The sequence below is a fragment of the Drosophila santomea genome, chromosome 3R (genome assembly GCF_016746245.2).
Source record: "Drosophila santomea strain STO CAGO 1482 chromosome 3R, Prin_Dsan_1.1, whole genome shotgun sequence".
In the NCBI taxonomy this organism is placed as follows: domain Eukaryota; kingdom Metazoa; phylum Arthropoda; class Insecta; order Diptera; family Drosophilidae; genus Drosophila; species Drosophila santomea.
In genome coordinates, this window is record NC_053019.2 from 6537630 (window position 1) to 6805924 (window position 268295).

At 41.3% G+C, this 268295-nt stretch overlaps 31 protein-coding genes and 1 long non-coding RNA gene across 67 annotated transcripts; 19 read left to right on the forward strand and 13 right to left on the reverse strand.

The window, feature by feature from the left end:
- The first annotated feature begins 5543 nt into the window (after positions 1-5543).
- On the forward strand, positions 5544-47966 carry LOC120453140 (protein doublesex). 3 transcript variants are annotated; one of them, XM_039637690.2, is made up of 5 exons: positions 5544-6240; positions 12175-13553; positions 36723-36860; positions 42835-43357; positions 47758-47966. In XM_039637690.2, the coding sequence occupies exons 2-4, from the start codon at positions 12488-12490 to the stop codon at positions 43296-43298; spliced, it is 1668 nt and encodes a 555-aa protein (XP_039493624.1). In that variant the 5' UTR covers positions 5544-6240; positions 12175-12487; the 3' UTR covers positions 43299-43357; positions 47758-47966. The 3 variants fall into 3 exon arrangements, with proteins under 3 accessions (XP_039493624.1, XP_039493627.1, XP_039493626.1); XM_039637692.2 differs by lacking the exon at positions 5544-6240 and adding an exon at positions 9780-10340; XM_039637693.2 differs by lacking the exons at positions 42835-43357; positions 47758-47966 and adding an exon at positions 36970-38109 and having other exon boundaries at positions 5550-6240.
- A 628-nt stretch (positions 47967-48594) lies between these two features.
- Positions 48595-52617, reverse strand: LOC120453138 (transcription termination factor 2). The gene is made up of 5 exons (XM_039637688.2): positions 52460-52617; positions 51241-52391; positions 50618-50942; positions 49669-50525; positions 48595-49604 (listed from the first exon to the last, which is right to left on the reverse strand). The coding sequence occupies exons 1-5, from the start codon at positions 52527-52529 to the stop codon at positions 48840-48842; spliced, it is 3168 nt and encodes a 1055-aa protein (XP_039493622.1). The 5' UTR covers positions 52530-52617; the 3' UTR covers positions 48595-48839.
- Positions 52618-52802: 185 nt separating this feature from the next.
- On the forward strand, positions 52803-56360 carry LOC120453139 (transcription termination factor 2). The gene is made up of 5 exons (XM_039637689.1): positions 52803-52958; positions 53015-53275; positions 53335-53729; positions 53903-55315; positions 55373-56360. Exons 1-5 carry the CDS (start codon positions 52946-52948, stop codon positions 56246-56248), a joined length of 2958 nt encoding a protein of 985 aa, XP_039493623.1. The 5' UTR covers positions 52803-52945; the 3' UTR covers positions 56249-56360.
- A 415-nt stretch (positions 56361-56775) lies between these two features.
- On the reverse strand, positions 56776-59794 carry LOC120453141 (uncharacterized zinc finger protein CG2678). Of its 4 annotated transcripts, none has more exons than XM_039637696.2 (6): positions 59692-59769; positions 59076-59629; positions 58353-58829; positions 57729-57806; positions 57558-57671; positions 56776-57252 (listed from the first exon to the last, which is right to left on the reverse strand). In XM_039637696.2, exons 2-6 carry the CDS (start codon positions 59621-59623, stop codon positions 56907-56909), a joined length of 1563 nt encoding a protein of 520 aa, XP_039493630.1. In that variant the 5' UTR covers positions 59624-59629; positions 59692-59769; the 3' UTR covers positions 56776-56906. The 4 variants fall into 4 exon arrangements, with proteins under 4 accessions (XP_039493630.1, XP_039493631.1, XP_039493629.1 ...); XM_039637697.2 differs by having other exon boundaries at positions 56777-57252; positions 58353-58741; positions 58805-58829; positions 59076-59794; XM_039637695.2 differs by having other exon boundaries at positions 56777-57252; positions 59695-59769.
- A 566-nt stretch (positions 59795-60360) lies between these two features.
- Positions 60361-61498, forward strand: LOC120453522 (putative riboflavin kinase). Its single transcript, XM_039638269.1, has 3 exons — positions 60361-60472; positions 60531-60745; positions 60810-61498. The coding sequence occupies exons 1-3, from the start codon at positions 60453-60455 to the stop codon at positions 61184-61186; spliced, it is 612 nt and encodes a 203-aa protein (XP_039494203.1). The 5' UTR covers positions 60361-60452; the 3' UTR covers positions 61187-61498.
- A 379-nt stretch (positions 61499-61877) lies between these two features.
- On the forward strand, positions 61878-64112 carry LOC120450761 (amidophosphoribosyltransferase). Of its 2 annotated transcripts, none has more exons than XM_039633899.2 (2): positions 61878-62019; positions 62100-64112. In XM_039633899.2, the coding sequence occupies exon 2, from the start codon at positions 62104-62106 to the stop codon at positions 63733-63735; it is 1632 nt and encodes a 543-aa protein (XP_039489833.1). In that variant the 5' UTR covers positions 61878-62019; positions 62100-62103; the 3' UTR covers positions 63736-64112. The 2 variants fall into 2 exon arrangements, with proteins under 2 accessions (XP_039489833.1, XP_039489834.1); XM_039633900.2 differs by having other exon boundaries at positions 61891-62019; positions 62097-64112.
- Positions 64113-64379: 267 nt separating this feature from the next.
- Positions 64380-66029, reverse strand: LOC120450762 (transcription initiation factor TFIID subunit 7). The gene is made up of 2 exons (XM_039633902.1): positions 65863-66029; positions 64380-65789 (listed from the first exon to the last, which is right to left on the reverse strand). Exons 1-2 carry the CDS (start codon positions 65959-65961, stop codon positions 64545-64547), a joined length of 1344 nt encoding a protein of 447 aa, XP_039489836.1. The 5' UTR covers positions 65962-66029; the 3' UTR covers positions 64380-64544.
- Positions 66030-66288: 259 nt separating this feature from the next.
- On the forward strand, positions 66289-70442 carry LOC120450758 (ER membrane protein complex subunit 1). 2 transcript variants are annotated; one of them, XM_039633896.2, is made up of 13 exons: positions 66289-66522; positions 66589-67231; positions 67388-67534; positions 67619-67931; positions 68004-68024; positions 68313-68647; positions 68700-68894; positions 68957-69034; positions 69093-69294; positions 69354-69506; positions 69573-69743; positions 69808-70041; positions 70101-70442. In XM_039633896.2, exons 1-13 carry the CDS (start codon positions 66428-66430, stop codon positions 70259-70261), a joined length of 2748 nt encoding a protein of 915 aa, XP_039489830.1. In that variant the 5' UTR covers positions 66289-66427; the 3' UTR covers positions 70262-70442. The 2 variants fall into 2 exon arrangements, with proteins under 2 accessions (XP_039489830.1, XP_039489831.1); XM_039633897.1 differs by lacking the exon at positions 68004-68024 and having other exon boundaries at positions 66291-66522.
- Positions 70443-72209: 1767 nt separating this feature from the next.
- LOC120450763 (28S ribosomal protein S9, mitochondrial) lies at positions 72210-85537 on the forward strand. Its single transcript, XM_039633903.1, has 7 exons — positions 72210-72368; positions 72458-72673; positions 72733-72906; positions 73108-73193; positions 73267-73627; positions 85136-85298; positions 85369-85537. The coding sequence occupies exons 1-7, from the start codon at positions 72273-72275 to the stop codon at positions 85458-85460; spliced, it is 1188 nt and encodes a 395-aa protein (XP_039489837.1). The 5' UTR covers positions 72210-72272; the 3' UTR covers positions 85461-85537.
- Positions 73994-83537, reverse strand: LOC120450755 (transient receptor potential channel pyrexia). 7 transcript variants are annotated; one of them, XM_039633880.2, is made up of 5 exons: positions 83341-83537; positions 80211-80459; positions 79905-80099; positions 75921-77265; positions 73994-75857 (listed from the first exon to the last, which is right to left on the reverse strand). In XM_039633880.2, the coding sequence occupies exons 2-5, from the start codon at positions 80327-80329 to the stop codon at positions 74361-74363; spliced, it is 3156 nt and encodes a 1051-aa protein (XP_039489814.1). In that variant the 5' UTR covers positions 80330-80459; positions 83341-83537; the 3' UTR covers positions 73994-74360. The 7 variants fall into 7 exon arrangements, with proteins under 7 accessions (XP_039489814.1, XP_039489813.1, XP_039489812.1 ...); XM_039633879.2 differs by having other exon boundaries at positions 80211-80565; XM_039633878.2 differs by lacking the exon at positions 83341-83537 and having other exon boundaries at positions 80211-81113.
- LOC120450760 (probable arginine--tRNA ligase, mitochondrial) lies at positions 85491-87668 on the reverse strand. Its single transcript, XM_039633898.1, has 4 exons — positions 87498-87668; positions 86275-87436; positions 85856-86222; positions 85491-85714 (listed from the first exon to the last, which is right to left on the reverse strand). The coding sequence occupies exons 1-4, from the start codon at positions 87528-87530 to the stop codon at positions 85561-85563; spliced, it is 1716 nt and encodes a 571-aa protein (XP_039489832.1). The 5' UTR covers positions 87531-87668; the 3' UTR covers positions 85491-85560.
- A 317-nt stretch (positions 87669-87985) lies between these two features.
- On the forward strand, positions 87986-119853 carry LOC120450757 (ataxin-2 homolog). Of its 10 annotated transcripts, none has more exons than XM_039633885.2 (16): positions 87986-88334; positions 88614-88958; positions 103444-103552; positions 103649-103779; positions 105252-105368; positions 107361-107682; positions 109955-110015; positions 110289-110553; positions 110645-110763; positions 110873-111051; positions 111113-111286; positions 112522-112659; positions 113813-114403; positions 116025-116246; positions 116392-116505; positions 116990-119853. In XM_039633885.2, the coding sequence occupies exons 2-16, from the start codon at positions 88902-88904 to the stop codon at positions 117262-117264; spliced, it is 2874 nt and encodes a 957-aa protein (XP_039489819.1). In that variant the 5' UTR covers positions 87986-88334; positions 88614-88901; the 3' UTR covers positions 117265-119853. The 10 variants fall into 10 exon arrangements, with proteins under 10 accessions (XP_039489819.1, XP_039489820.1, XP_039489823.1 ...); XM_039633886.2 differs by having other exon boundaries at positions 87986-88197; XM_039633888.2 differs by having other exon boundaries at positions 87987-88334; positions 103447-103552.
- Positions 119854-119954: 101 nt separating this feature from the next.
- Positions 119955-163197, reverse strand: LOC120452160 (diacylglycerol kinase eta). 8 transcript variants are annotated; one of them, XM_039636264.2, is made up of 13 exons: positions 162663-163197; positions 158993-159106; positions 141030-141110; positions 130752-131600; positions 130039-130583; positions 129024-129939; positions 128823-128957; positions 128288-128731; positions 127227-127880; positions 125356-125478; positions 124301-124511; positions 123031-124226; positions 119955-122528 (listed from the first exon to the last, which is right to left on the reverse strand). In XM_039636264.2, exons 1-13 carry the CDS (start codon positions 162900-162902, stop codon positions 122220-122222), a joined length of 5817 nt encoding a protein of 1938 aa, XP_039492198.1. In that variant the 5' UTR covers positions 162903-163197; the 3' UTR covers positions 119955-122219. The 8 variants fall into 8 exon arrangements, with proteins under 8 accessions (XP_039492198.1, XP_039492196.1, XP_039492194.1 ...); XM_039636262.2 differs by lacking the exon at positions 125356-125478 and having other exon boundaries at positions 127227-127553; positions 127626-127880; positions 162663-163196; XM_039636260.2 differs by lacking the exon at positions 125356-125478 and having other exon boundaries at positions 127227-127553; positions 127626-127949; positions 162663-163196.
- Positions 138365-138848, forward strand: LOC120452162. The gene is made up of 3 exons (XR_005616442.1): positions 138365-138385; positions 138566-138723; positions 138790-138848. It is a non-coding gene; the product is annotated as an uncharacterized LOC120452162 (long non-coding RNA).
- Positions 163198-165725: 2528 nt separating the features above from the next.
- LOC120453220 (pyridoxine/pyridoxamine 5'-phosphate oxidase) lies at positions 165726-166851 on the reverse strand. The gene is made up of 2 exons (XM_039637811.2): positions 166079-166851; positions 165726-165968 (listed from the first exon to the last, which is right to left on the reverse strand). The coding sequence occupies exons 1-2, from the start codon at positions 166781-166783 to the stop codon at positions 165900-165902; spliced, it is 774 nt and encodes a 257-aa protein (XP_039493745.1). The 5' UTR covers positions 166784-166851; the 3' UTR covers positions 165726-165899.
- Positions 166852-166961: 110 nt separating this feature from the next.
- LOC120453221 (pyridoxine/pyridoxamine 5'-phosphate oxidase) lies at positions 166962-168124 on the reverse strand. 2 transcript variants are annotated; one of them, XM_039637812.2, is made up of 3 exons: positions 167999-168121; positions 167885-167938; positions 166962-167820 (listed from the first exon to the last, which is right to left on the reverse strand). In XM_039637812.2, coding segments are annotated over exons 1-3 (735 nt in total). In that variant the 5' UTR covers positions 168000-168121; the 3' UTR covers positions 166962-167140. The 2 variants fall into 2 exon arrangements, with proteins under 2 accessions (XP_039493746.1, XP_039493747.1); XM_039637813.2 differs by having other exon boundaries at positions 167885-168124.
- A 1113-nt stretch (positions 168125-169237) lies between these two features.
- Positions 169238-174591, forward strand: LOC120452358 (arrestin domain-containing protein 17). 2 transcript variants are annotated; one of them, XM_039636531.2, is made up of 5 exons: positions 169238-170004; positions 170609-170961; positions 171115-172000; positions 172148-172327; positions 173290-174591. In XM_039636531.2, the coding sequence occupies exons 1-5, from the start codon at positions 169890-169892 to the stop codon at positions 173424-173426; spliced, it is 1671 nt and encodes a 556-aa protein (XP_039492465.1). In that variant the 5' UTR covers positions 169238-169889; the 3' UTR covers positions 173427-174591. The 2 variants fall into 2 exon arrangements, with proteins under 2 accessions (XP_039492465.1, XP_039492467.1); XM_039636533.2 differs by having other exon boundaries at positions 172148-172264.
- Positions 174592-174625: 34 nt separating this feature from the next.
- LOC120452360 lies at positions 174626-175879 on the forward strand. Its single transcript, XM_039636535.2, is given in 3 exon segments — positions 174626-174757; positions 174868-175635; positions 175695-175879. Coding segments are annotated over 3 exon segments (1071 nt in total). The 5' UTR covers positions 174626-174639.
- A 951-nt stretch (positions 175880-176830) lies between these two features.
- Positions 176831-179610, forward strand: LOC120452359 (arrestin domain-containing protein 3). The gene is made up of 4 exons (XM_039636534.2): positions 176831-176970; positions 177034-177359; positions 177559-178207; positions 179074-179610. Exons 1-4 carry the CDS (start codon positions 176859-176861, stop codon positions 179454-179456), a joined length of 1470 nt encoding a protein of 489 aa, XP_039492468.1. The 5' UTR covers positions 176831-176858; the 3' UTR covers positions 179457-179610.
- A 615-nt stretch (positions 179611-180225) lies between these two features.
- On the forward strand, positions 180226-181946 carry LOC120452173 (arrestin domain-containing protein 4). Its single transcript, XM_039636281.1, has 3 exons — positions 180226-180392; positions 180673-181641; positions 181701-181946. The coding sequence occupies exons 1-3, from the start codon at positions 180281-180283 to the stop codon at positions 181850-181852; spliced, it is 1233 nt and encodes a 410-aa protein (XP_039492215.1). The 5' UTR covers positions 180226-180280; the 3' UTR covers positions 181853-181946.
- Positions 181947-182634: 688 nt separating this feature from the next.
- LOC120452172 (arrestin domain-containing protein 3) lies at positions 182635-186164 on the reverse strand. The gene is made up of 5 exons (XM_039636279.2): positions 185533-186164; positions 185307-185429; positions 184369-184718; positions 183411-183966; positions 182635-183304 (listed from the first exon to the last, which is right to left on the reverse strand). Exons 2-5 carry the CDS (start codon positions 185416-185418, stop codon positions 183033-183035), a joined length of 1290 nt encoding a protein of 429 aa, XP_039492213.1. The 5' UTR covers positions 185419-185429; positions 185533-186164; the 3' UTR covers positions 182635-183032.
- Positions 186165-186302: 138 nt separating this feature from the next.
- LOC120452169 (arrestin domain-containing protein 17) lies at positions 186303-188793 on the reverse strand. The gene is made up of 3 exons (XM_039636274.2): positions 188589-188793; positions 186835-187884; positions 186303-186709 (listed from the first exon to the last, which is right to left on the reverse strand). Exons 1-3 carry the CDS (start codon positions 188701-188703, stop codon positions 186465-186467), a joined length of 1410 nt encoding a protein of 469 aa, XP_039492208.1. The 5' UTR covers positions 188704-188793; the 3' UTR covers positions 186303-186464.
- A 284-nt stretch (positions 188794-189077) lies between these two features.
- Positions 189078-191466, forward strand: LOC120452170 (arrestin domain-containing protein 3). Of its 4 annotated transcripts, none has more exons than XM_039636276.2 (5): positions 189078-189430; positions 189567-189716; positions 189780-189988; positions 190355-190949; positions 191065-191228. In XM_039636276.2, the coding sequence occupies exons 1-5, from the start codon at positions 189319-189321 to the stop codon at positions 191082-191084; spliced, it is 1086 nt and encodes a 361-aa protein (XP_039492210.1). In that variant the 5' UTR covers positions 189078-189318; the 3' UTR covers positions 191085-191228. The 4 variants fall into 4 exon arrangements, with proteins under 4 accessions (XP_039492210.1, XP_039492211.1, XP_039492209.1 ...); XM_039636277.2 differs by having other exon boundaries at positions 191028-191105; XM_039636275.2 differs by having other exon boundaries at positions 189082-189430; positions 191060-191466.
- A 264-nt stretch (positions 191467-191730) lies between these two features.
- Positions 191731-193484, forward strand: LOC120453359 (arrestin domain-containing protein 2). Its single transcript, XM_039638031.1, has 5 exons — positions 191731-191938; positions 192000-192149; positions 192216-192424; positions 192485-193067; positions 193127-193484. The coding sequence occupies exons 1-5, from the start codon at positions 191824-191826 to the stop codon at positions 193297-193299; spliced, it is 1230 nt and encodes a 409-aa protein (XP_039493965.1). The 5' UTR covers positions 191731-191823; the 3' UTR covers positions 193300-193484.
- A 133-nt stretch (positions 193485-193617) lies between these two features.
- Positions 193618-195889, forward strand: LOC120453357 (arrestin domain-containing protein 17). The gene is made up of 5 exons (XM_039638030.1): positions 193618-193806; positions 194404-194547; positions 194605-194816; positions 194881-195460; positions 195530-195889. Exons 1-5 carry the CDS (start codon positions 193692-193694, stop codon positions 195784-195786), a joined length of 1308 nt encoding a protein of 435 aa, XP_039493964.1. The 5' UTR covers positions 193618-193691; the 3' UTR covers positions 195787-195889.
- Positions 195890-196250: 361 nt separating this feature from the next.
- Positions 196251-198860, forward strand: LOC120451773 (arrestin domain-containing protein 17). The gene is made up of 5 exons (XM_039635703.1): positions 196251-196440; positions 196999-197127; positions 197182-197399; positions 197546-198140; positions 198656-198860. Exons 1-5 carry the CDS (start codon positions 196326-196328, stop codon positions 198838-198840), a joined length of 1242 nt encoding a protein of 413 aa, XP_039491637.1. The 5' UTR covers positions 196251-196325; the 3' UTR covers positions 198841-198860.
- Positions 198861-207920: 9060 nt separating this feature from the next.
- LOC120452280 lies at positions 207921-208835 on the forward strand. The gene is made up of 3 exons (XM_039636411.2): positions 207921-208298; positions 208358-208480; positions 208540-208835. The coding sequence occupies exons 1-3, from the start codon at positions 207991-207993 to the stop codon at positions 208682-208684; spliced, it is 576 nt and encodes a 191-aa protein (XP_039492345.1). The 5' UTR covers positions 207921-207990; the 3' UTR covers positions 208685-208835.
- Positions 208836-214808: 5973 nt separating this feature from the next.
- On the reverse strand, positions 214809-219238 carry LOC120453442 (serine protease 7). Its single transcript, XM_039638149.2, has 5 exons — positions 219019-219238; positions 217893-218279; positions 217720-217828; positions 216772-217058; positions 214809-216653 (listed from the first exon to the last, which is right to left on the reverse strand). The coding sequence occupies exons 1-5, from the start codon at positions 219104-219106 to the stop codon at positions 216349-216351; spliced, it is 1176 nt and encodes a 391-aa protein (XP_039494083.1). The 5' UTR covers positions 219107-219238; the 3' UTR covers positions 214809-216348.
- Positions 219239-228367: 9129 nt separating this feature from the next.
- LOC120452269 lies at positions 228368-229832 on the reverse strand. Its single transcript, XM_039636398.2, has 3 exons — positions 229408-229832; positions 229233-229355; positions 228368-228593 (listed from the first exon to the last, which is right to left on the reverse strand). The coding sequence occupies exons 1-3, from the start codon at positions 229710-229712 to the stop codon at positions 228458-228460; spliced, it is 564 nt and encodes a 187-aa protein (XP_039492332.1). The 5' UTR covers positions 229713-229832; the 3' UTR covers positions 228368-228457.
- An 8312-nt stretch (positions 229833-238144) lies between these two features.
- On the forward strand, positions 238145-240263 carry LOC120453859 (beta-ureidopropionase). The gene is made up of 4 exons (XM_039638764.1): positions 238145-238317; positions 238931-239193; positions 239268-239887; positions 239967-240263. The coding sequence occupies exons 1-4, from the start codon at positions 238214-238216 to the stop codon at positions 240138-240140; spliced, it is 1161 nt and encodes a 386-aa protein (XP_039494698.1). The 5' UTR covers positions 238145-238213; the 3' UTR covers positions 240141-240263.
- An 8496-nt stretch (positions 240264-248759) lies between these two features.
- On the forward strand, positions 248760-249301 carry LOC120452404. Its single transcript, XM_039636621.1, is given in 3 exon segments — positions 248760-248894; positions 248896-248977; positions 249035-249301. Coding segments are annotated over 3 exon segments (411 nt in total). The 5' UTR covers positions 248760-248777; the 3' UTR covers positions 249247-249301.
- Positions 249302-256385: 7084 nt separating this feature from the next.
- On the reverse strand, positions 256386-258482 carry LOC120453981 (solute carrier family 25 member 40). Of its 2 annotated transcripts, none has more exons than XM_039638935.2 (2): positions 257537-258469; positions 256386-257106 (listed from the first exon to the last, which is right to left on the reverse strand). In XM_039638935.2, the coding sequence occupies exons 1-2, from the start codon at positions 258229-258231 to the stop codon at positions 256434-256436; spliced, it is 1368 nt and encodes a 455-aa protein (XP_039494869.1). In that variant the 5' UTR covers positions 258232-258469; the 3' UTR covers positions 256386-256433. The 2 variants fall into 2 exon arrangements, with proteins under 2 accessions (XP_039494869.1, XP_039494870.1); XM_039638936.2 differs by having other exon boundaries at positions 256582-257131; positions 257537-258482.
- Positions 258483-268295: the final 9813 nt, after the last annotated feature.

Below are 268295 nucleotides of genomic sequence, written 5' to 3' on the forward strand. Positions count from 1 at the left end.
GAGCAGAACAACTTCATTTTGGGTATCTCTGAGATGCAAACTATTGTTGCGCAGGTCATCATCATCGTCCATATCATCATCACCATCATCATCTGGGACCTGCGAACTTCTCGACCGGCATTCCGCCACTTCCCCCAACCCATACCAAACATACCACCCATCACAATCACCATCTTCACTCCAACCACTACTTTAGACCTGGCCTTGTGCGCTGCGAAATTATTTTGTCGCTACAACTTTTCCATCGGGCAGTCATCAAATGCAGCACCAACCCTTCTAGACAGGTCCACTCGGGCTGACCACTGATTTAATTGCAATGTGCAACACATCTGCTGCGATGTCACCAAAAGCGCTGGGGAATGCGTTAAGTGGGTTTTAATAAATTTTTCACTTATATCCTGGCTTTGGCCTTGCGAATGGCCAAGGGATTAATTGCTTCACTTGGCAGTTTGTGGTTGGGATTAACAAATTAAGCAACCTTTTGTACTTGGGAAAGTGTACTTAAGGATACGCATGTTTTGTTATTAACATAACAAATTTTCTAAACAATATTTTGTATTTGGAAAAGTGTCATTCAAATTTAACTTTTCATATCAAACTGCATGTATTTAAACAGCACGTTTGCTTTCTATCCTTTTAAAATCTAAAGATCGCTTCTTTTTGAAATGCAACCAATGAAATAAAGTAGCGGAAATTGTAAAGACCAGACCCTCGACTTTCACGTTCTTAAATGGTGCAAAAGTACCTGCCGCAATAATATAAATATTATAATAGTCCAGAACAAACTTTAATGTTATATAATATGTTAAGGCATAATATCTTTTGTCACGATCTGCACACATTTTATTAACATATTTAATTTTCCATGATTAAAAAGTAATCTTAAGCGATAATAGTATGTTTTATGTTGCATGATCTCCGTAATTGCTTATTAATTGCCGACTGCCGGAGTTCTTACTTTGTGTTTCGGAAATTTGTGTTGCAAATTTCGTTATTAAATTAAATATACCCTTGGGAGTAGATATATGTATAAATATGATATTTAAATACAATGTAGTGCGACTCAGCCCAATACCAGGTGTTTCTAAGGTAAAAACCTCGCTGGCACATTTATTAGGTGTCACGATATCTGCTTAGGGTTCCTTTGAAGGGCTTACATCGGATTACGGGCAGATACGCACCAGTGTCAACAACTCAATTCGATGGGTGGAAAAAAAGAGCCAAATGAGTCGGCTAATTTGTATTGATTTTTTATCGTGCAAGCCAACTCCCTTTTTTCTTGCCCCTCATACTTTTTCAGCTCTATGTTGCTGGTGCGTATTTCTGTTTGTTTTGAACTTTCCCATGCATAAATTTTGCATATTAATTGAGCGACTGTCATCAATATGTCTGTGCACAGCGCGGAACCCACCCATTGACCATTCCCTGCTCCATCCTCATCACAGCATGGCATCATTAGTTGGCCTAAAAAATCCCATCAGGCTTTGATTAACATTTTGTGCACAGAAATGGCGGCCAAATGCAAGAGCGTCTAAATGAGTTGCATCTAATTGAGTGACAAACACGCCACGAACAACACAACACCACCGACACCACCGACACAACAGACCGGCCACCTTTCACAAACTGTGCCAATTTGTTTTAAAATGCATCATCCCGGCGCTCAATCAGTTTTGTTCTGTTGGGTCCGGACCAGTCCGGAACTTATCCCTCCCCAGAATCCCATGTCCAGTGCCTGCTCTCGACTGTTTTTCAATTTGCATGCAAGCGTAAATTACTCTCGGCTCGAGACCCCTTAACCCCTTCTTTAACACCGATCCCTTCCCCACACGGATTCAGCCCGCTGGTCGGTTAAAAGGTTTGTCCTTTGGTTACGTTCTATATGCAGATTGCCATCGCTTTCGAGGACTGCCGTTCTTGCTCCTCCTTTTTGGTGTGCCTGTTGGAATCTTCTGCCTGACTGCTTTAAATAACTCTGCGTATCTTGGTTATGAACATAAAACACGTTTTTGGCACCCCATTTGTCATTAAGCTACCAATTTGCTCGGCTTCAAAAACATCTCAAATTTCCCACCGACTGAACGGGAGGGGGGAGCTGAAAATTAGCCAGGTTAAGAGCCCAAAGAAGAAAGATCAAAAAGCAAGCGACGAGGACACGGATGGTGAGCCTTCATCGACGCCTGGCCAAAAATGGAAAATACACAAATCTTAGGAACATTTAAACATATAACATTTAAAATACTTAGATGTTAAAATGCTTTAAAATTAAAATTTTTCGTAATTTGAATAGGGAAATTTCATTCAATTATTTTAATGAACTTTATTCCCTTTGCAACTATCTTTCTTAGTTTAATGAGTTAACAATTTTTGTATATTTTTACAAAAAGTAACCATTATTAGGATATCTTGAATTTATATGAAAATCAGATTAATCGTGAATATATGCACTTTTCTGTGGAATTTAACCCTCCAGTTGGTTTAGTTAAGTGTGTTGTAATCATAATTGCTTTACACGAACTCCGAAAATTCTCGCATTAATTTTGAATGGCAACTTGAACAATTTCACGGAAGCAGTTTTGACTTCGTGTACATATTCACCCGATCTGTTCGGAGGAAATGCTAACTGACAGCGGTTGATATACATTTGCGATCTGGGCGCCAGACTTGTGTACGATTCGCATGCCTAAGCAACTCGACCGGCTACCAAGTTAGGCCAATCAAAAAATGTTTTTATGGTTGTAAGCTAAAATATGTTTTTTAATCAAAAATAAAATACAAAGTACTTGGATAGCTACTCTTCATTTTAAAATAAGTTTATTTAGAAATACATTTCTTCTATAAATCTGATATTCATAATAAAAAGGCAATGTGGCATGTAAAAAAGAGAAGTTTCACGCATTTCAAAAATCCTCTAAGTATTCAATGTTAATGCCATCTGCCGATATAATTTCTTTCGGTGTACTATCTACCCACTACCGCAAACTAAATCGAAAGACCTCCTTCCAAGTCGCTAACAATGTACAACAACATGTAGAATGGCTATAACAATTATAAAACACGAACACAAGTCGCTTGCGGGGAATCGCAATGGCAATGTGAGAGGTAGTAAGGAAGGTGTCTGCGGAGACAGACTGCGGTTGGCAACTTGGATTACCTTTATCTGGCTCACGGGTCATCCGGAGAATGCTGCGCCGAGCACTTGGCAGCATTCCCCGATGTCGTCGGTGTGTCGTGTATCTTTGGTGCGGCTTTCGAGGTGACAACTGCGACAGCTAAACGTCAATTTGTATAAATGTTTGCAATTGCCACTGATGCGTCGGTTGTGGTGGATGTAGAGTTCTTAAAAATAAAACACTCTGAATAAACGCGGAAGACCAATGCGGGGGTCGCAAAGGTCCTATGAGGGAAAAGAGTATCGCCCAGATGCAGAGAGTGGAACAGGGAGCAAGAGAGAAGATCATAAATAAATATTTGCCGGTTTCTTAGCAATTTGCATTTTCTGTGGCCTTCTGAGTGTTTGTTGGTTGCCGTTCTGCCCCAGCCTTGTTGGCGTTTTTTGAGAGCGCACTCTTCCAAACGAGTTTCCATTCGGATGCATATCCGCGAGATACTCTTCCCGCGCCGCTCTTTGCTAATTGATTTTTGAGATTGCAACTGCAGATGCCTCCAGCCAAGCTCTTTCGACACTCCGCCATAAAATTCGTGCGATCCAAGGTATAAATATGCAAAAAATGCTCCTTTAGAGCATTGAGAATTCTATCGGTGCGCAATCGGCATATGATGAATTTGTGTAAGTATAAATAGGGTTTGAAAGAGGAATTTAGCTATTTAATCTATAAAGTAACGTGCAAGTCAATAATGAAGCCCACTGCTTTCCGCCTTAGAGATATGCTCAGGTATACATATAAGTTCAGATTGACCTTGTCTCGATGATGTTGATATTTATATATAAAAATTACGTAATTTTCTTTAAATGTAATTTCTTTTATGAGCCCTTAGTCAAAAGTTAATGTGCATAATTCTTTAAATTTAAATCCGCTTAACACCTCACTAAATTGAAAATCAAAGTAAGTAAAGTTGAGTGGAATTCAAACTTTTTTCTTTAAAGCACTAAGTGAGTACCGAAAAAAGTTTACGTAATGAGTAATATTTGAATATTTTCTGATCGCTGAACAATACCTTCCACTTCAATTTGGTCACCAATGGGAAACTACCGAAGTACCGAAGGCCCTTGCGCATCGAAGTCACTGCCTGCATCCAACTTTCGACCGTCTTTGGGTTCCTTTTTGGGAGTTGCGTGCACCGCCTGGGGGAAGTATCTTTTAATGGAGCACAATTATCTCCGCCGTACTGAATAAACGATCCTGAATAAGCGAACTAACGGCTGACGATGAAAGGGGACCTTTCAATGTGATAAATGCGAGTGCGACACACAAAATCGGTGCCTCTGAAGGTGGCATAAATATGCGGCGCAGACTGAAGTCCAGCTGAGTGGTTCGACCTATATCGTTGGCTAGACGCCCAGACCCGATTCGATGCTTCCCATATCTGGCGCTTCTTCTTCTCGCGCCACACGACGAAAAGAGAACGAAAGAGAGCGCGGCAAATTAACGATCAGAACATGCATGCGAAGACGTCAATGTACGGCAACAAAGTTGTTCCACTCGAGCTTCTCGCAGAGATTCGCAACAAACACAAGCGAAATTCAAGAGAGAATCGCACAGAGAGGAAGAGCATGTCTACGATATTTTATGCTCCCCATTAATGGGGGAAATGCACTTTACGCTCTCGCAGACCCGTTTCTCTCCCTAACTCTTTGTTGCCCAAGATGCTTTCGGTTGAGTTCTTCACATACCAACGTTGTTTCGAGCTTATGAGTTTAAAATCGTGGGTACGGGAAAATCATATACCCTATTATAGAGAACAAGGTAATATTTAAAACGAATAAGTTATTTAGTGTTTAATATACTTATACCATAAAATTTACTTAATTATTTTGGCGCTTTTTACTTTTCAAAATTAATACAAAAAATGTATTTCACATTTTTTTATAAATGTTTTTTCCGAAAAGTATATTTTTTAAAAACATTATATTTGGATGAATTGAAATCACTACAAAGCCTTTCAAAGAAGTATGCAACACAAATAAATGGTATTAAGTATCCGCAGTGAGGAATATACTAGATATAGAGCAAATTTTTAAAATACTTCTTGATACTTTTCATAAATTCGTAGTGTAAGAATTATTGTTAAACATACTGAACTTTGTTACATAAAGCATATATGAAAATGTAATATATAAAAATGTATTATTGTATAGAAACATATTTTAGTTTAATACATAGCCTTAAAAGATTGATTACGGACAAAGACATCAATTTGAAGTCCGTATCTGGTACAACACCAATTTGGGTTTTCCTCGTTGGGTTGCAGTGCATCCAGCAGTTGTGCAGACCGGATACTCTCACTCGTTTTATTTTCGCGATGCAGCAACCAGAGTGCAAATACAAATAGCAAGAGCGCTGCGTCGCCAGTTGGTGGGCCCGTCTCTGTGCCAGAAACACATGCTCAGTTTTAGGTCCGCCCGTCGCCTGAAAGTCCGTGTATCTGTACGCTGGCTTTTGGTCTGGTAGTCGGACTGGTACTGGTCCGAGTGTTAGTATCGTGCTCGAAGCTCTAGCTTTGTGGCCGCAACCAGTTTGCTGGCATCGATCGTCCTTTGCAGGTCGTGCATGTCGCGTTGGAGTCTCGCCCGGTCCGCGTTCCGTGCTCGAAATCGCAAATTCAAGCTGAAGTGAACAGAACTGGAGCGGATTCGGGTCGAAAAATCTGTGCGATAGTGGTTTTTGCTACGCAATGTCCGAAAATATCTCCAGAATGCGTTGACCCACAGAAAACCAGATCGAACCGCGAGTGCCATGCTAAATAAAGTCGTTTGCAACTACAGCTTTAACGGCTTAAGATAACAAATAAAAGAAATACATTTTTACCGGCTCCACACTCTCACTCTCGGTCCACGAAGCACTCCCGACCCGACCGCCTTGCCCCAGTCGATCGCGCTCCCCGTATCTCATCCAGTGCTTCGAGTGCTAATGATATTTTCTCTCACTTTGCTTGCATAACCAAGAGCAGAACACCCGGCGCGGAGGCAGATTGCAGATACAGATACAGATACTGCTAGTAGTTTAGTAGTGAGCACGGAGAAACCTTTGCAGATGCGTGCAATTGGCATTGTACCCGGTAAGTGAACAATGAGTTATGAGCGCTCTGCGGCCAAAAGTGCCACCACCAACACCACAACCACCACAACCATTTCGCTCCGTTTTGCCACCTTTTTGCCCGGCATCTGGGGGCGTTGCAAACTGCCTTGTAATTGCCTGACATAAATGCTCGTGTGTACAAGGCTTAATGGCGATAGCAGCAGGTACGCTCAGCGATTGCCATCTACAACTGGCGGTATGACTGCTGGATCGGGGGAACCAGGGGTTCCGAGCGCCCGGTTTAGGCTATTGTCTGACTTCCAAATTGAACAGGAAACGAGCAACAGGTCGTGTTTCACAGGCGCACTCTGAGACTCCCGCATAGCTCCATTAGATTCAATGATTGGGATAGCCTAGGCCATTGCTATTGCCGTTTGCGATCTAGGTTATCCTAGATCGGTGCTTATAAGGCAAATTGGACTGAAGGTCTGAATACTTATGAGCAAAATGCAAATATCAAATACGGAAACCGTTTTGGTTAAGACGTCGAGCACATGCTGCATATTCTTATTCAAATTAAAGTTCAAGGGAAGCCGGTTCTTGTCACTAGTTAAGCTTACCATTAATTATCAACAAGTGCTATAATTATGACAAAGCAATCAATGTAACTAACAAATTAAATTCAGAACTTTAAATGTTGCCAATGCTCTATTTATACAGCGGAAAAAGACAGTTTACATGTATTTATTTTTAAGGTGAAAATATTATATGTTATCTTAACTATAATAACATAGGTGTTTTTTTAATATTATATAGTTTTTATATAGTCATTGCTAGCCTTGCTGACCTTTAAATTTAAATGTTTAAAACACATTGTGGGCTTAGGGGGCTTTAGTATAAACTGCATTTAGCTTTTACTCACGAAATGGCTGGAAAGGGCTAGATCGACTAGACTAGTGCTCCTGAACAAGAATAAAAAGAGTCATGTAAGCGGTTGGATTCTTCGGCTAGCAAATTATCAGAACGTATAAGATCGTCAAATATTTATCTCTAAAACAAATCTAAACTTGGTTCATTTTCGCAACAATGTATATAAATATAAATATCCGATTCCGTTGAAGGTATTTTTCTTGGTGCACACTAGTAATGATCTTTACTCAATTTTATAAGCTGCACTCCGCTGGCAATTATCATATAAACGATTTAAGGCGCTTTTGCCATTTATAACGCCGAGCTTCGCTTGGCCCATTAATAACCTGAAGTGCATTCTTATCGTGATCTCTTCCGCTTGAGACAAATTAATTGAGCATACATGCGCAAGCTGCACATTTTTTATGCTCGCCCGTAATCAATTTAATCCGCTTCTCCTTTGGCAACTACGGAGCTGTTACCCTTGATACTTGTCATAATTTCTCCCAAACAGTTATCAAATTCTCAATTGAAAACTGATAGCCCCCAAGTTCTTTCTCTTAAAGTTTCTCTTCGGTGGAATTAGTCTCTCCAGGTCGCTCGGCACATACAAATTAGAGGCGACATGCAAGATAAGCAATCTTGTGCAGTTTTTAAACACAGAGGCAAAATAACAACTTTTTGCCGTGGCTAGCAGGAGGCGAGGGAAGAGGGGCGTCTATCTGGTGCTAGCACGAATGTGGGACCCGTTATCAGCACATCGTTCATGCTCAATTTACCCTCCATTTAAATACAGGGTATTAACTCCTTAGAATCCGAAATTAAGTCATTACGGCAAACGAAAATTGGGACAGACAAACACTAACACTTTATGTCACCTAGCTAATAGGTTGAAATCTACGTCTACGTCACATATATTTCTCCTTATCTTTCGCCTATTAGGTTCTAATCAATCGTCAAACATTTTGATTGCGAATCTTTATGCATAGGCAGGTTTCATAAGTCACCCCAAATGTCAAACTACGTGCAAATTAGATTAAACACGAATTAAACAAGCCAGCAGGTCTGAGTCTAAACACATGCAAGCAATATATCAAATACATACTTGTAAAAGAATCTTATATTTCTTTCCTTAATTTAAAGCAAACAGGTGCATATGTAATGTGTTCTTTTATTTCAATTCATCTACAAATACTATGTATTATACATATTGAGAAATATAACCCACATTCCTCCTATGTATACTTGATTATTTGAGTTGTATTACATAAATAAAAACAGATATTATACAATTTGTTTAAAAAGTCTTAAGAAAAATGATTTCTGGACGATACAGGACCATTTATCAACATTATCACTGCATATTTTTATAATTGCATATTTAACTAATACTCCAAGATCTCAGTTCAAACAGTTTTACTTTGAAAAAATGGTTCTCAGATTCCCGCTCTCCAGTTGCAGTTTTAAATATATATTTCCAACATAGTTAGATAAGGAATATGTACATATATAAGATTTCAACGCCATACCTCTGAAACAAGTATTTCCAATAGCCCATTTGAAGCCGTGTCATCGTGTGTAGTTGTTATCGACTGTACAAAAAGTTCGGAGCTCCTTTGTTAGGTAGTTGCAGAGGCCTCCAAAAGCCCATATCACCCGAGTGCCGTCCACAAATATCCACATCACTCACACGTCCTTTAGAACGAAGAAATAGCCAAAACAAATGCAATAAAATTCGCAGCACAAGCGGGCGAGCAGAAATGCAAAAAAGCAATTAAGAGGCGGAAGACGAAACTAAGACTAAGTCGAGCGCACTGCAACTCGAACCCGGACAAGTTGCGAGGCGACTGCAACCGGCAACACACACTCTCACACACACACACAAGTGCAGCGAAAGCGGCAACACCAACGAATCGACAACAACAACGCCAGCCAATGTGTGTGAGGCTGCCTATGTACTAGTCCGTCCGTATGTTTGCGCGAGTGTGTGTGTGTTTGCTGCATGTGCCAGTGCGATGTTGTGTTGGTATTGGTGTGCTGCAGCCCCCACTTTTCTCCAAATGCACGCAACGTCGACGCTGCATAGTGAGACCAAAACGTATGGTTTTAGATAGGGTTTTTGCGTTTTTGTTACTTTTATAATTGTTGGGTTTGGTTTCCAACGCTGCATTCTCGATTCTCAAGTAGTTATCTTTCAGTGTTTAACTTAAAAGATGATTTAGGTGCAGAATGATTTAGATTTTACGACTTTTGAAAACTGGCATTACACATTAAACGCAAATTCAAAAAATTGGTTGCTCCCTTTGGAATATGGATAACACATAATACTAGTGCTAACTTTCATGATGCTTTGAATAAGCCATTTTAGTTCAATGAATAAAATAAATACTATTGAAAGTCCAGCGTTACTCAGCGTCAAACATCAGCCCTGCGTCGAAAGATTATCAAGTGCTTTCGGCCCACTGTGGCTCAGTTTGGGTGCGCTGCTCTTGCTCTCTCGATGCGATTTTCGGTTCCGTTTCGTTGGCGGTGCCCGCTTCCACGTAAACACAGACAAACATCGCACACACCGACCAACTGGCGCACACACACTCGCACATTCGTGGGCCGGGCACTAATACTGACGCATTCGCTCGGCGCTTTTGAGTTCTTTGCATCCGCGTCTTGCGGCCCAATGTGAGTTGCCTTGTGCATGCCAAAGATTTCAGATCGGTCAGCAGCAGCAGAAGCAAAAAGCTCGGCTCGCGACTCGCGGAACGTTTTTGAAAAGTTATGCGGATTAACAGAGCAGATTTGGATTTCATAGGGCCCTATGAGTATTGATTTTTGCACGTTGCTATCGGTGCTGAACAGTTGTTTAATTTGACTACAATCGGATTCTTCAGTCGCGCGTTTTACCGGCGGCTTTTGCAAGTCAGTAGAGAATCGTGCAACACTTTTTGTGTGATTTTTTGTTTGTTGTGTGTCGACTATTAATTGATATTCTTAAACATACAGCTAAAAGTGACTGTATAATTGGAGTTGTGGAAGCAAGTGTTTTGTGTGAAAATCTACAAAAGCTAAACATACCATTTCTTATATTAAACCACCAATAGTAATCCGGAATATTCTTACCCATAACCTAAAAACCTTCTAAATATATAAAATCAACTTTAAATATATATTTATTTATAATATATAACATATTTTTAAATATCATCAAACGAATCTTTCAAAACACACGTTAAACAGGTAAACTTAATATTTAATATTAAAGTTACAACCTACGCTATTTTAAATGATCACATGATCTTGAAAACAAATATAAATGTATGAATTGTTAATAAAAATACATGCAATAATGCCAAATGTATAAATTTTTTAGTAGCTGTTTTATTTCTGAAAATAGTAAATATAAAAAAAATATTTTAAAGAAAAGTATTACAAAATATTATTTCCTTTTCTAATTGTAAGCAAATAAATTAAAAAAATAAAACTAATAAATTATATATTATAATATTAAATATTATTATATTATGATTAAATATTATAATATATAATATATTATTACAAACTCAATTAGAGAAGAAGATATCATATGGTTTATTCTTTAGACTTTAATGTTTCGCATTGTTGTTTCTGTATATTAAAAAGATACATGGTCTTTATCTATAACAAAATTTGAATTAAACAATTTTTAATTAGTAATCGGAATAATAAAATACGAAATAATCCTGCAGTTAAATATGTAACAAAAACTTCTCGTGATAAAGTGTTTTGAAAAGTATATAAGCAAACATTGGCTGTAAATTTACCATTACTTTTCAAAATTATATATGCTTTCCATATTAACTTTTGCTCATAGTTATAATATATAATCTTTTACGATTCATAATTAACCGTATTACGTAAATGTATCTGAGGAATTTTTCACACAATTCTCAAACGAAAATCAGTAGAAATTTACAAGACCAATATAAAAATGAAAAAATATCAAAACATTTTTCAAAAGTGTGGGCGTAGCAGCTTTGGGCGGTTTGAGGGCGTTAGAGTGGGCGTGGCAAAAAGTTTTTTGGCAAATCGATAGAAATTTACAAGACTAATACAAAAATGAAAAAATTTCAAAACATTTTTCAAAAGTGTGGGCGTGGCAGTTTTGGGCGGTTTGTGAGCGTTAGAGTGGGCGTGGCAACATGAATCGACAAACTTGCGCTGCTTCTATGTCTCTGGAGTCTGTATGCTTAATCTCAACTTTCTAGCTTTTGTAGTTCCTGAGATCTCGACGTTCATACGGACGGACAGACGGACAGACGGACAGACGGACAGACGGACAGACGGACGGACAGACGGACATGGCCAGATCGACTCGGCTATTGATCCTGATCAAAAATATATATACTTTATATGGTCGGAAACGCTTCCTTCTGCCTGTTACATACTTTTCAACGAATCTAGTATACCCTTTTACTCTACGAGTAACGGGTATAAATACGTTTGCAAAATTAATGCCTAGCCATTTCAAAGAGTCAAAAGTCGACCATAATTCCAGTACCTCCCATTAGCTATTTGCGCATCCGTTTGGACTGTTTGAGACATTGAGTATTACATGATACCGGGACAAATTCACTACTCTATCAATACAATGTATCTACGTGTTTGACTCCACCTTCGACTTGTTTTTGAAACCGAATACCAGTCTAAGCAATGTGCTTCTATGTAAAGGGGCGTGGTTAATCGAATCTAAATCATGTTTCATACTTTATTGCCTTATAACATGCGATATTCGATGGCCAATAAGAACGGAGTTTTAACATCTGGTTTTGTTTTTCTACTATTCTGACGTGAGGTCTATGGAAAAATATTGCAAGCATTTTCTAAATGTAAATGTTTTGCCACTGCTAGCCAAGCATGCAAAAAAGAAGGCCTAACTAAATTTCTTAATCGTTAATAAATACTTGTGCTTCTTGCCTAGAGTAGATACATAGATGCATTGGAATTGCATCAGCTGAATAAGAGTGGAGTGGATACTAACTAAAATTTGACGATTATCTTGTATAAAACAAAAATTTTAACCTTCTCTTTTCAGGTGCTCCTAAAATAAAAAGGCAATCTGCAAAAATTTAAAAGTGAGACCTTAAGTCTAAATATTTATCAATACTCTTCAGACTTACCTAATACTTAAACTTATCAAATTTTCATGCAAGATTAAATTGCAATACAACTACATAATCTTAGATAACATAAATCTCATTGAAATAAAATTAAATAATTTCAAGCCCCAGTGAACTAAACAGCAAAAGACAGTTAATACGCACAGAATGCTGCTAAAAATAGCTTAAAGCACGGTAAAATAAACTTAGACGCTCGAACATTTACATAGGATATCAGAAGCTGGAAACATGGTTTCGGAGGAGAACTGGAATAGCGACACGATGTCCGACTCGGACATGATCGACTCAAAGAACGACGTATGTGGCGGTGCCTCCAGTTCCAGTGGCAGCTCGATTTCGCCGAGGACGCCACCCAACTGCGCCCGCTGCCGCAATCATGGCCTGAAGATTACACTGAAGGGACACAAGAGGTACTGCAAGTTCCGCTACTGTACGTGCGAAAAGTGCCGGCTGACGGCGGACCGCCAGCGGGTGATGGCTCTGCAAACGGCCTTGAGGCGAGCCCAGGCGCAGGACGAGCAGCGGGCACTGCACATGCACGAGGTGCCGCCTGCCAATACGGCGGCCACAACTTTGCTGAGTCATCACCATCATGTCGCAGCTCCCGCCCATGTCCACGCCCACCATGTGCATGCCCATCACGCACACGGACACCACTCGCATCACGGTCATGTCCTGCACCACCAGCAGGCAGCGGCGGCCGCAGCAGCAGCTCCGTCGGCTCCAGCCTCCCATCTTGGTGGATCCACCACGGCCACCTCCAGCCTCCACGGTCACGCCCACGCGCACCACGTCCACATGGCAGCCGCTGCCGCCGCTTCGGTGGCTCAGCACCAGCACCAAAGCCACCCACACTCGCACCACCACCACCACCAGCAGAACCATCACCAGCATTCGCATCAACAACCGGCCACGCAGACCGCTTTGCGATCTCCGCCGCACAGCGACCACGGGGGCAATGTGGGCCCGGCCAGCAGCAGCTCTGGCGGTGGAGCACCCAGTTCCAGCAATGCGGCAGCTGCCACTTCGAGCAGCGGATCCAGCAGTGGAGGAGGAGGAGGAGGAGGAGGAGGCGCAGGGGGCAGTTCGGGAGGCGGAGCAGGAGGTGGTAGATCGTCGGGGACATCGGTGATCACTAGCGCCGATCATCACATGACCACGGTGCCTACGCCCGCCCAATCGCTGGAGGGGTCCTGCGACTCGTCATCTCCATCGCCGTCGTCCACTTCCGGTGCCGCCATTTTGCCGATCTCAGTTTCCGTCAATCGCAAGAACGGCGCCAACGTGCCCTTGGGTAAGTAAAACCCATTTGCATACATATGTCTGAGAATGCATTACTTAATACCGAAACTTACATGGGCTGGACTCAATATCCAATTGACTTCGTTATGAGCGAAAAAGCTCAACTCTACCCACCACGATCCCATAAAAAACTATATTTATAACTTCTGAGATCACACATTAGTAACATTAGTTATGAAGTGGTTTTTTAAGGCTAATGGTTTTACTCATTTTTTTAAAAAGCTAGATTAGAAATAAAAACCGGATAGAACGCTAACGTAACGTTACTTACAAAGAATCTTTAGAAAATTTAATATGAAAAACAAATAACATATTTTTAGATGATAAATAACAAAAAGAATACTTCTTTCAGTATTTGTTCAAATAAATTTAAGAACATACCGACTTAATTAGGGTAATGTCTTATGTTGTTCCTGTCATGTTAGGTTTCTTCTTTGGGAGCGCCTAAGCAAACACGATGTATCGTGTAGCTTCCTTAATCTGCGATCTCTGCAAGTATCTAGCAGTATTTATGGCTCATTTAGTAAAGTGCACACGGAAAATTGAAAATGGAAAGCGCAAAGAAAATTGCCCAGCCTTTTCATCCTGGCCCTGTCCACGAGGAGCAGTCCGCCAAGGAGTGGCCGTGCATCTCGCGCCACTAAATGATTGCCACCTAATTATAGGCCGCAAATGCCGCCGTTGGGAGTCCCGAGGACAGAACCATGACTCCACGCGGCGTCGCGGCACGTACCATAGGCATCTGGGGCAGAGACTCCGCCGACAGAAGGCCTAATCAAGTTGTAGTTGTTCTCGGGGTCCAGACTAGTAAATAACAAAGGCAGCCAGCGGGAATGACAATTGAATGGAATGGAGTCGACATAAAGTTACCTATTGCGCATATACTCGTACGTTCATATTTATAATTAGAATTATAATTTAGCTACAGCTTTCTGGAAACATTACATTCCCAAAAGGTAAGAAAATGTTAGGCCTACAGTGTGGGCCCCTAGAGTATATCTAAGCAAATTGGCACAGCTTACATGTCTAACTTTAAAAATAAATAAGTCACTTTAAAACTCTAAACAATGTTATAGTCCTAATAACAGAGAATCAGGAGACCAAAGCCCTGTAAAAACCAACAAGATGGCATTTTGCCTGGATGAACAGGCATTGTGGCGTCGGTGACGGCCCATGACAAAATCAATTAACATGGATTCACTGGCTGTCAACAGTTGACACCTGATGGCTTCAGTGCCGCCTTTTCTTTCCAAAGCGATTTGATCGCCCATCTTGAAACATTTAAGCCTTATTCATGCATGGGAAAAATACTCTTCTAATTGAAGAGTATAATCGGTTATTAGAGCAATGCAAAAAAGATATGCAAGTGTATAACATTTTAAAATACGACAAATTGAATTTAATTGATCTTTAAGCTGAGTGTTCAAGGAGTGATTAGCATATTTATGGATCTTTCACCATGCGAGTAGTACTTTTGTCCCTACACAAGTAATCAATCTATAGGCTTAATCTTGTAGACACGCAAAAACATATGAAGAAAAATGGCCCTTTATGAATAATTCGCTGTACTAAGTGAGCTATTATTACCCGATTCCTTGGGACTGGCATTTATGATCAGCGTTCCCAAGAACTTAGAGTGGCTATATCTTAGGGCCTCAGATATAAAGATATAAATGCTCATTAGCGGCTGGATTCCGACTCCGTCTGGGGGTGTGGAATCCGCCGAATCAGGTGCAATGAGGGCCATCCAACGCTCGGCTGACCACGTTTCCTAATTGCACCTCGGCACACAACGCGGCATACAAATGCAGCGCAATCTACGACTACGGACAATTACAAGACGGTCTGTCAAGCCGATCCAACACGACCATCCATCAAAGTGCTAAGCAGGCATGAAACTTTTTCACAGTTGCATTTTCCACTCGCCGATGTCTTCTTTATGCATATTATCATTATCGACGCGTAATAGCAGCCAGACATGGATCAGACATTACGGCGATCGTTTAGCAGAAGCGCAGACAATACAATCCGACGTCTGTCAACTGCAGGCAGTTCGTCACTCAATTGGATAGCGCCCCTCCTCCTCCAGTTCCTCTGGCTCCTCGAGCTTCTTCAGCTCCTAGAGACTCTCAGGTGTCTCTGGCAGCCAAGTAGCCACAGCCAGGTTGTGGCCCCGATGTCTGCATACATGTAAACCCAGAAATAATCTCGATCGCCGGCACGGAGCTAACTAACCCGTCTTCAAACAGGAACCGAGATCGGGTTTCTTGCTGGCCATGACAACTTTGTTGCACATTTTTCCAGTCTCCCAAAACAAGTCGGACGGCTCATTAGTTTGGCCTGCTGCCCACACTGGCGCTGCCCAACTCCGGAATTAGTCATGCCGTCTGCGAGGCACCTCCATACGCGAGGTTAAGCACTTGGCACTTTTCCTTGGGTTTCCTGCTCCTCCAGCAGTTGTACCTGCTCCAGGACTATCATTTTGTCATTAAACCTGATGGCCATCATACTCCACCGATAATGGCCAATATTGTAGAACAATATATTGCCCTGGTATCAGTTGGATACTGGGGCTTTCCTGTACTCAAGATAATTTCTAAAACATAAGGCTATGGTCAGTGTAATGCGATTAGTGCTTTTTAAACATCTGCTTGAAAACGTAATTGATTTGGAGCAGATCATCAGCCAGCAGTTTTAAGCTCGCAAATGGCTAAGTGAGGATTGGGCAGTACCTTTAATAGAAAGTACAACATTCTAGAATCCGTTTTCTAGTTCTATGTTGTGTTGCTGAAGTGTAATTGTCTAGTAATTTAACAACAAGCATAACCTAAACAAATTGTGCAGTTCTAGATTAATCATTAAGTTATATATACACCATTTAAACGGTCCCGCCAAATGAAAAAGATAATTTCATCAGATTAATTAATTGCCATTTGAATACTAATAGTACGTTAGGTTGATTTCATTTTGTTCAATTCTGTTCATTTTGCATATTGCGCTTAACCATGCAGTAATACACTTAATATGTATTCATTATACATAACTAAACGATATAAACATAAAATTCAAAACAATTTCGAACTCGATAAGACTCATGTATGTATGTGTAGCGTGCTCACAAAGTCAAGGTAACCGTGACCCGCAATCGATAAACTTCGACTTGAGTTAATTAATTTAATGGGTTGTGCTAATTTCGGGCTCTTAAGACAGGCAGCGCCTCCTGGCCAGGCCCAAAAGACCTGGTGCAAGACCAAAAGATCTCCCAGTTGTCTGTCTAGAACATTTAGTGCCGCCAATTCGACTGAAAAACCCCTGGCTGGAAACAAAAACTTTGCTGCGCTCGTAAAATGAAGTTGTAAAATGTATTTTTGGTATATTTTGCGAGCTCATACATTCTGGTCGATTTTGTTTTCGATTTCGTTTCAAATGGATCGTTTGCCGGTTTCCAGCTGGAGAGCGTAGTTTGCCTTTTATTATTTTTGTTATTTCCCATATTTGAGAAATGAGCTCGGGAGCAGCGCTTGGCAGCTTTGACAGGTCATTTGGGTGAATAATTTACGAGATTTCCAGTTAATATGTTGGCATTACTGTTAATACTTCGCCGGACTTTGTTCGCGATGCCCAAAGGTCCGCTCCAAGTCGGGATTATATCCGACCAAAATGAGGCTTAATTATATAGCCAGAATCTATCCAGGAGCAGGCCACAAAAAATACTTTTCCGCACGAACAATAAAAATATGGTTTTTTCTTTTCGCAATTAAAGCCGTTTTTACGAGCAGAAAATTAGTGTAGTCGCAGTTAGCGAACTGGCCTCTGAACAGTCTAGAATGGCTCTAAACACGATGCAGCTGCAGCGGATAAAGGCATAGGGCTAATAAGCTCAGGCATTCCTTGTTGGCGATATTTATAACCTGCCAAAGTCATTTGCATCGGAGTACAGGCATAATCATCTCCCATCCAGAAGGCACCAATTAGAGGGCTCTCAATGAAGCCCAACCCCCTTTTTTTGAGCCAGGTTCTAAGCCCCAAAGTATTCACTTAAGAAGCATCCTCGAAATGCGGGCCATTAAGCTTCGCACTCTTTTTTTTCTTGACAAGTCAAAAGCTTGTGAAGCCGTGAAAGCGGACCACCAAAAAAACTGAATTACCCTGTGTGAAGATTCAACGGCTTTTTAAGTAAGTAAAATGATGGGGCACAAGCATAATGCAACAAAAAAGATACCATACACGCCGAAAACACACGTTCTCTGTTTTAAGTTACCGTGTGGCATCAATTAAAATGTTTAAAACAAAGAAAAACCGTATTCAATTTATTACATTTTTATTCAGATTATGAATTACTGTTGGTCTCCCGTCTCTAGACTGTGTTGCCAAAACGTTCTCTCTGTGTAGCTATGAAAATTTCCCGCAGCTTGACCAAATAAGGCGGCGAGTTGCCTCGCTACAAACAGTTAAACAATTAGGAAATTGAGTTCATTATTTAAAGGGGGCATTAGCTGTAAGGAAGTCATTAAATGATCGATCGCATTAAATGTTAATAGGGGCTTACATAGTGTTGACAAAATCAACAGCTCCGGGAAGGATGCTTTATGCCGGCCCTGCTCTCCGATCAAAATAGGTGGGCAGTTAAAATAATTGTTCCTCCGGGCCAGATTCTTTGCCACTCAATTTATTAAATTTATAAAATATTTATGAAGCCGGCCGAGTTGCTGCAAATGGTGTAATTGCATGCGAAGTACTGCTTAACACAACAATGTTGGACCCCCCGAAAGATTGTGGCGCTGGCTCTTGGTTTCTCTGTTGCCACTTAGTAATCGGACTTCGTCTCGGGTTGCCTTCAGTTTCAGAACTGTTTACATTTCCACAGACACGCAATTTATGATCCGGCTTGGGGCAGGCATTGTTCGCTGCATCGGCATCGGCATCGCTGGTTGCAACAGGCAACCTGCAACTTCCCCGAGGCAGATTTATACGACTGCAAGTGCGCGAACTGAGTACGTTTGAAGCGAACTCGAATTTAGGAAATGGCAGAGCAAAGCACTTGCAGATTTATGGCAGGCATCTGCCCAAAGGTGCCAAGAACTTGCTTCATAAACCGAGTGTGTGATTGGTCTCGCCGCGGGCCAAATTGATTTATGGACCTCTGCGGATATGTGTTAGCAGTTATCAACTGCTAAATCGGAAGAGTTTGCTCCTACAAATGATGTTGGAATATTGGCCAATATTGGCCTCGTGGTATTGATATCCCAATCTTTGATATACATATAAGCTTGGTGCTCTAATTATAATAACAAATGGCCTAAGTGTACTTAAGTGTATTAAAACGGTAACAGATGTAGAAAAGTGCGTTTTCTGGCTTCTGTATACAATTCATGATCTATAAAAACTGGGGGTTTAATTATAAAAACTAACAGCTAGAAAATTTATATTTAAGTGCTTTAATCTGATTGCAAGTAGGAAAACTGTGCGTTTCACACGAAGAAAGTTTTAAAGACTTGGGCATAAAATTAGTATTTGGGCTCTGTGAGAATAGCATAGTGCACATAATTTGTTTTTAATTACGAATCTACTTACCAAGGAAGGAAATTACTATGTTTCGATATAAATAATTATAAGTTTATGCTAATAGAAACAGTTTCTAAAGGTAATTATAATTATCCAGCAATGCACAAATGAAATTAATTTACAATTTTGGAATTCGTCTAATGTATCAAACTGAACCCATAAAGTAATAGTGATTCGCCAAATGCTAGCCAACTTCGAGAAGTTCAACGCCCTCCATGTTTCCCTTTTCCTTCTTCAACACTTTCAAGCTTCGCATTCGGTTTCATATCCCAACAATTAAACTCGCAGCAACAAAACTGTCAGTAATAATATCCGCAACTTATGGGCCAACCGCCCTGTCCCATTAAGCCAGTTTTCCCTAGCGAATGCGTATCTGAACTGCAGAGCAAACAGTTACGTGCATAAATAGTTACATTGATCAGCTGATCGTAGGCCGCATGAGAAACAGGTTTTCCAGTGATCGAATTCAAAGTCGCTTCGCAAAGGGTATATCTTTGACTTTAAGCCGAAATGTCAACAGCAACAGAGTCCGAAATGAGTAAGGGATCAACTGCCTGCACAGCGAAAAAATATCTATTTATTCGCATTACTTAAATTTACAGTTAATTTTTATTTTCTTCAAAATTTGAAACAGATTAATAAATGGAACTGTTAATAAATTGATAGCAATCTATGCAAGCACGTAACTAAATTATTTAATACAAGTGCTAAATGCTAAATACAAACAAATTCGTACAGTGTACGTTTTTCACTATTTGCACTTTGTTATGCGGTCAAACCATTTGCACACTGGCAATTCCCTGCAAAGAGCAGGAAAAATCATCAAAATATGCAAATTACTAAATTAGATTTTGTATTTATATTGCATTTTATTCGGTGGCTCTGCAAAATATTTTTAAATACCGACACGGATTTTCGCCAAACAGAATTTCATAAATTCCAAATGCACTTCACTAACTAATCTTAATTAGAAGTCTCCAGCCAACTGATTGAGGACCTGCCCCTTCATTAGTATGCATTGTTCTCAGCCACTTTGCACATCAGGAAAAAGGTTTTGGCATGCCACTTAGTCATTCCTGAATGCCACCACCTCCAGTTTCGCCGATCCACTTCCTCCGCCGGATAATTGTGCCCCTGATGGTTGCCGGAGCGCGAATTCATAAATTACCAAATCAAATCTAAGGGCGGGACGAAACAATGTGATATGATCATAGGAGGCGCACACCTTTGTTTGCTCATGTTCCTGGTCATATTATCTCGGAGCGTCTCGGGATGCAAGTATCTGCATCTGCATCTGCATCTGCATCTGCATTTGCAGCGCCGCCTTAGGCTGGTCTAACCGGTATCGAGATCGGGATCAAATAGCTGGCCAAACATAAAGACTGATTGATGCTCTGACCTGGCTGAAGGCGTCCGGCTAAACGACTTTATTCCGTCCTGAACACTCTCTTTAATGTCCAGAATTCAATGATGGATAGGCCATGGCCAGGAGCACCGACAACTCCGAGCGTGTCGATGGCCATTAAGGTAAATATGTGAATTTGCATATTCGGCCACAGCCACCACAGCCAACAACCCACGGCTCTCGGCGACGAACGCCCCCAACACGCGACCAGTCAGTCGGTCTGTCACTCGCAGGCCTCCACCGCGCTTGTCTATCAGCAGTTCAACAGTTTGGACCACGGTGCACCCCATTCACTTCATTAAAAACTTGTTGCCATTTCAATTTGAAGCCGAAACACCGGCTGGGCGGAAAAAAAATACACCAGAACTCAGAGCTCCGAACTGCTCGCTGCTGACTGCCACAAATTGTTGCATTGAAAATGAAATTACCCACGTCAATTAACATTAATGGACACTGGCCATAAGATACCTGCTCCTCCAGCCGGATTAGTTGTGCGTATCTTGGCCTGCAAGTCTGGTCCGCTCCGATTGTGAATGTCTGGCTGAGAAGTCGTAAATAGCATCTGAATTGCGGCGCGCAAACTCGAGCATTTGATCACACTTTAATTATGTGTATAAATTACATTTGCTGGATAAACAATTTTAGTGGATGTGGCGCTTCCTGTCATATCGCCAGATGATTTAGATAGGATACCATGGTACCATGATCACCTTAACTTAACTGACAGCTTGCCATGAAGATTAACAAATTTTAAAACACTGTTGGTGCTTTAAAACCGATTAAGTACCAAGAATAGGTATAGATACAGTTCAAAGAAGTGTCTAGAATCCTTTTTGAGATATTACCCTATACTTTCTAGTCTAACCTGTGTTTGTGTTTTGTTTGAGAAGAGAAAGCCTTTAAATTAATTATGAGTAAAATAACCGGAAATGCTACCATTTATTGATTGATATTGATATCGATATGATGCATTAATACATAAAGAAGAGAAGTCTTTTAAGAACCTCTAACCCTGTTAGTTTAACCTTTATCCATCCTCATTCGAATAATTAGATATTATAGCACTCCCCAAAGAGCTTGGTAAAGCACCAGCCGCTTAGACGTGCTCGGACTCATTTGGAAATCGGTTTTTGTTGCCTTCATTAAACTCACAACGATGGCAAAGCTCCAGCCTCGCCCACACGCATTAATTCTCCCAAACATATATGTATGTATATGGGAGCTATTAACTAGCACCAAAATGCTGGCAAAGAGGATCATAAAAGCGGCCGTGCACCCACCGACTTTCCTCCTCCTGCGGGCTGCTCGAGATTTTTAGCACATTTTTAATTTATTTTCAACATTTTTACAATTCTGAAGCATTTTTGCATCTCGTTCCTGGGCATCAAAGTAGTAAATGTCGCACTGTGTCGTAAACGTGTAGGGTGTTCAGTCGAGGATGTGTGAGTGCTCCCTGGGAGTGTATGGGTGTAGATGGGGAGTATATGGATAGTATATGGGCAGTATATGGGCAGTATATGGGCAGTATATGGGGTGTAACGATATGTGAAATACGCCGGGAAACCTGCGCAGGAACTTAACGTTGGAAACGTGCGCGCCTCAAAGGCAAATTACGTTGCGCAGACGCATTTAATGAGCTGCGCGCCGCTGAGTTGCAGCGCTCAGAGCTGAGTTTCTTTAACGATGTTTTGCTCAATTCCTACAATATTTTTGTTAGGTTCTTAATGGCTTACGACTAAGCCGTGCACTGCGAGAAAATGTAATAGAACAAACCATGGAATGCAATTCAATATGTTTAATTCACTCTGACTTAAAGTGTACTTCATGTTTTGAAGATATGTAATTCAAATACATATGGTGTATGTACTCTTAAAGTGTGTTTAAATGGATGAGTAGACCCACATTATGTGCCGATAAACAATTTACTCACCCGAACGTTCAACTTTTACACGAAATGAATGCAGGCCGAATATTTCTCAGGATCGTAGATCAAACCCCTTGCCAATTGGTTACCCTTTTGCAGGCTATTGGGACTCCACATTATTGGTTTGAGATTTCAAACATAAAATTATAATTTACAACTTTGTTTTTTGCTCGCTGGCTGGAGAGGAGAAACATAAAACTACGTGGAGTCTTTTTAAGTTGATTTTAACAGCGCGTAATTTCATGAAATGCGCGGCAAACAGATGCGACTGCCGATGGAGATGGAGATCCATGAAGATGAAGATGAACATGGAGATGGAGATGGAGATGGAGATGAAGATAGAGATGGAAGCATAATATTACCCCAAACCGGTGGGTCCTTAGCCTCCGATCCCCAGTCGTTTTCCGCCACTCCACAGCCCTGAGGTTCACCATACATCTTGGCAAAATAATTTAATTAGCTTTGCCTGTGGCTTCCCTGATTGCTTGCGAAATAATGCTGGGATTTCATTTTAAAACGTTGCCATTTAGTTTTTATTTCATATTATTGCAATCCCTAGGTTGCAGGTCAAACCAAAACACGAAATTCCAAATATTTAAGCTTAATCCTGCGAAAATGAAAATCAATAGTATGGGAACCTTTAAAAGATCACCGCTTCAAAGAACGAGGGGCGTAAAAAATTAAACTACATCTCCGTTTGTTTTAATAGTAAAAATGTAAATTACAAAATTGAAATTTATTATAAATAATAATAAATATTACAAGCGAAGCCAAACCAAAAAGTCAAATGTTCCACTAGTTCTACGACATAACGCATCGTATGTATCTATCCAACCTTCGATAGGCTATTGAACCCTGAGTATCTGGCACTTGGTCGGCGCACATGATATTTTATACAAATGCAATTCCATTCAATTGCCCGGGGTGGAGAGTGAAAACATGTTGCATAATTTGGATAGCGAAACGGGCATTGATAGCTGCAGATGGAACCGAAACATCATCATCATCATCGAAATCGCTGGCCGGCGAAACTTACCTTGAACTTGAATTAGTTTCCATTGCATTGCTTATTCATATGGAAGTGTTTATATATTTATATTTATATACGAGTATCTATATGTAAGAGTTCTGAACTCGGGTATTTGCATTTAAACAAACATCGATACCGATGCACAAACACACATGACCAAGGGTGGGCACGTGGGCTAGTTCAATTCCCGGTGGCACACACCGCTGGCATTGGAATTCGAGTGAGGAAAAGTGAAAACGCCTTGTATTTGAAATTGAAATTTTACCGAACTGTTGCGATTTGTTTTGCAAACTTTCCAAATGATTTCCCAACGCTTTTGCAATGCACATTTATTTGGCAGCGGGGAATTTGTATTCGGAAATTACAAATATTTTAGGAACTCAAAACTGGGCCGTTATAAAAGATATTCAAAAATACCGCTCCATCTTTACTATTTAATCTGCAAAGTAATTGATAGCGCATTTATTGCAAGTAAAGGTTTGAGCAATATCTCATGTATGCAAATTACACTTTTACGATGCCCATTAAAAACCACTCAGCATCTACATATAATAAACAATATATTCTTTTAATTTGATCAATTAATAAGATTATAAATATTTCTGGCTGACATGCACAGTACAATTAATAATCGCAATTAAAATACATTGTCTTAGACATATTTGTCTTTGATTCATATCCCCAATTAGGCAAAATCGCATAAATAGATTAGTGTGCATATATCATATGAGGAATACTACTTACTGCATGTATGGCATACGTTTTGTGTCAAAACTTTTGACAGCTGGTCCTCAGCCAATTAATTTCAATTTCCAACAAATTCTTGGCCAAGACACTGCCAGACACTATAAAGTCGGTGCGAATTATTTTGTAATTTGAATTTCGCCGCCCCACAGAGTATTGCGCTCGAAATTTACGATCGCGGTCATGGATTTTAATGAGCCCCGACCACAGACCCTCCATTAACATTTCAGCAATTTCTGCAGTTGTAACAACTTATAGGTATAAAAATAAAATATGTAAGGCGAAATTAGTCCTGTGCATGTACAATTCGTCTACGCCACTCGGCTATTTAGTTCTTCGTCAGTGGCATCCAAGAACGCACCCCTCAAATCGAGGAAAATCTGCCAAATTTAAGCGACCTTCCATTGTTTTTCCAGCACACTTTTATCAGCTTGTCAATTTATCATTGAAAAACATACACTTCACCGACCTGCCCAATACGTCTCACATTATAGGGCAACGAATGGGCACGTAGTGGACAGTTTTGTTGAGAATCTCTGGTCCATTCCTATCAGCGGAACTGCAGACACGTCTGAGCGCCGGGAAATTTATTGACTCGGTGTCGACAGGCGCTAAAATTGACCACAGGCGATGGTGGTGGGGTTCCTTGAACGAAAACTAAAAAATTTCAAGATATATGCTATGTAAAGTGTGCATCACTTTTACTCCCCGCTTTTACAGTAAGGTTACTGCAAAATAAAATGATATTCATATTGAAATCACTATTTCGTTTACTTAGGATCTGACAGCCTTCGGAAATTCTAAATGACACACATTTAAATGAAAATATAAAGATTAAAAGCTGAAAAACTTGAAGTATCGGTTTTCTTGAGCTCACTCTCTGACAAATTATATATTTCGAGCATATTTGTAAATTAACTCCTATGTCTTCCCTGCGCATAAGGTCATGAAAAGCCCGAGCCCAATAGAAACACATTTGCAAGGCAGAGTATGAATAAGCCAAGGACAGGTTTGAAATGAAGCAGTCAGCTTTAAGCACATGGGAAACTCACGCTGCACTTTGTTCGCGTGTGAAGGCAAAGTCAAATGCATTCGTTTACGATAGACATACAACGCACACCAGCGGACACCCACAGCTGTCTATCTCTCGGCACTCGGCTGCTCAACCGCTCTCTCTCTGGCGAACATATAGTATATAGTGTAGATATAGCTATAGGAATAGGTATAGTCGGGCAGACCCGGCCGCGACCCATCCCCGACCACGACAATCGGCACGTGTAAGCAATTTGTTGGCGTAATCGCAAACAAATGCACTCCCGATGCATTTCTCGCGCTCTCTCTCTCTAGTTGCTCTTGATTGTTTGCGACGGGGACTGGTCTGCCTTGACAACCGAAAGTGCGCAATGAAAATGGCATTTTCCTTATTAATTTATGCTTGACCAACCACCGTACGTATACGCAACGTTGGGCGAGCGCTTATTTAAATGAAACATTAAGTGCCGAGAATGTCTTAGACAGATTCACATTTTTCGAGTAATTTAGATGGTTTATTTATTGGGGGAGCGCTATCGGAGGGATAATTTATGGGCCCTGCTTATTGGATAGCCCGCGGGACAAATTGCGAGAGATGCAACAAAATTATCCAATTATGCTCACAGATATAATTATACCGTTAATTGTCTTGAGACTAGCCTGGATTTATGACGGCCCGCCTGCAGACATAGCTTTGTGTCTCTGCAGCCTGATTTATGGCCATCACGGCGTATGCTCAACACTTAATGCCACTTGCCATCTGCCGATTGCCGATTGCCGATTGCCAATTGCCAATTGCCGGCCAATAATTCAATATATTTATTTTAATGGCTTACATGCAAATTGTGCACTTTGTTCAATTCTTTCGTTAATTGCTAAATGCAACTGACTGGCCAGCGCTATTAAAATTAAAAAAAAAAAAAAAAAAACAGCTCGGTTGCCACAACTATTTGACAATTATGCCGGTTTTTTAATTCGAATAACATGTTGCCTATCACTCAATCGACGCTCAATAAATTCCGATTTTATGTTCATATCCATGCAAAAATCCAAATCTGGTTTGTGAAACGTCCGCTGCACAGTGTTTTTCGCCTTAATTGATTAATTAACTTTACGATTTTTTGTCGCTTCGATTGCGCAAGAATTCTCTACACACAAGCGGGGTTATAAAAACATTTATATATCTTAATAACCAGAATTTAGCATGCAAACACTGATTGTTTATCTAGGTGCACTGCTCAGTCAAATGAGAAATTTAATTTAGTCCTTCTTTGTTCACAAGCGAACTGTTTTCGGCATAAAGTTTTCAACTATAGTTTTAAATAAAGCTAAAGTTCTTAAATAAAAGAACTAAATGTTATCATGCATCATTAACACTAGTTTCAATTTGAAAATAGCTAGAGTGCAGTCCGATATTAATCAAGTTCATAGAGAATTTCAACGGATTGCCCTAACACAACCAACCAACATTTTACAAAACTAGGCAAACCGCTTGGAATATATATATATCAGCTTTTAAGCTGATATTTCGAATTTAATCGACTTAAAGATCAAAGGAAGCATTCACAGTCTACCACATACGTGAGCGATATATTCAGAATTCGATGGGGGTTGAACCAAAAATCAATTTTCAGCCAAAACCCTTCATGTGATGGCTCAAAATTAACGCGAGCAATTAACGCGAATGTAACGGGCGGCAGTAAAAGCCAGTAAAAAGTTGTGGGGTAGTCGGAGAAAAAGAAATCTACGCTTTTTGGAGAATTTTGTTTCGGTTTTTTTTCATTCTTAATTTTACGAGTGCCGAAAACCCTGCGGCCAAAGCCAAGTAAATATGTTTGCCGCAGTTGTCGCTGTAGTTGTTCGACTTGGGTCGTCATCATCAACCGACAACTTTGACGTGAACATGAACGTGAACGTGAACGTGAACGTTTTTCGGGCTGGATCGTAAAAAGCGCAAGAGGAAAACTTTACGATGCCACAGTCTAGCAAGCATTCGGCATTCGGCGTCTGTCCAAGGAGGCTAAGCTGAAAGACAAAAGCATTGACTTTCCACTTCCTCCTCCTTGGGAAATCCCCGAACCCTCCGATGATGTATGAAATTAGTGGCCCTGCACGGTAGCCAAAGCAAATCTCTCTCTGGCATGGCAATCGCGTACTTAAGACAGAGCCAATTGGCAATAGGGCTTAGTGGGGTTCCGGAACCATACGCAACACGAACACATCCCGAATTCAATTAAATGCTTCGGCGATGCACTAAGAAAAATCTACTTTCTTTTCGTAAGCATCAGTATTATCAACGAAGGCTAAACGTTCTGAAACACATTATGTGTTTGTATACATTTATCATTTACTAATAGACTGGTATGAATTCATTTTTGTCGTTAGTATTTAGTTCACAGAATAAATTTTAAAAGTTATATTACATCTGTGTCTTAAAAGCGGAGTATAGTTTTGTAGTGCAGGACGCAGCAATATTGGTTCAAGTGTAGCAATTGTTACTTTGACTGCACGTCACGTTCTGTTCTCCATACACCTGGAAGCCCTGGCCGATAAGAGCCTAAGCTCCACACGCTTATCGCGATCATCATCATCATCGGTCCGGGAAAAGGGCAAATAGATGGCACAAACGCTGATAACGACGATAAGTGATGAGTGGGACATGTGCATTTGAAAGTGAAAGTGCCGCTCTTTCTTGCCCCTTTCTTTCGGCGTGCGGGTTGTGCTGACGGATGCATTCGATTCAAATTCATTTTTGGCCAGCTAAAAATACATCCTCCGAATACTTGCTGCCAAAATATTTCGCCAGGGATGCATCCCGTGGCATTTCTCAGTCCACAGCCGGTCGAGAAACTCAGCAGCCGCTATGAGGAATTAAATATATAATCTTTTGGTTGGCAGGCTTCTAGTCCGGATTTTATATACATTTAGGGCCCCATTAATTGGGAGATTGTTGGTTCTGTAAATCAGCTAATTATTGTGGGGCACTACAATTCGTTCCTGACAAAGATATTTCGTTTGCTAGACAACTTGATTTCAGTTGAATAAAGAAATTGGGATTTCTCAGTCCACAGCCGGTCAAGAAATTCACCAGCCTCTATGAGGAATTAAATATGTAATCTGTTGGTTGGCAGGCTTCTAGTCCGGATTTTATATAAATTTAGGGCCCCATTAATTGGGAGATTGTTGGTTCTGTAAGTCAGCTAATTATTGAGGGGCACTACAATTCGTTATTGACAAAGATATTTCGTTTGAAATAGTTATTAACTGTGGGACTTGTAAATCGATGTAAGTGTTTTCTGATCTTGAATCCCGCCACCAAGTTGGCATTCACTCATCGTAGGTGTTTGGGCATGTCATGTTCTGGCAGAAGAAAACCACGCGATTTGTGCGTCGCAAAGACCCGGAAACTAAAAATAGCCCCTTTCTACTAATTTGGCCTGTAATTAATGGCTAATTCTGAACGAGTTATACTTCATTAGCTGGCGAGGATGTTCCTGGGTAGGAGCTTTTGCCTTCTTCCCCCATTCACCTGTAAAGAGCGCTCTTTATGCAATTCACGCGCAATTTCCAAGGCGTCGTCGGCGGCATCTCTCTTGAACCAGGGCCAAATTAGACGCTATAAAATTGCAAACTGAGAAAAACTTATTCGCAAACAAAACGAGCACATTTTATTAAATATATAGATGCCTAATAGGAATGTGCGCGATGTGTAGAATTTGAACAGCCGGAAGATAATTTGTGAATACAGAAAACAATATTAAAAGCATTCAGTCCTACGATATTTGCTTTCCTTACTTCTGTACATTATGCAGACTTAATGGATATTATATTTCATTATTCTCTAATATTAATCTTAATGTAATTGCCATATATGTACATAGACTGCCAATGGAAACAAAACAGTCACAATTACATCACAACTTGTTTAAAACAATAAAGCTTTTGTGGAATATGATTTATTTTAAAGGGTAGTTTCACCTAATGCAAGTAAATGCCTTTTAATATTGAGAAATCATCATTCCTTTCTGGTCGCAGTGCTATTGCAGTGTTAGGCATTCAGATCTCTTACCTTTGATATTTCACCGACGAGATATAAATTGCCCCGACACTTAGTTCAACTTGACATGCCCGCCACGTGTAATCCATAAACGTTGGCGTCCCAAAACACCGCCACAGTAAGCGCTCGGTATAGATGGACAAGTGGCGTACTGATGGGCACATACTCACCCACTTTGGCACCCACTGAAACCCACGACAGCTTGTCGGACTCTGGCAATTTCTTCGCACTTGGCCGACTTGATTTCCGTTCATTGCCCTGTCAGCGATTCTTGCCGGAAAATTGGCGGTTGAGGTCTATATTAGCGGGTGTGTCTTGGTCTTGCTTCCTTTTGCTCCGAATTTTCCGCATTTATTGCACGACCTTCAGATTCAATTGGGCTAGACGCCCGAAGAACTTATCTCCCCGACACGATTTCATATAAGCAGTATTTCAATATTTATAGCAATTTGTCCGACGCAATTGACGAAACAAGAGACAAGAGATGTCATTGCAAGACAACTTGGTTCATTTAGCATGCCTATTAGTTTGAGCAGCATTCATTAAAATGTCATAAAATTAGAGGCACCAGAGTTGGACGAGCCAAATATTTGGCAGCTCGATTGCAACAGTCGCACATTTGGACAGGCATTTTTGCTGGCAATTAATATGTATCCCAATGTGCACATACAAAGTAGTCGATACAGTCAGAGAAACACCTGGGACGTACTTACAGTAAAGCCAACAATTAAGCAAGAAACTTGTTACTACCAATGCAAGTGCGATTGCAGATTATTAAGTTAAGTTTAAACCTAGAAATTCTTCTTGACCCTGATTAAATTACAATATGAATCGTAATAAATTCAACTAAGTATGAAATCTAATAAGGGAATCTTAAGGTCTTATGGTTTTAAGTTTTGAGTTTTATCAACTTTTGGTACGCACCCTAATTGAAAACATTGTTTTATTAGTGAGTATTAAAGCTTGAAAAATCTGTTCCAATATATCTAGTTTTATACATATATTGTTGAGTCTGTTGTCTAATAATTGTTCACAAAGTAATGTAGTAAAGTACAAAAATTTATGAAATTACTCTAACATTTTTTATTATGTACATTGGGCACTGCAATGAACTTCACCTTATACGCCTGCTTTACAATCTACCAATGTAAGTGAATGTATTGACTGTGTTAAATAAATATGAGATACGTAAGTACCTGTTGATAAGCCGCTTTTACATCAGACAATTTTGATAATGCAGTTGGTTCAAAATCGATCCTATAAAACAACACAATCAGTAAAAAGGCTACCCTAACAAAAGACGTGTTACCAAACTCACACAAATCTAATCTTTTCTTTGCTAATTTGTATCCACAAGTACTAAAAAAATAGCAAAAAGAAAAGGAACTTTATTATGGGGAACAAGTTGAAGTCAAATGTTAAGTTCAAACAGTAAAAAAACAGCGACAGCGCGACGATCATAAAAATAAATCTACAGAAAAAGCTTGTTATTTTCGATAATAAAAATAAAAACTATATAAATGCATGCAAAATGCAGCAGGAAAGGAGGGATAGAAAAGGCTGCGGGGTGAATAGTATGGGATATAACTGAAATATGACACAAGTTCAAGTGAATTACGACGACAAGGAAAATACGACAAGTCAGGAAGGAGCAAGGATACTAGACGGGATAACGACAACGACAACTATTAAGAAAATGGGTACTGAGACGAACAAGACGAAGCTCTCGCCTCTTCTTTATATAACTCGTAAAGTCGCTCGAAAATTGCAAACGTTTTAATTTTGAGATTAAAACGGCTTTCGTGCGGAGCTTAACAAGCTTAACTTGGCCAACCGAATGCCAGTCAACCAAGCGGGGTCCCCTGTGTCAAAGCCAACTTCCAACTTCCGCCTTCTAGCAAGGACGAGCAAAATCGGAGTGCCACTTGCCACTTGCCACCCGAATCCCCTGCTCATTCGCAAGTCTCGTAAAAAGGCTGCATGCTACATGCACTTTTATTGGCCTTTACTGCACTGTGTTGACGAATGCACAAAGAGCTCCTCTGGAACGAGCTGCAGCGATGAAGAAAGCTCCCTGCCAGAAGGTGAGCCAGCCAGCGGATATTGGCCAGGGTTTTGTGTTCGGGAATTTAACTCGATTGAAGGTGAGGCAATGAATAACAAATGAAAAAGGTAAATGCAATCTGGCGACGGTTACCTCGCCGGCTTACTATTTCAAAAGCTGTTCACGTGGGAGCTATTGTCCACACGGAAATGTAACCTACCAATGACTTTTAATCAGAGCAAAGCTGATTCGTGTATTTTCAGTTCCGCATTGGCAAAGCCATTAATATCCTGATATATTTCTGCGATGTTATGTATTCCCATTTTCGCTGTTTAGTTTTATGCCGGCTAGGGGACTTGTCATTATTGATTTCCTTTTAAGGTCAGGATATATCACGTCCACCGAAAGCCTGCGTGCAAAGTATTTCCAATTATTAGTTAGTTACTTCACATAAAGTGTTAATGCTTTTAGTAAAAAATACAAAAAGTTCACATCTACAACACCAATTAGTGAGTAAGCAACAGCATAGCAAATCACTCCAAATAAAATAGAATCCATCGACTGCTTGGTCAATTCCTCAGAGCTCATCACATCTGCGTCTGGTATTGTGGCTCATTAAAACACTGTTCTGCTCCTTGCATTTTCCTTCCCGCTGCCAAAGATTTTATATTGTCTGCTCAGCGCACATTTGCATTACACCCGTCCCCCGATTTTGGTCCGGACTTACACATACATATACCACAAAGCTTGCTTCATTTATCACATTGCCCCAGTGCAGAAGGATTTCGTCAATTCTCCTTCCTTCTGGGTGCATTTGCCTGCCACTTACTCCTTTCTGTGCATACTGAGCACTTTGAGTTGCCATTTTGTGGATATGTCGATTTATTATTTTTTATTGTTGTTACGTTTTACGACCTTCCTCGAGCAACTCGACTGCCGACGGGGCAGATCTGCAGATATTTCGAGAAATTTACGGGTGTTCCTCATCGTTTTGGTAGCCAGGCTTTATCTCCATTCAGCTGCAAAGCGCACGAAAATTTATCAAAATATTTCCAACATCTCGCTTCTGCTCTGTTCTTTATTGCACAAGTTAATTTTACAACGCGATGCAGAAGTGCTCCACGCGGAGTGAAACTTCTATGGGTTTTCAACAGCTGCAAAATGAATGCTTTTAATCTGAAAAATATTCGTTCGACTTTTATTTATTTTTGGATGATTAAATAAAATTAAAACATTACCTAGCTTTCGGCTTTTCCTTTCTTGGGAATATCATATAAGAAATGAAATCAAAATAATTTGCACGACAAATAAAACAAGAGAAAAATGGACAGAAAATTTACAGGACTAACAAAAAATGTGAAAAAATATCAAAACATTTTTCAAAAGAGTGGACGTGGTAGTTAGGGTGGGCATTGCAAAAAGTTTTTTTGCAGATCGATAGAAATATACAATACTAATAAAAAAAGAAGAAATATCAATACTTGATAAATACATCGACTTGGCTATTGATCCTGATAAAGAATATACATATGTACTCTATATGGTCGGAATCGCTTCCTTCTCCTTGTTACATACTTTTCAACGAATCTAGTATGCCTTTTTACTCCTAGCTACTCGTATACCTACATATTTAAATACGTTTCAACGAAGAATGAAACAAACTTTTCAACCATTAAATGTACATATGTATATAACAAATATTTTCAGTTAAAGAAAACGACTTTTCCTCATGTGATTACAATTGCCCTTCGAGCAATAGGTAATATGTATGTGCTTAAAATTAAGAATTAATCTTGAAATTGTACATATAACCAAACGACAGTTCTTGATTCCTTATCGTAGATACTTGGCATATGGCAACTTTTGAATAATTTTTTAGTTCGTAGTATCTTTATAAATGTTTATTTTTGGGCGTCAGAGTAACAGAAGAAAATTAACAACAATTATAATTTGAAGCATGTATACCAATATTAAAAAGCTCTTAATTCGATATATTTTTCAAAGTATAAGATTAATAAAAACCGGTGAAAACGAAGAATTGCGTGTATGCAGTTTTGTCTTAGATTTTAAATATAAAGCAACTGCGTAAATAAAATGGAACCCGTCCAGATAAACGCAGGAAATGGTTGGAAAAAGAGGCAGCTAGCGAGCGAAGTGGTGCCTTGGCCATGTAATGCCTGCCAATTGGTACAAATAACTATATACAGGATATATAAAACCTCCTCCAGAAACTGTGCAGCTGCAGCAGGAGCAGCAGAAACAGCTTCGTGCTGCAGCAACAAACTCATAAAAAGGCCCAGAAAAACGAGCGAGGAAAGCTTGCTAACGACTTAAACGCTGCAGAGGGGAGCTGGGGAAACGAGGTCCTCGTGGAGGACTCGGTATCGTGGAGCTCGGAGACTGCCGAGTGGAAGGTTAGCTGCAGCTTGGACAGTAATAAAAGTAATAACAACACCAGTACAAGTACTAGCACCAGTACCAGTGCAGCCTGCACAAAGAGCTCCATCATGTACATGGGGTACACTATACATATGTACTATATATACCTTGCTCCACACGAAGCTCGGATTTGTGTGCCCCCAGTTCTCCTGCCACAAGGCCCTGCGCAGAGTCGCTTTATGCGCGTTAATGGCATCGTTTACTGGCTAACTGTACATGCATATAGACGTGCATCTAGCAGATCTACATATACAAAGATATAGATACATATTCGTGTACGGTAGTACATACATGGTTCTGCAGGGAAGGGGGCGGTGCAACACCGACAGCTGCAGCTTTTCGTGCGGGGATACTTTTCGTGCCAAGTGGGCGTTACCAACGTTTCCCGAGCGTTTTATATAAATATTGTGTAATGTGTGTATTATTTATAAAATGTTCGGTGATTAGGTAAATGGTTCATTCAGAACTCCATGAATGAATTGCAGTTCTCGATTTATTTGAGTTTTTGGCTTAATTTCTAAACATGGCACTGTTGCACGAGTCTCAACATAGGACTAATTAGCTGCAAAAATATGCAGTTGTAAAGTGTTATTAACAAGTTTAGATTACAGATAATTAATGCTGTTGAACATTTTAATTAGGGATTGTTATTTCCTATTTTGTTTTCCAGAAATGTATTTGAAATGTTTGTGTACGTGAGAGCTTGAACGGCATTTTAATGCTTTGCGGCGTTAATCTTTTAAGCGTTAATAATTTGAGAATCGGGTTCACGAATGCTTTTTATGAAAGTATATTAAAAATGGTTGGGTAATTAAGAGGCTATCTGCATACGGAAATAGGAATTCCCGCTCCAATAGTATTTATTCCTATTAAAAAAAATAATTAATGCGTCCTAAAAAGTATCTGACTCGACTGCTTTTGTGGTTTTAATAATATTAATTAGCATCGTTCAATGGGGCAATCTAATGAAAAGATGTAGTCGGAGTCCGTAAGGATTTATATAAAAGGAAAATACGCTTCTACGATGTAATAGAGGCCTGAAAGGAATATACATATGTTTGCAATGTTTAATTTCTCGTTATAGTTTGAAACCATAAACGCTATTATCTGCCTAATTTTATACTTTTAAATTGACTCTTTGTGGTTTCACGTAGTGGTTTCGAATAGCTAATTAGAGTTAGATTATTCTAATACTCTTCGCTGCTCAACTGGGAATCGTTAATATACTCTAATTCAAATACACTGTCATTGCTTAATAAGCAATGGCGCTAGCGTTAAGTGGGCAGACCAAAACGAATAGGGCCAGTAAAATTGGTTTGCAGTTATTGACATGGTCAAGCGTCGGTTGCGGCAGCAATAAATCAATTTATCAGATTTATTTGCGCCCAATAAAATAATTTGCAGGCATAAAATGGTAACAAAACAGCGCCCGAACAGCGCCCAGCCCACTAATGACTTAATTACTAAATTAAAAAGGCGCAGACAGCGCGGCAAATGTTCGTGCAACGCGACCAGCTGAATGAGCATGTGGGCAACACTCGAGTAAAAGTTACAAGCCACAACAGGAAGTAGAGCTGTTCCCAAAACGAGTTTCTAGTCAAGTTCGCACACGCAATCTGAGTGCGCCAATGCAAATCCTGCAACAGCGTCTGTGTTGCATGCAACAGCAGCAGCAGCGGCAGCAGCAGCAGCAACAACACTTGCACGCCACCAACACCAACACCAACGACCGCGTTGCAGGAGCTGCGGGCAGAGAGCCACCATAAAACGGGCCAATGGATATGAAGCTCCGCCTTCATCCAAACTACCGACAGCAACAACGACAACGACAACGACGACGGGCCAATGTAGCCGCTGTGTTGTTGCTGCTGTTGGTGTGTTGCTGCTGTTGGTGTGTTGGTTTTTTGTTGCTGTTGCTGTTAGTGTTGGTGTGTTGTTGCTGTTGGTGTGGAGGTAAAAACCAGAAAATGAAAAAATAGCTGGCGATACGAAGAGCATAATGGCACAAGCTCTGCGAGCAAAAGAGAAACACCAGAGGGCAAAATATTAATACGAAGCAAATATTCCACATGTAAGCGGAGAATAGTAAAGTCTTTATTTTTGACATAAGTGAAATATCTATTTTATGCCTCCAACAGTCTTTAACAAAACCTAAGTTAGGTGAGGTAAATATGGTAAGTACAGAAGCTCCAAGACTTTACTATTCGCATTAAGAAGTTGGACTTTATTATTTTTTTTTTGAAGTTCTCATTGGTGCTATTATTAATATCATTATAATGAAGAAATGGTTGGACTAACGTATTGGAGTATATCTATTGTGTTTTACTGGATTATTAACTTAATCTAAGTAACTTAATCTAAATAAAATTGTAAAAAATTACACAAAAATAAAAAAAAGTATTCGCTAGGATATATGCCCTAAGCACTGACTTTAGCACGGAGTTTCACACCACCATTTTCTTGTTTTTCTTCCAATAGAACAAGTGATGTTGTATATATACATACATATATATATGTATATACAGACTGCTAAAAACAGTTTCATGTTTTCTTGCCTAGATTTGCTTAGTCCGTCCCACCTAGCTAACAATTATGCTGATGCTACTAGTTTTTACTGGGATTGGATATGGCGTACATTCCTGTTTGGTATCAATAGGTTCCCCGTATTAAGTTGCAAATTGTGCCGACGTTTTTGCAGCCATGTTTACGTTGCACATCGCTGTCTGCCAGTTTTGGCACCATGCTCTTTTGCAAACTGGCGAAATTCGAGATGCAGTGCCTCCACGACTCTTGTCGAATTGTTTGTTTATGGGATTGAAGCTGATTGCGAAAAAAGTGGGGAGATCGATTGCAGGCAAATGATGATCGAGAGCCACGGGAATAAAAAACTAACGACATCTTCCTCTTTTCCTGCTTTTCAGGCCAAGACGTTTTCCTAGACTATTGCCAAAAGCTATTAGAAAAATTCCGCTATCCTTGGGAGCTGATGCCGCTCATGTATGTGATATTGAAGGACGCAGACGCCAACATTGAAGAGGCTTCCCGGCGAATCGAAGAGGGTAAGTCTGCTGATAACCTTATAGCACCTTACTGCCAAGCCCTTAAACTGGCTGTGAAGTAAAATTGTATAATAAAATGCCGAATGTCTCTCGATCTGATCTAAACCAGGCCAATACGTTGTGAATGAGTACTCCCGTCAGCATAATTTGAATATCTATGACGGGGGTGAGCTGCGCAACACAACGCGGCAATGTGGATGATAATTTTTCATTAACTAGAGTAACAAATACCACTTTGAACCGATATTTATTGTTCAGCATCACATATTAGCTTAATGCTTTGGTGAAATCGCGCGAATTTAACGTTTGTAACTTAGAGTTGAGTAACTTAGCGTTTTATGGAGCAAAACCTCTGTAAATAAATCGAATTTATCGGTAAACTAAAGCGCGCCTTGGACCATCTTCAATCAACAAGCCAAATATGTGACCGATGTGTGACCGCCGTTCTCCGTGTCAGCTTTCTTCAATCAACATTACCCCGTGCTGAGATGTCTGGCCGCCAATTATTAATCTACAATCAACATTTTCTCTTCAATCAACAATCCCCCAACGTAACTAATCAACATGCAACAGAGCCCTTGCCGCCAACGAATAATATAATCAAAGGACAAAATTTACTAAACGTTTTCAAAAATATTCGAAATACCCACGCCAAAACAACGATCAACATTTCAACACGTTCGCTATCCAAATCTGCACATCGGCTATATAGCTTTAGTTTAATCTTATTTAGGTTTGGCATTACTCAGTTTATTGGGCTAATTACAGTCTAATTAAAGCCATTGAAAGCGCCTTACTTCAGTCGTTTATGCTTTTATTGTTTATTTAAGTACTTAACTGAATCTAAGTACAAAGCAATGTTTCTTTCGTAAGCTGCACTTAATTGATCAACAAAGGGGATCGAGGAGAAAACAAAGATATACACTCAATCAAATAGGCTTACAAGCTAATCTCAAATTTCGTCTCTGTGTGTGAATTTGTATCTGAACAAGATACATACAAGGTGCATAGTAACCCTTGAAGAAATGATCACTATTTTCCGGGGGTCTGGGTATCAAAACTGTTGTGAGACAGTGCACAAATTATAAATATATTTAGGTTAATTTCATCGATGTCTTTCGAAACTCTAATTGTAATATTTAACTCTCATTGACATTGTAAAATATTGTTACGACCTTAAGATTTAGCCCAACGGAATACTATAAAAAGGATAAACCTGAAATGTCAGAAATAAACTATTTTCCTTAAACAAAATTGAATGATGAATTCGAAACTGAAAACCCTCGGATATGCGAATTACCTCACTGAACTGAAAGTATCAGCTGTTGTTTGTTTTGTTGATGACATTAAACTGGTAACGATTGCTTTTCAAGTTGTTGCCGTTTCACGAATCCATTACCATTGCACGTCCCAGCATCATCAGCTGAAGTTTGCCGAGTTGGAGCTGAGAGCTGGGAGTTGGGAGCTGGAAGTTACTTGTGTCGCCACTGCTGCTCGGATCGTAAATGCATCATTAAACCGAAAAATGCATGCGAAAAATTTACGACCCTGCCAACACCATTGCCAAAGGCCTGCACTGAAAAGTTTTCAGTGAATTCATTTTCGCTTTTATGATAGATAGCCGTCAGTTCAAATCGAATCCATTTATGTATAAGTTGAATATTTAGAAAGGGTAGACTTAAATAATGCTGTAATTTACTTGACTAACTTTAGAATATTATATCGAATTTTATTCCTTCTTTATAATAGTAACCTATATCGGTACTATCCATAGATCCTAATGGGTAAATGTTAGAGCTGCCTTAAGGATTTCTCCAAGTGTGTGCCTGTTCCCAGCTTCGGCTTTGGTTTCTCCAGCTGAGATAAACGACTCTAGTCCGCAACCAGGTAGCTGCAATGCTCCGGCCGTAACAGCTCAACATCGCTCCTCGGCACTAAACACGTCACGATGAAATTTCAGGAATCGCAGGCGATCTGGGAGGGTGAATCTCTGGGTTACCATGGGTAGGCAATGGCGACGTGTAAATGTGGGCACCATAAAGCTCAAAAGTGTTTATGGTTGAAATGTGTGCAAGTGAAAGAGGAATCGCCGAACCGATAAAGGTATTTGATGCCAACGAATCGAAAGTTTTATTGCGATATTCAAGGTCCCTTAAAAACGAAATATTGTTAACCTACCTTTTTATACAAGAACAGAAAACCATCGTAGATACTGCAAAAGAAAAGCTGACCTTAGGTCATAACATAACATAATATAACATAAATAACTAGTGCAATGATTTTAAAGATATTTCAAAGTTTTACGCGCTGAAAAAATTACATCATACAGATTCCAATACAAGGTTTAATATTATAAAAACAAAGGAAAACTTGTTATGATACACGATTTCAAGTGCAGATTTAATCATATTTTTTAGGCCGAACTCTGAATTTCTTAAATTATGTATACATATTTTACAGTTACAGTTACTTTTTGTAATTAGATTAGAAACCATTCATTTTCGGTTTTGTTTTATCATTACCTCATTTTGGATACATGGTAATATGTAGATATATAGGACTTAATAATATGTTTTCAAAGAGTGCGATGACCAAACCACCTCATGACTCAGAGCATATAGTAAATTCATATGGAATTTAACCACTCTCCTCGACCCCATTTTACGACGCACTGCCTCATCCCTGCATTGTCATATTTCCAGCGACGCCTTTCTTAGTTTTCCCATAAAAAATAGACTACTAGTATACCATTTTGTTCGGAGCGCCATAACGAGCTGCAAGCCGCTTCATCATCGTCGTATGGGGCTGCCCAGCCCGATTCAACTCAACTCAGCACGGCTCGGCTCAACGAGTCTAGAACAAATTCCTTTCCACTTTCTACCAGAATTTCCCGAGCATTTACCAATGCTTATTAAAAACTATAGGAAAGCGCAGACCAAGCGGCTGCAGGAAGCAAAAATTTCCAACTTTACGACTTCATATTGTGGGCGGATCGTAAAATATTTGTGCAGCGTCAACTTCCACTCCACTTCCGAACCGCTCCTCGTTTCCCATTAAGTTTCGCTACTGTCATTTTTACTGCCCCACGACTTACAAGCTGCCACTTCTGCCAGACATCTGATCCACATTCCTAGCCAATGTCTCCCATGGACAATCAAGATTCATCATGGCCACGGTCCTCGCTCGCTAAATAATGAGCAAGCAGTTTGTCATAAAGGATTCCAGGGCAATCGGGCTGGACATAGTTACCCCAAAACTGCCTCGACCCCCAAAATTCCTCCAGCAACCAGTCAATTCGACCGGAAACTTATGGTTAAGGTTTTGTGGCCTGCAAAGCTTAGATTATAGTCATTGGACGAAGCAAGCACAACTAGTTTCTTTAAAGGAAGGCTCAGAAAGATTGTGGATTAAACGAGGTCATCAAATATTTGACTATTATATTAATAAAATTGAACCAGTAACCAGTAAAATTTTAAGAAATCTGATGTGCCAAATTCAGTTCATATCATAGCTTAGTGCATTTGCTACCAAGGGCTTTGATAAACTCTAGGCAATTTAGTTTATAAAATAAAATAAGAGAAAATGCTTTAGTCGAGTTCTCTGACTATCAGATACCCGTTACTTAACTGGAAGTGATATGTTTCTGGAATCTACATTCTAAATCTCAATTTTCTAGTTTTATTAGTTTCTGAGATCTCGTCGTTCATACGGACGGACAGACAAGCGGACATGGCCAGGTCGATTCCGCTGTTGATCCTGATCATGAATATATGTACATATATACTTCCTTATGCATACTTACATACTATTCAACGAATCTAGTATACCCTTTTACTCTACGAGTAACGGGTATAATAAGTTAATAAAATGTTTGCAGTAACTAATTGGTGGTCCAAAGGTACATATTTAACCACTCTTACACCCAACTTTAAAAGCTTGTCTAACGAATGATTTCCTTGCCCTACAGTCAACATCCTACGTCCATTTTCATTTGACTTATTTCATTACACCCAGTCTGGAATTGCCAAAGCAGTGTGTTCGCCGAGCTATCGGATTGTAAGGTCGTCACTGCGCTGCCTGGCCAAGGCAAAGCTGCTCGGAAAAGCATTCCTCTAATTAACGCAACACCAAGACTCGGTTTATGGACAAACCCAATGAGAGTTAGCTATATATTAACAAGTACCAGAATGCCCTGGCAGGAGGAGAGCTGAGCTTGTGCCGTACCCTGACCCGCTGTCCATCACCAACCTGGGTCACAACTTTTTTACGACTTTTTATTATTTCGTCAAATCGCACAATGGGCGGGCGGCATTAGTTGCGACTGGGTTAGGTCTGGCATTGACTGTACCTTAGACTCAAACTCCACCAATTCCACTCCCATTCGATACTTGTGCGTCTTCCGAGGAGGCAACTCCCCCCAACCAAAGAAAGGGGAGTACAAAGGGGAGGCAGGCTCATGCGTAATTCTCTCTCGTATGCTCTGGCCCTGTTTAATGCATTCTGCAGTTGGCGGAAGAAAAAATCCCATTAAAATTAAGTAAAATTGCAGCAGCAGCAGCAGCGTAATCGTAAAAACTTGGCATTTTGATGTTGCAGCAAGCAGTAAAATTTTGAAAAGTTTTTGCCACGCAGATAAGGCGGGGAGTCAGCGGAAGACAAAGGCTCTAGCCAGCCGAAGCTCCAACTGGGACTGGAAGCGGGATCTGGTCGTGGATGTGGATGTTGATGTGGTCGTGGATCTGGGGGCGTGGCACTTTGGAGTGGGGAACGGAGGTTTTATTATGTGAGCACCGTGCGAAGGTTGCACATAAAGTGCATTCCGGGGCCATAGGTGGGCCCGTGCCTGGAGTCCGAGAAACTGGGACCTCAGGTTCCTCATGTGTCTTCCAAAATGGCGCACATCTTGGCCGGGTGGCATAGACATTAAATGCGGCCGTAGGTATTGCTATGGCCGCCAGCCACGGCTTTAAACTGCTCTACTATATTTTCCATAAAAAAAGTGTGTTAAATTAACGATGGGTCTTTCCACTAAGCAATCACTGGATTATGTTTAAGTTATTGTAGAAACATCCCGAAAAAGTTCATTTATATTTTGTTCTCCCTTGTAAGATTATATAAAACTAAGAAGGAGAAAGGTAGAGTCAAACGACATCAGATTGGAAAACAAGAGAGAACGCTAAAGTCGAGTTCCCCGACTATATGATACCCGTTACTCAGTTAGTGGAAGTGCGAAGGAGAAATGGGTCAACAGTCTCGCGCTGCGTCTATGTCTCTGGAGTTTGCATGCTTAATCTCAACTTTATAGCTTTTATAGTTCCTGAGATCTCGACGTTCATACGGACGGACAGAAAGACGGAGAGACGGACGGACAGGCGGGCATGGCCAGATCGGCTTGGCTATTGATCCTAATCAAGAATATATATACTTTAAACTGTACATACTTTTTAAGGAATCTAGTATACCCTGTTACATACTTTGTTCTGCCTGTTACATACTTTGCTCTGCCTGTTACATACTTTTCAACGAATCTAGTATACCCTTTTACTCTACGAGTAACGGGTATGAACAGTAAAGTCAAAAAATATCAAAATGTTTTAAAATTTTCTAAATCAAACTTGCTATATGTCGGGGGCTCTAGAAACGGCATTCTTAACTTTAACTTTCATCCCTTTATAGTTCCTAAGATCTCAACGTTCATGCGAACAGACGGACATGACCTAATTGACTCGGCTAATGATCCTGATCAGGAATATATCTTGTGGCATACTTTTCAACGAATCTAAAATACTTTTTACTCTACAATTACGGGTATAAATACTCATAACGATTCCAAAACACGATGTACCCTTTAAAATATTTCTAATAGGTGTGTGTAACCCCAAAAATGTATTCATTTTTAAGGTGTACACAATTTATTTGGAGTCAATAAATGCTTCTGCCCAGTGCTAATCGCATAACTTCTGTTAATTCCCAGCTCGAGTGGAAATAAATCGCACTGTAGCTCAGATCTACTACAACTACTACACCCCGATGGCCCTGGTGAACGGGGCGCCCATGTACCTGACCTACCCGAGCATCGAACAGGGTCGCTATGGGGCGCACTTTACCCATCTGCCGCTCACCCAGATTTGTCCGCCGACTCCAGAGCCACTGGCTCTCAGCCGCTCCCCGAGCAGTCCCAGTGGACCGTCGGCCACCCACAACCAAAAGCCCTCGCGACCGGGCAGCAGCAACGGCACCGTCAACTCCGCGGCCTCGCCCACAATGGTCACCACGATGGCCACTACCTCCTCCACGCTCACGCCCACGCTCCACCGCCGGCAGAGATCGCGTTCGGCCACGCCCACCACTCCACCCCCACCACCGCCGGCCCACAGCAGCAGCAACGGAGCCTACCACCACGGCCATCACCTGGTCAGCTCCACGGCTGCCACGTAGCAGTATCGCAACGTTGCTGCCGCCGTGGCAGCAGCAGCAGCGGCCGCTGTCCTTTTCGTGTAAGTATACAGATTGTTCTGACCACTTCGTTTATTTATTGATCATCAATTGAGCGACTTAAAATGTATTTTGACACTTTAGAGAAAATTTAACTTAATACACTAACAATCTGTTTAAGAACCCTAGATATAATAAAGTTTAGCATTTTTTATATTTTCTCAAATAGTGCTCTGATTAATCAATTACCAGTGATAAAATTATATTAGATTTTAAAATTTAGCCATGTATCAATGGTTTCGCACTATAAGCCTGTATACAAAAAAGCCATATGTGCGGGCTACAATTTTCCAACTCTGTGTGTAGATTGTTTTTGGGTGCTCATCTAGCTACTCAGTTGTTCAAAACTAAAGTAAAATCTTAAACTTAGCCCAGCATTAGTCCTAATACTCCGAAAGTTTCCGTTTCCGCTTTCACACTTGCAGCTCATTTCGCATTCTAGCCCAGGCGCATTGCCTTTAATCAAATCAATTTCGCAGCATAGTTTTATGTTCACAATTTGGGTTGCCTGGCTTTTTCCAGTCTCGGTCCCTGGTCCCTGCTTCCTGGTTTCTCGCCCGGATCCCTTCCTCTTCCCCATTTCCGGTTGCAGGCGAGGTCGAGTGTGTAGCTGCTGGCTGCACTTCCGTACTGCGCACGAAAGTATGCAATGGCTTTTTCATCATTTGTCCTGATGACTGCAACGTGGGCAACAAAAGCGCTCCAGATGAAAAACATTTCCTCTTGGCCCGACGTACCACGCCCCCTAATTTCGCCTGCTCCGCCTGGCAATTGAGGCATTTCGGCATTTTCTTGGTGCTGCAGTTGCTTAACTCGGAGAGAGACGGGTGTTGAATTTCCATGCTGTTGTCATTGGCATTTTTGTTTATATTTCCATCGAGATGGGCAAGACGAGCTGGTGTTTTGTTCCCAGCGTTTGAGCATTTTGTAGCCTTTTGTTTTGCTAAGCGATTTGCTTTAATTAAAAACTCAAGTGGCGCCAGCAGCGGCAAGGGGTTCTCCAGTTGCCTTCCCGATGAAGGGATGGGGGATTTGGGTGTGGTATTTAGAGGACGGGCATCACATCCAAACATCAAAACATACGCTTCGCAGGTCTTCCTTTTTCACTCGGTTTGCCGTTTTACGATTCAACATGGCAAACCGCGAAGATGACACTACAGAATGCATATTTCAATGTTTTGGTCTCGTCCAAGGTAATAAAATATTCGCATTGCTGCATTATGAAAGCGCGCCGAATTGGCATCTAAATCTTGTGTAGAAACTGTGCGCATTCGTGGCCCTTCGATTGTTTTGCGCCCATTAAAAACCCCAACTGCCGAACTCTACTCCTGTCACCTCTCGCCGCACTCCTGTGGCATATTTATTCCAGCTTCAAAGGGACGCGGACGATGTGCAGTGTTCTGTTTTTATGGGTCTGCATCATAAAACCGAAACTGAACTGAATCGCACGATAGCTGCGTGAAAATATTTTTTCTCTTCCAAGGCGTCTGCTGGCCAACAATTCCGCCCCCTTCTAAGCCTAGAACTGCAATTAAATGTTCCCTTTGAGAGGGCGAGACTACAAAGTCAGGCAGTTGGATATCGAACTCGTAAAACTATCGCAAAGTTCGTTTAACTCTGTGATGGGGATCGGCCAAATCAAACTTATTAAAAAGAGTCGGTCGAGAAAAAAGGAAAGCAAACACATTGGCAGCAACAAACAATTATTTCGGGCAAAACTCAAAACCATAAAAGCGGGCAAACAATACCGAAAACTTTTACGAGCCTTGGGGAGATCCTGCGAGCAGCATTTCCTGAATGCGTTTCATTTTGCCAAGAACAAACGCACACGAGAAGCGAATATCCTTTCGAGTGGCACTTCAATTCCGTTGCAACTCGCTTTTGTTGCCCGGGCCAAAATGGCAATAAATGCATAAGTTTCCATTTTACGATATTTTGTTTCCATTTGCTGCCGCGCAAGTTCCTAGACAATCCTCCTCACCTTTTCACCGTGCTCCAAATGCACTGGGAAAATATTGTGCGGACACCGTCATTCTTATCTTGGTCTAAATATATTCGCCAACTAATTTGCTTTAGCACGTTTATGGGGCTTCTGCACGTGGTGTAAATTAACTGAATCTTTGGCACTTCAAAAGTATCAGACGAACAGGCAGAGGTATAAAAATGCTTCCATCAAAGATTTCAGTCAGGAGTGAACATGTCACCACAAACATCAAAGTCACTCATGAACATGGACAAAAAGTTTTAGGCGCTGGCAGTGAAAGAGTTGGGAGTTTCTTATTTATATAAATAAATATCAACAATTTCACTTAAAATACACTTTTTTATATCCGAAATAAAAAAGAATGCGGGGGCATACTCTTTCAGATGTATTTATTGAATATAACATATACAGTTTCGATACATACATGCTAGCACTATAGATTTTAAACATTCCTAATGCTGTGCTTCGTCACCACGCGTAGTACCTTATTTAGTGATACGTTCCGTTAATTATAGTTAATATTTAATGTATGTTTTCTAAAACTAAGAAAATAAATAGCATAAATTGGCAGGTCGTCGATCCACTTCATACTGATCAGCTCCAAGTTTAAATCTCGCAGAAAGACTATGAGACGCATCAGATTTCCGGCTTTCATCACTACTTTGTAGTCCTCCCATACAGTTTTCCCCTACAAGAGTGTGCATGAACAAACAACAAACATAATACAATATATTTTGAATATTATTGTTGCCGTACATTTCCGCCGATTTCTAATTTCCGCTGAGTTGCCATTAAAAAGGAGTAAATCCGTCCGCTTTTAATGCCCCCAGTCATCATCGTCGCCTGTTCTCGATACCCGGGGGCTGCCATAATAAATGCAGTGCTGGCCATAAAAATAAAACACAACAAAATAAAGGAATAAAATGAAAAATGTTATAGTTTTGAGCGAGCGCGACTCAAGGTTTCTGCTTTGGTTTCGGTTTCAGCTTACGCTGCTTGAAATTCGCCCCGACACTTAACTCTTGCGGCTGCCCCACTTGGACAGCTCCTCCCCCAGATCCACATCCACATCCTCATCCACGACACTTTCAATCCGCTGCTCGGAACGCAGTCATAGGATTTTCGGGGTTCGTGTTTATTGTTCTTCGACGTCTTGCGTGCTGAGCGCCCTTCGTTGTTTATGAAGCCGCGTTACGCTTCCTCTTCTTTTTCGGCTTTTAGTGGACACGCATTATTAAAAAATAAACAATAATGTTTGGATGGATGGATGAAGTATACAAAACCAGAAACCAAAGCAAACCAATCCGAAACGAGCCGAGCCGAGCCGAGCCGCAGTCAGCTTAACTCAAGGGGCTCGAAAATCATTTTCAGCTACTCCTTTTTCAGTGGAAACTTTTTTGAGGCAATCGTAAAACTCGACTCAAGCTTGAAAGGCAAATAAAAAACACATTAAGCCGCTTAACTCCAGAAGTACAAGGAATAGGGTGTACTCTATGAAAAAGGAATAGGGTCCTTTACACAGTGGTCAACTCCGTTGTTTAATTTGACAGTAGATCTATTTAATTATAAATTTGGGCGGTAAAATTAAAAGCATTCGGTGTGTCCTAGTCAATTTAAAATTTAAACACGGAACTTTCCAAGATTAATGTAAGCACGAACATTGCAGGGCCATTTTGTGCTAAGATGTCTTTGATTTTGTTGAATTCCTTATTTGTTTAAAGTTTACATTTTGATGTCATTTACCTATTGAATTCCTTTAAGAACGTCATTTTGTGCTGGGTGGGGGAAAAGTGGTTTCCAATGTTACCTTGAGCTCCAATGACTGCGACAATTAGAAATCAGGCAAAACGAATCGAAAATCAAGTTTCAGCGCCTGCAGCATTATCTTAAAACGCGTCGTAAAAATCACATTTCGCATTATAAAAATCAAGCTCTTGGGTCGGGACCCAGCTGCTCCCATATTGTGCGGACCTAGCTGGCGAGCCATCCATGCCACTCCGATCCATCCCTGGCCACTTGGTGCGTTCCGTTCGTGGGCAACGGCAACGGTGGCTATAAAATTTGCTTTTACGAGCGCCAAAGCGCACCTCATTGCTCGAGAGTCCGAGGACGCGGACCAGGCCGCTGGTGAGCAGGCAAAGGTGAGCTGGCCAGGATACCTTGGCGAGGTCTTCGCCTCAGCTGTCTCTGACTGACTGTCAGACATTACAATGATTTTAATGGGTTTTATGGCCGAGACGGTGCACCCATATGGGCGCACTGGGATCATTGGCTTCAAAAATGGTTTTATGCAGCACTCGCGATGCACCACTTTGACAATGCAATATTGAATTTCAAACTAATTAAAAAGAGCCTGCTAACTTATCCAACTAATGCCTTCCTAAATAATAGTATTCATTTCTTTTTGTTTTTCCACAGCGATAATTAAGTAGCAGCAGCATCTTCAGCAGCGTTCAAGAAACCTACGACTTCTGCAAAATGTTATTTAATATATAACCAGGCTTAAAATAATTCCAGCGAAATGTGAAAATCTTAAAACATACATGTAGACTATCAAATCGTAATCCCCGAAAAACTTTTCCAATTGATCTCAAACAACTAAAATAAACAAACCTAATTATTTTAAACAGTGAACTAAACTCGACCATGGGTTAATATAAAAAGAGATAAATGTGTCAATAGTAACTCTATGAGTACACATGTATTGTATATTAGTTATTTTTAATCTTGTTCTGCAAGGAAATAATCAAAAATTTAATATCGATCAGCACAAACTAAAACACATTTAAAACCTAAAATAGGCACAACTACATAAACAAGTTTTAGTCCTAAGATTGAGCACTTCAATTCGAAATTATTATTTTCCATTAAGCAGTTTAGGAAACGAAAAGATTATCAGATCACTTTATTAAAAATTGTTCTATATACATTAAACATGTGTAATTGATATGAGATTATCAGCCTACAACATAATCTGTTTATTTTACTCCTTAAAATACATTACATTTTTATTGGGCTGTGCGCTGCCATGTGAAGAAAGCATGCGGTTTATTATTACTTCGTGAGAACTGATCTGGCTGATCTGAAAGTAGTGTAGCGTACTTTTCTAAACGTAAGAAAAACAGTTTTCCTTTACATATAAACGATTTCTTTTGTACAGTTTGACAAAAACCAAATATGTTATGCTATTCACATTGTAGAGGAATTTGATTGAATCCGCTTAAGCAAAAAACGCGAAATAATTAAATTAGGATATTAAGACAAAATAGAACACATTTCAATTTTAATGGAACTCATTATAATTCACCAAACAACTTAAATGGTATTCTAGTTAATTTAAATACAAAAGCTTTGAAACAAAGAAATGAAAACATAAAGAAAATTTACATTAATCTTGAATAAATATTTCGCTGTAAATAAACATAAAAGCGTCTTCTATGGAATGCATTTGCAAAACGACAAAAAGTAATTTGGTAAAAACACTAACATTACAAACAAGCTCACATTCCAAACAATCCTTTTAGGTCATCTATAGTTAGTTTTGAACTAACTTTGGCGCCTGTGAGGACACCATCGGCCAGATCCAATTTTTTATCTTGCAATGCTTTGATCCGCTGCTCAACTGTGTCTACGCACATAAACTTATAGATAGTCACGTTTTTTTTTTGGCCAACACGGTAGATCCGGTCCTGTGCCTGTGCCTCCAACTGGGGGTTCCAGTGAAGATCCAAGAGCAACAGGTGGTTGGCACCAATCAGGTTCAAGCCCACACCGCCAGCAGTAAGGGAAAGCAAAAGAACGCGCTTTTGATTGTTTCGATCGTTAAACTGATTTACAATATCTTGACGGTTTTTCACCGGAATGGTACCGTTTAAGGAAAGGGTCGTCACACCATCATTACTCAAATGTTCCCGAAGAATGTCTAAGACTGAAGTCCACTGCGATACTACAATTGCTTTGTCGTCTGAGCTATTTAAGATCGATGTCTTAAGGATTTGTATCACCATGTTAATTTTTGAAGAGGGACGTCGCAGATTAAATACTGGGTTACTGCGCTTCAGCAGATTTTTTGAGGCCTTGGCAATGCGGGCTTCATCTGGCAACAGCGGAGGACCGTCGTCACCTGCATTGGCAACAGAATGCTGACCCTCCGTAGAGGTGTCCGTAATCGCGAGTTTATTAAGCTGGGCTAGCAAGTCAATTTCCGGTGTATCACTGTCAGAACTGTCGTCTCTCAAACTCTGGGATTCCTCTCCATCCAACATCTAAAAACAATTTGATTATACAATTAAAATTATGGTAGTGTAATTATTTTTTAGTTTAACTCACCGCATCGATAAGCCCGGGATGGCAGCAAATTTGTCGAAGACGCAGCAATAACACCAATATGTCATGAGATTTGACCTCCCTTTTACTTCCGGCCATTCTGGCAAACTTTTCGTGCATTTTGTAATATGCCCCATTGGGATCTTTAATTTGGTTGTAGGTTGGTTTATTGGCATCGCTTCTGTAATTAAAATCCGTTTCTCTCTCGGCGCGCTGATGGAGAAACTGAGCGAACAGTGTCCTCGAATATGTCATTACAGTTTGGTAAACATTCATCTCCTCTTTTTCCAGAGAGATCTCGATCAGGCGCAACTCTTTATTTGGCAAGCTGTTCAGTTTGCCATCCGATTGCAACTGTGCTTTGGTGCGCCTCAGCATTAGTGACTTCATTAAGAGATTAAGACGATTTTGCCCTCCAGCACTCTTGTTGTCAATCCACTTCTTCCACGTGTTTAAGTCATCAAATGGCGAGCAGCGCAGGAACTTCAGTAGGGCATATACATCCAGCTCCTTGTTTTGAATAGGAGTGCCAGTCAAAGCCCAACGATATTTGCCCCGTAAATCACACACCGCCAATGACGACTGCGACTTGTGATTACGCACCACGTGTGCCTCGTCCAATATGATCCGACGCCACTTGACGCCAAACACAGCACTCAAGCTCTTGTGCTCTCGCGCCACAATTTGGTAGGTTGTCACCACAATGTCGTAAGTTCGAAGGTGCTTTCCCTTCGTCACTCTATTGTTGCCATGATGCACGCAAACGGTCAGTTTATTACGTGAAACCTTGGATTCCACCTCGCTCTCCCACTGACGCAGCAAGCTGGCAGGGCACACCACCAATGTGCCGCCCCTATGTGCTGGAAAATGTAAAAACAATTTAAAATAAACTCCACTAATATGATGCTATTGAATTTAGGGGAAACACAGGCACCCTTACTACGATACTTACTATCTTTACGGCCCTTGGATTTCCACCCGACCACGCTTTTTCGCTTTTTATTTTTATCATCCTCACTGTCGCTGTTGCTGCTGTCATCTTTGCCCTCGGTCATCTCTTGGCGATTTTTGCACGCAAGGACAGATGAGATCATTGTTAGAGTCTTGCCTAAACCCATATCGTCGGCCAGGATTCCTCCCCGAGGTAGTTTACATTCGCGCCAGGACATCCAGGCTAAGGCGTGCTTTTGGTGGTTCATAAGCGATACTTTCAGGCCCATAGGATCCTCCGCGAGCACTTCGGGTCCAGGGAGGTCCTTGAGTGAGACGTGGAGGTCCTAGAAAAATAACCATTAATTGCTGTTCACATATCTAATATAAATTAGCTCGAATCAATTATTCAGTATTCGAAGCTTTAATCATGGCCTGCTCTTGAACAGCCGCCGCACAGTAACTCGTGCCCAGCGGCTTCCAAGTATGCGCACGCTTCTCAGATATCCGTTCTGACTCATCACATGGACAAGAGGCAAAATATAGTCGTCGGTTTTAAAGTTTTCCCACAATTGCAGAGGATTGGAAAATATCTCCTAAGACTATAATTCTAACTAAATAACTTGCCAGCCCTAATTTCCTTACCTTTAGCGATTCCAGGGTCAGTGCCTTCTGGTTGTTAAACGTGGCCATTCCTTGGGCACCCGTGTAGACGGGTTTGATTTCATTGACAGCCTCCGACAACTCATCCCAGTCAGGAGTATCGATGGTCGGAACTTTGGGTGGATTCAATGTTGACTTGACCACTTTGACTGCGGGCGCACTACTCGGCTCAACCCTTAGTCCGTTTGCAGATTGCGCGGCCACTTCCAGCTCACGGCGCAGGGTGTCAATGCGCTTTCTAATCTGGCTGCCCTTGTCGGGCAGCTTGTGCGCCACTTTCTCGAATAGCTTCTCCGCATCGCTTAGCTGAACGCGCTTTTCGGCCAGTTTACGCATCTCCTCATCGTAGACCACCTGGCTGACCACCTTCTGGTCCTCGCTCTTAATACGAGATCGACGTGGAGCGGCAGGAGATGTCTTTTGCTTAAGAGCCGCGTGTATTGTTGGCTGACTGAGTTTCTTGCTTGTCTTGACCACCGGAGCACCAGCACTGCTTCTGGGCGAGAAAGCCTTAGATGGGCGTACAAATGGCGGACCAGTAAGGTTTTCCTTATTGGTGCTAGCATCGTCGTCTGTGCTGGAAAGTATCTCAATTGGTGCCTCTTTGTTGCTTAGTATGAGCACATCACTGCCACTGGAGTCGTCCAAGACCTCAGAATCCGCAGCACCGAGCGTGGAGTGGAGAGCGTTCTGTATATTGTCAGCAAAGTGGGTGGTATAGCGCGGCACGACCGTTTCGGCAGTTGTTGCTTCCTGGGGCGGCTCCTGCAACCCATCGCTGTACTCGATCTCGCTGTCCTCATCGCTGAGATCCTGAGGTCGCACCCCAGTAATGCTCATGCGAGTGCTGGGAGATAAAGCTCGCTGTTCTAGCTCGTCGTCTTCATCTTCGGTATCGGAGGAGATTCCCAAGGGCTTCCTCTTAGTGTTTCTGACGGGCAGACGAACGCTGTCGTCATCAGAGACTTCAGACTCCTGGGAATTTTGTGAGTTCTCGGATTCACCGGACTCTTCAGATTCCGCTGACTCACTTGACTGGGCCTTCTCCTCCTCTGATTCCGTTTCATCTATAACCACGCCAGCGCTGCTAGGGCGCGAGGATTTGCTGAGTCGCGAGGACTTTCTTGATCGGCCTGTTTTGCATGTTAAGTAAACGATATGCACTGGGCACCAAACCTAATCCGCTTCAGCAATTACTTACCTATACTTGAGTTGTTGACTACCGAATCCTCCGCCTCCTCGCTATAATACTGCTCGCTTTCACTGGACATTTTTAGCTACAGGAATTTTACGAAAAATGCTTGTAAATCAGCGCCATTTATTTCAGAATGACATTCTGTATGGAGATGCCACCTGAGCGAATGAATGTCACAAACTATCGATATTTTAGACAGCAGAATTTCGTACCGGATATATTTTCTAGACTGTAATGTGATAAAATGTATATTTGAAGACACATTTGTTTCGATTACCACCAAAAAAATTATTTAAAGCTTAGAAAACGAGACGAGCATACTTATTTATGCCATTGTTATCTTTTTCTTTCCACAGTGTGAACACTCCGCCACAAGTTATCGGCGATGACGCATCTTTCAAAAGCGGTTATCGATTACCCGGCGACTACTTTGAAAGATTAATGTGAGATTTAAGTTGCTGCTTTATTTCTCGTGCTCAAATACAATCTGATATGGCCACAGACAGTAGGTTCTCAAAAGAGCATTTACTTAATTATTTTGCCTAATCGATTCGTTTTCAGCTCCACGGAGCCCAGGCTCGAGATCAGACTCGCCGCCCTGTTGCAGTTCATCTGAGATTTGGAGTTTAAATAATACATCATCCATATATGGAAGCAGTCCAATATACCCAATGGAAGCATCTTCACCGTCAAATGCGAGCGAGAACCTGGCAGAATCGTGCAGCATTAAAGATCAGGATGATATCCCCTTGTCAGACAGCTCTGGTGAAATTAACAACCGGCTGGAGCTTGAGCCAAATAACAGTCTCGAATTGTCAAGTGGTAAGGTCCAGGAACTTAGAAAGGCACTTCCTCTTACCTACATCGAGTTACCCCAACAGAATATGCAGACAACGAATGTGTAATTTTTGTCAGTGCTACGGAGTATACCGAAAAAAAAACACAGATCGATCAGCTGGTGCAAAAGATGCTCACAATGGAGCAGCAGCAGCGGCAACTGGAAGAGACCGGGTCCGACAGTAAGGAGCTATGTGCATTGAAGACGCAGCTGGAGAAGCTTAATGACCGCCTGGACGCCCTGGGCGGATTCCTGGATACGTTGCGTGTGCGGGAGGATCAGCAGGCGATCCAGATAAAAGTCTCGGATCAGGTGGAACAGACCGAGCAGCCCCGGTGGAGCAATTTGTACTCCGGGCTGAACCGCTATCGGCAAAAGGCCAACCACACTGCGGCTCAGTTCTATCAGCACAAGAGCAACATAATCGACAGCCTGAAGGTAAAACAATGACTATAAAGATATATTGCACACATAGGTTTTATGGTCTAATAAACAGGCTTGTTTGCTTTTATGGTTTTTATGTCTCTATGTCTATATATTGTATATTTTTTAAATCTTTATATAGTTGAAATCAATAGAAATTAATAGATTTTTTTATGGACTTTTTGTAGAGCCTTTATGAGCCCATTGAACCTGGTCCTGCAATCGATGAGTTGGAAAGGCAACCCGCCTATTTGTTGGTTCGCCTGCTGAAGCATCAGCAGGTTGGCTTGAAATGGATGCAATTCCGTGAGCGTCAGAAGATCTGTGGAGGAATTCTTGCCGACGACATGGGTCTGGGAAAAACTCTATCTATGATAGCCCTGATCTTGGCTTCAGAGGAAACTAAGAACAGAAACCGGGAAGAAAAACAGCGGGTTTTGAAGTTAAAGTGGACGCAGGAGTTTAATCGAATGCATACCAAGAAAATCCGTAAGATCTGCATGTTTGACGATGAAGAAGAGTCTGGGGAGGAGGAGAAGTACGAACCGCCGGAGAAACGCGCCTGTCAAGCCAAAACTAAAAAAAAAAACAGACAATTTCGAATTTCGGATGATGAAGATACAGAAGAAGTTGTAGTGGAGAATGAAAAGAACGAGCTGTTAGCAAAGTCTCCTGAACAAGAGATTTTTAGTTCGGATGAAGGTGAGGACCACTTTTCAAACGGTCGCTTTCCCTCGGCAAACACTTTAGTTGTTTGCCCCATGAGCGTTATGTGCCAGTGGGCCCAGGAGGTAACCTCCAAGGTGGCGCAAAATGCCATAAGGGTGCTGACTTTTCATGGACCCAATCGCCGTGAAATTGGAATAGAGGCATTCAGGAGCTACGATTTAATCATTACCTCGTATAATCTCCTAGTAAGCGAGCTTAAACGATACGGAAACGCTTCCCCGCTGTTCGCCGTACATTGGAACCGGGTGATCCTCGACGAGGCTCACATCATTCGGAACTCAAAAACCAGTTGCTGTAGCTCTGTATGCCAGTTGCGAGCCCGTTGTCATTGGGCCTTGACTGGAACTCCTGTCCAGAATCGGGCCATCGATGTATTCGCCCTGCTGCGGTTTCTAAATGTACCAAACCTTTGGGACCTCCAGCAGTGGAAGCTGTATCTTAACGAAGGCATGCTCGGTCATCGCCGGCTTAACTTTATAATAAAGCCACTAATGCTACGCAGGACAAAGCAACAGCTGCAGGCATCTGGTGATATGCCTGCGCTGCCTTCCCTAAAGGTTGAACTAATATGCGTACAGCTATCGAAAACTGAAATGGCCGTATACCAGATCCTGTCTGCCATATCCAAAAAAATTTTTAAACAGTTCCTGCTCCAACGCGAAAAGGGCAACTGTGATTTAAATTATTACGCTCTGGAAAGAACCCCACAGTTTATAAACGAAGAAATCTTCGACGAACGGTACAACGAGATCTACGAAAGATTCCTTAAGTCGCTTGGCTACAATCCGGGAGAAAAAATCCTTGGTATCTATATACTGGTGCTACTGCTGCGGCTGCGACAATTTTGTTGCCATCCGGGACTCATCCTTGGGGTAAATATATATATTTCATTTTATCGCCACATAGTCATAATCAACGCCTTCCGCCAGATGCTGTGTGGTGCTTTGACCGCCGACGACCTTCAGAGTGTAAAGGTGGATGCCTCAGACGTGGAGGGCCAGCTCAAGATGGATGTCCTTGCGGAATTGGATAAGTTTGACGTGAATAGTGATAGTGAAGAGGACTCTTTTGACGAGGAGGACAGTACTCGAAGAGATCAAAATTTCAAGTTGGAAGTCATAAAAGATGAAATTAAGGAGGAGAACGTGCCGTGGCTTCCTGGTGATGACCTACCATCGCCCGGTTCTTCTGATGATCGATTGGTACCAGATGGTGCCAGAGCTCTTGAACTGCTTAATCCACAGAATCCCATCTTTCAGTTTATACGCCCTTCTGCCAAACTAAAGCTGATCATTAATAAGCTAGAGGAACTTCTCACAGGCACCAACGACAAAATTATTGTTACATCTCAGTGGGTGAGCTATCTCGCCATCATCCGTAAACGACTGCAGGATCTATCATGGGAAACACTTGACTTTAATGGCCAGCTCAGCGCCAAAGATCGCGAGCTTGTGCTGCGAGACTTTAACGCCGATCCCGACAAGCGAGTGCTCCTACTCTCCCTCACCGCTGGCGGAGTGGGACTGAATCTGAACGTAGCCAATCACATGCTAATTGTGGACCTCCACTGGAACCCGCAGCTGGAGCGCCAGGCTCAGGACCGCATTTATCGATATGGTCAAACGAAGCCTACCTTCATCTACCGCTACATGTGTCAGGACACTGTAGAGCAACGAATTAAGTCCCTGCAAGATTTCAAGCTAGAAATAGCTAAAGTGGTGGTTCCAGAGGAAATGGGAGGAGTGTCCAGATGTGTTGGCGGTGGTCTCAACCTCGACGAGCTAAAGAAACTGTTTGCATTGTGAGACAACGTATTTTAATTTTAATTTAGTATGTATTTAAGAAGTTTATGTTTCTTGTTTTCATTTAAAATTTTCGCAAACAAAAGCTTTATAGCTTCACCAAAGTGTATAATAACGAGTGAATTCGTTTTCAATTGATTTCAATTATGTATTAATGCAATGCAGACTTCCTTTAAGGTTATACGTTACATTTGGTCATTTGGTATAATCATATGCCCTATATGTTTATTAGCTCCATAAGAATAATATTATCCTGATATATATTACATCTTAAAAACCAACCGTACAATTTAATTACAGGAAATCATTTATTAAAGCATACGAATTGTCATGACGTTTGAATAATTTTTTTTGTCTTTTTTTTTTGCCCACCCGAAAAATTCCAGCAGAGCAATAAAAAAGAACTCCGAAGCTCCAAAGATATATGCGAAAGCATATCAATCGATTAGTTAATGATTTTCAGTGTATTTGAATTCTTGTGTATACAATTAAAAACTTAAATAGTAATTGTAAGTTTAGGAAACTAACAATAAAATAAGAAATGTAATTTCTGTCAAAAATGAATGAATTATGGTAAAACTATAGCTGTATTACGAAAATGCAACGTAAGCATCAAAAACAGAAGTGTAGGCCTTCGGTCCTATGTAAAAAAATATATCGTTTATATTGCTTTTATATTAATATGCTTCATTTTTGGTTGTTTTCCACCGCTAGCCATCCGTTTGGACATGATCTTCTCTTGAATAGTTATTAAGTTGTTGCTGTGAATGCGTTTTTTGTGCTTTCGCAAGTAGTCAACATCTAAAAATACCAATGAGCAATATTCGCAACGAAAGAGTTCTCCAGAGTGACCACGCTCGTGCCTTTTCATTTGTTTTTCTGTGTGGAACTCTTCGGAGCAATAGGAACATTTCTTAAGATCTGTATGGCGATTATGAGTGAGCATATGGCGTTTCAGGTTGTAAATACTACTGAACTTCTTTAGGCAAAGATGGCATTTTGGTTTCCTGTAGATAACAAAAAAAAAACGATCGTTAAAAAGGCGTGACAGTTTTGGCACGTTGTGTTAGAGTGGGCGTGACAACGATCTGAAAGAAATTTCTTCGCGTTTTAGCTTTTATAGTTACCGGAATCACAGCGTTCATACGGACACGCAGACGGACGAACAAGTTCATAGAACCGGAAGCGATTTTACGACATGTTACATACAATACGAAGTATTACATACATTTTAACAAATCTAGTAAACCTTTTTAGTCTACGAGTACCGGGTATAATAATTTATGTTTAGAATTGGTAACAATGTGCTTACTCGGCTGGTGTGCTGCGAATCCGATCCAAAATCTGGATTTCGTTCTCTTTGACGTCAGCTCCATCTTGAGTGGTACCAGGAAGGACTTCCCCGCTCTTTCTGAGCTCCCTGTCGCTGAATAGGTGTAGTTAGTAAATGTTTCAATGCTGAAATCTCCAGACTGTAACTCACCGCAATACTCGTTCTTTAAAAATATTTTGAATATTTTCCTTGCAAAAAAAATAGCTATCGTAGCTGAGTTCGCCAGTTCTGGTCAAAAAGAAGAAAAACATGAGAAAACGCTGTAGTCTACTTCTTCGACTAGCAGATACCTGTTACTCAGTTACTGGGAGTGCGAGGGGAGGTACTATACAAAAAATAATGACATCAAAACTGGCTTGAAAATTGTGTAGAATTGAATTGTCGAGACAAATGAACACAAAACAAAGAAACTTGCACAGCGCTTGTTATGCATTCTGGGTGTGGCTGTTTACGGCGTTTGTTGGCGTTAGAGTGGATGCTTTAATATTCTGAAACAAACTTGCAACCTTAATTTTCTAGTTTTTAGAGTTCCCGAGATCACGCGGACAGACAGACGGAAAAACTGGCCAACGGAAAGATGAACCAGGCCTTTTAACTCGACTAGTGATTTCGATTAAGAATATACATTGTATATATGTATATGCATACTTTATAGGGGCCAACACGCGTTCTTTCCTCGTTACACACTCTCAAGCGGATCTACTAGGGTATACTAGATTCTACGAGTAAGGGGTACAAATATTTTACATAAGACTAGTGGAATTCTGAACTCACGACTTAAGCGTAGTTGGACTGTTCTTAGTGCAGTTTGGTTTCAGATCGTGCGCTTCATCGCCGACGTCCGAGTCAGGTTCCTTTGTGGACTCGGATTTTAAAGAGGCTGCCTGTAGGAGATGCTCTCTGCGATGGATTTCCAGCTGAACAGACTCGATGAATACCGCTGAGCACTGGCTGCAGGAGAGCGGACCGTCACTGTCGTGGATGCTGAGGTGCCTTTTGAGGTGATCTTTTCGCATGAAAGCCTTCGAGCAGTGAAAACACTTGTGCGCTGGCTTGGCTACGTGGGTTCGCAAGTGTCGCTTTAGGTTAGATTTTTGCTTATAAGAGCGTGGGCAATAGGGGCACCTGTTGCACAGGTCACTGATGTGGGTCCTTAGCTGGGTCTGGGAATAAAACCTCTTAGAGCAGTGCGGGCACGTGTAGTAGCCATTGGCATCGCAACGCACCTGTGGATTAATAATTTTGGTACTTCTGAAAATCGGATAGAGAATGCTTTTAATGTAATGTGATAAATTGGCATTCATATAATGTTTACAAATTAAAAATTATATACAGATATACAACAATTCTGGATTTTGCTTAAATTTTAAAAACTTTATTTATAATATTGTAAGTAAACTACGACGTATAATAGAATACAATAGTAGCTAAGGAAAAGTTTTTATAGTTTGACGCCCCGCCTAAATTTACATTCATCCATATAACAGATTGCCTTACCTTGGAGCTTCCTTTGGGATCCTGTCTCGCTGTTCTTTTGTGCGACAAGTCCGCCTGCGAGGATGCGGGGTGAAAGTCTCCGGCGGGCCATCTTCATGGTTCACTTGGAGCTTTGTTTGAAGTGTATGTGTTTTACCTAGATCACGTTCAGATTGCTGCCTGTTTGACGTTTGCTGCAAGTCCTCTTGGAGATCGCTTTTGAGCTGCATTTTCTGGGTTTGATTCTCATCCTGATTACAAGCAATTAAATGCAATTGGTCTTCCGGACTACTTGACTGGTTAAGGAGCCGGAAAAAGTGTTGGTAGCTCTGCTCGCTCTTCCACTTGAACCGAAAAGCATTCTGGACTGCCAGGACGCAAGACAGGCAGATGTACTGCGGCAGGAGGTCGCCGCGTTTCACTGGACGATCGGTGCACCTGGCCACGATGTGCGAGAGGCTCATCTCCGGCTCGTCGAGCACAGGATCCCGCACATTGGCGAATATATCTACCAGGGTGGCGGTCTCGTCCATACAAGTCCGGCATACGTTCCTCGCACCCGTCATCATCTTAATCTGCAACCAAATGCAATATTATTCAATAAGGGAACACAGTTTACGACATTTTATGAATTGACCACCGAAATTAGGCGTTGTTTTGCAAACTATTAATCCCGTTTCGTTGGATTTACAGTTATTGAAAGGGATCATTAATGATAATTCATAAGAATAAACGGGACATTTTTGAAGAGTGAGATTGATTTCTCACTCTACACAAATGTTCTCTTTTTGGAGAACATCAAATAAGTCCATCGACGCACTGCGCACTTTATTTTTACATTTGATAAATAAATTAAACGGATTATTCTTGTGAAATTCTACTTTAATATAGATGGGAAAGAATTATTTAAAATATAAAAATGGTTTTGATTTAAAACCAAGTAACAAATACATAAGGGCAATAGATAAATGTATACTTCCAGATACGATAAAATCAAATATATTTTTCAGGTAATGTAATTAATCCTATTTTTTTTACATTTTAATTTTGATTTAGTGATATATTTACTTTGTAAGCTCAGCTTATCTAAAGAACATCAGATAGCGATACAAGGCTTTTAGAAAATAAAAAAAAGGATTTTTAGGATGCATAAAATATTCAATATTTGCAGGTAACCAAATAGCCTTTAGTAGTAGCTTTTCCGAATAAAATGTTGTAAGTCTCCATAACACTTTAATTCAACAAATCCTATTAAATAATTATCTGATTTTTACAACTAAAATACAAAAAGTGTCAGTACTAGATATCTGAAACAGGTTGGCAGCCCGTCGGCAACAGCTGATCAATTGTATGAATGCGGTAAATTTTTCTGTGTGTTTATGAATATTATGTCGATCAATGGGACGAGGAATAGTTATGTGAGTGGCTAGGCGGCAATCACAACATACATACATACCACGCTTGATTCCTTGCCAGACTCGATAAACTAGCTCGCAGCGCATTGCGGTCGCAAAAAATACCGCAAATCAACCACCCGTTGACCTGTGAGATTCATTTCAAGAGGCAGCGCAGCACATCTGGGACAAAGTCCAAGGAAATCCGGGAAATGCTGAGCCAACTGCCTCTCTTCGCTGGGGGCGAGATTGTCCGAGGCTTCGGACGCGGCTCTAAAGAGCTTGGCATCCCGACAGGTTGGTGGCGACGTTAAGCGAAACGCAAAGGTCATTGCTAATTGATAACCAAACCACTTGTTAGCTAACTTTCCGCTGGAGGTGGTGAAATCGCTGCCGGAATCGCTGCCCACTGGCGCTTACTACGGCTGGGCGAACGTGGATAATGGACCTGTGCACAAGATGGTTCTCAGCGTCGGCTGGAATCCCTTCTATAACAACAAGGAGAAGAGCGTGGAAACGCACATGCTGCACGATTTCAACTGCGACCTATACGGGCAGATACTTAAGATATGCATTGTGGGGTACCTGCGACCAGAGCGCAGTTTTGACTCCCTGGAGGCTCTAATTGCCGCTATCCGGCTGGACATTGAGCAGGCCAAAGCGTTCCTTGACGAGGCGGACAAGGGCAAGCTGAAGGAGGCTCCATTCTTTAGCGAGAAGCTCATCTCGCCGAAATAGCGATATCATAGGACAGTCTGGAAAAGGAGGCTGATAGACGTACTACTAATTTTCGCTCGGCTTGTGCCTCGAAATAGTTATTCCATCAGTTATCTTATCACTCAACTTGCGTGATGTACAAAGCGGAATTCGAATACCGAATCAAGTACTTAACCTAACCGTTTTCATTAAATTCCGACTCCTCATGATGACACCAACAAATTCAACTAACCGCATTTCAATTTGACACATCAAATGTATAAATGAAAATGTTTTTGTAAATTGTTCCTGATGAGCATTTCTTCTAATATATCCTTTACCTTTGAATGGTTAGATGGTCTAGTTGGAAATATCTGAAACCCCGGCGCTTTTATTGACGGATGTCTATAAAGTTACTTGCAATACGTACATACATACATATATAGCTCATTTATATTTATATATATCAGCAGGAATGTTAAAGAAATCGTTTAGTGTTATATATACATAATGTTAAATTTATTTGAATTATGCAAATCAAATTAAATATAATTTATGTAGCATTTGAAATAGTAGCAGCTATTTATTTTGATTCATTTTATTATACATTAAAGAATGAAACATGAAACATATATATATATAAGATTTATTAAATATAATTGAAATTAGATGACCTATTCCGAACTTAAGTGCAATCTACATTTTAATTTGAAAATACAGACAATAGAATGCTATCGATCCAGCAGCAACCAGATCTATCGATATCGGCGACCGATCGATATTGGGCTTGATCTCGACCGATTCGAGAAAAACTAAGCTGTGCGTGCGAGCGTGCGAGAATTTTTCTTGTATAAAACCGTTGCGTAAACCAACAGGTAAATCAGATCGCCTTCAACAGCGCCACTACCTGCAATCAGTTGACTTCAACTACCATATTGCACATATTTCCCAGCAGCAACATGTCAGCGCCACAGCAACAGTCGCAGCAGCAGCAACAACATGTGCGCGTGGTCGAGCAGCAACAGGTGGAACCAGCTGAGGCGGTGACCTCCAGCAAGGCATCGGAATCCATCTCGGCTAGCAAGGAGCTAACCGGTTTAACGCACGAGTGCGGCGTTTTTGGGGCCATCGCTTGCGGAGATTGGCCCACCCAAATGGACATTGGACACGTGATCTGCTTGGGACTGGTTGCACTGCAGCATCGCGGGCAGGAGTCCGCAGGCATAGCGACCAGCGAGGGCAAGTGCTCCAAGAACTTTAACGTGCACAAGGGCATGGGAATGATCAGCACCCTGTTCAACGATGATTCTATGAAGAAGCTTCGTGGTAATCTGGGCATTGGTCATACGCGCTACTCGACTGCTGGCGGATCCGGAGTGGTCAACTGTCAGCCCTTCGTGGTGCATACGACTCATGGAGCATTGGCCCTGGCCCACAATGGTGAGCTTGTAAACAACGAATCTCTGAGGAGGGAGGTCTTGGCCAGAGGCGTGGGCTTATCCACCCACAGCGACAGTGAGTTGATCGCCCAGTCGCTGTGCTGCGCCCCGGAGGATGTTTCCGAAATGGATGGACCCAACTGGCCAGCCAGGATTAGGCATTTCATGATGCTGGCGCCACTCTCCTACTCGCTGGTGATCATGCTAAAGGATAAAATCTACGCCGTGAGGGACACCTATGGAAATAGGCCGCTGTGCATTGGCAAGATAGTTCCCATCAATGCTGGGCACGGCAATAACTCAGACACACCTGCCGATGGTTGGGTAGTTTCCAGTGAGAGCTGTGGGTTCCTGTCGATCGGCGCAAGATACGTCCGCGAAGTGGAACCTGGAGAGATAGTGGAGCTGTCGCGAAGTGGCTACCGCACGGTAGATATTGTGGAAAGACCCGACTTCAAGCGCATGGCTTTTTGTATATTTGAGTACGTTTACTTCGCCCGCGGAGACAGCATCTTCGAAGGTCAGATGGTCTACACAGTGAGGCTGCAGTGCGGCCGACAGCTGTGGCGAGAGGCTCCGGTGGAGGCGGATATTGTGAGTTCCGTTCCTGAGTCTGGTACAGCGGCGGCGCATGGCTATGCCCGTGAATCTGGCATTGAATTTGCCGAGGTTCTCTGCCGGAATCGCTACGTGGGACGGACATTTATTCAACCCTCCACTCGGTTGCGGCAGTTGGGAGTAGCCAAGAAGTTTGGAGCCCTATCCGAGAACGTGGCTGGCAAGAGATTGGTCCTGATAGACGATTCCATAGTGCGAGGCAACACTATTGGACCAATAATTAAGCTGCTGCGGGATGCCGGCGCCCGGGAGGTGCACATCAGAATTGCCAGCCCGCCGCTCCAGTACCCATGCTATATGGGTATAAATATTCCGACTCGAGAGGAATTGATTGCCAACAAGCTGAACCCCGACCAACTAGCTAAGCATGTGGGCGCCGACAGTCTGGCTTATCTTAGTGTGGAGGGGCTAGTGGAGGCTGTCCAACTAAAGCACCGGGATGCAGGCGCTGGTAACTCCAGGGCAACAGGCCACTGCACCGCCTGTCTTACAGGCGAATATCCCGGTGGGCTGCCCGATGAGTTAAGCTGGTGATACCGATTGAGGCTCATAACAGCTAAGAGTCGAAAAAGACTTTTGGAAACCAGTTTTGCACGCAATTGCCCCACTCACTACAAAACAAACAAAAAAATGCATTATAAATAGCCATAGAGGGCTCGGAATTACTGTCACAAATTTTGCATTTAGTGTATCTAGCATTACAGCCCACCCATTCCTATTTACACTCTACCTTCTTAGATCTTAAGTAAAAAGCCCACGTGCCTCCCCAAGCTAAAAGACACCGATTAAAGTCTGGTTTTGCCTCTGGAACTATACTTATAGTACAAAATACATAATTCTTTGTTGCCCATCTTGAATATCACTAAAATTTGTTATTTGCAAATGCCGATAATAAATTATTATTAAACCAGGCTTTTTTTCTATGCATGGAAAGTCATCGAAGATATGAAATTACGTGTATGACATCAACCAGTTTATTCCAAGGTGCGATTAACAAGGCGACGCTGGTGACTCTTTGCTGCAATGCACCATTTCATAAGGAGGTCATGGGATCGAAACGCACTGTAGGTATAATTCTTCGAATTTTAGATTATTGATTGATAATAAGACATTGCAATAATTACGTAGAAACAGATTCATTTGTCGTACTCTGTCGCCTTGCAAGAAAGCGATCTAATTCGTTTCTTATCAAATACTGGTTAAAAACTTTAATCATACACAAATAATGAGTTGACCAATGATAGGGCTACACTTCTTGTTTTAAATTAAATCTAAATAATTATATACATGGTTTAAATAAAGTCTATGCTACTCCTAGAACAGCCGATTTGTATTCTATATTCTTAAGACTCCAGCATATTCTCAAAGTCCTTTAGCTCCAGTTCTCTTTCAATAACCTGAGTGTAAAGATTATCAAGCGTTTCCTGCATTCGTTGCTTGAGTGTGGCATTCTGTATGGAAGCGATTTCCGTTGACTTCTGCACCTGTTGGGCCTTCAGTTCACTTATCTGCCGCGTCAGTTGATTGATCTTCTGCTGCACCTGTTGCTGCGTGTACTGCGGCTGCGGCTCGTCTATGAACTCCATGTTCTCAAACTCCTCTCGCTTGGCTAGCATTTGGCTATCGTAGAAGCCACTGGGAGCAGCCAGGTTGGAGCTCGACCCGGCGGCGCTTAGCTTAGGACTGCTGGCTTCATGCCCAAACATAGACTTGCTAAACTCGCTCTGATCCATTTTCACGCCGCTCGCCCCGGTATTACTGCCACTAGCGCCAAAGAAGTCCGACATCCGTGAATCATCAGCCGAAAGGCGTGAGGATTCCTCCATCTCCCGCCGCTGCATGGTGTTGTTGCCTCGAACCGGCTCATCCTCGTCATCCGTGGTGGATACTTCCTCGCCGAAGATGTCGTGGACAGCAACTCCCATGTTCGGGCCCCGGTGGGAGGGAAAGTTGCTGGCTTCGTCATCATCGGACTCCACATTAATGTCCCGCTGGTTGCTCATTTCCATGATTGTCTTTTCGCTGGCATGCATGGTAGTTTCGTCCTGCAGATCGTCATCTGCATCGTTGTAGGGCTTAATGTCCGATTGTTCAAGATCATCCATGGGCTTGTCCTCTTCGTTTATGATTTCATAGTCGACTCTCACGGCCTCGTTGTCAATACGGAGCAGGTGCTTCACTTCCTTCTCGATTTCAGGAGCTTCGACATTTTTTTTCTTCAGAGTTTTGCGGAATCGTCGTTTTCTGACATTCTTGCAGGGAGGTGTGATACCGTGTGGAAATAAGTATTTTTTGTCCACCTTGTTGGGATCCTTCTTCTTGTTTTTGTTGGGCGACTCCTTCTCTGTCTCGTCCTCCGGCTCCTCCTTGCAAATTAGTATCTGACAGATGTCTGCCGACTTGTAGAAGCTCTTGTTGTCAATGGTCTTGTAGCTCTCCACGACAGTGGGCAAGTCCACGAGCTTCGTGTACAATAACTGATCATCGATTCGCACTTCCCCGTACCTCAGATCCTGATCCAGTTGGATGGTCAGCCGTTCCTTTATGGTGCCAGCATTTATTGCCTCATGGACCGTGTCCGCCACTTCCTGCGGGTGATGGTGATCAGTAAGTCAAGTTTCACGGCTTCTTCTGATGTTTGTTTGATGTGTTTTGACTTACCTTTGGCACGCGCATGATAAACTGGCTCTCCAACTCTACGCCATCTTCCCGCGGTTTGTGCTCAGCTTGCTTAACCTTGTCGCTCTTCTTTTCAAACATTTCAATCCGATTTTTCGAGAAAAATTGTAGTCCTTTTGAAGATACTAAATGCGTATTAGAGATGAGATTTCAGTTCACAGTTATCGCTCCAATCGCCACAAATACTTTAAATCTTTCACACTGAATCCGCATCTGCAGCAAAAATAGCGTTCTATACCGCAAAATAGAATATCATTTCTCGCAAGCTACTTAAAAATAAATTCAAACATAAAAGTGAAGGCCAAAGGGTTGGTCGCCCGTGTAAAGTGGGTATACCAACTGCTTTGAATATCGGATGTGAATCCGATAACATATCGATATGGCAATCATCAGCCAACCCTGCTCCAATTTCGTCTTCTCATCCCTTTTGCCATGACGGAAAACACGAATTGATGTGGATTTCTATTAATTTATAACATAAAAATACGTCGAAAGTTGAACTATCAGACATCGCGCTAGTCGAAGGGCAGAAAGCAAGGCGGACGACATGCAGGAGAAGTGGTTACTGGCCGGCCTTTCGGTGGCGCTTCTAATGAGCTCCTGCTCGGCGCTGTACGAAGACCAGATCAAGAAGTTCGACTGGTAAGTATGGAACGATATCTGACCATTGACCCGGCGTTAATCCGGCGGATATATGTCGCGTTACAGGCGAGGCGTTAATGTGGGAGCACTGAAGCAGTCTCGCGTGGACCTAAACCACTTTCAGCCGCGGATTCTGGTCAGCACTCATGAAGGAGTGGTGGCCAGTCTGTGCGTGAAGACCGGCGAATTGGTGTGGCGGCAGGTGCTCGAGCAAAAGCCGCGCGGCGACATCAAGCTGCTCCAGGTGAGCGGATTCTCCGATGACAGCAGCGAGACGGCTGCCGCTCCTATGGGCAGCAACCTGGGCTTCGACATGCTAACCGTTCAGGGACACGCGCCCGCTTTGGTGCGCGGTTGGAACACCAATATGGGTGCCCTTGAGTGGGAGTGGTCCATCATGCCAATGAACACAGAGCGAGCCCAGGACGCCATGTGGATCTACAGTAAGTCCGTCCTATACCACGTGTTGCCTGCCTGGCGGAGCCACTTGGAGGTTACAGCGTATTTCGCCAGCTCGGGCCACAGCACTGGCAGCACCAGCAAGGTTATAGCTCCTTGGATCACCCCAGAGAGCTGCACGCTCAGCGGTACTTTCTACGTTTGCACGGAAGGAAAGCAATTGATTAGCCTAGATCTTGTTTCAAAAAGCGGTCAGGTGATTCGTACTTCGCTCGAAACGGAGCCGAATGAAAAAACTCAGGCCCTAACGGTAAGAAAAAGATATGTTGAACATTTATCTAATAATTTTAAAACCGTTCTGGCTTAACTATTGCTTTTATCGAAAGTGAAGTAATAGATAGCCTATTTTAGGTTGTACGATATAATGTTATAAGATAAGTTCTAATTTGTGCAAATATTTCTACAGGGTCTGAATGGTGTTGTAATTGTGGATGGCAAGCCAATTAGTGTCAACAAGGAGCAATCGATCTGCGGTGGCTTGCAAAGCTCTAGCTACGCCGTGGGGAGCTTTAACTACCGCAAGATCTTGGCGTTTGCCGATCTGTCTTCTGGAGTACGTTTAAACTTATATTTACTATTATATTAGTGTATGTTCTATGTGTAATGTAATTGTTTCTTTTAATGTGCGTTTGGACAGATTCTCAAGATCAATGCTCTGTATTTGGATAACTGTGCACCGGCAGCCGAGTTGGAGCAGAGTCTGCCATTCCCCAAGCATTTTGGCACTCCGTCGCTGAACAACTTTGACTGCAAGCAGAAGCGCAATGGCGAGGGCAAGAACTGTCTGTTTCTGTTTAGCACCACATCGGAATCCATTGTGGCAGTGCAGCAGGGACGCGTTCGTTGGTCGCGTGAAGAGGCGCTGGCCAATGTGATCGACTCACAGTTTGTGGATCTGCCGCTGGCCGATACCGAGGGCACATTGGAGAACGAGATGAAGGGCAAGGCCGGTGAGTGTGCTTAAGTTATCCACTACTTTAAGGTAAACTTTTAACATTTATTATTGAAAATGCATACCAAAGCGGATTTCACAAGTTTTGAGAGTAAGTGAACGTTTACTACACGTTTGTTACGTGATTAACATTTTTTATTTTGTGGTTCTTAATGTTTATTTAAAAATGTGCGAGTGTTTTTTAATAAATTCAAGCATGCATTACTAGTTTTATGCTAGTGCTTTACAAAGTTTTTCTACTGGCCACTAATTAAATTCCAATGTAAATTTAAACATTAAATTTTAGTTCCTTAAAGTTTAATAAGAGGTCCCATTTAATTTTTACTTTTAAGTGTAATACATTTTTTCACTAATATATATGTCTTTCCCATTTAAACAGGAGACATTGCTAGTGCCTTTCTGCGTCGCATCACCACTCAAGCTGTTCAGATTCGGAGCTTGTTCCTTCATGTTATCGGTCTAGGACCTCCACCTACGGCCACCCAGCGAGCTGGGTTGGTCAGGGATTCCTTTGGTCTCCACAAGATGCTGGTTTTATTAACGCGTTCTGGAAAGATCTTTGGCGTTGACAATGTCTCTGGAAAGCATCACTGGCAGTTGTATCTTTCAAATGTTATTGGATTCGCCAACAACGAACAGATGCGTCTGATTGTCCAGCGCTCGGCCAAACACTTTCCGCTTCAGCCCCTGTGCACTATTTTGGGCAAGAATGCTGTAAGTCGGACTCGTATCGTATAGTTCCCACGCTTATTCTGAACTTCCCTAGGTCAACGGCAATGGCGTACTCTATCGTTTTAATCCTATTACGGGCCAAGTAGCCGAAGGTGGTCTCGTTCAGCTGGACTACAAAATTAAGCAGCTCTCGTTGCTGGAAGAAACGGAAAAGGACTTTGTGAAAGGCATTCTGTTAATGGATTCTTCGAACAAGGTACACGTTTATCCTGAACATGCAACGCCACTGGTAAGAAAAAAATTTCTATGATAGATATATATGAATGAGATACAAAATCTTTATCTTTACAGGCTGATGGCATGTATTTGTACACCGCCGATGTGAAATCTGCAGAGTTGTCCGGCTATTTTATTAAATATGCGGGCGGGGTAAGTAATACATATGTTTAATGGGTCAGCACTTTACTTATTAAACCATTTCCGTCAGCAACTGTCCAGCACGCACATTTGGAATGCTCGTCTGGGCGGCCACAACTCCGAGCAACAGATTATTGGCGTCGCCGGCAAGAATCCCATCGAGCATGTACACTCCCAGGGACGTGTGTTGGGCGATCGATCGGTGCTGTACAAGTACATCAACCCTAATTTAGTGGCTTTTGTTACACAGGCCCCGGATTCCACACACAAATGTGAGTATGCATGCGCTTCGTTTAATTTAGAATCCATTTACATGGCACACTCTCCACAGCCGTGCTAAATTTGTATCTGGTTGATGTGGTCTCCGGCTCCGTGGTTTTCACCATGACGCATCGTAAGGTGCGTGCACCACTAAGCATTGTCCACTCGGAAAACTGGCTTGCCTACTCCTATTTCAATGAGAAATTGCGTCGCACAGAAATTAGTAAGTTATAACAAGGATAGCCTTTAAAAATATTCATATTTACTAAACTTCATTCACTTGTTACAGCCACAATTGAACTGTACGAGGGCAAGACTCAGGCAAACAGTAGTGTTTGGAGCTCCTTGCAAGCTCCACCAATGCCCCTTGTGGAGCGCCAGTCTTACATACTCCCCACAATAGTAGAGGCTCTGCGGGAAACTATTACGGAACGCGGAATCACCAACAAGCACGTGCTTAGTAAGCATTATCGAAAGCTATTTGATCGCCAAATGGGTTGATAACAATTCGTCATTAATTCTAGTCGGCACTGCAAGTGGTTCCATTGTTGAAATGCCGTGGCATATGCTGGATCCCCGTCGTCCGATCGCATCTACGACTCAGGGACGTGAGGAAGGAGCCATCCCCTACATACCCGAGCTGCCTTTGCCAACGGAGAGCCATATAAATTACAACCAGACGGTGGCCCGTCTGCGAAATATTTATACCGCGCCCAGTGGTTTGGAGAGTACCTGTCTAGTCGTTGCTACGGGTTTAGGTAAGGAGATTTATTCAGATTATTTTTTAGTTAAAGCAATTTAATTCCTTTTTTTTCAGATTTGTTCGTTACGCGCGTGGCGCCATCTAAGACGTTTGACTTGTTGAAGGAGGACTTTGACTATATTCTCATTTCCATAGTGCTAGTCGCGCTCACATCGGGCTCGTTGATTGTTAAGCATTTGGCGTCGCGGAAATTGCTCAAGCAGGCGTGGAAATAGGCTTGGCATTATTATTAAATAATTGCTTTAAATACATATAAAATTGTACTGCGACCAAATAACACAAGGGAGGATGGAATGATGAGAAAGTGTAAATCGGCGAGAGAGTATATATACATATAACAATTCTGATATCTGCATTACATCCCACAATGCGAATAAAACCCTTTCTCAACGCTAAGCCTAGGCAATTATTTATAACTAATTATATAGCGTTAAACATCAAATAATTATAATTAGCTGTTGAAAGGTTTTTCATTGCATTTTTCTGTTCTTTTGATTTGTGTACGTTTAGATTTGCATTTGAAAAATATCAGCATTAAAAGTGTGTTTAAAAAATATAGTCAATAAAAGCATTTGTAAAGGAGGACAATGGTAAAGTAAATAAACAATTTTTTCATCAGAATTAACTAATTAGATATGTTATTAGCTATAAACTGGCGGTGGATTAAAAAATTGTTGATAATAAAACTATTAGATACTCGTTACTCAGATAATGGTAGTGCAAAAGTAAAAGTTAAGATTGTGGGCGTGGCCCATTTGGACGGCGTTTTTTACTGGAATCTGCATGCTCAATCTCAACTTTCTGGCTTTTATTCATACATACAGGGTTCGGCACTCGAAGTGTAACCAATTCAGTTTGGAACATTACTTTTACTTGATTCGAAGTACAAAATGTGTAAAAATAATACAAAATTCAGAAACAATTTACTTTATGAATGTGATTTTCAAGTATTTCGGGTATTTTGGCCCACTCGCGGACAACAGCTTTTTCAGCGCCTCGAGACTGGTGTATCTTTTAGTTCGGACCTTGCTCTCCAAAATGGCCCAAAGAGAATAATCCACCGGATTCGCGTCTGGTGAATTCGAGAGCCATTGTGTGGTCGTTATGAAGTTCGGAACGTTTTTTTTATAGCCATTCTTGATTCACTCGAGCTTTATGAGACGGTGCCGAGTCCTGTTGAAACGTCCATGGTCTGCCACCGAAATGTTTGTCTGCCCACGGCTTCAAAGCAACCTCCAGAATACTTTCCCGATAATATTGCGCATTTACCTTGACCCCAGGCTCGATGAAAACGATTGGAGAGCGCCCATCTGCGGTTACAGCGGCCCAAACCATTATCCGTGGAGGGTGTTGCCTCCTGGTGGCCAATCGATGACTCAAATTCTCGTATGAACGGTTGGTCAAGTAAACCCTATCGTTTTGTGAGTTTACGAATTGCTCAATTGTAAAAATTTTCTCGTCAGAAAGCATTATGTTTGGAAATTGACCACCTTCGGCCAAGCGAAGCAACTCCTTTACTCTCTGAAGTCTGACTGGTGGCTGCTTTGGTGTGGATCATGCGCCTTTTGGATCTTATAATCATTTTTCAGTATACGGCGGATGCTACGATCAGAAATTTTCAGTTCTTTCGCCTTTTGACTTGCACTTCGTCGGGGATTTCGCTCAAGTCGCTCCTTCACTTTTTGCATCATTTTGGGTGACGTTGCAGTCTTTTGATGACCACCTCCAAGACGTTTTGCGATGCTACCAGTATCATTGTAACGAGTTATGGTGCGATAAACGAAAACTTTGTTCACTTTAAGATGTTTGAGCTCTCGAACAATCGCTGGTTGTGATTTTCGAGCTAAATATAATGCAATCACACTATTACGTTTGAAATCCATTACTGATTTCTTTTTGCCAGTGCGTCAGCTGCGCGAGCGGTCTGAAGTTGGTTACACTTCGAGTGCCGGACGCTGTAGATCGAGACGATCAAACCGACGGACATGGCCAGATCGACTCTGCTATTGATCCTGATCATGAATATAAAGCTTCCGACCAACCACAGGCGTATAACATTGTAAGAAAAATATATGCTTGTCTTTTTATTTATTTAAGTATCGATGAAAAGATATTTAGTACGCGCCAAAAATCAGCTGAAATTCTGCGTTTTCCAACACAGTCTAGTCTTACTTCAACCGATTGAAACAGCTGTTTATTCTCTTCTTCTTCCGCAAAATTGAAAGGATGGCACTGCGTGTTTTTGGCCTAAATATAGTGAAAACTAACAGGAATCTGCTGCAAAATGCATGCCAATTCAGTGCGCCGGTCGCAGGCTACATGGTTGGTACAATAGCCAGGTCTACAAAGCGTAAACTTGACCATTTCCATTGTACCCAAGTGTAAGACAAAACGTTTGCATAACCTTTCAGGCAGCGGCATTATTTGCCACCGAAGTGACTGTCCAGGCTGCTCCGGCGGCTGTCCAGAAGCAAAGGGTGAGCAAGGCCATGCGGGCTTACCTGAAAAGAGCCAACGAACACGACGAGTTCATGAAGACCCAGCACCTGGAGTTCCAGATCGGAAAGCGGCACCTGGCCAACATGATGGGCGCCGATGCTGAGACGTTTACCCAGGAGGACATAGACGTAAAACACTTGACTATGGAAATCTTAAAGCCACGGTCGTGAATTTTTATGAATTACAGGAGGCGATATCCTATCTGTTTCCCTCCGGCTTGTACGACCAAAAAGCCCGCCCGGCAATGAAGTCACCCGAGGTTGTCTTTCCCGCCCGCAAGGCCGCGGAATTCGATGAGACGGGCAGACCATTCCACAGTATGTTCTACACCGGCAAGCCCAACTTTTTCCAATTGCTTCATGTGAGTAAATGCAGAAATATAATATTTTATTGCTTGAGGATGGAAAATGACAATAAGCCAACTTTAATTGGTAAAAAAAGATTTGCCAAAATAAAAGTACTCTAATATTTATTCGTTGGTAGATAGATATTATTTTGAATCTTTAGCTCATAGCTTTTATTTTCAAGCCATTTAAATTTTACCTCTCTTGTTAATTACCAGGACATTGTGGAAGAAACTAACAAGCTGGCGGATCTGGAGGAGCGCATGCTTCGGCGCGGCAATAAGCCCGATGAGAACCAGAAGCTGTATGAAGCATTTCATTTTTTGCAAAGGATATATTTGGAAATAGATTTTGTTTTTTTTGTTCTTTTGTTTTAGTGCCATTGCCGGCTTTCAGTTGCTGCCCAAGGACCAGTTGGAACTTTTGCTAGTTGAGAGCATTGCCGATATCGAGTACTCCAACTTTACCAAGTCCATGGATCGGCTAATCGCATCGCCATTCGCTTATAAAAGCAAAGCATTCATCGAGCGATATTTGAAACCGCTGATGGACCAGTCCAAGCAGCTTGAGGTGCCCAAACCAAGGATAGATGAAGAGGGTCGCCAGTACATCACCACCTACGAGTGCCTGCGTAAAACTGCTAGAGCCGATGTCACAGTACGGCTACCCGGAACAGGAAAAATCAGCATTAACGGAAAAGATATTTCATACTTTGAGGACGAAAACTGCAAGGAACAGGTGAGTGAAGTTGTATACTTTAAGGCTACCATTGCTTTTAGTAAAAACTGGCTCGTTTGCTTAATGCTATTTTTTCCAAATTTATTTTGGAAATTATAGTATTTGTCGAGTTATTAGAACTTAATATAATATAACTTTCGGATCTTGCTTGAACTGCTGCGGAGAAAAGGCAATCATGAATCCTTGTTTAAATACAAATTTAGATTACAAATTTTAAATTCTCCTGAATGAATATTTAGAAAAATTTAAATATTCTTGGAAAATTATTGACATGAAATTAAATATTTTTCCCTTGACATTATGTTGACACTAGACCCAATACAAATAATAACGCTTTTTTCATAACAATATACATATATAGCATATACTTTATTAAGAATAATAATTTGCATTGAATTATTATCTAAACGATTCTCTGACGACAACGCCAAAACAACAAAGACACAGCCTGGAACCAGCCACAAATCAATCCTGCCAACTGCTCGCCTCTAGTTTAACTAAACGCTAGTTATAGTATTTGTATCAATAGTAGTGTATGTAGGGTATATGGCTATATAGCGTATCTATAGGGCGCCTGGCGCATCGATATCTAAATTGGTTTAACTACAACTCGCTGCTACGATAATATCAACAATGTTCTGGATTTTTTGGGATCTGCACGACCCCCTTACGTCGTGGAAAAGTCAAACTTTGATCTATAAATATTACGAATGGGGTGCAGTAAATGCTCCTGCTATTTGCGCAGATTCTGCTTTTGCTGATTGGAGATCACAATCAGCAGCTTGTCGATCACTTTGCTGGCTTGCTGCTGCTGCGAGATGAGTGCCTGCTTTAGCTCTTGGATCTCCTGGGTGAGGAACTCGATCCGATCAGCATTGTCATCGATCTTTGTGGTTAGTGTGGTGAATTGCCCGGCATCCGGGTCCGCATCGGGTAGTACATATCCGGTCGTGGCGCCATTATTGTTGTTATACTTGTTCTTGTACGACAAATAGTTTTCGGCCGAGTTTTTTGAGGAGACAGTATGACCGAAATGCTTGCGCATCTTTCCCACTTCATAAGCCTTCATCAGGATTTCTCTGGGCAAGCGTTTCTCGCTGGGATTCAGTGGCTTGACACATAGAACCACTCTATAGGCTTGGGGAGAGACCAGAGCTGTGTAATGAAGTAAGTTCCGCAGCCATGTCGGAAGGTAGCCGTTGAATAGCGCCGACTCTATGTAGCTGATTAGCTTTGTTTGTCGCACTAGCTTTGATAGTCCCGCCGTCTTCTTCAATCCCTGGATATCGTGTACTGCAATGCCTACGAGCAGGTTCATCAGAATGATGGTCACAAATAGCAGGAACAGAACGAAGGTGATTTGTGCGCTGACTTCTAGCAGAAAAGGTGGATCTTTGCCTTCCGGATCGTTGATCAGCAGCGATAAATCCTGTTCACCAATCATCATTACCAGCACTGTTATGAAACCCATAAACGGATTGGCAAATGACGACGACGATGGGAAGATAACACAGAAACTGATGGTGAAACCAATCAGCATGCAGGAGTAGGCCATAAACAGCTTTGCGAATTCCCCTTGGACTCTCGTGTACATGGCCACATAGACATCGAACACTGGAAGCTGGCCTATCATCAACATAAGATTGGTCCAACCAAGCAGCACGGCGAAGGCGCCTATATGGTTTTGAAACGTGTACGTCTTGTTCGTGTAGATATATGATATAACAAACACGCTGGTTATCACGAACCACTCCATAATGTTCTCCACCTGCGTTACGTAGTGCCGAAATGACGAGTAGCCCGTAATGCCATATAGCTTTCGAAATATCTCCACTATGGTGATTGCAACCAGAACCCACCATTGCATCTCCATCACAAAGGGGTTGTTCCTGAGCATGTCTCCCAAGATGGATTGCTTCTGGCATAACTCCTGCGCTGGAATAGTCGTGTTGTCGTTCTTGCTACCATTGTAGCAGTTGTGGGCCAAAGCAGTCAGCACGTAGAGAGTGAGAAAGAGCACAAAGCTGAAGCAGAAGATCAGCCTGCCAATGTAGTACTTGCGGATTTTGCCCCACTTGATGTACAGGAACGAGGAGCAAAGCGGGTGTTCTAGGATCTCCTTCTGGCCCTCGTCGACGAACGTGTTTAGGTAGCTGATCTCGCGCGGATGACAGTGCTGCAGCAGCTGACGGAAGTCCAGCTCCAATTCCACCTCACGGTTCACGGGGTCCTGTTAAGGGGTAAAAGGAATGGATAACGCAATTCCAATGGGAATCAAAATAGGACTATTTACTTGCGAGTGGTGCAGCGTTATGGCTGCGTCCAGTTTTTGTCTGATCATAGCCACCGAAGCCGGGGTCTTCCGGGTAATAACGTTCAACGCGGAGGTACCTTTCTTTGATTTGGTGGTTACATCCGCTCCGTGAAATATTAGCATTTCGACGCACTGTACCAACCCATCCAACGCAGCCAGGTGAAGAGCTGTAAACCCATAAATGTCCTTATGGTTGACATTGGCACCCCACTGGATGAGAGTCTCCATGATGTCGTAGGCGTTCTCGGATTTTCCCACCGCCGCGTGAAGTGGAGTACGGTGATCGAAGTCCTCGGCATTGGCGTCGGCATTACCATTCCTCAACAATGATTCAACGCAATCCAGACTGGAAGTTCTAGCTGCCAGGTGGAGCGGTGTGAAGCCTCGGTGGTTCTTCAGCTTGGCATCAGCACCTTTGGCCAGGAGTAAGTCCACACACTCCACGTTGCCCTCATCTGCTGCCAGATGCAAGGCGGTGGACTCCTTTTCACGGATGCAGATACGCACATTGGCGTCTGCATTGGGGGCATTCAGCAAGGCTTCCAGACACTGAAGATTGCCCAGATCAGCTGCCAGGTGAATGGCATTGGTGCCATTCGGTTTGAGCGAGTTGACATCGGCGCCTTCGGCAATAAAGATCTGCAGACACTCCAGGGCGTTGGATCGCACTGCGCAGTGCAGCAGGCTCTCCTCGCAGTTCGGCTTGCTGGTGTCCTTGGATATGTCCGCCCCATTGTTGATCAGTAACTTTGCCGCCTCCGCAGCATTTCCAAAGGCTGCGCAGTGCAGAGGCGTGTAGCACTTGGACTGCAGATTAACATTCAAGCCCTTGGCCACCAGAAGGCCCAAGGTGGCCAAACAGCCACTAAAGGCGCTCAGGTGCAAGGCTGATATTCCATTTTGATCGCAGAAGTGCAGGTCGGCTCCCGCCTCCAGCAGACTCTCGATCAGATCCCAGCGCTTCAGGTACGCGGCCCACAGGTAGCAGAGATTCTTCTCCAGCTTTGAGGCGGACTCAAAGTGCGTCCGTATGCCCTCGGCCACCACGTTGCTCTGCTCGATGTCCTCAAAGAGCTTGACGCGGCCCGCTGCGCTCTTCATCTGGTCGATTAGGCTGATCCGCAGCGTATCATTGCATATCTGGACGCTCAGCTCGCTGGTCGGTTCCTCGAAGCTGTCGTACATGCTCGGCGCACTCTCCGCCGGCGGCGACGGTCCACACTCCATGTATTCGAATTCTCCTGCGGTCGGGTACTGGGCTTCGATCATGGCGTCAGTGTTGTTCCGCCATCGCACCATCAAGTTGGGTGGAATCGATTTGAAACTGTGGAGACGCAAACCGATTAGTGGATGAGTATTATCGCATTGAAAGTGGTACGGATGTTCTACGGTTGGATAATTCCAAACAAAAACTTTGATATTTTTAAGATTCCCATGGCATGAACATGGATTTTTTTCTTACTTCAACCAGACGTCTATGTGCGTTTTTATGCGCTTAATATTAAATATTGACGTACTTCTGTTATTTCACAGGCTATCCTATGATAAACGTATTTGTATTTATTTTTATTTGTTATTTTTATCGATTTAAACATAAATTTTCAATTCTGCTTATCCACTTAATTCGATTTTTTTGATGATTATTGGAAAATCCACAATATCTCTCGCATCAAATTAAATGTATTTATAATATTTATTTAGTTTATTAGAATATTTCTGAAAGGAGAACAATCAAACTTTTCAATGATATTTCTTAAAGATTTAACAGGTTTTCATGGGTTTGAGGTGATTTTGATCTTGTGGATAACACATTTTACGTCAGTTGTTTTGGCTTATAAAGCGTTCAAATAATTTGTCAGTGATTAGAGAACATTTAATCTCAGTGGAAGTTTTTTCAATTTATTTAATGGTTTTACATTTCGTCTAGACGTGATGATATACAACTGCAAACTGCGTTGCCATTCAGTTTGTAGTTTGTTTATGAGAAACTTGTAATTACTATGAAGTTAGAACTCATAAATAGTTCGACGCTTTTTAGCGTCGTTAGTACAACCCATGCGGTCGAACTAAGTTTGCTTAATATTTACACAAAGCCATTAGAGAGACTCGAACTTCTCTTTGTCTACACTCTCATCTCGCACAGATCACCTTTTTATAGATCCGTACACACATAATCTCCATCGCTCAAATGGCACTGAGCAACGGAGTTCAAGATCTGTTGACTTTTCGAGCATGCATAATTTTAAATAATTATTGTGTGTTATTTTTGAGTAGGGAGTTATGCAAAGCAGGCGGTTTATTTGAAGCGGTTTTTTTATTTTACCGATCAGTATTCACTGTTTACTGTTCACTATTCTCGTACGATGATGGATTTACCGACTGTGCCGGTAGACTTTGTTTTGTTTTCTTGGTCGCCAACTCAGGTCTGTTCAGCAGACATAGTTGTCCGATGCATAATTTCAGACCTCGTCCATGGTCAGAAGCTGGTGCACTCGTTGTGCAACTAAAGCACTACGACTGCCCACTGTCCATTGCCACTGCTTTTGTTGGCCACTTAAGCCGGGAATCTCGGCATCCGACCGACTGGGACTGAATACGTACACCGTTTGCAGCCATATCCACGGATGATGCCAATTCGCCAGTGAGCTGTTTTCAATTTCTAATTTCATTTCCGAAATACATGGGAGAGCCCGGCGCGCCAGTCGTCCGATCCGCGAAATTCGAAATACGGACTACGGATCGGATTGGATCGGATCGGATGGGGTCAGATGGGATGGGATGAGGTCGGAACGGGACAAGTGCCTCACAATGGAGGGCTTTGTGGGACCGAGACAATTGCGTCTAACGGGCGGAAAATGCTAAATGTTGTGTGAAAAAACGCGAAATTTTCACTTCCGTTTTGTTGTTGCCGTCGATTTTTCGGACGTTGTTTTAGCGTTTATTCCTATTGTTTCTAAAGCGACGACGATCACTCCGAACGCGTACTAGCCGTGTTTTGTGGCTCTTTTTTCGTTTCGGCCAGCAACGAACGCGTCCGCCTGCCTTGTTGTTCCAAAAGCGACTGAGCTCGATGAAAATCGGTAAGCGTTGGCTAAGTCGTCGATCGAAATTGAAAGAGAGGTTATCTAGAGAGGGGGGAGATACGTGTACAGGTAGGGCCAAAATAATAGCTCTGGGAACTCGGGGATAAACATACTATTTATTATATTTGAGTAGCTGATTTGATTTTCAGTTTGCCTGTTTGGCAGGTTTAATACACCATGTAAGACTATTTATGGTCCTTGTCAGTCTTTGATATAAATGCCTTTTCAAAAATACCTTTCAAAAAATAAAGAAGTAATTTTAAGTGCCAATATTTTGACCGCAGGTGTAAATAAATGGTATTTGGAGAGGGAGATACTCTAGAGAGACAGTGAGAAATCTCCAAAAAGTCTGCAATTTGTCGGGAGTGGGAGTGATAATCGTTGGTACATTTCACTTTGAGGCATTTCTTTTTATGGGCTAAGTTCTTTCGATGTGATATTGTATGAAATGCCATGACCTTAAAACTTCCAATGTCCTAGCTCTTAAATTCAAAATACACGAATATATATTAAATAGTTTATGTAAAAGTATAGTCAATAAAGTAATTTCAAATTACACTTGGCAAAAAGAAAGCTGCTTTGCTTTGGTTTTTGTATTGTGCAGACAGCGTTACAATATAATATTTACATACATTCTAAGTTGTTTATATTCTTTAAGTTCAACTCATATTAATAGCAATCCCATGCCTAAAATCACTGTGGTTTTAACAATTAATATTCAGCTATTTAGTATTGGAAAGTAAAGTAGTAGGTTTATTGGAACCTTTCCAACTAACTGCCTCTTTTAACCACCAGCAAAAAACACACTTTTTGTGTATTTCTATAATTCTATGCAATTATCTTTTTTACTGCTAGAAACAAATATCACAAGTAATTTTACCATGTTTTAGGAGTATTACCCCATTCCCTCACAAAAGCTGGCTCACTGCTCCCGACATTTGATAAACAGACATTATATAAATATGGTATTGTTGATTTTGCGAATAGCATGCATGGTTTTCTCGGCGGCAATTCATTTGTCACATAAATCACGGAATGCTGCCGCGTCTTCGCCTTTTGGGCCCGGCCATCACGCCTATACGAGTATATGTACATATATTTTGAGTGTGTTTTATTGTAGCCAGAAATTTCTGCAACTGCAAGTGCAACAGGTAACTGAAAACTGGCCACTCCAACTGGCACTTACCGGTTATTTGCATTATTCTCCGTGAGCGGCTGTTCCACTTCGGTCTTGGTAACGACGCTGATCGAACGTGTCATGCGACGGGGCTTGGTGCTGCCCTCCTTATAGCCAAGATTCTCCATGGTGACGGCCAGAAGTTGCTGCTGCAGTCGTCGCCGGTGTCAATGCTGCCGCTTTCGTGGTTGTGGCAATTAAAACGCGCAAATATGCGCAAAAACCTCGGTGCAATGCAACTTCGCTTTTTGTCACCGCCTGCAATCGGCAATAAGTATGCGAAAAAGTTACTTTCCAATATCACACGGCAGCGGAGCGCCAATTTATAGCCCAATTTCAGCGACTGGTTGGCATTTTCAAAGGCCTGCAAAGATAGTTCGATGTGAGGTTTATGGACTACAGCTTTCTACGAGGCATCTATCCTAACGATCCCTCTGAGTTATCCCAAGCAGACTGGACCCAACTGACTGGCAGACTTTCCCAACTGCCTGGATGGATGAACTCCGCGAAAGATAGCCAGTCGTGCGTTGGATGCGACACTCGTGGCCGCAGTTATCTAAGCGTCTTCCTTTTGACGCAGCGATAAGCGCACATCATCACAATCACGACCATTATCGCCAGACTATCCGGGGATTTATCTCAGAGTGCTACTGGTTCTGAATGCTCATCACAAGGGGGGTTAAGAAACTGCCATCGTTGTGATATATCAGTTGAATTAGTCGCGAGGGTTGTGTAACTGCTAACCAAGTGATGTGAGTCTAAGCTCGATGAGCCTCTTCATGATTATTTCTTTTTTTGGGATAGACGTGTCTACTTTGCCATCCCTTTCCGACACTCCCATGCCTTGATAGTTTATTTTCATATTTTGATTTTGTTTGTGCATATTATTTACAATTTTTGTCAACGTCAGATGTGGAAGTACTCATTCCTTTAGTATGCACGCAGATTCCAACGTTTACTTTGGAATTATGTATATTTCTGATTTCTAATAGTGTCTCTTTTAGATATAGACTTTGCCCTGGTGTTTTGACTATTTCTATAATGATTTTAATGAACGTTTCTGCCAATGTGTTGTTCTTCTGACAGATTTAATGAACTCTCTACTAATTTATATTATCCTATCCTTTTATTTAGCATTCCCTATTAATCTTACTTTGTTTATTTTTCGGCTGGCAATAATTGATTTGGTCAAAGAAATATCACATCTGTAGCCATTTTAAGTTCAGTATATTTTCCGCTTTTCCGCGAGATTAGCCACTCGACTGCTAAGAATCTAGAGAGTTACAATGTCACATTAGACTAAATTAGCTAGTGAAGCGTTAAGCTTGTTAAGGTTTTATTTGTTGCTTTACTTTTGGCATCGCATTACTGTAAACAATTTTCGAGCGATTCTGGGAATCTTTCAAACTTGTTTGCAAAACATAAACAAAAGTTAATGGGAAACGCAAAAAAAGTCTCTGTTTGCCTGGCGACAACGCATGAGAAACTTTCTTTGATTAGGCAAACCAAAAATCCGCTGACTGATTAAACATATACGGCGATAAACAAGGGCCGGCAAAAAAAACTGCGGCCAAAATTGAGTTGGCTAAAATATGTGAGCAAATTAATCAAAATCTGTGAGTAGTTGGGAAACCAGTTTTTGATTCGTTAATGTCTGATGCACAGAAAGAATTTGGTTTTTGCAGAATGTCGAAATGATTTTTCATACAAAATGATTGTTTGTAAAAGTTCACAAGTTGAAAGGAACCTTCGTTAACACTATTTCTTGAGTAATACGAATACTTGTATTTTTGAATATATTCTTAGATTCTTTTATTTTTCGCCGTGTGCGGTTTCTGGGTTGTGTGTGGAGTCTGCGAGGCCCCAAAACTCGCTAACACACTAAACAAATATTTGTTTAAAAACGCCCCCGTGTGATTACAAATGTACTGCCACTTTTGGCGCACTGTGTGAATTGCTGGAATTCGCCCAATCAATTAATACGTTTTTATACCTTTCGCAGGTGCAAAAAGTGCTGGACCTTAAATAGCAAGAGGTCGGGCTGGCTTTTGTTGTTGATCGAAGGCCCGGAAGTGGCGTATAGCTGCTTACCCGTTACGACAGACCAGACCGCCGCCGGCCATTTTGGAAAACTGCGTCGCCATCGAGCCGTGGAAATGGCAGATGGCCGACGGATTGGCCGAGCGATCTTCGGGATCGTTCGCTGGCGGGTATTTCTCGGGTGTTTCTTCGCCGCCCGCTGATTCAATTATAATTGAAATCAATTTGGGGCTTTGTGGGGGACTTAAGGGGGTTATTATCCGAACGAACGCATTGGGCTGAGTTGGGTTTTATTTTTGCGTTGCCATAATGCCCTTGAACCTGAAGCGCATGCCCATTCCCCACACTGCGCCGTACAGCCGCTGATTACTAGATCCGATCTATTTACTATATACTATATAATATAAACTGTATAGTATTCGTGGGCCTATGCAGTTGCAATTGAATTCGAGCCAGAGTGCGCGAATTAAAGGATAATGCAGACGACAAAAGCCGTGCACCGTGTGTAAACAAACCTCAATTGCTTCATAAGTTGCACTCGGTTATAGAGATCGTTTATTGTTCATTTGGCTGATTTTGTAATAGAAAACTTCTAGATATCTCTTATGTTAGGGAACCTGTACTAAGGTACTTTGGTCCATGATTAATGCTAATTTGTGTACTATTTGTGCATTTAATTTTGATTATGCTTGGGTAATATAATTATAATAGGTATCTATCGTTTTTCCGAAATTTAAGTCAAGGGAAAAGTTGATTATGATTAGTACTATGATCATGTACTAATAGTTCTCAATTGATATATAGATATAATACTGCGATACTCTTTCAAACGGATGAGAAACTTCACTTCTAAGATTGCACGAAGATTTGTAAATGATTATACACTGCTAGAACTTCCTTTTTTTTTATTAAAGTGGGATTTAAATTAAGTAAAAGTTGTACTTATTCTATTTGAAAATATATTGAAGCAGACGTTATTATTCCGAGTGTGGTTGTGGTCTCATAATATTCCCTTTTCCAATACGCTGATAAGATCGATTTTCAAGTATTTTAAAACGCTTAACTAAATTTCATGACCACTGTGGAAAGTTCACTTTACATTATGCCATGCCAATGCGTGTATTGTTTTAACTGCAGACCCGGTGGCGGAGCATCGATGATTTCGACATTTTGCTACTAAAATTATCCTTTTTGTGAGATGTTATCTGGCATAGAAATTTCTGGGGGCGATGTAATATTTTCCGACACTGGGCGCGCTCTCGACGACGCGGGATCGACTGATATAAAGAACTACGCCTAAATGATGTTCTACGCGATATGAGTGACCAAAAGAAAGCCGCTCGACGAGCGCCAATGAAGAAGGTGTACATATAGTATAAATAATATATCCCCGCAGATCCGACACCAGTACACTTGTACAGTTGGAGCGCCGAGCAATATCTTGATGTCTTCGTGCATCTCAGTCGTGTCGACATCGCTCATGTGTCAGACTATAAAACTCATTTAAATCATAATAAAATGTAACCGCGAATTTTCTTGAAACTCTGAGATGCCGGTAGGATGCCTCCCCTCTAACGCACCACACCCTCGACTGCAGATCGCACGAAGAGGGGTTTGGAATTTGGGGAACCCTGAAGTTGGGGCAACCAGTTTTATTATTTGCCTCGTCACTTTTCTGCAAATCTGGTGCTATTTTTATCGCCGTCAATTAAGACTTTCTGTCGCTCGTCTTTGGCATTCGGTGTTTTGTGTAGTGTGTACCTATGTACATTAATTTAAAAATCTTGTTTGTAAGCCTTTTATTATGCTTGTTATTGTTGTTACTGTTGCGTGAAGTCATCTAGAAATTTGTTTAAACAAATCAAAGTCTGTCTCTTTCCCCTTTGGCTGTTCATCTGCTGATATTTCGCTGATCGATGGCAGTTGTCGATTTGGTTTGCCAAAAAAAGAGAATCGGAAGAACAATAGTTTAAAAATTGGTCTTTCCCTTTTGTTGCCGCATGTTTTGTTTATTGCTTATTGTTTTTTAATCATAACGTTCATTGTACGTCTGCCAACCGACCATTGTTGGGCGGAACGTTTGTCAAGCCCCTTGACTTTGATTCCCACGCAGTCGAATTCGAAAAATGGCCAAAACGAAAAATTGAATTACGATTTGTTTTGATCTTTGGATTCTGTGAACTTTGTGACTGGTGTTAGAGCGTTTGCTAAGTATGCGAATATAATTAATTAATGGGTTCCTTGCCAGCAGATTTCGTTTCTTGACTCGGTCCATACAAATTTAACTAGAGAATGTTACTTCCTTTCTTTAGTATATGTGGGTTACCTAATATTATTTATAGAGACGAAAAGCTAGATACGTATTTTGAATTCCAATGTTATTAAAGCCCAATGAAGAGATATGAAGAACATGGTTTAGCGATATAAACATAGCTCTTTGCTTTACTCAACCGTCTTTAATTACCTCTTAAAGGAACTCGACTAATTACGTATAGCGAACTATTACCCAACCTATTAAAACGGGACAGCGCGTGCTGATCTTGCCCGCAATTATCCGGGCTTGATGCATTGCTATAATGCACTTATAATTTGCATCACACCTAGCCTGGCAGACGAACTATTCAGCTCCCACCCACTCGGTTGACGAGTCCACTAATTGCCAGGCGGACATTCAACAATCTGCTGCAGTTTAGTGGCCGCGGCCGAGAGTCATTTAATTTGGCTAACCATTCCGCCATTATCTATCGGCATTGTTGTACAGGAAGCGCTATCGCAGCATCATTTGAATACAGAGAGATCCGTACAATGGCTGCCTCGGGCGGTCGAACTTGACATCTAACGGCCACAAAAGTATACCATTCTCATTCGCCGATTCGTTATCTCGATCTTTCCAGTTGCTCTTCCCGCTGCAATTTAGCGAGCTGCTTGGCAAAGTCGATGTGGAGGCTAACGTCGAGGGAGGCGGACCTTCCGGTCAGGCTGGAGCCATCCGCTGGGGCATCGCCATGAGTTTGCGCAGCTTTGTCGATCAAGAGATGATTGAGTCAATGCGTCTGGGTAAGTTCATGAGTCTCCAATGTAGCCGCCTCCGTTGGCTTATTACCGCTAATTGCAATTTATGCTGCAGCCGGCCTGCTAACACGTGACTATCGCCGTCGGGAGCGTAAGAAGTTCGGACAGGAAGGAGCACGCCGCAAGTACACGTGGAAGAAGCGCTAGACGGTCACGTGCATCTACAACTAGGCTGCATTTTATATCGAAGTGTTTTATTAATAAATATAAACTATGTTAACAGAGGTGTCGTCTTAGGTCCATTGGTCTACATTTGGTCCAGTGGACGCAGACCCAGAAGCTCCATTCCCTGTCGCAGTGTTCTTTTGGCAGCGTAAAAGAGAAGTAGGCGTTGGAGCTGCTTTTGTAGGGAGGGCTCTTGTTTCACTGGCAATCTCTTCAGCGCTCGACTGGTGGCGTTGCTGCATGGGAAAACAAGCACATTTAGTTCATGACGAAGATAAAAAAAAGCTCTTATAACTTAGCGTTGACTAGCAATTCGTTTGTTACTCTTGACTCTGACAGTGCATAACGAATGTGTATTATTATTCTATTGTACTCACCACAATCCAAAGAGATAGTTGACAAGGACACATGCCTCCAATTGTTCCTTCGATTGCCAAATGCTTTGATCGAAGCGTGCCAGTGCGTAGAGCAGATCCAAAGCATCCGCTGGCTCCGTGGCAAAGTGCTTCCAGTCAGGCTTAATATCGTCCAGATCTACTTCACTGAAATTATGCAGCAAACTGTGCAGGCGACAGTGTGTGTACTGCAGCTTGATTCCAGTGTCCCCATTTACTTGGAGCGCCTGCTGCCAGCTAAACTCGTGATCTCGTTGCCTTCGCTGTTTGAGAACATTGACCAGGACGGCTGACACGCCCAGAATATCACAAACATGTTCATCATCCAGATTATAGTTTTCTCTGGTAGCTAGAAAAGAATGTTGGGACTCACACGTTCATTGGATTTGGTAAGTACCTACTTGGACTAAAGTTTCGTTTTTCTCGCATTATATCTCGTGCTTCATCCAGGACATCTTTGAGAAAGATTGCCTTTCCCTGACGAGTGCTCATCCCATGAATGCGTCCAAATTTTACATGTTGCAGCTGTTCCAGACTTAGGCGGTCATCCAGGGCTGCCGATGTTTTAAAGAGGGCATTAAAATGATCCGCTTGACCATTGTCCACGACGTAGAGCAAGCGGGAGAACTGAAACCTGGAGAGTCTCTCCAGCAGCGCAGCAATGTCCCTGGCTAGGTACAAAGTGGATCCATCACTCTTTATCACAGGAATGCGTCGACCATCCACCACAACAATCTCACGACCATCGTGCTCTGGCTGCAGGAGTCCACTAATGCGCAGTTTTTCCAGAACTTCCTGAATGTGCTGTTGGGAATACTGGGATTCCCATTCGTAGATATCGAAGTGAACGCCCAGTCGGCTATAGACTTTGGATAGATCATCTACAGTGTACTTTCTGTACTGCTGCCATTGATTGGCCATTGTTTTATCCGTTCCTTCTTCCAAAGCGCTGAAGAGGTCCCTTGCTTGCTGCGCGATTTCAGGGCTTTGTTCAGCCGCCTTGTTGGCGGCCACGTAGGATTTGTAGAGCGTTTCTATTGGGGATTGTTGCATTTCCTTGTCGCTTACATTTAGCAGTTGAACTCCTAGTGCCAGTAGTCCAAATTGCGTGCCCCAATCCCCCAGGTAGTTCAAGCGGGTGGTGCGATAGCCTAAGTGCTGGTGCAGATTGGCCAGAACATTGCCGATGATTGTGGAGCGCAGGTGGCCCACGTGAAAGGGTTTTGCTATGTTGGGCGAGCTGTACTCTACTACTATGTGTTCCGCAGCAAAAGGCGAAGGATGTGAAGCATTCCCTTTAGTTTGGAGGAGCTGCTCTACAAAGACCTGTGGCTGCAGCTGAAACACGATCTTGGCTGCACTGCGGCCAGCACTGGGTACCAGTTGAACGTTTTCCACATAGGCTTCCTCGAATCTGTTCTTCAATGAATTCAGTAGTTTCCCCTCCTGTTGCGCAACCGCAGAGGGCAGAACCCACTCCACAGTCGGTCGGCCGCCATTCTGGAGCTGCTGTCTTCGCACAGGCACCTCAAGGGCATGGCAGGCGTTCTTGAGCTGCGGCAGCTGGAGTATGGGAGCAAGTTTGGTCTGACATAATGGGTAGTTCCATCAATATTAAGCTTACCTGATCACAAATCGCTTGCCGTATGCGAATCATCGTTTCCGTGAGTTCCTACAAACTATTCTACCGCATTACAACGTTTATGTACATTTATTTTAAGCGTTTTAATTTCAATAAGTAAGCATCGAAATCAGCTTTAAATATTTTACTCACTAGATGCAAAGGTAAACAAACCACTGTGTGGCCGTCCATAAGCCGCCGAAAAATCCCATGTATTGCTGCAAAGCAGCAGGTTGGTCTACTGTGACGTCACAGACGAACCGATGCCAGTGCGCATGCTAGCGTTGCCAGGCTTTTGAACGGCGAAACCAAGCAAATTAAATTTGCAGTAAGCTTTAACCGTTTCTCCGCAAAAGTTACCAAATTACCTGATAGTTGGTTTTGTTTATTAGTAATGCATTACCGAGGACGCACCGACGCCCATGCAAACAGATGTTCGGTGTGGCTTCCATTTCCATTCGCGGTTCCACTTCCGAATCTCTCTCCCCCAAAACTTCCAGGCCCTGCGTCAACTCCAACGCCGTCGCTTTGCCTTCGCTCGCTGGATTATTTTGTGGGACCTTTTAGTTCAGGTTCAGTCGTGTTCGTAACGTCGTCGAGTTGAAACCGAAAAAGCTAGGCAGTTTCTCACAGCTATATATACATATGAGCAGGCAGCAGCAGCAGCGGCAGAGCAGAGAGCAAATCGGTGCAATCTTGAATAGTGTGTTTCCCAGTGTTTCACCTAAAGTTTCTGGCACTATTGCCTTACCAAAGATTCGCTTCAGTGACCACGAACCACGTCCACGAAGGGAAAAAAGCGGCTGACAGAAGTGCGAATTCCAGCGAAACGGCTAAAAAGTATTGCATACTACGGGGCTGTTATGAAAAGTAGATATCGATTTGCCAGGGCATGAAAATAAGAATCTGAGCGCGGCTCTCGGGCAAGTTTCTGTTTTTAATGTCCAATAAAGTTGTTTGCCCGTTACGAACGGGTATTACGGGCTAATTGCGTCCACATTCGGTGGGTCATCAAATGTGTAGGCCGTATGTGTGTGTATGTGGGCATGAGATCATCGCCGGAACAGGGCGCCCGCTGGTATGCAATACTTTTTCTCACGCCCCCATTTCTCCCCGCAGCGGAAGTCTAATCCAATTTGGCCTATGACAATACAAACGCACTTTCTTCGCTACGCATTGTCCAGGTGCGTGTGCGTATAGAGAGAGCGAGCGAGAGGGATAGCGGACGAGCAAGCGAGAGGTTAAATATTTAGGTTTAACAGCCAGGCGCGTGTGTGTGACCCATGAGAAGTTGTTGAAAATAATCAACGCCAATCGCCGGAGAACGAAAGCAGAGAAACCCATACGCGCGCGTGTTTAATTTGTATTTTTGGCACTTTGGTTGGCAAACAGCAAAAGCATTTCCCTATGATTGGCTCATTCTGGAATCTGTGCAGAGCGTGCCCATCAATGCCGGTAGACAAGGTGAGTAACGTGCAATGCCCCCGAACAATGTGAATAATAATTACTAACTCTAACTGTAAAGGAAGAATCAAACTACACAAATATTGAACGCCTTTACAGTCGTAGTCGAGTTGCTGATTGTTTTCAGTAAAGAAGTTCCGGGGCTTTCGCTCCCTTAGCCTCTTAGCCCAGTTCGCAGAAAGCGAACATTTTGCCAATAGCCTCGAAATCGTTTAATTTATGTGCGAACGTTGTCTGAATCGGCGTGTGGGTATGAGTGAATGCGAGTGCAGGACATAATACATTTTTATTGCATGCTTGCGGGCGACAAGTGAAAGGGGCTGCAGCCGAGAAAGGGGTGACTTGGCTTGAGTTATGATACGTTTCGCAGAATTGCGGGATTAGGGTGAATTTTTTAATATGGAGGATTTAAATCCGACTCAGGGGACCAAGCCAGAAATTTATGGTAAAATAGGAGGTGAATAACTCCCAAAATTGTAATTAATATGTTAGTTTATTACGCAAGCCTATGTTCTTTTCAGGAATTTGGAATTTAATCAATCAAAACTCAAATTTTAAACTAATATTCCATTTTTAAATTGCTCAGCCATAAAAACGAAATAAAAGTATGTAAAGATGTAGAAAGTAACCATTTTAAGTGAACGAGATTTCGGTTCAATTAATGCCATGCGAAAATTCCTTGAACTCTTCCACCTAACTGATTTCCCCTTGGCCACATTTTTCTTCCAACTTTCATAATGTTGATCAATATTACCTTACGTCCGCAATCCTTGGAGTGTCGTCACAAATCGTTTGTCCGAAGCATGCAATATTTTTCAGCTTATTTCACACAATGTAGACCGAATATATATGGAGTGCCAAAGTAAATAACTGAAATTCGTTGGCAGCGAATAAATTAACTTGCATTACGCCCGACACCAATCGCGTCAGCGTCAAGTAACAGCACAAAAAAAAAAGAAATATAAAGAGAAACATGGCACCAAGGCAAAAGGAAAGAAAAATCGGCAAAAAGGCTGAAAAGGCCCAGAAAATCAATAGCATATGGCTTGTGGCTTGTTTGGGCCCACAGCTGTGGCCGGCCGGGGTGCCACATAGAACCCGGATTTGGATTCCGATTCGGACCCGGACACGGACACCTACTCCGCCGGAGACGGAAGACCAAAGACCGAAGAACTCGCTCTCCAGCCTTCCAGCGCCGCTATTCCAGTCGCTGTGCGAAACAGCTGATTCATCATTTCGCCATGACAATGTACACGATTGCAGGAGAAGCGATTCTGACAATTTGTCTCTTGGCGACCAAGTGTTCATTCAAGAAATATATATTCAACATTAGGGCTTTAAATTAAAAAACTAAACGATTAGGTTCTAGTATGGTAAAAAATATAATTGGAATCCACGGAAAATATTTTTTAAACAAAAAACCTTTTACTTTTATTTTGATATACGTACTTTGAGTAGACTTTAACGTTTCACATTGCGCACATGCCGTCATTCCACGACCTCGCGCATGTGCAGCTGGGAGAGAAGATAGGGAAGAGATAGAGACTCGGAGAAAGCAGCGCTGTGAGAAAGTAAGAGGGAGCGAGGAGAGCGCCTTTTAGCCGGCTTTTGCTCGGGCTTTTTGTTGTTGTTTCCCGCTGCTTGTTCAGCCATATGACGTTCGAGGCAAATTATCTTGCGGTATTACATCAGCGCAGAGTAGTCAAACTTTTATGGCGGCACCTTCGCCACCCACTCCCACGCCTACTTACCACCCTCTTCCCAACCACTTCTCACCCACCGAGCCACCCATCCACCTACCTAGCGGCAACAACAAGTGCCGGCCAAGTGTCGCCAGTCGGTCGTCGGTTGCATGCCACACGCTTATTGATTAAGCTCGCATATGGTTACCGCCGTGCTTAATTCTTAGTCACTCCTCGGATCGATCCAGTGCTATTCGCTGACTCCTTACAGTCAGCTGGGCGTCGCCCCTAGTTACACTGGTAGAAACTACGCACGCAGAGGGGAAAATTCCATTTTGAAATAAGAACTGTTTTCCAGCAAGGAATAAATTTGATTAAAACTGTGTGTGCCAGTAGGAGTCTCTAACTAATTTAGTTGTATTAAGCCCGTTCGTTGGCCATCTTGTTTCGGCTTGGGAGTTTATTGTAGAGTGATTTAAATACAAAATCGTTCACTGTGTATGCTCACTCAACTTATGCCGAGTTATCTTCCACTGGCACTCGCAGTTATATCCGCCCTATTGTTTCGCACATCTATAACCATCCGCAATGTCTTCTGCTGGATTGTATAGAAGGCGAGGCGGTTGCCTTTGTTGCTTGGCTATCTTATGGATGCAGGAAACTGCCAAAAGTTGGCCACTTTCATACACAGGATAGTTTAAATTCTTTGCCGTGTAACCAAGTTCATATAGACACATTTTCTGCGAGCTGGGGATTAGGATTTATGTATATGTATAGAAAATGCTGAAAATGCAAACAATTATAATTATAATTGCAAAGAAGAACTTTTTACATAACGTACTCATAATGTATAGATAATTATTTACTGATTATAACTGATTTGGTACGCTCAGCAACGGAGATTGTAAAATATTGGTTGTCCTATCCCTTGAGAATATTTTTATGATTGAGAACTTAGAACTTTTAGTGTGCATCAAGAGAGTGAAAATTTCGCCAGCCAACTACTTCTTCTCCGGAAAACCCTTCCTATTGCATCTAACGAGGGCAATTTGCACTTTTCTGCCACTGTCTTCCCACAACCGTTGCCTCAATTGCCAGAACCAAAAATGGGGGAAACCAAAAGCAAACTCAAGCCACTACGGGCAAGGAGCCCAGGGAGAAGAAAGTTTTTTGTGCTGGTTTTTTCAGTGATTGTTGAAAACCGATGTGCATCTCCATGGATTTGGTGGAGGATCTGCAGCCGGCAGAAAAGTTTTATAATTACTTGGGGTCAAGTGTTTGGAGCCGGTTGGTGTGAAATCAAAAATGAAAAACACTCTTCTGTAAAATTAAACTTGTTTCCCGTTTATATGAAATTGTACTGAAAAACTGTTCGGAATTGTGCTGACGTGTACACAAAACTGACTGACTGGTTAAACATTTGAGGGGCAGAAAATGGAGGTGCACATGTCGCACGAGAGATTTCCCTTCTTTTTCATTTTCCGGACTTCTGTTGTTTGTAGAATTGCATTTTTTCAGGCAGTCAGTCATTTGGTTATTTGCATATTTTCAACACAAATCAGTGAATCGCATGCAGAGCGAATATAAAAATTTTACATTTCCCAGAAGTTTTTATTTAATCTGCTGCCGTCTGCTGTTTACTTTATTTTGGTAGAAATTGTTTATGGTTCTTTAAAATTTGCCATTGGATTGCAATACTGATTGTATATTTATCGATTAAATTTTAAGACGGAACAGAGCCAAAAACATTTGGTTAACGGAGTTATGGGTTATGAAAATAACTGCATTACTGTTTACAAATATAATATCGCTTTAAGTAAAATAATAGGAATGACATGTGTATATCAATCGACAAAATGGGACGTCACTTTGCCTGCTCTTGAATATTCCTGGCAACTTTATTATAGCCTTGATTATTCGATTTGTATGTGCTCGGGCTCTCATAGCGTGTTAATCAGTAACAACTTTTCATATTGATTTTTCTATTCGACAGCCATTAAAAACTGTACACGAATGTCGAACGAGCACGAAATGTCTATCATGTTTTGCTCATCAATGTCAGGCGATTAGAACTTGTATGGTTCAAACTTTTTTCATTAAAGCAGAAGCTCTTGATAGCCGCGTATGATGCTGCTATGAGAACGTCGGTTAAATGACAATTATAAGCCACTTGCTGATGATTTCCGTCTTATCTCATTTGAGGCAGGAAGGAACCGAAAAACGCCAAGAAAAAACAAGAGAGAACGCTATAGTCGAGTTCCCCGACTATCTGATACCCGTTACTCAGCTAGTGAAAGTGCGAAGGAGGTCTTCCACACTGACAGTTTTTGGCGGTTTGTGGGCGTTAGAGTGGGCGTGGCAAAAAGTTTTTTGGCAAATCGATACAAAATTTACAAGACTAATAGAAAAATGAAAAAATATCAAAACATTTTTCAAGTGTGGGCGTGGCAGTTTTATGCGGTTTGTGGGCGTTAGAGTGGGCGTGGCAAAAAGTTTTTTGACAAATCGATAGAAATTTACAACACCAATACAAAAATGAAAAAATATCAAAACATTTTTCAAAAGTGTGGGCGTGGCAGCTTTGGGCGGTTTGTGGGCGTTAGAGTGGGCGTGGCAGCATGATTCGACAAACTTGCGCTGCGTCTATGTCCGTGGAGTCTGTATGCCTAATCTCAACTTTCTAGCTTTTGTAGTTCCTGAGATCTCGACGTTCATACGGACAGACAGACGGACGGACAGACGGACGGACAGACGGACGGACAGACGGACGGACAGACGGACGGACAGACGGACGGACAGACGGACATGGCCAAATCGACTCGGCTATTGATCCTGATCAAGAATATATATACTTTATATGGTCGGAAACGCTTCCTTCTGCCTGTTACATACTTTTCAACGAATCTAGTAAACCCTTTTACTCTACGAGTAACGGGTATAATTAATTAATTTGCGAAGGCGCATCGCTAACCGTTGGTCCATCCGACTACGACCCATCCTTGGCACATTACGTCAACTTTGGCTCTAGGACTTCCACCTTACAGTCCCCCCAACCCTCCATTCAGCAAAAGAACCATCCATCCATCAGCATCCTGGAGAGCAGGGCCGTGCCATCACATCGTCTAACGTATTTCAATTTCAATTTCAATTTTCTGCCTTTGAACTAATGCAATTATAATAATTTCCCTGCGCAAGTGAATGGATTACAGCGCCGGGCTAACGGCCTGCCAGGTGCCACATGCCACATGGCACTTTCCACATCCCGTATGCCATATGCTATGCGCCATATACTAAATAGATGGGTCCCGGCCTGTCGCCGCTGCACTGACGCAGTCTTCAAAACCCCTTTTAACCCTAGCCTCTGCCTCTGAACCCATCGCCATGTTGGCTCTTGGCTGGCGACCAAGTTGCAAGGGGCTGTTGATGCTGACAGTGCTGATGGTAATTTTATTGGACAGTTGGTGAAGAGGGGGTATATCGCGGCATTGCTGGTTAAGAAGCTCTTGGGTTTCTTAGGCATCTTACTTTTAATGTCATCACTCAGTATCGTTGTCATACATTAAATTCTATATGATGCATTTCTTGAAATAAATGTAAGTGGGCAGTTTATTGATAATAAATTGAAGAAAAACCCACATTAAAGATTTAAACTTTATGCAGATAAGCTCAACCTTATGCAACGGACAAAATATTTAAAATGTACTTGTCTTATTATTAAAGAAAAAAAATGTATAAGATGTGGTGTGCTTTTAAATACGACTTAAACACAGGTTGGACTACAAGCGTGTAACGCGTAACTACCATAACTTATACCGATGATTACATCCAGGTGTTCTCTTCTACAACATTTTTTGCCTAATCCAGCTCTTCAGGCTTTTAGAATCCTTGGCTACACTCCCACTTTTTAGACGCGAAGAGCAAAGAAAAAATTCTTCTTATGCATAAAAAGTTAAACGATCCACGCCTTCAGACTCTAGTGCTGCCTTTTGCTGCGCTTTTGTTGTTAACTTGGCCAACACAAACAAACCGAAAATGTGTGTGTTTGAAAATCCCATTATATAAACGATATGAAAACTTGTGTGCGTATGCATTTTTTATGCGTTTGGCCGGCGGAATGGCGAAAAACTTTTGCTTAACAATACAAAAGCGTAAAATATTTAAGTGGCCCTGAAGGGAAGCAAAGCGATGGGAAGGGGAAGGAAAGGGAAAAGGGAAGCATTGTTCTGCCCCTCATCTGACCTTATTTGCTTATAAGTAATGTGTTAGCTTTGGTTTTTGGCAAGCGAAGAGGAAGTCGCTGCCAATTGGCCGGGAATAAATGCATATAAAATTCCCAAATTATCGGAGTGATGTCAGCCGAAAAATGCTGCTGCATGTTGGAATATTCAACATGTTTTAACAAAGTTTAAGTAAATATTTCAATGGCCATAAATAACAAATATATTGTAAACTCAACAAAATTCAATAGAATTCTACAAGTTGCTTCAAGAAAGAACTTTGCTGGCACGTTGTCATTCGCTGGTTGGATATAATTTCAAATTATTTGCCATTTTATTGCGATGGCAATGGCAATTTGATATGCTGCTGAAATATAAATAAAACTGCAACATGAACACAACAATGGACAATTATGTGCACAGCCAAGAGATCTGTATTCACAGAAGCATTAGCACATACCCATTCAAACACCAATGTTTGCTTTGCACGCTGCAGTGCAATTCTGTACTGCATTGTCTTAATGGCATTCAACCAACGTTCAGCGTTTTCAATTGCGAGCATTGGGGGATTTAGCCAACTCGGCTCCATCACGAGCCAAGTTCATCTGGGTTTAAGTGGATCCAGCTAGATCCGCAGATTGCTCAATGTGCCAGACATGTCTGTCACACACTTACTGCTGTTTCGGCGTTGTTCAATTCAATAAAATGTTTACAGAAATAAAAGGGCACATGGTGTTTGAAATGAATTTTGGTTTTAAGCCTAGTCTGTCATTACTAGGGATCTACGCAATGGCACCTTTGAAATATTGTTTAGATATGGTTTATTTACGGAGCACTATATTTTGATGTGTTCATATTATCCTGTAAAAACTTTGCCAATCAGTAAAGAAAGTTTAAATTTCTTGACTGAATAGTAATATACTGAACAACGCTTATAAAGTTCGTTTAAATAGCTTAAAATCCTTTATTAATTGCAACTAAATACTTCCGATTGCCTGATTCCTGGCTAGACAGCTCTGCAACTCCGGACCAAGTTATTTGAGCACTGGCAAAAACGGACGAGTACACAGAATACTGATGATTTAAAAATTGTCAGCTTTATTGGAAGAATATATAAGAAAGGCGTGATCTAATCCTCACGCTTTGCTGATGACTTTATTGACGTATTGAATGATGTAACTCATAGTTTGCCTTACTTAAACTACGTACCCATTAAACAAATTATCTGACCCTAGGTTAAAATATAGCTAAATTCGGGAACTGAGCAAGTCATATTCAGATAGATAAAAAGGGACATAAAAATTCACGAAGTTTTCTTACTTCCAGAATTTTAGACATTTTTGTTTAGGATTCTTTAGTAAAACTTCGTGATTGGGAAACCAAAGGCTGTGAATAATCTGAACGTTGTTTAATGTTTTTTGGCATAATGACTCGACTTTGTTTTGTGAAAAGCGGAGATGCGGTAATACGAGTATTTGAAGGATGCTGAAATGAGTTCACCGAGAAGTTGACATCACATTCATTTTTCCTTGAACTTCGTTTTCCATCATGGCTGACGTAAGTTCGGTGTACTTTTATAAGCGGAAAATTTCCTTCAGAATGCACTTTTGATTGCAGCCTGGAGGAGCTGCAAATTGCCAGCAGATTCTGCGGCCAGAGGAAAGACGCCAAAGAAAGCTAAGACCCAGCAGCTGGAAAGAGTGTCAATAAAGGCTGAAAACGTCGAAGTTGAAATGCCTTAACTCAAGTCACTGTGCTAGTCTCTTCTAAAATGTGTATTATGTTTTAACGAAAATAAAAAGGAAAGGGAGGTAAAATTGGGATGCCATTAAAGATAAGTTTGTAACAATAAGCCGTTGCTTGTTTTAAAATGTGGCAAATGTGACGTAGAAGCGTTAAAAAGTATGTAACAGGCAGAAGGAAGCGTTTCTGACCATATAAAATATATATATTCTTGATCAGGATCAATAGCCAAATCAATCTGGCCATGTCCGTCTGTCCGAATCAACGTCGAGATCTCAGGAACTAGCTGAGTAACGGGTATCAGATAGTCGCGGGACTCGCCTATAGCGTTCTCTCTTGATTGAAATGTAAATGTTTCCTTAATATTTCGTACAAAAGTAACAAGGTCTCTGATAACATCACATAAGTGTTCTTACTGTTATTCATCTATTTATATTGTGTGTACAATATATTCTTGATGTTTTGTATGATTTTTTAGACGCGTTCAGGGTTTTGGCGGACTGAAAGCTAAGCGCGTGCCATATCGATGGGAAAGTCGCGTTGTCGACGGCGTCGTTATTCACATGAGTGCACTAAGCAGAGCATCTCACACAGATACTCACCCACACAGACGCAGGCATACTCGTTCACCCGCACACTGACAAAATGCACTCGTGCGGTAATCGCTGAACAAGGAAAACAAAAGGAAAAGCCATTGAAGGCACGCACAAGCGACGGAAAATAGTTTTTCTTTCATTTTCCCTCTTTTTTCAAGCTTAAAGGCACTATCGAATTTCAGTTTAATTGCTTAACATTAAATAACGCTTAGCAGCAGAGGCGTACATGTATGGTAATGGAGATGCAGATACGGGTGTCTTTCTTGCAGTTTGTCTCGGAGGCAGACGACAGACAGGAAAATGCAATTATATAACGGCCCGCCCCTGGACCACTTGATGTTTTCGTTGTACAGACGTTTGAGGGGCGCGTAATTCCAGATGCATTCTGCTCACAAATATGACGAATATTTGCCAGGCGGGCGGAAGGTGTCACAAAAGTTTGCCTGCACAAATTGCTCAGGAAGTGCTGCAATTTCTCGGCCCAAGTATGTGTGAAAAGTTTTCATTGTCTGCGGCTGGCAGAGTGTGCAAGGAAAGAATTTGATAACATAAATGGATTTTAATTTTCATTTGTTGGCGTAAAGAGATTGCTTAGGTTAATGCTGTAAAAAGCATAAAGATAAGGGAAGTGTTAAATTTATTTGCACATACTCAGTTACGTGCCGAAGAATATGTAGAACAATGCGCCTTGATTTCAGTTTATGAGGGATGTTAGCTTACTTAGTTCAAACATTAAGTTAAGCACACATTTTATTTTCAGAAATAAACAAAAATATGAGAGAATGCTATTCAGATTCAGATTGTTGTAATTCGTTAAAATACGCAAACCACAGACTAAATTCGCTGCCTAAAAGATGAAACGTAACTGGGGTAACACATTTCTGAAATATTCAATGTATGTATATATTTTATTCCTGGCTTACCGAGTCCGATGACTTATGCAGAATTTATAGAGCTTGCCGGTGGCTCTTTTGCAGTTGCCACAAGCAATTTGATTGAGATTTGCCCAAGGACTGGGCCACATAAATCAGGCTGTCCCATCGACAGCCATGTCAACGCTAAGCCGTCGAATCAAAGCCGAAGCCAAAGGCCCCGAGCCATGGGGTCCAAAGGTACATATAAGGATTAGAATTGAAAAGGACCCAGACGATATGTAGCACATGGGCTGTGGGGAGAGCAATAAAAGCGTCTTAAAAGTTTAATGTCCCTCGATTTGCGGTTGCATACAAATGACTTTTTAGCCGTCGTCTATGTGTCTCCCTGCACTCTCTGCACTCCTGTTTCCTGTCTGTCTTCCTTTTTGTCGTCTGACTTTTGGTTTGGGGCGCAAATAAATCGCAGCACTGAGTTTAACGACTGCCTTCGCCCCGTTATTTTCTAGCTTAATTGTATGTTGACATTAAATTGTTGCATAACTCGTCGGGAGTTCTCCCAAACTTTAATGGGTGGTGAAAGCTTTTTGGGGGAAATCAATGTTATAAGGAGCACATGCAAGTTGTAAAGAGCAAGCTTAAATGTTATATTTCTTTATAATTAAGTTACATTTAGGGAGAAAAAGGTGAATTCTTGTATTTCCTCCCAAACGCACAAACGCCAAATAGGCGTAATATTATTATTATATTATATATTTTTCTGAATACAAGGCTGTACGCATTATTACTTATAGCTTCATACATTTTATTCAATCGGTTAAGTTTCATCAACTCGCTGAAACGTATGGAAGGTAAAAGGAAGCGATTGATAAGAATCAATAGCCGAGTTAATTACATATATATTTAATAATATTACGTACGAGATGAATCCATTACAACTCTGGCTGCGGTTGTAAATTAATTGCCACTAATTAAATGTTGTCCGCATGTTGTTCTGCTTTTATTTCAAAAGAAACTAAATCCATATTTATGGTAGAAGGCAACGGCAAAAACGGAAAGAAGGCGCTCTTGCAAATGAGTTTTCTTTAATTTAATGAAGGTGACCTCTAACCGGGGCTTTACTGACGTTTGGTTGCACGATGTGCCTCGTTGCTTCGTCGACCTCTGGTGGTGCATTTATACAGTGCGAAAAACGTGTCTATTAACAATAAGTACGTTAAATAATCTCTAGCTCTATTCGTTTTGATTCATTCTAACTTTAAATGCTTAATATTCTAACCGATGCCAAACATCTTTAAAAGGTTTATATACTCAATGGAAACTACAGATAGAACTTGGTTTTTAAAGCCTTGGTATTGTGCCATTTTTTTTCGCGAAAATGTTATATTGTTTTCTTTTTTACAATCCTTTTATAGTTAAGATGTATTGTTTTTCTTAAACTTTTGCCAGTGACTAGCCTTAACTGACTCCTGACTGCCGGTCAATCTGCGTCAGTCAGTCATTAGGATGCTTCGTGTCGTCTCTCATTCTCGGAAGTGCAGCTGGCAATTAAATTTGTGGCAGCAGCATCATTTCTGCCCACCTGGGCCACTGCTGAGTGAATTAATTGCCGGCACAGACCACGCAAAATGGCAGCAAACATCCCACGGGCCAAGTTAGATGAGCAATCGAGCAAACTAAGCCGTTGTGACACAAAGGCACGCACCAGAGAAAAATGGGAACGGGTGGGGCAGGGTCCGCCTGCGGCCAACATGGAACCCACCTGATCAGGTGCTTTGTAGGTCCGGCCTAGCTAACGGAAACCATAAAAGCACGGTGTGTATGCGGCTGTTGTCTGTGCCAGACAAAATGGTGTCAAATGGCAAAAATGCATCGTAAACAAAAAGTAAATGAAAAAACTTTTCAAGCAAGCCGAGGGCTGCGGCAAAAGTAACAGCCCAAAATAACAGCAAAGGAGGTTTTTACAAAACCGCAGTTTTACGATAACAATTTGCATAGCTTTAATATTTCTTTAAGTGGCTTGAATGTTAAAGTTGCACTTGCACATTTATAAAACACTATTACATTTGGGAAACCCTTGTATAAAAATAGCAATGAAGACTCAGTTTGCTATTTCTGTAATATTTTCATTTCATAAATAATAGAATTTTGCAGCCAAAAATATATAAACTCAGCGCCTGTTAAAAATATATGAAATTATAGCTTTTAATAATTTAAAATGTTTGTATACCGCACAATGTGCAACAAACTTTCGAATCTAACCTTTCGGAACGCATACGACAAAGACATATTCTTGCTCCCCAAAAATGTGGTTGGCACTTTAAAGGACTATACCAATACACAGGCAAATATATGAGACCGCAAAACAAGGATCTCCGAGGCGATAACTATGCTTCGAGGTGTCATTTTGCTTGTTTTGCCCGCATAAAACTTGAAAGGTCCCTTCGGGTAGATTAAACACGCACACGAACTTCCCACACACACACATTTCTGCGGTCAGAGACTTAAGAGTGTGTAACTTATGGTGCATCTGACGCCGGCAAGTATGCTACGAAAAATACTGAAATCCAATCCCCACCACCCATGAGCCATAAAGTTATCTCCAGAATGTGCATCAGATACAGGAAAATCTATACAAGAAATATGTCTGCAGCGTGGACGTTTATTTATGGGATAGTTAGGGACACCACAAATTGGGCACCGCTCCATGCGCCCAGTATTCATGCCAAATAAGTGGCAATTACCTCCTGGAAAATTAATAAAGAATCACTTGGAGCCAGCGCCTCTGAGCCCTTTAAGCCGCACACTCTTCACCGTTTACAATTTTAATTAAAAGTAATCTAACCAGCGGGAGGGTCTGCCGCCCGCCCATCTGTCAGCTGTGGGATAGTTGAGATGTCAGCAGGCTTATCGGGATTTCAACATCACTGCACAGGGAGACCTAGTATTTCGCAGCTGTGGGATGGCCGCCTCTCTCGTAAGAATGATTCAAATTTAAGCAGTATGATTTCCCCTATGACTCTCGCCTAGCTGGCCCAAAAAGACGCGCAACGCTTAAAATTTCATGTGATATTAAAGTTTAACGCACTTGCGAAAAAAGCGTATACACACTATTTAAATATTTATGCTAGAGTGCGGCTGCATTTGGTGACCGCAATCAATTGGACCACCACAGACATAAATCAGTTGGAGAAATATACGTTTTTTTTCAGGAACCCCTCCCTTGACATGATAAATTGTTGCAGCTGCCCAGGAAATACACTGAAAGTTGGTGGGGTCGTAAATATGTGTGTAAATAGACTCCACCTTGTGTGCAGGTGCGAGTCTGCCACGTGGCACGAGCCTCCCCGCACTTTTGGCAGTGCGAACGAAGGCTACGCTCCTGACATCAACTGCCAATTCATATGACAAACGAGCCCTCGTAGGCTCGAGTTTTACCCCAATGAAATGAGCTCTTACTGCTAAATTATGCAAAAGGTGCGTGCCGTCGAGGTATGGCGCTGCCGATCCATTCCACCCAAGGGGGCCTTATTGATTGGCAAAGAATGATTTGCCACAGCTCCTTATAATTGGTGCAATGCGTTGGCGGATATTGGAGTGTGTCCAAACTGAAGGGGTCTTCCCGCAACTGGGTTAAATGCCTCTGGGTTCATTGTTTGGATTATGTGTGTATCCTTGCCGCAGGGCACAATGAGGGAGAGTGATAGCTATTGCAGCTTAATTTATTAAGTGCTTTAGTGCGACTGGTATAATGTCAAAGATTAGATTTATTAAGCCCATTAGAGACATAAAGATAATTATCTGCAATTCACATAAAAGGCGAAAATACTATACAGAGTGCGCAAGTCAAAAAAAGAATTTAAATCTTAGTAATCACATTACGTCGAAACTATATAGAGTCAATTATTCAAATGGTAACCGGTTAAACCATTGCTTTTTTACTTATTATCAAGTAAACAACCGATCCCGATTAAGAGTTTAAAAATTAAAATTAAACCAAGGAAATGGGTGCTGCAAATAATTAATATAATGTTTACTGTCTTTTGACATTGCGTGCCAGCCGGCAATTATTTCATTGTACAAAAGTGGAGCAGGAAACGACGTCGAGACAACAAAAGTTAAGCTCAGGTAGACACACGAAAATTCTGTGGGGCAGGAGGAGAGTTCCAAGCCGGCCATAATTAAATCGAGTGACTTGGCTACTCCACGAGAATGTCCTGGAAAAGCTGTCTGTCCTGTCGGTCAGGATAGTCGCTGCAGCTGTCTTAGCCAGTTTGTGTTTGAAAGAGTTTCACCCAATTTCCAGCTTACATGCAACGACTTCTGCTCGAAGTGTTCAAGTCCCTTGGCTTAGATCGATACGCGCTGTCGTGGCCATAAAATAAGTCGCAAAATAACACAAACACAAGCCGCTGTAACTACCGAAGTGGCAGCAAGAGTAACTGTTGCAGTAGAAAACAGGCCATTAATATGGATTTTTCTCTGGCCATTGTCGCAATTATCAAATGGCTGCAGTTGTAATGTAGAAAGTGGGTGGACGTTCTGCCGCATTGAAATGCGGCAAACCGCAATTTGGCCGAGAGCCCGAAACGAAACTGTTTGACTAACCAGCCAATTGGCCAACAGCCCTGGGCCTAAAAGGCTGGCCCTGGCAAATGAAAATATTTACATGTGGCCATATGTGGAAGTGGTTAGTTTTTGTCGGTATCATTGTGGTATTTGTCATGCGTTCTGCTGTAATTATTATCCATGTAAAGATGCGCCCATTGTTTCATTCAGCAGGAAGAGCTGTTTTAACGTAAGACACATACTCGAAAATGCAGTTGGACCAGCTAAGCCTTTTATGATTTTACATCATTTTTATTACCAAGGATAATTCCAGTAATAAAATATTGAATTTTAGTTTCACATAAAAGAACATTAATAAGAAAAACTGTGCTGAAGCACGGCTGTGAACCCATAAGGTTCAAAAAAGGTTAAGGTTAAAATTAAAAAAATTACAAAATTAAATAAATCATTACTTTTGGTCAAAAAATCAGAATTATCAAGAAGACTATATAATATTCTAAATTGTAATCATTGGCACATATAGTCTATGGGGAGAAACTATTTTTATTTTTATTATATGTATTTAGAGTTTAGGAATGTGTTTTAAAATTCTTAAGTCATTTACTGTTAAGAGAGACAGAGAGAGAAAGAGACAAATATAATTTTCTTAGATCAGTTTAGACTGATATCCCCTGGGTAACTTGTGAATGAAATAGTTCTCAAAAGATGCATTTATAACAATTTAACCGAAACATACTATCCCCCTTGAAATATTACTTGATTGCTTTCTGACTCAACGCAATGTTTATCTCTCATCCTTCCCCCAGCAGCTCCACTCGGAGTATCGGAGCACTTATCGCTGGCATGAATTTACGGGCAACTCGCGGCCAGAGGTTGTGCGACGGGCGCCTGCCCCAAACCCAAGTCAATTTGTTGGTGAGTTGCGAAGACATTTGTCTTGCGCCCATTGTCACGGACTATTTATTGATCTCGCTCTGATTCGACTTTCGATTGGATTTTGCGGATCTGCAGGAGCGACAAATGAACCGCCATTGCCGCGCCGGAAAAAATGCCCAGAATTAGCATATAAATCGCACGAGTTTATTATAGGATCGGAGTATACAGATGGACGCCGGGATGCCAGTGCACATCGTTTGGCGAGAGTAAGTGTCGTTTCATGTATTTCCTATTTCCACCTCCATTTTTGACAGCTGCAGCGAATTTTTTTTCACTACTACCTATAATGTTTCATAAAGAAGAGGGAAAATCAATGCCATTTTAGCGAAATATATTTGAAAGAACATCAGAAAATGAGATTATTAGAAATGCATAATATTGGTCTTACAAAAATTTTAGAGAATTTAATTATTTGAAATAATATATATATGTACATTAACTACGTATCAGTGTAAGACTAGGGAATATAATTTTAAAGAAAACTTTTTTCTATTTATCCCAAGTTTAAATTGTGAACTTTTTTTGCCACTTAATCCAAGCTCTCATTTCTGTATATAAAAAGCTTTTATATATGGAAGATTATGCAAATCTAAAAATGCAAATCCCAACTAGCTATCCACATGTTATAGTAGAATTACATTCAGTTTATGGCCACACAACCTTTATGCGCTCTTGACATTTGAAGAGGACCGCGAGAGGAAAATGAAATGCGCTGTGGTTTTTCGAAGAGTATAAAACTTTCTTATTTTTATACCCTAAGTTTTATTTACTCGTCGAAAAACCGATGCACTAATTAGCCTTCCTTGTACTGCCTATTAGAATCGCGCCAGAAGTTGAGCATTTGATTGTACACCTAGAAGGTAGATGGCGTAAATTATTTGTTTTAATTAGGCTTAGAGGGTATAACGTTTTCATTGGCAGCATACTTTCATGTACGATTTTTATGGGCTTTCGAATGCCCACCGCCATTATGGTACGGGAGGCTTGGCATTAGGGTTAATGCGTTTAAGCCGCGGCCCTCATAAAAAAGTCGACGCTCTCAAATGCCACAGGAAATACACAAAAGCCGTTCAAAAAAGCTTCATGTGAGCTGGGTCCTTTCCTAGTTCATTTTTGGCCCCTCCTCTCCAACCGTAGACTAATTAATAATGAGGCACACAGTGGTACATGTTGCAAGGACATTGAGATACGTGAGCGAAAATCAGTGGCATTCACAGATGAAAGCGTTTGAGGAAGTTAGTGCCATTGGGCATCCACTCTGGTTTTCAAAATATAACTATTTGTGCTCTTATATCATTTATAATATAGCTTTTCAATTTAAAAACCGAATGCATATATGTAGTTACAATAGTTTTGAAACTCTCAGGAAGTTAAAAATTATATGAAACTAAATAATGTTGCCTTACTTAACAATTGAAAGTTCATTCATTACTCGTTAAAATTTTCCTCTCCAAGATTCTTTTTCCGCCACTGACCTTAATACTTGTTTGTTCGCCAGAATACCGGGGAGAGTGTGCTTTTGACATACTATCATGGGCACCCTGACAATACATAATTAATTGCCTCTACCTCATGACGCACGTCAACAGGGCGTATGCGTATTATTTACGACCAGCTAATTAACCAGACATGCCCGTACATCTCTAAAGCCCTTAATGCCCTCTCTGTCTCTCTGCAGTCGGAGGAGCGCGGTGGCACACCCTCGCGCCGCAGCAAATCGGAGGGACCCCCCGTTGTGCCCAATGGACGTGCGTATCCCATTGCCACGGAGATCGACGGAACCACAAGAAAACAGGTACACAATTGTCACATGACTGGCACTGCACGCAGCCAAAGCGCTCGGGTGTCTAATTCCATAGTTGTCTATGACCAAACCAACAAAGTCAAATAAATACTCGTGTGTGCACTTCGAATTCGGGAGCTTGGGTGTCTGTGTGTGTGTGTTTGCAAGTTCAAGCCCCAGCATGCCTGTATTAGTTGAATCATTTCTGCAAGCCCAACAGTATTGGATGAGCTCATTGGGGTCTCGCATTCTTGTCCAGAAATAGCTTTCCACCAGCGCAATGCAATAGTCTGTCCTAACGTGAAAGCTACATTATGGGATTATATTTGAAACACCCTTATTTACTTGGACTATACTTTTGTAACTCTAATGATACTTAATTTAAAGTTTTTAAAGATTTCAACGAAATACATTTTAGATCCTTTGGTTAACGTTTTGCATCTAACTTACATTGAATTGAAGTTAAATCTCTTTATTTCATTTATTTTGATTTTAAAAGTAATATTTAAAATGTACCAACTAAAGGGTCCTGCTCATAAAATTTAAAGCTAACGCCTAACGTGAATGCAAAGAAAGAGCTTCAGTCCGATTGAACGTTTGTGGCGCCACATAAACTGGGAAAAACTTGTAGATAAAGGACCTGTTTCAGTTTTCCGATCGGAGATAGAACGCGCCTTGGACCATTGGGCCGGAACTTGGTGGCAGCAACAGTTTCTATTAGCGGCGATGCTGTCTATCAGCCAGCCCCCGAAATCCCCTCCGGACACCCAGCATTCGTACGCCTGTTTCGCACTGCCTGCAACTTTTACAGTCTTTTTGCCTTTATTGGCAATTTTCCCCGTGCAGGACATGCTGTTGAACATTTGTAGTTCGTCGCGCCTTTGCGGCTATGGCAAAATTTCATTTACTCACACGAGCATGATTGCATGTGTCTGCATTTGCAGTGAGTGAGCCCGAGCAGCATTGTGTTGTCAGGCAGAATGTCAGTTTGTCGGGTGGCTACTCGACCTGAATGTACAATTTTAATCTGCAAAACCCTTCAACATTTGCATAAGTTGTACATCGATTTTTTACCCCATTCTATACGAGCACTTGTATAGTAATATCCGGATACTTTCAATACTTAGTACATATTTTGCCGTTCTGATTGTTGCCATTGTGCTTGTGCTTGGTAATGCATGTAACAGGGGTTTTATGCTAGTTTTTATCTCCCTATACTTTCTCCTGTTGGTGAATAAAAGCCGAACGTGAATGTGTTAGATTACATTTAATTTTATATTTGTTGATAAAGGAGTTTTCTGCGTTTTAAAGTTTCTATGCATACATTTTGGGGCAATGCTTAACAGTAGGTATTATGACATATACTTATTTATTGTGTTTTTTAAGTTATCGTCATTTTATTTATTAATAGACACATCTGTTTTTGGTAGAACATGGAACATAAAAAAGTTCCTTGAAGTCTAGAAGTTTGTGGCATTTGAAATTATTAAATGAAGTTCTTCCCACAAATATTTATGAAAATACCAATTGTATTTTTAGTTATGTCAGCATTGCAGCCTGAACCCTTTTATACTCTCTCCAGTACTAGTCATTTTAAACGTATTTATTTGTGTATTTGGGGCTGTAACCTATCTTTATAACGCAATTAGTAATAGATGTTCAAAATTTTCAATTTATACTTGTATTGTGTGTATTTCTTCTCTTTCTCGTTCTCGTTCTCTGTTTCTCCACCTATGACTAACCGGTATCTTCTTCTCTATGTTAACTGTGCTCTGATCGTCCCCAAAAACCCCCAAAAAATATGAAAACTAACCTTGTTTAATAAATAATAATTAAACATTAAACTTATCCTCACACTCAATGCGACACTGCAATGTTTTCTTTTCTCGTTCTCGTTCTCGTTCTCTTTTCTCGATTCTCCATTCTCGATCTTGTTCTCTTTTTGCTTAAACCTTAAACCCGAAACCCTTTTTCGTTGTGTCATTCTGCTCTTCTCTTTCGCAGGCGGGTGAGTCAAATGGGCTATTGAAAAAGACCATCAATAAGTTGAGCACTGAGTACCGCCTGCAATTCGTGTGGCCCACAGTCCGACGCATAAAGGGCGGCGGCGAGGCGGCGTCTAGGGCCGCTGCCGGGGACTATCCGAGAAAGTCCATATCGCTGGGCGCCCTTCGGTCCGGGGGCCAAGGTCACAGTCACACCCAAAACCAGAATCAGAGTCAGAGTCTGACCCAAGCCCAGAATGGTCACACACATCACACGATGATGGGTGGCGGTGTGGGCTTGCCGACGGTGCATAAAAAACGAACAACAAATCAGAAAGAAGGTGCGACAACAAATTGTCGTCGCTAAGCATTTATTTATCATACTAAACAAAACCGAAAAAAAAAAATACAATTAATTATATATGTGAAACAGACGAAACATTTCCTACTAGCGCATAGTTTTTTTCAACTACTATATGTAATACTAAAACTAATTTTTAACAATCCAAAAGCGCGTGCGTACTAAATGAGTTGACATTTGATTTTTAAATTAAATTTACTTAATTAATTTACTTAATGAACCTAACAAACTAATTCACGGCAGATTGCGTAATATTTTGTTTACTAACCTCCGTAACCGTTGAGATTTGTTTATTTTTCAAGATTTTTAAATGAAAATTTGTGCCGTGGCAGCAGCATTGAGCCAAAAAAAAAAACCAAAAAAGAAAAGCCCAATAGAAAAGTGTTGAATAGTGTTGGTAAATTAACATAGTCTAAACAATTTTTCCGCTCTCACCGCCGCCATATAAAAAATGATAAATTGCTACCAAGCAATCAATCGAATTCGAAATCAAGTTTTTATGTACACGTCGTCGTAACTTTCGCTTAATAATCGTACTCGTACTTATAAATATGTATACTACATTGCTCAAAACTAAGATAGATATTTTCTAGAATAATTACCTTGAACATTTCCGTATGATTTCCTCTTTCTTTCTGTACGTACAAAAAATGTTTCGTTTAACGCTTTTGTAACTAAAATTATATTATTTCAAGCAGTTAGCAATTCTTTACTGTCTAAAATTTATTTCATATAGAACGAAATTATGCTAAATTCCTTTCCAAAGACAAAACTAAACCCGACTCTAAAAGATTAAACACAATCAAGACTTTCTTCTTAGCCCAAAACTGACGTAAGTGTTGAACTAAATTTAATGTTTATTAGTGCTAAACCGATTCAATTTCCTTTACTGCCGAGCGTAAAATTGCGTTGATCAATCGAAAATTGATGGGATTATTCCCGGGTCGTGCCCATTCTCATCCAACACGCAGTGTCAATGCAACTTTACGTGACGAACTGATGAATTGATAAATTGATAAATTGAAAAAAGCCAAGTGTAGTATGAGCATGTTGTGGCCGCGGGTTGTGTGATATATCCCGTTTTCATTTAGATGAAAGCGTAAAAGTTATTACATAAGTTGCCTTAGTTTCGTTGCATGTGTGAAACGACAACCAATCGAAATTACTATAGTGTCATGCATTAAACCAGACAACCATTAATCAATCAGTCAACACGGCATCATCAATTCGCTATCAATCGTATATACCTGTATTACTCACGTGTAACATATCATCGGCAAGACAAATTGGCAAGCTTAGTGAGGGTTAGCTTAGTCTGTGGGCAGTAAATGTGAATATCACTTTTCCAAATACTAACAAAATTTACAGTTTAAGCAATGCGCATAGGTAAGGCAACCGGAAACGGAAGTGAAAAACGGCAATAAAATAGAATAAAATGAAACCTTACCCCTCTACTTATACGCTAAATTGTTAAGTGCATCTGCATCTCAGTGGCAATTAGTGGCTTCAAATGCAAAATGCTTTTGTCTTGCCTTTAACCCTTGTGCGACGCCTCGAGCTTCCAGCAATAGTGTACAAAATTGGACGTAGTGCTTACAAAAATGCTACAAATATCTAACTAACTATCTAAAAAATATGAATTATCCAACGCTGCATTCAACTCGAATTGTAAACACATATTTTACATAAGAAAGAATACAACAATTGGTTTGAATTTCGTTCTATATTCCAAATAAAAGTTACCCTAAATTGTTCAAACATATCCCCAGAAACTACCAGGAAACCATGCCAAACACGCTTCAACCAACATTCAACATTTTAGATTTTTAATTCTAAACTCAATGCCAAAAACACAAATTGATTTTCATTTGAAGTTTATATTTAGCATTTCTCTTAGCTGAGTAAGCTGACCACCCAAAAACTAACCACCCAATCACAACCACAAACCACACCCTCAAAACCACCCACTAAAGCGCTGCTTCCGGCTCATTTATTTGCTGTACAATAATATGAAGTAACCTTCTCCTTAACCTTGAGTTGAAGTTTAGCGTATTCGAGACACCTTGCTAAAGAAAACCTAACCTTTGTTTCCACCTTTTGCCTTTAGTTTCCTACTGCATTTTCTACAATTAATTATACTTTCCTTAACTAATCTTAATGTACCCACTGATGATAGACATCAGCGAAAATCTCTATAAAGCTATCGATCGACTTGGATTGCAGCATTAAATTTCGTGTCTGTGTGCTTTCAGCTACTCTACATGAGTTGGAGCCCTTGGTTAGCGATACGGATGATAGAAAAACGCACGAGAAGTATGAACATTTAATTAACATAGCCCTCAAACCAACTCGCTCATAGCTTCTGCCATTCTCATTCAGTGATGTGTCCTTCATAAGCCCACCCGAAAAAGCGGTATCACCCAAAATATAAAAAAAGCTTTCAGAACCCACATTCATCCGCACCTGCATGTTGCAAGTGTTGCATGTTGCAGCCATCGAGAAGCACAGCAGTTCCCTTTTGAAGCTCAGAATCTCTTATTTACCAGCACTACTTCTCCTAGCTAATGACTTCCTCGATTCTTGCAGACAAGTGACCATTGTGGAGCGCAAGATCACCTCGCGTCCGTTTTCGCAGGCCATCGACCAGGAGCGTCTGAACCACTTCATCACGAAAAAGGAGAACTTTGGCTTCGCCGATGCCGCCGTGGCCGCCGCGGCCCTTAAGGACGAGGTGGACAACAGGCAGCAAGTGGTGGTCATGAACGGCTCCGCCCCGCCGCACTCGAAACCGAATTTGGATTTGTGGTTCAAGGAGATGGTGGAGCTGCGCAAGAAGGCCGGCGAATACAAGGTGCGAACGAATTCTCTATCTGTGACTATACACCATACAGCTGTACCTTATTTATTTATTGTTTGTGTCTTCAATAAATTTTCTATTTCAGTGTCGTGGATGGGGCATAGAAATTGACCCGGAATTGTATAAGAAACAGAAGGATCTATGGGATCAGGTTTCAAAGCGCAGCTCACTTTCGGCACTTTCTTTAGCTTCGTCTGTTCACAGGTAATTAAAATTAAAGAAAAACGAACCAATTTTATTAAACATTAAAAAATAATTAAAATTGGTAATGCATCTGAAAGAAATAAATCAAACACATTTCCAACCCTTTTAGACCCATTACAAAGGAGGAGAAGGAACAGGAGAACAATAAGAAGTCAACACCATTGGAGAAGGCCCAGAAGCCTCGTGTTCCTGGCCAAGCCTTTTTGATTGATAATAAGGATGAGATTTCAGCACTGCCAGCACGCTTTAGCAATATACGCCATCACCTTGAACGCACCACGGGTCCGGGTAAGTAGCTGAGATATATGAAAGGATAAGCCCAGGCTTACTCTTCTACTGTTCTGTTTAGATGTAGAAGAGGGCGCTTTATTGCCCTCGCCCACGCGCGAGAAGTTGATGCCGGCTATTACCAAGCGGGAATCGGAATCCCAACGAGGAAGTCCTAAGAAAACCGCCTTGTCCAGGCATGGATCGCCCCAGAAGGGCAGTCCACAAAAGGGCAGCCCCAAGAAGGTCCTTAAAAGTGAGTAGTTTCCCGATTTTTCCCCACCCTTGAGCAGAGGATAAAAAAAAAGAATGCATACGCATATCCGATTTCAATTCCAAAGTTAACCATATCCGAATAGCAAATTTACCCCTATGCAACAATGACACAAGTACACAAAATGCACTTACCAATAGAGTTTCGAGTTCGGGATCAGAACAGAACATTGTACACGCTCCAACAATAAGTATACGTCCCGTTACCAACACCTTGATTTGGTTTCCTATGATTTTCGTATTGTCATAGTTTGCTCAACTGCTTCAACCGTTTGATTTGCATTTTTCCCCGACAGTCGAAGGAGTCGACTCGATTTGTATCCTTGTCAAGTGCACCGAAGGCTTCTTGGGATATGAGATTTGTGCACAATACTAATGTAGTTTTTTCTAGTTACATTTGCCAGTTTTTATCAGGGTTCGTGTTCTGAAATCGGTTGAAAGGTGTTTTAATGTTCTATGTTTAAGATATTATTTGTAGAAAACTATTTGGAAGCACTTGAACTGAACTACTTACATTTATTTGTTGAGGTGGACATTAATTAAGATAATCCCACATAATCATTCATTCATATTGCGTATATATAAATCATTTCGGTGTACTGGGACCATGAATATTTTAATGTGCTAGGTGTAAGTTCGATAATTGCTTTATATTACTTTGCGTAAGGCTAAGCTTTAAAGAAGCTTTAATTTGTATGTACACATAGTATCTTTGATCATCTTGACTGAATAAAGAGTGTCTTTTACCGCTTCTAATTAGTATTCGGGTTTTGTCAGAAATTTGCCAGCTTAGTCTTAGCCCCAAAAGGTGATATAGAATTGTGAGAGAGCTATAATATAAAAGTTTCAGAAGCTTTAACGATTACTTGGTATGTTATATAATCCATCCAAACGATGTGAAAATGAGAAGCTCAATTCGTAGCTCATTGCCATGACAACTTGTACAATAACTCACTTGAAACACCCACACAAATATCAGTAGTAGAAAGGCTCTCACCCCGCCCAACATATGGAATATGAAATTCTCTAGTCAAATGCGAATTTAAATTAAAACATACAAATCGTACTTTTGTCATCAAACCGCCACCACCACCAACCAACCAAACATACAACAAAATCGCAAAAAAATAACGAAACAAACGAAATGCCAAAAACCAAAAACCGATACCGAAAACCGAACCATCCTTCATCCGTATCCGTGTCCATGTGCGTGCTCAGCCCGGTCGCAATCGGCGGGTCCGGGCGTTGCTGAGAATGAGTCACCGAAGCGGCAGATCCGGTCGGCGAGTCAGGCGCCCAGCAGCCGTAAAAAGACGCCGACAACCGGAAGCGGAAGCGAACGCAAGGCACGCCCATGTAAGTAGCCATTTTAGAGGAGGCAAGAGAAAATCCCCCGCCGAATACCCAGAACTCGACTTGAACGATGCGATGCTTTCATTGCCTTATTTATTTAGTCTTAGTTTGCATATGTCATGTGTTAACTAGATTGCGTTCCGATTTTTTGATTTTTCGTTGCCTTAACTTCGTTTCTCTTGCAGGATTTGTTCCTAGTTAATTTAGATTATCTATCACACTTCCAGTTTGTTCGTTCTTCCAAACCCAAAGCGTATTTCGATTGACCATCTAGTTGAGTGTCTAATGAAACTAGTAATTCATAGTTGAAACAACTTTAATTTTGGGTTAACAGTATTTGTTAGTTTGATCTCTGGTCATGTTCCATTTTCAGTTCATAATTCTCATTCCTTTCCCACTTTAGTTTCGATCACTGTTCTCTCTGTAATGCAGCGTTTGATTGGTCTTCCGAATACATACAAATCTATAGTTTAGCATGTTGAGATTCCGTTATTAACAAGACTTACAAACTAATTAACAAACCAACTAAAACAAAAACCAACTAAACTTATCTGTAATTAAGTAAAAGTAATACTAACAATCCAGTTCAGTGTTGTGCCTAACCGTTCGAGCTTTAATTTGTATTCAATTATCCTACTAACCATAAGTGTGACTTTGTTGGCTTACAACCCGAATATCTGTAACATATACTTATAATATAATCTTTGTGGGGCAGGGCCAACCAACTACCTGTTAAATATACTCAATTTCTCCTGTTGCCAAGTTAAGGGTCATGAAGCCAACATTGTGTTCTCCTTTCAATAGCAGCGATATGAAAATACCGATAGTTTGATATAAGTAGACTTACTAATTTGAATTGTTAACACAACTAACCGAAAGAAAACTGGAACGCCACTAATAGCATTTTACGTTTGGTTCTTTAAGCTCCTTATTTGGTTCGAACTTTTGTTTTAGGACAATTTAAGCTTTTGCTTTGATTGCATTCTCGACTCGTCCGTCACTAACCAAATTAAACATTTGTAATGAAAATACATTTAATAATTTTTTTTCACCTGCGTTTTGTTTTCGGCAAAAAAATGTTTAAAAAAACTTTGACAAACAACAACAAAAATCATCGTAAAACAAACAAAACCGAAAACCGTTTACGTTCTTATAGCCACCCTATCCACAACATTCCAATCCCGCATTAAAAGTAGTTCCTTGCCACCGCCAAACGGTAGAGTAGCCTCAGCGCCGCCAGCCACTGCAGCAGCAGCAGCAGCATCAGCAGCCAAATCAGCATTAAACGCTAATCAGGCTCATGCTAATCAATCACAATCATCACATGCCAAGAGCGGTAGCATCAGCGGCAGAATTTCAAAACCATCGGCCACATCCGCCCAACAGCAGCATCAGCAACAGCAACAGCAAATGCGTAAGAAAGACAAAGATAGATCGAATAGTAGTTGCATTGGCAGTGGTAGTCATGTTGGTGCTGGTAGCGGTAGTCAAGCAAATAGTGTCAAGCATCTGCAGAATAAGCAAAAGCAACAACAACTACAGCAGCAACAGCAACAGCAACAACAAAAGCAACAACACCAAGCGCAACAGCAACCGCAACAGCAAAAGCAAAAGCAGCAGCATCTCGATGTTGCAGCAGCAGCAACAGCAGCAGCAACATCGTCATCTCCCCAAAACCCAACCCGGCCTGCCACCATCAACATCAAACGGCTCACGGTACCAGGTCAGGATAGAAAATTGGCTGAAAGTGAGTAAAGTTTTACCGAAAACTTGAACAAATCAAAAACCAATGTCTTCAATAAACCCAAGCTAAACCAAAATTAAAACCCATTTAAAACGTAAAATCACGGAAAATGCTGTAAACTGATATCTGATGCGCGAAATGTTTGTGTTGCAACTTTTGTAAAACTCTAAACTATTAAAAACAAACTCTTGTGACGCTATTAATAATTGAGCATTTTACACCTTGGTCAAATCTGTTCGTCCACAATTATGCTTATGATTTACCAATTGGCCTCATCGATTAAATAAACGTGTGTGTTTTTTATTTGGGCCAAGCCATGTGGAATTATGTACCTGTATTGAAAGATTGGTAGTAGAAACTGTACAAAATTGTAGTGTGATCATACTTATTCCACTGGTAGCCTGTTCAAAATAAAGCCACTGAATGTAAAAGTCACAGTGAAAGTATGAAACTCAAACAAAATTCCAAATTCTTAATTGCTGGAAATTGCAGCTACACCCAATGAGCAAAATGCATTATTAAATGCTATTCAATGTTAGTTGTTGTTGTAGTCAGTCTATGTATTTGTTGTATCAGCCGTGCGTCTATATAAATGTATTTGTATAAGCAATTGTAATTAAATGCCCTTGAATGTGCGTCTCATGATTTGTAGAATTTCAAATATACATTTTTTTGTTTGTGTACATATGCAAAGTTTGTAGCATTTCTATCCTTTCCCATTTTAGATTATATGTGTTAACTTGTATATGTATTTCTTTTTAAACAATTTATTTTACAAGATGACACCTAAACACATACGCTAATAAGAATATTATTAGGTTTGTTGATGTAGGAAATATAGGTTCGGGATAGATAAACAGACTTAGAAGAAAGTAAATCATTTCCACAAACTACAGTGCACTTTTAAATCAACGTAGGAACATGAACTTCTTTCTTTGTTAATATTCCTTTAAACATTTGACCAGCTCTTAAAATACATGATTAGTGTTTGTTAATATATAAGCGAACTCAAAGTGCCAGGAATCAACTGATAAATCTTTACTAAGTTGTCGTCGACGCCTTCGTTGTTGCCTGCCCAAAAAAACACATCAATAAAATATGTCCAGCCAATGCTAAAACAGGATCTGTACAGCTATACCATTTTTTTCAAACATAAAAAAATATATTGGTTTTGTTACTCCTTTTCAATTTTCATGTTGTGTGCCTGTTTGTGTATTTGTGGCATGCTGTTTCTCAAGTTGTGCGCTTTATTAAATACAAAAAAAATTAAAATGAAAATATTCTTTTGGTTCTACTAACAATATGTTGCCTTTTAAGCTTACGGCTTAATATTCTTCAGTTGACTAAGTTTCGTTCAGTTTTCAGTTACCTAACTAAGTTAGAAATAATTATTTCGATTTTCTTTTACAAATACTAACCAGTAAAACTGAAACACAAAATTTGCTTAACGAACAAAGGACTTATCCAAAAAAAATATATATGAAGATCAGCAGCTGCGGCAGCATAATGAAACAAGAGAAACATAAAATGCGCTTATAATTAAGTTAACTCCGTAACGCATAGCCCCAGGCACTGACTAGAACTACCATTTATAATTATTTTTGGATGTTTTCCCAACCAACAGACGAAGGCGAGGATGGTCGTGAGACTGCCATTTCCATTTCCAGCTGCAGTCCCCAACCCCCGGTGCAGGAGGTGCCCGAAGAGCCCCTGGTGAAGTCCCCACCAGAACCTACCCGGGTCAAGTCCCCAGAGCAGATTATAATGCGCTCCCCCGATCCAGTCAACTGGACGGTGCCCCTGGACACTGGCAAAACGTTTACGGTGACGCAGAATGTTAAAGACGGTAAAGTAAACCCAAAGTGGTAAACCACTCTGTAGAGCAGAGGATTGGATAATAATTTCTGCCTGATTCTGATTTCTGCCTACAAAATATATCACTGCCTTGGTATATATGGGCTGCAGCTAACTGAGTACTTTCATTTCCGTAGGGGAGAACTACAGCCGACCTCAGAGCGAGATTAAAGCCTCGACACCGGTGGAGAAGCCCCCACCGCCACCACAATCGGCTCCGCCACAACTAACCGAACAGGCTAAGATGGACGGTAAGCCATTAAGCACGCTTCAATAAAAACGCAAAACTTCCATACCAAAAGCATCAGCAAAACCAAACGAAGTCGACAACCCAAACCAATCCAGAAAAACCAAAAAAAGTCAAATCGCTTTTACAAATATTTATATATTAACTCGTATTTAAATATGTGTATCTGTATATGTATATGTATGTATCGCTATTCACAAACATCATCAAAAATCCAAAATCGAATCATCGTTAGCCAAGCTCCAACTTCTCCAAATCCAAAACCCAAACGAAAACCAAAAAACCACACCAGCAAATTAAGCCAATCTTGATAAGCGTAAATATAAAGCAAAGTTCCCCTCTTTCTGTATCAAGCCCAAAGCAATTGTGCAAGCCAATGCAATCACATAGCGTACCCGAAACCGTAGATCCTTGCGTAACATAACGAACACTATTTCCAAAACTATCTCCCCCTCCCCCCACCCTTTCGACCACTGCCATCCCGCCAGCCTGGAAGTCCTGCAGTCCAAGCACCAGCGCCGCGATCTACGGCAAAACGCTTACGCCCCATGCCACACCCACCGGCCAGCCGGGCGGGGCGGTGCGCTGCACAGTCGCCCAAGATCAGCCGCTTCAGCAGCCGGATCCGGCGATGTCGTCCTCCTCGTCGACGGGCACAGCCTCTACTGCCAGGACAGCTGCCGCCGAGGTCCTGGAGAAGGCTCGCGACCGATTTGATCGATTCTGGGGCAACAGCAGCAGCAACAAGGAGGAGAGCGTCTAGATCCCAGCTCCAAAAACCGAGATCCTGGATCCCAGATCAGGCACTCAGTGCTTTTCAAGTGCAAAATGTATTCCCCGGGCAGTTAATTGGCCCCTGAAAGCAATTATAATACGTAATAGATGTTATGCAATACCTAATCATGTACACCATCTATCCTATCTAAGAGCCTGATTACACTGCAACACAGCTCTCCATTTACATTAATTTACTGTATGTGTCCATTAATTAAATCAATTGGGTTTATCCCTTAATGTTTGAGTTCCATTATTATTCGCACCTTTCAAATTGAATGTTACATATAAAATCAGTTCTTATTTTGAACCGTTACATTCGATAAAGTACCTTAGTATTTTTTGTATGTATGATATTGTTAGTCAATCCGAAAATCAATGGTGTTATCCTTTTTTCTATTATATTGTAATTTTGGATAAACGTGTCGTAGTGAAATCAAAACATTAAGGGAGTCCCGCAAGAACCTGGCTTGAATTTGAAGCTAAATTCGCTTTTGGTTTCCTAGTTAAGCTGCTGCAAGCAAATCTAATCAGGCCAAATGTCATCTAACGACACGAGCATTACATTAAAATTTATTTATGTAAGACACTTTCACTGCCTCAACCCAAACCGAAGACGAAACCGAACTCAAACCAATGTTCTATACTTTGAAATACACCCAGAGAACTTTGCAATATTTCGATATCATCCAGTCATAAAAAATATTCAAATGGGACAAACATCACCGCAAAGACCCGTCCAAAAAGTGAGTCCATTCGACAAGAGATGTACTCACATTTTTGTAGCTTTCATTAAATGAGCAACCGTATATTTGGGTAATGCATAAGGTGATCTAAGCTAAACTGCTGATCCGTCAAATACAAAAAAGTTGAAAATAGATTTTGCACATGAACTACAAAGGGAAAAATACCAAAAACCACAACATGATGTTAAGAATAATTTAAGACATACTTTGGCTAATAAAAATTTAAGACAAGAGATGATTAAAACATAGCAACACCCTACAGAAAACACCAGCAAAACATACTATTACTACACAACAAATGCGAAACAATGAGATTATGCTTTGAAAAGCTGTGAAACTAGTTTCAGACTTGTCTACAATTCTAATACTCGTATAACTATTATGTGAATGTGAAAATAGTTGACAAAGGAAAAAGGAAACAAAATGGAAAGACCTAATCGATTTAATCATGTTTTGAGTAAAATTAGCGCTGAATAATTAAAACAAATGCTTCCCGAAGGTCAATAGCTTTGAGAAAGTTCATGTTATTTTAACAAGTATTTTTTGGTTGGATCTAGTTTTTTGAATCTCTCAGTGTTGACAGTGTTTTAGTACAAACCAAATACCGATTCAAACTCAGTTTGGCAGAAACTTCTTTTGCGTAGGAGAAATGCTTGAATTTATACCTTTCTTAGGAATAAACATAAAATACAAAATCGTGTAAACTGAAGTTAAACTCCATTACCCATACGTTATGTGATTAACTTCAGTATTGAGCTTACTTGTTGCTTGCCTATATATATTTTAATATAAAACTCAAATAAACCAAACAAAAAAATGAAGAAGAAAATAACGCCACTTTAATGGCATTTATTAAACAGTTGAGTATTTTTATATGTTTTTCATGAATGGACCCGTTTGTTAATTCAAATCGATGAGTTGATCACTGAATCTTATGGTTATCAATTAGTCACAATGCATATGGTCAAGAGCCCCTAAAACGCAAAATGTTTATTACGCTCAGTCTAAAAATGGTCACCGATTCGATTCAATCAAATGCATTAGTTAGAAATAAATAAGAAGCTAAACTAACTAAACTCTGGCAATCTCAAAAACCTTAACAGAAGGACAAATTAATGAAAGAAACAGAAAATGCACATTCACATACACAAAATACTATATTTCCAGTTGCAATTAAAGAAACACGGTAACCCAACTGAATGGTAGACTCTTGAACTCATTTAGTTTTAAATATCGTACTTAACAAATTTTAGGCAACTTTAATATGAAACTACTTAAGAACGAACTTGATATTAATTCTAGCTTGTTTACAAAAGGAAATAAAATTATTAACGAGACAAAAAACCAAAACCTAAACAATGTATACCCCCAAAACGATTCCAAAATAGGCGCACTAAACGGCTTTCCTTCAACAGCAGTGAAAAAAAAATCGATTTTTATAAACACTTATACGAAAGTCAAACCAATAAATACTTTTAATTTTCGGTTTCTTCACAAAGAAAAATATTAAAAATCACCAAACAATTATATAAATTTTAAAAATTGACTTTCACGCCCAAATGCGCCTAAAGTTTTAATGAATTAAAAAGCCTCAAATGAAATGCAATAATACCAGTACTTATACAACCCAATTGATAATTTTTCTGAATTGTCATAAAAAGGCACACCAAATAGCCTTCATAGAGATGCTAATTACACGATATAATTATAATTATACTTGAGAAAAGCCGAATCATATGATAGAGGAGTAATGGAAAATAAAATAGAATCCGAAAAACAAGTGATGGTAAAATGATTATAACATTAAATGAATCGAATAAATGAAAAATGAATATAAACGTTTTAAAATCTATGTTTTAATATGGAAAGGGGCATTTTACAAGTTCGTATCTACCTTCTCCAATTTAAATAAAACGCATTGACATTGCTTTTGTTTTGCTTTTTATTGCTGCTATTAGGTTTTTCTTCAAGAAAATGTTTTCTATTATAATTGATGTATTATATTTAATAGGAAATATTGTTTGCTTCATGGTTTGCTTTCACTTAACGGTATTATCGATTTTGTTGTTGTATTCGGATATTTCGCACAGACAGTTTTTACACTTGTTATTATTTCTAGGATTTGGGAAGAAGGTAGTTGAAATTACATAATTAAGATACACTGTAAAACATTTATTGCTGTAAATGGTTTTCATAGGCATTACCTATTTTCTGATTGTAGACACACTATTTATTAGACTTTACAGTTGATTTATTATTCATTGCACTTCACGAATTGCGTTCATTATTATTTTGCTGATTTTCGTAGTTTTTCTTACAGGAATATAGAAAGCTGTTATCACAGTTTTTTTAAAGAATAACATAAGTTTAATGTGGGGTAATGATTAGAGGTGATGTAGAAACCGAGGAAAATATAACATAAGCGTGGGAATGAGAGTTGCCGATCACGGTTTAATATTTGTTACATAAATTATTAATTTGTTAATTACCTTAGGATTTTTTTAAATTTTGCTTTTAATTTCTTTAAAGTTTGCTCAAAAATACATGTGTCGAAAAATTTTCGAAAAAATGTGTCTTCAAATTTTAACATTGTATTTATCGTTTTTATTATGCAAAAGTTTTTCAATTATCGAATTCCTTATCCTGTATATTAAATCTAGAATACATAAGCGTATATAGCTTATCAAATATGTGTCAAAATAATCAGAAATCATAGGATTGCTACTGGTGCTATTTGAAAACAAGTTCGTTATAGGATCACAACAAATCAATCGAGTTGGTCTGGGCTCATTATACTTATATATCAAAAAATATAATTTATAGACGTGGCTCAAGTGATTTGTTTTAGATTAAACTCATCTACTGCTGTGCCATTTCAAAAACTCACTCAGCTGGAGGCAACTTGAGCAAACATTTGAAGATGGGCCAAAATGTACGCGACATTTCAAATCTGTAGACTGCTAAACCTACTCATATGCAGCTATATTAATATGTTCGTATTAAGACAGGGAGGTAAAGAATAACTTAATTGATCAAATCAAAAGTTGACATATATAAAAATTTAGCACAATTTCGTTCCTAACATTTAACGTTTGAATAAAAGTGGTTGGTTTTCACGAGGATTTGCTTATATGTAAACAATTAAAAGGGGTTCCAAAAAGGTTCCGAACACCAGAATTCCATGTTCCAATGCTAGCTAAGATTTACTATATGCTTGTATATAGTACCAAATAAATTTGTTGGGGTCCAGCACCCGGCACCAAGACCCCCAAGGTTCTAACCTAAACTTATCTTGAAAATCGTCACGGACTTAATAATTAAATTCATTTAAATAAACAAGATAGATTTTTTTTGTTACCACAAAAATGACACGTTTAACAGACTTTTCTTTGCTGCAATGACGAGAGTTGGCCTCGTATTTGCATTAACATAACGTTAGCATCATTGCGATTTAACAATAGTGAGGGAACACCTAAATATAGTTTCGAATGTCTCTTTGTAGGTATATGTATAAGTAAAATTTATATAACCTTTATATTAGCTTGGGTCTGCACTTGTATTGTTTTATTTTTGTAAAATATAAATTGCTTTTAAATTTAGAATCGATTTCATGTTTTCGCTCTGGGTAATTCCGTTATTTGCGGTTTTGAATAGATCTTAAATGGGTTCTCAAAATTGGTAATATAAGCGTAAGTTGAAGGTTAATCACTTAAAATCTAACTGCAGTTACCGTTTATGTTCTCGTATGTGCCACTACGCTTAAATTCGTTTTATCTGCTAGTGTTCTTACATTTGACATACGTATTTGATAAACATAAATCAATTTTATGTGCTTTTCGTTTTGTCTCGATTTAAAGTGGATGGGAGCCTTAAAAAATGTACATATCTATACCAATCCAAAGTGGTATATTGAGATAAATTATCCGAGAGAAAATCAGCTACGCCTATATATGTAAGTGTATCGATAGTTTAATCGTCAGTTTACCGAATGATTTTACTTGTAATTGCTGAATTCATTTCCATATCATTCGGCATTTTAGCTAGGCTAGCCTATATATTAATGATTGTTGTATGCATTTTTGTCTCATAATAACATATCTTTTCCTGTGATCGCGTACAACTTTATATATTCAACACCAAGAGCGCGATTCGAAGACTGGTTTGTTTGTACTAGTCGTTAAGTAGTCCCAAGGGAAGCCTAGTTCTCACTGAGATCCTTTATTGCCTGCAGTATACGCTTGACATGTCCCACCTTAACCACGCCAAGATCCTTGAGATCACGCCTGCCCAGAGTTAGCAGTTCCTTGCCGCGAATGTCGTTCTTCAAAAAGCTGTCCACGTACTCGGACAGCTGCATCGTTTCCAACCAGGTGACAACCTCGTTGACGCTCCAGTTGCTGGCCGCCTCGCGGGTGTTGGTCAAAGGTGGCTTAAATGCCTGCTGACCGGCGGTCGAACCGGAACGCAATCTCACCCAGAAAGGTCGAGACTTTCGGCGACCATCGGACTGCGGAAGAGCAAAACCATTTAGTAATTAGTACTCGATTAATAAGTAATACAAATTAACCAGTTAGCAAACTTTTTTTATATCCGTTACAAACCGTCCGAACACGTCATGTTGATTTGATGTTTTTCTTTCATATTATTACTTATCTTGCCCGCTTTTATCAGTAAGCCAAACATATTTTGGCCCACCGTAAGGCCCCCAAACTAGCTGAGTAACTGAGGTATCTATTAGTCGGGGAACTCAACTATAGCAATCTCTCTTGTTCAATATTTTTAGATTATTATTTTTATCAATAAGCTAAAATATTTTGTCGACGTCCACACAACGCAAAAATTTTTAAAGATGTTTCTTTTCCTACTACTATTTCTATCTTTGTATATGTCAACGAAATTTTAAATTAGCTTCAGTAACTTAAGTAACTGGTATCTGAGGAAAGCGACACAACTTTCTTTTTGGTTTCCTTCTGGTCTGGTTTAAAACTTTGAAATTTTTTTCCACTCACCTCCTCATTGGGCGCCAGGACATTAAAGTAGGCCCGCAGCTTGCCGTCAATGCACTTCTGTACGGAGCACTTCTTCAGCTCCATTTCCATGTTGGCCAATGCCGCGCTGAGCTTCGTTTCTAAATCCTCGCGGAGAATCAAACTATGACCTCGGTCGCGCAGCAGGGTGCACGCATCGTCGTAAAGCTGCCGCGATGAGTCGATGACCTCCACCAGCTTGGTGCGCAACGAAGGACCTTCGAGTAGTTTGCCCTGCGGATGGATCGATTCCAGGGCTTCGCTGGCCCGGCAGGCCACCTCGTATAGGTCGTGTTGCAGTGCCGGATGCGAGATAATCAGGAACTTGACCCACTTTACCAACGAGCTAACGGCTTCGATGAAGTTGAGAAGTACGTAGCATTCGCGTTCGGAGATTACCTCGTCCGTCGAGTTGGCATGCTCTGAAGCTGTAGAAGATGCATCCCTCTGGATGGAAATGCTGTGCTGGCGCTGTTTCTCCTGCCAGCTTTTCAGCGAGAGCTCCAAGCTTCTGTTCCTACACAGCATCTGCACTCGGTTCTTGTGCAGAATGCGAATCATTCCAGGCGGCTGAAGCCAGGCTTCTCCGTCTACCTGTATGGGTATCTCTTCGTCTCCCAGGATATTGATCTGCACGCTTTGGCACTGGGCGATCCGATGATGTTGTAGATTAATCAGCCGCGAGGCTGCCATCTGCACCGATCCGAAGACGGCCACCACTTCTAGGACCCGATCATCAAAGCTGGGCGGCAGGAATATGTCATCTTTCTTGCTACTACCCCAGAAATTGGTTCCGCCCATGAAGCTAGGTATGTTCAGGATCACAATTCCCTGCAGTTCCGGCAGTGGAATTCTTTGACCATCGCACTCTAGTTGCACTCGCTGCTCTAGGTTCTTGCAGGTCTTCTGCAGGAGCTGCTTGGATCCCAGGACACCGTACCACATGTAGTTCCGTGCTCGGGATCTGCACTTTTCGGGGTGCTCCTCACGCTTGTTGTGGAAGTCCAGCGAGATCTTGGCATCAATGCCGATGCCAAAATAGTTGTTCATCACGCACTTCTCGTGGTAACCGGCTAGCAGTGTCTCATCTGGGTCCATTAGGGGACTAACGGCGGCGCAGAGGGTGTCGGCATTGGCCAAAAGACATTTGGATATAAAGCCACCGCCATTGGCAAGATCTGTAGGAAAAAATTCGTGAGTTAATAAAATGATTAAGTACGAAGGTATTGTAAAAGCCTATCATGGTCCGTACTTGGCCAGTTGGGCAGCCGCACTAGAGGATTGATGATGGGTAACTTGCGGTTGGTCTCCTCGGTGGGCGTCTTATCCTTGTCTTTGCCGCCCTTTTCGTCCCTGTCCTTTTCCGCTGAAGCCAAATGATCGAAACCGAATAAAGTTGACCCCATAAACAAGCTCGACTTGGACCCCTTTAGAGTCTGGAGATTGGGAAGTGCTTCGTTCGGCTGCAAGAGAGAGGCTTCGATAAGTCGCGAAAACGCAAAGTCCGGAAAAGTCAAGTACGTGTCAAAGAGCAACCGGAAAGTCAGCACTAACTACGATACAAAGAAACATGTGAATGTGATTGAGTGTGACCGGTGTGGGTGAGTGTGCCAGTGTTGGGTGGCTTGCAAATACGGCGCAGGGTTGGTAAGTACTTTTCGAGGGACAGAGCGAAAGAGAGAGAGGGAGAGAAATACGGAGTAAGATTCGGAGGGAGACAGAGCATAAAAGACAGCACACTACGTAAGCAAACCAAAGAATGGAAATCATAGATTGTAGGGTTTTAAGCAGAGGCTACGTGTTTGTTGTTTTCGTTATTTATTTGGCTAGGATAGTTTTTAAGTTATTGGTTACTTTTCAACACTACTCAAAAGCGAACTGACGCATGTGCTGAGGATCTGCAACTGCCACTTTTAAAAAGACGTTTTTTACAGAGGGATTTTCAAATTCAAGGACTGTTTGAGACCCATGACAAAATTGGCTTAATCAAAAACTTGGGTATTTTCAAGCTAGTTTGTTGGCAATAAATAAAAATTCGAATTTTTACACGGACAGTGACAAAACTTTTTACAAATTTATTTTAAATTAAATGAAGAAGTTAAGCTATTATATGCCATAGGTTTACTTCGGTGAGCCCGAAGCTATTACTCGATATGTTGGTGGATCCAGATATTGGGACTTGCTGGGAAGCTTACACAACGAACGAACGAAGAACGCAGAAACTGGTTTGGGATCAGAACAGAGGGAGTGGGGAGGGTCCGGAGCCCGAGAACCTGGGACCGCGCCCGGATTTCCGGACTGGCTTACCAGAGGAATCAGCGGCCTGATCAGCGCCAGGGTGGCCAGGCGAAAATCTGGCTCGGCCACCACAAAGAACCGAACGCTGAACAATCCGTAGCTGCGCTTGGTGGCGATCTTTTTGTTTTTCTTCTAAGAAAATGCATTTATAATGACTGCTTTTAAAAATCGTGTTTAATTTGCAATATTTTCCATTTACAGTGTGTTGTTAATTATAATTAATTACATGTTTAGATTAGATGTTTGGATTGTCGTTGTGGTATGGAGTTCAGGTTTTGGTTAGGAATATCTAAATCAAAAGCTCATAAAGAGTAATGAATTTTGAAATACGTACCAATTGTTTTTGTGATTATGTAAATCATATAGAACATGGATGTTTTACTTGGTATTATTCTGTTGTGGTTTAATATATTGTAAACTGTCTATTTGAACTAAAGTAACTTCATAAAGTGGAAACACTTTGTACGGTCTTTGCATAAACTCCTTGCCATATTATATATTTTTAAGTTTGAACGAACATAAATCCCGAATCATCTAATAAATAAAATAGCGAATATTTTATTAAACTAGAACAAATTCCTAATATTAAGAAGACACACGGTTCTCACTTCTAATGAACTCTCTGCTTAAACTCGCACGAAATGCTTCCTAATAAATAAATATTGTAACGGGTGTTTTTTTTAGAGGTATAGAACTTTAAGTTGGCATTACTGTTCAAGATGGCGACCGATTTAACAGCTGTCAAGTGATTTATTCTCAGTTTGGTTTGGCAATTCGTCATGCGTGCTTACAAAATCCAACTCGTGCAAGAATTGAAACCAAACGATCATCAAGCAAGGCGTAGATTCGTCGAATGGGCCCAAAACGAGATTGCTGTTGTTCCCGATTTTTCATAAGCCTCCAAGATCTTGTGATTTAACACCGCTAGACTACTTTTTGTGGGGCTATGTAAAGTCATTGGTCTATGCGGATAAGCCACAAACGCTAAACCATTTGGAAGACAACATTCGCCGTGTTATTGCCGATATACGGCCAAATGTTGGAAAAAGTCATTGCAAATTGGACGTCCAGATTGGACTACATCCGAGCCAGCCGTGGCGGTCATATGCCAGAAATCATATTTAAAATGTAATGCCACAAGATTATCTTTCATGTCAATAAAATTCATGTCAATCGAATAATCCATCGTTGTTTTATTGCAATTTAAAGTTCTATACCTCTAAAAAAAACACCCTATATAAGCTGCTAAGCTAAAAGTATGTGAATACCTGGAACTGAATCCAGATTACTTTTTTAAACTCCGTGGGTGTAGGTGGATGACTGGGAATCACTTGATCGAACCATTACCCACAGTCGCTGTTGTTAGTGTGTGGCTGTATGATAGCTGCCTTCTGCACTTGCAATTGCACTTGACACCAATTGCTCGACTGACACAATCAAAACTCAAGTACTTCGCAATTGCCGACGATGCGAAGCCTATTTGGATCGAACATGTGGCACGCACTCAACTAAAGTGGCACAACTCGATTTGTATATTGGATGATTTAAATATAACCTTTATAACCTAAAATATTACCTTTAAAACTATCGATCTAGATATTGATACTATTTTGTTGCTTAGTTTTAGTTTATGTCAAAGTATTTAAGTTCAATTTCTGAAGGAGATATCTACAACATTACTACCTAAGTCCGCACTTTTACAAGTGGCCAACAAGAAATGTCGTTGAACTATTTTAAAAATGTTTTCTTAATCGTGGTTGTTTTTCAATTATTGTAAAACGTTTGAATAAAATATGTTGTGCCACTTTTGTTAAAGGCGTGCAGTATGGGGAACTGGTTGTAGAGACGCTGAGGAGGAGGTGCTTTGCTCGTGGACTCACCTTGAAGAGGCTGCCGCAGCTGATCCTGCGGCTAGCTGCCGGCGAGCTGCTGAGGAATCGGGCGTGCTCCGGATCGAGGGTCAGCTGGTTGGGATTGAAGCCGGAGTGCCGGCGGTCCTTGTCCTTGTCGAACTCGCGGACAGCCAGACCGGGGGCGTGGCTCGAGTGGCGCCTGATCTCAGAGGCGTTCATAGCTCGCACCCCCAGCATGCCGGAGCAGTTCATGGACACGGCCATGGCTCCGCCGGAGGAGACCGGCATGAGCGATGCCGTGGGCTTGATGGAGTCGCCGCGCAACGGCGTCGGCGGCCTCACAACAACACTTATCTGTGGATAGTTGGGATTTACATCATCAAAGGATTCTTTCTTACACGACTCATCAAAAGTAATGCGCTTTACATCTTGTCCATGGCCCGATTTCTTCGTGGGCGATGTCGACGTGGTCAAGATCGTATTGGGCTTCATGCTGCTGTTGATGTTGCGCACTGTGGCATCAATGTCGTGTATTTCTATTTTGATGGCCGTCTGCGCGGACAGCTCGTCCTCGCTGGTGGTGGCCAGTAAATTGGGCCCTTTATTCGTTGGAGTTTGCTGCTGTTCTGGATATTCGGTATCGTTGTCTCCGTCTCGTTGTTGTTGTTCTATCATAAGCTGCTGTTGAGATACGATTTCAGTGGTTGTAGTGGGTTTGGGTTTTTTCAGTGAGATGCGCTTTTTGGGACGCTTCATCGGGAGCAGGATTATATTAAGTAGTCGATGGTTTCGTACATTGTAGGATTGGTTTTGGTTTAAGTTCGGTTTGGTTGGGTTTGGTTTCGTTAGTTTAGTTAGTTCGATTTTGGACGGGTTAATATTTAGATGTTGTTAGATGTTGGTTAATTCGATTCAACAGCCGAAAAAGAAAAGTTTAAGAAAGAAGCAAACGTAGAGCAACAAAGAGTTTACCATAAGTGGCCATATCTCATCACTGCCATACAGACAACCATACAGAACAACTCTAGATACACTCGCTATTCACAATCTAAACATACAGCTAATCAAACTTGATCGGCTATACCTACCTTGAAGCTTTGACGCGCTATATCGTTACCTTCCACGAACTGCGCCAGACTGCAGTAACGCGGTGGCTCCCGCATCTTCTGGTCGTCACACCTATTGTCTATCTCGAAAACGATATTCTCAAATCCGAATTGCTGGGGATTGTCATCGCTGTCCATTCGCGCCAATCGCGCAATTCTCGGTGGAGAGGAGTTGCGACGGCGCGGATGGGCCTGGGTGCGGCTTAAGGCGCTCAATGACTTTTTGCGTGGAGGTTTCGGTGGCCCCGCATGCTCCGAGCAGAGAGTAGTTGTGTCGTCGGTAAGTGTGTTGTCTTGTAGGGCATAGGTTATATCGTGACCCAGTACCGAGCTTATGTCGTCCATTATGCTCTCGCCAGGCATGGCCTCTGTTTCATCGCTCGTCTCTGGGGAGTCGATGTGTGTGAAGTTGCTTGCATCCATATTCTGGATTAAAGAGAAAGTACAAAAATTAAACAGATAAAGTAGTGGTCTAAGTGGTCTCAATAAAATTTTAACAAATTATAACTATTCTCACCTGAATAATATCACCCACTGTTTGACCTGCGTCTTGCTTGTCAAATATTTCAGAAGCCACGCTGCACTCCTCATTGCTAATAGCAGACAGAATATCGCTAGCTTCACCACCAAGATCATCGGAAGAGGATTGCTCCTGTAAGGATTAAAACAAGGTTGGCGTCATGGTGCGGATGGAACTTTTCGACAATGAGACACGTACGGTAGTGGTTTGTGCATCGGTATCAATGATTGTAATGCTGGCGCTTGAGTAAACATTTTGGGTGTTTGGGGTAACGGCAACGCCGGGTACCTGAAGGTTGCATGTGTGAACCAGCCTCTCGGCAGGTATGCTGTCCTCCTTCGCCACACAATTATCCTTTTCCTTGTCGATCTCCACGGTTTTGTCATTCTCCTTGTCCTTTTCCTTGTCTTTGTCCATTTCTCGGGTCATGTAGTAAGTACGCTCGAAAACCTCGTGAGGACGGTAATCGCATAAGGGGTCCACGATCGGTTCCCCAGTGTGGATCGGAACCCTCAGGAAGTCCACTTTGCGCTCGGTGGGCGTATTTTCACCGCCATCACTGCAGGGTGACAAACGATTACCGGCATCATCGATATTAGCTCCACCGGTCAGGGACATGCGACATCTTCGGTACATGGTCTCCCCATTGGCACCCTCCTCGATCTCCTGGATCACTTCCACACCGGAGCTCCTACGACTATCCGCAAATTGCCGCGGAGCCGGCAAATTGATGCTGTTAAAGAAGTTCTCATCCACGGAATCTCGTCGGGTATCAGGCAGAGGGGAAATGCAGGTGAGTCGTGAGGTTTCCATGGTGGGAGAGATAATGTTTATGGGTGGTATTATCGGTAAAGGGGAGGTGCAGGGCGATGATTCTCCGGATGCGGTTGTAGGTAGCTTAAGAGCCTCAAACGGTGTGATCGACAACTTTCGCTGGTAGCGTTTAGGACGTCCCGGTTCCGAGTGCTCCACTACATTGTAGATGGCCCGCTTGACGCTATTGGCACGGCACTGGAGAGCCTCTTTCTCGCTAGAGCGAAGTGACCGACTATTTCTGCGCTCCTTTGTATTAATTTGATCCTTTTCCGTCTTTTCGATTGATATGTTTGGGTTGCTGGTAGTGAGAGGTTTTAGATAATAATTTGCCATTACTTAGTATTTAATTTTTTGAATAGAGAGTTAAAAAAGTAGTAGAAAGACGAGAGTTACTCACAGCAGATAGGCGCTGGATCCTGGTGTCACCGGAATACTTCTCGCAATAAGACTCCTTATGGTGGCTATCAAATCGTCGCCACTGTGGGCACCCATTTCCTCCTCCTGCAGAGCATCCAGCAGCATGTTTAGTTTCTGCCTGAGGATTTCACACTTAACGGCCAGCTGTTCGTCATCCTTGTGGTGTTCCGAGATGCGGCATACCAGGTCGTCAACGGTATCGCAAAGATTCCGCGTGGAGCTGATTAGGGTCTGGGTGTCACTGGTTTCCACTATGAAACGCAGGTGGTGGTTGGCCGATGTCACCATACCAGTGAGCATCGCTTCTTGCTCAGTGCTGATGGACATCTTGGGTGTTTTGGGTACGGGAATAGCCTTTTCGAATACCATGATGCTCCAGCGATCCAGCATTTTGGTGCTGGCTGACTCGTAGCGCTCTAGAATCTGCGGCAGGTGGGTGTCGTCGTCACAGCTAGAGCCCCAACCCAAAACTCTGGCAAGATCGTTGCCCGTCCCCAACGGCATCACGGCCACCTGACATTGTTTCTGTTCATTTAGAGATAAAAAAAACACATATTTTATAAATACATTATAAAATGTTAAATTGGTAAATGTAATGTATTAATGTGATTAATGTATCGGTAAGAAGTATCTTTACTAATACGATCGGATGGGAAAAGCTGTGAATAATTATGTACATATATCAAAACTTACATGCATGTTGAAGCGATCGATCTCGCTAAGAACCCAGCCCACTGATCCGTCACCGGAGCAGACCAGGATACGGAACATCTCGAAGTGCCGAAAGAGCCGCAATCCCAGGCTCGGCCCCGTAGAGATTAGATCAAAGACTTGTGCAGGATTTAGTAGCTGCTTGAAGCGCCGCAGGAACTTCACTCCTTGATTGTCCCCAGACTTGGAGTTCACGAAGACCAGCAGTGGCGAGAAGTTGCCCTTGGGACTGGCCACATCCCAGGCGTCATCGGTGCTAATGGAGTGCACGCTGGTTGGGGGAACCACAGACAACTTGGCAGGTCCGATTGGACAGGCCACAGCCATCTGGGGACGGCAAGCCACATGGACGGTGGCCCGACACCACAAGCACCGCCAATCCTGGAGTCTCAGCACGGATCCGCAGGTCTTTTTGCAGACGGCACACATGGAGGACACCGGCAGGTTGCCCTCCATCCACTGATGCGGCATTATGATGCCATCCGCCTGCTCGATGATGTCCTTGCCCACACTAGCTAGCGTTGTCCACTTGCAGTTGGCTATCGACTTGGCCGCACACCGCTTGTGCACCTTGCACTTGCACACCTCGCAGCTCAGTCCGTGGGAGGTGACCCCGGAAAGGGCATCCCTGCACACGTTGCAGTAGGTGGGGCGGGCGTGGGAGGTGGCGTACCAGTGGTGGTGGTTGGACAGGATGTCGTGCTGCTCGATAAGAAAGCTGTCACCACGTGGCCTCTGCGGCGCCGTCGCCGTTTTTAGGCTGCCCAGCCAATCCTCCATTTCGCGGCGGGACTCTGCGCAGAGCACCAGCGAACGAGTGGGTGTGATAATCTGCGGATAATAAAGAAAATTCATAGATGAATATTTAATGCAATGTGTCCTGGGTAAAAGGGATATGGTAAGAAAAGTGTACTCGTCTCCATAATAAAACACGAGAGAACGCTATAGTCGAGTTCCCCGACTATCTGATACCCGTTACTCAGCTAGTGAAAGTGCGAAGGAGGTCTTTAGCACTGACAGTTTTTGGCGGTTTGTGGGCGTTAGAGTGGGCGTGGCAAAAAGTTTTTTTGCAAATCGATAGAAATTTACAAGACCAATACAAAAATGAAAAAATATCAAAACATTTTTCAAAAGTGTGGGCGTGGCAGTTTTGGGCGGTTTGTGGGCGTTAGAGTGGGCGTGGCAACATGAATCGACAAACTTGCGCTGCGTCTATGTCTCTGGAGTCTGTATGCCTAATCTCAACTTTCTAGCTTTTGTAGTTCCTGAGATCTCAGCGTTCATACGGACGGACAGACAGACAGACGGACAGACGGACATGGCCAGATCGACTCGACTATTGATCCTGATCAAGAATATATATACTTTATATGGTCGGAAACGGTTCCTTCTGCCTGTTACATACTTTTCAACGAATCTAGTATACCCTTTTACTCTACGAGTAACGGGTATAATTAAATACTCATCAAAAAATACATTCTGTAATTACCATTTTGCAATCGCTTAAATGGGAAATTTAGGAAATATAGGAAATATAAAATACGAAAAGTAGAATACTTCATTTGAATTGTATATAATATACTATTTCATCCTAAGTGAGACGAATCTATGTAGTATAGGGTGTTTTTTTTAGAGGTATAGAACTTTAAATTGCAATAAAACAACGATGGATTATTCGATTGACATGAATTTTATTGACATGAAAGATAATCTTGTGGCATTACATTTTAAATATGATTTCTGGCATATGACCGCCACGGCTGGCTCGGATGTAGTCCAATCTGGACGTCCAATTTGCAATGACTTTTTCCAACATATTTGGCCGTATATCGGCAATAACACGGCGAATGTTGTCTTCCAAATGGTTTAGCGTTTGTGGCTTATCCGCATAGACCAATGACTTTACATAGCCCCACAAAAAGTAGTCTAGCGGTGTTAAATCACAAGATCTTGGAGGCTTATGAAAAATCGGGAACAACAGCAATCTCGTTTTGGGCCCATTCGACGAATCTACGCCTTGCTTGATGATCGTTTGGTTTCAATTCTTGCACGAGTTGGATTTTGTAAGCACGCATGACGAATTGCCAAACCAAACTGAGAATAAATCACTTGACAGCTGTTAAATCGGTCGCCATCTTGAACAGTAATGCCAACTTAAAGTTCTATACCTCTAAAAAAAACACCCGTTACATGATTATGCAATTTACGAGGAATATAGAAGCATAGACGGAAAAATTTACAAAAACCTTGTTTATTATGGTTAATTATTTGTTGGCAAAGTAATTTGCCCTAATAACCACACATTGGAGCTGGAACAAGGATTCAAACTGCTGTCTGCTAATTAGCTGTGTAATCAAATGGCGGGCTCATTAATATGCTAATGCTGCTCATGCTTATAATAATGCGCGGACAGATGGACCAGGCAAAGGCTTGAGGTCATGTGCCAAGCTCGTAAGTAGGACAAGCCGCCGTATAAGCTCGTTCAAGTGGCTCGTCCATAGACCACCCATAGCCACCCAGCGACCACACACCCTTCCATAAAACGAATATAACCAACCTTCAAAGTTACCTCAGCGGTAACCGATTTTGATTCCAACGCTCTGTTGTTTGGAAGCCTTGCCTAATTTATTGGAAACATGTCCTTCTGAAATATTTTATCTTTGCTTCTTACAGTTTCCCCTTTTTATTGACTTAGCGAAGGGTCCATGCAAGGTGAAGTTATGACTTTGTTTTTTACCATTAATTCCAATGCCAGAGCGTAATAAGTTTCTCTAATTAACTCACTGCACCCAAAAGGTGCGGAATGAGTACAATAAATCAAGCATACCACGACGAACGTCCTGTCAGCCGGGTTATGCAAGTGCAGATGACTTTGTTGGAGGACACTGACAATGGCCAGTTGACATGCCAATGTCATCGGCTGAAACGACCTCTGAACTGTGCACTACACCACTACACCACAAGTGGGGGTAGTGGCGTCTATGGCATAAGCCGCACAATCTGTGTGGTAAAAACACTTGCCATAGGATAGACAAGACCAGGCATTAAGGGATAGACCATGACTACCCAAAAAAACGAGCCTCAATAATTGCATTTCAAACGCATTCATTTCGTACTGGTTCTCGTCGGACCTGAATATTCAATCAAAAGGATCAGACCCGTGCCGTTTGCATACTCCATGTTGCAATTAATGTGTAACCGCAACCGCAAAGTCATTATTGCCATCCATCCTAGCACTCCTTGCTGGCCAGGCTATTGGGTTTGGGGCTCTTCCTGTTTTCAATTAGTAGGATGTGCAAGGTTAACTGATTCCCAATGCACGTGCCATTCGGTGTGGGTGGCGATGGAGGTTGGGGGTTTCTCGTCTTGACGTTTGGAACATGGATGTGCTTTTAAGAGTAAATCCGGGCCAGCGGTTCGGTTCTGGAAACTGAAGTGTAACTTTTGTCAGCGGCATTTGGGTATTTCATTGTTAATTCTGGTTTTAATTCAGTTTGGACGGGGACTTAATTAGTTTTTCCAGAAGTTTTATTATCTCTGACCTTTTCGCTGCACTTGTATTTGTTTATCTCTTTAAAAAAAGCAAATTTAAGTAAGTCCGCTTTGGTTTCTGAATATTTCCACTTTAAATTAAGCGAAAAGTTTTTTAAGATCACAGTTCACCTACAGAAATCATTGAGAACAATTACATCACCGCCGTTAAACAAGCTTATGTGCAGGATATTTGAGCTTAGCTCCAATTATCACTCTTGATTTCCATTTCAAATTTCATTCAATGTGAGTGTCAATGCATTGCAATGTCGATGTGAGTGCCTTTGTAACCCACCGACACCTCTGGGCGTCCACCAAACAGCGGAGAAACCCAATCTGCACAATTCTGGTTGCCAGACTACTGCTTTGTTGACCCGTTCGCGGTGTTAGATTGCGGTTTTTACTGTTCCATCACAGGTTTCAACTTGCAAAAAAAAAATGGAACCGAATAACTGGGACAAACCAGTATAAAATAGCAGAAGCCGATGGCGCTGGCCATTGTACATGCAGGACCCTCTCGTCAGGTCCTTTTGGCCTCCTGCTTCCAAAGAAATAGTCCAACAAGGAATAATGCATTTTTTTTAAATATTTTCTAACAATCGATAAGCACATCTATGACCCTTGATGTGCAAAGCAATGGTCAATCAAGCTTGGAAGCTTTGATAAGTGAAGCGAATCTACACAGTTCCGCTCTCGGAAAAATCAAAACAAACTGTATTGTATACTTTAGCGAATTGCTTTAATTTGATAGTTCTCAGCAACATAGATGATGTTTTCTAATGAAGTCAGTAAGTACAAATTTTCCAGCTTAGCCGTTAGCAGTTGGCCATTGTCTTGCCAAAAACTGCCAGAATAACACTTTTGAAAAATGTTTGGAAATTTATACATATTTCTATTTGTTTCTCCAATTTCTATTGATATGTTAAAAAAAAATTGGCCACGCCTACCTTAAGACACACAAGCCAACCACAACCCCCACGCCCACACTTTAAAAATGTTTTGATTTAGTTTTCAGTTTACTATTTTTATACCCGTTACTCGTAGAGTAAAAGGGTATACTAGATTCGTTGAAAAGTATGTAACAGGCAGAAGGAACCGTTTCCGACCATATAAAGTATATATATTCTTGATCAGGACCAATAGCCGAGTCGATATGACCATGTCCGTCTGTCCGTCTGTCCGTCCGTCTGTCTGTCCGTCCGTATGAACGCTGAGATCTCAGGAACTACAAAAGCTAGAAAGTTTAAATTAGGCATACAGACTCCAGAGACATAGACGCAGCGCAAGTTTGTCGATTCATGTTGCCACGCCCACTCTAACGCCCACAAACCGCCCAAAACTGCCACGCCCAACCTTTTGAAAAATGTTTAGATATTTTTTCATTTTTGTATTAGTCTTGTAAATTGCTATTGTTTGCCAAAACACTTTTTGCCACGCCCCCTCTAACGCCCACAAACCGCCCGAAGCTGCCACGCCGACACTTTTGAAAAATGTTTAGATATTTTTTCATTTTTGTATTAGTCTTGTATATTTCTATCGAATTGCCAAAAAACTTTTTGCCACGCCCACTCTAACGCCCACAAACCGCCAAAAACTGTCAGTGTTGAAGACTCTCCTTCGCACTTCCACTAGCTGAGTAACGGATATCATATCAGTCGGGGAACTCGACTATAGCGTTCTCTCTTGTTTTTTTTGACAATAACTATTGAACTTTCTCGTTCGCGTTCAAACTAGGTAAGTGACGGGTATCTGATAGTCAAGGAACTTGAGTATATATCGCGTCCATCAAAACGCTCATGGTTTTTTATGAAGTTCTTTTTTTATTTTCTGTACTTTAAATGGCAAACTCTAACTTGCTTTATGAATTTTTACGCACCACAGTGCCGCTTCCACTTGAGCCGACATATGAGAAAACTCATTTCGCGATACACCGAAGTGGCGGCCAAATATTCATGACAAGGAGCCTCATGAAGGAGGAGCAGAAGGGAACGCCAAATTACGCATACGCCGCGTTATCCCTCAGAGGAGGACTTTAAAACCGGTTGGCTTTCTCTACCAGACTCGCCGTGAAAATTCTTATTTCTCTGCCTTATTTAGAAAAAGAGATGGAAATACAAACTGGCCGTTTTTACATTACGACACAAAATGAGAGGGAGAACTTTTAAAATAACTTTTGTAATATTAACAACCTCCCTTTGGTCATTTGACTCAGTTGTGAAGTTTCAAATCCTGCATCCGCTCTCCTTTTTTTAGTCGAATTTAAAAATAAGTTTGCAGTTTTGCTTTAACGATTCTTAAAGCCATTGAATATTTATCACTTTTACTTATATTTACTTTATTAGGTATGTAAGTAAATCTAAATTTTGCAAAAGCCATACGCAAGTCAAAGTGCAGTAAATATCAACGTTTTTAAGGCTAAAAAGGGGAACTCCTTGAGGAAATTCAATGTTTTTAAGACTCACGGACGTTTTATTTGAGATATTTGGTTCATCTCTGGTAAATGACATACTTTTCTCCTACAAAGATCAAGGGCAGGGAGAGACTTTAGCCTGCTGGGTGCCTCGGAATTAGCTAAAACTGGGCTACGCCATAACAAAGCAAATGCGAAAATTATACATTTTCCAACTTGCCGGATCCCTGAGGAGAAAAATAATATTCCAGAGCTTTGTGTGTTTCTTGGAAACCAACATGCTTTAATTTTGCAATGTTTGCTTTAGCGTGAAGAATAAACAAGATAGAAATGCCTTGCTAAGTAATAAACTTGAAGACATCATTGTGTTAAATTGGAAATAATGAAATGAATACACAAAGGCTTAAAAGCTTTCATATCATTGAGTAGGCAGTTTCCAGGAAACCATCTGTAAATATTAATTATTAATAAATAAGATTGACTTTCTGGTGAATGCAACAATTATTTAAGCACTGCCATTTGACATTTAACAACACTTGACATTACGACTCTAAATTGTGATAACGAAACTTTTGATTGGGGTCTCGAATCAACACCAAATCTGAGCAAACAATTAAACAATTGCGTGTCTCTCTGGCGATGACATTTGCTAGAGAACAACAAAAAGCCAGTATAGGAAATGCCCTAATTATGAAAATATTTGACTTTGAGGAATAACTTTGTAGACTGCTATTGTTCTTGGAAATCAATTAAGTTCTGCTATAAGCGACGAAGGAATTACAAATTTTTTAAAACAAATTCTGGGAGGCGAAGCTGCTCTGATGACTGGCAGTTCACTTTGCTCAATTTGCAAGGGAGCTCGGCAGATGCTCGAATTGCGCATTACGCATACGCCGCGTGGTGTTGTGCAAAATTAACAGAAGTCGAGCTTCATCTTGCATAATTGATGCCGCTGCTGCTTGCTCGCTGTGTGTGGTGAAGGCAATCAATCAGCTTGATTGCTATTACAAATTCCCAGGAAGTTTGCGCGCCGAGAGGAGGTTGGAAAGGGGCACTTGAAAATTTCCATCGATTATTGAAGTACGCAAATTTTGGCTGTCACGCTTGATTGCCCTTTGTTTTAGTCGACAAGTAATATGCGGTCCTTCATAATAAGCCAGTGGTTGGTGTTAATTAGTCGTCCAGCGGATGACTTACAAGTTTGCTTAGCCACCACTAATCAGTTCATGGGATTATCTAAGATTTAAATACCCAGTAATGGAAAAGAGAACGCTATTGTCGAGTTTCCCGGCTATCTGATACCTGTTACTCATCCAGTTTTTGGCGGTTTGCGGGCGTGGCAATATGGGTCAATAGACTTGCGCTGCGTCTACACTCAGAAAACTGAAGAACGAATAATTTGAGAACGAACGTTCTTAAAAATGTACTGTGTCGTACTTAAAATTTTTAAGACAACCGTTCTTGGAATAAGTACTAGTTGTCCTCGAATTACATATTTCAAAAGCGATATTATTAATACTAATGGAAAACAAAGGCTTATCTTTTCTCATTTATGTATATTCCTTGATCATTTTATGCGGCCAATTTTAAAAGAATATACACAAAAAATATAAGAAGTTTAAACTAAAATTTATGCGATCGAAAAATCTTCAGCAAAATGGGCACGGTGTGCAGGGTAAGTAGAAATCTTTAAATAAAGTATGTAATATACATACATAAAAAGTCGGTGGCCTATGCACGTGTTTGCATGCACGCATATGTATATGCGTATGCATGTATGTGTATAAAACTTTTGTGTTGCCAAATGTTACTTCTAAAAGAAATAAATCTATAAATTAATGTGTAATATTTACAGTTAAAAATTGACTTCTGGGAAATACGCCCAGAGAATGAGCATGCATTGGTTTTTAAATAGGACGACCTGAAGCGCAGTGTTTCCTTTTTACGATAGGAAGATTAAAAACCATCTCAGCAGGCAACAGCTTACCGAAGCACAGTCGGCAATAAATGAAGGTAATGTAACTAATAACAAAATTTCTATTTACTTATTGTTATATTTGTCTTTCTTCGTTTTTATAGATGCCCAGGAATCTATTTGTTATTTTGCTTGACAGCGCGTTTCGTTAAATATGTTTAGCTGTAAGAACTTTAAGAAAAGTGTAACAATTTAATTTTTAAGAAAAAAGTTATGGAAGTTTTTATGTATACATTTACTATATATAAAATAAGAATAACAAAACTTTTAAATTCGTGTAAATAAACAATAAATATGATTCGTTCTTAAAACAAAAGTGTTTGCTCTGAAAATAAAAATACTCATACTTCAGTTTTAAATGTGTACAACTTAAACCGTGAATTTATAATGCACATATTAAAATTTGACGAGTTTGGGTCAAGTATTTTTAATATTTATTTTAAGTATTTCCCATACTTAAAGCAGTACATTTATCGTACTTGGATCCATAGCGTTCGTTCTCAAATTCATAATTTCGGTCTCAAATTATTCGTTCTTGAATTAAAATTTTTGTCCTTGAATCAAAAAAATTCGAGTTTACCGTACTTTAATTTTTCCCTGAGTGTATGTCTTTGGAGTCTAAATGCTAAATCTCAACCTTCCAGCTGTAGTTCCTGAGATCTCGACGTTCATACGCACAGACAGACGGACGGACAAACGGACATGGCCATTTTGGCTCGGCTATTGATTACAATCAAGAATATCTATACTTTATATGGTCGGAAACGGTTCCTTCTGCCTGTTTAATATTTAACCTATTAAACAGATCAAGGTAAGTAAAATGTATCAATACCGAATTAAATATATAGGTTAATTTGAACATTTCTTTAAGATAATTGCTAAATAAATACTTTTCTTGTGAATAAATGCATATTTTAGGTAAACCGAAATCAAATATCTAATGTTAGTGTGTGCAGATCTATGTTTGCTCTTCAAGATTGATGGAAAACTTGTTATGTCGCTTTCACGGAAAATTGGTTTTTCCGCGAATGTGTTTTCCTATCCTTTTTTTATTGAATGTTCAGCTCATTGGCTTATTTGCTGTTTTATTTTTGTGACACTGACGGTTGCAATGAGTGAATGCTTTTGTTTGCGGTTTATGGTGTCGCTGACATTGTTGACAAGTTCTCGTAGTATCCTGAGTGCATTGCTTTTGGCAGGACTCGCGACCTGTGGGTGGTCGTTGAACATTGCAAATTGGATTTGCTTTCTATTTCGCTAAACAAAGAACAAACCACTTTAGTTATTCCCTCGACAAAAAAGTTTCGGTATTTTAATATAAAGGGATTTGCCTTGGCTTAAACGTTTGACTAGCTATAAGAGGATCCACCACAAAATTTGGATTCCTTCCTTTTTTTTTTAGAAAACACCTTAAGCATACATTTGCTCAAGGGTGATTCGGAATCACACCAACCGTCGTGGAAACTCAACTGACAAAAGACAATAAAAACGATGATGGGTACCGCCTCTTCGCTAATAATATTTTCGCAAAAGTGAAGAGGGAAAAGCCCTTTGGCAATTTTCAGTGTTGGGGCTCCCTAATTCGCTCGGCTGGCAATTTTATTATTTATATTATAAGAAAGTATAAAGAATGTATATATGGGAATTGAGCAACAAGCCGGGCGCAGAAATTCAGCTTTCCGAGGATTTCCTGTAAACGTTCTAATTTCCCGCATCAAATGTTGCGCATTCGTGTATGAAGAGAAGCCAAAAATTTACATATAGAGTACATATAGTGAGGAGTATATACATATATCAGATTTCGAACTGGCAGAAGGTTACCTACTTATGCTAATTTAGCATGCAGACTGCGTTGAATGTTTACGTTTTGCTTCGATTTCTTTTGTTTTCCTTTTGACTTTTGCTTTTCTGCTCGCCTATTTCCCCTTTTTTGTATATAGAAATAAAAGGAAATTGGTGAGAGTGGGGTTCTCGGTTGACTTTTGCGCGTGTATCTGATACACCAGTCAATCGCAAACACGTACTTCTTGCTCCCAGTCTTCAAAATATCGAAGTTAAGTCGAGAAGCCTTTCCGTTTCCTATTTACCTACCGAACACCTCGAGAGAATGTTCTGGGGGCCTGCCAAATGGCCTCACATTGCTATCAAAAGTTGGTATTGGTTGGTAATCAAAAGGCAGTTATTGTAGAAAACAGATGGCTAGTAGTCAAATTGGTGAACTAATTAGCGAAAAGTGCCCACGGGCAATGAAATACTGAGCCCAACAAAGTTCGAAACCTGAGCTTGAAATTCAAACTTTTCACATTACACTTTTATGGTCCTGCATTGTTTAGTTACGACTTACCTGAAAACTATGATTTACGTTCTTGATGCCGCACTCGAAGTAACACAGGTCCGATAGGTCAATATCGTCGAAAACATCGCACTGCAGGGAAAATATTTAGGAAGAGAATTAGAATGCAGTTCTTTAAAAGTATAAGTTGCAAATTGCAACCCTCTCCAGCAGCATAACATTTTTTTTAATTTTGTGGCAGAAATTCCTTTTGCGGCCTGCTTCTTCCTTGGCCTTTCCAAGCAAGGGAATGAGTTGGCACTGAGCCAGGTCAGGCAAAAGAAAAAGCAAATATATGTATATCGTATATTTCGCCTTGTCTTTGGCCCTAATGGAATGTTTAAAGCTAGCCGGCGGCTATTTTGTTGTGGCTCAAACCCTCGACCGGCCTTCCGACTTCTGTGGCCCGCAGGTCCTTTAGGAAATTGAAATGTTTCACACACAGAGGCCGGCAAATAAATATGTATTTACCAGCCAACAAAGGCCAGCCCAAAGACATAATATATATATATATGTGACAATGGAGGGCATCGTGCCGATACGAAGTGAAACCCGAAATCAAGGTGTCCTTCTCTAAAGCCCGAGACCCACAAACACGAACCTAAACCCAATTCCAATTCCAATCCCAATCTCAAGTTCCACGACCATCGAAACGCCAAGGTTTGTGTTTTCAAGTAGTTTTTGAGCATGCCGAAAATTGGTTTTCTTTTGACTCGAGTGGCTCAGAAAGTTGAATGTTGTTTGCGCCCCAAGGTAACTGTGAAGGCTGTTAGGTGTGTAGGCAAACATGTTTTATTATTTTTATATTTTGTTTTATTTGCCTCAATTCCCACAGCAATTAATATTTGATTACTGGTCTGTGCACCGTGCTCTGCGAACTTTAACTGATCTAAAATCAATTTAATATTGCGGGCTTTTCTGGTGGTTCCACCTCAACAATGTTTTCGTTTCTGAGAGTCACAGCTTCACCTACGTGGTCGCGTTTCCATACACAGCCTTGGCATAATTTATTCATGTGGAGCAAACTTCCTTGACTTTGAGGATTCCGTTTTGAGGAACTGTGTCAGTGGCAGGTTGCGAGCTTTTATTGAAGCCACCTTAAGTCTTATTATGACGCCCAAGTACTGCAGCTTACAAAACCAATACCAGTACTGTTTTCGGTGAATGAATTTCGAAGGGAGCCACCGCATTGATTTTGGTGTCTTTCCGACAAAAGTCTGACAAACCGAACGTTCGCCAGCGTGCAATTATAATAAGTTGTTTTGGCACATAATTGATTGAAAACACGGCCATCACTCAAAACCAAGTGGATATGTATGATGGAGCGGCTTAATCCGCCAGAGTGAGCATTACAATAATTAAACGTACAGACAGGCAGGTTAAAGTCCCCACAGATACACAGGCGTACACGGAAAATATGTGAGTTTGAGTTGCGTGGAAGGCACAAGAGATTTTCGAGGACCCACACTCGAGAAATCTCCTACCGAATTCCTAGTCCTTGGTGGATTCAGGCTGCGAAGGGTGCGTTGAAATCGTTGAAAATCGGCGAGGAGTGCTTTCCAGTGCTTTTACCAGCCAACGTTTTTAACTTTAATTTGTGCTCGAGCTTCAGCCTCACATAATCTACAAAACTTTACTTCTCTTAGTAATGTGAAATGGCTTAATTCATTAATTAGGTTTCAAGTGAGTAGTTTCCAAAAGTAGCTAAGCACATTATGGATGTTGCTGGTAATTTATTCACGAACTTCGATATCGTTTTGCAAAACTTTATCTATAATTTAGAAAAACAAAATAACACTAATTTTTCTTAAAGTGAGTTTTGTGGTTTAATATTATTTTTTAACAAAAAGGGTATACAAAGAGTATCTCAAACGTATAAGAACGTATAAGTTCCATGATTTATTTATTTTTATTTATCGTTTTTCCTTGCTTGAGGCAGAATGCGCGCGTTTGTGAGAGTACTTGGGTTTTCCTGTTTTGCGCCGTTTCCGCACTTGTTAAATTAAGTGAGCACAGACATTTTCCGCTCGAATGGATATCGCAAATCTTAAGCAGAATGGAAAAGCAGAAACCCTGCCGCGGATCCCATTAAAAAGGAGACGAATAAAATGTTTGCTCGGCTTGTGTGTTTGATTTATATTTAAAACACCGGGCAATGCGAATCGATAATTAGGCGCGCAGGAAAGAGGAATGCTGAATTTTTGAATTTGATTTATTTCGATGGGTCTGAGGCACATAACACGTTGGGGAATTGCCGCTTCCTCTGGGGTCAATCACATACACATTAAGGCAAATTGCTAATTTTCTGTGTTATCAGCTCCAGTCCCCAGGCGTTAACCCAACTTTGATTGCATTATGCCGAGATTTCTTTTCTCCTCGAGACCGAACGAAAAACGGCCCCGAATAATCATTAATTTGCTCACTTTTGAGGGTCCGGGGCTCAGGTCGTCGAACAGGATCCGCCACCTGGCGCACGAACATACTTTCCTCTGTCCTTTTATTTATTTTATTTTTTTATTTCTTGTTGCTGCGTACAGCTTGCAGAAAAGTTTCGGGACCATTCATATCAATTTCTTTGCATTACTTCTGAACCATTTCGACTTCTTCGTGGGCTCTCCCGTTTTCTGCAGGCCAAATCACTTAATGGGAAAAAACAGAGCTGGCAGTCATTAGAATTTAGTGTGCTCGAGTCGGAAAAGTGCTGAGTTGGGCGATGAGACCCTAAGCCCACTAATTGAGCGCCATTCGGCAAGAGATTCTCTTTAAGAAAGTTCAAGGCAAATCAAAGCAATCTTATCAGTGCAGAAACTTAAAGAAAGCAATCCTGGTGGAACATCAATATCGGATTGATGCCTTTGCAGCGCTTACTTTCGCATCGCAAGTGCCAAGAAGTTCCTGAAGACAAACTTGTTCCTTTGAAAAGTCACTTGGCAAACTTTTGTTCGCAGTTGCATTCCAACTATTTGCTGACGATGGTGCGACACACAAACATTAAAGACTTTTGCCGCTGACTTTTTCCCTAACTTGCCTTTTCCAATCCTCTTATGGAGGGAATACTTTTGACACTGGTGCCATAACAAAGAAGTATTTGCCATGCAAATACAGCAAACAGAACATGTTGCCTTTTGTGCGTTAATGGTGCCAACCAGTTTTGGGTCTAATTATTATTAAATAGCTTTGGCTGCCCGGGAACAAGCTACGCTCGGTGGAAGCCTCGGGGTTGGGGCTTCAGCAAATATTTCTGGGCGGGGATCTCCGTGGGCGTTGCGGGGCGTGGCACGTAGGTGTCTGCGTGGGCGTGCCACGTTTCATTTGGCGTGTCAAAGTGGCGCAGCTTGAAATTTTGACATTTTAATGGCATAACTTACCCGCCACTCCCCCGAGGAACCAGCAGCTCCAGTTCCTTCGACCAACCCCAAACACTCCCTCCTAGTTATTAATGTGCCACAACATCGCCTGTCGCCCGCTGTGCTACGCCAATCCTTGCCGAGAGCCACATTTAAATACTGGCAAAGTATTTATGGCTCGCAAGATTCTGGACCGTGCACAGACAAACACGATACAAAAAACGATAATGCTCATTTATACTAATAAGAAATTAGAAGAATATAAATTGCTTTTATGTTTTTTTTTATTATATTAACTAATTTATTATATTTCTAATTAAAATTAGCACACTATTTCCCCGGAACACATATTTAAAGTACAAATGTTGGCCCCTATCATGTAGATAGCAAATAATTTTAAAACTTACTGTCCTTTTTGGGTTATTCTCTCTGTGCATCATCTTATTCCTATTGATTTATATTTTATATTTCTAAATGCAGATTCCATTCTAATGGAGAAAAGGACACCACACCCCAACGCCCGGATTTCTGGTCAAACTGAGCATTCTGGATTTGAAATTACAAAGTTTGCTATTAAGCCTTCGGCGTTTAGCAGTATTGATTGTTCCGGGCCACATAGCCAGTCGGCCAAGCAGGGCCGCATTATCCACACTGGCAATTACATGTGACCCACTCATTGCGAAATGAACATTTCACCCCTGCATGCGTTTTAGGGGAACGAACAAAAGCCCGCAATTAGAGCGATTTAGAATGTGGCGAGGACGAGGGAGAGGACGAGGACGAGGACGAGGACGAAGGCGGAGGAGGAGGAGGAGCATGGCCTACTTGGAGGCTCGGTGTAATTTGTCATGTCCCTGCAACGGGATAACAACTGTGACCCGATTCGAGGGCAGATGTCGGTGGGATGAGGCTGCGGAAACTGCTGCCAACAAGCTGGCTGACAATAATTGTGATTAATAGCGCTGGGGCGTCAGCGAATATTTTTCAGGCCATTGCGATGCGGTGCGTGGCATTGAGAGTGAATGCAGTATTAACGACAGGCACACACGTTAAGTATACGCCCTAATAACCCATTGTGACAACGTAATGCTGATGAATACATATATTTCAATAAAGGTTGGAGGGCGAATTGAGATTTATGGGATTATTCCAGCCGCAAGAGTGCTATGCATCAGATAAACGAGCTTATTTTTGCACTTTTGCCGCTCTTGTCTATTGGATACAGATTTTACACGCCATCGTGTGCATAAAAATTCACATTAATAATTATTGGGGGCAAACAAATGCTGCTTCTTCTTGTGGCACATAAAATATCAGCTTAAGACCTCATATGCATTTTTATTGCTTTCTCTTTGCATATGTTAAAAAAAGTTATGCATTTCAAGAAGAAGTGCTCTCGAACAAACATACTTGAATTCTTTTCAACCTTTTAGGGTTTATTGAGAATATGAAAAATTGTAGTTATATCGATATAATTTAATTAATTTTGTAAAAACCAAGATTCCTCAAAAAAAAGTCATTCTGCGCAACCATAAAAGAATTCGCATTTCTGTTTAATTTCGCTTTCGGGGGTAAACTTCTGCTGATTTTATTAATGACATATGCATGTGTTGTATATTTTCCTCTTGTGAACCCCATACAACTAAACGCTAAAAGCGAGCCGCTGTGCCGTGATTTATGCTACATAATTTATGAGTCTCCTTTTATGCTAAAAAAAAAGTAAGGGGAATGTAGGATGAAGAGCGATGTGGAAATTCAACAAATTCAATTTTTTCTGAGCCGTGCGGTCTGGGCTTGGTCTGCGAATATGCGGGAAACTCACATGACCTCGTTTCGGGCTTGATAAAATAATATTTTCCGTTCCGAAAGAACACGAAAGAACACATGGTCCCGTTTTCAGCAGCTTGATAAAAAGCAAAAACGTTTTCGTCCCAGAAAGGGCGGATGTCCAAATCCAACTGCCCGACAACAGCTCCGGCGTTTATCTGCCGGACTCTCCACAAAATTCTTGTCCTGGCCCGCAGTTTCGGCCTAATAAATGTGCATTAATTTGGACAAAAAGGTTAACTTTTGGTTGCTGGCCATGGCAAGATTGCACATTATAAATTAAACATTTATGACGGCAGTTTTTCCTTGTTGGCTTTAGTAAAACATGCACAGCCAGCAGGCAGTAAAAATTATATGAACGGTGTAACCCTGTACTCGAATAAATTATTTGCTAGACAAGTAAAAAGTTTCTCTGCCACCCTAGCACGAAGAAAAAGTATAGTCAGCATGCACTCACAAAACCCGAACATGACTGCAATGCCTTAATAAATCTCCTAAGATCCCACTTACTATGAATGTTAAAAACCTTCCTAATCAAATTAAATACGTATGTAACTTGGGGCATTGATACTAATTGAATAGTGTGGTGTAATTATTATCTACAAAAAATAAGAAAGCAGTTAAACAGTTGCATGGATAAAATTCACTAGTCTGAGTATGCACACGCAACTTTTTAACTTTTTTTCTCAGTGTCCGAAATAATAGTGACTTGTGTTCCCAGGTTCATAGCAAGCCTTTGAGGAAACTTTTTCAATAAACGGTGGTGTTTGCGGAGCCAAAGACTCGGTTAACTTTGGACGACATTTACCATTAAAGAGCAATACATAAACCACTTAGAGGGGAAATATTCAAAAATGGTGCATAAAATGGGCGGTAAACAGACCCTAAATCGAAGCCCAGACCGATGCAAAGCAAAAGGAGCAGCTAATGGGAAAACGCCGCAAAAAGCACGCATCTCCTCGCGATGCCACGTGAAGGATTTATTTTCGAGTGTAAATCCTCGCATAAATGTTGATGCCACGTAACCTAAGAGGCCGCCCATCAATTTGGGAATCACGCGCCCCCAGCAACTGCCAACACCTTTCTAGGCTGTGTCCTCCGTCCCCAATCTCCCTTTATTCCCCATTTCATTTTTTCGGGGTCCAGGAGGCTTCGGATGGCTGGATCAGCGAGGTGTTAATGATAAGTTGCCCCATTTACCTCATGTTTTTGTAACTTGTGCGGTGTGCGTGTGCAAACTTTCGCTAAGCCCGGTTATCCTCTATTTATACCCGTTACTCGTAGAGTAAAAGGGTATACTAGATTCGTTGAAAAGTATGTAACAGGCAGAAGGAAGCGTTTCCGACCATATAAAGTATATATATTCTTGATCAGGACCAATAGCCGAGTCGATATGACCATGTCCGTCTGTCCGTCTGTCCGTCTGTCCGTCTGTCCGTCCGTCCGTCTGTCCGTCTGTCTGTCCGTCCGTATGAACGCTGTGATCTCAGGAACTACAAAAGCTAGAAAGTTGAGATTAAGCATACAGACTCCAGAGACATAGAAGCAGCGCAAGTTTGTCGATTCATGTTGCCACGCCCACTCTAACGCCCACAAACCGCCCAAAACTGCCACGCCCACACTTTTGAAAAATGTTTTGATATTTTTTCATTTTTGTATTAGTCTTCTAAATTTCTATCGATTTGCCAAAAAACTTTCTGCCACGCCCACTATAACGCCCACAAACCGCCCAAAGCTGCTACGCCCACACTTTTGAAAAATGTTTTGATATTTTTTCATTTTTGTATTAGTCTTGTAAATTTCTACCGATTTGCCAAAAAACTTTCTGCCACGCCCACTATAACGCCTACAAACCGCCAAAAACTGTGTTTAAGACTCTCCTTCTCCCTTCCACTAGCTGAGTAACGGGTATCAGATAGTCGGGGAACTCGACTATAGCGTTCTCTCTTGTTTTACTTTTTGTTTACGGCAGCTTAAAGTTAAAATCCCGCCTGCACGGCAAATCAGTTTTTCAATTTGCCTGTAAGGGTACTAAAAATAAAGTTTGTTATCTGTTGTCCATTTATTAGTGAGCAACAGAAAAAACCGAAAGTCAATTGTCAGATTTTCTATTTCTAAAGGGTTAAAAGTTTCATTGCAACTTACTGGCCCGAAGTTTGTAATAATTTTTGGTAAAATTTGGAGGCAACTAAAATGTGCTGAAGCTAAAGCTTGTCAAATATTAGTCAACGTACTCAACTAACTTCAAACTAATTTAATTTGATTAAAACAATTTCTTCTGATGAATGATATTAGACGCAGTGGGTGCAAAAAATGAGGTTCACTTAGCGATAACAAAAAATTGATTTATTTACGGAGCTCAATTGGAAATTGACCCTGCAGGGTTCTCTTTTTTCGCCCAGCAACTAAATCGAATCAAGTATATTTCGTTTGCACTAAATGGCCATATAATTGACACATTACAGGGCACTAAACGAATTCCCATCTCCCCTTTCTTCGAGTATCACCCCTGCTGAATCATTTATTTCACAGCCTAGAAGGCTTTTTGGGAGCGTTACCCATAGCTACGCTGGCCGGAAATTTTAGAAGGACATTGCTTTGCTCAGGAGCCTGTCACACAAAGGATTCCCACTCAATAAAAGGCAAGAGGCAGCCTTTGTTGTGCCCCATTTCTGGTATTACCTTTTGTCGGCGGACCTGTCGCTGTGGGTAGGTGGCCAAAAATTGTCTTTGGACCCAAAACTTTTCACTAAGCATTTCAAAGTCGCACGAGTGCCCAACCGAAATGAGGGGTAAGAAAGCCGTTTCGACCTTTCCTTTCGCTGCCTTCACACGGGGAAGCTAACGCTCCTTTGAGCTTGGCGCCGTTTTGTGCGTTATTTAAAACTTCGAGTTTGCTTGCCATGAATGGCAAAAAATTGGTTTTGTTGCGTTTTTGAAGAGAAAGTTTTGGAGAAGAAACAAGCGAACTGTGTATACATTTTAATGATAAATTAAGGAAGCTCCACTGGCAATAAAAAACCGATGTACTACCACTTGCAAAAACCAGTACTCATTGCTCTGTCAGGGAATTAATTCTTAGGAATTATTCGAAAACCTGCACCCTTTTTCGCCTCGGGGCTTGACGTCAATTAAATATTCATGCGCCCATTAGTCGTTAGCCCTTGGGCTGCCGCCGAGCATTTCCAAATGAATCAAATATGTAGGCTCCCATTCGGGCTGAGCCACGACAAAAGAAGCGATTCGGTGGCCGTGATTGCTTTCCATTTAAAATGATTTTTATCCGCAATGGGGAAATTAATGCGCCACAATAAATTTGAGCCACTCGCAAGAGACAATGACCTAACGAACTTGGCTCGTGGCTTGTGGCTTGTGGCACCTTTCTGGCCAGCGAACCGAATATGGAACTGGGCCATGATTGAGCTGTTCCAGTCTGCTGTCCAGCCCGTGGCCATTAATCAAGGTGAAATGTCAATTTAGTCACACATAACTCAAAACAAGATTGGCAGTGGCAGCTGTGACGTCGCGTCGTTCCTTGTTTGACGATTCTAAAGGTGCTATGGAAATGGTAATGATTTTCCCTTTGCAGCCTTGAAAGTTGGGCGAAGCCTAGGCGGAAGTTTCAACGATTGGCGGCTTCAACAGTTCGTCTTAACCATTTTCCATTACACTCGGAAAATGAGAAATATCATTTTTTTATTTACACAGCCTTAAGTGTTTCATCATTAGTTTCAATTATAGCAATTCAGGACCTACAATTGTTTACTTATGTTTTAGAATAGGAATTTAAGCTATTTCTTTTTCTGAACTCATGCGAATTAGGGATGTTGAATCAATGGCGCTGTTAAGCGAGCTCGTCAGTATCATGTTTGCTTATTTTTTATGCTATTGCTGTGGTGCAGTATCGAATCCGCAACGCTCATTCTAAGAAACTGAGTTTCCCTGAATCCTGGTAGTAGTGTTTATTTGGAACAAACCACCGCCTTAGCTTGTAGTTCACTTCATGGAACACATTTCGTTGCATAAGTTTTCCCGACAGCTTTTCCCCTACTAGCACTCTCGTGGGCCCAGAGTGTTGGCAACACCTCAGCACCGACGTCATAGCTTCGCTGGTGTCGCTGTCTCTGCGGTTGGCTGTTGCCACGTTTTGTAGTACATTTAGTACGCTTGTTAGCTTAATGCACCCTTGAGGCCGCCCCTCGAAGTCCCCCATTTTGAACACACCAGCGATGGCGTCCTCGGTCTTCTGGAAAGCTCTGCGGCTCCTCACTCGTATGTATTTAAATAAACGTTTATATTAAGGAAGCTTGAGGCGCAGCCAAGCCCGCAGATTTTTCCAATGACGTACTGTGCAAAATTCATTAAATTTGAGGGAGCAGTTTTCTGCAAGGTAATTACATTTTCATCTAGCATTCGTGAAGTGTCTGTGTCTGTAAGGCGAATATGCACTTAGAACACTTTGTAATCGATTGATAATCCATAAAATAAACTCACTTTGCATGGATTTTATCAGCCCAGTAAGACGACACCCAGGATTGCTTAAAGACGAAAAGTCTGGGGAGTTTCCTACTTATTTCCCGAACAAAAAAAAAACTTTTCCTTAACAAAGTTGATACTTCGGGCTGCATACAAATAGGAGATTAGGCGACCTGAGGCATTTAACGAGTGAGCTGGACGCAGATGTCGGCGACATAAATGATGGCTAAGCTCCCAAAGCATTATGAAGATTGGGTGGTTGGGTGTTTGGGTGTTTGGGTGGGGAAAGGTCCTTGGTAGGACCAGAGGCCACGGCAATTGACCACTCGCTTTTCTCCGCCTCGAATTAATATCGCTGCTGTCCGCCTGAGGCAGTGAGCTTTGTTGACGGGCCGAGCAACGTGTGGTATGCGTGATATTTCAAATGGCCATTAAATTGGTTTTGGCCATTGTTAGTTGCGTTGTTCGCATTTATGTGATGGCTATCGAATTAATTCGACAAGTTATGCCTTTGACAGTGCTGATTTGTTTCATTCGCGCTTGAATTCATTTCTTGCTTTATATGTATTAATTTCCGCCCTGCCCATAAATACAATATCCTGCCTGTTGTGTCTGAGAGGAAAAAAAGAAAAGGAAAAGCCGAGCCATTCATGAACTCACAATGCAGTAACTCAACATCCAGCTTGGATTTAGCACAAAATCCCACCTAAATAAATATGAAATTTAGATAATGCAAAACGAGCCAAGCGACAACCTTCAGTGTCAATGATGAGCACATCTTTGTCATCCTGCCCATCTTCCACGTCCTGCCAGCTCCCCTCGTCACGTAGCTCTGAATGACAAGAAAAATATAGAAATATACGTTGTGCGTACTGTACACATCCTTAGAGTGCGACACTCAAGGCTTTTATTCCGTCCACGTGCAACAAATGAACAAGTTCATTAAGTGCAGGATGTGGCGGTCGGGGAGATATAGGGGCTCCGTAGATGAGCCAGTGCGCCACTACTGTGCCGATGGTTATGCAGTCATTAAAGTCCGTAAAGCCGCTACCATATGCAAAGCCAGTAGGCCCAGGCGACGCCACATGCAAGGGCAACCTTTATGCTGATTAAACTAGCGCCAACTGGCGGCAAATAGAAGCTGCGCATATCTCTCGCCAGCACTGCGAGAAAAACGCACGAGATAGTGAAATATATAGTGCCTGCAAGTTTACTTAAATACTGACTTCAGACTCCTAAGTCTCATAGATATCACAATAACCAAACATATTTCCAAGATTAATAAAATGTGATTAAATAACTCTTTTGAAATTTCCCATATACGTTTAGAATAACTGATGACGCTAGTACCACTTTCCTGTGCGTGAATGCCATGGAAATTACACATCCACGTCAGCTGGGACTGACTCGAACAAAGGAAAATGACTGGAACTGAACGGACTTGAAACTGGGCCTGGTTCGCAACTGTCCCCCAGCTTCTGGAGCCGGATGGCATCCTCCTCCGTCTCGTTGACATTTTTCATTTGGCTGTAGCTCGTCATTGGCGAACAGACAGCTTCTGTGTTGGTAATGTTGCCTGTCAGGGCCACAGATATCAGGATATCCCGGCCAGCATCACGAGAATTGTTCAATTGAAAAGTTTTTCAAAACTAATAGCTGCCATAAACATAATAGTGCTGATGGTGTACAGCACATTTATAAAGATTCCATTGCGAATACTTTAGATGTCTAAATACAATATTGTGATAATATTAATATTAAAGATTTATTTTACACTTTGTTTTTTTGTTTGTTATTAGCAAATAGAGTCATTGCTTTGAGCCTAACAAAATTCAAAATTCACATAAAAAGGATGATAGAGTTATATGATACGAATAAAATTGGTTTATTGTTTTTATGATTTCCCATGTGCCACTGGGAGGAGTGTAAATGTTTGCCTTTTAGAGACTTGCAACTGGAATGATTTGTACAACTCAAAATCACTTTAGTGGAATTAATTTGAATTTATTGTGACTTCGCATGCAAATCCTCACACTGTTTATGCAGTTTGTCAAAATATCACATGTGGCTGCCTCCATTGTTTCACATTCAGACCCATATCAGGCCATCGATTTTGCCCAAAAACCCCAAACAAATGTCGGCCTCTGCTGTTGGGTTGTTTGGCACGTGAATGTAAGGAGGGGTCCCATGTGTGACCTCATTCAGTTTGATTTGGTTGGGTGTACGTAAATGGCCAACAAACCTTTTTAAAAACTAAGCCAGCAAATTATGCACTCGCAGCTGGTGCCATCGAACCCTCGGGGGAGTTCCGTAGGAAAATGGAAGAACGAAGAACAATGTTTCCTACGATTTATGTAGCTTTTGGTGCCTACTGTTAGGATACGGGTTATTACTAGAACATTTTCTGACTGCAATGATTTATGCACTTCTTACATAGGATTATGGTGGCGAATTTCTTGATCATTTGAGTGAAATTGGCATGTCTACGTCGCCTCAATTTGAACAATTCTAGGATTACCCATACACCTGGCTGAGCAGACAGTTCTTCTCAGCAATGAATATTTCAAGACCCCTGACAGCCACTTTGCTCCTTGACCCCTGCAAACAGGCCCATGAAAAACTTTCGAGCCTTGTTGAATGCAATATAGTCGACCTTCGTGGCTAATTTTAGAGACATACCGAATGGATTTCCAAGGTTGTTTTTCTGTTTATGAAAACTTAATCGCGCTAACCAAAAAAAGAGCAAGGAAAACGAACAGCGTCAGACTATTTACCGTCGTAAAGGAAAGTGTCAGCCAAATGGCTACTGACGTAACATGTGGCTTTTTCTGGCTATGTGGCTATGTGGGCTACTGTACCTGAGCTTTTTTAATTTTCCAGCTGGTTTAATATTCAATTGCATTTTAATTGGTAATTGTTATTGCCACTAATTGATATTGATGGTGATTTTTATTTAAATACCAACCCTACATAAATTCCGAAACACCTCGACAATGGACACTGGTAATAGCGCTCTACACAATACATTTATTTTATTTATGCGAGTAAATTTGATGATTGAGTATGGAATGTATACGGCTTTTAATTTCAATTTACCCTTTTATATATTAATATATATTATATATATTTTATATAGCTATTAAGTGCGCTGCTCGCTACAATAATTCATAAGCTTGATTAAATAAAATTACTTTTAAAAAGGGATATTGCTGCTAGTGTCACGCTAATCTTTTATTTCGTCAACACTCCTGTGCGATCCTGGGTTAATTAATCTTTTCCGAATGCTGCCCAACAATAAAATGCGAACATGATTTGCCAATTTAATGAGCTTACGAGCCCCAAGGAAATTTGGGTAATGCCAAACAGAACATGGAAGCAAGATAGCGTCGGTAAGCCGAGGACCATATACCCTTGAGTTAACACGTTTATATTAAACAAAAAATGATAGTTTCCTTTCCCCTATATGAAAGAGGTATCCAATTTTAAAAATTATACCGTCGAATGGATGGGGAGGTGGACCGGCGGACATGCTCGCATATGTCTCCTTCTTCTGACTAAATCAAAATACCCTCTGCAAGTGTATTGAAACAGTCCTTCATGCAGGAAAACCTAATTCTTCGGCAAACACAGCAAACACACCTGGACGCAGGACACTGAACACTGAATACAGAAAGGACACCCAAATGGCAATGTGCTCATTGTCCACTGCAAACATTACATGCTTTGTTCGAAATGGAGCGGGCCTTCATGTAAATTTTTTAACACCACACACAATAAACATTTGCACACCGCCGCAGGACATCATGTTCCATGTAGGTGAGTCTGTGTGTGGGACACGCACATGTCAGGACAAAAGTGCTGATAGCATTCGAGGCACGCAATCATTTGCCGCAGGCATGGCTGCTGTATAGGTATGTGCACACTTAAAAAATTAAGAGTAAATACAATGTGTGGAAGAAAGTGAGTGAGGAATAACTTTCGTATATTTCACGAAACAGGTTTCCTGTAACTTACATCATGAAAGTGAAGTGAAATCCCAGACTAGTTACACATAGACCAACTTGGGACTACAACTTTCGGTTCGGGGTTTTATTGGTTATTGAAAGAAGACGGACCTTTACGAAACCTTTCTAGAATCTAGATCTATATCTAGCTAGTTAAAGGATTCTTATGACTGAGGCAGTGCAGAGGAATTTTGTCGAGTGTAGACGATAGCAGGACAATTTGCTCCAGGTAAGTCGTGGAGTCCATTATCGGGCACAGCTTACTCTGGTAGCGCTTTCATCACAAGACACGAGCTCCATACCATGGTCCTTTTAATTTGCGCCAGTCTTGCCGCTTGTGCCCTTTATAAATATGCACACAATTATCTTGGTGGAAATGTCACTTTGGCTGATTGTTTGGCAGCCTCATGTTGCCATTTAATACGCATATGCCCGCCGTAGTGGGATGGATGTGTGCCTAGGTAATTAGCCAGAAAGTGCCCCCTTTCCATTCCAGTTTCCCAATGGGAGCTCAACGAGAAGATGGCTATACATACTCAGCTCAGCTCAGACAAAGGGTCAGTGGTCTTTGCTGAATCGAATTGATTGCGTGAGTGTGTGTTAACTGCTAGGAGTCAATTAGATATTTATCTGAGGGCGGAATTGCACAAATAAGAAGTGGGGGAAGGCAAGACCACGTCTTTCTTGTAGTATGTACATCAACGTCTGTTCCGCTGAAGTTTAAATTAATGTCTTAAGCCCCTATTTGGGGAGCTCAACTAGCGCACATTAATTAAATTAGCCAATTAAAAGTTTTGGCAGGCGCACAAATCTTTTTCCATATAAATATATTTGTTCCAGGATTAATGGGAGCCAAAGCCGACGGAAAGTTTGGTAAGCCCAGGACAAATCACTTGCCCCAAAGCGGTATTAAAACGAGAATGAACGAATGAAATGGAAATGGGCTCGCAGGGTGAACGCTAAACTTACCCCGAAAAACACGCAGAATATTGATTTAGCGGTGACTTAGGCGTTTAGTTTACGGTTTTGGAACTGTTGCTTCTTTGGTTTACGGCTGAAAGTTCTGCTGTATCTTTGGCTCACATTTTGCGAGCTCACACACAAAACTCGAGGCAATGGCTTAAGGACACCTCCTTAGCGCCGCCGCCTCGCGAACCAAAACAAAATAAATCTTTAATTGTTTGCAGAGTTTTGCTTTTTCGTACACTAATAGGGAATTATTTGTTTCAGCAACTTTATCGATATTGAGCTTGCTCGCGGTTAAATAATTAATTATTTGGCCTGGTAGGCTTCCTCTGGTCTGGCTGTTGATGGTGTTGGTGATGGTGATGGTTTTCTTTTCGCTGAATTGTGGCACATCGCTTCGCTGAGTTAAAACTGAGCTCAGGTCCTGCCAAACAGTCGCTTTTATTGGCCGCCCTCCGAAACTCACCACACACAGACTTGCTGGCTGCCAGCCGCTGTTCCTCTCCATCTGCCATGCGCCCCAAAGGATACAAATATTTACAGGTGAACTGGGGCTTGGGTGTGGGGGCTACAGAGCTAAAGCTATTCGAACACGGAAAACAAAATTGAGTGCCGTGGAAGATCTCAAACGGAATTTTAAAAAATAACTTTGTGCTTTGCAAGAGAATTATGATCTTAACATGCCTAAATAGTGGCAAATAGGAAGGAAATTATTGGTAAAGTAATTTCTATCTAACTATGCAATAGCTGCCTATATCTTATGTATCATTTGCATTAGTAATTGCAGGATTCCAGATAATCGGAACGATGGCAACCCTAGGCGCAGAGCTTTTCCGCTCTCATTCGCGAACTGAAAGCTTTCACGTTTCAAAACAAAACGCACACACATGCAAACAGCATCCCCATTCTTTCTGCGTGCGAGCGCACATGGCCAAAAGCCGAGTACTACGACTTTACAACTGTGGTGAGTTGGCCCGCAGTTGTTGTTCTGGCCGAGTCGCGTGCAGCAAAGTACGTCGAAGGAGCTTCGCTAGTGTGGGCCAAAATGACGAGAACGGAGGGGAGGATGGGGGGCGAAAAGAGAGTAGGGGGGATTTAGGGCCCAAAGGAGCCGTCCAAGGAGAAGGCTGCGATGAAAACAATGCAAACAAAAATTTGCGCTTTTACGAGCAGCACAACCATCATCAACATGAACATCAGTCTCAGCGCGCCGTTCTTCCATTTCGCAAATGCCTTCCACTTTCAATTTTTACCAGCCCGCTAAAGGCTTATCCTTTTTGTGTCTCAGCTTAGGACCAACTCTGGCATAGCCTCCTATTTGTTTGGCGGGCGTAGTTTCCTCAGTCCTTTGCTGTTTTCCTGGACTTTCCGCTTTCCCACTCCTTATCGTTTGCCCTTTTTATTGGAGTTTACTACGGCAACAAATTGCCCACCGTTTAAGCCACTTGGGCACAACATGGCGTATGCGTAATTATAATTGAAATTTCGTGCCTACGCCTAATGAATTCCCAGGCACCTTTCGGCCAGCCGAAGAATGCGAACGCCGGCGATATTAACCTTTTAATAAGGCAGCAGATTAAGCTCTATTTATCGGGCATTAAACTGAATTTTTAATCAGAATAAATTCCGTCAGGCGGCAGGGACTAATGGAGCTAATCACTTGGGCGACCGACGAGTCCATGCCGACCTGTCATTACTTTACTGAATACTCAATAGTTAATGTCACCAGCCAGGAGCATCTGAGAGGTGCTGAAGACGCCTTCGACTTGTTCGTAACGACAGCGCGAAAACAAGGCCAGCGTGCACTATTATGCTTTGTAACTCACGGCGTATACGCAATACGCAATACGTAATGTTTTCATAGCCCTTACATAACGCAAAGCCGGCGGTGAAGAGGCTGCATCACACACGGTTTGCTTCGAAGCTTATAAAATAATTGCATTTTACGCTGGTAGCAAGATTGACGTCAATCGCAATCGGATGAGATGCCATGCAATTGCATCACAAGAACATCGGATTAAATACTGAATGGAGATGAATTCAGTTCAAATAAGTTGAGTAATCAGTTTAGTAGTCGTACTCTTGCTCCTGATCACAGTCATTCAAGACCGAAACTTGAACTCGCAGACCGGCCATAAATAATTGATTTACCTGGCAATTAGCTGCGTTAATATTATTAATGACAGGGGCACGTCGCAATCGAGTTCAATTGACATTGACAGGCGAGGGCGGTCGGTCCGACTTATTGAGCCACTAAAAGCTACTGCATTCAGCCCGCAACCTTTTGCCCCACCGAAAATTGCCACCGAAAATTCAGCCGCATTGTGATTGTATTAGGTGGCACGGCTCCATGTAACGCGGGCATTTTAAAAGCGTACTTTATTAATGAAAGGAGCACTGCACGCAATAAACCAATTTATTGTCCGTCTCACCTGTCTGGTTCCCCCTTTAAGTTCCCCTTCACCCCTTCCTGCACCCCTCGTCTGCTCCATTCGACATTGTTTTGCCTTCTAGCTGCTCGGTAATTTCATTTGGTAATTATATCCTGCAATTTGCTGCAACGCAATTCGAGAGTGCAGAGCACAAGGACCGTGTCAGTACGCTGGCAACAAATGTGAAGGGTCAGGTTGAAAAAAGGTTCTAACAAAGTGAGGCCATCCATCGCATCGAGCACTGCCGTCCGTTGCCGTATTGCTATTTAACGAAAAATGGCAAATTGAAGTATTCCTTTCTAAGCCAGTCCACCGAAAACCTTTCAATTAGTGGAGCACTTGCGCTCTGAGCTATTGAGTTGTTTGTGATTTTACTTGTTGTGTTCCCTGAAACTTGGTTGGGTAGGAGTATGCGTTCACCCTTTCATAACTTAAAATAATCCATAAACAATGTTTTGTTCCAAGCTAATACTTTAAATAGACACGACCAACCAACCACTTAATGTCAAGGAGTTAATATTTTGATGCCCAACAATGATGTTTCTTTTGAATGTTTAAGTACTTTTTTGTTGAACACTGCTTGTTTTGTGAAACTTTACTAATTTACAATTATCTGAAAGACTTTCACTTAAAATCTAAATAAAATAACCAGTAAAAACAGTGTGCAGTTTATTTTATGATTTTGTTTTGGGTATATACGATAATTATTATTTATAATTATTTTCTATATATGAGCATTTCAAGAAGGAAAGAGATTCGTTAGATAAAAAAAAGGCCATTCCCCAAAAATACTGTTTGCTAAATAAATAGTAAGTATTACTTAAATTTCAGCAAAGGGTGGGAATTAACCAATACCTTTGATATAATTACCAAACAAATTAGCATTTATTATCGAATATAACCGGAGGTTAACTGGAACTTACCTTTTCATCCTTGGCGTAGAATAGCATATTCCGCTTGAGGCGAAAGTATCGACGCCGCCAGCGTTGAAAGGACCAAGTGTGCTTCAGCAGGAATCCCTCCTTGATGATGGCAGTCTGAAAAGAGGGCAAAACAAAGTGATTGCAGTTTCAGCTTGGCTGTGAAAATACCCAATCAGCCATGGATTCGCCAGGGGCAATTAGCAATTGATGAGCTGACACTGCACGGACCGAAGTCAATGGGCCGAGGATGATAATAATGAGGAGCGTAGCTAGTACCAGGCCCAGATGGGAGTGGGCAGTCAGAGCACAGGACACAGAACACGCAGGACACTCCGGTCAGCAACTCCGAAGCTCTCTGCGGGACCCGTCACTTACAATCTTCGACTGAGTGTCAACAAATAATTGACTGCAGGCGCAGAAAGGGCAAAGGCAAAAGGGCGAAAAGTGGGGGCGTCGATGTGGCCGGCAATCAATTGTGCAAACAAAGAGCAGCCACACAGCCGTTGGCGCAATTCACACATATTTGCAAGCTATAAAAGTGTAAATAAGCGGGGCGCGATGGCGACAAAAGTGACAATAATCTGGGGCAATTATACGACAAGTAAACTTCTTGATTCGGCTTGATTCGGCTTGATTCGACTTGGAGAAGCAGGGTCATAGAAATCGATCGGATTGCAGCTGGCTGGGTGTACAATATTGCAATCCGTTTCATTTTTGTTAGCGCAGCCATATCCGCCCTCCCATGCGGCAAGAGGAAGCGCCAAATAATAACGGAAAAAGCGTTGGAAAAATCCACGGACATTGCAACCAATCGAGTTGCAGCAAATCCATTTGCTTTCTGTTTGTACAGCAAATGGTGCATAGTGGGAAAAGGAAATGTTTACATAGTCAAGGAATTGAAAGGTTGCTTAAGGATTTACGTGACTCTAAACGAATTTTGAGGAATAAAGCCATAACGAGTAGGGGAAGGGGAACCTGCTTTAAAGTAGGCCGTTGACCTCCCATGGGAGATGAAAAATTGAATTAAATTGATAATGTGAGGCGCACAAGCCAAACCTAACTGTGACTAAAAATCAAAGTAAGAGCTATCATGCCAAGATAAATCATCGTCAATCAATCATGTGGCACGGCCATGAGGCCAATCGCTGACACATCAAGTATACGCCAAAGTGGCCAAGGATAAGGCCCGCAAAGCCAGAGTCCATCAGCCAGTCGACAACAGACAGCGCGACGATGATAAGCAAGTTTGAAATTTTCGTTAGCCGGGTATTGATTTTGATTTAACGCCACCTGCCCCAAGCTTCTCCCTTTTCGTGCCCACTTTCGCTGATGTAAAAAGATACAAGATAAATAAAAAGACCGGTCCGTAGATATGAATATGACTTGCTGTTGCTGCTCACTCAGCCGGGCAATGTAAACATAACGTAAGGTTTCCCAGTCATGACTTTACCTTCATTTCTGTGCCTTCATTCTATCACTCGGCGAATACGCTACGTTTAGGTATTAGGCAATCCGTTCCTTCCGATTTCGCACAGACTTTTAAGCTTTTCAGTTCAAGCAATCAGCTTTAAATTAAGGAAATTAGATTCAGAGCTTCGAGTTCCTTTGATGCCTCACGTGAGGCGCCAAACTGTTGGCCAATTGTCTGAGTAAATAGTCGTAAATAATTCAGCCTTTTTTCAACAAGCACCTTGCGAGAAAAGAAGTCAGACTCAAGGATATTGCGGCAACAGCCTACTCAGAAAGATCCACAGAATGGGGCAGAGGTAAAGAGTTGGCAAGACTTCTGACTTTGTTTGTACAGGAGGTTCACTTAATGCTGGATTTAAATGGTTGAAGAGGACTACAATCGCTGGCAAAAATATGGAGAGCGGGCTAAAAAGGTCTCCTTTTTTTTTAAGTTATTTTTTTTCAAACTTTGCAAAGCGTGTTAACTTAGTTAGTTGCAGTTCAAGAACGTTGTTTTCACCTGTAGATAAAACCATTGTACTGTCCCATCTGGAATTATATATACATATGTATATCTATCCACATAATACAAAAATTCATATAAAAAACATAATTTCGGAACTTAATATTGCAATTACAAATTACTCTGAATTAATAAGCCCTACCTCTAAAAACAAATAATCTCCTGCTTACATTTGACAATTTTTTAAAATTAAATATTTCTAGAAATCTTTATCTATCAAAACATGACAAACTACCAATTCAAACGAGTCTTCTGTTCTTAAAACCCATTCGAGTCTAGTGAGTGCTGCCAGTTTTCGAGACCCCTGTTCCTAGTCGCTTGTCCCGCACTGTGCCCCAGACTGAGCCTGTTGAGGCTCGTTCTATTGTCTTATTGTCACCACCTTCAGGGCTAACAGCACGCCAACCAAAACGCTGCCATCAAGCCCTGCACTAAGCCGCTTTGTTTAGCGTTCGCTTATTGTTTTGCGGTTTGACATGTGTACACCCCACACCAGGCAACTCAACAGGCTACATGTGGTTCATGGGGCCACGCCCCTCTCCAACCGGGAGCACTTGAATGTTGCTCGTCTGTCACAATCAGGCAAATGTGTTTTGCCCAGCGCCCAATTGCTATAAATCACAAAAAAGAAATGCCTTCGCTTAAAGCATAAATTGCAGTTTGACAAACGAATTGGCGAAACAGTGGCCGAAACTCGAGCGGCTGGGTCATCGGGAGTTGGATAAAAATAAATGGGCTTGCGAAGGCCAAAGTTGGGCGGAAGGGTCAGCGCAGCGATGCGTATAATTAACATCAAATGGCCAGCAGCCCGGTAACATTGTTCATACGACGCGGTGTACTGGAGGGCAGGGTCGAGTACAAAGTGTCAACAAACCATAAAGAACTTAATTGAAGCTTTTCTCGGGCTTCGCGGAGTTTTGTGGCTTGCCTTTCTTTTGCTTTTCCATCATTTTGATTCTTTTATTCGCGAAACCTGGCCGCCGGGCAACTATGGCAACGTTTAATTAAAATACGCCGACGGTCCGCTCGACTCTGCTCTTTTTGTGCCACCGCGAGTCGCAAGTTGATACAATTCTATTTCATTTCGGGCGACATGGACAGCGTCGGATTACATTTTAATAATGCACCTAAATGGTGATTGAAATGGGCGTCCGCTAAGCCGGCGAAGCAATCTGCAAATGGGGGCCTCCCTGACCCCTGACCTATGCGACAGCGAAGCTAAAATACTTTACCGACTTCTTGAACTGCGCCTCTGACCTTTGGCAGTGGTGTAGCTCACCAAGGCACTTGAAACATAAACTCTCGACACACGCAACTGGCATATAAAGCTGGCTTGCCCCTGCCCCTTTGCATGCAACTTCCGCTCCAGAAACTTTGGCGAGGACGCTCCGCTGCACCTCGATGGTTGGTCCCGTGACAAAGCCGCAGGACTCCTGACATATGCAGAGAAAATGCCGTCGTTTCTGCTATAAAATCATGTTTGATACAAAATAAAATCAAAATAAATTATTCATTTCATATATTCTAAATAATCAGTTATGAGTACTATGAAGAGTTCAGATGCAATTAGTTTTGGTCATGCAACACTTGTATTGCAGAATGTCCTTTTAAGCCTAATCGAAATCTCTTGTATCTCGAAAACTATGAAACTGATACCAACTATATCAGTGTACAGTACGACCAGATCCTTGAACTTACCAGGTTACTGGTGCACTTGGTGGACATGCGGCGCTGGAAGAGGCGCGCCGGCTCAGTTTCGATTTCCGACTCCGACTCAGACTCGTCGCCATCGTGGCTGATGGAGATGATCGGGATGATGGGGACCGGGGAGAGGCTACCGGAACTACAGGCACTGCTTCTTCCGCTGCTCGGACTGCTCCTGCGGGAGCCGCGAGGGCTTCGCTGCACGTGAAGGGTGTCCAGTTTTAAGTGGGCCATTGTCGGGATGTGGGACTTCTTTGCATATCCGGGACACAATCGGGCTGTCACGTTGCAAGGACACGCAGCACTCAGCGGCGAACAAAGCGAGGGATTCCAGCGTTGAGTAGGGGACGTGTAGCCGCAGGTGGCTGTCCCATTTGCAGCTCAACCTGCTTATGTAAAAGGACTTTCGGCTTTGGACACACCCCCCGACAAAGGCAAATGTCCTTACACACTTATGATTTTTGGGGAAATGAACTCCGATTTCTAGTCCTTTGCCATTTGAATGCGTTCAGATTTCTTGTATTCAGATTACAATAATTGCACGAGCGTTCGACAAGCATATAAAGCAATACAAATTTAATAAATATAGCAAAAATACTTGCACTTTAACATACGTGTAGTGTATATTCAAATTTCAATTTAAATATATGGGTATATATGTATGTATATATTTGATTAGACCACACTAACTAATTTGCAATGGGAAAAAGTACGCCACATCCAGAGTATCTAGGTGTCTACCATAAATTGCGGAACACCATGCACTCACAGTTCACATTTAAATTCACATTCAAGATTACACTAACGATAATTGAAATTGCGTTTTTATCCTTAATTATCCGCCACTTCCTGCTTCCTTCCCTCGCAATTCAATATGTATAAAATTCTACTCTAGCTCGCCGCCTCGAGTTATTGTTTCAGTACTTCGTGTCTATTTTTATGTCCTGCTCTGGCACACAGCTCCACAGCTCCTTCTGCTCCCCGCCGAAGTTTGCTCCGAACTGAGACTGGAACCGAACCTGAATCTGAGTCTCAATCAGAAAGCGAAACTGCCGGAGCCGCGCGGTGAACTGAACGAGACCGCAACCCTCACTGTTCGCTGCCAGTTGCCGTAGCCCAAAGCGGAGTGGGCCTGGTCCAAAGCCAAAGGAAAGGCGGCAGAATGACGGCTAGGATTGCCAGGTGGCGGATGAAAATGCTGGTATTTCCTTAAGGGAACAGTAAACAAAGTAATCAAGTGACTAAACTATAAATTTGTTGTTAAATCTATTTTAAGTCACGGAAAGGGAACAGTAAAAGAAGTAATGAACTGACTAAAGGAAATGTATTAATAAAAACCCTCGCAGGGCTAATCCAATATAACGTATATTTTTACTATTAAATTCTATGTTAAAGCAATGGTTTTAAAAAATATCTTGAGTATTCCAATTTTAACTGTTTTCTGGCATATCGAAATATCAAGCCACATCGACTCGGCTATTGATAAGTATACTTTAAAAGGTCGGGAAAGCTTCCTTCTACCTGTTATATACTTACTTTTCTACGAATCTAGTATACCCCTTTACTCTACAAGTATTTGGCATAATTAGGAAATATTTTCTTATATATTTTATTTGCCTTATTCTTATATTGTGTCGAATTTTGACAACGCTGGCAACCCTATCCAGCTGAGCTGGCACGCAACGAAAATAAGAAATATTCATTATCCTTGCCAACAAGTTCGCGCGCTCTCTGCATTTTCCGTGAGAGCCGCAGAGAGAGATTCACAGAGACAGAGAGAGAGAAAGAGCTTAACATTTGAAACGCTCTGTGCGGGCGGGAAAAGCCGAAAAGGAACGAAACAGGACGAGCAAAACAAAACGCAGAGAAGAAGGATAAGACAAAGCGCAGGCCAGGACAAAGTAAACAGGAAAGCCCAAAACGAACCGAGGAAGGAAGCGAACGCCTGACAGAGCGATGGCTACAATTACAAAGGAGTGCAAAGGCAAATTTGTAGAGCGGGCGGAAAATGTGGGTGTGCATAGTGGCATGGCTTGGCTTGGTGGCGTGTGCTTTTCCGGCCTTGCGCTTTGGCTTTCACTATTTGTTGTCTGCTGTCACTGCCGCTTGGCCGTCGTTCCCTGCACATCCCTGTACGCCACATCCATCCGACCAGCTATCCCACATTTTTATCATTTATTTTCCACATTTCCCGGCGGGCATTACTCTTTGCGCTCGACTGCACTCGCCTATTTATTTTATTAAGCTTTCACGTGCCCACACCCATACAGCCATACACTTGTACACTCTCACCTGCAGTTGGCATTTTGAGGACCCAAGGACAGCCAATTAGGCGGCTGCGGTCCGTGCTTTTAATGCATTTTATATGGGATATGCTGAATGAACTAACGCTTTCACATAAATCCAATTTGGCAGCGATGTGTTAACTACATAAGCTCGCCTGACGGCCAATTAATTTACTTTTTTACCCCCTTGAAAATGGAGGAAACAGACTGCACGCGATTAGTAATGATTCATTGGAAATCGTCGGATCACAGAAAAACCGGCTTTTATGGTTTTATACATATATTCGTGTTTGTTTTACGGAGAAGAAAATAAATGAAATGAAAAGAAAGGTAATAAAGAGAGAATGATATAGTCGAGTTTCCCGACTAGCAGATACCCGTTACTGAGCTAGAGGAACTGCGAACGTGCGGGGTGCGGGTTTGCTAAAAATATTAAAAAAATATCAAAACCTTTTTCAAAAGTGTGGGCTTTCGAGTGGGCGTGGCAAAATGAAACGACAAACTTGCCCTGCATCTATGTCTCTGGAAGCTGCTTAATCTGAACATTATATATGTATTTTATAGGTCGAAGCGTTCATACAGACGGAAATGGCCAGTTCGACTGGACTATGGGTTCAGATCAAGAATATATATACTTTATATGGTCGGAAACGCTTCCCTCTGATTGTACTTGTTCTACTCTACGAGTAACGGGTAGAATTATACAAATGCTAAGCAGAAATTAAAAAGCTTCTGAAGGTTTCTTTTTGTTGTAAATGAAACTAGACGAAGATTATTAAATAATGCTTGTTTAACTAATAAATTTATTTGACTTAAGATTTAGCACTAAGGGAATAACGTACGCTACACGCGGTGTTCATAAAGATGATCACCGTATCATCAGGTTCTACCAGGTTTTATACACAGAAAAACTTAAAGCCAAATTGGATGCTTAAGTGTTTCCATATCAATTTTCCTCACAGGAATCATAGACCCAGTCCTGCCTTTCAGCTTGAACGGTACCAACTCTTGTACCCTGCAAGAAATGGATTTATGAAATTAAATATATAAATTATCTTTGTGTAATTAAAATAAAACAAGAGGTACAAAAATTGGGTGCAACACCTATGATTTGGACCTACATACCCTGGGCATTTCAAGACAACGACGGAATCGCACCCGAGTCCTGCCGGCCTTCTCTCCGCTGAGCATTCCGAATTCAAAAAGGCTGGGAGTAAGAATAAAGCCTCCCCAGTTGTGCGGCATGTGGATCTGCTCGGGTTCCTTGCCAAGCCAGGTGTTCAGGCGCTCTCCGATCCGCGCAAAGAACCCAGATCGGGATTGCCAGTCGGCCGCAGCGTATCGTGGTCCATGGGTGATGCTCATCTGGATGTGGCGCGGGAATCGTCGGAACTGGTCCCGAGCCTGCTCCTCCGTTAGCTGGTGAGCAGATCCTGCTATGCGGACACTGCGCATGAGCGGCGCCCAGTTGAAATGTAGAGATACGTGCGGATTGGCGCTTATCTCGCCCGCCTGCCGACTGCCCAGGGTCGTGAAGAAGGTGATTCCATTGGCATTGACCTCCTCTATGTTGGTCAGGCGGGTCACGGGCTCACCAGACTTGTCCACCGTGGCCATGCAGGCTAGTCGAGGCCGCACCTGAGGCGCCTCCTTCTGGGCGGTCATGAGCCAGTTCTGGAAGATCACGTGCGGCTCCTCGTATACCCGCTGCTCCTCGCTGGCTATATAGCTCACCTGGTGGGAAACATGGCTCATGTGCTGCGCAAAGCGGCTTATTGATCCTGGTGACCAAAGCGTACAACACAGCTTTTGTATCAAAACAGTCGACATAGTAATTTTTGATGTAGCTTACAATTTATAACAAACTTTAAGGGAACGGATTAAAAATGCTTATGTTGCTTGTTAACAAGTCCTTTAAGACGTAAGTGTTATGTTAAACACTGCTGCCATATTGTAAGCTGTAAACTATGCATTATCCAAGCTAGTACATGTACTTTCAAATCGAAAATTAATATTTAACGTGCAATTTTTATTTGGTAGTTGTGAATGCAAGTACATTTACAGTTGTTGCTTTATAACTACGTGTATATTTTGAAGCAGCTTTGAACATTTCTTTATCCTGCGCACAACAACTAAATTTGGAAGACATTTTCAATGCATCTGTAGCTGAACTCCAGTTCCCAGGTCCTAAGGAGCCAGCCGTTCGTACACCCAGCCATCCTCTCCCTTGTGGACCAGCTTGCTGTCGACTTCGGATTCCACTCCTGCACCTCGCCTAAAGCGGATGCGATCGTGGAGCCGATCGGTCTGACCCTGCCAGAACTCAATAAGGTCGGGACGCACCAAGTACCCGCCCCAGTTGGGCAGCGGCACCTCGCCATCGGCACCCAGTTGCGCTTTGATTGTTGCCTCCACTTCGTCCAAGTAGCTGCGCGACGGAATCCGCTGGCTTTGCGGACTGGCAGCTGCTCCTATTTGGCTGGCCCTAGGTCGCTGGTGGAAGTACTTGAGAGAGTCCTCCGCCGTGATCTTCTCAGCCACGCCCTCGATGCGGACACTTCGCCGCAAAGGGAGCCAGTAGAAGGAAATGGCTACATTGGGATTGGACTTGATGTCCTCCGCCTTGCGGCTTCCGTAGTTTGTGAAGAAAGTGAAGCCCTCGGCGGTGGCCTCTTTGACCAGCACATAGCGGTTGGAGGGCCTTCCCTCCGGACTCACGGTGGCCAGAGCGGCGGCATTGGGCTCCAAGATCTCCGGGGTTTTCAGGGCCAACTCCAGCCAGTCTCGGAATACGCAAAAGGGGTTCTTCACCTTGATGTTATCCTCCAGGAAGGCGTCCTTGCGCTCGCAGTACTTTAGGCGAAGTGCTAGTTACACAGTGTTAAACGCTTGCCATTTATAGGATAATATTAAGTTAATGGAGTTTCTTACCCGAAAGTGGCACCTCCGAAGCTCCTTGGCTCATCCTGCGAAGCAGTAACTTCACTGTGTTTGTGGGGTTATTTACTGATTATTGCCGATTTCACAGATAAGACATACACGTACTTATTCAAGGTCAGATATGGTCAAGATAAAGCAAACAAACAAAACAATAGCAAAACCGGGGAGCAAATTGATGGCAAAACTTTAGGAAATCTGTCTGCGCTTAGTGTAGCGGGTCACACTTTGTCACGCTTTTTCGCCGTATTTCTTGCGCATGTAAATACGGTCCTTCCATCGTTATCAGCAATGTTAATCGACTGTTATAACTTTTTAGCTGAGCTAGATGGCGCTAAAGTGAAATACTTCTGGATTTGTCGTAAGGTATCGCCACTCGGCATTTTTTATAGCGATGTGTTTTTCGCCATTAACTTACATTGCGTATATATTTAATTATAATGCTTTATTATAATAAGGGCACACACAATGCGCGCGTACCACAAGTCAGTTTCGAGAGAATGACTCTTAATTCTTAAGAGTTGCCGTATCTCTTAAATCTAGTATTATTGTAGGTGACGCTACCAATATATCGGTGCTGCCACAAAGGTGTTATAGGTAATGGGTGCGACACCTGTGGACAAAACAAAATGTCTGCGGGGCGTCACCTGTCGATAAAATAATAAGTTCTCGCTCCATCTATCGGCAAAATACTGCTTCCTCAGTGGTGCCATCTATCAGAAAACTAGTTCTTCGCCACCTATTGAGGATTTAAAAAATACCGAGTGGCGACACCTGGCGCCAAAACCAGAAGAATATAGCGATGAGAGTTGCCGTATCGCCTAAATTTTGTATTTTCATTTTGTCCGTAGGTGTCGCGCTATTTAAACAAAAACCAGAAGGATATAGCGATTAGAGTTGCCGTATCGGTTAAATTTAGTATTATTGTAGGTGACACTACCAACAACATTTTATTTTGTCCGTAGGTGTCGCGCTATTTAAACATTTTGAGTCTAAGAGCGATTTTAAACCAAAATGCAATAAGTTTTTTTTTTTAAATATGCCTTGAGTTCAATTTTGTGCACACGAATATATGAAATACAATTTGAAAACACTAGTTTTCGAACGATAAGAGAGCATAATATTATTCGCATCAACGCTTTGACAACTCTCCCATTGCGAAAAATGTGTACAAAAACAAACAGCGGCAGCACGTGTGCGTGACTCTCAGCGCGGCGGCTTTCTCAGGGGGTTGTTGTTCTGGCGAGCCGCAGGTCCTGTCGGATTTCCCAAACGACCCGAGTACGTATGTCCTACGCTCGGCTCTCAGCTTAGGCCCTTGCGATATGATGACATGCGGGTAGAGCAAATCCAACACGAACGGCTGCTGGACGTGTTTGCTGTGAGCGGCGAGCGAGAGTTGAATCGAATCGAAGTGAAACAAACCGAAACGCCAAAAAGGAGCTCAAGCCCGGAATCGTTGCGATAGGCGGACGAGCGGACAGACAGACTGACAATCGGGGGCCACAGGAAAGCACCAAGTATAATTAATATGCCACGGCCGTGTTAATGCTGCGAACAGTTCCAAATATCCATAAGTGATTGCCCCGTCGGTTGAGTGCGTGCAGAGAGAAGTAGGTTACGGCGGAAGGAATTTTGAGGTCGGACGGTCGGTGGCTCGTGGAAAGCGTTAACAAATTTCTCGTGTGCATGTGTGTAGGCCGCTGGGTGCCGATAAAATGCACTGCGAGTGCCACAAAGGCGACAAAGGCAAAGTGCAAATGGCTTGATGACATATAGCAAATGAACGAGACAGCCCATTTCCAAAATTCTTCAATTCATACTCTCCAGCCAGCAAGGGAAAAGTGATATTTTTACATCTGTGGTCTGATTTTTGCACAGGTCACAGTAACAAACCCACACACAGAAGTACACAAACACACCACTAACACAGACGGATCCACGGGGGGAACAAGCGGACTCACAAACACAAACACAAACGACAACTATATAGCAATATATGCCCATTGAGTGCCTTATATCATTTGATAATAATCCACAAGGTGTCTACTATGCCGGACAGGAGCTATCCGGCGTTGTTGATCTCAGCGTCGACGCCACGAAGCGCATTAAAGGTGAGCCCCCTAATGTATACTACGCTATAAGCGCTGTCCATGACTCACGGGGCGTATGAGTGATGCGGTCACTTGGCATTTCGGTGTGCATTTAAATGCACGAAGGCCACCAGCTAATGGCAATATTAAAATGTATCTCCCACCAGGCGCCGATTTCAAAGTGCTCTACTATTAATCGTTGTTCCCAGCGCCCTGCCCCCAAAAATATGTGGCTGTTGTGACTGCCACTGTGGAATATCCTGCAGTTGTTGTGCTGCTCTTGGCATGCCGCCATTTTCAGATATCCATGAACTCGTTAAAGGCGTGGTTATTTGTTAGTTTTCGTTTTTGTGCAAAAGCCATTTACACGCGCAAAATAGTGGCTCAGTCATCTGACTTCGGTCAAATTTGGAATAGTTTGTACGTTTTTGAAATATCATTTAAATTTTAAGGCTTTACTATACAATCTAAAGGCTTTCACATTTTTTGACGCAATAGATCTAATTTATAGTTTTAGATAATAGTTTAGGCGTCTGACGGCAGCGATGAGTCGCTGTTTCGGCGGTCGCGCCTTTCAATTCCTTTCCGCAATCCCTAATCACAGCGGGGTGGGGAATACTTTCAGGCATCCACGTTACCGTCAGCGGCTATGCGAAGATACGCTGGATAAAAAAGGGATATCCGCGCGACAGCGAGCGCGCCATGTGCCGTGCCTACCGATCGTATCTGTCCTCGCGGTCCTACGTCCTCGGATCCTGCGCGAACAACTCGAGCTTCGACTGGCCGGCCGGCGAGTACTCGTACACCTTCCACGTGATTCTGCCCGACAATCTGCCCACGTCGTTCGACGGCAAGTATGGCCAGATCCACTACGAGATCATAACGACGATCGAAAGGGCCGCTCGCCACCCGAAGGTCTTCAAGCTGCCATTTACGGTGATACAGCCGCTGGACCTAAACGCTGATGCCATTTACAGGGTAAGTGTTTAATAGACGTAGTCGATGGGCGACCCAAAAAGGTGCATGTAGGTATAAATGGGTTTGTATGTTGTGGTTTCATTAATAGGCTAATAGATTTTACCCTCCTATCATAAATTATTGAGACTATTGCTAATGCACCGGTTTCCCCAGGTTCCACTGGAGATCCTCGATCGAAAGCGCTTCTGGAGCTTCTGCTGCCCCACAGGACCGCTCACGGTGAAGTTCTCGACGCCGTACTGCGGTTATGCGCCCGGCCAGAAGATCCACTTCGTGCTGTACATCAATAATGAGTCCTCGATCGACATCACCGAGTGCGAGGTCAAGCTGAAGCAGGAGGTGAGCTACGAGTCGCACGACCCGCAGCATGAGTACCGCTACGACAAGCACCTGATAGCGCGGAAGCAGTTCGGAAACGTGCTGAGATGGTCGAGGAAGGTGTACAGGGGGTATCTCGACCTGCCCTCGATACCGCCCACTTCGGTGAAGCCGACGTGCCCCATTAGCGTTAACTATTCGATTAAGATCATTGTGAATCCCACGGAGTTTCACTGGAAACTTAAGCTGAAGATTCCTCTGACCATCGGCAGTATTCCGATCATGGATGGTCCGGAGGCCCTGCTGCGATTTAATCGCCAGCAGCAACAGCACCAAGTAGTTAGTCAAAATTTACAAATGTCGACGCAGCAGCGCCAAAGGGTTCGAGATCGGGATCGGGATCGGGATCGGGATAGGGATAATGATAGGGTTATGAATCTGGATCGAGAAAGAGATAGAGATCGGGACCGGACAAGTGCCTCAGTTCAGCTTCGACGTATCAGCTCCATTAACAACAACAACAACAACAACAATCATGGACGCCTTGTGGGTGGACTACTGCCGACCAATAGCAATACGAATATGATAGTGAGTGCCAGTCCCACGCCCACAAGCTCCACGCCCTCATCAACGCCAACAACTGCCGCCCTCAGGCCAACGGCCATGCCAGCGATATTGGTGACCAGTGATAGCGATAATCCCCCGGACTATATACCCATGAGTAAGACCACCGAATACCTATTGAGCCTGCCTTTGAAATTGAACCTTTTGTAATTAATTTTTGTAATTAACATCAATTTAGTTTTGAGCATCATATTTATGTATATTGTTGTACCGAATGGACCTATTACAACTCTTTTCCTTACAGTGCCGCCCTCGTATGAAGACGCCATGGCTCTAAGTGAGAAGTTCTGCGATGACACTGAGTTCTTGACCAACGTTAGCATGAGCAGCATTTTGTCCGCTCAGGCTGATGTCACCACAAGTGAGCCCTTTAAGCCGCGTTATCCGGTCTATTACGATTATGAGACACCGACCATACCGCCCGGTAGTGATGATTCTAATGAATCCGACACATAAAACCCCATCAAAAAAAAAAACCAAAAATTGTTTACCAAAGAAGCAAATGCTTAATATGAAAAATGATCCAATCAATTGAATGGCTGAGTGGCTTTTTCTATGTTCTTTTTTATTCCTTTACTTGATAGTAGTTAGATCATTTTCATATACCTACTTTTTTATGTTCAAGTATTGAGATTGAACGCGAGATAAAACTTGTCTGTCCAAAACCAAAGGAACTTCATTTCAACATTAAAGTTTGTTCATGTCTGATAAGAAGAATTTCATAACCCGTTGAAAGGGACGTCTGAATTTTAAAGTTCAATGCTGTCCTTGAGTGTCTGCTAAGCCTATCTCATTTCAGTTGCATCTCATTACTTACTTGTCCATATCACTTTAATGAATTAAACTTTATTCCTATTATATAAAATAGTGTATCTAAAATAATTGCACGTTTTATTGCATTATAATTACATATATAATTATAGAACTTAAATTAATAAAAATTGTTTTACTATTCTTAATATATAATTTATCCATTTTCTTCCATAAATACATATACATATGCGTTTTTTATAATATTTACTTAATATGAATTAAATTTTTAGCTAAAACGACAAAAATATATATGCATCTGAACCAAAAACATTTATCAATTTTAAATTATATAGTGACGTTCGCTGATTCTATAATATGGCGTCTTTTAATGTTTAAGACAAATATTTTTATCAAATACTAATTAAGAACGTTTTATAAATTTTAAAAGCATATCTTAACTTTTTCTACTTTCCTAATATGCATTTCTCTGTTAATTAGACGTAAGCCGAGCAGAATCAATTTTAAAATGTGCTTATCTTGTAAATTTATTCTCTTGTTACCGCCCCAAAACATGCTACATTTTGTACCGTCCATTCACGACCCCACCTTTTCCTTCGAAACCCGAAACCGTAGAGACGCTCTACGATGAGTCCAGTTCCCGGATGCGTCTCACACTGAGCTGCCAGGACTCGGCGGCACCGGAAACGGATGAGGAGGTGACCACGAACACACGAGGAGGAGAGTCGTCCCTCACCTCTGAGAAGAAATGAGACTTCCTGGGACTAAACGATACGGAAATCTAAACCAAAAAGCCGACATATTTAATCGAAATCAAAATACTAAGGATTGGAAAATTTAACCCAATGTGCTAACGTATAGTAGAACTTAAAGCAGGGCGTAATTTGCAATTGCAATTTGCCATTTGCAATTGGCAAATCGAGCACATTTTTACAAAACCAAAGCGGAATGGAATATTTTGGAGAAGAACGCTATCTAAGCTAAAATGCAATTGGATTATTTAATTATTTTATCCAACCTCTCTACAATCAATCCTATACTTCCAAGGCTTTCTCTTCTTATCCTTATTTCCCCCTTTTTAACTAATCTTATAAAATTATTTTTTAAGAAATGCTAATCGTAAACAGATTGAACATACAACCTGATCAGTGGTCGCCCGCTAAATATATGTGAACAACGTAGTGAGAAGTTAGATGAAGTCATTTAGCCGTAATATTAAAAAAATCTGCACAATTTTACCAAAGGGAGAGTCGAAATTAGCCGCGAAACTAACATTTTCTAATATCGAAAATTGTATTTATAAATCTATAAGAAATTTACAAGCAAGGATTAGCTAAATTGTACTTTGTTTTTTATTATTTGAAATCATCACATCACCATTTTTTTAGGTGTCTAAACAAAATATTGTCCAACTAATGGTATATAAAAGTCTCTTTTGCTCTAGTTTATATACAAGCGATTACTTTTAGAATGCGTTGTCTTATTATATACTTTGTACTTCCTCTTATTTAAGCGCCAGTCTAACCAACAATCATATAAGTCTATTCCTAAGTCTTAACTGTCTTTAATTCCATTTAATCCGATTCAATAAAGCAAAACAAGCAAAATATATTACGTACACCTAAAAGCTGTAGTAACATTTACATCCTGTACACGGTATTATCAGCAGAAAATCTCAGTTCACTGAGCTGGACCATAAAGCTTAATATACATATTTTTTTTCGCTGCGCCCAAAACAGACTTCTGGCCAAATTAGCAGTAAAACAGCAACCATTTCTCATTCAGACGACTCGTGTGGAAAAACTTTTTCAGACTTCCAACGGCTTCGGCTGAAACCTCAAGTTGTCTCAGTCACAGTTACTTGTTTGCCGTCCGTTGGCGAGGTCGCAACTGGAGTCTCAGTCGCGTGAATGCGAAATTTAGTAAAAACCACACATATAATAGAGCTACTCCATACCACTGAAAATGCCAATAAATTGTGAATTTAACTTATCGCGTGCCGCTGCCATTTATTACACCGGCGAGCAAATTTCGGGATCGCTCACTGTGACAGTCGACGGGAAAAAAAATTTCAAATTAGAGGGTAAGATGCCATTAGGCAAATGAGTTGGTTTAGTGATTAGATAGGCGAAAGTGGTGCCAACAGTTGGACAATCTGTTATGCTGATCTTGTTGTTGTTCCCCATTCAACAGGCGTAAGTATCACTCTCCATGGAGTCTCGACTGTTCACTGGCGGGAGTCACTTCGAGGTCAGCCGGAAATCGAGCACAATGATAGTACCAGAAACCTGGACTACGCCAAAGTGGATTACAACGGCAGCATGGTGCACATAAGTCAAACAAAAAAGTTGACCGAAGCTCTTCGTCTAGAGCCTGGTACTTTTCGAGTGGGTGACTTTAAGTTTCAGTTTCCTGAACATCTTCCAGCCACCTGTAGGCTTCCTTTTGGCAATGTGGAGTATACGCTGAAGGTTGTTCTTGAAAGAAGTGGGAAACACAACAAATGCTTTCATCAGCGATTGGTGATACGAAAGAGTCTGGAATTTGACGATCTGAAACCCCAATACATAGAGACTTCGAATATGGCCCTTACACTCCCTCGAAGTGTCTTTGTTCCGGGTCAAAGTGTAAGCTATGAAATCCATTCCAAAGATGGAGTCCAGGACTTTCTAACCCGCTTGTGCAAAAAAATCAGCTACACTAGTCAGCAGCCAAAGGCCAAAACCAAGACAGTGACACAAGTTTTGGCCGAGAGTCCCGAATTAAATGGTAATCTTCGCCTACCTTTGACAGCCCCCATTATGAGTCACCCAGATCAGATGGAACCTATACAAATCAGTTATTATATTGAGACATCCAACTTCTTGAATGCCCCAATCAAACTACCCATTTTCGTGGCCACTGTTGCACCCCCCGTGCATTCTTCTTTGGAATCGTCTTGACTTTGCTTCGTAAACATGGGTAAGTCCACATGTTCCCCATTAATAGGGCCACAAGTAATTAATTATTGTCCCTTTTAGCCCTTAGCCATGGCGAGCTGCTTGGGCCAATTAATCAAGTTCTGGCCCACAGCTGTTCCCGGGAAATTGACGCCTTGGCGCCGAGCAATCATTGTGAACGCATCAAGTTGCTCAAAGGCCCAAAGAGAAAACAGTCGTACGTGCAATTAGCATTGCAATACTTTTTTAAGAAAGTGCTACCCTGACACGTGCCGAGTCTGGAATTTCAGTGCCAAGCTATTGCAAATTGTGGAATTCACCATAATTGAACTTGAAATGCTTAATCCAAACAAACAAATGGATTCGATGGTGGGACTATTAGCTTACACATACAGCAGTTTATTCCCCAAGTATTTTCTTTTTACTCTTCCCAATAAATTTAAGTTACGTGTATTACTATCCAATACATCATTAAAATGTGAACATTTTTCCCCTTTTGACTGTGAACTTCGCATTTCATGCAGCCTCCTTTTACCCAGCCAACTGGCACGCTCTCATTATCGGAATTATGCATACCGGATTAATGGAGTGAGTGCCCAAATAATTTCGGGCTCCTAATTGTGCCACGTTATGCGGCAGCAAAGTGGCCAAGGGCTACAGCCAACACCCCGAAAACAAAGTGCTTGTTGTGACGCACTACTCGGTTTTGTTGACATTCTTTCGGCCGTTGTATCGACGGTTGATATATGGTAATAACTGAAATGTACCCCAGTATGTGGTGGATATGGGCTCCTGACCTCGCCAGCATCCGCCCCGTTGGCTTTCGTCCACCATTTCAGCCAGCTCATGAGCGAGGGTGTGTGTGCGTGTGGCCAGCACGGCCAAAGCGAAACAAAGGAAACCGAAAGGACCCACGGCCAAAAGCTGCTCCATTTCCGAACGCTTCGCGCTGAAATATTAGACCAGAAGCAGACAGTAGACGGCTACACAGACGCAAGGCGCCAGCTTATTGATTCGGCCGCCCCGAGACTCCGCTCCCCGGAAAGCGAAAGCCCGATGGCGTCGGATGCTGACAAAGAACTCGCCGTTCAGAACTTAGTGCGCGTCTGGCTGTGTGGAAGTTGGGTTGCGGTTGTTTGCTGCTCCGTCTCTCCGTAAAGCCCAGAAGCACAGAAGTAGTAGTGATGAACTGGCAGTGAAGATTGAAGATTCGGTCAACTCGAGCCGGAAGCAAGTGCAGCAGCCATGCCCACCACCTGTGTCTTTCAGCTGGATCGCCTGAATCCGGTCTACAATAGTGGCGAGTACATCAGTGGTCGCATTTTGCTGCGTACGGACAAGGTGAAGCGAGTCAATGGTGAGTTCCATGTAGTCCTAACTTCTTACCCCCTGGAAAGACTACAAGTTCCGAAATCCTCAGCCGTATATGTAACTCTGGAGGGCGAGGCCAAGGTTCAGTGGTCGATGAGCGGCAAGAGCGAGACGGCCAACTACTCGGGCCATCAGCAATATTTACACTCCCGCACCAATGTGTTCGATAACACCCTCTTCCGGGCCGGCGTCCACGTATACGTCCTCACCCTCAGGATTCCCCCGGACTGCCCCAGTACCTGCAAGGGTCCCTACGGCTATATAGCCTACACCATCTCGCTGACCATCGACAAGCCCTGGGGCTTTGACGAGGTTTTCCGGAAGCCTATCAACGTGGTGCAGACCCTGGATCTCAACTACAATGCAGAGTTTTCAGTGAGTACTTCTGCTTTTGTATATATTGCAGACATATAAAACATAGTACATTTTGCATTAATGAAAAATGTTTTGAATTTGTAATGGATTTTAGAATAGTTTATGTTAAGATTTAAGGAACACTACCAAAATAATTCGAGTGCTGTTCAAATCACACCAAACATACCAATCATTCAATAAATACATTTCCCTACATTAGCTGCCAGTCAGGGACGAGAACCTGAAGTATCTCTGCCACTGGCCCTGCATTTCGGGTCCCATCTGCTCCACATTGACCTTGCCCGCCTCCGGATTCACGCCCCTTCAAGAGGTGCCCTTCCGGCTGGAGGTGGACAACCAATCGCCACACTACGACATCATCGGCGTGGAGGTATCCATCAAGCAGCACTTCGTCTTTCTGTCCCGAAAACCCGTGAAGCGGAACTTCTACTCCAAAACGATAATCAAGGAGCTGATCTCGGACCGCACTCTGCGCCTGTCCAAGCGGCAGTACGAGTCCAGCATCTGTATGCCCATGGACACGCCCCGATCCACCCTGAATCCCAACTACATCGTCTTCCTGCACTACACACTGCAGGTAAAGCTGAAGACTGGTTACTTTCACTACGACACGGACCTTTCGGTGCCCATCATCGTGGGCACCACCTCCTTGCAACACCTCAGGGACTCGGTTCACACCCAGCAGCCAGTGCGGAGGACGCCCACGCCGGAGAGACAGCGCCTCATCGAGCGGGTCACTCCCAGGCCGCAAACAGTGGAGGAGGAGTCCGCCGGAGAAACAGATCCGGCAACCGACGAGCCGCATCGGGTGATCGGAGACGACGAGCCACCATCTTACGACAGTTGCCGTAAGTTTTATTTGTTCTTATTTGCAATTGAAATGCGCATAAGTGAAATCATCATCACACAAATGAACTGATTTATTAAAGTAGCTCTAAATAAATATATAATATTGCTTTGACCGTGCGATATATTATTTAATTAGTATTTAACAAGTTTTAAAATATAATTAGTTGGACGACAGATTGATTATGAAATCCTTTTGTATAATTCGGTAACTTTTGCTTAGAATAGAAATTAAAGATACTGTTTAAGTGAACTTGACCTTGTAAAGAGCACTGATCATAATTTCTTGTGTGTATGGATATCCATTGATTAAATTATTTCTTTTTAAATTGCATAATGACTCTGACAAGAGATTTTCTAACTATCAGCAGAAGAAAGCGTTTCCGATCATATAAAGTCGATCTGGCCATGTCCGTCTTTCCGTCCGTCTGTCCGTATGAATGTCGAGATCTTAGGAACTATAAAAGCTAGAAAGTTGAGATTCAGCATATATATACTATATATACTTTATATGGTCGGAAACGCTTCCTTCTCCCGGTTATATACTTTTCAACGAATATAGTATACGCTCTTACTCCACGAGGAACGTGTATAAAGATTACAAGATAGTCCTATCTATTCTCCACATATTTATTCCGCGAGTTAATAATACGAAATAATCCCGATTTACAATATTGGCAATTCATTTAAACCAACATTTGAAAGGGAAATCCATCAAGTCCTTAACATTAATGCTTACACAAATTTCAATTGATAGCTGAATAAAGTCGAGGGACCACATCCAAGTCAATAAAATTATATCAAAAGGAGGTGCTTTTCCTGAGATCGTCATACAACTTGATTAGCTTTTCAATACTTCCATTTGCAGTGCCGCCCTCTTTCAGTTTTGCTACCTTGGCAGGCAGTCAGCAAACATTAGGGAGTAACCCCGCAGCTGTCCTGCAGCGTATTCACTTGCCCAAGTTTCCTGGATTTTCCACTCTCATTGGGACAGCCCCGGCCCACGGAATGGAGGACTCTGGCTTGGATATGCACATCTACAGGTCGTACGGATCGCTTAACACGGATCACACAGGCCGGAGTCTGGACACTTTCGGATCCCTCTGTGGTCCACTGTCCGAACACGTCGAGGAGCAGGAGCAGGAGCAGGAGGCACAAGATGTGGATGTGACTGCCCAGGTGCATCGGCCAACTCAGCGGGCACAAGTTTCAGTGGTCGAGCAGGATCTACAGGACGAGCACCTGTTCTAAAGCAAAAGTGTCTTATATACGTATTGCCATCCCCAGTAATAAGTAACTTAAGTGTTCAAGACTAAGGCTTATACAGGATTTTTAGGCCGGATCCTAGTCCGTCGTTTAGTTTTAGTGAGCTTTCATTGCGCAAATTTGTACACTCGCGTACCATCCTCAATTGATCAAATCGAACTTATTGAGTGCCAAAATCTCCTTTTTCTAGCATACTTATTACCGCTCTTATACATACGTCAAAATTTACTGTTAAAATATATTTAATCGACTTCATACATTTACTAACTATTGTAAGTACCAATTAATGCGTTCTTAAGTGGACAATAAATAATTGCAGTATACAAACAATCAGCTTGTGAATTATATTTTGTGTGGCGTGCTGATGAAAAACTATTTAAATAACTTATTGAAAGATAAACGATATATTCGCTCATGGGCTTTGACTTAGCCGTGCTAAAATAATTGTGTGTCTTGAAATGTCGATAATTTTGTCTGGCTATTTACAGAAAATTACTACTCATCACTGGCCTTGCGAGTCCTTGAGTTCGTGATATACCCGAACCTTTCGCACATATGTAGGCTACACCTGCCATCCAATGTAACGCGTTTTAATTAAATTACAAATTGTTTGGCACTTAGCTGGCAGCGTCCTAGGCCAGATAAGATATAGCTCCAGAGATAATAGCCATGGTTGTGGTAGCATTCACACCTAGTATAAACGATAAGGCCGCGTTCAATCGCGTTCTTAATGGGCGGGCATGTTGTCAACAACTGCCAGACATCGGTTAGCAGTCGAGCTGTCAACAAAGAGCAGAACGCTGAGCAGAATGAGCCACCGCTGTGAGATTCAGTTGGACAACCCACGAGGGGCCTATCGGGCCGGAGATACGGTCAATGGTCACGTCTATTTGACCCTTTCGGAGCGTGTGTTAATCAAAGGTAAGTTGGAGCGTGACTCATGGGCTACCCCATTTAAAGTAGTGAATCACCGATTGAGATCTGGTTTCTTTTATGGACTGGCAAATTGCTGATAGTGCTTGTCGGTGGAACACAAATTGCTAATACCTTTCAGTGAGCTTATCGATGGCAAAATTGATTAGTAACTTTTCATAATTGTAACTTGAACAATATTTGTGAATAATAATGTTGTATACCTATTAATTATAGTAATACCTTTTTTATGTAATTAATCTTTTTGCCATTTTGCTGTTTATTTCAGCAATATGCTTGGAGGCCAATGGATATGCGAGCACCGCATGGCAGCAGCCCCAAAAGCAGAAGAATAAAAAGAAAAACGACCCGCAAGTGCTGCTTCAGAGCTTGGACTTTGATTATCGCGTGGATTTTTTTGCCAAAATCGATTATTTTGTGGGCTCGGAGGTCGCACAGCCACAGATCATAGAGGCGGGCACCTACAACTACGGTTTCCATGTGAAGCTGCCCAAGAACTGTGCAGGAAACTTCGAGGGGGCCCACGGACACATACGGTACACACTCCAAGTGCTCATCCACAGCAGTGCAGATCGTCCGCAGGAGGTGCTCCATGTACGACAATTGCAGATTTTCCCACAGAACTCTTTAAGCCAGGAGACTCGGAGCTGTGAGGTCCAGATTTACGAGCAGACTCCTCGCCTTAAGTTCTGGATGAAGCCACTGCATCTGCAGATCCAGATTCCCAGGCAGGGTTATTCGCCAGGAGCCGGTATTTCTGTTCATGTAAAGCTGCACAACCCGGAGAAATTGCTACTTCGCGAAGTGGTTTATTCTCTTGTTCAGATCAGCACTTACGTTGCCCACTTAAGGAACAAGCCCAAGCGCATGGAGAGCAAGGTTGAGCGGCAAACTGTTGTAAGCAGCCGCCACGAGCTACACAACCTGCCCCGTGGAGAACTTCAAAATTTTCAGCATTTGCACATGCTGCAAGTGCCCCAAACTGCGGCCACCTTGAGTGCGGCAGGATGTGCCTGCCTGCAGCTTAACTACGAGGTGGAGGTGCTGCTCACGACCCAGCAGGAAAAACGCTTCATTGCGGCCCGGATGCCGGTCATCATTGGCAATGTGACGCCGCCGTGTCCTGGCAAACTGCTAATGCAAGAACCAATGGAGGGCACTGCTCCGGTACCAACTCCCCCAGTCGAAACAGCATCAAAGTTGGTTCCGAATTTCAGCGTTTCCACTACATCTTTGGGTACGTCTCTCCTCGTTTTAAAGAATCTCAATTTATATTATTTTTGTCATACTATTTAGCTTCGGATTTCCGCGAAGCAGAGTTTATGGTGGCCACCAATCTTAATAAGACCAACAAGCACTACTTGTCCGGTGAACAGTTGGATTTTAGACCACGATATGTCTACTACGAAATGGACCAGACTCAATCGGAGGATGTGAAGTCCCAATGAATGGACACCACACCTTTATTTTTTTACATCGCCTAATTTATTTCATTTAGTCGCAAAAATACACAAATATATGTATGTTATTCCATTATCACAATAGCGTCATTGTTTCATTGTTTCGGAGGGTTTTCATGTTATTTGAATATAATTTTTCAGCATTTTCAGGTGAAAGTATGTGGAAATTTTAAATTGAGGGAAATATTTCTTTTAAGAATCAATATCTTTGTTGGTTTTTGTTTTTACACTGATTTAATTTATTTCACTTATTTAGCGGCGATAATGGGGAATCGTTTATTTTGGTGATTTGATTCGATTTGTTGACTAAATTATGGATTTGAAAAAAAATGAAAACAAAAACTTAAATTTGCATTGCTTACAGGCAGAGTGGGTATATTGGACAATGCGTCATATTTCTGAATTCGCTTAGAATTGGAAATTAAAACAAGAGAGAACGCTATAGTCGAGTTCCCCGACTATCTGATACCCGTTACTCAGCTAGTGGAAGGGAGAAGGAGAGTCTTAAACACAATTTTTTGCGGTTTGTAGGCGTTATAGTGGGCGTTGCAGAAATTTTTTTGGCAAATCGATAGAAATTTACAAGACCAATATAAAAATGAAAAAATATCAAAACATTTTGCAAAAGTGTGGGCGTAGCAGCTTTGGGCGGTTTGTGGGCATTAGAGTGGGCGTGGCAACATGAATCGACAAACTTGCGCTGCTTCTATGTCTCTGGAGTCTGTATGCTTAATCTCAACTTTCTAGCTTTTCCTGAGATCTCGACGTTCATACGGACGGACAGACGGACGGACAGACGGACGGACGGACAGACGGACATGGCCAGATCGACGAGTAACGGGTATAAATATATTTTCTGTGGAATTTTGTTCCAAGAAGGATTGTAGCATTACCAAATTAGAAATATCATAGTTCTTTACTTAGCTGTGGTTTTTGTTATTAAAAGGTATATAAATATAAATATTTGATATTATTTATCAAAAGTTTAAATAAAAATGTTTTCCAAATGCTTATATATACTCTGTCTGCATGTTAGAGAGCTTATATATGCATATTCCTGAGATTTGGTTTCATATCAAGCATGATAATCAACTGACCTATGTTTATTACTAATATCCAAAGGTAAGGCAAATTAAAATCATTTGATCAGATTTTATCTTGGTTCTATCTAAGAGTTGGAGTTCCAACCGTATGATGGTGTTGGGCGGTCCGAATAGTTTTGACCGCTCATTGGGGCAGTGGGATCATGAGGTAGTGACAGAACGGGAACGGGTTGAATGGATCCCGATTCTTCAGCGGGTGGAGGTGGAGCCGATGGCATGGCAAAGTTGGTGTACATGGGGTAACGGGGAATAAAGTCATCCGTGCGATTGTGCTCATCCTGATCGATGTCGATGAACCTTTCTCCAAAGTTTGTGGCCTCCTCGAAGGTTGGTGGTTCTAAAAACATAAATCATTTTAGAATGGGACAAAACACCATAAGCGATCAGAACTTTAATTTGGAGATTCAAATGAAGATTATCTGATGTTTTCCCTGTATACTTACTGCACTTGTCATAACTGGGAGGCAGATCTGCGGCAGCTCCGGCCGGAGTGTCCGGTGTTTCCGGTATCCACTGCGCTGCACTGGCTGGATTCTCGGCACTTTGGATCAATGGTATAGTGCCAATTACAATCGGCACCTCGAAGTCCGAGTCCACGTGGCAGTCACCCGTGCTGATTGTCAGAATCACTTTGTAACTAACCGAAATAATGCCATCGGAGCGAGAAGAAGGTGGTACTGCTGGAATAGCCAAAGTTCCTTCGATTATTTTCTTTGAGAGACGCAACACACGCTCCTGCTGCGAACTTTTGTTCAGGCTGAGCTCCTTTTCGCGGGTTTTGTGGTGGGGCGTTTGAGCCTGGAATCTGTATATTTGCTTTAGCTTCAGTTCGATGCCCTCCAGATCATAGCCGCTCGACTGGTTGTCGATCTCCAGAGCAAAGCGTATCTTCTGTCCAGGTGCGTAACCACCGAACGGTATTGTTAGCGTCGAGAGAACCGGTCCTGACCTACAGGGCCAACAGCAGAAGTGCTTGATGTCCTCGCGAACTAGAGGCATCTGTACGAAAGGATTGTACATTGATTATTATTAACTAATTACTCGAATTGCATACAATTAATTATAACATACAATAATGAGTCCGGTTAAAGAAAAAACAATAAAAAGAAACGGGACAAGATAGTTAAAAATATCGTTACTCGTAGAGTAAAAGCGTATACAGAACGAAGCGTTTCTGACCACATTCGGTATATACATATATTCTTTATCAGGATCAATAGGATGTCCGTTCATTTGTCCGTCCGTATGAACGCCTCGATCTTAGGAACTTAAAGCTAGAATGTTAAGATTAACTTCATTGTCTACTGCCGCTTTGTTTCAACTTGTTGTCTTACTCAAAAAGAACCCAAGCTGATTTTTTGTGAGTTTTTCCTGTCGCACAGAAACATCCTTTGTACTCACCAGCAATTGGGGGCTCATGTTGAGGTTGTAGGTCTGTATTACCGTCAGTGGTTGTTTGAAGACGTTGTTGAAGCGCCACTGGCGATCGATGATCACGGATACCTCGTAATAGATTTTGCCGTACTGCGCCACCACTGACGAGGGGCATTCCAGGGGCAGCGGAATGCAGAAGTTGTAGGTGTGCGTACCTGGTGGAAGATTCCCAGATGCAAAGACTGAGGTCCGGGTGTACAAGTACTGCTGTTTGCCTCGGAAATACTCCGTGTAGTGCTCAGTCTTTCCACCTCTCGTCCTTGTTCGCCGCTCGTCCCATCGCACCTTTGCCTCGCCCTCGAAGAGAATGTATACCTCTAATCGTAGTGACAAAAAGTTAGTTATTTCGCATTATCGATATTATATTAACAATATTATATTATACACAAACTTTGCCAATCAGGTTTGGTTTGTATTTGAATGCGTGTATATACATTTTTAGCACATACTATATATTAAAGCCAATGGAGCATTAAGAGTGCACTTAATCCACTCTATCAAATGTATCAAATACTAATTGCTCTCTTTTCGCGAGTTTTTATTGCATAAATGCCAATATAATCGTCTTAAAAGCTTTTTTTTTTCAGAATTGACAATTTGAAAAACGAATCAATTTATGAATGAATTTCGTATTAGGGGTTGAACTGAGCTCATTAGGTCATTCGTAGCTACAGTTTAGGATGATAGGAATTAAACATTGGCGATAATTAAAGCCACACACATAAGTGATCGCTTAACGGCGTCTTATATAATGAGCACAACACTTTCTGGCGCCACAAAAAACTTGTTTGTTTGCTGCATTCGTTACAACCGGCTTGGTACTACGAGTATAACAAAGTCAGCAGAGATAACGATTTACTGAAAAGCATATCTGCACCATTGATTTCATTACGAGTAAAACTCACCGTTTACAGACTTTTCGGATGTTGTGGTCAGAATGGCTCTTCCATTGACCGTCTCCCCACTGTAGTAAATAGGTTCGCGGCGATCAAGCTCAAAAGAGCAGCTGGAAGGCATTTTAGAGTCGCCTAGAAACCGAAAGCGATTCGTTAATATGTGGGTACTGGCAAATATATATTTAGAAATTCCAGATCTTATTCAGTGGCGACGCGCAACATGAAATTTATTTACCGCCAGACACAAGCGTCGCACCCAAAGTGAGATATAGACTGAGAATAATAGCCGGTCTGCGTCTGCAACAGCTGAGTTGTTAGTGACATCATCACTTCTCGAGCGCCAAAGCTTTTCTGATGGAGAGTTTGGGGCGATGAGCGAGGAGCGAGCTTTGGAGCTTGCGCTCACTGAAAACAATATTGGATTTTGCTCCACTCTCTTCTCTTTATTGTTGTTACATTGACATTCGCTGTTTTGTTACGATTGATAAGGCCAAAAATCTTTAAATTTGTAAACAAAAATCAGAGGGTTACTCGCAAAGCTCAACACGCTTTGCTCAACACTGACATTTTTATATCTTATTGGAAATTTACATAAGATTGTAAAACGAGTGTTTTTTTTTACAACATACATATTAAGTTAGTTTGTTACGGACTGAAGTCTGAGATAGTTGATTACGTCTGGTAGCGATGGTTTGTACTCATTTACATATAAAAGCGTGAATGTCCCAGTAGTTTCAATTTTCAATCCTGGTGCGTTGCCACCAAAGTGTATCGTCACGGTCGAGCGTATCGAGCGCCAAGCCGATATAGCCATGTCCGCTTCTCAATTTATAACCTATCAGACTCAAACTATTTCAATATGCAGGTATTATTATACAAGACGAAACGGGCCGTTAATCAGGTAGGAATGAAGATGTTTCCAAATTCTTTTGGCATATCGATAGAAATTGCCAGCAAATATAAATATAACTTTGGTTGTAGTAGTTGTCTAGGCTATAATCACAATTTATCGCATATCACCAAGTAGACACTTTTATATTCTGACTTGTTTATCATTCCGATAGTCATACATATATAGTAAACATTTTGGTAAGTACACTGGCGAACCGTAAAAGAAATAAATACTGCCGAGATAAGATATAGTCGTGATTTTCGCGAAAACTGCCCTCAGATCTGCACAGGTGACTCCACTGGTTGTTTCTCCGGTTTTGGTTTCGACTGTCCAGGATCGGCGGGACGTCTGCGGCGACGACGCCTCTTCTTCTGGGGAGGATTTGGCGGCGGGCTCTGGAATGTGTCCACATCGAAAACTGGGTAGCGGGGAGTAAACTGGGAAGCCTCGCTGACGGTGTTCGCGTCCGTATCCGCAATATCAGCAGTCATGAACATGGCCTGCTCGTACGTAGGAGGAGCTATGGAAAAATATAAAAATGTAGAAATATAGTTTTATGAAAGAGTTTTAAAAAAAATTAAGGAATTATATACAAAAGACTCTATTTAACATGTGTCACAGTATAGTCCCAGCTCTTGTACTCACGTAAATCTGGTACAAAATCGTCGGCGGCTTCCAACTCGTCATCTCCGTCCTCCGGAAGCTCAAAGTCCTCTAGATCCTCACTCATTTCGTAGCCGGAGTTGCTGACCCCGCTTGCGGCCATTTGAGCCAGTTCCATGGCCCTTGTTGAGGTACATGGCAAGTCGGCTGGCAGCGGACTTCCAGCTGCGAAGGCGTTAGTTGGCAGGAAGTCTGGTCCGGAGACCGCAGTTGCCAGGGGCACGTTGCCAATGGTCACAGGGATAATGAGCCGCGGATTAGCCATCAGCCAGTTCATAACGGCCACCACACGCACTTCGTAGGATACCCGCACCACCTTGCTCAGGTGCTCGCAGGTGGGCGCCGTGGCCGGAATCCTCAGGGTTTCCGTGTATGTCCGCTGCCCATGATGAGCCACCGGACCGCACTCGCGCTTCACCAGCATTATCTTCTCGGAGGTGGTGCGGAGCGAAGGCGTATCCGCCGTGTAAGTGGCTCGCAAGTGCAGCATGATCAGTAGTTTGTGGCAGTCGGAACTGGAGTCATTGCGCACATGGGCGTGGATGAGCATGAACTGACCCGGAACATAGCCTTGCTGCTGCAGAGTAACCTTCAACTGCACGGGCTTCGTGTGCATCAGGCAGAAGTGTTCCACGGCCTCATTGCTCGCCGGTTCCCGAAGCATTTTGGTCTCCTGGTTCAGGTCCAGCAGCTTTAGGACCGTGAAACCCACGTTGTGGGTACGATTGGAAGCTCCTGGCTTCAGAAAGGTGACCTTGGCCAGATACCGGATGTGTCCATAGGCACCCTCGAAGGACGAGGGGCAGTGGCTGGGAATGGGGCAGGCAAAAGTGTAGGTGTACGTGCCGGCGTCCATGTTGAAGTTGCTGCCTTGCTCGGAACCCATGAGGTAAGTGGTGGAGGCTATATAGTCCTCCCGCCCGCTGTACTGGTGTTTCGATCGCTTTTTGGGGTTTTGGATGGCCACCGCTTTACCATGTCTGCGGAGGCGCCACTGTGCTTGGGCATAGCCACTAATTTGCAGTTTTATTCCTAAAAGGCAAAAGAGGGTTTCTTAAAAGAAAATCCAAAATTGAGTAAGCCAAGTGCTTACTTATAATGTAGGCTAGGGGAACAAGAAGACAGTTCCCTAGTTAAAAAAAAAAAGAAAATACAACGGGCTTGCTCATAAAAGTGTCTCACTTTGTTTATCTTTTTGAATTACCCCACACTGTTGGTCTAAAATTAGGATAAGATAAAACGGAAGCGAGAAGCCTTAACAGATATTTCCAAGAACGGGAAAAAAAGGCTGAAAGGCAATTATACAAATTTTATAATTACTTGATTCGGGCTATTCAAGCAGATGCCAAATGATACAGTTTAATTTAAGGACAACAATTAACCTGTTTAAGAGTACTAGAAAGTGTATATTTCGAAGAATTAACATTTATTGTCTGCATATCACTTCAAAGCCCAGACGTAAACGGTGAGTAAGTCCCCTGGAATTTCCTCGACAGAAAATAAAATCAGTTGGGTAGATCCCCAGCCATAAGTAAGGTTGTTATCGGTCCCTTTCGGCTCCAGAAATCATCAATTATCGCACATTTGGGGTGTCCGCATGGTTATCACTTAATTACCCATTTCAATGGTTTGCTGAATCTGACATTATGCGAAGCGATAAGATACGTCGCGCTCGATAAACAAAAGCCAGACACTAATTTCAGAACTGTTTGGGTATCCTAGTTGGTCTCACTTACCTCGCAGTTTCTTGGTCTTGTTCAGATTGACAATCACCTTGCCGGTTATCACCTGGCCGGTGAAATAGGTGCCGTGCTCATTCTGGTCGAACGTTATCATGCAGTTCTTTGACATGGTGGCGAACAAGTGATGGGCTTATGGATCTCCAGAGCTTTTGGATTGGTCCTAACACGCCCGCTGCTAAACACGAACTGCGCCAACTGGGCCACCTGTATTGGACTCTCATTTTCAGTTTTGCCGTCGGCCGGCATTATCTTATCGCCTTAACTCTCTACAAAACCCACTGCAATGTTTGTATTTCTGAATAGTTGGCAACGCGGCCAGTTGAGTGAAATTCCTCCATATATATATTAACAACTTTTGTGATAAATCAGTGGCACTATTCCTTTAGTCCTCTACTCCTCTATTGCTACATCGCCTTATCATTCCTAACCCAACCTTGGCAAAACTGGCTCTCATCGATCAGTTCTCTCTGCTAGTTTCGTACTTCCCAAATTGCTGTCACTTACATATGTAAATACTTCGATAGCAATGGTACAAATTTGTGTTTAAATACTGAGATACCTTTCGCATTGATAAGATAAAATAAAAATGTTGGTCAAATAAATGCTGCACAAAAAAATAAAATAAAAATAGATCCAGTGGGTGACTTCAGTTTGCTGGGCGCCACGACACAGGCAGGGTAAAAGTTAAACAGCTCCTGGATTAACATACAAATTATTCCGAACCATGGTAATCTGTGAGATAGAGTTCTGCAATAATTCCCGGGGAATTTATTATGCAGGCCAGTTGATTTCTGGACAGGTGGTTATTAAAACCGACAAGGAAGAGCCAGTGAAAGGTAAGGCGCTGATTCATTTTACACGATATCTCTATTCGAAGCAAATGTTATTTGCGGAAAGACCAAATTCGATTTGAAGTGCACGAGTTGCAAGGGCTAAAATAGCTTTTAAAGTAAAAGCATTTTTTTACTTCAGCTGTAATTCTTACCATCAAGGGATATGCCGAAACCCATTGGGCCGATACAGAACACGATCCGGAGGATCAGTCGAACGGTGAATCATTCAATGGACATGTGGACTACTTGGCCACCAGGGCTTATCTGCACGGGTCTAGTTCCAGCATAGGTGCGTTCGAAGATGATAAATCACCATAAATCAAGAGACAATGAAATCAAAGCTCCATTTCAGAGGTGCTTATTGAGCCCGGCACCAGCACGTATAGATTCGCCTGTCAGTTGCCCATCACATGTCCCTCTTCTTTCGAGGGGACACTAGGTCGTATACGTTATCTGGTGAATGTGAGGTTCGTGCGTCCGTGGAAGCACGATCTGAATTTTAATCGATGTTTCACTGTAATCAAAGTGATGGACCTGAACTCCGAAAGTCTGATGCTGAGAGTAAGTTTTTTTGGCATCCGTTCCAATATTCTTTGATACTCTTTCTTAGATAACTTTTTCGAATGTTTTTTTGAAGGTTCAAATGTGTTCTTGTATCGTTTCTTAAAGTGCCTTTCCGTATCGTTAGGCAAATTAGGAAAAGTTGTGTTGTTGTTTATTATAGGTTTCTATTCTTTCGTGAACCAGCTATTATACCATTTTGCACAATAACTTAACGTAGTTAGTTATTAATTGTATCTATATATATTTTTTGAGTACACACATATACCTATACCTTTATGTTGTCCACTGTACCATGTGTTGTACCATTCTCTAGTATGAAATTAGCCGTAAATGATTTTAAACTGTGTATTCGTACAATTTCAGGTACCCAGCCAAGTGGAGTCCCAGCGCACTTTCTGCTGCTTTCCCTGCCGCTCGTCGCCACTCAGTATGCGACTTTCTGTGCCACAAGGTGGCTTTGTGCCAGGACAGACCGTACCGGTGGAGGTGGTTGTTTCCAATGACAGTGGAGTAGCCGTGGAGGACATAACCGTGAAATTGACTATGGTGGTGATTTACTACAGTCAACCCCCGTCCGCGGACACCAACAAGGATCGTTTCGAGATGGTCTTAAAAACCGGAGGCGGCGTGGCGACCAAATGCCGGAAGCAACTTAACTTCGATCTTAAGGTGCCGGCCACTCCGCCAACCTGCTTTAATCTATGTAGCATCATTCAGATCGGCTATCAGGTGGAAGCGGAGGCCAGGGTCAAAGGTTGTCATGGCGGCCAATCCCTTCACATGCCCATAACTATTGGAAGTGTCCCGCTAACGGAGCAACTCCAAAAAGAACCAAGGACTTGGAGCGAAGTCCTGCCACCCCAGCAGCTTGATGCCAAGGCATTGATTTTAATTGGCAGCGAACAGCTTGGAGAACCACTTGGGATCCCAAATCCATGGGCTGCGGATCCTTCTATTGGTAACTAAAATAGGAGTTTTAAGAAAATGAAATATACTAACAAACCGTTTACCCTCCAATTTACAAAATTCTTCTAAGATTATAAATAAACACATCAATATTTATTTTAGCTCAGCCGACCTACGCCGCGGCTAAACACATCTCCCTGGATCCGCAAAAGTTTTCGAAATCTAAAAAAAAGTCTCAGAAAAAAGGCATCAAAGGATCACAAGAGAAGAAAAACGACGCAATTGTGTTTTTACCCTTGTACGGAGTCTTTGATTTGTCAAATCAAGTGGACGAACTGAATTTGGGAACAAATGAACTCAAGACTGATGGAGGCTATGTCAATGACGAAGTAGAAAAAAGCACTTGGCTTTAAAACGATTGCAAATGAATATTCCCACTGTGTAAACAATTCATAAGTAATACTAAAAAACATTAGAATAGGTACTAAAACTGCGGTAACTGTTTTGACCCGCGTGAATAATATTTGCCGAGTTGCGCAATGTCTTATCCATGAGAAAATATATTTATTTTAATGAAATTGGTCTCCTCAGATGCCCGAGTTTCAACTCATTTGGGGGCTTTTCTTTTACAGCCAGAAATATTACCATCAGCTGCTTTCGCTGTTGGACCTGATAACTTGGCTCACCTGGTTACGAATCATCCATTTACTGTATATCAAAATTGTAGGGGGTTTTTGTGTTTACCAATAAATAGATTTATATGTGTACTGATAAGATAAATAAACCTAAAGGTCTCCAGAGCACAAACGAGTTGAAAGAAACTTTTTTGTTCAGTTTGATTGCGGCTATTGAAGGGAAAACATCTCAATAATTGACAGCCATAAATTAATATAAAACTTGCGGTGGGGCCAACAATAAAATAAATCATGGGAATAATTTGCCAAATTTTATTTCACAATAATACGGAAGGCGTTTTTTACGCGGGCCAAATGGTTGCTGGTCAAGTGACTCTGAGCACGGATAAGTTGATTCAAATCAAAGGTAAGTGCTCATATCATAATTGCGAGTTGTCATATAACTTTGTAATATTTTATGTACTTAGCAATTCGACTTAAGCTAAAAGGTTTCGCAGAGACTCATTGGACCGAAAGCAAGACTGATTCGAACAACAAGTCCACTTCAGAATCGTACAATGGATTTGAGAAATACCTGTCCAGTAAAGATTATCTCTTGGGTTCCGAATCAAGCCCTGGTATGGCAATAAGTGATAATTTGTTATTGAAATTCGTTAAATAATTTTTTGGTTTATTCGGCACAGAAATGTCATTGGAGCCAGGAACCAGGTCCTATAATTTCGCTTGTCAAATACCCATCAACTGTCCCTCGTCGTTCGAGGGGACCCATGGTCGTATACGTTATATGGTAGACGTCAATATCATTCAGCCTTGGAAGTACGACAGCGTGTTTACAAGACCTTTCACAGTAATTCAAGTGATGGACATAAACACATATAACTCTGTTTCACAGGTAAATATAAGTTGAATTTTAATGTGCACAGAAAGCTAAAATAACGTATTCGCTTTTAAGGTACCCGTGCAGGCCAAGACTGAGAAAACCTTTGGAGTCTGGCCCTTCAAATCGGATCCTCTAACGCTGGAGCTGAATTTGCCGCAGACTGGCTTTGTACCGGGGCAGACGGTACCCGTAAATGTTTTGGTTGGTAACGAAAGCAAAATTCGGGTGTATGAAGTAAAGGTCGGTCTATCAATGATGATCACTTACTACAGTGACCTGAGTTCAGGTTCCAATTGTGAGCGTAAGTCCGTCACCAAGTTGAAGGCAGACGGGGTTTTGAGGAACTCGCGGAAAGCATACGACTTTCAACTGCTGATTCCCTCTACTCCGCCTTCGTGTTTCCATCTGTGCCGCATTATTAAGATTGGATACCAGATCGAGGTTGTGGCCAAGGTGAAGGGCATGCATATCAACGGAACTCTGATACTGCCGGTGACTATTTGTGGTGTTCCGATATCGCCGCCTATGGTGCAATACACACCACAGAGCTCCGGGCCAGTGGTTCCAGAACAAAGCGGTTTGACTTTGGTTGGGGCTGAGGGAGCTTATGCTCCAGCTGCTCCCCCATATCCCTGGTTGGAAGGATCCACACTACGTAAGTTATTATTATTATAATAAGGCCGTACCCATTATGTAACCTTACGATTTTTAAAGCGCCACCGAGCTACGCCGAGGCGATGCATACTCATAGTGACTTGGAGAAACAGTCAGTAGCGGGAAATCTGGAAGAGAAGTCATACAAGCCGTTGTATCCTGTCTTTGATTTGTCTACTTCAACTGTAGAAAAGAGCGAGGGAGCAGCTTTGGACAAAGAGGGGAAAAAATGATGGCGACTGAAGAAACTATTTCAAATTTGAAAACTATTTGACATCCAATCCCACGCCTACTACTCAAGAAGTCCTTGAGCTTTTTTCAGAGGTATCAGGCTATTTACTGCGCGACTGCATTTGGCAAAATGTATAATTCAAAATTGGCCTGGCCATCGCTACCAATATAGAACGACCGCAATGTTTGTTTCATTCTCAGTTGATTTCTGGCACCCAAGTGGGCATGTGGGTGTTATCGTTGGCAAAAGCTGTCCATTCCAGTCTGTCTGGTGTTCTCGAAAGTTAGGGAGTAAATAACTGAACATTGGCATTAAAATCAAATCAGTCGTGTTTGCGCTGGCATCAGAGTGGGATCGGCCAATAAATACGCAATTGCGGTTACAATTACAATTATGGTTGTTACCTGTGAAATTGATTTCGATAACAATCCCCATGGCACCTACTTTGGGGGCCAGGTTCTAACTGGCAGAGTTACGTTGAAACTGGACAAGATGAAGTTGGTAAAAGGTGAGGGAGTTCGTTAGAGATGCCTTTGGAATTTGGCAGTGCGGCATGAGTCATCCTTATCTTATCGACCATTTTAAAATGCGGTTAACGTTTTGTAGCGAAGATCAAGTCCAGTGACTCATAATATTTATAGTGAGCCGAGAACCACACGTGCGAAATGTAATGTGTATAGAAAGGTGTTCCATGAACATACACAAATGCATCAACGATAAATATTTGCGCTCGATAAGATTAAATTATTTTTAAATAATCAATGGGTTTCGCATTAATTGATATTGAAAGGGAGTGATACATATTTGGCTTTTTTATAAACACAACTATTTCTTGTATAAGTTTTGGTGCATACCCCAAGTGAACGCATAGTCTGTAAATATGTTTGATTAAAGGAATTTAATGCGTAAAATATCATAAAAAAATTGTGTGCTTCGTTAGAATGACTTTTAAAAATTAAAATAATTAATTCAATTTGTGACTCCATTGAATTAAAATTTAGTTTTTAAAAACGCCGTGTGCGAATTAACAATTGACACCTTGAATAAATGCTTACATCCCTTGTTTATCAAATTCCATTTTATACGTCAAGTTTTTTCTCCGCAGCCATCACCTTGAACATAACCGGATACGCAGAGACGCGATGGATTGAAAGGGTAACCAGAAACAGGAGGCGGAGACGTCACACATTCTACGGCCGCGAGGATTACATAGCGTCCAAAACTTTTTTGGTGGGATCCAATCTGAGCAGTCCGTAAATCCCCACTTAGGCACGAAAGTCCACTTTATTAATAATCATATCTGCAGGCCAAGTATCCATTGAAGCGGGCATTCACACTTACAACTTCGTGTGCCTTATTCCCACCGAATGTCCTTCGTCTTTCGAGGGAGCACACGGCAGGGTGCGGTACATGACAAACGTGACCCTGGTCCGGCCCTGGAAATTTGATCAAACCTACACACGTTGCTTTACGGTGCTTAAAGTGATGGACCTCAACTTCGATAGTCCACTGCTGAGGGTGCGAATCCAAATCTAACACGAATAAAAATCACTTAAAAACTAAACTAATCACATATTTTTAGGTACCCGCCCACAGTGAGACCTCAAAGACCTACTGCTGCTGGCCTTGCCGGTCAGATCCTTTGGCCCTCCAACTGACCGTTCCACAGACAGGATTTGTGCCTGGCCAGAACGTTCCCATCAGCGTGCTGGTCACGAACGACAGCCACATCCCGGTGGAGCAGCTCCTTATAAGTTTCGTGATGCTGGTGACATACCACAGCAAGCCACCTTCGATGCCCAATACCACATCCGAGAGGTTGGTGGTCAACACTTTTAAGGGAGACGCTGTGCAAAGGAACTGCAGGAAACTGTTTAGCTATGAGATCAGAGTGCCGGCCACTCCGCCCACCTGCTTCAATCTGTGCGGCATCATCCAGATCGCCTACCAAGTGGAGGTGGAGGCCAAGGTCAAGGGCTGCCACAACAACGAGGTCGTCAGCATTCCTGTGACCATTGGCAGTGTTCCTCTGGCGCAACACGTACCCATCCAGCCTCGAGGTTTGGTCCCCCAGCTAGATGTTAATGAACTGGCTGTTGAAAGATTAGCCACTGCACCAGCTCCGAATTCTTTGAGTCCATGGGCTGTCGACGAATCCATTCGTGAGTTACCTAGAACTATAATTTTACGAATTTCAGTATAAATTGACGTCCTGTGTTTGTACCTTTTAGCTCCTCCCAATTATCAGGAGGCTCTTCACATGCGCAGCACGGCTGCAACGAAGTCAGACGACCTAGACGAACCGGAACCAGTACCGCCCAACACTCTTAGCTTGGATGGCGGTGCCTATAAGCCACTCTATCCGGTCTTCGACATACCTAGTCCTTCAGCTCCACCGCCGACGGATTATACACAGAATTATATGGCTGAGAGAGCCTTTGTCAATCCGGCCATGGATGTGGACAAAGACAAGGGAACGTGGTTATGAAAACGAAAACAAATATTAAAAATCTAAGGGCGACAAAGCATTTGTACACAAAGCAAAAATTCCACCTAGAACTTTATAATAAACATTATTTTCACAATTATCATCACTGGTACATGTTTAGGCGATTTTTACATTTTTTTGAGTTATTAATGCCCTTTGCTATTAATATTTTCAAATGATACACATTTCTTACTCCTAAAAAAGACCTCGATAATGATACATGAATGCTGGCACTAAGTTCCCCAGGGCCAAGCCCTCTTCCACCAACCCAGATAACAGACCGAACACCCAAAGTGATCGTTCAAGTAGTTCGCAAGGGAGCTTTTTATCGACTCTTATACAGTTTGGACTCCGATTCCATATAGTTCCCTGAGAAGTCCGAATCCGACGGCGTGTCCAAGTTAAGGTTCTTATCGCTTATCTAACGACGCGGTCGCACTGCAAGCAGTCCAGAAGTATTGTACTTAAGTTAGTCGAAGTGAGTTGCCCCCGAACATCGGTCTTAGCTTTTTCGCGCTCGGACATTTAATCTGGGTAAAATGGTCGTTACGTGTGAGATCAGCTTCGATAATAATAGACATGGTACTTTCTACGCCGGTCAGCTGGTAAACGGATGCGCGACCCTCAAATGTGACAGGTCCAAGGAGGTTCAAGGTACTTGCCATAAACGTTTGATTAATTATATTGAAATCAAATCCCAAAAGTTCCGTTAATTGCTTAAGTTTAGCTCTACCTTGCGGCAGTGTTATAAATAGTGGCTCGATAACGATATGTGTATATGTAAAAATTCCGTATTTTTATGACGACACTGAATTTAGCGGACATTCTTCGACGCGGAATGTGTGGGGCTGATTGATAAGACTCCAAAGTGGCTTTGCTTCGGTATTATTTTAATAACGAGATTAGGGTCCCCACGAAATTATATTGAAAAGAGGATGGAGTGCTATAGTCGAGTTTCTTGACTATCAGATACCCCTTACTCAGCTGCTTTTCAACAAATCCAGAATACCCCTTTACTCTACTAGAAACATAATTATAATTATAATTATAATTAATAATTGGAAATATTTAAACACCCCTCAAATATTTATAACAGTTTAGTTAGGATTAGAACTGAATTATTCATATACTTGGCACTTTTAACTTAATTAACTGCTTATATAACGCTAGTATCGTAGTTAACTCTTTTCTTCAATTTCTCTTAAATCTCAGCTGTGCTGCTCAAGGTGGTCGGGTATTCTATAACCAAGTGGAGCGAAAAGAGTCTGGGCTCGACAAAGCTCTACGTGGGCCGTGAGGATTATCTATCATCAAACACTTATCTTTTGGGTTCCGAGCAAAGTGAGTAGCCCTTAAAAAATGTTTGCCCTTATAAACAATTGTATCTCCGAAAAGACAACAATAGACTCAGTATTCAGGCTGGTGTGCACAACTATAACTTTGCCTGCCAGCTTCCCTATCAGTGTCCCTCGTCCTTTGAGGGTCGCCATGGCTGCATCCGCTATATAGTGAAGGTCCTGCTGGTCAGACCGTGGAAGTTCGATCAGGCCTACACAAAGGGCTTTACGGTTCTTAAGATGCTGGATCTCAACTTCGACACTCCCCAGTTAAGGGTTAGTATTTAGTTAAGTTATTAAAAATTAAAACGGATAATAAGTTAACAATAATTCAAATGAATCTTGCTTTAATTCGGCGTTATAGTGAAACAACAACTATATTTATCTTAAGCAATCGTTTTCATATCGATTTTTTATCACAGTCCGCTGCCCACAGCGAGGGTTACCGCACCTTTTGCTGTGGTCCCTGCAAGACAGATCCTTTAAAACTGGAGCTGCACCTGCCGCAAGCCGGTTACGTTCCTGGCCAGAAGATTCCCGTGACCATGGTGGTAGTCAACAACACTGCCGTAGCCGTCTCCGAACTGCGACTCTCCCTGGTGATGCTGGTGCGATACTATAGCGTCAGTCCTGAACACTCCCGGGTGGAACGAATAATAATATCGCGAGCCAAAGGGGACTCCGTGCTGAAGCAGTGCACCCGCTCCCAGACCATCGATTTGCTCGTACCCTCAACGCCGCCCACCTGCGTGGAGTTGAGCAACCTTATCCAGATCGCCTACCAGCTGGAGGTGGAGGCGTTAGTGAAGAGTCTTCGGGAACAACAGCTGATGGTCATGCCGGTTACTATTGGCACCATTCCCCTGGCGGTTTCGGGCATAGTGGTGCAACAACCTCCCCGGCGAAGTGCCCACTACGAAGGACCGGAATCTAGGAGGAATCCACCCGACGAGCTACCCATGGTGACCGCACTTGGGAGCTTGCCTAGCGATCTGACGTCCGGTGCAGCTGATTCAGGTGAGATCATGATTTTGCAGTCTACGTGCCAATGAACTTGTCATGATTGACTGCAACCTTATCAAATTCTTTTACGAACCAAGCACGCAGTTTTTGTAGATATCGACCAACTTACTTTCAAAACATATGTCAAACGCAAGTTTCAAGTACCATTATTTAGATAATATTAAAAAAAGGGCTAACAAAAGTTTAATAAAACTAAAACATAATGTCGAACTCGCTTATAAGGGCGTATATAAGCTTGTTGAGTAAAAGTCCCACCTTCATACTCATTTCCAGATAAACAAATATTTCTACATTTAGACGATAAGGTGTTGTGAATGAACTGGTTAATACATTTCTCAAACTCAGCAGAATTGTTCATTTATTAATATAATGTTCGGTGAGGGTTGAGTTTATAAGAGACTTTCGTTAGGACCATACGACTATATAAATAATTCCATTTTTAAGTAGAAGTATTTGAAGTATTTATAATAGTTTTAATGTTTAAGTAAAAACTATTTACTATTTTTCAGGGCTCCCCAATTATGAGGAATCCCGGCACACTCAACGGGGCAATATCAACGAAGAAGAGCTGCATGCATTCGGAAGCAATGAGTTTGCTCCCCTTTATCCCGTATATAGTATACCCAGTCCTACGCCCGTGCTCACGGCAAACACCCGGAATGCGGGATTCGTCAACCAAAGTTTTGTCAAATAAAGCAATTTTTAACAAAGTGGTCCAATCAGTAATCTTGGATTGTATTTATTGTATTCATAAGATATATTTGAAGCACTTCCTAATTAACTTCTGACATTACAGCGCGAATTATTCTGAATACTTTTATACATTTTTCCGTTAACTACTAATACAGCTCCCTGTTACCTTTTCCTTACAACACATTCTGCTGTGTTGTATTATTTTAGTAACATTACAGCTTATTCTTTTAATTACTTCCTACCCCAAATGTAAATTATTTTCAAGTTACAGTATACTTCCTACTTAACGGTTTTCGCTTCTACTTTGTATGTTACATGGTGCAAAGTTAAATACACTTACATTACATATTGAAAACGGGGCTCACAAGATATTTTACAACAATTTATTTGTATTTATAAGATACATATAAAGCACTCCCTTAATTACTTCTGACATTACAGCGCGAATTATTCTGAATACTTTTATACATTTTCCTTACTTACATTTTCCTTGTTACCTTTTCCTTACTTCCTACATTGTGCTATGTTGTATTATTTTCGTAAGATTACAGCTTATTCTTTAAATTACTTCTTACCCCAAATGTAAACAATTTCCAAGTTACAGCATACTTTCTACATAACGGTAACGAAACATTTTTCGCTTCTACATTGTATATTACATGGCGCAAAATTTCATACACGTACATATTTAAAATGGAACTCACAAGAAATTTTACAGCTCCTTACTTTTATCCATTAGTTCTATACTGTAAAGTTAGCTCTTGGTTTTAATATCCTTACGTTCCACCTTAAAGTGAAAATTTCCTTCGGAAATATCCTGTACTGTATTTAAATATGTAAATTGTTATTTTAATATCTGTATTGAGTCAGGTACTTAAGAGCTGTTTGATGACTTCAGTATTCCAGGCCTTTATCATCTTTCGGTTCAGTTGCAAGTGAAGAACAACAGGGGTTTTGATTAATATGTATATAGTTTCATATTTGCCACGTACTATTTGTTTTAATCCGTGATATTTTAGTTCAATAAAAAATAAATTGTTCTTTTATTTTTGTACCCTGTTGTGCATAAAAGCTGTTTTTAGCATAGGGTGGTTTTCAAATGGTTCGTAGACCGAATTCGCTCTGTATAACAAAGTAGCTCTATTTTAAATTTGTATAACACTGTTAAATAGTATACGAATTGTTATAGGATGCCGATTCGAACATAAATTATAGTAGCAAGTGTATAAACCTTTATAGAATTAGTACTTTTTATTGCTAGATGTGTATAACACATTTCGTATCAAGGCGATATGACGTGCTGGAAGTTTTTGAGAATGCAGATTCAAAAGACTAACAGTTGCACTTGGACGTGTTTTCTTAAAAACTGATGACCTAAGAAAAAATTTGGCTTACCACTCTTCGTAACTAAACTCGCATTCCGCAAAGTAAATCTACAAAATAACAAGATTTTTATTGAAAATTCAATGCCTGGTAATGAGTTCAATAGGTCGTTTATATTCGATGAATTTATTTTGTTGTCGGAGATGCTTAAATGCTTAAATTGAGCTCCCGGCACGCTCATGATGCCATCAACCATTAGGGAGAATTTTCGGCGACGGAAAACAAAACACCGACCCACGGACATGTTTAGTTTTTATCATTCGCGCATTTGTTCGCGGACTCGTGCTTACTGGTGACCCATTCCCGCAGTCCAAACTTTCAGGTTGGTAATCTGTTGGATTGTCCTTCGTAAGCTCCCTGTTTTTTTGGGCCACAGTCTATGGGTTTCCCTCTCTGGACCCTGGAATTTTAGGTTTTAAGTGTAAGCGGATACCGAGCAACTGACACGTGGAGTGTAAGCGTTAAAAGCATTTTATCAATTCATAAACCATATTTTCCTCACTAAAAATTCCTCCTCACTTCAATTAAGTTCACTCTTATTTGGAGCTTATTTGCGCTCTCACTTCAATGTCGGTCATAAAAGAGGTAAGTGTAGAGGAAAATTAAATGCTCATAATAATTGAATAATAATTGAAAATATATTGAAATTTAATTTTGAAACTATTTTATAGGCACTTTTTGTACTCTTACGGCACTTTCATTTCCCTTCAACAGAAAAACATGTTCAGATTTGGTGTTTGGTAAATATAAAGCTCCAATTTTCATTAAAACTAAGGAGATGTAAAGACAACATTTAGTCAGAGGCTTAGTAAATAAATGTTCTTCACTGCAGTCGCATTGAGAAGTGTAGACATCGCACCCAGTCGAATCTAGATGGGTAAATGCGCCGAACTAAAGACCGCATTAAGTAATTTCCCTCGTCCTTCCCCCTAAAATGACCCAGTCTATTGGGGGTATCTGGGTCTGGACTCCCGGCAGTCTCACAGTCTCATTGGGGAGCTATTGGTGGCCCTCTGCATTTGAATTGCTTACTCAATGGCGCTTTCGTGGTAATTGGCATTTGGCTTTGGCATGTCCGAATGCCAAACTGGCTAAACTAAATGCATAACTAGTTCCGGCTTCTTGTTTCGAGTGGATTCTGATGCTTAGACGGTTGTTGCTGAAATTTGGAATTTAGATGTACTTTTCAGGAAGGAAAAACACAGAGAACTGAAAAACGAAATTAGTTGAGCTTAGCCCGCGGTAAAATGAATGCAGAAACATGCAGATCGTTAGGCGGTATTCTTGGGTTCTAAAGGCCATGCCTAATATATTCCAATTGTTAGGGAGCCAAAATCAAATGTGAAAAGCCTTGTTCCGCAGTAGAATCATTTGAGTTTTTACGACTTTGGCGCAAACAAATCCCGAGGCGTTGTTAAGGCTTATATTATTTAATTTATTTAGGTGCCAGTTTAAAAGCTATTTATTCATGTGTCAAGTGCCTGCAATTGATTCTGCCCGGGCGCCTAATGGATTATAGATAATGCCAATGTACGTGCCACATAGATAGACATGTTTAGTCCAATTTGCTGGCCAACATTGTGCGTTGAGTACTACCCACCGACGCAGAAGAAGGGGAAATAAAATTAGCATTTTTTGTGGATTCGATTTGCCGGTTATTTTTGTGGGCTAGGGTTTTTGCTTTTCCCCCTGGGCAAGGCAGCTTTCCCTGTTTTTCGGTGGAAAGCTGTTTCAGTTTTTCTCTTTGGCGAAACGCAACGTATTTCTTGTTTATCCCGGCTGGTTTGCACCTCAAGCAGAGCTGTTTGTCTTTGGCTTCGAGTGTGTGTGCTGCGGATTTCACGCGAATTTCACCGATGGTTGCTCCGGCTAAACCACCTACCCTCACCACCCAAGCCACCTGAAAACCCCACGCCACATCAGCAGCGCTTTTGCGAACAATCGCAAGTGAATTTGGCCCCGCAAACGAATTTCAGCGGCTTTGACGGTAGCAATTTGAGAGGTCCACAAGCCTCCAAATCCTTGTCCTTGTATTCAGTATCCTTGTTGGGCTTCGACAGGCGCTATTTGAGCTCCAGTCGAGCAATAAAGATGATTGGACACTTGTGATTAGTAGCGAAAATGCGGAAAGGCAATTCCTCCACAACTACCGAAGGTGGCCCAAATAAATCCTCTAAAATTGCCTCTCCGGATTGGAGTTTTCTGTGTTTCAATTTGTTTATAAGACTGGCCATTATTTTATCCAAGTTCCATAGCAAGACTCATTATGGTTTCATTAACAGGCAGCTCTCCCCGCTCTCTATAAACCAAAAAGTTTACTCGACTCTGGCTAATGGCAAAAACTCGTCACGCACTCTCAGCCAAAACTAAAAACTTTATTGTCACTTGTGCGATATACAGAAAAACCAGCGGCACACACTCCAAACAGACCAAAATTGGAATTGACAAGATTTAAGCCCGCACTGACTGAAGTTTTGTGTCGACAGTCTAAGCCACTTTTCCGAGTTGCACAGACAACGGCCAAATGCAACCGAAACTTTTCCGGTGCCCCCCAAAAAGATGCAGAGCAATGGGGCATGCACTAGATCCCATTCAATAGACTGCAGGTGGAAAGTAGAAAGTCGGAGAAAAAGTACGTTCTTTATCGAGCTTCTAGCTTCATAATTTCGTGTATAGTGAATTATATTATATATTTTATAATTATTAAACACTTGATTAAACTCTAAACATTTTTAAACGTAAGCTTTCTACTATTAAAATAATCATAAAAACCTGTGTATTGATGGGTTAAGATACATATATAAAAAAGGCCCTCTGAATGCTCTTAAGCTCATTTTTATTTTTGCTCCGTGCAGCCATACATGGCGTCAAAAAGTTGGTTAGCAAAGTCAAGTAAAGTCAAGTCAATGACTGTCGGAAATCAAATCTGCTCCGCCCGAACCCGAACCCGAACCCAAACCCAAACCCAGACCCAATCCCGAACCAGCACCAGAACTAGAACCCACCGAGGATGATGGCTGCATTGGCTGGCGAAAAAGCGGGGCTGATGCTCGGAAAATTTCATAAATCAAAGTGCCGTCGGGAGGTGCGTGCTGCAGGACTCGAGTATCTAAAGGAGCGCCAGGATTCAATGCACGGCGCTGTAATTGCTTTATGCTCTGGAGCGTGATGCGGTCAACAACGCAACGTGAGCGAACCATTTCGATATGGTCGTAACACCCATCTCCTGCGGCCCGCATTCTCAACCAACTAGTGAATTGGAAAAGCTGAAAAGTTTTATGATATTTTTTGGTTAGCTGGCTGCTCGATGCCTTGCCTTGGGTTATGCCGGCCGGGCAGGACAAAATTCCAGCTGAGCTTGAAAGCCGGGCATAACTTGTCTCATTGGGGTCAGCGGACACGATACTTTTATCCGGAAACTTTCAGACAACTATGCATTTGAATACGTCATGTTCCCAAAATATTGCTGACAAAGTAGCCAAGAGATAAGTGCTTGAAGTTATAAGCTTGAGGGGACTGTAGAATACTTAATTATAGACAAAAATAGTTATTTCTTTCAGATTTTGAAGTTCACTTATAGTTCACACTAGTCATTTGGTGGTAACAATAAAAGGTACCGTGACATCTACAATTCATTGAAATTATCTATTATTTAAATGTATTACGATCTTTTTGATCTTATGATCTTTTCTGAGATCTAGTCGACCATACGGACATGGTTAAATCTACTCGGCCAGCAATTCCGATCATTTTATTCTATGAGTAACGGGTATAACTTTGAATAACTATTAAAAGTTACCACAAAAAACAAAACAAATTAAAACAACAAGTAGCTTTCCCTTTTTAGTGATAAAATTTAAATATTAAAGTATAGCAGTTTTCTTCCAGTTGCAAATGCTCACGACATATTCCACATGATCTTCTGCGACCTGCTATTACAAAATTACCCTTGGCAGAAAACTTTAAAAAATGCATGGTGGCGAGTAATAAATTATGCTGTCCCCATCTCACTCTGCGTTATGTTTTATGCGGCCCCTAAAAATGATGTACATGTGGATGATAAAAAGTAGATTGCAAAACATCAAGCGAAACACCTTTCGGCCAGAGTGCATCGCACTCGAATGTCAAAGCTAATAAGCAGCTTCAGTGGAAATATTTTTCCCGGGGGAAAACTCTGTCGCCATCCTTTTCGCCTTTTTGCCGGCTGTTCTATTTCGTAGCAGATTTATGGGCAAGTATAAAGCAGAGGAGATGACGTTGAGGCTTCGCAGGTGTGAAGGTTTAGTGTCCACATGTGGGTGTTGCTTCCTATTTTCGCCTTTTCAGTGTTGCAGGATTATGAAGACAACAAAAATGCTGCATACTTTGTGGGGGCTCTAATTAATGAAAGACTTTGCTGTTACCCTTCTGCCACTGTCAATGCATAAAGAAATTTTGCTAATTAAAAATAATCGCAATAGCAGGCTTCACTGCAACTTTGTCTTTGCCTCGGAAAACCAACCCCTCATGCTCCTCCCATTCTGCCCAGGGGAAAATTTCCGAACTGGTCGGCCATTTCTTGTGATTATTTTAACAACTTGGCCATGTTGCTGCACTCACTAAGGACACGAAGAGCCATTTGCACCATTGACACTTACGAAAAATGTACTAACTATTTTAAAGTGAGCTAATGCAATATTTTTTACACGTAGATTATACATTTTATATAAGATTTTATAAGATTATTACAAGTATTTTAAAGTCTTGCAATGTATATATTTTGTTGTCACTTAAGCTTGTCTACATACTTTTTATAGTTTTATATGGCTGCCATCAACCAATATTTCGGCTTGCAATGTTCAGTAGTTTTTCAATTAGAGTTTTTTTAATCCCCGAAGGATTACTTCGTATTTCAAATTTAAATAAGCAATCTTTTTTCTCTCTGCAAGTCGTAGAAACTGCTCGCGGGCTGCAAGTAATTGTCTCCGGCTCGTTGCTTTGGATTTGGATCCGGATTTGGCGGCTTTGGCTGGCAACATCATTAAATGTGTATATAATGGAATTGCTGTGATTTGTTCCAAGCGGAAGATTTATTATCGCCCTGCCATTTTCCAGGCGAAAAAATCGGCATTATGTTCCGCATGCCTGGTGACAAAGTGCAGCCAGACGACGGCTTTCATTTTGTGTTTCTGCACAGCAATCGGGTCGTTTACATAAACACTTTGGAAATTTATTACTCTTGGTTGGCGTGTGTGTCTGTCAATGGCAAAAGTTTGTGCATTTCATTTGTGCAAAATTTGCTTACAACTCAAATTGAATTAACCTGATGACTCAGTGGAATGTGGGGCGGTGTTCCACCGAATGCTTTCGACCAAATTCCGGCGGATTACTTAGGACTCATTGCGACGAAGTCTTCGGGTTGTAGGAATCCTCATCCGAAACGCCATAGTTGTCGTGCTAGTTGAGCCATATGCCAACTCATTTGCATTGAAAGTTTTTCCCTTTCACAAGTTTTGCTGTGAACATATGCTCGAAACCCTATTAGGTCTTCATCAAATTAAAATATGTCGGCCTCGACGGGAATAATGCTCGGAGCCATTGCTAAAATTAATTGCCTGCAAAACTATACAGAAGTCATCTGGAACCTCTCCTTCAGCTGGAAAAGAAGGTGCGCAATTTCGCAGTCATCAAATAAATTAAAACTTGACCATGGACCAACTAAGACTGAAGGAAGCTGCAAAATCTCAAAAGTCTCAGTTGAGTTGCTCAAACATCTGTGCAAATGTGTGTGGGTTTGACAGAGATTATGTCTGCATTTGGATTGCTGGATTTAGGGGACACTGGAGCGAGAGCTTGAAGTGAAAATGAATTTATGAGACAAAATGAAATACTTGTGCATGAGTAAAATTGTTTCAGTCTGCCAGTAAGAAAGTAAAATAATTGCCCAATAAACATGTATATTTAAAAATATTGCCCGAGTGCTCAGCAAACTTATTTCCCTAATGGACTCGGCATCAGGCCCAGAATCAATTTTCAGGTCTGGTTCAATGTCATTTCGAAGTGGCATACAATTACACTCGTAATCCCCTAGCATATGGCATTAAATCTTGTTGTTTACACACTTGTTGACCATCGCCCACTTTCAATGTTTATTGTTTAAAGCTTCTTATGAATGACGTTTATATTTATGTGATAAATAGCGACGAACATATGCTATGAAATAAAGCCCGCTACCTTTAAATGCAGTTTGCGGGTGTTAGCTGCATATTGTGTTAGTTTTCGATGTTTCCCCATTGTGCGTCCAGATTTGACCATCCACTCTGTTATTTGGCCATCTCCCCTAAAGCAGATTGAGTTGGCACTTAATACCTTTTACGTGATCCGTCTGCTAATTAATGTCCCTCGTCGGCCGGTCGGTGTAATAAATTGGATTTGTTGTTAACATTTTAGTCACTGTTTTGTCATTACGCGCTGTGGGAACGCTGCTATCAATTTTGTGGCGCCAAAATGTCTGTTGGCGAAAAAGCCAAGGGAAAACACCAAACAACACAATTTTGATGAGCACTTTAAAGAGAAGTCGACCTGTCTTGGCTTTAATAATCCCATTGCGTGATCAAACTTCAGCCAGCCAATTGCTGGCTACTAATGCCCATAAATAGTTCATTGCATTTCCATTAGGCACTTTGCGGCAATCCGGACGACTGTTCGTTGACCTAATGTGTGCAATTCATTATCTGCAATTAGAGTTCAATTCACAGGCTCTGCCTGGTCAAAGTTCAAGGATCGGCTAGGCCGGCCTCTTGAGGCCATAACACATCATTAATGGGCTCTGCGGCCGGTTGCCAAAGAAAAGTGTAACAATAATGGGCTCGTTTGTTTTCATTGCACACGTGCCGGAGCCCCGACTTTGGTCAAATGTGCTCTTAATAGACCCAGCGTTTTGGGCCATGTTTTTGCTGGGCAAACATTGGCCAACTCTCCTGTTGGCGTCAGCTCCTATTCCCCCTTCAGTGGGCCACTCTTGTGGTCCGGCTGATGGCTCTGTTCCGTCAGCTTGGGCGGTTCAAAAAATGAAATTAAATGCGCGAATGCATGTTTAATGGCGCGCAAATGTGTGGAATCTTTTTGAGTTTAATGTTCGACCACACCTGGATAATGGGTGCAAATTTGGGTAGCTTAGCAGTCGCACTACTGCTCATAGATTAATTGGAAGGCCACTATAAAGTGAATAAATAAATTAATGGAAGTTCGAATAAAGCCACTCTTGCTCATGTTATTAGGGATATCATTTTTCCACAGGTTATCCTATCCCACTGGGAACTTTTGAGTTCGCAACTCTATAGCGCGCTCACTTGCAAATGTTTTTTACAATGGAAATCCTTTAGCATAATTGCATGCATATTGCCTGCATTAATTGCATGTGATATTATCACAGAGATTTTTTTGTTTTTATTCCACGCCTCTTTGAATCAGTCTGATTGTTGAATTAAAAAATTAATGAATGATTTTTGAAATGGCAATGTGAATGGCTCTGTAAATAAAATGCAGTAGCCTGACCTCTTTCCAGATATCGTTTGATAAATCCCCATGATATTCTCGCCTGTTTTTATGTGTATTTATCAATACCAGCGGCTTAAAAGAAGAATTCCCGAAGGACTCAAATGTTGTTGACGGTGACAACTATGCCGCATATTTATTAAAGCGTTAATTGTCGAATCAAAGTAGTCTCCGCATAAATAAGCCATTTAACATATCTCGATTTTCCCAACAGCAGTGTCAAATTTTCAACATGTCCATATCGAGCGTTCAGACCATTCAATCGACTACCTCAGCGGCGGATGTCCTGCGAGGTAAAAAAATCCCAGTTTATCGGCTCAACTCGAAGTATGTGGCCAAGGCACAGGACAAGGCTAAGAAGGTGGAGGAATTCCTGACCAGGGTCAAGTCGTTTTCGATGATTTCCTTGTCAGGACTTGCTTCCCGATATGAGTCCAATCGTCTCCAGGAGCTTGACGAGTGGTATGAGCCGAGAATCAAGTTTTACGACGAGGCCGATGCCAGTTTGCATCCCAGCTACGATATAAAGCACTTTCAATAGTCAGTAAAGAAGGAACTTATTGAGTTACATAGGTTTTCTGATGCGCCCATATTTACAGCGATCTTAATTGCTATGTGCGGTATTTGGACGCGAAGGAGAAATATGACAGGCAGTTCCTTCAGGAAATGGAGAACTTCATTGCCAATCAACGCAATATCTGCGACCAGTTTTTTCTGAAAAAGTAAGCTAAAACTTTGAAATGAAAACATGTTTTCACGGGGACTTCTGTGGCTCTTCTAGAATCCTGTGCTATAAAACACGGTGGCCTCCACTGCATACAAAGCGGGAACTAAATAACTTTGTGTCAAAATTCTTTCAAATGACTCCCAAGGAAAAATGTCGCATCGAGTATCTCCTGAAAACAGATTTAAGTCTGGGTTGCTAAAACCGATTTAATTGCAAAGTAAATGAGGCTTTTTAATCCTTTTGGAAACGGATTAAGTAGCACATTTAATTTTTTTGCAATTATTTCGTGCAATAATTATGAAATTACCTTATGCAAAATTGTACAGCCAATAAATTAAGTTGTGCAATTACAGCGTTTTTTTTATTCGAATATGAAATTAGCGAGAGAGTTTTGAAATGTAAGAAAATATATTTTATGTTTACGAAGTTAATTTTAATGAGTTCTCGTTTGCATAAAGCTTAGTTGCTCGGACAGTAACTAAATAGTTTTGAATAAAATCCCCATTTGTTTTATTTTTCCGCTAAATTACATTTAAACAAACTACCGTTTCTGCTTATTAAATATTCGAACTGCGCTCATAAATAATTTCAAACAATGAATTATTATATTGTTGAACTGTGTAACTATGTGAGCAATTTCATGTTTTAAAGCGATGCAATTGTTTCCACCTTTTTTTACAAGTTACCGACAAGGGGCAAATGTGTGCCTTTTTTGATTGTGTGCGTTGACAGGAAGTGCGTCATTTGTCAAATGCTATTTTATGGCCATTTTTTAGCCGTTGAGTTGAGTTTTGTTTGCGCCGTGTATACACCTGAAAAAGACCAACTTTACAAATGTTTACGCAGTGAACAATGGCCAGAAACGCCATATGAATTTGCGCTTTAAATCAGTTATGCCCTTGGCTGAATTTCTTCTTTAAAATTAATCAAATACCGTTTCGATTTATTGTTTGGTTTTCGCATAGGCCACAAAAAATAAACAATCATCAATAATTGGTCAGCCGAAGGTAATTTGCAAAGGTTTCACAATTTTCATCGGAGCTGTGAATGCAGTCAGGCCTGTCATTAAATCAAATATTGGTTTTCAATGTGACTTAGCCATTTACAGGCATTAGACAGGGATACAGGGATTTCATCATTTTGCAAGGAAGCTTGGAATATTTTCCACTCCAGTTCACGCATCAGCCGATATTAAATTAAAAACTGAAAAAACTGAATAACCTCCTTGCTTCCTTTTCGCCGCCGCCAACACTTGAAAACTGACATCCCATAGACGCTGATTCAAGCTCGAGTGGTCTTTCAACCTCGATGGCCAACTTCAATTAATGCCCAAGTTCCAGCGAGTTTAAAGCCGGTTCCGGGAAGAAAGCCCTCGCAAGAGTAAAAAATCACAGCGAAGCTCTGGCATCCGCAGCTTACAGCTATAAATTATAATTTCCGCATGCTGAGCAGCCCCAGCACCGTTTACGCCGCCATTCCATAACCCAATGGCCTGACCATCGTCCGGTCAGTGCTGGTTTTATGATGCTTATGGAAAAAAATTCCTGCCACTGCATGGCTGCAAGGTGTGCGCCAATTTCCGGCACATGTGAGCGTGTCCGTGTCTGAGCTCACTCTCTTTTTGATACATATAATTTTAAAAATGTTTGGCCGACACCCGTGTCCGTGCCCATACATACATATGTTGCCAGAATAGCCGGAGAAAAAATTATAATTAATAGTGCTCGAAAAGAGTGTCGGAATAAGTCATAAAAGACAAACTTATGCATAACTTAAAGTCGCAGGCTTCGCACGTCGTAGAGCAATGGATTTATGTTACACATACGCACTGTGTAACCAGTAGCTCAACGGCATTTAGACTACCCACCCGATTGAATATAATGCTCACTACTTCGACTCAGCGGTGCGCTCAGCAGCCTTTTATTATTATTATACGACCCTAAATTTATATGTATTATACATTTGCATGTAAATACATATTTGGTATTTTGTCAAATCAATAGAAGACTGGAAGTAGTGTATACCCATATTAGTCGAATGGGGTTGTTAAATATTCATTGATTACTCCAAGAGAAATGGTTGTTCTGTAAATCATACCAAATGGATAGCCATTTGTTTTTATTCACTGAACATGATCAACATTAAACACGCCCAAAGGATAAGCATTAGCATATTTATCACGCATTCGCACTGGGTAACCCCGTCAGAGTAAACATTGGACTTAAACAAGGTGTAAATCGCGACTCCATCACCAAACACCAAACCTTTCAAACATCGTATCCCGCGTTTAGCTTTAACCTTTTGGCAATACCCTCTGCTTTAAAAGCTGCACAGCCAATTTCCCAGCATTCACGTAGCGATCCTTCGCTTCAGCCCCTCTCTCTCCGCATAAATCCACTTGCCGGGGTAATGAATGTTGTTTGTTTGTGCAACATATTTAACAACAAGTAGCAATGCTGAGCAATCATTGCTTGCCAACTCGTTTGTTTTCTTGACTGGGGTATTTGCCTTGGCTCAAGCAGTTTGCTTTGGGGAAAGTATGATTAAGTCCTGCTGGGGACTTGAGTGTAAGTAATGTACATCTTGAATATTTGTCACGCACTTAAGTGCTTGTGTGGTGCTTTCATTCGTTTTCTTTTCTATTTTTAAACGTGATCGAGTCTAAATTACTTTTTAAAATTCAAGTTCAGGTTCAATCAAACGATTAAGAACTTGTACTACGGTCGAATTCTTTAACTTTTGACTTAGGCAGTGTTAAATAAATGCTTAATAACAATAAATATTTATATTTTTGTTTGTTTATGTTGCTTCCGCATGATTGCCCTGTTCCACATGAATATCATTTAAAAAATGCAATAGCTGGAGTAAGAAATTTCCTGCGATTTCCTTGATTTCGATGTCCATAACTTCCAACATCAAGATTTTGTGGCGCACACATAAGCACTCACCACCACAGCCACAAACTGTCCGTGTGTCTGTATGTGTGTGTCTGTGTGTGTGTGTGCGCTTGTGGTCCTAGCTCGCTGGTCGTAACTTCCGCTCAGAACGCACACCACTTGAATTTTGTGTGGCATTGCAAAATGCATTTTATACGCAATAAAAATACACTTACGGCGTTTTTTACAGCTTGCTTGCTTTGAGGCTGTCCGCCGCCACGCCCCCACATCCGCCCACTCCACTTTCTCAGGCGATTTCATTTCTTTCGGCGCCGTTTTTCTACTATAATATTTCCCACTTACAAAATAAAAACGAAAAGTCAGTTGGTCTGCCAGTGGCTTGTTTGTGTTGTGTTCGTTGGTTAAGGAAATTTAATGAGCTACTTAATGCTGTTGTGGTGCACTTCCTACTAGAACCCCAACCATTCCTCTCGTTCTACGGTTTTAACAAGTCGGTTGTTAAATAAATTTAAATTATATTGTCGATCCCTTTACAAGTCGTTTCTGCGACTCGGCGGTGGTCATTCCTTTGCTACACAATCACGTTTTTCCCGCTTGCGCTGGAAAAGTGTGTGCCGCAAGTTTATTAATACCTGCCCTGCCGACGAACACTTAATCATCTCAATGCTTCGAGGGTCTGGGGCTGGGCTCCTGTAAAATATCGACAAAGAAGTGAAAAGAACTCGGGTAAACGTATGCCGAAAATAAACACAAATAAATTGCCTCATCATCGCATTTACCTGGCGGCCATATTTTAGCCCAAATGATTCGAAACTTTTGAGTCGACGAAGGCGACCTGTAATGCTTATGAGAAACCGCAAAATGTTGCTCTCGAGAATGAAAATTTAATAAAACATTTTAAGGACGCCGGTGCGGTTTCGACATCGAGAGCCTGAGCCCATAGTTCCGGCGTAGAAGGAGTTTTTTAAATCGCCATGTTCAGCAAAATGCTGAAAATGTTTTTGGAATATTTTCAGGCATTCTGTTTGAGTTGCCTGCAAAACGGCTGAGAATGCAAGTTCGAATTTTGTTTTTTGTTTAGTCCAGCTCACAGAGTTGCAAGACAAAAAGGAAACTGAAGCGACAAATTACATTTTTCCAGATGAAACTAAAAAGTCTGCACAGAAGGGGTCACTTTGTGTCTCAATGAGGGCATTCTAAGCCCTTTACCGTTTGATTGGCAGCCTGTTTAAAATTTATACTCTCAAATTGCCAGAAGGGGCGCCCAATTGTAATAGAAAATGGTCAGAGTGCTCTTGGTTATGCTGCAAGTAGATAGTTTGAACTCATTTGATTGCTATTTCGAATTAATTGTGCCATTCATTATTTGGGATCCAATAAGCATAATAGGAGCACAATCAGCAGACGTAAAAATCAACTGTCCTTTGGCATTTCGTGTGTGTTTGCACTGCCAATTGCCAATGCACAGCATGCAAAATTGGAAATGCAAATGCTAAGTAAATAATGTCATTGCAAAAACTGCAAATGCAAACAGCAAACGGCAAATGGCAACGGCAAATGATGTGGCCGAGCCAGAATCGGCGGTAACAATCAGCAGGGCAGGCGCAAATCGCATTAGTTCGCTCCCGTGGCCTTCGAGTCCATTCACAACAGTAATCAAATGTGAAGCAGTGGTATCCACTATATATGGACTCGACAAAATGCATTTTCAATACTCGACCAAATTTACCCGCTCCTTTAATACTCCTGCTTATTGTGCCGTACAAATATTCCAAAATGCATAGACTTTCGAGCAATTGAAGCCCAATCAAAAGAACGCGAGAGTCCTCCAAATCGACATTGGCATTTGTGACGAGTGCATCCAGGCCAAAGTCATAAATTGCGCTAAAATCGAGAATCGGTATCGGTTTATTTGGTGGGTTTGGGCTTGGGTTTGCGCTGGAACTGTTTGCCAGTTTGCCTATGCATGTTAAATGAAATTATTGCAACTTTTTGCCCGGGCCACATGGCGAATGCGCAACTCTCGCTCAATTCATCAATCACCGAATTGGTCCCGATGCTCATGCTTTCTGCTCGCTAAAAAATGGTTTAGATTTATGCGACTGTTGCCGCAGTCCAGTTTATTTTTTGCTTGGCAAAACTTTATGTTTGTTTTAAGTTCTTTTCGCTTTCATTGCGCGCAGCACACTACATTTCATTTTGGCCACTTAAGCTTGAATTTTGTTTCGGCACAGCAAGAGGGGCAAGTATTTTTCTAGCAAATCGTCGGCATTTAATCCAATTTGTGTTCTGCCGCTATGGTTTGTGCACTATGGAAAACAGCAGGCTGTAAAGGATTCTCTTACTCGATTTATTGCAAGGAGAAAATTCAAATTTAATACCTATGCTACTCCCTTGTGTATCAACACATATAATAGTATGCGACTGAAATTTTATGAGCATATTCACTTTTAAAAAACCATAGTTCGTTTTGCATTTAAGTTGGTAATTAAATACAATTTTTTTGACGCGCTGCTAATTTATGAAAATGTTATATTTATGCAACTTATTTTCGTGGTTGTTTTGGCCATGGTAAAGCTGGTCGGATCGTTAGCGCTGTTGGCCATTTTAAATGCTGCGAACACAACTCAATTAAGCCTGTTACTGACGAAGACAGCGCCGACCTCCCACTTGGCCATTTCCATTTCCATTCCGGGCTCAGAGTTAGAGGCGATTCCGGACACTCTCCACGCCAATCGACGGCATTCGGACGAAGTGGGCATGGAATTGGGGTGGGTGGCCGATGAGTTCGGTCCGGTTGGACTCGGCTGGGCCAGGATGGGCTGGGAATATCTGTCTGCCCGGCTGGCAGGTGTACAAGTCGTTTTGCCACTCCATTGCAGCAGATTCGAATTTCGAACGCCTGTGCAAGTGTCCGTGTGCGTGTTAATTACATTTGGCTTGCATTTGGGCAAAGTTGGCCAAAATTGAATTACAAGTTTTTCGCTCGCCAGCATTTAGCAAAAGCGTTTTTTTCGTTTGTGCAATTTAGCTACACATGGCCGGAGAGCTCGTCTGAATGGGGGAAATTTTCTCTTTATTTCATTTTGGCAAAAGTTGAGCGAAACTTCCGGCTGGAAAATACAACAAAAGAAAAGAGTTTTAAGGGTTGTACAAAGGAAAGAAGAGAATATCCATACCTTCTTCTACCTTTTTGGCAGAACCTCTTTTTAAGCATTTCTCAGCTCTTTTTTATCCTTTAAGTTTAGTTGTTTCGTACTTTTTATGAGTACGTAAGAGATTAAGGTCATAAGTCACGAATCGAAACCTTAAAACAATTAAAAACGACCGTATTTATATATTACCGCAACAAAAATTTGGATATCAATCTCTTATATGTGCAAAATATATTTAACAATAAGAATATATTTATGTAATACAATAACATCGGCGACCCGCTATCTGAGTCTGACAACGTACGTTTTATCATAAGTACTTAAACTTTTAGAAAATGGTGATCTTAAACTTAATTATAAAGCGTTACTCGTAGAGTAAGAGGGTATGCCATATTCGCTGCAAAGTAGGAAGCGTTTTCGACCATATAAATTATATATATTCTTGATCAGGATCAAAAAACAAGTCGATCTGGCCATGTCCACGTCGAGACTCAGGAACTGTTAAATCTAGAAAGTTGAAATTCAGCATCAGATTCTAGAGACTTGGGCGCAGCTCAAAATGTCAAAATTTCTTGTTCGCACTTCCTCCAGCTGAGTAATATTTTTATATCCGTTACTTGTAGAGTAAAAAGGAATACCAGATTCTTTTAAAGCAGCCCCTATGCCTTTACGATCGCAAATTAGGTAAATATTGATAATGTTTCGAGTATGTTTTGTTCTCAATATGTAACTAACTGGTTAATAAAATGATGTCAGAATCGCGTATTTCATTATGCACTTATTGCTCAAATAAATAAATATTCTACCCGAATTGTTGTGAAACTGTTCCTATATTGATTTCAAACTTGCTCATGGTCCTTTTCAATAATGTAGAAACCAACAGTTTAGGAGATAAAACCCATTCAAAGAAGCATGACTTCGGGTCAAAAGGAAAATGCCCCGAATATGCATGGTTTTTGTTCGTTTTGAACGGCTAAGAAAAGCCTGAAGAAACAATCATAAGAATTGCAAAAGTGCAAAATTTGTTCATAAAATCGTTGATAATAAAAGAAGACCACAAAAAATATCCTTAGTGTGCAGTGTGCAACTGCAAATGTCAAAAAATTGCTGAAAAGCTTATTGCCTATCTAGGGACTGGATACTCCTTCCTTAAATCCATTGTTTTAAAAAAAGGCTCTTTTACATAACGGAATAAGCACCCAACTACTAAACCATTTAAGTTAAGTTTCTCTGAATAGCTTTGCGATCCTTGTTTACTTCTTGCACATAAAAAGCTCTTATGTGGACTCGGTAAATTTGGTCAAGAAACCCGAGCCTTTTGTCCATGCTAACCGGTTCCTGCAGTCATCATTAACCTTTCCGCGCGCACATAATTAATGAGCCTAGGCAGTGTCTACTTTGTTTTCCAGCCCCGCCACGCCTTCAATGCAATCAGCCTGCAAACAAGTGAAAACTTTGAGGAGGGAGCGCAGGAAGTCCGGAAGAGCACTGCTTGCATAATAGAAATTCATTGCCAAATTGCACAGAAAATCGCTGTGGTGCTAAGAAGGTGCCTCTGGGCAAGTTGGCCGCATCTTGAAAGTTATTCAACTGAACTCTTACCATCCCATCCCATAGGGGAACAGCGATTTTAATTACCGCAAACGGCGCTAGATTGTAAGCGCATTACGTATACGCAGCGTAGTAACTGCAGCTGATAAAATCACATTGAATGCTAGTTAATTAAGGGATGGGCGCCCTGCCCAAAGAGCACTCTCGACTTGACTTTAATTAAAACATTATCAGGACAAAAGCGGCCTTCGTTCCCCTGCTCAGGGTCGAATAGTCTCCAGGATCCAGTCCATGTAGTCGGCTACCCGTGTGTAGACACCTGGCCAGCCCTCTAGTCCGCAGCGGTTGCCGAAGGAGACCACGCCCTCTTGGTACCACGCCTGGTCGAACCCCCTTCGCATCAGCGGTCCGCCGGAGTCGCCATCGCAGCTGTCGCGGTAGAATTCCCCGCCAACACAGAGCTGGGAACTGATCAGGTGGATATTCCTCGTGGCGAACTTACGCTCGCAGTAATCGTGGTCGTTCACGGGCAGATCCAATCGCTGCTTGATGGTGCTCTTCCGGGCTGTGGAATAAGTACTTTAATCAATAAAGGTACATATTGTAGGGTATTCTTTGGTTAGGAGCGTTAAGTGATATCCGTAAAGCAAGTATAGGGATGTATATTTATTAACTAAGCTCACCTGTTGTGGTTCGGCCCCATCCGCTGACTACCAAGATTTCGCCTATATTGATGGCCATTCGTGTGCTGACCAAAGGCAAACAAACAGGCTGAATATACTCATTAAGAAAAACAGGTTGATCTAATCGCAATAAGGCAATGTCGTGGATGCGGTCCTTGTTGGCAGGATCATATTGGGGATGTACAATCGCTTGCTCGATGCCCAATTGAAGAATGGGCTGGTTGCATATTTCATCTACGCAGTCCACATCCTTGCTGGTGTCGTATTCACCCAGCCGAACGGTAGTTCTGTACAGAGACATGAGCAACGTTATTAGATTTTTGAAGACCTGAATACAGTTCAATCATGTTTGCTTTATGTGCACCTTTTTGGTAAAACCAAAAACTTTTTTCAAATCATGTTTGTCCAATTTCTATTTAATTTTTATACCCGTTACTCGTAGAGTAAAAGGGTATACTAGATTCGTTGAAAAGTATGTAACAGGCAGAAGGAAGCGTTTTCGACCATATAAAGTATATATATTCTTTATCAGGATCAATAGCCGAGTCGATCTGGCCATGTCCGTCCGTCTGTCCGTCTGTCCGTCCGTATGAACGTCGAGATCTCAGGAACTACAAAAGCTAGAAAGTTGAGATTAAGCATACAGACAAAGAAGCAGCGCAAGTTTGTCGATTCATGTTGCCACGCCCACTCTAACGCCCACAAACCGCCGAAAACTGCCACGCCCACACTTGAAAAATGTTTTGATATTTGTTCATTTTTGTATTAGTCTTGTAAATTTCTATCAATTTGCCAAAAAACTTTTTGCCACGCCCACTCTAACGCCCACAAACCGCCAAAAACTGTCAGTGTTGAAATTTCTTCTTCGCACATCCACTACCTGAGTAACGGGTATCAGATAGTCGGGGAACTCGACTATAGCGTTCTCTCTTGTTTGAAAATACTTACAGGCGACCCACCTCCGTTTCTACGGCACCAATGACGCAATGAGCGGCGGTAAGAACGTATCGATTGTTGATCAAACTGCCACCGCAGCTGAGCTCACGACGTCCCCTTTCTGCCAAAAGGGAAACAGATCGGTTAACTACAAATTACCTGATTTAATACAAGATCTCACTTACTATCCACGTATTCAAGCAGCGCCATCCAGTTGAACTCGTCAATAGCAGTGTCGTTGCCATTATAGACCTTATTGCTGAAGGAGTGGGGTCCGCACTTGGGTGGCGAGGGCAGCAGACTGCCCTGACCCGGCTGACCTTCTTGACCCCGTGAACTTGAACTCGTAGTCGTCGAAGGCGGGGCAGCGGAGGTGGTCTCCTGGGATCCCAAGCTGCGATCATTTGTACAGCAAACATATGGCTGGCGACCTACTCCATTGGCGCACTGCGAGTTCCGAAGGAATGTTCTTTCCTCCGGGCTGACATAACTCTGTTGAAGCACGGAAAGCAGACTTTGACAGTCGTATACGGACAAGCATCGCCCCTGTTTTTGGTTGGGATTTCTACAAGCTACGCAAAAAATGAAAACAAGTATGTAGATCAGTTACACCTGTATAAAACAACTACTCGGAAACTAGTAGACAGATCATTTAATCTGGCAGACTAAAAACTAAAGGACGAACAGACATGGCGAGATAAAATTGATCCGCTAATAAAACAATTTCAATAATAATAAATAAATAGCAACAATAAGCATGTAGCATGTTGAAGTAAAACAGTTATTAAGCTCAAAATGTGCCATTATGTGCCATTACTTTACTCAAAAATATCATATTCAAAATAATGATTTGCTTGATTGTGCTATCAAAAATTGTAGTGACCTAATTTTGCAGCTTACTTTTTATTAAAACTAAAGTTCTATCAAGAAAAAAATTTTTATAAAATAAAAATTTAAATAACATTTCAAATTTCAAAAAGGGTTCATTATTGACCAACCATAACCATAAAATAAAACATTTTAAATGGCCAAAAGTGATAATACAAAATACCATTAACTCATTTGACATCAATTAAATACCTTGATAATGTAATATTATATGTTGTTTGACTGGATCCATACAATTTGTTGAGAAGAGTATAAGATTACACGAGTGCGCTCAATTAAGTCATTGACATGGGAAAATTGTAAAGTTCAAGATTGATAACCGCATTGATTTCTGTTAAGCTGTTGCGCTTAACAAGTCTAAGTACCGGTCTCAATTAATGAGTCAGCTCGGAGTGAATCACATATTTATAGCTGGGTACTTACTTCCTTGGGCCTCAACATTTTGTAGAACGGTGAAAGGCAGCAGGCAGGTGGCCCAAAAAATCCCAACTACTTTGCGTGTTGACTTCATCTTCTGGGATATTTCCCACAAGTCTTAATAATAAATTTCACAGCTTGTTAACAGAATGCGTCTTTGCGATTACGCTCGTCGACCTCGAACCAAAAAACCGGGAAGCGAAATTAAGCTACGAACGCCTTCAAGACGCAGAGACAACTGATCGCTAATTAACGGGCGAGAGACTTTTTAAATGCTATCGGAAATGATAATCGATTTGGTGAGAGGTACTGCCACTGAGAGGCCGTGAGTAAAGCTTTCAAGCCCATCCAGAGACTTGAGCCGAGCTTTTCACAACTGAGAGAGAGAGATCTTATTGAAAAGCTTTGGTATTCCGATTTCAATTTTTCCCCCCTAGAATGTAGAGATTCTATGTACTGGTAACCGTCCAACTTTTTATACCCGTTACTCGTAGAGTAAAAGGGTATACTAGATTCGTTGAAAAGTATGTAACAGGCAGAAGGAAGCGTTTCCGACCATATAAAGTATATATATTCTTGATCAGGATCAGTAGCCGAGTCGATCTGGCCATGTCCGTCTGTCCGTCCGTCTGTCTGTCCGTCTGTCCGTCTGTCCGTATGAACGTCGAGATCTCAGGAACTACAAAAGCTAGAAAGTTGAGATTAAGTATACAGACTCCAGGGACATAGACGCAGCGCAAGTTTGTCGATTCAGGTTGCCACGCCCACTCTAACGCCCACAAACCGCCCAAAACTGCCACGCCCACATTTTTGAAAAATGTTTTAATATTTTTTCATTTTTGTATTGGTCTTGTAAATTTCTATCGATTTGCAAAAAAACTTTTTGCCACGCCCACTCTAACGCCCACAAACCGCCCAAAGCTGCCACGCCCACACTTTTGAAAAATGTTTCGATATTTTTTCATATTTGTATTAGTCTTGTAAATTTCTATCTATTTGCTAAAAAACTTTTGACCACGCCCACTCTAACGCCCACAAACCGCCCAAAGCTGCCACGCCCACACTTTTGAAAAATGTTTTGATATTTTTTCATTTTTGTATTAGTCTTGTAAATTTCTATCTATTTGCCAAAAAACTTTTGGCCACGCCCACTCTAACGCCCACAAACCGCCAAAAACTGTCCTTCGCACTTACACTAGCTGAGTAACGGGTATCAGATAGTCGGGGAACTCGACTATAGCGTTCTCTCTTGTTTTAGAAGTATTTATACCCGTTACTCTTAGAGTAACGTTTTAGTTTTAAACACGAAATTCTATCACAACTGAATGGAATCAAGAAATGAATGGAATCAAGAAATAGTAAGAGAGTTAAAAAAAATTTCCTATATTGGCAGCAACCGATTAGAAAAATGGAAAGCCACCTAGTCTGTCTGCAACCGGAAAATAGGAAATCAAAAATCAGATCATAGGGTTAGTTTTGTCAATTTTATACCCGTTAATGGTAGAGTAAGATTCATTGTGTAACTGTTATATTGAAAACGCTCCCGACCATATTATTGTGACATATTCATTCTCCGTTTGATAAAATTGAGCCGATCTTTTGAAAAGATTCACACTTCAAAAGCCTCAAAACAAAAAATTCTCCCAAGAAACAAGCCATTAAACAATAGAAAGCAAAGCAAACATGTAATGCTGTGTAGGTTTGCTACAACATAAGAATAATTTGTATAATTTGTTATTAAGTGATCCTGGTGCAATGAACTACAATTAAATCCATCAACTAAATATTATATTTATACCCGTTACTCGTTGAGTATGCTGGGTATACTAGATTTCCAAAAATAAAAAATGTTTTGATATTTTTTTAACATTTCTGTTAGTCTTGTAAATTTCACTCTAACGCCCACAAACCGCCAAAAACTGCCAGTGTTGAAGACTCTCCTTCGCACTTCCACTAGCTGAGTAACGGGTAACAGATAGTCGGAGAACTCGTTTATAGCGTTCTCTTTTGTTTATATTCCACTTCTATAACAGAAGTCGCAAGTCTGCATTCAAAGAGATCGGCTGGTTCGCGCATGCAAAAGTGATTGTCTATTTTGCTTATCGTTGCATTCCCTTTAGTGCTAAAAATAGCAAAAATCATATTTAACGGTTTAACGGTGCTCTCTGCCCTTTGGGCAAGTTATCACCCTCACCCCGCGCATTACTGCAAAAGAGGGGCAATAAAAACTTAGCTTATCAGTAAAACTGAACTGTTTTTGCTCTGTTTCTGGACATTTAGGTCTGCACATTTTTTGCTAATAAAAAGTGAATGAAAACAGTTTTGATGACTCCCAGCTTATAAAGAAGCTGATTGATCATGAAAAATAGCTGGAAAATGACATAGTAAGATTAGAGATGATTGCCAATCAGAAATTCAAGAAGCTGGGAATGAATAAATCATCCAGCTTCATAAAAACGCTTCACCCTCACAATCAATCCACTAAAGATTCTTATTCTTATATTTAAGAAAAGCTAAAGAAATTGAGCTGTTCGCGCACAACAATAGCGTGAAAATTCTTCTTGTGACGGAACTTAGAATTAAAAGAGGGGAAACTGTAAAGATATATGGATATGCATTTAGGCCATCGCGTAATATTAATAGCGTTGGCGGAGCAACGGTGTTCGTTAGGACAAGTCTTCGTCATTTTTCGTAAATAGACACGCAGCACACAAACGTCAACAGTAAAAGTAGCTACAGGACTGGGTGACGTTCAAATCGGAGCCATTTACCGTCCTCCCAGTGTTAGGATCGAAGAAAGACACTTTACTGACTCAATACGTTCTTGCGGCCAAAGGTATTTGATTGGTGGTGAATGGAACTTCCGACATTGTCTTTGGGGCGACACTTGCAATTCACCCCGGGAGCTCGAGCTAGCAGAAGCTCTCTCTGTCACTGGAGCTAAGATTCTTGCAACTGGTTCGGCAACTAAGTATCCTTATGTACCCAGTCATACGCCTTCCTGCACTGCAAAGTCCACTAGCAAATATTGGGATCTGGACTCCTATCACTTGCCTTTGATCATCAGCAATCCGATCTCAAGATCCCTGAGACCGTATTTAATGAAACCGGTCTGCAAAACAACTACGAAATGTATTAAGAAACTTTGAAGTAACTTTTTTGAGCAGAAGCTGGCTTCTATGTATTATACAGTGGATGCTGGGTATTCGCTCTGGAAGTCCACCAAATCCCTTAAAAGACAACCGTTTAGACAGGTTCCTATTTGATGTCCGGGAGGCGAACTTGCTAAAAATGTGGATGAGCAGGCCAATTCTTTTGTAAATCATTTGGAGACTAGGTTCACCCATTACCAATTCGCTGCAATGGAGCAGCATCGAGAGACCCTACAAATGTCCCTACCCATTAAAACAATCAGGGTTAAGGAAATTGCCGTTAAAGAAGAAACAAGTATTTAACGCCATATTTAGGGTGAAGTCCTTCCCAAAGCAGTGAAAAATGGCAGCAATTCTAATGATACAACAGCCTGGGAAACCTGAAGAGAATCCTGAATTGTATCGGCCCATAAGTCTCTTGTCTTCGCTATCCAAGATATGGAAAAGGCTGATTGCCAACAGTGTAGGTGACTTCATTAAGGAGCGCCGTATCCTCCCGGATCCCCAATTTGGATTTCGACAAGGACAGAGCACTGTGGAGCTGGTCCACAGATTGACTAAACACATACTACAGGCCTTTGACGATTTGGAATACTGCAACGCTGTATTCATTGACGTGCAACAAGCATTTGCCAGAGTATGGAATATCGGCCTTCTTTGCAAAATTAAAAACTATGGAGTCCTGAAATCTTACTTGGGAGATAGGAAGTTTATGGTCAGGGTACGAAACCCCTACTTGACCCCTTGCTACATGAAAGCTGGAGTTCCGCAGGGCAGCGTCCTTGGCCCGCTGCTCTACTCAATTTATACTACGGATTTGCCTGCCCAAATATATACCAAATGAAATCTTCCAAGAAGGCCCCACTCTCTACTTACTCTGACGATACCGCACTGTTTTACAGCTCTTAGCACGAGGCCTCCAAAAGTATCTTATTACTTAGAACGCTCAGAACAAGTGCAATTGAGATTAGACCTCGGTATGGAGTCTGTGTGTGCCCGATCGTGGGCGAGTTCCTCTTAAGACGTCTGGTTTAAGTTTCTAAATTACAACAATTAAGACAAAATGTGTATGCTGCCTAATTTGATGTACGAAATTGTAATAGAAATAAATTCGGTCTACATATGTTAAACGTCATATTCGATAGACAGAGATTGTTTTTTTATTTTTTTTTTTTTTTATTTTATTTATTAAGGCATACGGGGAAATCTTGGAGCCCCTTTGTGTCCTTCTTTTCTAATAATTCAGCCCATTTGGGCGCGCCGGCTAACTATAGTTAGCTTTTTCTATTTTACAATGATTTTACTACAATTACATAACAATCACAGATAACATATAGGATTTAAGATAAGCGTCAGCTTCTGCTGACCCTTGTCACAGGAGAGCGTTTGTAGATCATAAGCTTGACTTCGGAAAAAAGATTCGCAGAACGAATAATATCCGGAGTTTAGCTTTAAGAAAAGGCCATAAAACTGCATTTTGGTGCATTATCTGACGGAAAAAAAAGCACACCCACCGGGGTTTAGCCATAGCGTTTTTTTTCTTAGAGCGATTTTTTTTATTCTGATCGTCAAAGCGAAAAGACGTCTTTTGTTAAGAAAATTAGAAAAAGGAAATATTTGATATACACTTAAGTGGAAAAATTCCTAACCCAAAGTGCAAAATCAAATTTTACCAGTGAAGAGTTCAAAAGAAAATCAAAAGCCTTCTTCGAAAAGGCTAAATACAAATTTTTCATGGCTATGATAGTGTTAGATTTAGATTCCCTTCTGCATATGCAGGAACATCAAGATAGACTTTTAGGCGCGGCTCGATAAATTAAATTTTTTTAATTTGTTGTTGGTTCGTTTTAGTTTTTTCGTCGCATTTGATTTTGTTGAATTGAGTTAAATTAAGAAGAATGGATTAATAAGTGCTGGACTGGTCCCGCGAATGCCTAGGTTAGGTCACTTTTGCCCGGCTGACATGAGCCCTCCGGCACTTGCAGCCAAGGGTGCTCCCACAAACAATTGGTGCAAAAGGTGCTCCTGTGGGCAAAAGGGGTAAAGGTGCTCCAATGGACCGGAGGTGTAAAGGTGCTCCGATGGACCAGAGGTGTAAGGCTGCTCCAATGGACCAGAGGTGTAAAGGTGCTCCAATGCACTATGGGAAATTTGACCCCTTTTGACCCCCTAAATTAATAACTCCAGAACGGAGAGAGATATTCAATTTGTGCTTTTTGTATGGGGTTACACTATTCCATATCTTTAATTATAATTTAATGGTAAAGTGGGCGTGGCACCGCCTTTCTATTTTTTGTAATTTATAACTCCAGAACGAATTTTTTTGCATTAATTTGCACTAGACCATATCTAAACGTACCCTTATATTTATATTATTAATTTTCGTGGGCATGGCACCGTCCCTTATATTTATATTATTAATTTTCGTAAACGCTTTTTCTATTTTTGTATACTCTTTGTAATCTCAGCAAAAACAACTGATTTCGTGATAGTGTTCATATACTTAAATATTTTACAGAAGTTAACAACAATAGCACTAATAAAACAAGAGAGAACGCTATAGTCGAGTTCCCCGACTATCTGATACCCGTTACTCAGCTAGTAGAAGTGCGAAGGAGAATCTTCAACACTGACAGTTTTTGGCGGTTTGTGGGCGTTAGAGTGGGCGTGGCAAAAAGTTTTTTTGCAAATCGATAGAAATTTACAAGACTAATACAAAAATGAAAAAATATCAAAACATTTTTCAAAAGTGTGGGCGTGGCAGATTTGGGCGGTTTGTGGGCGTTAGAGTGGGCGTGGCAAAAAGTTTTTTTGCAAATCGATAGAAATTTACAAGACTAATACAAAAATGAAAAAATATCAAAACATTTTTCAAAAGTGTGGGCGTGGCAGATTTGGGCGGTTTGTGGGCGTTAGAGTGGGCGTGGCAGCATGAATCAATAAACTTGCGCTGCGTCTATGTCTCTGGAGTCTGTATGCTTAATCTCAACTTTCTAGCTTTTGTAGTTCCTGAGATCACAGCGTTCATACGGACGGATAGACAGACAGACGGACAGACGGACAGACAGACGGACGGACAGACGGACATGGCCAGATCGACTCGGCTATTGATCCTGATCAAGAATATATATACTTTATATGGTCGGAAACGCTTCCTTCTGCCTGTTACATACTTTTCAACGAATCTAGTATACCCTTTTACTCTACGAGTAACGGGTATAACAAGAGAGAACGCTATAGTCGAGTTCCCCGACTATCTGATACCCGTTACTCAGCTAGTAGAAGTGCAGGTTTGTGGGCGTTAGAGTGGGCGTGGCAAAAAGTTTTTTGGCAAATCGATAGAAATTTAGACGACTAATACAAAAATGAAAAAATATCTAAACATTTTTCAAAAGTGTGGGCGTGGCAGCTTTGGGCGGTTTGTGGGCGTTAGAGTGGGCGTGGCAAAACGGTTTTTGGCAAATTGATAGAAATTTACAAGACCAATACAAAAATGAAAAAATATCAAAACATTTTTCAAAAGTGTGGGCGTGGCAGTATTGGGCGGTTTGTGGGCGTTAGAGTGGGCGTGGCAACATGAATCGACAAACTTGCGCTGCGTCTATGTCTCTGGAGTCTGTATGCCCAATCTAAACTTTCTAGCTTTTGTAGTTCCTGAGATCTCAGCGTTCATACGGACGGACAGACAGACAGACGGACAGACGGACAGACAGACGGACATGGCCAGATCGACTCGACTATTGATCCTGATCAAGAATATATATACTTTATATGGTCGGAAACGCTTCCTTCTGCCTGTTACATACTTTTCAACGAATCTAGTATACCCTTTTACTCTACGAGTAACGGGTATAATAACCAAAACAATTCAGTAGCCGCCTTGTTTAACTCCCGTTTAGCATGAGATTACTCTGAATTTGGAAAAGTAGGGTCTAAAATCTATAAATTGTCCCAAAATCGGAAAAAGTGGTTTTTTAAATTACAATAATCTGAACAAGAATATATGAAATATATTTCATTGATGCAATCTGCTGCAATCACTTTAAATCTCTATTCAAAGTTAGGCATTATAAAAAAAAATTCTTTTGTAAAGTTTTTCTATTAAATGTTGCAATCGCTCAATAGACCCACTGATTAAAATACTTCTTACAGAATGGAAATTAACGCGTTCCAAAGACATTGGAACTTTTGTAACGAAAGAAAAACTTAACGTTGCAGATTGTAGTTTTGAGTACGCGCAACAGCTGTTTTAAAAAGCTGATTTCCTTGTTGTGGCGCCATCTATTAAAATGTCTAGTATGGAGCACTAAAGATTGGTCTATTATGAATGCGTACACTAAATATTTTTGTAATATTCCGACTTTCAGAAAATGGGTTCAAATTTCCCATAGTGCAAGAGTAGTTAAATTTCAATATAAAACGAATAAATGTTAAATAATTTTTAGTTAGGGAAATTATGCTCAGCTCATGCTATGAAAAATGTTAATATGAAATCTTAAAATTGGCAGCAGCAACAAAACACCAAAAATTCAACTACTTCCCAGGACCCGGAAGATCGATCTTTCGTCGATGGAATTTTAGCGCGGTGAGTCCGTTCCTTTTATGAACTTCTTATTTTTCCTTTATAATTTGTGCATGCATTATTTATAATTATAATAATATATATTTATATTTATAATACAAAATATTTTTTTACTTGAGCCGCAAAGCTAATTATTCCCTCCACAATTAAAAAAAACTAAAAAAAAAAAATTAATACAATGAATTCCATTTACACAAAAAAGTAAAAATTATTAAAAAAAAAAAATCTAATTGATAATGAAGCGTTCAGTTGGCCAAAATATGTTAAATTAATTTAATCTTTAAACAAGCATTGAAATGAAATAATATTTGATAGCTCTTTCTTGCTCTAAAGTTCCAATTCTCGATATACTCTAAATTTAAACTTTTATAACTATACTTAATACACACTCAACATTTGTAAACAACTTAATTAAAACATTCGTCATAGAAATTAAGTAGTTTATTAATGGTTTTTTTTAGTAGAGTTCCCTAGAGTTTCCGTGATGGATGACCCCCGATGCTCCTCTGCGCCATTCGGAATCTATGATGAGATGACGTTCTGCTAAGTTATTAGTTTGAACTCATGCTGATGATTCCGCGGTCGTAGGGGACAAAGGGGTCACCAGAGCCATGCTCTCAGGTGGGTGACCGTGGGTAGGGTGGGCACTTGCGACCACAATAACACCCGTGGCTTCGCTTTCACCAATTTCTCTTGTCCGGTTGCCGATCTTCTTCTTCTATTACTTTTATAAGCTCTTCCGGTTCTCTTAACTAGCTAGGGAGGTAGGAGAGATATGTAGGTAACGGACCCTTAAGTCAGTAATGGGGAAGGTACGGTTGTTGTTGTTATCGGACCCGAAAGTCAGCAGAGAGAATTGTTGTTGGACCCTTAAGTCAGCAAAGGCAATAGGAATGAACACTTACTATCCTGGTTTATTATATTTACCACTGGGAGATCCTGCTGTAGCTTGACTTGCATCCTATCGCTGTCGACCACTGACTGACTTCCCACACGCCCGCTTTATATAGAGATTGGCTGGGTCTATCGTTTTTGCTTTGCTATCGATTTACCCGATTTAGTGTGGCCGGGTTTCTGGTTTAGTGTGACCCGTGGCTCGTTTACGCGCGCGCCTTGTTCGCGCCTTGTTATTTTATTGTTTATTATTTATTTCTTGTGCGCGGCCCGCGTCACAAATATTTTAGTAAATTTATTGGTGATAAACTTTTTAAGCTTATACTATATTACAAGACACTATTATCAGATTTTATCTTAGATCGTTCTCGAACCGATCCCGAAACAGACTGCCCTCTGGACTCTAAATCCTGAGCCAATCAACCTCGGCCAGAAGCATTTCTTTTGAAACTTCTTGAACTTTCAATTATGTTTAGAATAAAAGCTTGATGTCAAAATTATTTCTCTGCGTTGTGAATTTCATTTATGCTGATCGATTAAGTTTGATTGAAGCGCAACAAGTTGACCATGATTTGGTCTCCAAGCGGAAGCTGTTTTCTAAGAGTTTGATTTTTTATTATAGCGGGTAGATAAGCACTGGCAAAGGCAATAACAAAAACAAAGACAAAGGAAATGCCTCCTAGATTGAAATTTAAAATTTGTTTATAAAATGGGATCGAGTGCTATTTTTACGGGTTGTAAACACTTTTTGTTGCTTTTATTATTTTGTACTTTTTTTTTTAAATTATAAAATTTTAGATATTAAATCTTAAAGACTTTAAGAAAAATTGGTCGCCATTATTTTATTGTAGCGTTTCTGCTCCTTAGGCGTAAGCTTGCAAAAGTCCTTTTCAAAAATCTTGAGTTCTTTCCTTGTGTGCAGCGGCGGCCAAAGTGTGGTATAAGCCATGGTTCTGGAAGAAAAATAAAATGCCCAATAATAAGTTTGGATATTTATAGTTTCTCTTCATCATTATATCCGGTTACAACGAAGCACCAACGGATAATTTTATTATTTATTATTTAGCAATTTAACTAAACAAGAGAGAACGCTATAGTCGAGTTCCCCGACTATCTGATACCCGTTACTCAGCTAGTTGAAGTGCGAAGGAGAATCTTCAACACTGACAGTTTTTGGCGGTTTGTGGGCGTTAGAGTGGGCGTGGCAAAGGGTTTTTTGGCAAATAGATAGAAATTTACGGAGCTAATACAAAAATGAAGAAATATCGAAACATTTTTCAAAATGGTGGGCGTGGCAGTTTTGGGCGGGTTGTGGGCGTGGCAACCTGAATCGACAAACTTGCGCTGCTTCTATGTCTTGGTAGTCTGTATGCTTAATCTCAACTTTGTAGTTCCTGAGATCTCGACGTTCATACGGACGGACAGACGGGCGGACAGACGGACATGGCCAGATCGACTCGGCTATTGATCTTGATCAAGAATATATATACTTTATATGGTCGGAAACGCTTCCTTCTGCCTGTTACATACTTTTCAACGAATCTAGTATACCCTTTTACTCTACGAGTAACGGGTATAACTAGAAACTTTACCTCACGAATTGCCAGGCATCCTCCGCCGTGGACTGGTTGTCAATTAGGAGTTGGATCTCCCGCTTGAACTGCTTGGCGTACTCCCGCTTCGAATTGTGGTAGCGCTCCAGACAACGTATCTGACTAAAGAAATAAGAAGTATTTTGACCTTAACCAGTTTGGTTTGAGATCTTACAGGGGTATGCGGTGTTTGGAGAATGTGGGCTCATGCACGGGATCCCTGTCGTCATCGAAGACGGTTTGATAAATGGGCTTGTACTCCTCTATTGGATTATCAACGTAGGTAGCGTCAACATATTGTGCGTCAGCCTTGTGGCGCCTAAACATGGCTGAAAACGAGTTTCGCTGCTCATCGCTCATCCGGAAAATGCTTCCTATTACCGAGGCATAGAATGACTTCATTCCCATGCTCATCCTCTTGTCGCCCATGAGCTTTCGCTTCTCCATAATTTGGGTTTTCCTTTCACTGGTTGTCTCCATTTTGAAGGTTGTATTGAAGTAATGGCTATTACTGTGGATGAGTTATTATTTTGGATACTATTGTGGAATTTGTGAATGTAATTGTTGTAACTAAATATTATATATGAAAGTTAAAGCAGTGTTTGTTGATGGATAAAGCATGTTACACTAAAATTTTATAATTTTGATAACAGTCAACTCTGTTAAAGTTTAAGATTACGTTTTTTGATGATTAAGTTGTTGAGCATTGAGCATTGTAGAGTAAAAGTGTATACTAGATTCTACTAACAGGCAGAACATATAAATTCTTGATTAGGATCAAGAACCAAGTCGAACAGGCCATGTCCGTCCGTCCGTATGAATGTCGAGATCTCAGGAACTATAAAAGCTCGAAATTTATTGACGCATATTACCACGTCCACAAGCAGAATAAAACTGTCACACCCACACTTTTGGAAAATGTTTTGATAGTTGTTCAGTTTTGTTATGGTCTTAAAATATCATTTAATTTTATTTTCCGTAAAATTCTTGTTTTTCAATATTTCTATCGATGTGGCAGAAAAATTTTAAAATTCGCGTCAGCTCTTCCGCTAGTTGTTGTGCCAAAATTTTTCAATTAATATTAAATATTATTAAGTGGAATCTGTATTTGTTGATGAAAAGTTAAGTTGAAATGTCGAATATTTTCCGTGCTTCTTTATTCCCAAAAAACATAACAAGGTGCTCCCCAAAATAAATATGGCTTGCATATAAAAAAGCCCACTTACATCATTTTTAATAACATTTCCAAAGTGAGTTGATTAGGTCATTTTTGTATCTCGAACTATGAATCTTTGCTCCCTTTATCTAAATTATTGAAGCGATCAGAGAGTTTACCATGAAATTTGTATGTTCATCCACAGCGACTTTGAGTCCTTACAGATATACATTTGCATTTCATGAGATGCAGCTTGCCATAAGTAGTGATGTAAAAAGAGAAAAGAAGAGGACGAACAGGAGCACTAAAATAGAACACAAATCGAGTTCAACTTTCGCAAAAGTTGTTTTCCTTTGCCTGTCGGCATCGAAGCGTAGTCATCCCATCCCAACCAGTGCCGTCCCATCCTCTCCGAATCCATTCGGAGTCCTCGCCTGCCCGCACCTTACCTCACATCCTGTTTAGCTTCAATGAATGCTCCAACGCTCCGTGTAACGCCCGTTAACCCCTTGCGGCCCCCAGAAAGCCGTTCCACTTGGCCCATTCACGATGTCTTTCTGCTGTTGGCCGCTTTGTTTTTGTGCCGGCCTATTCATAATTCCACAGCCGGCTGCTGGCTGCTGGCACAAATTGAAAAGCAAACACGTGGCTCTGTAGTTGGCCTTATCACTGGCTACATTGGGATTTCGTTGCTGTGAGCCACTGACACTTCGTCATGTCCATCCGCCCGCCGGTCTGCCAGGGTTCAGTTTTAGTAGTAGTAGTAGTAGTAGTAATACTAGTACCATAACCAGTACCAGTTCCAGCCGGGGTCGAACTCGGGCGCTTGGAATTTGAGTTTTTGTGTTGAGCTGCTGTGACACTTTTTAGCTGTCTCGTCCGCTGTAGCCTGCCATTTTGTTTGTGGGCTTAGGTCAGCACTTTGCCATTTTCATAGTTGCATGCACCAGGGTCCTGGTCCTCATTGTCATCATGCTTGTCTCATCTACCACCCGTCCCACCACTTCCTCGTCCTGCGGCCCCTGGGCATTGTTTAATAATTTTCCTGCTTACGGCAGGATATTCTAGCTGCCCAGAACACGTCGGAACAGTTTCCTTTTCCAGCGCTGAAACTTTAACTTCGGCTTAACCCTTAATGAGGCCATTATGGTCCAGGAGCCCCTAATCCGACGACTGGGTATCATTGCTAATTTCTTGGCCAGTGGCGAAAGTTTAAGCAAACTTTAAGGTATTTAGGTCTGCTCATTCAGCTGCTCCCACTTTTTCCGACTTTTCCGAGCAACTACTGATGAACGACGAACCAGCGTTCAACGGCAGACGCCACTTGAGTTGATTTCCGTTCGAAGCCATTGAGTATGAGTTGAGTCCTGGTCAAGGACCTGAATGAGTCACTTGTGTGTCAGTGAAACGGCTGTGTATTTTTGCCCTCGAGTGTCTTGTATATTAATTGAAATTAAAAACACTTTCGAGTGCTCATCAAGGGTCTGCCATTAAAGTTATTACAAATTTATGGCATGAACAGGGATACTCTAGCTGAATATCGAGATTTGATATTTTGGATATTTTTTACATATTAATTATGATTATTTAAGTTTCTATACGAATGTAGCCCGATAGTTACAAAGAATATACATCATAAACACGATCTATTTTTAGCAAAAAAACTTAAAGGTACCTTGGGTACAGACAATGGATATTTTCAGCTTCAACGACTTGTCGAAAATTTTTATTAAAATTTGTATTCAAATCGGCTTTGAATTAGATCAAAAATACGGTCATTAGATGTGAAAATTAGTAAACTTGTTCAGGGAAGAAAAATTCGTAATCTGGAATATTTATTTGATAATAATACTCGTGGCCAAAGCAATGTTTAAATTAACAAAGAAAAATAGAAATGCAACCGAATTTATGCCTCAATTTGTGTGGTCTCCATTCGCTGTCAGGTATAAATTCCGCAGCCAACAAGCAAAAAATTTAAATTAGCTGGCACCGGGAAAATGGAAAACTGTCGTGGCAGAGAGCGAGTAGCACACAAAAGTGCTGGCTAGAACGCAAATGAAGTTGGCTTTTAATTTCCAATAAACCTTCCCCACTGCGGCCCGCAATATTAATGAACTGTAAAGAGGTGGAGTGGAAACAAAAACCAAATGCAAAAGGGTTACTCTGTTTGCATGTATCTACCTACCTATGTAGTATGCACCTGAATGTCGGACACATGTTCAATTAGGAAAATTCTTGTATTGTGTGGCACATTTACGGTTAGGTCAGTGCAGTGTTTTCCATTCTCCTCATTCCGTGTTGCACCTTTTTGGACGGGAATGTAATTCATAAATCGCTTCCTGCATGCATACGGCTGCTAATTTAATTAGCGATGGAAGGCGCATCAAGTTCCACGAATTTTCCAACGCCTGGCTGCATCGCAACGCTGCTTTTCCACGTGCTCAGAACGGTCATTAAATTAAATTTCAATTAGCTGTGCAGTCTCTTGTTGCTTTATGCGTGCGAATGCACTTCGAACTTAAACTTAAACTTTTTGCCAACATAAGAATTGTAATCTTTTCTGCTGAACAATGTATAAAGATGAATAAAAATTAAAAAAAAAATGCATATATTAATCATTAGGATCGCTGAGGACCGATGCTGATACCAAATTCATTTTTTATGTGTTAATATTTTCTTGGAGTTTGTGAATCTTATACGCAGTCACCTTTTTTTATAGTGTCCTCACCTGACGTGATTCACATGTTAATCAGCGAAGCGTGAGAAGCGAAACTGTTGCCATTATTATGCGGCTGGAGCTTTGCGGAAATATTGGCTTTCTGTTTTCGGCCAACATAGTAAGATGCTTACTATGGCTAAAGGGCACTCAAGCCTGCAATGGAAAACGGAGGACTCTTGGACCGACTTGGGAAGCTCATGGAACTTCATTTGATTAGCAATTCGCACAACGAAACAATTTGGCGCGTATGTGAGTTGATGTCTGCTGAGTAATGAAAAGGGCAACTAAAAACCCATTAACCCACATTCTTCCCCGCTTAAATGTTTAGACGTGCACCACTCAGCTGTCGCCCACTAACAATCAACAACAAGTGCAACAACAATGGCCAGCGCACTACCAACACATCACCCTTTTATTTTCCACCCAAATCCCCAAACAGCGAGCGGCGACTAGGAAACAAGTCAACACTGGCTACCAACAATGTCAAATGTTGCATGTGCCACCCGCACACAAACGCAAACGTAGAGGCTTACACTTCAATTTAAGTTTGGCTAACTATGATGCTTAAAAGATAATATTACTCTCAAGATAATTTAAAAAACCCACCCACTTAGTTTATTATAAATCAAACCCAGTCATAATGAAAGTCACATTAAAATATTAATAGCTAAACAATTGTGAAGTTTAGATTGCATCGTATAAAAGAGTAAAACTTATTCGTATTTATTTGTAATTTATTATTTACTTATAAAAAAAAACAAGAGAGAACGCAATAGTAGAGTTCCCCGACTATCTGATACCCGTTACTCAGCTCGTAGAAGTGCGAAGGAGAGTCTTTAACACTGACAGTATGGACATCGAGACCCAGGAACTATAAAAGCTAGAAAGTTGAGATTTAGCATGCTGTTACATACCATTTAAGGAATCTAGTAAATCTTTTTACTCTACGAGCAGCGGCTATAAATAGGAATTTATTTTATTTTTAAAATAATTATAATTCATTTTTTGGCCATATTTTCTTTACATGCTTAGAAATAAACCGGAGGGCAAGCTCTTTGATGACTACATTTTTCGATCTTTATGGTTTAGGCTGTAAAATACAACCGTTACTTTAATGACCAATTCTCTGACTTGTAAATAATTCGTAAACTTAACAGTGTGTATGCATATATTATTTTGAATTATTTAAATTTTCCGTTGTAAAAGAGGTCGCTAAAACCTTTACTTTGAGTTGGAATTGCTTAGGTTGTTTTCTTCATGTTGAAAAATTCACGACAGTTCGATTTATTTAGGCTCATTGTTTCATGCTAGGCGTCACAAGTGGCAGATGAGCTTTCAAGGTGCGAGCAGTCCGAACTGACTGAGGCTATCCCGTTTTCGCGGCGCAAGCAATATATCCCTATTGCACTCGCACAGCAAAGAGAGTCTGCAAAGGCTGGGAAAAGTGAAAGAGAACTAAAGCTCCCGGTGCCGAAGTGCCTTCGTTTGCGGAGAGTCCTTTCGGAAGCACTCGGTGCCGCTCTCGGATTTCTCAGTCGACGCCAAGGGACGCACAAAGGCATGCTACACTTTTCGAAGTGGAAACTTGAGCAACTTTGGACGAGTTTGAGGCAATGACTATGAACTCTGGATCAGAATGTATTGACATAGTTTCGGAGCTGGCTTGAAAGTCATTCAGGTGCAAGTGGCCAACTTTCTCCGGCAGTTCGCTGGAGCCAGCTCTTGTATTTATTTTTATCGCTGTTCATTAGTTGGCAGTTGCCATAATTTCAATTTTAGAGTTTCGCCACCATATTAATTTACGGCACTCGCACTGGCCACCCCTTTAATGCAGTTTTCGGGTGGAAAATTTTAGATTGCTTCTCGACGGCGATTGTCTAACTGAAAGCAATTGTTGCGAGCATGAAAGGCAGCACTGCGGACGCTTAACTTCCAATTTATCATGAATAATACCACGCAGCGGAACGAAATAAATCAAATGAAATTTATTTGGCCCTGTTCTATGAAAACATAATTTAGCAAAATCAAATTAGATGTAAGCCGATTTTCCTGCGAAACACTTTGGCAAGCCGTTGAAATATTCATGCCACAAACGAGAGGGTCCAATTGAGCCCTGCCAATATTTTGGCCATTAACGCAAATTGAATAGTCGAGCAGCGCTCATTTTACGCCATTTAATAACCGAGTTTGGCCGGCAAAACTCATCTGTTTGCATTTTATTCGTGCTCCTTGGTTTGCCAATTTAACTCTTCTGCTACAGTACGTGTGAAAAAAGAAATATTCACGTCTTTTTCCAGGTGGAGGAGTGCCCAAAAAGTTGCTGGCACGCAAATGCTGCCAACAACAGCCATAAATTTGCCGCTTTTCTGCTAAAAAGTGGCCAACAGTTTTGTTAGCCACGTGCAGGTTCGTTTCTGACTGCCAGACTTTCGCATATGCAAAAACTGAGTAATGGCGGTCGGGGAGAGCCCTGTGATCCTTGTGACAGAGCCGGCAATTGCAGCATATTTAGCCGCTTGTTTTTGAAAACTCTATTTAATTTGGATTCTTGTTTCGCCCGGCTCACGTCTCAGTGGTCTTTTGCCTCTCATTTTTCAAGTCGCTGTGTGCTGGTGATTTTCCTTACATTCCTTGTAGGTTTCCTTTACGGCTGTCACAAGTCCACACAACTTGGCCATTGCCCAGCCGATTTTGCAGTGTTTAATTTAAGTTCCAGCACAAGCTGCTGAGATTTATTACTGACCCTTAACAAGTCTCGCTGGCCCTTCTTTTGTCCCTTGCTTTTCGTACCCCTGTTTCATTTCTCCCATTTTTTAATAAACCAGAATAGACGAGCTATGTAAGAGTTGTAATTTTTTGCTTCCAGTCGTGGCCAGTGTTCTATTTTTTATTGAGAATTACACAGGGAAGAAGTTTTGGTGAGTGCTCTTAGCCGGGGAAACAGTTTTCTACAAAAACTTGGTTAGAATATTATGTATTTAAATTAAAGATTTTTAGGTACTAGAATTGTTAAGTTTATTTTAAATTTTCTTGTGCATGCCGAATGAAATCATTTACTAAGAATTTAATAGAATCGTGCTACCTTATAAGTTCCATGTCAAATTGTATAAACATTTCATTTGACATTGCAGACTTAGACTTCACTCATTGTTTCATCATAGCCACCTTGTTATCGTTAGACAAATTTATTGATTTATTAGTTCTGCTCTCAATGCTAATGGTGAAACAAATAATTATATTATCAAACTAATTTAAGGTCCTCTTTCATCTAGTACCGCAAATTATTAATTTAATTTATCAATTTAATTAAAGTCATGCTAAGAAATTGCGGCAGTTCTTGCGTTCATTACACTGCCTCAGAAATCTCAGGCATTTCCATTTATCTTTTTGCAACTTGATTCTACGAATAAAAGGATGTCATCAAACTGAAAACTGAAACTTTGGCGAGCTTCGGCCTTGGACCTCCCATCGATTTGCCCATTCGGGTCATTCATTTCGGGCAGTGTGTGCTGCAGTGCGATTTTGACCTCTCCAGAAGCCCATAACCAATCTCAGAACAATAAATTAAACCTAAACAATTCATTCGGCTGAGCGAGGCTCGGTTTCTGTTTCAGCTGCTGGGACATCCTGGATGGCGGACGGTGGAGTGTGGATGGCTGACGGCGGATGGGCAATAAGGCAGAAAGCCACTTCTTAGTTTGCTTGCAGCTCAAGCGGAAACCATATAAATGCGGAAATGATAAAAATGCCTGTGAACATGTTTCCAAAGCGTATGCTATAAATTGCAATGGCACTAGGTCCTTGGAAGGTCCTCCCAATGGCACCGAACTCCCACATGGACAATGCAACCAGACAATAAAATAATAATAAAAATAGAACAAAACCGGCGAGTAGACGACGTAGACAATGATGAGGTTCCATTCCGTTCGGATCGGCTTGGGACCGAGTTCAATAAATGAATGTGGCCAAATGGAGGACACTGAGTCCCTAGGAAACTCTTCGACAAAGCAAACACAAACACACGCGAAGAAAAGTTGGGTGCGATGAAAGAGACGCGACGACTGGCGATTTAATGAAATTGTTTTACACTCAATTGAGTTGCCAACTGAAAAAGAAAACAAAAAGCAGATCAAGAAGCACCAGAACTAGACAAACCAACTGTTTTCGCCAGAGGAAGATTTCGGGTAATTTGCATTGCCTCGAAGCGCCAACGACCCACATTTGCCTCGAAGTTAATCTTTTCTAATACAAAATGGCCCAAACGCTGTCAGCTTTCAGGAAAAGTGGCTGACATCGGAGATGCTCTGGCAAAGGAGATAAGGATATGCACAAATCCTAGTGAATATTTACTAAAGTTTGACAAAATCAGCTCACGCGGGGTTTCTCTGCATTTTAAGGAGAGGAAATAAGATATTGAGGATTTTAGACCTAATAAGAATTTTTAATAACATCGATCGAAATGAGGACAAACGGTGCGAAAATATTTTAAATTTATAAAATTCCTTTTCTCGCCAGAAATGTCTTTTAATAAGTTTTCTAATACTTAAACAGTCAGTAGTCAAGTTTTCCCAAGTTGAAATTGATGACTAACCATCGAAATTGAAATCGTCAAGTAAAGTGTCACAAGGTTGATTTCTGTTATTGGTAGATCACTGCCTTTTTAAGTGACCGTTCCAATATTTAACTTATAACGAGAGCGATCGCTGAAGTCGCTTTTCTTGTCTATAAGATACCCGTTATTCAGATAGAAATTTTCAAGTTCTGCACAAAATGTTTATTGCTTATCAATAAAAATAAATATGTATATATTGCGTATACAATAAAAAAAAATTTGAACACGTGATACGTCATTTTCAGTGTTGGCCTTTCATTACGTATGCTATTTTAATGCCAACGAGTGTATTTAAATGTTTTTCACTATTTTTGTAACACTTGGAAGAGGCGCAGAGAGGAATCCAAAAGAGAGATTAAACTAAATAGAGGTATAGATAAGAAGAGAAAGCGATCGTCAGCAGATTCATTTTATATAGTGCGGCGGTCGGAGAAGGTTGTTCTGTCAATTGAGTCGCTAATTAATGAGATTTTCTGTTGCTGGAAATAGGAAATATGTCTACATTTGAACTGAAAAATTTGAACGATTGCTTGGAAAAGCATTTGCCCCCCGGTGAACTAAAAGAGGTGAAGCGAATTTTGTACGGTGCTGAAGAAGAGTGAGTACAGTTGAAAGACCATTAAGATTAGACTGTATGTCCAAGTAAGAACATCATGTGGGGTGTCTTTGAAACCTCCAGATTATTCTAAATTTGTTTTAATCTTAATCTTTTAACAAACACAAGGGTATCATATGAATTTCTTTGTTACCTTAGCGTTGCCCCGAAGCGTAACGTTACTTTATAAAAAGAGACTTACATTGAATCACATTAAAATATAGAACTTGTTCAACGAGCTACGTATATACCCTTGAGAACATCTGGTGATGAAAGTGAAACGATCGCGAACCGAAGCACGAAAAACAAAAATAAAACTCGGATATTTTTTCAGTGTGTTGGTTTTATCTCTGTATAAAGAAAATCATAAGCCAAATTTATTTATTTATTACTTTGTTTTGTTAGTCCAAGCTACAGACCACATAGTGCGGATCTCTAAAATTGTATTGTTGCTAATAAGGTTGCTAAATCCTTATTTAAGCGGAAAACATCTGGTCATAGTTATTGTTTATATACTATGATTAAAAGTTGTGTTTATAAGAAACAATTTTTTTAATCTACATATATACTCAAAGTACTATATCAAATCGCAATTAAATATAGATTTATTTTGCAGTCAAACGCTTGAGCTACCCACGAGCGCGAAAGATATTGCTGAACAAAATGGATTCGACATCAAGGGCTATCGGTTCACGGCGCGAGAGGAGCAAACTCGCAAATGCAGGATAGTCAGAGTTGGCGCCATACAGAACTCTATCGTAATCCCTACTACGGCTCCCATTGAAAAGCAACGAGAAGCCATCTGGAACAAGGTGAAGACCATGATCAAGGCGGCAGCGGAGGCCGGATGCAACATTATTTGCACCCAAGAAGCGTGGAGTAAGTATGCAAAAGAAACAAGAAATAAATGTACTTCGTTGAATACCAATTCTACCAATGTTTATTACCAATAGCCATGCCCTTTGCCTTCTGCACTCGGGAGAAGTTTCCTTGGTGTGAGTTTGCCGAAGAAGCCGAAAACGGACCCACGACCAAGATGCTCGCCGATCTAGCCAAGGCTTACAACATGGTTATCATCCACTCGATCCTAGAGCGCGATATAGAGCACGGCGAGACCATCTGGAACACTGCAGTGGTCATCTCGAACAGTGGTCGCTACCTGGGCAAGCACCGCAAGAACCACATTCCCCGGGTGGGTGACTTCAATGAGTCCACCTACTACATGGAGGGAAACACCGGACACCCGGTCTTCGAGACGGAGTTCGGCAAGCTGGCTATAAACATATGCTACGGACGCCATCACCCACAGAACTGGATGATGTTTGGTCTGAATGGAGCCGAGATAGTCTTCAATCCCTCGGCTACGATCGGTCGGCTATCAGAGCCACTGTGGGGCATTGAGGCACGTAATGCTGCCATCGCAAATAGCTACTTCACGGTTCCGATCAATCGCGTGGGAACTGAGCAGTTCCCGAACGAGTACACATCTGGGGATGGTAACAAGGCGCATACGGAGTTTGGCCCCTTCTACGGATCCTCTTATGTCGCTGCTCCTGACGGCTCAAGAACACCGGTAAGGGTCTCAGCTTAATACACACTTTGATAACCCAATCAAATGCTATATATAAAAATTTAATAACTTTCATTGACAGAGCTTATCGCGGGACAAAGATGGCTTGCTTGTGGTTGAACTCGATCTGAACCTGTGTCGCCAGGTGAAGGACTTCTGGGGCTTCCGCATGACCCAAAGAGTTCCGCTGTATGCGGAGTCCTTTAAAAAGGCGTCGGAGCATGACTTTAAGCCGCAGATCATCAAGGACACATAAGGAGAACATTTTTACTTTCATTTCGTTTGACTCTGTTGCTATTTACTGGCAGAATGGATTTATAAGAAAATTGCATTTAAATTTGAACTTTAAATAAAGATAAGATTACTACGTTCATAAAAACTTCGAGCTAAATTATATACATATATCATTACATTTATTCTCCGACCAGTGATACCCGGTTGAGGATTTTGCAGCGACAAATTAACTACCCACTTCTTTCAATGATCCATATTTAATATTATTAATTTACTTGATTGACATTGGCTGTGACCTAAAAATTGAGAAAGTAACTAAATAAAACTCATACTTCGTGCTTTTAAGAACGGATCTCATTATTTTCGGCTTAAATGTTACACATTAAATCTGACAGAACTCCAAGTCAAATCCCTTGTGAAGAGTCACATCCTCGAGCCTGGAGAGCATCTCTGTTATGTATATCTCGTTCCCCGATGGCTGCTTTAAAAACTTCCCTCCGTACAAAATGCTGCAATCTAGCATTGAGCTAAGCTTTGACTTTTACGATTATGTTACGGATGAATGGGAACCGGGAAGGGAATCGGAGACGGGATATGCGTTCAAGTGTGGGTCCCGGTGGGGATGGGATATAATCTGTTTCTATTACGTTTGCTTATCTGCATGCGACTCACATGTGCGTTGCCTTGCCGACTCCTAATGCAGTAATAATCGTTTGTGCGTTGCCAAAATGACTCGACTGACCTTGTGGAGCGTTGGCAGTAATTGGTTAGATTATTCTAAATTGGTTTCTCTGCCTTCGACCTGACCTTGTGCGGCAATGGAGTTATAAAGCGAAAAGTGCTTGTCGAGCCCCGCAACAGAAATGGAAATTATAAACTTTTGTGCACCAGGCTGGGGGAGGGGATGGAAGTATGCAAATTGAATTTCGGGCAACATTCAAGTCAAAAGATACAAAGAGACAAATGTGCGAGTTTTGAATATTTATGTACAGCACAGAGCCCAAAAGTGCTGTGATACTAGGTTTCCACGCTAGAGGTTCTACTAACTGACTCAAAGTAAAGCCAGAGTATTCTTTGTCCTATTTTTGTATCCCGCGCTGTGCGAGAAGTGTGGGCTGGAATGTCAGATTTCGTGTGTGTCTATTTGACAAAGGTCACCCGAAAATAAATCAAATATTTACCCAGCCACATTCGTTCATTCAAATTGAAAAGTCACTTTTGCACACACACTCTTGGCGAAAACTGATTCAAGGCCTCGATTGCATTACCCATTCGACATGTTGCTAATAAATATGTTTTCCGGGGAAAGCCAAATAAAACCCAAAGTGACAGAGGTCCTTCCAAGCGAGCCTCGCCCGGACTTCGGGGAATAGCCAATAAAATGTGGGAGCTGCTCGTTTATAGCCGTGGGTTATCCTCGACCAGTCGAACATATTTTATTCAGTGCCCGAGTTGATTGATTAAGCACAAGATAAATTCCCAACCGTCGGCACGCTCAGGGTCCTTCAAGATAATCCTATACATATCGGATTATAATTTTCAAGCCCGCCTGCAGCACTTACACTAATCATACGTAGATATCTCTCTCCTGCGCCCAAGGGGCCAAATGGCAATTGTGACAGCTCAGATATCAGAGCGATTTCAATTAAAAGCCAGCCTTTTAATTAAACAGATAAAGTGGCTATAAAATGGGAGAAAGGCGACCTGGTCAGCAGGTTTAATGGGGGAACTCGATTATGAGCTCATATTTAATTAAACATAATATTTAGAGCTAAGCAGCTCCGAGCGAAGAAGCTTAAGTGCTAGTTAAGTGGGTGCGATGTGTATGGGTGTCCTGTAGGATGCCAGAAACCAAGACTGGGACCGCAATCAGGACCCAACAGCCGGATGTGTGTGTGCATTTGCGGCAGGCTGGTTGCAAAAAAATGCTGAGGACGTGCATCAATCTGAATGCATAATAATGGTGCCACTGTGGCAATCAGTTACTCCCAAGGCGGCATTAACCACCAGCCAAATGCATATTGAACAGGATGTCGACTTCGCATAGGGAGGATGTATATTCTCCTTAAAGTTCTGAGGTGCCAGCAAATCAAAAATGTTGATTTGTTCAGTTCAGTGGCTCAGCGAATAATTGAACCAGCGGTGAACGTGTTCGGATTATCAATAAGCTGTTTCGATAAATATTTTAATTTTTACTGGTTCTTGAAATGGAATAATTCTTAATGAAATGATTTTAGGTTCAATGAGAGTTCAAATAAGATTATTTTTATAGAGAAGATGATTAAAAAAATGTATGTTTCTTGACATTTAGTAGCCAGCAAAACAGACTTGGAAAAAGATTTACCATATACCACAGAGAAAGGGAAACATTCTATAAAATAATCTATTTAAATATTCCTTTTTATATCCAAAACAATTTTTGTTTTGAGCGAGCAGCCGGTTCAGTTCGGTTGGTTCGGCTCAGAACTGGCTTGCATCCCTGTTTAAATCATCGGCAGTGGCGCACACGATATGAATGGGAAATCTTGAGCCGCGTACGTGTGCACAACAGCGTCGCGAAATGAAAAGGAAAAAGGAGCTGAAAAGGAGCAGAATCACCAGGAGCAGCAGAATCACCAGGAGCGGCAGGAAAGAAGCAGCAGGCACGGGCGAGGAAAATTGGAAAGGAAATGTGATGCCGGGCGGCATTGTTGGTGCTCCGAGTGAAATGCTTTGGGGCTGGAGATGGTGGCGATGGCAATGGCGTTGGCGTTGGCGTTGGCGAACTGAGGATGCCGACGAGGTGAAGTTGCCGCCGAAACCTGCCCCCTCATTCAGGGGCCTTTCCATTAAGCAGGATTATTTATTTTATTTCGTTATGCGCGGCAAACAGCTTGTGTAAAGGATTTAAGCTGCTGCTGAATGTGGCGAGCGGCACACAAGCCTGATCCTTATTACCAATCCCAAAACTGCCTTGTAATGAAATACACGAAAACTTAAAACCAACAATCCAACGAGCAAACAACAAAGGCGTCCGTTATATTAAATTCCAGCCGCACTTGCACTTGTTAGAGCCTCAAAGATTATAATTCTGCCACAAGGATACTCGCAGATAACTGGCAATGAAAGTGGGCTGCTCCGGAGGGAGAAGTCCTGTTGAGCCAGGACAATGCAGATAGGCGTTGGGGATAATAAAATATTATGCAACTGGGAGCGAAGACAGGGGTGGGCGGACGTGGTTGGAGGCAGGAAAATGGCGCCAAAGCGGAAATGGAAAACTTGAATGCAAAAGTGGGAAATGGTTACGTATGAATAGAGGGTCCTCTTTGCTGACGCATGAGAGTGTGTGTGCTGAGGCAGAAAAGTCAATTCCCTCGAGGGAGTTCAATGGCTGACCTAATAATTGTAACTTCATTATTGGAAAAACCCATTTGGGGGATGCAAACTTTTATAATTGGGCTTACGTTTAATAATAGTTGACTATTTTGACCTCAAAATAAATGAAACAAAAGGTAAATTGTAATTAGATGTTGATTTTGTCAAGGTTGTTAAAAATGATTTGTGGGCTTGGCTATTGTTAAACTTCCTCTGGTTAACATAAAAATTATAAGATGTAATTACTTTTATAGAATTCCCGTTTTAGTTCAAAGGTTGTTATTGCTTGTTATATATATTATTAGTCAACTAGTATAGGTACTTAATTGTATTTAAAGGAGATAATTGTCAATAGATTTGAGCTTAATTGTAATACTAACGTAGAAGTTTAGCTTAAGCTGCAAATTAAAGTGCTATCTCAATTTTACCTGCATTATTTTCCTACAGAAATATTAATTAAAATGCTTGTTTGCCATTCGGAAACTTAATTTCGTTGCACTTTGTATTGGTGAGTATCTGTGTTTTCTCATTACGATTGCGGTTACTGAGAACCATCGGTTAATGGACCGCAATCCAAGCTGAAAATGGAGTGCAATACGCAAGATGTTCTTTGTTTATGACCAGGTTCCCGTCGGGGCTTTATAATTAATACCTACTCGAATTAACGGCGCCAGGTGGAAATACTCGCAATTGTAATGGTAATGTGAAGCAGAGCGTTGCAGGCCATTACATTTTTGCACAAGACGCACTCAAATTAAACAATAAAATATTTAAAAATTTTACCCAGCATAAAGAACTCCATTCCTCCTCCTTGCCCGATTTACCTTTTTTATTATTCTTATTATGCCTTTATTGTTATGAGCGAGAAGACAAAGGAACTGAAACCGAAACTGTAACTGTAACTGTAATGGTAACTGTAACTGGAGTGGCTAGTGAGTGGCGGGTGGGTGGAAAGTTGGGTGGAAAGTGGCTGGAAAAGCGGGTGGCAAGGTGGGCGATAGGGTGGGGCTCAGCTTTGGTTCTGCTCGACTGCAGATCCTGCGGCTACCTGTGAAGTGTGCGCCATGCTCCGCCTCTCACCTGCTTACCGCACCACTGGCAATAGCAACGGCAGCAGGAAAAATCGAGAAAAAGTGGGTTTTGGTAGGGAAAGGATGCGGTCAACGATCTGACCTACACGGACTTTCTCCTTATGGGGCTGTTAAATGAGTTCAGCTTGATTTTTATACGCGTGTAAACAGTTATAGCATGGGACAGTTAATGTTTATATGACCCTTCTAATGGCCATTAAATGTGGTTTAGGGGGTGCGAAGAACATAGATTTTATATTCGGTTTTATGAATATTAGATATGGTGTTGGTACGTTATGGTGTTTGGCAGCAGTACAAAAACTTGAAATATTATAATCACATTAAGCACTTGCCATTTTTAGGTATTCCAGGAACTTTTTATTGTGTAACGATAATTCCTAAAGGTCATCTTAAGATATTTATAATATTCAATATACATATGTGATTGTAGCCAAACTTTTCCGAAATGTTAGGTAATAATCTGGCAGTCACTGGTCTTCCAAAGAGTAAGAAGACGTCTTTAGAAAAGTGCGTCAATTTGTTAAAATTCTTTCTTTATTTCCCAACCAGACACGGAGCAGATGCACAAACAAAAACAGAACAATTTCTAAATTACTCCAGCTTACACTTGCAGTGGCTTCACTTCCCATTCACCTTCACTTTACTGACTTTTCCAGTGCCGAGCTGATCCATTCCGACGGACGCATCAAAAAGTGCCAACCCGAGGACAAAACCATAAAAATTAATTATTTCTTTTTGTTGGGCTAAGGCAAAGAGAAATGTGTCGAGCAGGGAAAGAAAGCAATCCAAGTGGAGAAAGGATGACCAAGTAGTGCACGAGGACGACATGAGGAAATTGCGCTGAGTTCACCAAGCGTTTATTGTTTAAATTTTCTACATTTTCTCCCGCTCGCAAGCTCTTCCTCGAAACACACTGGAAAACTGAATATATAATCTGTTCATGAAGAATTGCACTAATTTTTTTTTAACTGTCATTCTTGTCTCAAAATGCATTATTATATATGTGATTGCAAAATAAAATGTGGACAATAGTAAAAATTTATTCTAACGCTTTTTACTTATTAACACTCTTTTTCATTTACGGGAATAATTCGTTTTTTTACAGTCGAAACCAATTTCAAAAAGCGAACAATATTAAGAATGAACACATTGCTGATAGAATTGTGACCTAATAACTGCTTAAATATTAAAGTCATAAGACTTCCATTGGGATTGCTTAGTAGTGTAACTATTTTGCTCTTAATGTTCAACAAAACTTATAAATGCTACACAATCTTTCTCTCTTTGGCGAAGTTTTCCCACTTGGGTTTCGCCCTTTAGCTGGGTTCAGGTCAACCCAGCTGTTGGCCGCCGCATCCGGCAACTCGTGAATTTTTCACCAGGATAAGCAACAGTGCTGCAAGTGCAAAAAGCAGAGAAGAGGACCGGCAGCAATGGCTAAAACAACAATGTGCATCGCACAGTGACAACGGATTTATGCTTAATTGCCAACGACATGGAGGCGTCTAACTCTGTTCTCCCCCGCGGCACGTTTTCCCATGGCCATGGTGCGGAATTGTGGAGCGGCATGCTCCTCTGTCACTCGGTGGCCCCATTGATCTGCTTTGAATACGCCAATCTAGCGGACGCCTGCCTCGCACCGACTGGGAGATAATAAAGTCCGACAGTTGGATGGCAGTAGTTCGCACTCTGTTTTTCTGGATGCGCAGCCACATGCTGCACATGATGGGGTTGTTTTTGCCAGCTGCCAATAACGTTAATTACGACCACGGCTGTTAATTAGGTTTTAAATGTGCATACGACTAATTAACTCGAAGCGAAGGACGCGGCATCCAAATGCAGACTGGCAGCTTTTTACCTCAAGGACGATGGACGCGCTTGAACTCAGTATAAACGAGCTATCAATAACTAACCAGGTGCTAAGTAGAGAGCTCGTCGAGAGATTAATGGAACCCAATTCGGGATCTTTTTAAAAATTTTAGTTTAAATGTTATGTGTTGCAATTTCAGCTCTACTCTACATTAATTTTTCGAGTGCTTCATACTAAGTTATTGCTTTAAAAAAATAAAAGAATCTCTCAGGACATTTATGGAAATGTCCCAAATTGTCAAGAGGCTCTTGTGACAAAGCTGAGGAAACTTTATCCCAGTTGGAGATACATATACACAAAATGGAAACCAATTCTCGGGGAAACCGCAGAGGGACCGGCTTGCTCGACCTTCCACAAGGAAAAGGTTCAATCTCTTGATGATGATTACACCTTATATGTTGCTGGAAAAACAAGTCACGCCAACAGCTGTAGACATCAACTAAGCAACGAGGGGTGTCTCGGCTCCAAAGTGGAATACCAAACATTTTTTCTTTGTTCGCCTTTATTGAAAAATTGCTTCGCCCAAATCGATGCCTCAGTGGATGCAAATGGCTGGTGCCAAAGGCGGGGAATGCTTGGAAAAAAGATAAAATTTAATGAAATCCGAATACGAGGGATCTAGCCTAGTGCAGTGTGGAAAATCCATTAGCTGGAATTGATTTTTCGGTTTGCTTTTCAATCAACTTAAATCCTAGCGCCTGCTGAGGCCGCTGCTGCTGGAAAATGCTGTGGACCCGTTTGACCATCAATCATGATCCGCAGTCTTTTGTGCGGAAGAGCAACAACAGTGATATAATGAAAAGAAACAAAATAAATCATTTAAATAAATGCCAAATTGGACAATGCATAATGGAGGAATTTAAAAAAGTAAGAAATTATATATAGTACACATTTGACAACCTTTCAATATCACTGCTTGGCGATATTTTTATCGGCGCACAAAAAATACCCGCGGCTACCACTTAAAGCCTTAAAAAGCTTTTAAAATAAAATTTACATTGCATCATTTCAGCCAACCCGCCAGAAAATTGCCAGCGGCCCCTGGTAGCTGAACTAAATAAAAGGCTGTGAAAAGGAAATCTGCACATATTGGTCATTAATAAAAGTTTTTGCATATTGATACAAAAAGCAAATATTGATAAACAAAAAATGAATACGGCTTACATCTGCATGGGCGAGGGTAAGGGTGCGGGAAAACCGAAAGAGCCAAGTGGAACCGAGCATACAAATAAATAAATAAAGCGTGTGTGAAAAGGCAACAATAAAACACATCCGACAGGTTCTACAAAACCAGAGATGTCCTCGTGACGTGAATAAATCGAGCAAGGATGTCACGAGGAGCATATTTATTCCCTTCCAAGAAATTTAAGGTTGCAAGGCGACTTTTCAGGAGTTTCAAATTTCAGAGCAGTTTTATTTGACCTCATATGTCAACTGAGCACACCGCTGCATATAATGTATTACAACCATCTGAAGACAACACTCCTTTGTATCGCAGCATCCCCTTCGCAGTGAGTGCGGTAAAAGCGGTTGCGATTTCAAGTCAATTGCGTCGTTATTTATCAGCCACCATGATTGTAGAGTCCTGTGTCTGAATGGGAGGCGAAAAATAACCAGCAAAGTCAGAACATTGCGATGTTTTAAGCATTGTTCGATTGCATTGTTGCCTTTACTTGGATGAAACCTGATCGAGATTTCGTAGTGTGTTACTTCGTTTTATTTGTTTAAAATATTCCCAAAAATAAAGGTCCGAAATAGTTTTTGGCTCAAATTACCAATTAGAGGCGAAATTGTTTAACTAAAAAGTATGGGTTAAACTACGGAAAATGTTTACCAAATCGTAGCTAAGGCAATTTATTTTCCGCTTTATAATTGTTGGTCAGGTTAAATCCATTTGATTTTAACACCAAAATCTCCCGCATATTAATCTGCAGAGACTTTTTGCATTGTCTATTTGATTTATATTTATTGGAAATGTACTTTAGTGGTCGCAAATTTCCGCTGTTCATTAAGGGCATTGTTTAAAAACAAACGAGATATTCTCCTGAATGGGTTTGCGGTTACTCTTTTATGACTGTAGCTATGTCTCCTGTGTTCAATGTGCAAAGTCGTGAAGCCTGCGGTTATTAATTGACTTTATTTTTTAGCAAAGGTTGAGCACTTTGCTAGTTCATTTCCTTATATTGCGCCAAGGTATTTATATGTTTCATGCATCTTAAATCTGTGTCTTTGAGGGCAAAATCATTTTGTTACGCTTTAAAAGGCAAATAAATCAAATGACATATTTTTAATTAAATCAACGATTCGTTTTTTTTCGCTCTCTATTGTTATTGGAGACGTCAAGATGGGGAGGTTGCTTTTCGTTCTTCCGATTTTATCCTCAATATTTTTAATTCAGTGCCAAGCAAACGCTTTGAATAACACAACAAAGAACGAAAAGTATAAGCAGCCCAATAAAAACCCTACAAATCTCATTCGACATAGGAGGTAACAAGGCGGATTCCCCATATGTTTCCAGGTTTCAGCGAACATGTTCAACTCAAGGTAATCCCAATAATAAGGTAATTATTTTAAGAAAATCCAAATTTGATAAAATTTTAGAATGTAAGGAAATGGAATTCAGTGATATGCTTGACTCCATTCTAAGCTCGGAGTCAAACACGGAGGATGAACCGACAAAGGCTCCACCGAAGAAGCTTCCACATAGACCACGTCCACCCTACAAGATTCGACGAAGGAAAAACGGACACATTCTTCATGACATTGTATTATGGGTTGAAAGAACAAAGAGGGCAATATTTGGTTTTGGGTAACTTTTTCGCCTAGTTATTTTCAAGTGAAATACAAAATATTTACTAATGTTTAAAACAAGTGTATTTTTAATAGCAAACCCAATCCATTTAATTTTAGGCTATTTAGGCTATTAGCCTAGCAAAACAACGATATTTTACAAAACTAATAATATTTCAGGTGATTAAATATAAACGGGTTAAACGGCTTAAATGTTCGCTCTTGCTTAAATGCTTTATAAAAGGTGCTGATAAAGTAAATTTTTGTTAAAAACGCAACATTTTAAGATATTTAGACTTAGATAAACATAATTATCCAATATCATTCACAGCGGTAATAAAAGTGCATGACTTACACAGCATCAAAAATATGCCATAGTTTTAAATTCCTTAATTTATTTAATTTGTTTTGAATTTCGTTGCATTTCTGCATTTAATTAAAGCTGATAGGTGGTATGAGTGATGTGGCATGGAATTTATCTGCATAACTCATACGTCACGTTGGACGTTTGGCAGGTGGGATAAACTTGTCCCTTTTGTCCGTGTCAGTTAGTTTGTCCCGCGGAGTCCTTTGTTCGGCAGCATATGCGAGTGTCGGAGAGGCAGCTGCAGCTTAATGATTTTCACGCTTCTGTTGCACTTAAGTTGCAGTTTTCTCTATTTTTCGGCTTGAAAAAGGCGTTAATGGCAAACAGAGGCGACAACAGCTGGCTTACAGAACGTGATGGAGGGCAGAAGAAGGAGGCGAATGCACACATGCTCATTTGGCTGGCGGGCAACAAATCCCAAGTCATTAGTCGCTGCCCCGTCTCCGGTAACTGAGAAAAACACACTGCAAACTAAATTACAAGGGCTGCCAAAAGCATTACACGAGATTAGAGGAACGGGGGCAAAAAATGGTGACAACTCTTGCCTGGGGAGCGATTCTCACTTACGATTTCTGCTCGACCTTGTTACATTTGATTGGGCATTGCACTTAGAACTTTAAACCTGACTACTTAAATATAATCTTACGTTTAAACAGGAGGAAGCTTTTAAAATGTCAATAAAACCCAAATGAAATATATTTCCCAGTTTATCTTAATTATTAATTCTTATTGTATGAAATGGAATTTGAGCCATAATACAAATGGAGTTTTCGTAAATTATGATAGATTTTGATCATATAAAAGATACTAGATTTGCTGATAAGTATGTAATAGGTAAAAGTACGGGTTTCGACCATATAAACTAGATATATTCTTAATCAGGATCATTAGCCGATCTAGCTATTTCCGTCCGTATTAACGTCGAGATCTCAGAAACTGAAATATATAGAAAAAGATTGGGCACGCAGGATCCAGAAGCAGTGGAAGTTTGTTTCCTTATGTTGCCACGCCCACTTAAGCGCCCACAAGCCTCCCAAAACTGTCACTCCTACAGTTATTTATTTTCTTATTTGTCTTTCCAATTTCTATCGCTAATGTTGAACTTTCTCGTTCGCACTTTCACCAGCTGAGTAATAGACGAGGCACTCGACTAAAGCGTTTGCACTTGTAACTTAAAAAGTTTTGTGACTGCATGTGCCTTATTGTTGAACATAATCCCGTTCCAGTAAGCCAAAAAACATATAGCGAGAATGTAGCAACAAATTGTTCTGGGAACGCACCGCATAAATGCCCCTCCTTGCCGGTAGTTCCGCCTGCTCTACACTGCTCAGCATATTTCATAAGTCAGGAATGTTTCCGGACGGGCTTCTTCCCTGGTCGTCAGTGGATCGGGTTCGTGCCCTCCGAAAGCTGCCTGTCAGCAGACGGCTGACATCTGCAGGATGTGTCCATGGCGTCGCCATCGCTGTCATTGCCCATCAGACATCAGACTCGTGCTGCTGCCGACGTCCTGGCACCTTTGGAACGGGAAGACATGGGGTGGACAGGGATGGGGTATGGGATATAGGTTGGGTGCTCCGTTGCCAAGGTAAGCGATGTGAGTTTAAGCCACAAAAAGAGCGGGCGTGTGTGCCTGGGCCGCCAGGGCACAATTAAAATGCGGAAGAGAAATTAATATCCGCTTACTGACGTATTTTGCCTGCCTTCTTAACAATGCCATTTTTTCAAGCTGCTTACATAATTATGCACTGACTTTGAGGAATGCTAATGGCTATTATCGGGATTTATGAACAGCTTACCGCACATTTTGCAGATTATTAAATTTTCTTTCGGTTTTCTCACATAATTATGCGTATGCTGATTTTTGGCTGAAATGGCAATTTTGAAATGAGTTGCGGTTTATAAATTTATTATTCAATTACCGCAATTAAATTTGACACACGAACGAGCAAACTTTGTGCATTATTATAATGGTATCTTAAATATTCATCAACACTCGGTTCCTTAATTAATTAGTTTCCTCTTTTGCTTGCTGTGTATCTACCAACGCCGCGACTCACATAATGAAGCAACTTGTCTAAAAGGAAGTTCCTCCGTCCCGGGTCAACAGGATCCACCGAGTCCAATTCTCCGCAAAACTCATTTGCATGCGAGGTGCTATCAAAATAAAAATTTAACATTTCCAAATGGGGGTGGGATGCCCACTTGGTATGCAAATTGAACAAACACAAACCGCAGCAAAGTTTGCGATGGGCCAAAAAACAAAAAGGTGAAGTTCAAAGTTTTCACTCCGCTTGATATGATATGGTGGAGTATCGTGCGACCCCGGTTTCGTTTAAAAATCTGTTGAATATGCAAATTGCGCTTAAACGATTGCGGCAACCATTAAATATATTTAATAATTTATCACATTTTTTAAAGCTTTAAGCCGCTTTTCGATGTGCCCCTCTTTTAAGATCTCTTTGCATATTTCTGTTCATCATAAACCATATTTTGTTCTACACACACACACACTGACAAGCAAGTTTCTTCCATTTTAGATTTTAAAAATTTTTGGCATATTTTGCTGCGCAGGTAAGGACCGAACAAAACTTTTATCTCCGCAATTTTCCCAGTATTTGTAGGGAAAAGTTATTACCATTAGCCTAAATAAAATAAACCTTGTTCAAAAATAAACTAATAGTTGCCATTTAAAACAATGACTTTAGAATGGACATTCAGGATTGAATCAAAACCCAAGTAAACATGTTTATAATTATGGAATTACAATTGCTTGTACTTAAATTATTTAACCCTGTTCACTACCATCACAATTTTGTTCATTCCACCTCAATCGGCTAAAGGGAATTTCAAGTTCTGCTGGCTGGTATTCTACTTGCCTTGTTTTAGTGCCATTTGTGCGTTATTTTTATAAAGTTACCTCATGAATTATTCATAAACGAAGCAGACGTACCGTAACCTAAGAAAAACAGCGAGAAAGGAAAAATCTTTAAGTTTTTCTGCTAGGCAAAGTGATGGAGTTGGCAGGAGAAACTCAGCCGGCTGGCAAGCGGACTTTGCTTGCAAATACGAGAATCTGATTAAATTATGGAAAACTTTCTAATTGGTTTATTATTAAGACAGAGATTACCATAAATTACATTTAAAATAAGTAACCCATTTGGCAGGTACACAACAATTGATACGAACCGGCTTACCAAATTATCCCAGTCGAGTGCGCCGGAGCTCATAAGCAAAACAAAGCAAAAACCTTCCCTCATGTTTAATGCACTTGACAGGACCAGACCCAAGAACCTTTAAGAAAGCCCCCAATTTACAGCCTCAAAGTTATGACTTTTACGCCCCATTATCGCTTAAGTTATTTAGCCAACCACGAAAAAAACGGAAAGCGAAAATTGCTGAAAAAACAAGAAAACCTTGCATAACTTATGACCAACAGAATGGGCAGTAGTGTGAAATGGACAGGCCTTGTGTTTATTCAGGACTTAATTAACCGCAATTAGATTTTTACAAGGCGGGTTAAAGCATTTAATGAAAACGCTTAAAAAACAACCGCGCTGATTGCAATCTCTCCAGTGTGTGGATTCTATATAATCAAGTGACTGGCACTAAGTAAGAAATCCACCCGGGTTGAGGAATTTAAAGGCCTGCCAAAAGACCCGTCGAACCATCGTGAGCAAACGGTCAGCACGGTGGCAAAAGGTAAACATTTTTTTATCCTGTCAATTTCGTGCTTTTTAATTAAAAGCCTGCGTGCTCAGGTACAGTGTAAACAGGCCAAGGCCAAAAGGGATAAGCAAAGCAAAAGGTTCGCTAATTAAAAAAATTAGAAATTCTGTCCCTTTAAGGACGTCCAGGGATCCCACTCCCATTCGTCACTTGATGATGCATAGCCATGAAGTGTGAAAAATTCAGCCTCATTTTTAAATAGACTTAAGTCCGACCTCCTCGTTCATTCGTTGTGAACTCGAGGGCTATGGTACCGCCTGCCATTTATTTGGCTCAGTTCTCCAAATTAATTAAACACTCACCAGGCAGAAGGTCAAAGTGGAAATGGTTCCTTCTTCATACACGGCTAGTGGCAACAATTAGCTTTCGAGGGGTCGGATGTTTGGCAAGAAAAAAGGAAACTGAAATAGAATTCTGTCGGTTCGAAGAAAGCGGAAATTTTAACTAACTAGGGGCTGGAAGGCCTTCCACTTCCGCTTCCTTGCCGCCAAACGCTACACAATTACGCGTTTTAATAAAGTTTCAGCGAACTCCGCGCATAAAATTAAACAATTAGCAAATAGTTCCGGAAACTAAGATGCAGCAGCCTTGAGCTCTTTGAAAAATCACCGCGAGGAGAAATAAAAGGAATATTTATTTAAGTTTCGGAATTAAGCACAACATTAAAAGAGCGGTGTAGAAAATAATCTTCTCCTAATTGTTAAAAAAGTGTGGTAAGCAACATGATATTTTAGTCACCTAATAAGGCATCAATATTACTTCAAGGATTACCCATATTAGTTCAGTTAGAATTTAAAGCTTTACATGCTAGTTCTCTAAACCAAATATATCTAATTATCATATATTCTGATTTGGAGAGGATTTAAAAATAAATATATATAAAATAACTATATTAAATGACGTTGGCTGCATTAATATTTCAACTACTCACAGCTTTTGGTTTTCGAATACTACTCATTTATCTCAATTTTTGCCACCCTTTAAGGGCTCGAAGAATTCCGGTCGCTTAAGCGTGTTTGATTTGATTAGTCAATTAACAGTTCATTAGATTTCAATCGACGGCTCTGTCGCCGATTTAATATCTTCACACTTTGTCACCATATAATCCAATCTTAAATCATTTTCATGGCCTCCAATTGCTGTTTGTGGGGATGGGGCAAATAAATCGAATCCGTTCACCCGACCACGCCCACTCAATGTCAATGGTAAGCGGGCAAAAACATACCAGAACCAGAACCAGAACCAGAACCAGAGTCAGAGTCAGAAATGAGATAGACTGCCGACAGAGACGGACTGGGCCATAAATAAGGATCCGACCAGGACGGGCTGTGTTCCGGTGTATTTTTAATGCCACAATTAAATGCAAATACAATAGGGCGAGGAAAAAAGATGGAACTCTCGGACTGACAACACACAGCAGGCAGATGTTGAAGGATGGCCCTGGGACAGCTGAAGGACATCCAGGCGGACGGATCTGTTCTCTATCAACAGCTTTTCCTGCCTGCCGCCCAATTTTTTCCTTTTCTGGTTTTATTTGTTGTTTTTCTTTGCGACAGGGAAAATATTTTTGATGCCGACAACAAAAACCCTGGCGAGCAACAGCCTGCGGAAAAAATATAGACAAGAGCCACGCCCCCTCAACCAGCACTGCTGCCCGCCCTTGGCAACAACAATGCGCGAAAGTAGCTGGAGGACAAAGGATGAGAAAGGAGTGCAGTGTAGCCAGAGGTCCTTGATTGTGGTTGAGCAAAAAGTACGCCACCCATCACACACACACTATATGTACGCGGACGACACAAATGAGATATTCACTTAAATTTAATTTCCATAATATATTTATGAAAGCATATTTTAATTCGCTTTATTGGCTTTATTTTCGTCGAGCAGCAAGAATACCAGTATGAAAAAGGGGAAAATATAATATTAAGCACCGCGTGAGTCCCTCGGGAGGCCGTTAAGTATTTTCATTAATGTGATTTTGCAGAAAAGGAAAATAAGGAAAGGGGAAAACGGTTCGACAAGCCGCGTCAATATTCTTTTATTTAAATACTGGCTTTATTGGCGCACTTTTGATAAGTGTTTGAAGTGTGATAAATTTTGCGCGCTTTGAGAGCAGAAAGACTGCACAATTTATTGAACTGCCGCAATTACCGCGATGGTTGTGAAAAATACCAGTAATTCCATCGATATGATTTTAAGTATGTTACCTTACTCTCTAACCTTACAAGGTATACTTAAAAGAACAAACAAAAAGTATCACGTTTCACTTGCTGTGACCCTAAACACATCTCTACAAGGAAATTCATCCATTTTATTTCATCCAGATAAAATGGAAAAATACACATTTCCCTGTTTTTTGACAGTCTGCTTCCGTAGTTTGTGTTTGGGAATGCTTTGTGCACTTTGTGGGGTCTTTAATAAAAACAAAGGACACATAGAAAAAAGAAGTTTCCGCTTGGGTAATTTTTTTTGTAATAGGCGAATCGTTCGAGCAAAATTGCTGTGGCTAAAAGAAATAAAGAATGGAGGCTGAGGTCCTCGGGGAAAAAGAAGGCTTCTTAATTACTCGCCAAAGTTTTTGATATTTCCAACTGTGATTTATAGATTTTCTGCTGCACTCTTTCACTGAAATATATTCGGTCCACGGGCTTGGGCTCAAATGGCATTTGCAGTGGTCGAAACTGAGGCAAAACGTGACTGGCCGGCAAAAGAAACTCGATTAATGCTGCCTGAAAATGCAGTAAGAACATGTGCGGGAAAAGCTAGCGTAGTTTTTTCCCGGTCCGATGCAGCTCTGAAGTCAGCTTACCTGCCCATCAGCTCTTTGGCATTTCCGTTTAATTCGCCTTTGCACTCGCTTTAATTGCAGTTAATGTAAATGAATGAATATTCCATTAAATGTCAACTTGGGGAGTGGGATACCCGGTATCCTCGGAGCACCAGCAACAGGCAGCCGGAGACTTTAAGCTGCGAAAATGGAAATTGATTTTCCGGCTTCGGAAAAATGTAACTCGTAAAGCGTGGCGCAGGGGTTTGAGGATATTGAATTAGCCTCGCCGCCCAGGATTTACATAAAATATGCGATCTTTATTTACATAGGAGCCTCCGAACTCCCTACTCAATGGCATCATCTTTGACCGGCGTGGCTTTCGGGTTGTCCAAGAGCAGGGCCTCGTTATGATGCCTCACGTTGTAATGGAAGAAGAAGGACTTGCTGTACTCGAAGGTGGAGATCATGATGGCGCAGGCAGGTGCCACCTTAAGAAGCCTGGGTCCGCATCCTGCGAAGAGCCCCCTCACGCCGTGCATCCTGTAAATGCCTGTCAGTCTGCTGAACGTCGACTTCTTTCCGAAATCCCTCGCCGGCGAGTCCGTGAAGATGACCCTTTCTCCAAACTCAATCTGCTCGTGCGTCTTGACCACGTCGAACGGAGTGGTCACAATGGCCGCCACTGTTCCCGCCAGCACACCTGCCAGGAAACTGAGACTGAACGAGGGCTGTGAGCTCTGGCCAAGATTCTGCTTCAGGCTTTCGTAGATGGGCCAGTAAATCCCCGAAAAAGGAACGTCCCTGAGGATCGTGGGCCGCAGGCCCCGCCATAAGCCCCAAACCCCCTGCAGAGCCACCACACTCCGGACGAACTGCAGCATCTGTGCGTAGGTCTGCCGCTGGGCTTGCATCTTGGTTCTCACCAGCTCGATAGGACTCACCACCGTAACTGCACAAATGCGGGCAGTCACCCCGGACATCATGGGTACCACCGACGGTAGAGTTCTCTTGGTATCCCTGGAGGTAGGGAACAGTTTTAAGCCTTTAAAATTAGTTATCTTTAGATTATATTACGTTTGCGTAAGAGGTAAATAAACGTCGAAGCATTCTGCTTCAAATATGTGTATTGATAAACATTAATTTAGCTGTTTTTCGTTTTAAATAACACAATGCAACGAAAAATAAAAAAGAGTTACTTAACTCTGAAGCTTATTTGTTATCTAGAGCTAAAACTACTTTAAAGTTTACATCAACTAAATGCTTATTCCTGCGCTTTTGCTAGCTACTTATATATTCGCTACGGAAAAGTGTTTGATGAGCGCTTCATCAACAAAACTACTTGTACTTATAGAAAATTAATTAATTAATTATAACTATATAACTATATGGACTTTCAAATATCTATATATCAAATATCTACATATATAAATATATTTGTATAACGTACCAGTTTTCAAGTTGCCGGGGCTCCAGAGTATTGCTATAGTGGCGCTCGTACAGCTGGAGGTATCTGGCCTTGAACTGCTCATAAGCCACGAAGTAGATTATGGTGGAGGGCAGGGCGGAGACGAGGGTGGGACCCAGGCCGGACCACAGAGCGGCCACTCCTTCGTGCCGGCTGATCTTCATCAGAGCATCCCAGGAGCTGGAGAACTGTGGTCTTGGCCTCAGGCTGGCCAGCTCGGGGCCATTGGGTCCACTTGCAAAGAGATGGTCCATCAGCCCGTTCGAGTAGAAGAAGCACTTGTGGGCCGGCGACTGCTGCGACTGCATGCGGGTCTTAATCACATCCAGGGGCGTCATGAAGCAGGCCGTGATCATGGCCCCCGTGCAGGCCGAGATCACCTGTTGCAGCGGCCGGATTCGGAAGCGCGGATCGCTCAGCAGTTTTCGGTGAGCCGAATTCGAATTCGTCGCACGGTCGATGGCGTCATCTTCCCGCGGGCTTCTTACGGGCCTGAGGTTGCTGCCGCCGGAGGTACCACTACTTCCACCTGTTCCACCCGCTCCACCCGCTCCACCTGAGCCGCCACCGCCTCCACCGCCGCTAAAGGATCTAGGGCGGGGTCCACGACTCATCGAAATCTCCGATTCAGCTGGATTCGCCTCTGCACTGGATGCGCCAGGGTCTTCCTTCGACATGGCTACCGTCTCCGTCTCCGGTGTGCTAGAACAGTTGAGGGAGAGTCGATCCGGTTTCCAAAAGCATTAGTAAATTTACATTTATGAATTTCACATTGCTTGGTGCCAAAAGAAATTTCCTAGAAACGTGACGTTTAGGATGGCAACTCTACAGAGGAAGAAATAGAGTTGGTACACTCTTGCCAAAGAGAAAGGATAACTTAATTCTTATGTTTACTATAGTTATAGAAGGCTACACCGTGCATTTGGATTGGTCTTTTGAAAAAATAAAATAGGGTTTAGGTAATTGATTGATTGATGGCAAAAAATTTTCAAGTAAATAAAAAGTGGATATCAAATTTTGTCATTAAATTGTAAAGGGTTTTTTTTTTAAACCCGAATAGTCCATGGCGGATTTTGATTGATCTCGAAAAATTAGACTACGTTTACACGTGATGGACAATCTAAACGTCGGCTATTGTTATTGTTTTTATTCAATTATTCGCGGCGAATAAAGTTTTTCATTCACTCCGCTTCGTTTTTGGTGATTATAAACTCCACTCCGAAAATTCCTCTTTATTTATATGATTTGCCATTCCATCGTTAGCCCTTCCCGCCACGCTGCTGCCAAAGCAATTAAAATACTTTTGCACCGACGTGAGAGAAAAAACTCATTCATTCCGGAATTGTTATCGCTCCTGCTTTACTTTATTTTTGGCAATTAACATGCAGTACTCTCAATGCTGATGGCATTCGCACCGACTGTATCCGTACTTCTGCCCTCGAATTTCCCGTCTCCGGGAAGCGCCAGCGAGCTCGAAGGGAGGCGGAGTGTTCATTATGCCAAAGGGGTTCCACTCTGCATGGGAGTTTGCATCCCACATCGACCGCACCTCAAGTCATCCCGCTTCACATCTGAAAATGTGTCAAAGGTTTGACGTACTTGAATCGGGTTCGTGGGTTTCGGATTGCTGCTGGATCGATTTTGGATCTCCACTTGAAACATTTCATAGAAAGATGAATTATGAATATTTAACCTATGAATATGAACCCGTTCATTAATTGAAAACATCTAATGTACTTATATGTCCGTTTAATTTAATTTAAATCATTTTTATGTTTATTGCCCAATTTTTTGTCAGACTAATATTTGTAAAAGCGCGCTTTAAATGTATGTATACCAAGTTTTTGTTTTTGTGCTAACTTCAAACAAACCACTTTTTTTTAGTGTATGACTACCCACAAACCAAGTTGACTGTTGGCAGAAAAATAATTGACATCCAAATGATGACACTATATGGATTCCTGTATGCATCTGACACATGTGCCACCACCTGTCGTCATTTTTTATACCCGTTACTCGTAGAGTAAAAGGGTATACTAGATTCGTTGAAAAGTATGGAACAGGCAGAAGGAAGCGTTTCCGACCATATAAAGTATATATATTCTTGATCAGGACCAATAGCCGAGTCGATATGACCATGTCCGTCTGTCTGTCCGTCCGTATGAACGCTGTGATCTCAGGAACTACAAAAGCTAGAAAGTTCAGATTAAGCATACAGACTCCAGAGACATAGACGCAGCGCAAGTATGTCGATTCATGTTGCCACGCCCACTCTAACGCCCACAAACCGCCAAAAACTGCCACGCCCACACTTTTAAAAAATGTTTTGATATTTTTTCATTTTTGTATTAGTCTTGTAATTTTCTATCGATTTCTATCGATCAAAATATTACCACGTGCACCTTAGCTAACATCTATCGAATCACCAAAGGGTCATGGGTGCAATCCCAAAAGCAGGACTATTTCTTTATGTTTTTTATTCTTATCTCTCTGGCACTTTTCTTGCTTTAAACTTAATTTGGGTTTTCTTAAGTGGGTTGAGTTGTTTTCCAAATCCTTTCTTGTTTTTACCAAGGCCAGGAGAACAACAACATCAACATAGAGACCTTGGAAGAACACGTTGTAGCGCTCATGGAAAACACGAGAAAATACTTGCCGAGGAAAAATGAGGGATGCTAAAGAAGAGGGGAGGTGGCCAGAATGCTACTCTGATATGATTTCGTTGCTAGACAAGTTCTGTAAAAGGTCACGACAAAAAATGGAGTGAGTAAACAGCAATAAAAGAAACTCACGACAATATCATTATACAACGCATTTCTTATGACCAAATCTTCTCAGTGGAGTTCTGTGTAGTCCTTCTTCACTGAATGACATTTCACATTTTCGTTTTATTATTAGCCATGTTAAAGAATCTAATTATTTTATAAATGAAGATCCCAATATACAGACTTATTTTCAAATAATATGGATTTGAATCCTGAATACCCCTTGGAAGCGTATATAGTAGTGTAAAAAGGTGGCCAAAGGAGGCTGCGTAGGCAGCCTGAGGTAAGTTTCGAACGAAGTATGCCCCCATGCACATGACATACTAACTAGCGCTGCTTTGCATCACCTACACGGCCTCCCCCGTCCAAGTTCCCTTCCGGAATCCCATTCGCCTGCGTGACAACGTACCCGTCATCACATCACACGCAGACATTGTCTTACAGTTATGACTGGCGTTGCTATTTGGAATTCGACACGTACGCGAGCATCCCGGGACACGTAGAACGGTGTAATCCCGGGAAGGGCTGTTCCAGGGGGTGGACGTCTTGTGGGTGGTCTTTGGGGGGTGTTCGCGGGGCAGCTTGTGCCGGTGTCGATTTTGACACGTTGCCTGTGTGTGGGAACTGGTAATTGTGGTGTAAAACTGTAGAATAACAGCACTTAGCTGGCTGCTAATACGAGCACGTGTCTGCTTTGTTGCACAACACGGCGTATGCGCAATGCTCATCCATTGTAGAAATAGGGCTTTCTACAATAAAAAGTGCGCGCCCAATACGAACCCAATTGAGTCGAACTCGATATGCTTTCAATTTGTCATTAGCATACTCGATTAATTACGAATTTCTGCTGTTAATCAAGTTCTCCGGCAAATGACTAGTCGGTTGGAATTAGAGAAACATTTGCCCATGTTATTATCTACATGCTGTATCTGCTCCAAACAGATATTCATTTTAATCAGCTTAGGGGTGGGCGTTTTCGATTAACTGCTGCCAGCTCATATGCATATTTTTATTTAATTAAAGTCGAGAGTAAACAGCAAAGGAATGTTGACAGGCGCCGGTGGAAAACGATTGAAGGGACTTCGACGGGTGGATTCGACATATGGCGAGCCCAGGAAAATTCACAGACCCAAAAGTCACAAAGGCCAAAAAGGAAAAAGGGAAAGCGAGGGCAAGGCAAGGAGAAAATGTGGCACGCGGCATTCACCGCACAATTCCATTACGTAAAGCAAACATCAGATGGCGTTGGCTGCGAGGCATGATTGCGTTTGGTGCTTCTTGCGGCTCCACATCGCCCCTTTCCTTGTGGGCGTGGCGCCAGTAAAGGCAACATATTGAATATTGATGCGCATCGATTTCGACTTGAAAGCGGGAAAGTTCAAGCAAGCAAACCACACACACATTCACTCACTTTGTTTATAATAAAAACATTTGCACTTTCTTGCAGTCACGCATTGAATGGCATTTACACTATTCAGCGTGGTAACGGTCGGATTTAAAAATTAAATTGTCTACCAAGGTGTCGAATGTAGCATATGAATGTATAGTCGGCATACTTATAACACATTATAATAGATTAAGCAGACAATGTTTGTACACGTTTCTTGAAGGATAGGGTACACGTGGATGTACATGGTCCCGAACCGTACAATGTTTTTAAACCCGTTATTGGTAGTTTTTTACACTACGAATGGTATAGATTCATTGAAAAGTATGTTACAGGTACATAAAGTATATATATTTCTGATCAGGATCAATAGCCGAGTCGATCTGGCCAAGTCCGTCTGTCCATATGAAGCTAGAAAGTTAGAAACAAACCGCCAATAACTGTCAGTGTTAAAATTTTTCCTTCGCACTTCTACTAGCTGAGTAACAGGTGTCTGATAGTCGGGGAACTCGACAATAGGGTTCTCTCTTGTTGGAAATGGTTTTTAATAGGACACTCATTTCATATACCTACGTATTCAAAGTAAGTAAGTATTCAAATCCCCAAGCTTCCGCATCCACAAATTTATGATTTAAACAACCTTTCAGTATCTTGAATAGATATTTTTTTACACAAGCCACAGCTTTCATGAAGAGATAACTCGATTCCGGTCGAACTTTTGACAGCAGAGTGTAAGTGCACTCAGCGCAGTTAACTGGCTGCGGAGTCTGGGAAGCAATTTGTGAACGCTCCTCGAGCATTTAAAACAATTGGTGCCAAACAATTACGCGGAGGGTGCTTTTCAGAGGGAAAGGAGCGCGTTGCGTGAAAGGAAGCCAAAGACTTCCTCGCCAAATTAGCGACAAATGTGTGGCGGCGGGCTGAGGGGGCGTGGCAAGGGTTGGCGGGCGGGCGGGCAGACGACGACCCAAATTGCAAATTGCAACAAACTTGAACCAAAGTGGGGCAACGATGGCGACAACGAGCGCGACGATGGACGCTTTGTCTGCGTAAGTTCGTAATAAGCAAATTAAATGCCAAGGGAATGCGGCCCTGCAAAGTAGGCAACAATAAAAATCCAGCGGCTGCCAATGCATTGCAATGCGAACGGAATGACTTGGCGCATTAACACCCCGATGACGCCACATGCCACATGCCGCCAGCAGTCACCAGCCACATGCAACCGAAGCGCAATCTCATGGGCGTTAATTGCCAACGAATGCATAATGTTGGCGAGGGGAAAGGGGCAGTGGGAAGCGGAAAACGGAAAACGGGAAATGGGCGTGGGGGCTTGAGAAAGTTCTACGAGCATGCTTGAGTGGTCCACACGAAACGATTTTCAGTAGCAGTGATGGCAAAGGTTTCTGCAATAACACCAATTACTTAATTACACTTATTAATAGCCTTACAGCCTTTAATTATTTGACGATTTTATTGTTGTTATAGGTATTATTTTATTTTTTGATGTTATTATAGTTGCAAGTGATCAAAGACCTAAAATGCGACTGCATCTGCACTCTTTTCAAAAGAATATAGCATTGTTAATTTCTTCAATTTAACTTTAAATTTTTTTTATTTTACTACTGCGTTTTGTCTTCTGCTTTTAACTTCGTAGCGTTAAGTATGAATTTTTTAAAGACGCAATATGAAATTTGTAATTTTGGGAAAACTCAGATTAGGGAAGCATTTTGTCCTTTGAAGCTGGACCAAGTCACGTCCAACAAAGCTTTCTGCACTCTTCTACACTTTTATTTACTTTCAAAGGAGCTTAAGCGCAGTTTCCCTTCAGCCCTTACAGAGTTTTTCCTTGTAATTGCAGTTTTGCTTTCGCTTTCCTAGGGAAATATTTACGATAGCGCAGAAGCAAGAACTAAAATATGAAAGCAACAGAAGTCATAAAAAATATATAAATAAAATGCGCTCCTCCATAAATCGCATACGTGAGAGTGCCCATGTGGGCGTTAGTTTTTGTGCGAGGGGATTTTTGGTTCGTGCGTGCTGACTTGCCAAACATCCTGGCATCCTGGCAGAGCAGCAGCCATCAGATCCTGGCTGAAATTTACAAATTTAATAAAGGAGAGAATATAATAGATGTTAATGCAAATGGGTCCTTGTCTACATTTAAGCGCCGTGCAGTGTGTTTCCGCGGATAGAATGGCTGTTGTTATATGCTCACAGTTTTATTTATTTAAATCTATTACTGATATGCAATACAGACCGGGGAGACAAGCTATACGTACCAGCTAATCGTGTAATAAAAAAATTTTACAATTCAAAGCGCATTAACATATTTTAGCATGCTTGGAGCGAATTGGTTTCGGCCTTTTGCACTTGACCAATTTAAATCAATTGCTGAATATTATTTTATGGCGCCAAAATTTTACGTCCCATTGAACTTTGGACCACAGAACAAACAAATAAACAATGGATAGCATTAATTAAAAAATAAGTTGTACCACAGGGCGCTGGCAAAAAATGTGTTTAATTAAATATTTATATTATTATTATTTTGCCCCATACTAGACGATTTCGGTTTACTTGCGAATTTATATTCATTGAGGTTTTCGATGCGAATAATTTGCATTTAACACATGCGCACAGTCTACAAGCTCGACCACAAAATTACGTTTAATTCTCGCAGCACAAAATTATCAGCCAGCAAATCCGTTTATGCACTTGATGTCCTTAATGACTTTTGTTGTCCATATTTCTGTGGCTGTTTTCAGTTGTCTAGTCGCCCAATACTATTAATTAAACATTTTCCGTTGGTATAGAAAATCGCATTTCAGATCTCATTCACCCAAAGTGGAATTCAAACGCATGCAAATGTTTGCCAGCAAATTATTTCCCAATATTAAATTAGATATTTTGCGTGTCATGCGTGTAAATTACCACGACCAGAAACACGACATCCACTTTTTTTTTTGTTTATTTTAACTGTTTTAAAACTTACCAGGCATAACCAATTTTCGCAAAAGCCAGGCCCGAATGACTTCCATTTAATTTGATTGTTTAGAGCAAAATTTCTACGCCTGATGGCCACAAAGCTACAATAATTGCTGGGCTTTAAATGATTTAGCAATGCTCATACCAGCACGCAATTGTGTAATTTGGCACCTGTTAAATTATTAAAATGTTCATTATAAAGTCAAACAGACGACATGAATGAAAAAGTAAGGAAATAACAAAACATAATTTGCAAATGTGTTTATTTGCAGTCGCTGTTTTTGTTTCAGTTCGCATGCAATTGGGAATTTGCATTGTGTGCAATGCTTAACCAGCTTATTGTTCAAGGCTATTGATTTGAAGACCAGTTGCTTTGCGGGCATTGCAATTGCACATTTAATAAATAATCGCACACAACAATAACAAGCATTAATTAGTCATTAGGCACTTTACGATGTGAACGGAAAAAATCGTGTAGAACATACGCATTATATTAGACATGTCGCTCGCAATTAGTTTCAATTAAAGAAGATTAAATATGTACGCAGTAATCCGTTCTGTATCCAATTTCAGTTTAAGCCGATAAAGTATTTTGTTTTTGCCCATGGCCTTCCTGTCATAATTTGCGTTTGCCTCCCCCCAGTTCCCCTACTCATCGTTCTTTGCGGCCTTTTTCAGTTAACCGGGAACTAGGGGAAAGTCCCCGAACAGTAAATCAAATCAGAGACCAGAACGCCATAGTAGTATTTATGCATGAAAGGCTTCCCGTCTCCGAAAAGGCTCCCCTTTCCCCTAGTACTTGTCCCCCAATTTTCGTTATTTACGATTCGCCCGCCCCTGCATATTTGACTTTAATATACTCTCGAGTTACTCTAATTTGTGGTTGTCAGCAAATTTTGGACAACAGCACTGCCGGCAAAATCTGCTTGGGAAATTTAATTTTTCTTATTTCTGTTTTGCGTTTTGCTTGTGGCTGTGTTGCCTGGCAACTTTGATTTGTTAGACTAAACTATTCGGCTTTTGCGGCTTTCCATGTTATGAATTATTAAAACTGGGGAAACCAATAGAGGTATGGGATAAATGTACTAAATTGATTCAACTACTCAATATTTAATGGGGTATAAGTGTTTTTAACAATCGTAAAAGTGATTATGGGAGGACAGCTGTTTCTGTTTCCTTGTCTTTCTATTGCCAATGCTCTTTGCAGAAATTCCATTACACGCATATCAAGCAAACAAACTTCCATTTAGCACTTTGCAACTGGCCACAAAAGTTGGGTTGAGTTTATTCAATTCAAGTACCATTTTACACACTTCGCACTTCACCGACACAACCGAAAGACTGCGCACAAGGAATTTCTTCCTGCGAAAGAAAACACCAACGATACATGGGCCACAGAACAAACTTGAGCAGAGAAGCATAGAGGCGACAGAGAAAAATTGCGGAATACTGGCCACAGCAATCTGATGGACTGATATGGAAAGCTGTGGAAAACCAGCAGCATGTTTTTCCTTGAGCAGAAAACAAATGTCAACACATTCTACAGCACGTCAGGTTGTCCAAGCGTTATTATCGCAATTTATGTTCTCCTATGGTCAAACAGAAAAGATGAAATCTTTTACGCAGGACTCTTGTGCTGTCCAATTAGTTCTTTTCGACAGGGTATTTTCTTAAAACTAAGGGAATCTTTTGCCAACCAAATTATTACTTACCTGTGCTCGCACAATGCGAGGCCATAGGCCATTGGAAATCCGAAAGGAAAACTAGGAACAATTTATGGGTCAAGCAATATAATTACAAATTTTTAAGAGCGCTCCGGGGGGAAAACATTTCTGTTAGCCCTGTTTATGGCGGAGATTTTCAATTTCCCCAAAGTTCAGAGCAAACTTTATGCGAAACCTGCACAAGAAGCAAGAACAACTTGGAGAATGAGTCATTTGCATAAGGGGCCCACGCAGAAACGACACAATAACTCAATTCGCAGCACAAGAGCAGAAAAAGAAAGTCAAATGTGCCACAAAGGGAATAAGGCATAAAATCCAACGCAGAAACTTTTCTGCCCAGGCAGTAAATCCTGCAGGATATGGCCCTCAGCTTAGCAACACAACGCACAACTATTGCTCCGCCTCGAGGGGAGCGACAACTTTGATGTCCTGGCCGAGGACAGATCCCAGTTTTAGGCAAGTGGAGAAGAGTTAACAACTATGCCCAAAACGCCAAATATTTGAAATATGTGTAGCAACGAAAATGTTGACGTTTGTACTGATTTCCAGGCGGTCTCCACAGTTCAGACCCCATTTCTCCGCTGAGAGTGCTCCTCTACTAAACACTCGGAAAAAGTCTTTACCCCGAAAAATGTGCTTCTTAGTAATACATATACATTTGAATTAAAATAAAAAAATAGTTATACCAAATTACAGAAAGATTGCAACGAGGAGCACTTTCCTTTAAACAAATTTTGTTATATAAAAGAAAGTCAAAATTTATGTTTGGTGCATATTCTTTTACACAAAATATGCCAAATCATATCGTCAAATAGTGAAACAAGTTTTGGTAGATTATTGTTTCTTACCTCGAGATTTTGAAAACTTTGAAGATAAACGCTGCAAATTTTTATGAGTGATTTGGCTGGCGAAATGTTGTGGCAAATTAACTTGGCGGCAGTGCGAAATTGCGTGGCCCGGAGAGTATTGGCAACAAAATTCAGGGAGAAAACAGAAGTCAAACATAAAAGAGGAGCAGACATGTTCGTAAGTAGCTTTTGTTTGGTAAATTGGCGGCAGCAATAGTTGACACAAGTTTTGGTGAGCGAGTCGCAAAATTCGAGGCATTGTTATTGGCAATTTCAGCAGCCATTTTTGCTGTCGGTTGTCATGGGAATATATACAAAACCAGACGCATAAAAATTGCTTTCATCTCTTGAATTCACTATATTTTCCATATATATTTGTGCACATGTGCGGATGCTAGCTTATGATTAACCATATTTAAGTTTAAGCTATTCAAATCTTTATCTTATAATACTTGAAATTGGGATTTTGGACATTAACCAAACCTTTTCTTGAGTCCCGTGTTCTTTAGCTTAAATTATGGGTAATTACAACTTTAATTGTCCTTAGCCTACGCTTTTATTCTAATTGTAAAAGAATTATATTAAATACTGTGGCTAATTTCGATTGATTGGCTACTAAACAAGCTTACTGTTAAGCCCATTAAACATTTTCTGTCATTTTTTAAAATATTTTTGCTATTTGCTCTTTTATCATCACTTGTATTTGTATAAGCTGATTATGTTACAAAAATTAATATACATAATTGCGAGTCATCTTCTTTTGTTCTATATACAAGCGATCAGGCTAATCGCCTTCCAACTATATTATAAAAAACGTGCAACTCTTTTAGGCAATCCAATAAAATTTGACGTTAAATCTAATACCTTCTTAGTATTTTACTCGGTAAAATTGGAGAAAACGGAAACTGTGAAATGTTCCCAGTAATCAATTTCAAATAACTTGTTAAAGCGACCTTGCTATGCACTATTCTCTAGGAAATTAGTTTCCCTTATGGGAATCGCTGCTTATATCGATACGGCGAACCTTTGCCG

Coding starts and splice junctions, on each gene's coding strand:
- LOC120452173 (XM_039636281.1), top strand. CDS start 180,281: ATGAGCCACCGCTGTGAGATTCAGTTGGACAACCCACGAGGGGCCTAT. Junction 180,393..180,672: donor GGAGCGTGTGTTAATCAAAG/GTAAGTTGGAGC, acceptor TGTTTATTTCAG/CAATATGCTTGGAGGCCAAT. Junction 181,642..181,700: donor CGTTTCCACTACATCTTTGG/GTACGTCTCTCC, acceptor CATACTATTTAG/CTTCGGATTTCCGCGAAGCA.
- LOC120450757 (XM_039633885.2), top strand. CDS start 88,902: ATGATTGGCTCATTCTGGAATCTGTGCAGAGCGTGCCCATCAATGCCG. Junction 88,959..103,443: donor CATCAATGCCGGTAGACAAG/GTGAGTAACGTG, acceptor TCCTTCCCCCAG/CAGCTCCACTCGGAGTATCG. Junction 116,506..116,989: donor CGAACAGGCTAAGATGGACG/GTAAGCCATTAA, acceptor CCATCCCGCCAG/CCTGGAAGTCCTGCAGTCCA.
- LOC120452160 (XM_039636264.2), bottom strand. CDS start 162,902: ATGGCCCACTTAAAACTGGACACCCTTCACGTGCAGCGAAGCCCTCGC. Junction 130,584..130,751: donor TCGATCGCTTCAACATGCAT/GTAAGTTTTGAT, acceptor CTAAATGAACAG/AAACAATGTCAGGTGGCCGT. Junction 128,732..128,822: donor CAGTGGGTGATATTATTCAG/GTGAGAATAGTT, acceptor TCTTTAATCCAG/AATATGGATGCAAGCAACTT.
- LOC120452172 (XM_039636279.2), bottom strand. CDS start 185,418: ATGCCTTCCAGCTGCTCTTTTGAGCTTGATCGCCGCGAACCTATTTAC. Junction 184,719..185,306: donor ATCCGAAAAGTCTGTAAACG/GTGAGTTTTACT, acceptor CACTACGATTAG/AGGTATACATTCTCTTCGAG. Junction 183,305..183,410: donor TCCCAGTTATGACAAGTGCA/GTAAGTATACAG, acceptor TTATGTTTTTAG/AACCACCAACCTTCGAGGAG.
- LOC120453140 (XM_039637690.2), top strand. CDS start 12,488: ATGGTTTCGGAGGAGAACTGGAATAGCGACACGATGTCCGACTCGGAC. Junction 13,554..36,722: donor CGGCGCCAACGTGCCCTTGG/GTAAGTAAAACC, acceptor CCTGCTTTTCAG/GCCAAGACGTTTTCCTAGAC. Junction 36,861..42,834: donor TTCCCGGCGAATCGAAGAGG/GTAAGTCTGCTG, acceptor GTTAATTCCCAG/CTCGAGTGGAAATAAATCGC.
- LOC120450763 (XM_039633903.1), top strand. CDS start 72,273: ATGGCACTGCGTGTTTTTGGCCTAAATATAGTGAAAACTAACAGGAAT. Junction 73,194..73,266: donor CCCGATGAGAACCAGAAGCT/GTATGAAGCATT, acceptor CTTTTGTTTTAG/TGCCATTGCCGGCTTTCAGT. Junction 73,628..85,135: donor ACGAAAACTGCAAGGAACAG/GTGAGTGAAGTT, acceptor CGATCTTTCCAG/TTGCTCTTCCCGCTGCAATT.
- LOC120453220 (XM_039637811.2), bottom strand. CDS start 166,783: ATGTCGACTGTTTTGATACAAAAGCTGTGTTGTACGCTTTGGTCACCA. Junction 165,969..166,078: donor GTTGTCTTGAAATGCCCAGG/GTATGTAGGTCC, acceptor CATTTCTTGCAG/GGTACAAGAGTTGGTACCGT.
- LOC120450760 (XM_039633898.1), bottom strand. CDS start 87,530: ATGATTCGCATACGGCAAGCGATTTGTGATCAG. Junction 87,437..87,497: donor GGCAAGCGATTTGTGATCAG/GTAAGCTTAATA, acceptor CCCATACTCCAG/CTGCCGCAGCTCAAGAACGC. Junction 85,715..85,855: donor AACTATCTCTTTGGATTGTG/GTGAGTACAATA, acceptor TTTCCCATGCAG/CAACGCCACCAGTCGAGCGC.
- LOC120450761 (XM_039633899.2), top strand. CDS start 62,104: ATGTCAGCGCCACAGCAACAGTCGCAGCAGCAGCAACAACATGTGCGC.
- LOC120452169 (XM_039636274.2), bottom strand. CDS start 188,703: ATGTCAAAGAACTGCATGATAACGTTCGACCAGAATGAGCACGGCACC. Junction 187,885..188,588: donor CAAGACCAAGAAACTGCGAG/GTAAGTGAGACC, acceptor TTTGCCTTTTAG/GAATAAAACTGCAAATTAGT. Junction 186,710..186,834: donor CGATTTTGTACCAGATTTAC/GTGAGTACAAGA, acceptor ATTTTTCCATAG/CTCCTCCTACGTACGAGCAG.
- LOC120452170 (XM_039636275.2), top strand. CDS start 189,319: ATGGTAATCTGTGAGATAGAGTTCTGCAATAATTCCCGGGGAATTTAT. Junction 189,717..189,779: donor CGGGTCTAGTTCCAGCATAG/GTGCGTTCGAAG, acceptor GCTCCATTTCAG/AGGTGCTTATTGAGCCCGGC. Junction 189,989..190,354: donor CCGAAAGTCTGATGCTGAGA/GTAAGTTTTTTT, acceptor GTACAATTTCAG/GTACCCAGCCAAGTGGAGTC.
- LOC120453522 (XM_039638269.1), top strand. CDS start 60,453: ATGGGACGAGGAATAGTTAT. Junction 60,473..60,530: donor ATGGGACGAGGAATAGTTAT/GTGAGTGGCTAG, acceptor ATTCCTTGCCAG/ACTCGATAAACTAGCTCGCA. Junction 60,746..60,809: donor AGAGCTTGGCATCCCGACAG/GTTGGTGGCGAC, acceptor ACCACTTGTTAG/CTAACTTTCCGCTGGAGGTG.
- LOC120453859 (XM_039638764.1), top strand. CDS start 238,214: ATGTCTACATTTGAACTGAAAAATTTGAACGATTGCTTGGAAAAGCAT. Junction 239,194..239,267: donor TTGCACCCAAGAAGCGTGGA/GTAAGTATGCAA, acceptor TATTACCAATAG/CCATGCCCTTTGCCTTCTGC. Junction 239,888..239,966: donor CTGACGGCTCAAGAACACCG/GTAAGGGTCTCA, acceptor TTTCATTGACAG/AGCTTATCGCGGGACAAAGA.
- LOC120453141 (XM_039637696.2), bottom strand. CDS start 59,623: ATGATGACGGGTGCGAGGAACGTATGCCGGACTTGTATGGACGAGACC. Junction 57,807..58,352: donor AGTCCAACTACGCTTAAGTC/GTGAGTTCAGAA, acceptor CTTTTTGACCAG/AACTGGCGAACTCAGCTACG. Junction 57,672..57,728: donor TTTAAAGAACGAGTATTGCG/GTGAGTTACAGT, acceptor ACACCTATTCAG/CGACAGGGAGCTCAGAAAGA.
- LOC120452359 (XM_039636534.2), top strand. CDS start 176,859: ATGCCCACCACCTGTGTCTTTCAGCTGGATCGCCTGAATCCGGTCTAC. Junction 177,360..177,558: donor ACTACAATGCAGAGTTTTCA/GTGAGTACTTCT, acceptor TCCCTACATTAG/CTGCCAGTCAGGGACGAGAA. Junction 178,208..179,073: donor ACCATCTTACGACAGTTGCC/GTAAGTTTTATT, acceptor TTCCATTTGCAG/TGCCGCCCTCTTTCAGTTTT.
- LOC120453357 (XM_039638030.1), top strand. CDS start 193,692: ATGGTTGTTACCTGTGAAATTGATTTCGATAACAATCCCCATGGCACC. Junction 193,807..194,403: donor CAAGATGAAGTTGGTAAAAG/GTGAGGGAGTTC, acceptor TTTTCTCCGCAG/CCATCACCTTGAACATAACC. Junction 194,817..194,880: donor TCGATAGTCCACTGCTGAGG/GTGCGAATCCAA, acceptor ACATATTTTTAG/GTACCCGCCCACAGTGAGAC.
- LOC120453442 (XM_039638149.2), bottom strand. CDS start 219,106: ATGAAGTCAACACGCAAAGTAGTTGGGATTTTTTGGGCCACCTGCCTG. Junction 218,280..219,018: donor AAATGTTGAGGCCCAAGGAA/GTAAGTACCCAG, acceptor TTTTTTGCGTAG/CTTGTAGAAATCCCAACCAA. Junction 216,654..216,771: donor ATGGGGCCGAACCACAACAG/GTGAGCTTAGTT, acceptor CTTATTCCACAG/CCCGGAAGAGCACCATCAAG.
- LOC120452358 (XM_039636531.2), top strand. CDS start 169,890: ATGCCCATTGAGTGCCTTATATCATTTGATAATAATCCACAAGGTGTC. Junction 172,001..172,147: donor CCCGGACTATATACCCATGA/GTAAGACCACCG, acceptor TTTTCCTTACAG/TGCCGCCCTCGTATGAAGAC. Junction 172,328..173,289: donor GACACCGACCATACCGCCCG/GTAGTGATGATT, acceptor CCGAAACCGTAG/AGACGCTCTACGATGAGTCC.
- LOC120453359 (XM_039638031.1), top strand. CDS start 191,824: ATGGGAATAATTTGCCAAATTTTATTTCACAATAATACGGAAGGCGTT. Junction 191,939..191,999: donor TAAGTTGATTCAAATCAAAG/GTAAGTGCTCAT, acceptor TTATGTACTTAG/CAATTCGACTTAAGCTAAAA. Junction 192,150..192,215: donor GGGTTCCGAATCAAGCCCTG/GTATGGCAATAA, acceptor TATTCGGCACAG/AAATGTCATTGGAGCCAGGA.
- LOC120450755 (XM_039633880.2), bottom strand. CDS start 80,329: ATGGAGAATCTTGGCTATAAGGAGGGCAGCACCAAGCCCCGTCGCATG. Junction 77,266..79,904: donor GGTAATACTCCTAAAACATG/GTAAAATTACTT, acceptor GCGTCTCCACAG/TTTCAAATCGATTCCACCCA. Junction 75,858..75,920: donor TAACGCTGCACCACTCGCAA/GTAAATAGTCCT, acceptor ACCCCTTAACAG/GACCCCGTGAACCGTGAGGT.
- LOC120450758 (XM_039633896.2), top strand. CDS start 66,428: ATGCAGGAGAAGTGGTTACTGGCCGGCCTTTCGGTGGCGCTTCTAATG. Junction 69,035..69,092: donor TTATTAAATATGCGGGCGGG/GTAAGTAATACA, acceptor CATTTCCGTCAG/CAACTGTCCAGCACGCACAT. Junction 70,042..70,100: donor AGTCGTTGCTACGGGTTTAG/GTAAGGAGATTT, acceptor CTTTTTTTTCAG/ATTTGTTCGTTACGCGCGTG.
- LOC120453981 (XM_039638935.2), bottom strand. CDS start 258,231: ATGTCGAAGGAAGACCCTGGCGCATCCAGTGCAGAGGCGAATCCAGCT. Junction 257,107..257,536: donor CCCCGGCAACTTGAAAACTG/GTACGTTATACA, acceptor CCCTACCTCCAG/GGATACCAAGAGAACTCTAC.
- LOC120452269 (XM_039636398.2), bottom strand. CDS start 229,712: ATGGAGACAACCAGTGAAAGGAAAACCCAAATTATGGAGAAGCGAAAG. Junction 229,356..229,407: donor TCCAAACACCGCATACCCCT/GTAAGATCTCAA, acceptor TTATTTCTTTAG/TCAGATACGTTGTCTGGAGC. Junction 228,594..229,232: donor GATGCCTGGCAATTCGTGAG/GTAAAGTTTCTA, acceptor TTTTTCTTCCAG/AACCATGGCTTATACCACAC.
- LOC120453221 (XM_039637812.2), bottom strand. Junction 167,821..167,884: donor TTCGGAGGTGCCACTTTCGG/GTAAGAAACTCC, acceptor CTGTGTAACTAG/CACTTCGCCTAAAGTACTGC.
- LOC120451773 (XM_039635703.1), top strand. CDS start 196,326: ATGGTCGTTACGTGTGAGATCAGCTTCGATAATAATAGACATGGTACT. Junction 197,128..197,181: donor TCTTTTGGGTTCCGAGCAAA/GTGAGTAGCCCT, acceptor ATCTCCGAAAAG/ACAACAATAGACTCAGTATT. Junction 198,141..198,655: donor GTCCGGTGCAGCTGATTCAG/GTGAGATCATGA, acceptor ACTATTTTTCAG/GGCTCCCCAATTATGAGGAA.
- LOC120453138 (XM_039637688.2), bottom strand. CDS start 52,529: ATGTCCAGTGAAAGCGAGCAGTATTATAGCGAGGAGGCGGAGGATTCG. Junction 50,943..51,240: donor TGACCCTGGAATCGCTAAAG/GTAAGGAAATTA, acceptor TTATTTTTCTAG/GACCTCCACGTCTCACTCAA. Junction 49,605..49,668: donor ATCCCGGGCTTATCGATGCG/GTGAGTTAAACT, acceptor AATTGTTTTTAG/ATGTTGGATGGAGAGGAATC.
- LOC120452280 (XM_039636411.2), top strand. CDS start 207,991: ATGTCCATATCGAGCGTTCAGACCATTCAATCGACTACCTCAGCGGCG. Junction 208,299..208,357: donor GATATAAAGCACTTTCAATA/GTCAGTAAAGAA, acceptor CCATATTTACAG/CGATCTTAATTGCTATGTGC. Junction 208,481..208,539: donor GACCAGTTTTTTCTGAAAAA/GTAAGCTAAAAC, acceptor TGGCTCTTCTAG/AATCCTGTGCTATAAAACAC.
- LOC120450762 (XM_039633902.1), bottom strand. CDS start 65,961: ATGTTTGAAAAGAAGAGCGACAAGGTTAAGCAAGCTGAGCACAAACCG. Junction 65,790..65,862: donor TTATCATGCGCGTGCCAAAG/GTAAGTCAAAAC, acceptor CATCACCCGCAG/GAAGTGGCGGACACGGTCCA.
- LOC120453139 (XM_039637689.1), top strand. Junction 53,276..53,334: donor CAGTCTCGAATTGTCAAGTG/GTAAGGTCCAGG, acceptor TTACCCCAACAG/AATATGCAGACAACGAATGT. Junction 55,316..55,372: donor ATCCGGGACTCATCCTTGGG/GTAAATATATAT, acceptor GCCTTCCGCCAG/ATGCTGTGTGGTGCTTTGAC.